Below are 256,113 nucleotides of genomic sequence, written 5' to 3' on the forward strand. Positions count from 1 at the left end.
TGCCCCTTGGCCCCTCACACATTGAAAGGATCAAATCCTCTGCTAGTGCTGAGCACAGGGAATTCAGTTCTGATGCTGAGCTTAATTAAATAGAAATATGAAGTAAGAAAGAAGGGCTAATTAGATAGAAATGCAGAGTTAGAGGATGTGAATGCTGATTAACCTAATAATAGACAATAATGCTGTTAAAGGGAGTTCATTGGATTGCTTAATGGATGGAATGATCTATAGTACGTATTACAAAAAGTACTTAACAGTAAACATTTAATTACCTCTTCAGTTGCATTTTTCTTTACTGTGTGGAGAAAAAGTGCTTCATAAAAGAGTTACTGGATGGGAGTAATTTACAGTCCTGCAAAAACATCTGTATCGAATGGGAAACGGCAACAATTTGCAGAGCCACAACAGAAAGCCTGGGAGACAGAGGGCAACGCTGGGAGCTGCCAAATAGGGCAGAGCAAGGCAAATTAAATACCTGTCCTCCTGGTATGGTGCCTCACTGCCTCTTGTGGGGCAGGAGGCACAGCCTTCCCTGAGGTGCCTCCCCCAGGAAGGAGGGCTTAGCCAGCAGAAGATGGATGTGACACCTCACCTGAGTTTCACTGAGGATTTAGGAAGGTGACCACTTGTCACAGAGGAGCAAAGCCAGCTTCTGCTGTGCCTTATGGGGAAAGTTCTTAGAGGGCTGGAAACATCTCTGGTTAATGTGACCATCAAGCTCAATGCCATGGCCCAGCCACTAAACACTGTGCTCCCAGCACAGGTGAGCTTTTTCAGTTTGAGTTTTTCTCAGATTTCCCCAGGGGAGCCGGCCAGAAGTCTGGCATACAGAAGGTGTTTTTCAGACCTTCAGGATGTTTTGTACTGAGACAGGGAGCTCATGGATGTAACGAGTGCCTCCGTGTGGCCAGCTCACAGCACTTTATGCAAAACCAATAGTCAGGTCTCTCCTGGAGGCCTCTAATAGAGATGTACAGAGGCAACCCTGGACATTAAGAGGGGAAGTCACTCCAGGAGGCTCTCACAGGTCTCTGAGTTGGAGATAGGAGAAATTACAGTCTGTGGCACAGACACATGCTTCACTTCTGCTGTAATAGGCATCATTGTGACTGTCACAGAATGTGCCCTAAAGGGGCACATGATTGTGTCCCTTTGGGACACAGAACAAGGCTTGCACTCCTTACTGGCAGCACAGCAGCAGTCTCAGTCCCAGCACATTCATTTCACACCTTGGGATGTATCCTGTTGCTCAAATGATGAAAATGTGTGCAATTTAATTTCTATGCCTTGCACTCCTGCTAGAGCTTTTCTTTCTCCTATCTTATTGCTAAGCAGCTGGGACAGAGACAATCACTTGCACTTAGTGGAGCTCAGCCCTCTCTCTGGCAGGGTCACTAGTGGAGCAGATTGCTTCCTCATCACTTGGACTTCAAAAAGCAGCCTTGCTTTCATGTCCTTGTTACAGCACGGCTCTGTCATCTCCAGTGCCTGATGCAGCATAGGTGGCACCTGAATTTCTATATATTAATTCATGAGGAAGTGCTGAGACAAGCACAGTACATGTGAAGAAGTCAGCTTCAGTAAGAGGGAGCACAAGCAGGACGTGAGGTAATACCAGTGCTAGGAAAAGGAAAGCTGATATTAGGTTAGGGCTGTGCCAAAGTTGCCTACCTGACTTTGATAACTAACAAGTTCCATTACAGATCTATTTCCCCAGCATCCAAAGAAACAATCTCACCCAAAACCTCTCAGCAGCACATCAGAACAGCCCATCACTCCTGGCAGGGGGCTACACCTCGTCCAGCGGGAATCAGTGCCAGTTCCATTACCTGCACCACAGGGCCAAGGAGAGCAGCCTGGCCATTAACTGCCTGTGATGAGCTAATTAATCATGGGCACTTGCTGAATTCCTGCTCCTACACTGTTATTAATGGCTCTGTGGATTGGGCTGTGCAGCAGAGGCTCCTCCACGTGCTGAAGCAGCAGTTCTGCTCTGCAAAGGGCACCAGCTTCACCCAGCCAGGAAACAGGAGAAATTGCTGAGTGCTGCCCCAAACTCCCATCTTCTCCTCCTCACTGTTGTGGACTGACTCCTAGCTGCCCACTGGGGCTCAATCTTCCTGTCACGGGGTCTTCCCTACCGAAGGACAGCCCTGGTACCAACTTGTCCCTTCATGTGGGCATGTCATGGAGTGACTGACACCAGCCACTGCCAGTCCATTGCAGCACAGAATGCCCTGGTTTCCACCTTACCCACTCCCAGACACTCCAGCCTCACCTGGCACCACATGTGTCTCCTCCATCTTAAAGGCTTCCTTGTCCAGCTGTGTTCCCAGAGGGAAGCCAAATCTTCCCTCAGTGTGATGAGATCCACTGAGGTTGGACCATGGCCCCTTGAGCCTGATCCAGATGTGCTGCCAGGACTTACGTGGCCACAGCCTGCACATGGCCAATGACACCAACTGCTGCTTGTTTGGAGCAACAAAACATCACTGGGAATGAATTATGCAGCTGAGCAGAGACTCTGACAATGAATTCTTCACTGCTCCCACTCGTCCATCTTCTCCCCTCCCATTTCCTTCGCATTTCTGGGTGATGGGAATGAAACTGTGTGAGGCAGGACAAGCAGAAGGGCATGCACAGGATGCCTCTGGGTCTTGCTCCTGCCCTGTGAGCTTCCATCTGCAACAGAGCTGCCCCAGCTCTGCCTCACAGGAGCCACCACAGCAAGGCAGAGCCTGAGTCACCAATTGCAGTGACACTTCCAGGGGCACAGCCTGCCTCTTTCTCTCCCTCTGCCACAAGAAGTGACTCAGGTCCATCCTAATGCCATAGAGGTGAGAGGCTAAAAGGCACTAAACCCTCCAGGTTGTCTGGGAGCAAAGGAATGGTGCAAGCACAGCCTACACAGCTCCCTGAGCTGGCTCCGGGGTTTGTGGAGCTGCATCCTAAAGCAGTGGACTCTGGCAGTCCATCCAAGTGTTAACTGGCACCAATTTACAGATGTGCCAAGCCTGTCTGGAATCAGGCATCCAAGGGAGTGGCCCCAAAATCAGTCAGCTATGAACTGTGAATCCCTCTAAACCTGTCCCTCAATCCCTGTGGCTGACAGGCACAAACACCCCCTTTCTACCTACAAAGGAAATGTCCAATTTAAAGAGCAGAACCCAAAGCCAGCCTAGGAACTGAGCTCACACAGGTGTGGCAGCAGGCCAGAGGGAGCTGAGAAGAGTTTGGCCAGGTGGCACAGAATGCCCTTGCAGTGTCATAATCCCACCCAACAGACCTGCCTTAGAGGATGAAGGTCATATCACTTTGGGGTCAGTAGCTAATAAAAAGGAAAGACCTCAAATCCTTCTTTACCTCAATTTGGCATCACAATCAACTGGAACAGAGATGGCTGCTGCAAGAGCTTATTTAACCTGGTGTAAGCACCAGCATCAACCTCTTCGTCCCATGTACTAGTAAGAACTCCCAACATTAACGGTGCCTGGACACCAAACATCTATAAAGCTACTCACCTCTGTTGAGAGAAAAAGTGTGCTGAATTGTTTCAGCTTAATATAAAGATAGGAAAAATATACAGAGAGAAACTGACACAAGATTTAGGATGACACAAATTATATTTCTGAACATCACCAAGAAACAAGATGGGACAAATTCATCTAGTACTTGTGGAACTGGGTATCACAGCTCTAAATACAATGGGAATTGTTCAGCTTTGATTAAACAAAACAAAAATTAATTAAAAAACCACTCAACCCCCAAACATGTTTCAGGTCATTGTGATTAAACTCAGAGACTGAATTAACAGAAGGAAAAGAGATTGCTAATACACTGCCAAAGTCGTTCCCACTTAATTCAGCTAAAGAGAAGCAATAAGCCCAGGACTGCATCTGGCAAGTTTCAAGTAGGGACCTTCTACATGAAATGCAGACTAGGGTCACAATAGCAGAATAAGCTGCAAAAGGAGGTGAAGGAATTATAGCCATAGGACACATCAAAGTACAATCTTATACAGACCAGTCTTCATAGCTGTAGTTTCTCCATTTAGTTTCATAAGCAAATTTCCAGAAGAGACATCTAATCCTTAGCCCCCACGTGCCAACTAGACTCAATGCTTTGTGAGGGCTGGTGACACAATCCAGCTCTGGGCACCACCCAGGACTCCCATCAGGAGTTATGCAAAAGGTGTGAACTAGAGCATGCAAGCAGAGAGGTGTCTGCACCAGTACCAGCTGTGACAATACCTGTGTGGCAAGGAGTAGCTTCCTTTTGGTGGCCCAGAGAAGAAAAGCTGTTGCTTGCTTTGAACAAGCATCCCAGTTCATTGAACTGGCATCCCAGTTCCAGGTAGGATTTGGAGTCCTCACTCCTGCTCCAAGTCCCCTTTGACTTGGGCTGTCTGCCTTGGCCACAGTCTTAGGATAGTGGGACAGGAAAGGGTTCTGCAACAGTGAACAAAGCTTCAAGGACTGTGGCACAATTCACACAAAGCAGTACCAGCTTCAAGTAGCTGGAAATGAACTTGCATGACCCCATTAACTGCTTCACCTCAACAGCCAAGCAAAATAAAGGTGATAAAAGCAGACAGCTGAGGAATTCCCATGGAAAACAACAGAGTATGTGGGAGTCTCACCTGGAACACCATACTCTTCTCTACCCTGGACTTTTCCTTAACTCTAACAGATATATTACCGACTCTGCTAAGATAGAAAAAGGGCTAAGAAACAATGCCTTATTTCTTTCTCATCAGTTGGGTAAATATTAATTCCCACTTCATATTAGGATTAGGCTCAAACTGGAGTATTATCATAAATCTGTAACCAAACTGAAGCCAACAGTGCAAGAATGTATTTTTAAGTTCAGCTACAAAACCAGTCAATGGCATGGGATGAGAGATGCTTTTATTTGTCACCCAGTAGAACAATCAAGTGGAAGATTATTAAATGGGGAAAACAGCAGCTTTGATGGGCCAGATACCAAGTAATCCCTGAAATGTGTCCAGTGTATATGTCAGTGGAGCAGAGCTGGGCTTCTTTGGGTTCTCTTCAGTGGATAATGTATTTGCAAAAAATACAGTTTAGAGTTAACTGAAACGAGTCATTAGATTAAGAAAAAAGGCAAAGGCAAAAGGACTATTAACATTAAAACATTTTCTTTCAGCATTTTCAAAACAGAAGTTTTCATATTTTTGCTTCAAAGCAATTTGTCACAGCCCAAGACATAACATTTGTTAAAATGCAAGCCTAAAAATTAATTTTTCTTTTTGGTATGAAAGGATTTGTTTGTTTCAATTTTTCCCTTTTTCATTCCACTGAGAAAATGGAAAAAAAAAAATTGTCTCAGGTGACCCTTATGCTTTTTCTCAGATTTTTCAGTTCAGCCTGCAAACTGAAAAACCAGACGGGCACAACCTACCTGGGAGTTTACTGTCCCTCTTTCTATTTGAATCAGCTCTAAACCAAAGAAAAGGGGAAGTTCATTTCACCAGGTAATACCAACCAGAATCAAGATATTTAGGAGATGTAAAAACACTGAAAATGGGAGGAGCCATAGCTGTTTACAAGGGGCTGAATGACCCAGGAGACAGATCCCCTGGCTCTAAAGAACACTGCCACCTACGAGTTTCCTGCTATGCCATCCTACTTTCACATAAGGCAATTTATAAACTGTGGGTCTGATCCTGCATTTTCAGAACCTGACTGAGATGTGCTGGCACCACTCATCTGTGAGCAATGCAAGATCCAGGTAACCCACCCTAACCTGATCTAAGCCATGGGGCTTGGGGGTTTTGGGGTTGGGGGTAGCAAATGGAGATAGACACAACACTCTCCCCACCAGCAACACTGGAGCATCACTCACCTGACCTGAAAACAACATCCCTTTTTTGCAAAGTGCTACCACTTCTGCAGGGACAATACAGTACTGGATAGTTGCTCTGCAAGCTCAATAAAATGAAAAGGCCTTACAAGGATCTTTGTTGGGACAGTCATCTGGTTCAAGCACAGCAGAGGACAACAGCAAAAAAACCCCACAATAAATTAGGTATCAGCACAGCTTTCTAAATGGTCTAGAACAGTTACTATAAGACAAAAATCACAGCTCTGGTAACTTAGAATCTTGTCCTTTTTTAAAAAAAGAAACAAAGCTATTATCCACAGGTTTTGCATAAAAATAAACATTTTAAGCTGACAGCATTATGTTAATTGGATCAACCCACTTTTATATATATATATATTTCTATGTATATTTAAATGTATATTTTTATATGAATAATCTTTAAAGGAGTAATGGGAGTCACAAATGCATAAAAATAGATATTTTGAAAAACAAAAAAGAGTAATAATAAAGACAACCCTGATGAAAAAGGAAAAAAAAGTCAAACCAGTCAGTATTCTAAAGCAACAGCTCACCATACTATAATTTGTGGAGTCCAGTCCTTCTGTATTGTGAGCAGCTACTTCTAAATACTATTGGGGTTTCCAACAGTGATGCAAAATAAATTCCTGCACATTTTTTCTTTTAAAAAAGAGAAGAGATTTGGGTATATAGGACAGATTTAATGCCTGTTACATTGCTGTAAATAACTAGCATGGATCATCTCCCAAGCTGAAAGCAGGAGGAACTCCAACAATGTTTGCATCTATAAGAATATATTTTCCAATCAAAATCAGATCTGTTCCTCCAAACTAAGCTGTTGTGGTTTTGCCCTACAATGTTTTTCTGTTGGTCTACAAATAATCTAAACAGACTGGAAAAGGTGAGATTTTCAGTACTCTGTCAGCATTTTGTGCAGCTTTGACAAAAGCCAACTCCTACCAGTTTGGAAGATTATTTCAGAGTGATCCTGAGCATGGTGTAACCTCACTGTTAAAAATCCCTTTAGGATAAAACCATCATGGGGGAGGAGGGGAAGCTGTAAAAAATTAAAATAGCCTGACTTGCTTGCCAGCTGCATCAGTATTCAAGTAAAGTTTATAAAGTACCTTTGTGGGACTTTAGAGTCTTGGAGAGCCAGACTGGCTTATATTAACAAGTGTAATATGCACTTAGAATATGCCTTGTCATCTGCTTGTCTAAACTAAAAAAAAAAAAAAATAATTCAAAAACAAACAGAAGCAAAGGAAAGGTAAAGGAAAGGACTCAGCATCAGTATTAGACTGCAGAGTGTCTTCTTGACACTGACACGTTGATATTATTGCCTTCCTTTCTAATGCATTACAATAGCATGAAGTCACACAGCCATTTTAAACGAGCATTTCAAGAGTCCAGTTTTCATGGAGGTTAACTTGATCATCAGCACAGCACTGGAGAAAGCTGATCTAACAATATTTCACTTACAGAACTCTTCAAAGGAAAATAAGAAATACAATTCCACAAAAAACAATGCCAGTGAAAAGCACAGAAAGTAATTTGTTTCTTATCAGTGTTTTCTCTTTGATATTCTTACAGAAGAAAATAAAAATTCTTCCCTTATCTCTGTCTTTAAAAGCAAATTTTCTAACCAGTAGATTTTAGAGCTATTTTCCATCTATATGAATCTAAGCTTTTCTGAAACTGTCAATAGGTTTTGGGTTTTCCTGGGGGTGTAGGAGATGGGGATATGTGTACTAGAGGATTCCCTCTCCTAAATTTCAGAGACATCCAAATGGCATCTGTTTGTTTTGTCTTGTTTGACCTCTTGTATTTGTCCATTCCCCTTTGGATTTCAAAGGCCAACCTACTGTGAGAATTTAGGTGTCCACTTTGAAAGAACTTTGGACTGAGCACAACTTCACACATTTCACCTTCTTCATGCCCTTTCAATGTAGTTTCTTCTACCTTTACATGTATAAAATCACAGTTTATGTAACATTTTTTTAAAGTAAGAAAATAAAATACACACACACACATACATTGTAGTGGTGAACACTATACACTAATTTTTTAACAGCATAACAGAAAGTTTGGCCTACTGTAGGTTGAAGATGTAGAGAAGGCTGAATTTTTATGGTTGCCATGCAAGCCACCTTCAAGACAAAACAGATTAGCCCACCCAAGAGCAAATGCAGCTTCTACTTTCAAGCCATTTGACAAATACTGCCTTTCCAGGAATCAGACTGACATCTGACAATTCAGTCAATGCAGTACTTGGAGAACCTCACTGAGTTGCTTCTGCATCAGTCCTTTGAATACAAATGCTGTTTAAACCAAAGGGGAAGAGGGTATCTGAATTGCCTTATTATTATTATTATTATGTATATATTTCAATAACATTTCAAATTTCAATTAACTTCTGAAACCTTGCCCTTTGAGAAGAACACACCCTTAAAGGTGTGTCAGCTTAAAAGTTGACCTTTTTTTCAGGCTTCTATTCCTTCATAATTCTCTCTTCATTGCCTTTTGTTGTTCTTTTTCAGTTATCTACCAGAAAACTTGCTCTCTTCCAGCAGAAACACAGCTGGTGGGCTTGGACTTTCACTGCACCCGTTCTGTGAAATTCTCAGGGAAAACCCCTCGGCACTGGTCAAGTTCCTTATGCTGGATCCAGTCAGACTCCTTCACACCCATCAGCCATCCTTCGTCCTAGAGGAGAAGACAGAGATCAGATGCTAAAGGACAGATGTGAGCAGGGCTTTTTCTTACACAGTGCAGGCCAAGGAGGTGTCAAGACATTACCAAAGCCATGCTTTTATTTGGCTTGGAGACAAATCAGGAAAAGTATGGGGGAGAAGGAAAAAATGCTTTTGTTTCCTTTTATACAGAGAAAAGGCTACATCCCACCAGAGTTCATACCAAAGCTCCCATCTGACCCATACTGTGAAGACACAGTAAAAAATAAGCAAGTGTAACAAAAACATGTCATAATTTACACCCACTGAAAAAGGAGAAATTCTGCCAAAAGAGACTCCCCAGAGCTACAGGATGGGAACCACCTATCTCACCCTTCACAATGCAAACATGATGGGTCTAGCATTCTCCATAGCCATAAAAGTTTGGCACCTCCAGCGTGTAATTCACCCCATTCATCTCGAGCACAAGTCTTTGGAAAGGATGAATCTGCCCCAGGAGGTGCTCATCCCTGCCTCAGTCAGAGCACCCACATGATTGGCATTTTAGAGGTGATACAGGCAAAGTGAGTCTTATTTGCTACACTGAAATCATGATCTGAGGGAACTGAAAGCTGAGGAACCCAACCCATCTTCCCAAAAGTCAGCAGTCTGTTTGGTTTGATGCAAGGTGAGGTTAGCAAAATGCCACATATGATTTAGGTCTCTCAATAAGGTCTTCCCTAGCCTCCAACCTATACATCTATCAACGCAGATGAATTTTCAATCAGCAAAAGGAACCCTGCTTGGTAGAACCTGCTCGTGAGCAGAACCAGACTTCCCTCTGCCTGCAGGCTGTCTGGCATTGAGATTTCTGCTCCATCCTAGGCACATGAGGGAGATATTCAATATATTCAAGGTGGGAGAGCTGCACTGAGCTTGCAGCTCAGGTGTCTAACCATTGTATTTTCTGCGTGCCTTGGAGCTGCCACCATGGAAGCTCCCCTTCCATGCACATACCCCACTCATTTGCAGTGGGGCAGCCTATGGGTTTAGAGTGCAGCATGAGGCAGAAGAGCTGCACAGCTCCCAGAGCCTGCAGGCTCACTTAGCCCTGACTGCTGCCTGAGATTGGAACATTCAGGAGATGTCATGGGAATGACACGAGATGGGAGCCCATCTGCAGCAGCCAGCTGCAGGGACTGTGGAAGGATTGACATGCCATAAATCAGGAAGACAAACAACGAGGCAGAAGACACTGGGCCCAAGTGTCTAGAAGGCAGCTTCCAGCTCACAGCACATCAGGCACAAAAGCTCATCCATTTGCACATAGTGCTGTGCCATAGAGCAGGCATGCATCACTCCCACCACATGAAAAGTCTCCTCAGCTGTAGGGATTAGACACAAGAATCCAGATAGGGCCTTAACACTTTTAAACCACATCACTTGAAGTGCCAGCTTAGAAATGTTGCTGCCTTCAACCCTTTTTTCTATCAAGAGAGATGAATCCTGGCCTGGATGTACCCACAGACTGACACCTAAGCTGCAAGGTAGGGATGGGAATCAATCTAGTATCCTAAGCTCCCTCCACTCACGTGCACAGTTCATGCACATGTTAACAGCCAGCAATTCCTGGCTGAGTATGGTTGAGGTTAGGGAAATGAGCTGTAGCACAGGATACACTGTAGAAGGGTTAGAGGGCTTCAGTGCAGCTACAGAGTCATGTTAGCAACACTCAGAGCTCACCCTCTGCAGCTTGGAGAGTCTCGAGTTCATGGCTGTTGCACCCACATCCAGCTAAAGTGCAAACACAGGGCGTTGAAAAACTGATCCAAAAACGCCATCTGCTCCACAAACGCCATCTCCTACCACAGAAACTGGGGGAGCTGGCACTCATTTCCCATCCAGAAATCTTTCTGAGAAAGAAATGTTTACAAATGCTTGTGCAGGGCAGTCCCACCCAGTCGGGAGTCTTGTTTCCAGAAGGAATCAGTGCCTATTCTCCAAAAACCTTTCCTCCCCTAGGTGTGTGGGAACTGTTGGCATTTTATGGCTCCACTTCACGAGCATCAGCATGATCTGTCTCCATAATTCACAAAGCCAACAGCTGGGCCACAGAGGATGCACATTTTCTCAATTAGTGAACTACATCACCTTCCCTTTACCCCTTGTGGAATCCAGATTTTATCTAAACTTGGTCACACCCAAATTGCTGATGACTGCTCAGTCAATATGGAGAATTCTTTCTTTTCCAAACAGAAACCTAGAGATGTGAGCATTAATTTTATAAACTCACCACCTCTCTCAGTCAAGGTAGTAAAACTGCTGCAGATTGTCAGCTGGGTGCCCTCAAACACAAAGTGAGAAGGACTTACTCAAGGCTTCTAGAAATAGCTCAAATTAAAGAAAAACATGACCAAGTAAATTCAGGTTGAAGATTGGCAGCAAGACTTGTTCTCTAGAGCTGAGACCTGTTCTAGTCTTTGATTCTGCTGCCATCTCCTGACCAAACACAGTCATTTGGAAACAGCCACTGCTGTGCTTAAGTGCAAGACATCATCCACCACCACCTGCTTTCTCAGAGCTCCAACATTTCTCAAAAGAGAAGTATATATAAAGTATATATAGTATGATATATAAAGTATGAGCCACTTCTTTCATAGTCTGTACTGTAGTGGTCATAGGGAATGTGCATCAAGCTTAGAGACAGTGAGAAGAAAAAGTATGGGCTCTGCTGGGATCCCTGATCAAGAGAGCCACTGCATTGGCTCAAATGTTTTGACAGGGACAAGAACCCATGGCTACTCCACATGCTTTATGCAGGATAATGTCTCCACTCTCCAGTAACAAGCAGAGTCCTCTCCTCTGTTGCAAGAAGCCAATCTCAAGCTCAAGGCCAACCAGCTCACTTGCCAGCTCCCAGCCACAAACTAAGGGCTCAGGATTCAGCCAGCCAACTGTTAGTGAAGAAGGAAGCAGCTCAGGAAAGCCACTTGGCTCCACCTGGCCCAGGCTCACACCTTGGCTCCCCCACTCACCTGCTCCTCAGGGTTCTCAAATGGAATCACAAGCACCACGTCCCCAGCCTTCAGCTGCAGCTCGTCGGTGTCAGTGGCCGTGTAATCGTGCATGGCCTGGACCTGCAGGGACAGGAGAGGAGCACTTGGAGCACTACAGCCTATAATGCCACCTGAAACCAGACTAAATGTTATGAGCCTCCTGTCATTCTTCAGGGCTTTTCTATTCTTCTTTCAGCAGAACTCACAGAAAAAAATGGGTATGACTAAAGCAGAGAAGTGTTCCTAGAGTAAGATGATGTAAATTCTCACTTTCAAGAGAAAGTGCCTTCTGGCTACCACACTCCCTTAGGCACATTAAATTTGTGGCTTACCCTCACCAAAATCACTCCTTACTCCATGTCTTTGCTGCAAGTGATATTTAGCATATTCAGAATACCCACCCAACTTCCCTGTCTTCCCTGTCTTTTCTCTGTTAATTCTGGCTTTCTAACTTTCCCAAACACAGAGTCCTCTGTTCCTGCTGGTGTTCCCAAATCTTCTCAGTTTGTTACTTGCACCAAAGTTTAACTTGTCCTGTCAGGAGAGCAACATTTTATCCAGTGTCCAGAGTCTGTGACCAACACCACCACACCACCAAGACAGAAACCACTGCAGCAGAGAGAATGGGGTTTGCTGCACAGTATAGCAAGACCTTTAGATGCAGATGCTCTTACATAATCCTTTGAAACATCTGGAACTGCAGGAAGCTGTGTTGCTGGAGAGGAAGGTTTCTCTCTCCTTCAATTTCTGTTTTGACTTTCAATGTGGCCTAGCCCATGGCCATGCTGAGTGCAAGCAGTTAATGCCTTTGCAATTAACTGGGAGGGGAGAAAAAAATCCTCACCAGGAATTCAATGCCACACAAGCACACACTCACCTTGAACAGAAATCCTGGGGGCATGTCAGCTCTCTCAGATGAAGCACCTCCTTCCACAGTGCCATTGACAGTTGCAGGGAAAGTTTCCACAACAACAGCAGGCAGAGAGCTCTGATAGGCAGTGCCAGCCAAGGAAGGGAAAAAAAGACATTGAGAAAAGAGAATCCAAAACTGAAGCTCCAAGTCCATCCTGGAGGATCCAGACCCCAACCAGCCCTGGCTTCAATGGGTTCTCCCAGCACACCAGTCAGCAACAAGAACACCCCAAGGGACAGCAGAGGAGCATCAAGAAGGCAGGATTGGTGACTGCTGCCTCTCTGCCTAAGGCTGCAGGAAGGCAGGGATGGGTTGTAGGTTTCCTGAGACCATAATGCCTGGCATTTCCCAGTTCCTGTGGTCACAATGCAATCTCACAGAGCCCTCCTGGAACAGACAATTCAAATGTGACAGCCTATAGGAACAAAGCTGCCATGACATGGGACCTATCCCTGTCCCCTAAAAGAGCAGTAGCATCATCAAAAAGAGAGGCAGCCTAGATATTCAGAAGACACAGCCAGAGCCCAGAGGATAGAGTAGGTCAAGTAAATGACAAGCAAGGGGGATTCCAACTGACAACACAGCTTAGGACAGCATGGGCTGTGGGCTGACTTCAAACCATGGGTGAAGGGACAATTCTTTTACTGACTTTTCCAGCAGAACTTCTCCCTAAGCATTACACAAATAAAATGCAACAGCTAAGTCTGGTCCCTGAATAAGAGCACTGTAACTCCAGTGGCAGAGATGGTTTTTTCCAAGCAGCTACACATCTCTTTTCCAGTCCAGCCTTCCACATGTGCTGTGTAACAAAGGGATGAAGAAAAGGGATTGCTGTCCCTTGAGCTGTTTACCGATCCAGAGTCAGCTTCAGTTTTAGATGCTTCAGCTCCAGCTGCTGCTTCTGATCCAGCTGCTTCAGCTCCTGCACAGGCTGCTTCTGCAGGCTGCAATACAAAAATCATCCCAATGGAAGTTACTCTCATTCCAGCTACACAAGTGTGCAGCAAAGTGCAGCCCAGCCTGTCCAAGTGCTCTGTGCCACTGCCTGAGCCATCTGCTGAAAAGGTGAGACACTGTAGGGTCTGGCTGCATTTCTGTCTCCCCCTATCTCTGCAACTCATCACAACAAAGTCAGAAACCCTCAACTCCAGCCATGCAGTAAGCAATAATTCAGAGGAAATTGATGAAATGCCAAAAATTCTGTGTGCCTCTTTCTCTTCACAATCCAAACGGCAGAGCTACTTTACACACACACAGTATCTATTATTACATCTAGATTGCCCACTTGTATGAGAATACAACTTCTCTTGCACTCCAAAGAACAAGGATCTCTGCACAGCCTATTTCCAAGGATCAACAATCACAGAATACATAAGTGCTCACCTACTCCCATAAACAAAAGAGCATGGTAATTATGTGTCCAGATATGGCATTTAGTCCAGACCCAGTATGAACATGGCATTAGGACTGAATCAAACAGTATAATTTTCTATGTGCTAACTTTCACTCCCTTCAATTTTGGACAGGCCCAAAGAGTTGTGAATTTAGATTCTGTTGTGAATATTCTATTATTAAGAATTTTCTATGAATATTCCAGATGGGGTGTGTAATGCATTTATGTTGATGGAAAGTTTCTACTGCACAAAAGCTGCCACCACCAAGGAGATTCAGTATCACCCACAAATCACTGTCTGGCAAAGACTATTCTAAAAAACCTGGGGATAGGGGTTCCTGTGCACAACAAAAGAAGAACCAAACTCCTACGACAGATTTACAGCAGTTCAATTTTTTATTCTCCTTTGTCTGGAGTCAGATAAACTCTTTTTAACACAAAATTAAAGATATTCATTTGCCCCTCCCAGAAATTGCAACAATGCAGGAAGTACATTGGCTCTGGTAGCAGCAAGGCTGCAAATCAGCCCCTTGGGAGACTGGCCAGGCAGCATCTGGGAAGATTCCCAAGATTTGTCATTTTTAATACATGGCGATACCCAGCTTCAGCATGCTCACATGCCTCATACATTTGATAAAAATGTGCTGTCCTGCTTCAGCTGGGATAGTTGATTTTCTTCCCAATAGCTGGTACAGGGCTGTTTTGGATTTAGGATGAGAATCATGTTGCCAACACTGATGATGTAGTTGAGCAGTGCTTACACCAAGTCAAGGACTTTTCAGGTTCTCATGCTGCCCTGCCAGCAAAGAAGCTGGGGGGCACAAGGACAGGACAGCTGTCCCCAACTGACCACAGGGATATCCCAAATGCCATCATGCTCAGTGTATAAACTATGGGAAAAGCTGATCAGATACCACTGCTCAGGAATGAGCTGAGCATGAGTCAGCTGGTGTTGAGCAACTTTTTTTCATTTGCCTCACTTAGGTTTTTTTTGGTTTCATTTAGGTCTGTTATTTTCTTTCCCATTACAATTATTATTATTATTTTGTTTGAATTAAGATGAATCCACAAGTTTTATTACTTTTATCCTTCCAACTTTCTTCTCCATCCCACAAATGGGAGGGAAATGGGTGAGTGGTTGTGTGGTGTTTCACTGCCAGTTGGAGTTAAATCAAGACACATACACCCCTGCATACAATCATATTCGAAATAAGGCATTGTCCAGATTCCTTAATTTTGCAGTTCTTATAGTCCCAAACTTACAAAACCCCAGAGTAATCACCATGGAAAACCTTAAATGTACACCCATCTGACTATTAGCCATACACTAGCACAATCCTCCAAGCAGCATTCTAATAACAGCAGCAATAACAAAGAAATAAATCCTTGATTTAATACAAATCCATTACTTTACCTTCAGCTGCTCCAGTGGTGTCATCTAACACATGCTTTCCTCCCCTATCACATCCTTCCTCATGTCTCCCAGTCACCATGTCCACAGGCCTATACTGCCAGAAGATATTATAAAGAGCAGAGCTGTTCCCATCCTACAGAAGATTTCCTCAGCAGCTTTGGTAGACCCAAAGTAAATATATGCATATGAAATGCTACAAACGATTCTCCTGTTTAATTGGATTCATTCCCAGGTTTTCATCTGGGTTCAGTGAAACTGGAACTGGAACAAATGCCAGGTCAGCTCTATCTGACCAAACATCAGTTTTATATGGACAAGTGAAAAGGAGCTCAGTGTGAGGGTTCAGGGTTTTTTTTAAAGTAGCTAATTTGCAAAAATAATATGGAATAATCAGATAAACTGGATCTAAATTAATCCCTGAATTTCAACAAAGGGCATTTTCATGTAAACTATTAATTTTTCTATTTTATATACCTGTGGGGCATCCTGAGGCCTATAAAATCATTTATAGCAATGGAAAGATAGTACAGGGAAATTAAGGATTGCTCACTGCTGTTACCGGGTTTAAAAGCTTTGCTTATTCCAACAGCAGCATCGTGCACACCAATGCACATCTCCCAGTCTGCAGAACTAAGCCAGCTCTGCTGCACTCAACTTTCTACATAGTTGTACACCTCATGGCCTATAGGACTAAGGAACCCCAAAAAAAGTCTTCTCTCATCAACAGCTAAGAACATTTATAACAAAAAGACTACAGAAGACTTGAAGAGGAAGATTACCCATATTTAGGAAGCTCTGCTCTTTGTATATGGTATGCCAAGGTGAGAATTGGTACAGTGAAAACACTTTGACTAGTAGCATTTCCTGGTTGAGCAGGTTATCTTTTGGGTAAAATCAGTTTCCAGGATGAGAGAAGTGGTCCAAAACACTTTTTTTCAGCCAAGACTGTAAGCACAGCTCAATTAGATAGAGTCATACCTTACCCCTGCCCATTCACCTGAAAGGAATGAGATTTTTCCTAGCTAAACCAGTCTCTTCTTCCCTATGACAGATTGACAATACACTAACGCACATACAGGGGAATAACAGATGTTAAACACTGGTGGCTGATAAAACACACAGGGTTGAAACTTTCTTCCTTGATGTTACCCAAGCTCATGTGAAGGAGCAGTGGCCACAGTGAGTCCTTAGGCCAGGGCTAAGTTGTGTCCTTCCAAGTACACTCATTCTAGGGGGTGATCTGGCCCTCGGGAATGGAAGGTTGGCAGGACTCAATTCCTCTGCCATGAGCTTACTTGGTGAATACAGCCAGTTCCAGCAGCAGGCCTGAGTACCCAGACCAAGCATTTTCTGTCCACACTGCTGGCTGCCAGACCAGAGGGACTCAAAATTAGTTGTGCTTGAAATCTCTCTCAAGGGGCTAATCTGCAGCAACCCGAGACCTGCCCAGGCCACAAATGTAGAGAGGGCATAAATGAGGGTCAGGTTTTTGTTCAGATGCAGGGCATGTGCAGGGTCTCCCTGTCAGCAAGCTCCAAAGCTGAGGCTGAGGTAGATGCCAGGCAAGTCTTGGGCCTGCAGTTAACTTCCAGTGTAGACACAGGGTGAGCAAATTCACACCAGCCTTTCTGACAACGATGGCCGATGAACAGCAACCACAGACAATTCCAGATGTGCACATATCTAATGGCACAGGCAGTAATGATGATATATTTATGATAGCTGAGATATTTATGCACTGCACACGAGACCAACAGGATGTGGAGATTTTAGGAAATGCTGTGTTGTGGAGAGTGAGGATGCTGCCACAGTGGTATTAAGTATGAGGTGAAGGTCACAGCTTTACGCCAAAGGAAGGATGAGTGGGTTAGCAGGGAAAGGCAAGGGGCATATGCACTGTAGAATCATAAGTCATAGAGTGCCAGACTGACTTGCAAACATGTGGGTGGCCCTGGGGCTTCATACAAAGTGCATAAGTGGGTCCAGCAGCACATAGAGCAACTTTGGTCTGGGGTGTGCAGGAAGGAGAAGCAGAGAAGGAAAGGAGACAGGCATGTGAACAGAGCTGGCACTGGCATGTGAACAGTACATGATGAGAGACAAAAGACATATGAATTTCTTACCTCCCATAAATCCCAAGGTAAAGACTAAGCATGTCAAAGAGCAACAAAAATAAAACATGTTTATACGTGATTATTTCACTGAGTACAAACATTACAGACACTGATCAGACTGAAGCAGACATACACATTCAACAGCACTTATCTCTGAATGTTTTGAAAATATCTGTTAGTACATGAATTTATACATCCCTGGTTATAGAAGATCTTTAAAATCCCTTACAACCCCTTAACATTCTCCGATTCTGTGATGCCTTTGGATCAGTAGTAAAATACCTTAACCACTTTGTCATACTGCCCATCCTATAGGAAATAAATCTGACTGTTTTGATAACTAGGTAGAAATTATTGATTTTTGACTATCTTTTAATGACTTCTGAAGCTAATAATAATTAGCATACAACACTAAATATGCTATTGCTGAGCACTTTTGAAAAACCCACTTAGTGTAATATTTGTTGCTTGCTAGAAGGATAACAATTCCATTTTAAGTCAAATTTATACTTGTATCCTATGTCAGTATAACCAACTATCTGAGTTCTAACTGGTGATTCAGAAGAGAAAAGTAAATTTTTGTTTAATAAAAAGCTTATCCTGATATGGAGTTTGTCCTGAATGCAAGTAGACACAATACCCATGTACCCACATAAAGTTCCAATAAAGGATAGCTTTGCCATATTGATCTCTATCAAATTATGATAATAACTAGTATCTTGCAGATTACAGGATTTTAATTTAGAGGAATCAAATGCCAAATGTTTGATCACCCTGACAAAAGAAGTCTTATTCCTACAAAAATCTGTGCCATACAGACCAACTCACCATGGTGATACTGGAGACAACCCAATTATGTTTATTACAAACTTTAGTGGCATCCACAGGCAAAAAATAGCCAGTTCATACATATAAAATGGAAAATCTCAGTGAGGACAACAACCATATTCAGGATGCACTTCAAAGCCTCCAGTTATGTAGACATGACATGAGGTACAGTCCATCTGCCTCTGACAGAGGACAGAACCAGGTACAGGCCAGAACAGAAATTAGGCATCTTCCTTTTTGATACCACATTGTGACAGGCAGGAAGCTGCTTCTCAACTATGAATGTAGGCTGTGTCATACACAGAAAAAGAAAGGCTTCACATCATTTGAATATCCATTTACAGCCTTATTTATCTTAAGTAACTGCAGATTATCAAAGTGTCTTGTTAATTAAAAATCCACTTGAGAGCACGGAGCTCAGGCTGAATTCCCATCCACAGAGCAACAACTTAAATACATACAGCATACAGAGATGCTGCTCCAGGGAGGGACATACATTAAGTGGATCATCAGAGCAAAGCCCAAGCACCCCACAAACACCTCATGCCTGACTGTGGCCAGGCCAGCAGCCACCTGATCCTTCCTGGACTTGCACATCCAGCAGAGAAGACCAAGGTCCCCATCCTGGGCACCCACATCCAAGGCCCAGCCACCCACAGCTCAGGTCCACGTTATCGTTCAGGTGGGCACAAGTCAGTTATGAAGGGAGAAGGAACGGCGATAAGAACCAACCTGGGAGGCGGGTGTGGGGGTCTTCCCCACAGTGGCATCTGGTTTAATGGGATCAAAATCCAGATCCAACAGGCTGGCTCCCTCCTGGAAGGGCCCAGGGGCATCAAACTTGGCAGCAGTGAGGGAGAAAAGTAGTATGAGCATTAGACAGGCGCGTGTGCACTGTGGAGGGAGGGTGTGTGATATCCCAGAGCTGAGGCTGCAAGCGCAGAAGAAATGGTGGCAGCGCAAACACTGGATGTGAGTCCTGACTGCCTGGTACCCACAGTCACAGGCAGCTCACATGAGGGCCCTGCAAACCAAATCTGAGCCTTTTCCACAGCACTCATTCATCTTCCCACCTGGCCAAATGAGCTGACATGGTGTGAGCACCTGATCTGCTGTGGTCAAAGGGATCCTGGCCACTGATGAGTGAGAAGGGCTGCTCCTCTATTCCCCACAGTTGCCTTTACACTGACAGACCAACTTCCTCACCTACACATTAAAGAGCTCCCATCCATACAACCCATCTCAGGAACAAAAATCCAGGCAGAATTGAATTGATGGAAGGGAAGTCTGAGAGACCTCAGAGCTAATTCCCAAAGCTGCTAATTTCCTCCTGCCTTCTGAGTAAGAAACAAAATATGGCAGCTCATTCTAGCTAAGAGGTTTGAATCTCCCACCCCCCCCCGCTCAAAAATTGTTTTCAATAGTTTTCATTTCTAGGCATCCCATAAACTTACACACATAAGTCTTCTAAAAAGCATACATTTGAGAAGCTTTGCTACTTTATTCAAAGTCATCAGAATAACTCCCTTTGAATGAATAATGCTCTACCTAGAGACAATGACCCCACATCTGCTGATTACCATTAATAAGAAGTCACAAAGGACACAAAGCATTAGCATTTAAGACAGGACTATCACTTTGGTGGTTTAAATTAAATCTAACCACAATGTACTGCTTTCTACTCAGCTTCAGAGGAAACTGCTGTCTCCGGGAAGTTAGGAAGATTTGCCCCTGTTTCCTATGACCTCCCAGCCCCTGTTTACTATGACCTTCCCACCTCCCAGCTGAAGCAGGCCCTAGTGCTTCAACTACCTTTTCAACAGCAAAAAATTAGTTATTCATATAACTCCACAGTTATATGAAAATCCCACAATGGAAAAGCTTCCAGAAAGTAACAAGCGACACCATTTAAAGTCAGTCCTCTGAATACCACTGACATCAACATCATTTTCACCTCTTCTAATTTTCTCTTACCCTAATTTTCTTACAGATTTTTCTCTGCCTTATGATCATGTCTTTTTGAGACCCACAAGGATGAGGACAAGGAACCAAGCTCTCTCATCTCACAATTATGAGCCCTGACCAGCATGCAAAAACCAACTAGCATTCTAGTAATTCTAGTATGCTCTTCCAGCACATCTAAACCACCATCAGAGAGGTTACAACACCAATCTTTAGCTTTGTTTAATAGTGAGACTTCAAAGGCTGCAGCCATGGAATAGTTTTACCTATCATTCAAGTCTTGAATGCAAGACTTGCCTTTACCCAAATCTCCCACAGACAGCTCACTGGAACTAAGACATCTGACAGGAACAGCCTTGGGCAACACACTGAGTGCCAGGGGCTGCTGGGCCCTTCAGTGAAGATTGTTCTGGAAACCAGAGTCCTCCCTCAGAACTCCCATCTGGTCAAAAATCACAGCAGATCCCATCCTGGCTCAGAGCACTGATCAGGTGCAGAAGAATATGTCTAAGGGCTGGCATTCACATGGAAATACATGTTAGAAACCATGGGGCAGACAGAGCTGTCCATTACAATGAGGAGAAGGAAGCAGAGATGATGATAAAGAGCTGCTCAGCTGCCTGCAGTCCCCGCCTTCCAACACTGACGTCAAACCATCTCTCCACTCTGCAAGTTGTACCTATTGCCATGCCAAATCTAACATGGACTTCCTTCCCTCCCCACTTCATGTCTGCCCCTCAGCAGCTCGGTGGAAGGTGGCAAACCACAGGCAATGAAGCAGTGTGATGCAAGGAGAAATTAGGGAATGAGTCACAGATGAGCACTGATAGAGATATGATTTGTACTTTAACAAGCATTTAGGGAATATATATATATATATATATATACATACACATATGTATATATATATATTTAAATAAAGTAGATGCAGATATCTCATGATACAGCCAGAAATCTGGTCAGGCTCCTATATACATTAGGACTGCCATTCTCCTAGATCCAACAGAGAACTCCCCACCTGGACAGCTTCTCTGGTAGTGACATAAATCAAATAGAAAGTGAAGAGGAAAATCTATAATTTGAAAACTTGTTTTCCTTTTTCAGGGCTTCAGAAGGTGCCACTTGACAATACTGACAGACTGTGTCAGTAGACTTAACTACAGGCACAGTCCTGCCCATCTAACTGCATCAGCTACTCTTTGCAAAGAGAACTTTGGCAATTCCTTTTTGCCTTTCCTGTGCAGATATGAGCTTTAAACCACAAAGCCTATGGGTGAAGGCACAGAGAGCACAAAACTGTCTTCTCCAAGAACTGGCAAATATGCCAAAGTCAGCAGTTAGGGATGTACATGAGCAGAAAAAAAAAAGTGTCATCCACACTCAGGATCAGTGGGTTTGGAGAAAGCATAGCACATCACAGGATATGAAGAGAGTCATAATCCATGTGACTGCTGCTAAAGAAATGCAGAAATTACTTTCTCATATCTTGACCAGGTGCATTTCTCCTGTTTCTTCTATGAAGGAAAGCTCTCAAAGGGCAACATGTTACTGAATTTTTGGTATTCTCCCCTTTAAGTCTGCACCTAAGTAATCCTTTGGCTTCTGAGGTCCAATGCTGAGCTTGCTTTCCTCCTTCACCTGACCAGGTTTCATGGCTTGACACCCCCAAGAGAAGAATGGTCTGAAGGAAGAGTTCAGAGGCAGAGAAAAATTAGGCAGGGCATAGCAGCTAACCTGTGAAGGGGTTGTCACACTTATCTCGGGGACAAAATTGTCATCAAACAGACTGATGATGTTCTCCTGCTTGATCTCCTTGGAGGGGGTGACTTTTGGAGGCGGAGGCACCGGAGGCCCTTTCCTCAACTGCATGCAAGTGAGCACATGGCCACAGCACAGACGGCGACACCCAAAAAAACCAAAGACAGGAACCAGGTTAGTCACAAAAACTGAAGTTGAGGGAAATCACAACCACTGGCACAGAGCAGGGTCCAATCAACTCCATCTGAAGAGAGAGGGGAAGGGGTGAAGGGTTGAACTGAAACAAAACAAAAATAAATAACCACACGCCTCCAGAGAAGGTTTGGCATCATTAGTTACACTTCAACCATGGGCAAGTTTCCCTCTGCAGAGGAGAAGCGTAACACAATTAATATGCATTGACAGGACATGCATACATAATTAAAGCATGCGCAACCTTCAAAAGGCCCACTGGGAAGGGAGCAGATCAATTACTGAGAACATGATCCAACAGAACAGGCCAGCACTGCCTCCCTCTGCCATACTTACCGTACCTAAAGGAATGAGAGAACAGACTCCACTTGTTCTACAATGGACAGGTGGCCATGAGGACAGACTGATCTGCCCAGTACTGGCTCCCTGGTGCCCTGATTTTCAGTGTGCTGTAACAAAGTTCTGCAGGAGCTCTTGATGGCATCTTGGCTTTAGGCAAGAACAACTCATACTCCTGAGAAGCCATGACTGCTGTGAGCCCAACTCTGCTCTCAGTTTCACCATTGACAGTAATGAAGACATGTTTCCCAAATGGAGATCCCAGTGAATGCATAAAAGTACCTCACTCTGTAACTCTAACCATTCTATTACCCCTCATCATACTAAAGATTCAGTCTGACACAGCATCCACAACCTCATGGTTTCATGTTTTGCTGTGTACAAGGCTTAAGGATAATTTCTAGATCCAATCTGACTTTAAGGAGCTGCTATTGAAATAAGTTAGCCATACGAGTTCCCAGCACCACAGCAATACTCAGCAATGACAATGCTTTCCATTTACAATGAAGTTTTCCAGCTACTTCATGTTCTTGCTGCATGCAAGGCAGGAGGACCCAGAGACTTGGCAATGTGCACCCAGTGTATCAATGTCAAGCCCAGATCTGAAAAACGAAAATCCATTACTCCTAGGCCTGTGTTCACACTCCTCCAGCACATAACTGAGTTCTACACAGCCTTTATTCAGATTTCTAAGGACAATCCCTGTTTTCTACTGGATTAACCTACTTTAGAGAGAATGATTGTGTATGAAAGCACACTTTTTTTCCCCCTGAATAGTTAGCTGAAGGAAAAACAGAATGGAACCAACTTTTCACTGCTTGCAAAAGGTGGTGTGTCCTTATTCCCCGAGAACAATCCCTTCCTGAAAACCTCCTGCCTGCCAGTTGCTGGCAAGATGGGGCCAGAAATTTCAGGGAAATGCTGTTCTCAGAAACAGAACCACCCTCTGCAGAAATGGAAGGCTCCAATTACTATCTCTCAAGTCAAAAATATCACAACTCTTCTACTATTTATTCCTCTAATATGGATAGTCAGTCTCCTTCACTCCAATGCAATAGTGTCTTGGAAATGGCCACTTCCACACTACCCAGTATTACTTCCAACAGCAATCTAAAACCACATTTCAAAGACAAGATGATTGCATATTGATGTTAGTTTATACCCATAAATTCATCATGCACTAACAATTTGGTTGCCTAGAATAGAACAAATCCTCTAAAATTCTTCTGCTGACTTGGATCTCACAGAGCTTTATCTTCCCAAATTCCACACAGTTGCACTGATTTCAAAAGTCTCATTACAGAGTTTCAGTGGTGTAACTGAGAGCAGAAGTCTGACCTTTTAAGTTTCCCAGATCCCCCTGAAGTCTTGTGTCATCACCAAATTATTCTGCGGAGAGCTGAGTGCATTCACTTCTTCCAAAAGACAGAAATAAACTGTTTTTAAAAATTAATGACAGTAAAAGAGTTTGAGGTTATTTTGGGTTGTATAGGGAACAGTTCAAAATTTAGTTGGCATTTATTTGATCACTCCTGGTCTTGTCTTTCTCTCCACAGCCTTGGCTTACATTCTGTACTGGTATTTGAGACACAAAGAGACCAGAGAATTGTTCTTGCTTGTTGCTTTGTGCTCCATCCTCCCAAAGAGGGTGAGGCCTCTCAGCCTCCTTTGGAGGACCACTGAACAAATCACTTACCCATAGGTCAAAAGTAATGCCACCTGTGAAGATTTCAGTGTTAAAGTCAGGCACTGTTGAGAGAGCAGACACTGTTCCCAGCTGCCTGGCAAGCTGACACACACTTGGTTTCTAGATTTTATCCATACAGACACCAGGCTCAGCTCTGAGAGTGAAACTCCTGCCTTTGTCTTCCCTGCCTCTGGAGCCAGCTCCAACTCTTAGCAGCTACTGCAAATACGGAGTGGAGCTCTTCTCTCCACGACGCCCGGGGGATGAATTAAACACAGACTGGGAAGGAGCTGCCGGGCGGTGGCAGCATTCACTGCAAAGCTCATTTCAGTCTTGCCTGTGGCCCATCCATGCCAGGGCTCTGCTGGAGTATCCTGCTTGTTTCCCAAGGGGTGCCTCCGGCCCCATTCCTGTGGGCAGGCAGGCAGCAAGTGAAGGAGAAAGCATTTGCAGGCTGGCAAAAACAAGGGTTATGTGTGCTATTTAAAGGAAAGGGAAGAAACCAAACTCAGCAAGATGAGTCCACAGGCAGGGTGGGTGAAGACTGTTGTGAACAGCTTCATAAATCTCTATATGATTTCTCGCTCCAAATTTTAGTCAAGTTCTGGAAATCTCTGGGGGAAAAAAAGAAAAAAAAAAAAAAAAAGAAGAAAAAGAAACCTGCAACAAAAGGGCAATTCTAGATATCCTATCTTCTCTCCTCCATACACACAGTCTACTTCACAGGTCCTAACCAGGTTGGTGGTGAAGCCACAGTTAGGCTCTGCACTGCCGAGATGTTCAGAGACCCTGGAGAAGTCCTGAAAATACACTGTCAGACATCCACACATCTCACAGGGCTGGAAAAGAAATTTTGCCACACATCTCTTCCTGTCCCTCAATAATCATAAAAATCAAATAGTGGAGAGAACAATATAGTGAGAGGCTGTCTAGAAACAGGAGAAAAACTACCCCACAGACTTGGATTTGGAATCACACTGCTATGCATGGGAACACCAAGGGAGTTCTGGGTTGCACCCATCTCTTTCCAGAGGCAGTGGATTTTCTTACCAGTTTGGCCAGAACCCCTCTTAACTTTAATCCTTCCTGGAAGACTTCTCCTAGTGTCCCACTTACTGGGATAAAAGGATTGAAACACAATGTAAATTTGATCTAGTTACTGCTTTTCTCTGCTAAGCTTTTTTCCCACTCAGCAACACTGGGACAAGAAGATGAAGTAAATGTTTTATCTTCCCAAAGTAAAACACTTAGATGATATGCTGAGTAGCTGTATCTACTATTTTGAACATGCTGCTGGATATTTCCTATGCCAGAAAAGGCCTAGTGAAGGCCACACAGAAGGTTCAGACTCCATGCAATGGACTATCTTCTTCCTGGAACCCACCTAATTTCTTCCTAGCATAAAAATATAATCTTTTTTTTTTTTTTTGCATAATATTGCATCTTGATATTAAAGTGAAACATCATCCAATGTACAGATATTCTTCTTATAATATTAAGTTTTTTATTTTAACCTTTCTCAACTACAGAAGTTCTTGAGAAGAAACTGGACCACCAAACTCCACAGGTTAAGTCAAATGTAAAGAACAAACCTCCTCACCCAGCTACAACTCCATCCTCCCTGCATCTTCTTGGCCATTCTATCAGACAGCAAAAAGTATCACTGGCCTTCCCCCTGTGAAACCATTCAAGGACACTCAGTTCTTATAATAGAAAGATAGCAAATAAGCATCTTGCATTCTTAGGAACTTTCTCAAGAACCAGTGGAAGAGAACAACCATCATGTGATATTCTGTGTGCTCAGAAGCAGGATAAGGTCTAAAAAAACAACTGATGGATGTCTTTAACTCACAGAGCTTGTGCCATCAGCAGAAAAATGGTCAATGTCATGGGGACACTACCTGAGACGGTGACTTTGGGATGCTTGCCCCAGGTGCTTCCAAAGAGGATGGTTCCAGCTCATGGTTGACAGTCTTGGTCTCAGGGCTGCTGATGGGAGTTCCATCTGGTGGAGGCGAGGGGCTTTTATTTGCTTTCGCTGGGGTGCTGTCACTGAAGGAAGTGAAGAGAGAAAGGGGGAGACAGGGGGGGAGAGAGGGGAAGAAAAATAGAGAGAAGTCTGAGCCAGGCCTAGGAGGAGCTGTGCTAAGCAGCACAGATCAGTGGCCTCCATTATCTCTTTTGCTTCACTGCCCAGATAGGCAATGAAGACATTTGGAGCTCCAGAGAAGCATCTTTGCTGAGTCACTTGCAGTCCAACACACTGCAGCAGCATTACTTTGTAGCAGGCTACTCACTAAATGCCTACAGAATTTATATACTTGCCTCAAGCACAGAAAAACAAAAACAAAACAAGCAGGCATCCTTTATTTTGCTAGATTTTCATGAGTGTCTGACATTAAATTAGTCTTTAATACTGGGGAGGCAGATGGGGAAAGGAGTTCAGTGCTGCTCATTTAGTTTTAAACACCACAGATTAGAATTTTTCTGTGTGGTGGTCTAATCACATCTGCATGGGTTATGACTAATAGATTCACAACACCTGAACTAAGGCTGTAATCACAGAATATTTTATTCCTTGCTGTTTTATGAGCTGACTAAGCTAGTAGAGAGGCAAAGTAGCCAGAGGTTTCACAGATCATTCCAGACAGCAAAGGAACAGTGAGGCTCTGCCAACTAATAGAGATTTCTCTATTATGAAAGGTCTCCCTAGTTGGTCTTTATTCTAAGACTGTTTCTGACACACAGTCAAGATGGATTCTTAAGGAAATTAAGATGCAAGAAGTATATGCCAATGGCATTTGTTGTTTCACAGCTTGGACAGATTTGGGCAGATTTTTCAAAGGAATGGCAAGAGGCACATGCCTTTCCCTACAGGCGTGCCCTGGCTGGTTGTCAAGTCTGTGCTTCAAAATACAGAATCATGAGAGATTTAGTAAAAAATTGGTTACCTGAGAATTTCAACAGGGCAAATTCACTGCTGGAGGATACTTTAGCAGAAGTGATTACAGTTTGGCAAAATCATACAGATATGAAAATGTAATATCATAGCATATTGCAAAAGGGCTATACAACCTCATCTACAGGGAGTGATATTTGGCTCCACTTAAAGTCACATTTCCTGTGAAATTCAAGGCCTTGAGAGAAGCTGAAAGAAACAGACCCTTTCCAACAACTTGAGATACTAAATCCTGGCATAGAACCAGCACTAAAGCAAGGCAGATCCGATTCTGCAGGGAGATCAAGTAATTTATTACTTTGCTCTGTCCCAAGAGAGTCCAGAGCCTCAGACATGTACATCCACTCACACTCGGATGCCTGAGTTGTGGTGGTCACTGGCCAACATGCATGATGGTCTCATTCCTAAACATTTGTTTGCAAGTAGGGGATAGCAAGAGGAAGAAAGGATAGCAAGACATTTCAACAAACTCCTCTCACAAGCAAGCATCCTGCTCAGCATTCCAGCTTTCAAGCTCCCCATCCCATTCCCTCTTCATTCACTTTGCCCTCACCCATTCCCCCAACTTTCTCCCCCCATATCCACACCCCACAGACACATTTCCCCACAAAACACTTCTTCTCAGGTCCACATGCAGGTTGAATACTTCTGATGACACTGATGCCAACAGCACACCAACATGATGCAACAAACCCAATGACATTCTCTGCCAGCAGCTCTCAACCAGGGGCACACACACCAAGGGAGAAAGAGGCACATGAAGAAGGAAGAGGGAGGAGGAGAGACTAAAGAACATGTATGCCAACCCCTGCAGCTCTTAAGTCTGATTGAACAGTGTCCTTCCTCAGAAGTTCCAAGAAATCACTTCAATACCTGGAGTCTGTAAAGAAATTTACCAAGTTGTGCTACAGATTAAAAGTAGTAATTGTTGGAGGGTGAAGGTAAAGTCCTGATCTAAACAGGAGTTACCAGGAAACGTCAAAGAACATCCTCTAATGCCAGAGTTGAGGGAAAAACAAGTATATGTTACCTCCCTCGGAGCCGAAATCACTTTGGAGAAAATGGGGGACACAGTGATCTACATCTGGAGTGCCAGGACTTCCCAAATGCCCAGACCACACTGGGAATTCAGGGACTACTGCCTATCAGCTGGCCTACCAAGACAAGGGTTGACTTTTCCTTCTAGGGTCTTGAAAAGGACAATTCTCCCAGTAAGAAAAGAGTTCAGGCTTATTTTCTAAAGGCCATGGAACAGTTTTGCAGTGACTTATTTCCAGTGCCCGGCAGTGCCTTAATTTGGAGATATATTGGTAAAAGACTCCCATGTGAGTCAGCCCCTGTAGGAAGAGGGGAAGCATCAGGCTGTGAGGGCCCAACACTAAAGCCTTCATTAAGTCACTACTATTTACAGCTTGTTTGATGTGTTGGCCAGTCCCCCTAGGAAAATGCCACTGCTAATTTTGGCTGAGCCTTTTTCAGCCCCTGAGCAGCACCTTCATTCCTGCACTTGTTGCTTTGCAGCTTTGCCAAATTTAGCCAGTGCAACCAGCATCAAGTGAGATGGTCACCAGGATCCTCTGTCCTTCACGTGTCCCCAGAGAGCACACACTCCCCACACAGAGCAAAGACTGGTCTCCAGATAAGTGTTTGCTCCAGAAAACACAGGAAAAAGCAAGAGTGCAGGGACTCTACCTACTGACCAAATCTGAGCACCACAGTAAAAGCAAGCCAAAACAACAAGGTCACTGCTCTTTTTCCTTCCCATGAGCAAATGGGAAGTGATGCCAATTCCAGGAATATCAGGCAATAAAAGGAAAGGGGTGTCAACTTTCTTCTGCAAACAGAGCTGGAAAGAGAGCTGGGTCTAATACAGCTGAAGGGAAAGCCAAAATCCCCCAGCCTCTTTTAGTGCTGCTGAGCTCCCAGACAATCCATGGTGCTGCCTCATTTGTTCTGGAAGGGCAGAGTAACATCTGCAGACAAGTTTCCCTTGCATTTGTAACAATCCTACAGAGAATAAAACCTACTTTCCTATATAGTAAAAACAGATCAGTCATGTCCTGCCAAGTTCTCAAGTTAAAAAAGAAAAAATGGTTGGCATCTCACTTAAGGCTCACACTTGGCCTTTTAGCCAAAGGTAATTAATTTTTTACCACCAGAGCACGCTGGAGAATTATTTAGAAATAAAAAATAAATAAATAAAAGGAGCGGGTAGGAGAAAGAAGGAAAAAAGAACCTACATACCCAAACATATGGTGGCACAAATGTACATTCTTGCGGCAGATCAAAGACTGACCAAGTTCCAGATCCTCCTCCTCTGCACTAGGGATTGCACATTTCTCTGTGACCCCAGCAGCTGCTCTGACAGCAGAAGCCCCCAGCAGAGCCCATCTCAGGTACCTTAACTGCTGGAACAGTTGGACTTTACCAAGGCAGAGCAGGAGCCCATTGTGAGTAGAACTCATCGGGGGGAGATTTACTGGTTCCCTCTGTTGTATAATCCATCCACTCTCAGTGACTGGAAATATTAGACTTCCTGCCTGGTACAGATAAAACATCAGTCCAACCAAGATCAGAGACAGACATCCAGAGAAGTACTCCAGTGAATCCTCCTTTTCCTACAGTAGAAAACCTCAGAATAGTAATAACACAATATAGTGCTTTACTACTTGCACTTGAAGATATAAACATCTAAGTCTGCCCATCAGCTTCCTTGTGAAATTACCACTCTTCACTCTCCAAATTCCCATTTTACAAAGTATGCACAGCAGACACAAAGAGAAGGGCTGCATGACTTGCCCTAGTTAGTGGGAAACCAGATCAGGAAATACAAGGATCCAAATCCACCAGCACTTTCTTTTATTGCTGGCAGGACACCATCTTGATGATTATAATTTTTTTTCTCCCTGTAAGGGTCCCATGGAGGAAGCACCAACCAAAAAGTAAGAAAAATGAAAATCAGAGGAATTTTCCATGCCATTATCCAGTAGTTCCCACTTTGCTGCAGAGGATGTTCATGTCAGAGTCCTTGATCTACAGTAACTCCAGGCATTGTAGCAATCCAGCTAATCAATGCCATCACTTTTTTGAAGGCAAGATGCAGACATTAGTCTTTATACAAGCCAAGAGGCTTCCTTTTCCTCCAATCCTGCACAAAATTTGAAATGGACAGAGCAAGATAGTGAGGATCCTCAACAACAGAGCAAATAAGGAGCAAAGCTGGAAGCATCTTTCTTCCACCTCATCATTCTCTGAATTGCAACAGGTAGATAGGACAGGACTTCTGAGTGTGAAAGACCTGCCTACTGGTCCTCCCTGGCTAGGCAGGGGATGAGAATGCAGCATTTCAGACCTGTTCAAAAGGACACACCCACTAGGTAAAACTAGAAGCTGTCAAACACCAGAATTGATTATATTTCCATGGAAAACCCAGCACTGCATTTTCCATCACACAAAACCAACTGGACAGACAATCCCTGAGTTTTCACACTGCCTTCTTAGATAGGAAAAGAAGCAAGGATTCAAACCAGGCACACAAGCAGTTAATGGGATTATCCAGACACAGAGAGATCTCAGCAGGACCCAGCAGGCCACGAACACATCATATCATGCAAAGGACCCCTCTCCCACCACAGGGTTAACACGTGCCAGGCTGTTAGAGTCCAGCAACAGCCTCTCCAGTTTTAGGAACTAAATGAAACATGTATCGAAATGCTGCTCTCCATACCGGTACCTGCTCATCTTTTTCCTCAGCCTGGCGAACAGTTTAGTTTTCTTTCTGTTGAGGATGGCACGCAAATCATTTCAGTTACAGGATGGCACAGTCAAACCAGGGAGGAAAAGTTAAGCTTCCAAGTACCCATTTAGCTGGTGCCACAAAACTCACTGCAATTAAAATGACATGATCTCTTCTCCCTCTCTCTCTCTCTCACACAAACACACACATGAGTACACACATACACACTTCCCTCCTTTACTAGAAAGCTATAGCCTGGTTTGGACAAAGTAGAAGAAGGTTCTTTATGCCTGTCAAAGATATACATATATATCTATATATATATAAGCAAACTAGAAATTTCCCTGCATTTTGGAATATGGGGCCAGGGTGCAAATGGAAAAGAAGAAAAAGGAAACTGTACAGACCACCAGAGTACTGTAAATGTCCTTTCACAGCTCCTCATTCTCCCCTGTGAATATTGCTGCAAAAGAAACAAGCTCCCCATTCTTCTTTTCTTATGTAGTCTGTGCAGTCTTATACATGGAACCAACTCAACAGCTTTTCTACATCATCTTTTTCCAGTTTGCCCAATCATACCAGGATAATCCCACAGATCTTCTTGGTCTTTTATGCATCAGAGCCCTGAACTCAGAGGCTTCTCAGAGTTCAGACTCTTTCAGAAGCAAATCCCAAACATTCGTCTGAGGTTCCCAGAAATACACCAGCTACTGTGCTACACTGCCAGCTCCAGATACATCAGCCACAGTAGTATTTCTGTAGGGCCTCACATGAATGCCATAATGATGTGCACAGATAACGTCCTCTCTTCTCACACCTCTTCAATCATTTCCTGCCATTGTATCAATCTCCAATCCCCTTCCCAGTAGAAAAGGGTCAGGGAAGTATCTGCTCCTACAGCAGACCACAATAAGCTATCAGATGAGTGAGGGCTATTTCCTCCTGCACACTCCTGCCCCAGCCCTGCACCACAACGAGAGGCCAGATGTGCAGCAGACACAGAAGTGCCTCACAGCATTTCCTGGTCACTGCAGAACTACCCTGGCAAGTCTTTGCTGTATCCTCCTACAACACCATGCTCCACTGTGCTCAGGAGGAAGAGATTCACTCTGGGACAGGTCTGGCACCTCAGCTGAGATGAAGGTGAGATGCAGGTGATGAAGCAGCACTCAGACTGCTGCCCACACAGGGACCCCTGTGCATGCACTCAGCTTTGGGTTTTAGGGCCACGTGGTCTCCTAGCCAGACAAAGGGCACAGAACTGCAGCTGAGACAATCATTACAGCCCCAGAGGAAGCTAGCAGGTTGGGGGGGGGGGGGGGAAATTGTAAAAACAGGTGATTTGTTCATTGAGAGCTCTTTAAGGCCAGAAACTTTCTGCCACAACAGCAGGAACATCTCTGGGCCAGGTTGCCACTACTGCCTACAATCAGTTTCCCAAGGAACAGAGAAAAGAGGAAAAAGAAGCTGGGCAAAGCAAAAGCTACAGCCTTCATCTGTCCTGTTACCTCATCCTCCTCCAAGGACCCTGAAGGATGCTGCTAACAGAGACAACACAGCCTATGGCAACAAGAGGATGAGCACCACAACCTCCTCACAAGGCTTCAGTCTGGTTGGGTTGTGATACCAACAGACACCACATGGTAACTTGGGAAGAAGACATTATTTTCACAGGTAGCATTCCAACTAGCATCACTCAAATCGGCTGTCAGCAATCCAGAATTCAGGGGCTAAAATTCATCTCAAACCTCCTCTATCTTTAGATGAGTGGCAAACACCACACTGGAAGAATTGCTGGGAGAAGACATGCAAGTCATCTATGCATGACTGCAACAGGTTAAACTGGGAGGAGACACATGGGAGCACAGAGGTCTCAACAGCTGATCTACTCCTTCTAAACCAATGCACTCAGACCACAACTTGCTCTTACTTCATGCTGATTTCACCACGTCCCTCCATCAACACACCAGTTGAGGACCTGGGCTGTGCTCCTGCTCACCCAGCACATGGGATTAGCAGCAGCTGGAAGCCAGAGCCCAACACTATTTCATCACTCGTGCACTTGGATGGGAGCCAGTCAGCCTAATCCAGAGCCCAACCCCTCCCTCCCTTCTCAGTGCTAGGGAATGTGCAGACTTGCACTTACACATACAGGACAGGACCCAGCTGAGGAAAGAAAACTGAAGGCCCAGAGGACACTCACTCCTTGTACACACATGGGTTGGAAGTGCTCTGAGTTCAGGAGGCCTTGTATTAGTGATGCTTCAGCTACTTCCACAACACACAGGAAGGAAAAAACTCAGTGCAGCTGGGTAAACAGGATGGGCTTTGGCAAAATAGTGATTCCAAATTTGGAGGGCCAAAGAAGGGAAAATGGTCTCTTGGTGCTCAAACTGACAAGCTGCAGGTACATGGTGGGAGCTTTTGAGGGAAAGAACAGGACAGGTGCTGGGCAACTGGACTCAGAAAGAAGGGCAGTTCAGTAGCTGGAATTAGATTTTAAAAACAGAGCTGAGAGTCAGTTGCCCAAATATCAGGACCTAGTGAATGTTTAGGCCTCCAGATGCTATCCTAGAAAGGTAAGAGGTATTGGATTACATCATGTCCAAGTGTAATCTTGGGCATGACTCTAGGAAGTCTCAGGAAGGCACTGGCAGGTGGGCAAATCACTTGCAACTGACAGCTTGGAGGTTTCAACACCCCTGGGTAGGTAGAAATATCTCTGTCCCACCTCCCCTGCTGAGGGAAAGACACTACCCACAGTTACTGACCTGGGTTGTGCTTTAACAGGGAAGGCATTGCCTGAGTACTGCTTGTCTAGACCCAGCAGGACATCATGAAGATTTTGGTTCAACTGCAAAATACAAACACAAAAGACAGAAAAAGAATGAGAAAGAAGCTTGGATGCCAGAAGAGAGCCTGGGCTGGCCTGCACAGACTGACTAAACACAAGCTTGTGGTAGGACATGCACAGTTCCTCATCCCAAGAGAGGACAGCTCTAAACCCGTTTCCACTGCTCTGTGAGCTATGCAGTGCTACAGCACTTGAGCTGTCAAAGAGCTGCTGGCATTTCTGGGAATGCTCTGTCTTCCTTACAGATCACCCTCTTTGCTTCCCTATCACCTGGGCCCACCAGCATGCTGCCAGGTACCACTGCAGAAGCAGGCTGATTGTTTACCTAAGATCTGTGTGCTTCAGCTGGAGCTTAACTCAGGATTTGTAGCCAAAAGCTGTTCCTCAGGCCTGCTCACCAAAGCTTGGGACATGGCCATTTCCACTGTGGAGCCAAAGGTTTCAGGTGAACAACCCTTAACTTCACCAGCTGCCTGGGCCATCTAGGCTTGGGCAGGACTGGATGTCTTTGAGAAATGCAATATTAGGGTTTAAACTCCCCCTGGCACTGAAGGCTGCAACAGACACTCCAGACACTCCTACTCTGAAACTGCAAATCTATGAGCAAGACAAGAGCCGGATTTATCACTGCTAGGAGGAGGGATCCCATGAAATCAAGGTTGGAGGCATCCTGCAGGCAACACCAGCAATTAATTGGATACTGTGGCAGTAATAAGAAACAGATGGTTCCTATGGAACAAAGCAAAAGCCCTGCCCTCATACAAAATTTCTCAAGAAGGAAAATACCCTGACAAGAAAAATCATACAAGAGAATTCCTGTCTAACAAGCATCTTTCCCATGTTTTGTTGAATGTAAATTAGCAGCAACAAACTAGTAATTGTAACAATCCTCCTATTCGTAACACTTAGTTCATCCCTCAGGGGAGAAGAGCAGGCCATTAACTGGAAAAGACCCCATAAAATGTCATCAGGGCTCAAAATTGATGTGTTACACCAAGGCAGAGGGCCCCTGACTGCTGGGAGTTGAAGGACTATAATGTTTCCTGTTGCTTAGTGGCTGTTTTGTTGGCAGGATGACATTAGGGAGCAGAGGGAATATAAGGGTTTTCCAGCTGGGCTCTCAGTCCCGCCCCAAGATTAGTGCAACATTTACATTTTCAAGCAGCATACAGACCTAAGGAATTCAGGATTTCTCTAGCTCTTAACTGAAAGAACAAGATCATATTTGTAAATGACAGTGGCAATGGGGACTTTCCCACAGACTGGTGCTGACGTCTCCTGTGGGGGCTGCCAAACAGCACCAGGATCTGGCTTGCCAACACTGCTTTCTGTTGTGATTCCCAACTCAAGGCACACTGGTAGCCCATACAAGGCCCACACTAAGTACTTAAATGCCTTCTTTTGGGTCACAGGGCAGGAGAGAAACCAGCAAAGAGGTACTGTGGGGGAGAGCCTTTTTGAGAGACTGGAGTGAGGCATGTTTCAGTCTTCAGTCGACTTGCAGGCTCCCTGCTGGTTTTAACCCCACACCTGGGTACAATGAAGGTACACAGCAACTGGCTGCCAGGCAGCAGAGGGGAAGGAAAACATGCTCAGCCTGACCAGGTTATAGGTTACAGATTCACAATGTCGATAAACTAAAAATGGCAGCAAGAGATAGGTCTAAGAGCGGCTTCCCTTTCCTCTGTGGATCTGGAAGTGAGTGCTGTCAAGTGACATGAACTCTCCACTGCTGCCCATAGCCCTGTGGTCTCTCCCCTGTGCTCCATCCCTTTACATTACTATGTCAGACTGCCTTTGTCCCAGGTGGCTCAGAAAAAAGTGAAGGGTTTGTATTATGCTTCAGCATAGAGACATTGTCTACAGCTGTTTTTTTAGCTTGAGATTTGGGGGTTTTTAGTGGTTGGGTTTTTTTTTGTCTGTTTTTTCTTTGGTTTTGTTTTTCTTTTATTAACAGTGAAGAGACAGTAAGAAGGATAAGCTGTTGGTTGCCTTACCTTGCTCATTTCTTTATGGAAGTTCTCTTCTAGGCCAGCTATACTCTGGAATGTGTTGACATAGAAACCAACACGACTGCCAAATGAAAAACAGGACAGAAGAACTTAATGGACACAATGCTCTCTCAAAATCTTCTAATCCTGCCCTTTCTGTTACCTCCCACCCACCATTCCCATGCAAACTCAACTCTGTCAGATATGGTACATGTGAGAAGAGAGGATGGCAAGGAAATGGATCAATGAGCAAAGGCCGACAAGTCCAGGGAAAAGAAAAGACCAAGTAAGACAGGAACTGAATTTATGCTGGGTAAAGGGAGAGAGGGGTATAGGGTGGGGAGGAAAAAAGCAATAAAAAGCACCAGCAGTAGGAAGATGAAAAAAAAGAAGGATAGAGGCTGTGATGCAGAGAGTGCTGGAAGAATTAGCAGGGGGACATATTAATTCATCCAGAAGTCCCTTACCATCAGGGAATCAAAAACAAGCATGAACTGTTTGCTTCATGGGCAGAAAGAGTAAGAAAGCAAAGGATAGCACAGAGAGCAACAGGGAAGCAGAAGGATCAGCTGGAAAGCTGGAGCCTGTGAAAAACCTGTGGCACTTGAAAATGCCAGCAGCTGCCCAGCCTGCCAGCTGCCAACAGAGAGTGCTCTACCAGCAGCCAGCCGAAGAGGCAACAGCAGGAGGGAGAGGCTGTCCAGGGCCAGCAGCACCAGGGCTCTGCACAGGGAACCCCCAGATGGCTCTGTCCCCCCAGCTCCTTCCCAGCCAGGCCTGCAGGCTGCTGGGAGCAAGGAGTCCCGACTCAGGCTGGTGCAAAGGGGAGTGAAGACAGAACTCAACACTTTGCTTTCCCACCCTGCTGCTGCCCAGTTTCTCAATCAACCCCCACAGACCAGCACTGTCAACCTGAACATGACCACCGCATTTAAAAATAAGAAACTGGGACACTGCTAAGAAGACTTTGCCAGTTTTCCACTGTGTTGTCCCCATAAATCAGCTTCTGCTGCCCTACAGTTCATCCTCCAAGCTAAATATTGGTCTTTGTTTCACCTCCCTTTTCATCACCACAATATCTGGGTCTCTCAAGTCTTTCAAGAAAGTTGAGCAGAGTTGGTAGGGCAAAGGGATTAAGCAGACAAAGCATGGTAAAATCTTGTTTCTCAGAAAAACCATTAAGTAATGCACAAGAGTGAACCTGTGGCTGGGGGGAATCTAGGGCAGACATAAATGGTCAAAAAAAAAAAAAAAAAGCAGACACCCAGTCTAGACTAAGATGAATTGTGATCCAATTGTGATCTAGCACTCACCTATTCCATAGTGAAGGCAGTTCCTCCTGCAGATCAACATTCATCTCTTCAAACACCTTCTGAGCCTTTACTAACTCCTCTTCAGCCTTAGCAACAGAGAAGGGAGATTGTCAGCTCCAGCACAGACAAGTACCCTGCAGGGCTGGAACAACTGTGACTCTTTTCATTGCTTTGGGAGACCAGGCAAAATTCTGGCATGGAGTAACCAGCATCCCAAATGAGTCTCCCAGGAACCAGGGTTGCACCACAGGTGATCTTTTAGGTTGAATGTGTTCCTCTCAGGTTCTCTCAATGGATTTCCCCATTTATACATTCAGCAAGTAATTCAAACAACCACTAATGTGTTTCAAGTTCTTTAAATTTCCCTGACTTCAAAAACTGAATGGAGTTGGTCAGGCAGTTCAGCCTCCAACTTGGATACAGATGAAGGTAACAGGGGCCTCGGTCCCTTGACAGATATCAGAAAGAGTTCCAATCCATCCCAGATGGCATTAGAGAAGAATCCTCCCTCTTGGGGACTTTGTGCTGAGGTAAGGTCATGCCAAAGCCCTGTCTCCTATGAGGAAGAAAGGAGTTCTGCATCCTTGGCTGTTACAGCTCTCCCACAAAGCTGACTGGAGAAGCAAGGAAGGGTATGCAAAGCATGAGCTGTGCCAGAGGGAGGCCAGGCTGCAGGGCTTCTGCAGCACATCTTGGTTTCTGTGGTCTCACACAAGCGCAATCCCTGGCTGGCTGCCAGCCTCAACTCCAGAACAGATCTCCTTCTCCCAGATGAGAGTTTAAATTTGATCTGTTCATTGGACCTAGACACTGAGAGATCCCAACACTGATGGACAATTCTGTCAGGTTTCAGTGATGAAAAGGATGCTCTTGGTTTCTGTTGCTGACAGCAGAAACCAGCAACAAGCACATGCCCTTTGCTACACATGCCCTAGGTCACCTCCTCAGTGCCCTGATTTAAAGTTTTGTAATTAAAATGTTTCTATCCTGTAATCTACAGCAGCACAGTATTCTGCCATGCAGTGGGATGTAGAATGGAAAAAAAACCTGCATGAGCAATTTGGAAGGTCAGCACAAGTGTCTGTATTTGTAACAACAGCAGGAATTTCACAATACCACAGGCCTCTGTAAAGAAACCACAAACTATGGATGCTGAATCTCCCTACCAGCCTGTAGTCATATTCCTACACCTTCTATGAAATCAAAATTTATCTTCTTTGTGTCAGCTTAAAGAACTCCAGTTTATTGCTCCCTAGTGACAGTTATATAGTGACAGGAATGATGGGAGAAAAGGCTTAAAATATTTTGCAGTTCTGAATCCTGGAATCACTCTCCATTATATAGGGTAGCATCCTTTCACTCTCCATTTCTCTCCTGACTCAAGAGCAAACCACAGTAGGAGCTCCTACTTTCCAGCTAGCTTCACCTGTCAAAGGGTTGCTCATTGCTGCCAGAGGCAAGGCTAAGGCTCTGTACTCAAGACCAGGGGAAAAAGATTCCTCTGTAAAAAGACACATCTGGGAGATACTCAGAAATTAAGAAGACCTGGTGAGGAACAGGCAAGGGGAGAAGGGGTCATGATGCTTCCACCCAGAAATCCCTGTTTCACTGCTACACTCACTGAAAAACTCAACATTTCAAGAGGGTTTGCACAAAACAGAAAAAAAGTCTTTTAAAACAGAAAAAAAGTCTTTTATTCAGTTTATGCTGAATAAAAGACAATGATCATAGAGACTCATTCTGCCTTAAAACACCTTTATTAATGTTTCTAATGCAACCATTTTAAAGGGAATAAAAGGAAAAAAAAAAAAAAAACAACAATAAGTCCACCCTCTGGCTTTATCTTATTCTAACTTCCAAACTATACTGGAACCAGAAACAACCCAGGAAATGTGAAAGCTGGGAGATGATGCATCATTGAATGCTGTTAGTTTTTCAGATGTGCTGAATATCATTAACATTTTTTCCCTCTCTCATTTACTTGTTTATAAGGTCAAAGAAGCTAGAAAGCAGTGCATGAATATTGTGACATCCGAAGGCAAAGGCAAAGCCAGTAACAGGCAACGTTCACTCTAAAGTAGTTGTAGGAATCAGGGATGCATCCAGCAGAGCCTGTGGCTCAGCTAGTGCTCTCATCCCCAGGTAGAGCATTGAAATATTCTTCAGTCCTTAGTCTGCCCAGGGATCTCCTCACCAGTGGGATTTATGTTGCTTGGAAGGCAACTTCTGGCACTTGATAGCCCTGACTGCTGCCAGCCAGAGCCAAAGCCAGACATCAGCCTGGTCACAAGCCCTTCTAGAGAAAAAGCCAGCTCAGAGAGTGAGGTGGGACAGGCAGAGACAGGTTCCAGGGCAGAGCCCACTGCCACATCTGTGCACTTTCTGTTTCAGCTGTCGTCCTTGCCACTCTGAGGGGAAACCAAGGCAGAAGGACTTAATGCCCACTCCCATGAAATAGGATCTCAGAAAATCTTTCTCTCCTCTCCCTGCCTGAAAGGGGGAAGGTTTGAGCAGGAGATGAACAACAAATACTTTCCTGACCTTCCACCTAGCCAAAGCTGAGAGTGCCAAGCACAACCAGTTCAGTTGTGGCAGGGGACAATTTGTTCACTCTGTTTCTGCTACTACCACACATCCCAGCCCTCCTGAGTGTCTGCTTATGTCCAGCCTGGTGCTTTCAGGCAGTCTGGTGACCATTTCACTTAAAAGACTGTGTTGTGAACTGTGGTAATTAGGCACTGCTCTGTAAATAGTTTAGATATCCAAGAGGCAGGGATAAGGAAGAGAGCAGGAAGACTCTCTCCAGGCCCAAGCCCCACCAGTCCCAATCAGACCTGACTCTCAGAAGGACTCAACTTGCTGACTTTTTCCTACAGAGATCTTGTTCTGTTATCACTGCAACACCAAGGATGTTGCTTTTTAGTCTGCATTAAACATGTCAGCAGAGCTTAGTCAAAAGGCAAGAATTTGCTGTTCTAAGCCATTTTCCTCTTTGTTTCAAAAAGCACAGCCACTGACATTTCTAACTGGGAGTATGCAATAGCAACTCCCACAGTAGACTTCACAAAAAATTCCCACTGTGTTGTATTTGTTTTTATCTGCTAAGGGCCTAAAGAGCCAGAAAGTTTGCACACTGGAGAGAAGGACTTTGCTTTACCATAGAAACACCAGATCTCACTGACCCCTTTTTTGCATGGAGGCTGTAAAAGTATCAGGAAAGAGGAAACAGCAACACAGCTACTGGTAAAAGGAGACTTTTTTTTAATCTTAACATTCCGACACCTCTCAATAAATCCAGCTTCATCAGCTCTTCCAGTTTTATCAAGAGGTTAATGAGATTTAGTGCTGTCATTAACACCTTCAGTCTTGAAATCACACAATTGTAAAAACTGAAACTTTTTTTTTGCCTACCTACTAATCTTTGTGAAGGCAAGCTGGAAAACTGACAGGTTCAGAATACAAGTAATGTTCTTTGTTAGGATTTTTTTTTATAGTCTCCAACCAAAAGTAAAATTAAAATAAAGAAAAAAGCAAAGAAAAAAACCCCAAATAGAACTTACACAAATAGAAACAAAACCAACACAAATAGAAACAAAAAGTTAGGGTTGGCAATAGCATTACTTAGTGGAGGAATAAAAGGGAGTGTTTTGAAAATATCTGTGGTCACCGAATATATTAATGCCATGTACTGGGAGATTAACGCCCCCGCACCACAGTGGGTGGAAAGATTACACAGCCCCTTGCACATGCTGCTGTAGGGCAAAGTGACCCAGTACAGTGAAATTATGGAGTGACTCTTGGTATCCTGCCCAAGATCCACAGGCAGTGAATGAGGGGGCACTCATAGGCACTGCCTCTCTGGGCAGTCTGTGCATACTGCTATTATAGCAGTCACCACGGCCAAGTCTGAGGAGAGGAAAAATGCCCAAGAGCAGATAGATTTATATATTTATTTGGGACTTGAGAAACTTCCCATACCTGTTTTCTAGTCCTCCAGAAAAAACACCAGTCAAACAGACCAGCCAAGAACCACAACTGTGCAGGTAGTTCCCAGCTGGGACAGCAGAGGTACAGGAAAAGCCCCTGGCAACCTGCCATGTGTCCTTCTCCCTTCAATCAAGAATGAATACGTATTTCCTTCCTTTGCTCTGCATCTTAAGCAGGGCTGCTAACAGCTGTTCTTTCCCCAAGCTTTACTGATGTGGTGGTAATGGAGTCTCTTCCCAGATCCAAAGTCATAAAGTGACTGGAAAAAACCCAGGGCCTTCATAAGGTGAGAGGCGTTTCTGAACTGCAGTTCATTCCTTGACAAGGAATGCGAAGACATAGGAGCATTGGAATGAGAACAAATGAGCTCACCAGAAACTTGTGAGCAGGTAACTGGTGCTTTCCCAGTCTGGGTAAGGATTTATTATCCCTTGCTCATTGAAAGCATTTTCTTCTCACTGACTGTCTTCTGAAAACTCCCTCTTATCCCTTAAGGTGTAACAGAAATACTGATCAAGATTTCATCAAAAAGTCACACTTTATGCAAGTAAGATTGAAGTTTTTATTCCCTCAAGTTCCTCTGAGCTGCTCATGTCTCTCAATATGCTATAACCCATGTTCTGTCAGATGACACCACCTTGATCTCAGCCTGTTCAAATATGTCATAGAGGATACAAATTGCCTGATCTGGGCCCATCTCTTCTCCTGTGCAGATTGAAATTGTATCTAAAAATGGCTCTTTTAAACCACAACAGCCAGGACAGTGGTCATTTGGGAATACCACAGGAGAATGTTGCATTCTAACTCAGCCGCCACAGAAATCACAATGGCTTTTTTTTTTTTTTGGCTTTACTCAATGACATGAATCCATAGGCCAATTTTTCAGCATTTCCTTTTTTTCTTTTTTTTGAAACAGCAACAATAAAAACAGACTGCTTCTCTTAGAGCAAAATGGAAGAAGTAATTGGAAGAACTGTGTACTACATCACCCTCTGCCTCCAAATTATTTCACAGCCTTTCTTCATCCCATTTCAGGAGGAGAAAACAACCATCCAGTATTAACACACCTGACTAGAAATCAATTGGGCATGCACAGATTCATTCACTGGCCAGCAACTTCCATGTGCTCACTGTGGCTAAGGAGCATCAAGGACACACTTATCAGAGAGGACTAGAGTGAACGTTGCCTAGAGATTACTTGCATGGTACAATCTAGAGCCCAAAATAGCGCATGCAGGGTTAGAGCCAGGTAGATCAGCAGTCACCTGATTTCGGAGCAGATTAGTTTGTGCAACGAGGTGAGCTTGTAGCTTCCCTTGACACCACTGAGGCGCAGCTTTCTCAAGCAGCGAAACAGGCTGGGGGAGGGAGCATGTTTGAGTGGGAAAAAAAAGAAAAAAAATAAACAGAGAACAAGAGAGACACAAACATATACCTTTTAGGATTAAAAAATTAAAATCACAACAGAGAGTGTATTTAGAGGCTGGGCCAAACCAGTATCACCAAGGCGAGAGAAAAAAACAAACATCCCAGGACTGATCAGTTATGAATCCTTTGAAGCATGCCAAGTTTAGCAGTAATTAATGTTCCCGTGTGGGCTGGATACTGCAGACCAGCCAGGCAGCTGTAAGAGCAACAGATACAGTTGTTAGTGACCTAGCACATAGACAACCTTACTCCAAGGCATGGCTGTGAAGTCGGAGCTCCTTAAAGAGAGGTCAGGATTAATTAACCACCATAATTATTTGCATGCAACAGCTGAAAGTCCTCAGTGATTTATTTTAATAGCAGGGTGTAAGTTTAGCAATAAGTGGCAGGGGTCCTGGGTGGGAAAAGAACATCCATATATTAGAGAAGAACAAAAGAGACCACACAGTGCCAAAAAGTATTTGCACTGTTGTTTCTTCTGTTACTATACCATTAAACCTTTATCGAGTCAGTTCCCACTTGTATCCTGTGTCAGAAACATGATTTCTCTTTCCTAGGGGTCTGTCATCACGTTCCAAAGTAATTTACACTGGAACAACCCTACTTCAAAGGTCACAGGAGCGAAACTCCAGACACAGAAACAGAGAGGTGAACTACCTCCAGCAGCTGAGTGCACACTGAGCCCTGGCTGCTGCCCACAGCCCTGCAGAGCTGCGTGACTGCAAATGCCAGATGCCAGGCTGGGCAGTGAGAACTGCCCACTTGGGAAGGCCATACATACACATCCCTGGGACTTGCTGCTCCCATCTTTGCAGGATCAGGACAGTGCAATGTCACATATGTGACATATGTGTGTAAGCTTATGGCCTAAACTACAGAGGGTGGAAAGGTATGACCCAGTGCACACTTTGGCTAAAAAGAACAGTTTGATCAGGCACTGAGAGACCCTTTCACAGGCTAAATCATGACTAGAGCACCAACTCATAACTTTCAATATTTCACCCTTCAAACTGCATTTTTTCCATACCTGTTGTATCATCTTAGCTGAACATTTGGGGCAACAGTGAGTGCAGCAGTGATAAAGGCAGCCAACCTCTGCTGCAGAGCATCAGGTACCAACCTGAGTAGATAAATTCCTACAAAAACCATTTCCACTGCAGCAAAGATCCCACTGGCATGCACCAATAAAATAACATGCCCCAGGGTAATTCTGCTCCTACCCCAAACACAATGAATTACTGCTTTGAACTGAAGGCACAACCAGCTGGGCCTCATGCCTTGCATACAGAATCAAGACTTGCTTTGCGCCACATAAATGATGCAATGACACTTGGCCCATCAATCTCTCTCCCCTTTTGTCTGCCAAGGTTAATCACAGTGCACACAGTGCACTGTAGATGACTGATGACTTGTAGCTTAACAACAGAAGTATGTGGTCACTAAACACACATCTTTCACTCGGGGTAGAAATGCATCTTCATTTTTTTCTATTCAGGAAAAACACCAGCATCTCTTACATAGCTCATATTCTCCCCTACCAGAAATAACCCTAAGCAAAGATTACAACTCTTATCAGCCTGGTTAAAAGATACATATCCAAGGTCTTTCTTTCCTGTACTTCTTCTATCCTGAAAAGTCACAATTTACCATGAAGAGAATAAAAGATGTCTCCCCAGCCCTGGACTATTCTGTTGTGTCAAGAAGAGTCCTGTGAAGGGAAGCATATGGGTTCAAAAACACTTAGGGTACAAGAGGAATTCATAGCTCATTTTAGGGACAGTATTCATCCATGCACCTACTCTAGGACAAAATTACTATTACCTTTCTTCTGCTACATTAAAAAATGTAAACTTAATTTTTAATTAAAATAAATATCATTAAAAATAAAATCCTTCACTTGAATATTGGGCAAGCTATTCAGAGGCAGGAAAGAAACCTGACATGAAAAAACTCTTATTTTTACACTTTCAGTCATATTTATGATCCAGCAATTGCAACCAACAGATAATAGAATACATTCATCAAGTGTACATAGAGTGCATTTCCATCTGTATACTTGTAATTCACACTCCTAAGGGTCTCTGTCCTAGGATATCAGAGGTCTTCACAAACACAACCAACTTCAAGTTGGTTGAAACAAAACAACATTCTTACCACTGCTCTAGAGTGCGGACAGAGTCCCAAAGAAGCAGACAAACTGAAACATTTTTCTGAAGCACTGCAGGATTTTGCTTCCCCAAGGGGCACACAGGCTTTTCTCCCAGAGGTTACTGGTCCTGTTCATGTAATGAAACCCATGCCCAAGCATGTGGCCACCAAGACATGCAGCCTGATGATGGTGGGTCTGAACCAACCTAACAGACTCATCCTGCCTTCCAGGAAAACTAAACAAATGAGCAGGAAATACCTAGCAAAACCTGACCAGTTTAAAACACCTCAATGATCTTAAAGGTCCTTTCCAATATGAATGAATTCTATGAAAACACAAGAGATACAGATGAACTTAAAGCTGCTCAGCTGGCAAATGCAGACCTCCCAAAAAGAAAGGAATGCTGCATGTCCTCCTGATTGCTTTACCTTTGCGATTTTGGTTTCATCCTTCTTCTTCGCAGTTTGCAGAGCTTCAAAGTGGTGTCTGGCACTGTCGTAATCCACAAGCTTCCTTCCTCGCTTTGCGATACGAGACTAGAGAGACAGAGAAAAGAGTCACACCAATCTTCCCCAGCAGCCAAAACTGCAAAACCTCCCAGGAAAAAAACCCTCCCAACCTCCAGAACACCCCACACTGTTCATACAGCATGCCCAGAGAGGAGGCCCTGGGAGCCACCTGTGGCAAGCACCATTTCGGAGGGAGCACCTCAGAAAGCACCTCATGTGCTTTCAGAACTTTAGCTTCACTGCTTCCTAAGCTCCACAATGTGCCTGCATCCTATAGCCTTCATTATTTTCAGGGCTTCCTGAGGGCTGCAGCCAGTCTCTAACTAACCAGCTCACTAGTTTGTGTGGAAGCCTGAGAGATTTAAGTTCAACAAAAGAAGGCATTTCTGCTGCCAACACAGCAAAATCACTCATCCACATGCTCAGGATATGCCATGGACAGCCTTTTGGACCCCGTGACAGAAGCTGCAGGCAGTAATGACTGCAGCCACAGGCAGTAGTGACTGCAGCCACAGGCAGAGGTCTGCTGTCACCAGCATTAAAGCAAGTGAAGTGCAAGGGAAAACCAGCAGCACTGGGTCACCAACACACAACAACTGAAGCCAAAACAAATACAAGAAGGGAGCTGTGTAGCATATGCAGATTCAGGAATGGAGTCCTGACAAATCCATGGCTGAGAATCCAGGACAGTCATGCCTGTGTTAGCCTTCTTGAACTGAGGAGCCTAACACTCTCCCTTTCAGCAGAATTGCACTTCATTGAGGCTCTGGCCTACTGGGTTTCCCCATTTTAGGAACTATCCATCCCCTCAAACCCCTGCCTCCCACACTGTCTGCAAACACCTCAGACTATCTGGGTTGGAGCACACACCTTCCCAGCCTTACCATAACACTTCCCCCCTAGATCAGAGAACCTGGACCAGCATCAGTAATCAGCAGTCCAGTGACAGGCTAGATAAGAGAGAAAAGGCGTGGCAAAGAGCCAGGAGGATTTCTAATTAACCACAAAACCCAGGGACATTGTGCAGAATGAGGAATCAGTGCTGGGATTTACTCACAAAAGCAGAATCCCCTTCTCTCCTGCCTTGGCAGGGAGCTGTGGTTTCCTCTCGCCAGGCTCCTGCAGATACGCTGCAAAACCACGCTCAGGGCTGATCCCTGCCAGAGCAGCTGGAGCAGCTCACACATCTCCCACAGGCTCCTCTGCTCTTCCAGCAAACGCTGCTGCAGCTCCAGGAGAGGCACAGCAGATCTGCAGGACCTCAGCCATGTGCACACCCAAACTCTCCTCTGAATGCTCAGCTCACTCATAAAGAAGCTGAGCCACCCCACAGTCAAGGGCACTAGAAGACACCTCCCAAACACCACACTGCCTGCCAGGATACAAGGTATTGGAGGGGGCTGCACAGCAATCTGAGATGCAAGTTAATGCATCTTACAAACACACCAGAGGAAACACGGCCCCATCTGGGATTTAAGAGATACCATTTTGCCCCCACGTCAGCCTGGGAGAGACAGCCATTTCAGGTGTTTGTGCTACCCCACCAGGGAGTTTGATTCAATGTCACCCATCTTTCAAACAAAGTCACTCCTCCATGTTTATGCAGCTCCCAAACTTCTATGTTTTCCCAGCCCCATGTTTCCACTGGAGTACACAGAAATGCTGCAAGGTACAGATACACAGGGTGTGAACCCTCCTGGAGTAACCACTGAGCACACGACTGCCAGTGATGGCACTAGTAGGATTTAGTCCAGTCCTGAAAGGCTCAGGGCTCCCTTGTATGACTCCAGAACAGCTGCAAGTACCCAATGTCACCCAAATACAACAGCTGAACTCCAGCAGACTTTACTACTTTGCAACAAATCCATCTTAATTTGAGCCTCCTTAAAACAAACAAACAAACCAACCCAAGCCATCACAAAAAACTTTTGCCCTCCACACTCTTCTTTACATATGTTTGGTGTTACAGCTAGTAGAGCACCAGTTTTAATGCAAAACAGAAAATCCCCAATTCCACAGCTATTCAGAACTTGGGCTGTACTTTATCTTCTCTGGCCTCACTGCAGAGATCTGTACTATTACTGCACATTGTGCAAAACCAACCAAAAACTCACTCATAAATATTATGCAAGAAGAGTCCTACTCCAAGAAGTACAGACACTGACCTATAAAGTTTAAAGTACTTTTTGCATTCCCATTTTTCAAGTTAGAGAAGATGGAGAGGCCTTGTTCAAGGGTGAATATCCAATTATTTTCTTTAACACACAAAAATTCCTTACTAAAGGCATGCTCTGTTTTCACATTCCTGCTGTGGATCCCTTTTCAAGTCCAAAAAATCCAATGGAATTTTTACAGCCTCTCAAGTAAAGACACACTGAGAACATGTTAGACTGTAACAAAAAAATAATGTGTGCATGATCTAACTCATCACGCATTCTAATTACTGGGCCATTAATAAAAACAGGTCTTTTTACAACAGAATTAAAATCCTCTTCTCTCCAGTAATCAATTTATTTTACCAGAGTAAGGCCAGAAGTCCAGGAGAATCTGAAAATTTCGTTTTGTGGGAAACAACAGCCAGAAAACAAATAACTCAACAACAAAAACCAACTCAAATATTCTGTAAGTGACATAAGATTGGAGCTTTTTTGGCCTGCAAATCCCAAGAACTCTATTCCTTATGTGAGGCCTAGCTATACTTCTGTACAGACATGGCAATGTTCAATAACTGGTAAAATGTGAGTTGGACCAAAGCAGTGCCAAAGTCTAAATCTACAGCAAGCCCAAAGTAAGCCATCCTGCTGAAGAAGCAGCACAGGTTGCATTTCTGACTGAGGCACATGGCATCACACCCCAGAGAGATCAGCCCTACAGCCTTCAGTGGGTGGAAAGCCACAGCCCTTCCCCAGTCCAGACTTCCAGGGGCAGAAGAGGCTGGAAAATGAAGCAAAAACAGGGAGTCCCAGGGGACAAGGTCACTGCTGTTCAGGGCTCATTTCACAAGCCTGTGACCTGCCCCCATGTGATACAGCACAATCCTCCTGAAGCAATAAATATTGACAAACATTTTAAGAGACGTTTTGGGGAAAGGGCTGCTTTCACTGGGAAGTGGCCAGGCTAATACTTCCCATATGCTGAGATCATTACCAGTGCTTCCATAAGGTGAAGACATTTCCTGAATAACCTTGAAACAAATAGAGAGGAGATAACTGTGGGGGAAGGGAAGGTCACAGGCCTGCATTCAAATCCAGGCCCCTGGATACAATCTCTTCCAAAAAGACACTAATCCAGTATTCTCCCTTCCCTGAAAAAATTTGATTCCACACATAGCAGGACCTCAAGGATTCACAGAAATCTGCCTTCCATACCAGCTTCTATTCATAAAGTACATTTGCCACTAACTGCTTTGTCAATGTTCTCTACTTACAAGGAAGTTATAAGACAAAAGGACCAAAAAGAGAGATTGAGACCTTCTGAGCTGCTGCTGCACCCCTGCACTCTGATGCAATAGGGAATTTAATTAATCCATCCATTTCACACTTATATTTTCTCTTCAACATCTTTCCCCTGGATTCTTCACTCTTACTTTAGGCCCAAAAATAGAACAAGACATTTTCAATTAACCCAGAGCTGCAGAGATCTTGGCTGCTTTCAAATAAGACCTTGGAGAAGCACAGCACACATTCTCCTAAAGCAGATGGGGATATAAGAAATTGATCTTCAGAGCTTTTATCTGCTGTGACTCTCTAAATCAATCAGTTCAAAGAGAATCTTACTTTAATATCTGGAAATTGGCCAAGGTATGTATCCATGGTCAGAAGTGCTTGATCCACCAGCTTCTGATGGAAATCCGTCCATAGGAGATCATTGTTCTGGAAAAGCAAAGTAATGAGTTAACTATTAAGAACACAGGGCTCCACATTTCTCTTTTTCTCTGTGAGTGTTACAGCAAACAATCTTGGGCATTCAGAGCTCTTAAGAAACAGTAAATTCTTTGGAAAACTAATGATAACAGAGATGTTGGCAGAAATGAGGAAGCCTGATGCTGCTAATTCAGGTGACCTCTCTAAGGACAAAATGCCTTTTAACCCCTATCTCTCCCCTGCAATGTTAAGCTCAAGTCTGTACAATGGAATGTGATTGTCAGGCTGGTTTTGCCTCCTTCTCCCAGCAGCTACAAAAAGGAACACCTGACATCACAAGGCACCATTTTCTGGTTTTTATTACAATACAGCTTTCTGGACAATCACGAACAACAGAAAGCTACACTGGCAGTCTTCAGCCCTCATACCTCCACAGCCCAATGAAGGACAAGGCTTGCGCCCTGAGTTGTGCCCACTTTATCCTTGACCTTATCTCAGGCACCTGTAATTTCCTATCAACACCTTGGATTAGGTGAAAATTACCCCTCTCCTTTTTTTCCACTTAACAAAGGGTTTTAGCTGAAACATTCAGGAAAAATTCCCACTTCATGCTTTCTATTTGGCAGGAATAACTCATCTCTCTCATCTATCTTTTCACAAGCAAAATATAAACAAGGAATTAAAGGGGAAGGTGTAAAGCTGGAAATATTCCTGCAGACCCAAAGGGTGTTACAGTTAACTCTCAGGATTCATGTCCCCTTTGATCTCTCTGGCTCAAATTCTCTGAAGGGTCAATCTCTCAGGAGGCATCACAGTGGCCCAGGAAAAAACAAGGCCAACAGAGACTATGAAGTCAAACCAACTGAAATGCAACTCCATTATTTACTGCAACAGCACTTCCTAATGCAAAGTTTCTATGTTAATGAAAAAAATTGACCTGGAAACTTCAGATTTTGTTTGAATTATCTGCTTTGAAGTCATTCTTTCCTGGGCAAGATACAGATGATATTTCAGGTGAGATTTTCTCCAGGGGAAAGAGGGAGAAGGAAAGAATCTTCCTCCTGTTCTCCTGTCTACTCCTTCACCACTTCTCCTGCAGCCTCATGGCAAATGAATCCACAGAGCTGAACTGGCACAGCTGCTGCTCAGCAGAACAGCTGAGACAGAGAGCAGAGGGTGCTGCCTCCAGCTGGACCCACCCCAGGCACAGGCCAAGGGGATCCAGGCTGCCAAAAGACAGGCTGTGCCCTGAGCTCCACAGAAAACGCCTGGGCACACTGCACAGGCATCACCTCGCCAAGGGATGAGAGCAGCAGCAGTTTGGGTGACACATGGCTCAGCCAAACAAGGGAGCAACTCAAACAAGGCAGCTGGTGGTACTGCCATTACTACACAATTGGCTGCTCTGACTGTTTTAGCCATAGTTTTATCTGCCCTTTTTTCTTGCACAGAGCATAAGCAGTACACCCAAGCTGGCCCTACTGAGTCTCTTTTGGAATCCTCTGTCCCCATTTAGCCACTCTGGGGGGAACAAACAGCTTCTGGGCATAAGTGTATGGTTCTGTGCAATGTACAAGCATCTGGCAACAATTTCCTACAAAAATACAGGCCACATCCTTTCAGCCTTCCTTTCTTCACAGTGTTGAGTTAATCTCCAATTCTTCTGCAAAGTCATATGCCTGAAGAAATGTGGTGCCCAGACATAGCTTCCAAAGCTCATCTCTGCTGACAGAGCAAGTCTGGACATCCCCACATCCAGGACAAAGTCTTACCTCTGCTATTTTATTTGTGTCATCTCTCCCAGGCCAATCTGGTTCATAAACTTCCTGCAAACACTCTGTCAGCTTCTTGGAGGCCTCGTGCATAGCTAGGAAAGAAGAGGGAACTGTTCAGACAAAGAAGAAAATATGTGTTCCTCACAGTTTAACCCTTACCCAGAGGAATGGAAGCACAGGAGCATTACAATAGATGCTGAGCTCTTCCTTACTAAATGTCTGACCCTTGATGACACAGAGATCAAAGGTAAGCAGAGGGAGAAAGGAACCAAGGGTGCAGTTGCATCAAGCCCTTTGTGTTCCTTCTTCCCTTGAAGAACATGTGAAGGTCCATCTGCTAAGATAGCACCACGTGTTTGGCATCAAAGCACAACCCCATTCCCAGCTGGTCCCAAAGGATTCTGAAAGATTTCCCCCTTGACAGAGCTGACCTGTCCTGCAACTCATGCCTGGGGAAACACCAGGGAGGGGAAGGCTGCAGAAACCCCACTGTGGAGATAAGCACTAGAGGGGAACAGACCTCTGCTCATGCAGACCTTACCTTTGACAGAAGCCAAGTAAGTCCGGAGGTCCTTCTGCAGCCTCGTGCCTTCAGACTGTGAACGTAAGGGGATCAGCAGTTATTCTCCCAGCTAAAGAGAAGGTAAGAAGCACTCAAGCATTTCCAATTAAAGAAAATTGGTCTTGCAGACAGGCTACACACCAGTCCTATGATCACATGAAGCTTCAAGCTATCATGTTTTTTGTATTTTTTTGCTGTGCATTTTAGGAACTTGTAGGACTTTTGCAGCAAATGTAATCATAACTCACTTCCTCTTGTACTCTCTTTGGGTCAGCTCCCAATGCTTCCCCAGACTAAGAGACTTTGTTTGTAAAACTGGCCAGCTTTTTCCAATCTCTCATTTCCTTTGCTGATAGCTGTAGGAAAAGAACAAATGTGAACTCATCCAGAACTTTCGAGGCATGGAAAACAATTTGGGCCATGCTGCTGGAAGCAGATGGATTTCTCACAAAGCTGTACCTCAACAGCTGGGCAGATTTAGCCTCTGCTTAGAGAGAACAGCTGCACTGGGAGCACAAAGGATCTCGGCATGAGCTCAGTTGAGACAAGAGGTGCCTGAGTGGTGGGGAGAGCTGATTGGAAACATCTGCTTTTGAAGTCAGTAGCTCTTAGGCAGCTGTTGAAGATGTTCTGTAAGCTCCCTGTCTCTGGAATTGGCTTCAGCTGTCAAAATTTATTATGCTGTGGTGCCCCCTCAATGGGGCACAAACTGGGAAGGAGAAAAAATGACAGCAGGCTGTGAGGTGCACTGGTCTCTTTTCTGCATTCTTGTTTAGCAAAAGATATGCAAAGTCCCGCCAGTGGATACATTATCATCTGCAGCTCTACCATTTTTAAGAATAACTGAATCTGAACTCATAATTTGGAGGCTATCAAAAACTGTCAGCAGGGAAGGTCCTCGGCAGAATATGCCCACTACACACTTGGGCACTGCAATGTCTGGAGCAGTAACATTCAAAACTGTAGCATTAAAATCAGAAGCCACTTCTAATATTGTGTCCATGACTGCCCTAATCCTGCCACATCAGCAAATGACACAATCCAAACTCAGAACTCTTCAATTCTCAATACCCAGTTCCAAAGCCATGGAGAAAAAAGCATCCTCCAAGCAGAAAACTGGTATCACAATTGAATGTCTAACCAATACTTTTTAGATAGATCACCTGAAAAACCTGCAAGTCACGGCTGAAAACTGGAGCGTGCAATTGCAGCAATGCAGAACCAGCCTTCTGTGCTCTCCAGGCATCCCCACCAGTAGTATGTGGTTCTGCCTCCTGCGGCTGAGTGGTCTCAGCCACCTCTTGCTGATGTTTAAGCTCAGCTGATCTCTGTCATTATGGAGTTACCTAAGTCTGTTAAAAATACTGAGCCTGACAGAGAGACTGAACAGACTTTACAGCCTGTAAGATCTGCAAGCAGAAAGTTTTTCAATGAGAGACCTGTGTTCAGTCTTGTCCTGAATCCTGTTGTCCCAGGGGAGCTGGGTACCTGTGGTTCCTGTCCAGTTCCCTCTCTGGCATTTCTGTGGACGTTTTCTTTTCTACCAGTAAAGCAGCTCCCTTGCCACAAAGGCTTTTTAAAAATTATTTTAAGCATTAATGCTTTTAAAACTTTGGGGTAACTTAAAGATCATTGCTTTCTCTCTATGCATGCAGCACCTGCTTTCTTCATGTGGCCTACAGTGAGCCGTCAGGTACTGCCACAATTCTGCACAAATCAGAGAATCATTACAGCTGGAAAAGACTTCCAAGATCTCCAAGGCCAAACTTTAACTAAATATCACCATGCCCACTAAACCAGTGCCACTTCTATGTGTTTTCCCAATACTTCCAGGGATGGCTTCTCTGGGGAGCCTGTTCCATGCTCTCTCCAAAACACCTCTCACAATGCTATACAAATGCTATACTCTCACAAAGTACTATACAAAACAGAAAATTTCAACATTCTTGAGTGCATATTTAAAAGACGCTTCTTAAAACAAATGGTAAAAAAGGTAGGGAAAAGAGTCATACTTGAATTAGAAAGAAGAATCCACTTCCCAGTTATCAAAGAGTTGAAGGGTGTACAGAGGGAAGTTACAGAGGTATGGCTCAATATGAAGAAGTTTAAACACACAAGTGTCATCTTGTTTGAGCAGATACTGCCACACTTGCAACCACAGTGTAATTCAAACCCATGAGCCTATAACACAACACATGAAGGACAGATGGATATTTAAAAATAAAAGTGCTATGCTTGGAAGGCTGGAAGACCTCTCTCTCTTCCCAAAGACTTAATGAACCACCTATTACTTACAGCTCTGTAAAAAAAGAAAAAAAATAGCTTGATTCCTTTCTGTGCTTTCTTATCTTAAAACCAAGCCCTAGCTAAGTATGTGATTTTCTGTAGAGATGCTTCTTGGTAGTAGATAGGTTTCTTAAAACCCTTTTCCCCCATTCTTAAAATAATTATTTCATCCTAATATTAGACTGCAATCCCTTTACATAACCTCTCTGATTTTGCAGATCTAGTGGGAAGGATTTTATTATCATCAGGGATGTTTGACATCTGAGGGGGCAGGAGGTAATGTCCTGTTTCCAGATTAAATAAGTGTAGGGCTGGAAGAGCAGACTGCATAATTACAGGGAGGGGAAACACCGAAACAACAGCTCCAGGTAAGCCCCCACTCAGCAAAACTTTAGAACTGTTAAGAGCGTGAACAACTGGTGGGAAGCTCCACCCTGGGGTACTACAGCGATGCTGTTAAGCTTGTTTTGCCACATAGGGCTGAAATGGGAACTGCTGGGTGTGAAGGGTTCTTGCCAGGAAAGAAACCCTCTCTGAGCTACTAACTGTAATGGGAACCTACTCTGCAAGAGCCAAGGTGCAGTCCCCACTGCCTGCCCTGCAGCAGGGGCTGTGCCCAGCACAGTGTGCTGCAGGCAGAGGTGGATGCATCCTGTGCCAGCAGCAGCTTCCCTCTCACGTGCTTGGTGTGGAAGGCTGTAAACCAGCCCAGAGCTTCCACACAAGTGGCAGCTCATGAAGGGTATCAAAACCCAGCTGCTCTGCCAGGCAGAGGCACACACAGTGCCAGGTGTAAGAGCTGCCGCCAGCCTCACACTGTCCCTCCAGGGAGTACTTCAGCACAGGGCAAGAGTTGCACCTTTACAGGAGGACTCTTGCTCCCAGGTCAGCAAGGACAGTATCTGGGAAAGATCCTTGTGCCAGTGACCGAACACAAGTGACACTGGGAAAGGGAATGGCCAATTGGGAAGGTTAATAGCCAAAAATCTCCATGAGGGACTAATGAGGGGCAGTTCTGCTGCTTGTCAAGCCTTCAGGAGACACAGGCAAGCCCTGCACCTGTACGGCTGTGTCCAGCTCTTTTGCCACAAAGCAAATCTGAGTTAGAAAGTTAATAACACTCAGGGACCGCAGAGTGGTGCTCTTATATGAACCTGATGGACAGAGAGTTAGGAAGTGTAATGCCCTCCCTTATGTACACTCAACCATTATTTGAAAGAATCATAAATACTTTGGTTGAAAATGATTGATTTTTAGACCTGCACTCCATTCCTCAACAGACCACAATGGAATCATGTCAAAGTGGTCCAACACAGTCATTAGAGTTAGAGGAGCCTCTAATCAGCCAGTGAACAAGGTCACTGCCTGCTCACACCCTAGCCAGTTCCACAAGAGAGCAGCGCTGGTTTGTCACCAAGCCTGCAGCAAAAGGTCAGCTTTCCTCCAGACTTCAATTCCCCACTGGAGCAGACTTTGTAATGAAAGGTCATAGAAATCTCAAAGATAACTATACTACACACACCTTATACATACAAAAATATAAAGAAGTGTGTATATATAATCAATTTTTTTATTCCCTTAGCCCTCAGCTCTGGATATCCTAAGAATCCAGCTAACTCACACTCATGGTTTGCCTCATAAAACAAGCATTGTCTACATTTATTTTAGTAATAGGGAAACAGAAGGCCTAAGCAAAATCAGCAGACCACAAGCAGCAAATGCAGAATGGCCTCCAGCTTCTCTGATTAATTATTTGGGGAATTTAGTTCATGGTCTGCTCCACAAAACAGGAAAAAAAAATCAGATGTAAGGGATACAAGACGCAGTGCTTCTTTAACAGGCTCCTCACTGCACCACTGGAACTCATGGCTTTGGAAATAGAAAAAGCCATCCCAGAGAGTCACATCTAGAAATCTGTATTTGAGGGGTTTTGTAGTTATAATTTAAAAAGGTTAGTTCTTAATTGCTTACAAATTATACCAAAAAAAAGTCACATCTGGTAATGTCATGTTGTCAGAAAGCAGTTAAAATATATTCTGTTGTGTGCAAGAGAAGATCATTGCTGGACATGCTACAGACTTGCTGCATGAACTTCTGGAGCAATAGCTACTATTGCTGCCAAGAGAACGAGCATTAGTGTCCAGGAATCTGCAGTCAGCTCTGGTTACACATAAGTCAAAGCCAGACTGAAGGATTTTCATTACATTCAGCTGTGGCAAATCCCTATTCAGCTGGTTTTGTGACACATAACCACATCTGCTGGGTCTCAACAGACATGATGCAGCTGCCAGTAACAGCTCTAGAAAAAGGTCCTAAATATATCAGGCCACAAAAGGATAACAGATTTCTTCAGTACCACCTGAGCTATGCTGTGACACACATTTCCTGCCACAAAACAGAAGCAATGCTTCCCCTAACACAAAGCACCAGCAAAATCCACAAGGTAAGTGGTGTTTTCCCTTCTGGGAGGCTGAAGGCTCTAGATAAAAAGTAAAACAAAACACACCCGGTTGAAGATGGAAACCTACTGCTGTGGAAGTAGGAGGGTGGGGAAAAATTGCTACACTGTTAAAATATTTCTGTGCGCTAAAATATTGGGGATGAGGCAGACACGCAGAAGAATAATGACTCAGGCCTGACACAGTGATTGTGCAAGTATGGGGAGGGAGTCAGATTTAGGTCTTAGCCATGGAAGGATGTTCCCTTTTCACCATTTGCTTCCTTTGTCTCTTCTGCCCTACACTATGCTTAGGAAACTGAAACTTCCTTGTTCCATTTTATTTTCCTATTTCTAATCTGTTTCCCAACCTATCCCCTCATTCAGGGACACAACGTTGCTCTTATATCTCCACTTCCAGCAGAGCAGAAAAAATTGCATTACAAAGCAGCTGCTAACTGAATAAAGTGCTCTGCTTGAGCTATTTCTTTTTCTAAAATCGGGTCTAGAACAAGAATTATTTTTACTGATCTCTTCACTCTCATGACCAGTGACAGGACTGAGGAATAAAGCTGAGGCAGGGGACATTTAGGTTGGGTATCAAAAAAAGGTTTTTCACCCTAAGAGAATCTGGGCACTGGGACAGGCTCCCCAGGGAAGTGTTCACAGCACCAAGCCTGACAGAGTTCAGGAAGCATTTGGACAATGTTCTGGGGCACATGGTGTGATTCCTGGGGTGTCCTGCACAGGGTCAGGACTTAGGATCCTGATGGGCCCCTTCCAATTCAGCATGCTCTATGATTGTCTCATTGACTCCATGAAAGGGACCCTGGAAGTCACAATGTCATTTCTTGTAAGTGAGAAGTTATGAGTTATGGGTCACTTCAATAGTCTTATGCCATTGTTTAAATTAATGAATTAATGGCCTTTAATTACATTGCAGCAGATGACTGGAAGCTAATACTGAAACCCAGGGTGAAATTACATGTTGACAATTATCTTACCAGCTGTTTGTTGAAGTTTTGCACACACTGTTCAAACTGCTCATCTTTTGTTTCATCTGCTTTACCAAGCTTCTGAAGGACCTGCAGAGAGAGAGAAAAAAGGAGACTTCAAACACAGATACAGCAAAGCAGAGGAAAAAAAACAGTTGCACGTTTTTGGTCCTGAAGCCTAAGTTAAAAAGTCACCCTTATTCTTGTGCTCAAGATTTTCAGAATATTTTTACACACAGTCATAGCTTGAAAACAGATTTACAGATGAGTCAGGAAGAACTCGGACCTCTTATGTTCTGCTGTACTGAAGAGCATGACTGAGGCTTCTCTTTCACTGATCTAATGTTTTTTGCAGACAAGGCAATAGCAATCCAGTTATCTCCTGAACCAGCAAGACACAAACCACATCCCTAATATGCCTTGTGTTGTGCAGTTACACTTTTCCTGATTTAATGCTGATGTCTAGTCCAGACAGGGCGGGGTTCTGCAGCCAGAACAGCTGGATGGTCCTCAGACACAGAGAGCTGTGCAGAGATTTCAAGGAGCAGGGGGTGGCTGGAGCAGTAAAAGTCCCACCTTCTTTCAGTCTTTTGTCACTATGCACACGCTTGGCAAGAGCTGGCTGCTGAGAGCCACTGGGGACCTTACACCATTAATCTGTGTGACATTCAATCCAAGTGTCTCTGAGAGTGTCAGCAGCCACCTCCATGCACAGCACAGCTCCCCACAGCCTGTAAAAAATTCCTTATCAAACCACTTCTTTTATCACCCTTCTCTCTTAGTTCACTCTCCGTGCAGCTAAGTGGATTGCTCCCAGGCTCAGAAGAAAACAGCATTTCATGTTCTGGGCTGGCAGGTACATTCATCACAAGAAGTCTGGGCAAACCTGTGGAGGAGGGCAGCAGCTATTTGCCATACCCCAAGCAACTCCAGCTGCAGGGAGAATGAGATATACTCTGTAATTGGTTAAGGCTGATTATATCATCTCTCTGAACGCAAACTAAAATCTAACAATGCCAAAAAAAAAAAAAAAAAAAAAAAAAAAAACCACGCAAAAACAAGCCTTGTCTCACAGGGACAGTGAAACCAGAGAAAAGCTCATCCAGCCCTCAGCCACAAGAGGTTTTGGTGAGCCAGAGGTGAGTTAGAAAGGGTGCTGAGGAAGCACCTCAACAAGTGAGGCAGCCCTCTCTGGAAAGGGCACTCCAATTTGAAGTGACCTACAACAATAATTTAGTCCTGCTGGCCCACTCTCATGTGGTTTTTTACTGTTTTTTATCTTTTACACTGTTGAGGTGGAGAACACTTGTTATGCCTATTTGGCTAATCTCAGTTTCTCTCTCCCCCATACATGAATGGATAATCCAAGCTCACCCCTGACCACAGTAACTGATTGTAGTGGAAGATGTGATAAATCAGTGCAGTCATTCAGCATCCAGCTCCTAAACCTCCTTATTTCAGCTGGGATTAAATGTCTAGGAGGGAATCACTGTTTTTCATTCTCCCTCTGTTCAACAGCTTGTCTTCACCTCCAGAAATTGCTGATGTATTCTAGTGTCAGCAAAAGGAGGGAAAAGGACACACAGACAAAGAGTATCCTCTTTGTCACCAAGAGCTGAATCAAGAACCACCAGAATTTTAAGTACAGCTTTCTACAGCTCAAATACCAGCAACAAACACTGCAGCCACAAATGCCTAATGTTCTTGGTAAATCTGTCTACACAGCAGGACACAGACAGCATGAATATTCCCTTCTTCTTCACAAACCCTTGGCACATAAGAGCTTGTTGGAGAGAGAAGAGGCAATGTTGTTTGTACTGGCAGAGTCCTGTACACCAGACACTGGTGTTTCCTGTGCCCATCCACTCTAGCAAAGGGGAGCACATCTCATTGCAACACTGCTGCTGAGGTCACACATTCCTCTGCCATGCCAGCAGGAGACAAGCATTCAGTATGGCCTCATCTTTCTCATCAAGAGGTATCTCCTCCAGATATTGTTCAGCTGCACTCCCCTAGGCTGTCAGATCTATGGAGCAGGGTTTTCTCACATGCTGGGTGACTTTCTAGGTGTCCAAAGAGCAGGCACACCAATAGCATCCATCACTGATAACAATAAAGTATGCAAGCTGTAAATTCCAAAGAAGAATTACATTCTCACTCAATGCGCAGATCAGTAGAATTACTGGAGATACAAAGGAGATTTTTACAGGGCTATGCATCTGTCTGGCTATTCAAAAGATGTAATGCTTTCAGGCCTGGAGGGGAGGGAAGGAGAGCATTTAACTGGGAGGAATCTGGAGTATGTCACCAGGGTCAAATATTTAGAAGAGCCTCAGTGCTTCCTGGTGTAAAACACTGAGCAGCACTCACAGACTATTCATTATGGAGCCACATGCCTGCTTTCATCATATCCAAGGAGTTAATTTCCAGTTCTACTGCCCCTTGGGAGACATGCACACTTAGTCTGAGATCATCTGGCCAGCTGGGAAAATCTTGTTCCACTGTGCTAAGGTTCTCTGCACAATTCCTGTAAAACACTGGGCACTGCAAAGGGCTCTAACTCCCAGCCTTTCTCTAAGGAAAAAGCTCCTGCTGTAACAGGAAAACTCAGGTGAGGAACAGCTCTGAAAGAGGAGGGAGGAAGTAAGAAGAAACCCTGTGTGATTCAGCTGTGGTGACAAGGGATGAGTGAAACAGATGACTTGGGGATGCCTGCAGAAATTAAGCAAGGAAAACAAGGTACAAGAGAGAGCCTGGCTACACAAAAAAAAAAAAAAAACCGAAACCAACCCTGCTCTTGCTTCCTACACTACTCCCCATGTGGTAGATGAAGGCTTGTGCCCAGTGTCTGCTGGCACTATGGGCAAGCCCCAACTCTCAAATGATCCCTTTTTTTACCTGCTATGATGCAGCAGAGAAACAACAGCCCTGGGCTGCAGCAGGACAGTGCTTATCTCCTCATAATGCTCTCCCTCATTGCAGATCTGCTCCACATGAACAGCCTAGAGGTCAAAGCCCAAGTCATCTGAGCAGCACAGAGGATGGCGCCTCAATGCTGGCCCTCAAGCCTTCTCCCAGCTCCCCCATCAAAGAGCTGTGCTGGCAAGTCGCACTAACAAATCCCTCTGGACTCCCTGAACCAGGGAGGATGGAGCAGCTGGCCCCGGGTGTGCTGCTGACTGCAGCCATGTCTGTGCTCACTGCCAATAACCCGTGAGCTCACAGGACAGCTCCCCTCCCCAGGCTGGCAGTGCCGTCATAGGTCAGGCTATTCCGGGCGAGCCCGGCTGCTCCCTCCCTCCCCTGCGGCCGGTTTTAATCCTCCAGCTCACTGCAAAGCCAGATAAAGTTCGGATGGAAACTTCAGGCTCTTTGATAGCTATTAATGGAGCAGATTTCCCAGGGCAGGAGACAGGACTCCACCGCAGCTCCCAGATCTCGGGGTGGATCAGAGCTGGTGTGATGTGTCAGCTGCCGTCTGGCGGCAAACCACACCAGAAGCGGGCATGGATCTGGCATTTAAAAGATTAAGCAGCAGCCATGGCTAGGCTCCTTGGTCTGCCCCTGACCTCAGCAGTCCTGGCCCCGCAGAAGGATAGGGACCATTTCAAGATGGTGTAAGATAGGGTGAAGGAGGGAATGCTTTGTATGAATCCCACAGAACACCTTGTGAAAGATTTCAAAGGAGGCTCTAGTGTTGCTGTGGGTTTCACTCTTGATTTACCATGGCAGTAGTAAATTGGTTTACTATGATTTATTGACTTGCAGTCTTGATTTACTATGATGGGGTGGGGCTGTCATCGCAGCCAGTGTTTTTGGCCTCAGGCACCAGCTATCTTTCCCACTGTTTCTCAGAAACCAGGTCTCTTCTAATAATTATAGCTAGACCAGCAAATGCCCTGCATACGTTAAGACCAACAGTCACACACCAGCTACTGTAGCATCTCCAAAGAGAGCCAAATTCCACCCATGGTGCTTTAGTATTTCCTGCATTTGAATAAAAGCAACAAACAAACAAAACAAGGAGACACGGAGTTCAACTGAAGTCTCAAAAGCATTTTAAGAACCTAAAAGGCAAGATGCTATTAACAAATCAGTAAATAATCTCATTCCTTTCATATCACAGATGTGTTTGTAATCTGTTGTTGTGGGCAGAACCATCTGCATTAAACTTGGAATTGCTACACTTCAAGAAGGAACACAGAAGAAGTAAAAGGGAAATATGAAAACCCTCATACCAGAGATGTGACATTTGCTAGCAATGGTCAGAGAAGTCAAGGCATAAAACAAGCCTTTAAAAACAGCAGCTATTCCTAGCAAATTTGAAAATTTGCTTTGAGCTATCCAAGTTGCAGGTTCTCCCCAAAGACCATTAGATTCACACAATGTCTGATCATTACCTAAATATCACAACTTTGTAAAACTTCAGAGAAATCATCTTGTCTTGCTGCAGTTTACCCTTTTTTTCCCAGGTTTGTATAGGTGGAAACACTGCTGAAGGGCAAGCCCCTAACAGTGATTAGCACAGGGTCTCCAGTGCTCTGCTTCAAGCACTGGGCAGGAAGGGAATGGAGATCTGGGCATCAGCCCTGTGACCACCAAATTCTGATACAGAGCAGCAATCCCCAATAAGGACAGACACGTGCAGGCAGTGCAGCAGCTGTCAGCATCAAGCAGCAGTATCAGACCAACTGAAATGCAGTTTTGCCTTGTTCACAAAAGCAACTGTAACCACATTTATGCTTTCTAATAAAGAAATATATTCCAGCTGCTTAATGCAGCCACAGTTCTCAGTCAGCACCTTCCCTTGCTCGCTTTTGAAATATCAATGCCACAACACAACAAAAGCCTTGAAACCCCAAATATTCTCCACAAACCCCATGTAGACTCATTATGTGAGCCAATAACCAAGTAAAAGTCTACTTTCCATGGCATATGGGTCACCCAGGCCAAATACTAGTTTAGGGAATGCAAGTGATGAGCAGGAAGGCAATAAAATAAATGCATTTATCTTGTGGCTCTCAAACAAAGCTAAATCTGGCTCTGAAACATCTGAATTTAGAGTGGTCCAGCCCTGATGAAGGGGAAGTCATTAAGCCCACAGACAAGGAACTTCAGCCCTACAAGTCCACATCTCACTCCCCCCCACAGCATCAGAGAGGGGCTGCACTTAGATCTTACTGACATGGGCCCACTGCCCCTAAATCACTCCATCCCCTGACCTCTCCACCCCTTACCAACAACACCTCTGACTGCTCCTGTGTCTGCCAACTCCAGTGCATAACCTCCAAGTACCAAATGGGCACTGAGCCAGTAACTACTGTGACTAATTTTGAATTGCAATAAATTGGCATGTATCAATGGGTCAACTAGCAACAGAACAAACAGACCTTTGATCTCAGGCTGTTGCCTGTTATTCCATGGAAGACATTCTACTCAGAAGAGGAAGGGAAGAAAATAGTGTCCAAGTCAGATGGAAAGCACAAAGCCACGTAACTGAATTAGGTACAAACAAAGGAAGTTTCATAAGCTTTTTTTAAGCCTCATTTCTTCTGTGCCCAGATGCAATGTGACTTGTTCACTTAAGTAGATTTGTGCTTATGGAATACTTTGGTTATTGCATTCAGATTTGGGGAGAAAAGCATGAGCAGCATTGGGAATCTACTCCCGCTCCAGCCCTCTCCAGGAGAAGGGCATGTCCTCCTGCCCTCCATGCCTGGTTTAGGCTGGTTTTGGGGACAGCCTGGCTTTCCTCAAGCAAGCCTGACACAATTAAGTCTTTCTTTCAAATAACTGGACAAAGGAAGATGGGGGTGGAGAGGAAGAAACTCCAAACATATTAATGCTTAATTTTAAATTGAGGAAATTATTCCCATAGCTGAGCAATCACCAAGGCCCTTGGATCACCGGAAGATAGGAAAGGGCAATGTCAAACTTGGCACAGACAGAGCAGTTCTTGTTTGCTTCTTACTTGCTAACAAGGTCCAATAGATCCCGCAAAGACAGGACATTGCCTCTGGTACAGAGCTAAGTGTTGGGAAATGAGGGTCTAATACTGCATTTTGTTAGCAATTTCCTGAATGACCTGGAAAGCCATGTCTAATGTCACATCCATCCAGCTCTAAGGAGGATAGTTTTGTCAGCATGTCAGACTCACCAAATTTATCTCTAGCATTTCCAGCTGGCAAATGGGAAAAAGAACAGAGAGATGAGATGACCAGTTTTCAGTGTCCAGTGCAAGTTTGATTTTCACAGGTGTCCCTATAGTTTAACTATGTGAGAATTTGCATGCTTAGAGCCATATTCTAAAACACAAATTACTAAAAAGACAATTTTCTGTACACATCCCCTAAAAATATGTTACCAGTGAGGAATTTTAATCATTAGGATAGATTGCATTAATGTCCTTTGCTAATGAAAGACTTTAAGACAAGCATCTCAATTGTGATTTAAGCCGGATTCATCTCATTATAAAAAGGGATCAGACCTTGTAAGGCCCTTCCAAAGCAACTCTTTCCCAAAAACAGAAGATGACAACTTCGATGAAGGTAAATCACTTCATCTCCAAACAAATATCCTAGTCAAAAAGATCTCATTCCTTCTTTCATACAACATGAAGTGTAACATAAACCCAAGTGTGACTAGATACGAACAACATAACATGTGACTAGATACTAACAGCATGAACGTATGTGTCAAAGAGCCATCATCTCCCCTAAACAGCACTATATTATTAAAAAATTTCTGTAGGAGCCAGTCATGCTGCATTGCCTTGAAGGCTTATCTCAAGCATTTGCCTCTAACAGCTGTTAAACAGCAGCCGCACCATGACCTGCACTTTCAGGACACACCTCTCAAGTTTAACATGACTCAGTGTGGTCATATTGCAGTGTCTTTCATGCTTTATCCTCCTCTCTCACACTGTAGTCAATATAGGAAAAAATCAAGTTCCAGTTTTCTCACTCAGAATTGTTTCCTGGAAAACCTGCTTCCTCATAACAGGCTCAAGAGAAAGTTCATGGCAACAAGTTTCACCAGGCTGAAGTCAGAATCTTAAAATACACAGGACATCAAGTGTGCTAAGACCATAGATGACCACAATGAGAAGAACCAGGCCTTACCCCAGTTTTTGGACATTCCTCCCACAACTACCTCCATGGGTTTAGTGGATCTCAGGCTGTTCCTGCACCTGCAGCTCAAGACACCACCCTCCATGCTCTTGCTGGAGAACTTCTGACCAGCCTGGCTGGTCAAAATTGCTATACCCATAGGTAGAACCCTGTGCCCAAGATAAAAAGCCCTCTTGAGGCCAGAAGCCCAGTTACTCTTCTACCCTAGGAAAAAGTCCAGGATGATTTTCATTTCCCTGGTTACCTCTTCTCCTCTTTCTACTGCTCTCAGAACCAGTTTCTCCCCAGGCCATTCCCACTCTACTGACAATACTCAGTTTTTCCCAAAGCAGGTTCCAAACAGTTTCAACCTCCATGCTGCGATCAAATCACTTACCTAAAATGGGCTTTGACATTTCCCTGCCTTAATGCCGCCCCCACACTGGGAAGCCTTCACTATCTGCTAACACTATCTCTAACTGTGCAACACTTTAGAAAAATGTTCGTGGTCCTTTACATTATTGCAAGGCTCACTGCTACTTCCCACAGAACTGGCTACAGTATCTAAGTGGGATGGGCTGATCCTTGGCTTCCCAGAACACAGCAGTGGGACTTGTGCAGGTCAAACCTCTAAACCAAAAGGCACAGTAAGTTCTGTACAGCTTATCTGTGCTGATTCTAGTCTCATACAGACTCATTAAGGAAAAATATAAAGATGACATTCAAGTGTACACAAAGCTCAGGGGCTCAGTCAATTTTTTGCAGCATCAGCTTTGGCAAAAAGCCTATAAATAACCAGCTCTTTGTTCAAGAGCCTTGTTTCTTTGAAGAAATGGGCAAGCTCTATATGCACTCCCTTGCTTTTACTTCAGACAAGCACTTTCAGTGGGGAAAAAAAATGTTCATATTTCTTTTGAATGGCTCCAGTTCAGTTCTAAAGGAAAAAAAAAAAACTTAAAACCAAATGCTCAAACTCAAGAGCTCCCCAATATCACCGAGATATATTTAAAAGCTCCACCCCAAGCTCGTTATTCCATCTAAAGTGTTAATCAAAGTAATTTTTTTAAAAAGAAAATTAAAAAGCCACAAACGTAATTGCTCCCTTAATAGTAGTATGTCCTGCATTTGTTATTTGGCTGTCCTAGGAAAAGCTTAAAATTTGCTTGCAAGGATTTTTAGAACTGAGAGTGTGGGAGACTTCTTTTATTCAAGACCCTAAAGTAACACTGTCTCAGTGGTCAATAATGAAAAGACATTTCTGAACAAATTAGCAAGTTTTTTAAGTCATATGACTAGTCCCCAGATGTTCTTCCATCTAAGAAAAGGTTGCCAAGCACAAGCTCTCTCCTTCCAGCAACAGCTCCTGTGAACACATCTGCAACAAGCAGATTAGCTCTGTTAGATACCAACAAGATGGACACTGAAATTGGAGCTCTTTAGAAGGAAGATACCCTGAAGAGACTAAGTCAAGACCACCTGGTTGGCCTGGCAGCAAATGCTTTCATCTTGGCAAAGAGCAGACCCAGAATGCTTCACTGTTTTCTCCCAAACACACAAATCAAGGTGAAGGACATTCACCACACCTGTATCAAGTACAATACAAATGACATTTCTTGCTTGCACCGTTTGGGGAGAAGAGGGCCCTTCCACATTTCACTGCCTACATCAGGTATGGATTTCCCAGCAGCGTGAAAGGAGATACTGTCACCATGCTACCAGTCACATATGTTCCCACAGCAGGAATGACATGAGTTCAGCTGGCCCCTCTTCCTAAAGGATCACAACTATGTCCTCAACACAGAGCTGTGCAGACTTCTCAAGTGTCTTTCTTTCATGGAAGAAGATACCACGAGCTGATGAGAGATCCCAGCTCAGCTGACATTAACACAGGGCAGGCAAGGGTGCTGTGCTGAGGTTCCGTCACACCTGCACCAGACAGTGGGGACTGCCGAGTGTCTGCATCTTGTGAGTTTGGCAAATGAAGCCAGAATGGGAGAGGCACCTCAGGGTGCTTTTGCTTTTTTTGTTTTGCTGTTTTTTAAAGAGTGGGCTCCTTCATATGCTAAAGCAGCAGCAATTGTTTGCTAAATCCTTAAACGTGGCTTGGTACATGGCAAAGCACACTGTGCCCCAAGTTATCAACTCAGTCACTTCTGTCCTTCACAGTTTCCAGTTCTCAGATATCCAGATATGGTTCAAGCTCAGCAGCTTTTATTTTTGACAGCAGTTTCAGAGCTCAGTTACCAGCCTTGGACAAGATGGCTCTGCTCAGCTTCATGCTGGAAGGGTGTCGACAGATGCTGAATATATTATGAACAAGTGGACGTGAGCTGTCACTCCCTAAGAAGAAAAAGGCACACTGAGGAAATTTGGTCACTATAAATCAGTTGGAGGGGGGTTGGTTAAAAGATCCTCAGATTGTTTGTATTCCTGTTGTGCACCATACATTCATCAACATTAAAACAGGTTCATGAAACAACATGGGAACAACAAGTTAAAGCTGCTGCAAAGTACTTCAAGGAGAGCATTGCACAGCTAGAAATGGCTCAAAACACCTCTTTATTTGATGAAATGTGGTGGAAAGAAAAGGTAATTCCTCTTTTTTTTTTTTGTCCAAGAAAGGCAATATCCATCATAAATATCTTTATAGATAGATAGATAGATATTGTAGATATCTGTATCTATAGATGTAGATATCTTTTCACTCGTATCTTTATTGATGTCACATAGAATGCCTAGGAATTTTGGTACTATCCCATACACAGCTACTGAAATAAAATTCATTAACCAGCAGAACTCAGTATCTTTCAGTCACAGGAGTGTTGATGAACCAACTCTTCTCTCTCACCCTGGTACTCCATGCCCCCAAAAATCCCAAATCCAGGCAAACAGGATTGCTGATTACAGCATCAGCACAGCTGCAAAAGCTTGGTCTGCTTAGTATCATCATTCATCGTACACAACCTCAAGGCAGAAGTCCTTTCTTGTTCCAGATTTGTTTATAGCGGGATCCTGACCCTGGAGCTTTACTCTTCAGGAGTGCTGCAGTACTAAGGCACTAGCACACTAACAAGAATGAAACTGGACCATGTGTCCAGCTTAGCAAAGGGCAGAAGGGCTGCAAAGTATACATAACTAAAAATCCTCAAGTCTCCTACAGACAAAAGATGCAGTTCACTCCACAAATATCAAGTGACAATGGATAACACTGCTAGCACTGCTTACATGTTGTTTTGCAAACTTGAAGAACAAAGACTGAAAGAAGTGGAAACAGAGGGGGAAAGGAACTATAACAAATCCTTTCCAGCAAGTTTTTCGCACATGTCATAAGCATCCAATTGTTTCTGACCATGAACACAGAAGTGAGGTAAGGTAGATACAAAAACATATGGACTGCTAACATGACAGGGCAGTTCTGAGGCAGTTGATGCAACCCAGTCCCTCTACCCTGATTGTACATTTGCACCTTCATTTTAGACAAAAAGGAGCCAAACCCAGGAGCTTTCCTGTCTTATAAAGAATGGACAAAATTACTTCTCTAAATGCTGGTGTTCTCAGTTTGTGTGGTTTATGCATATGGCTTGTCTGGACACCACTCAAAACCACACCCTTCTGCCCAAGTAACTGCCAGCACTATCTGAAGTGACAGGTCAACTCTCCAGAAACACAAGGCCAGTAAGTTTTTCATGATGTTCACAAAGGGTTAAGGAGTTCCACCAGCTTTTATAATACATTTTTCACCATAATGTCAGGGGAACATTGGTGCAAATCCTTCATGCCTCTAGTGGAGGTTATGGAGTATCAGGGCCTAGTTGAAGAGACAGATATTTTTTATTTGGGTTAAACATCTGCTGCCAGACCAGGCCTTGGAGAAGACAGCATCAGAACAAAGTCATGTTCCTGAAAGAATGAAAGCTTACCAAAGGTAAGGAAGGAAGACAAAACCTTTCCTCTTTGGGTTATTCACCTGAAACAGCCTTCTAAGCAATAGTGACCAAAAGCTGCTCTCACCCAAGCATCATTTAATGATGTCAAGCTATGCATTAGCTCAGGACAATTCTGGCTCAGCCATCACTGGACAAGGATCTGCTCCTCTCTCCCTGTGCTACACTTGAAGATTCAAGCAGACCAGGCTTCCCCTAAATAGTCCTCATCCTTCAAGGCCACCTCTGTTCTGTGGGAGGCAGGAGAATTTTTGTCTGGCAGTAAGGTTCCTTAACAGGAGACTCTTCTGAAAGAGTAACAGGGATGCAGCAAGGCAAGAAATGAAATCTCAGCAGTCAGCTAAGACCACATGCTATTTCCAGATGGCTTATGAACATACACCCACAAAACACATCATTAGTTGTGCACAGGTGGGGCCACGGCTACCAGCCAACTCTAAGTTCAGCTTACCCAGAAAACCCAAAACCACACAGTCATACAGACAGCGTCAGAGTTATGAATATGGACTACACACTTCAGGAGAGCAAACTCCAAGTGCCAAAATAGGTAATAATCTTTCAACACTTCAATATCTTAAATGAGAATCTACAACAACTAGTCTATGAAAATCCATGAAGGTTTAACACCTCCCTCTTTCACATTCACCCATGGTTTGAAATTCCTGTTACATTTGCATTTGCAGAAGGCCTCGCCTGTTTTTGTATCTTATTAAGCACACACACACAGACAAACACAAAATCACCACCTAAACTTAGACCAGAAAAGTTAACTCTGCTGTAAATGTCACTGGGTTTAAGCCATGGCTGGGAGGAGAACAAGTTTGTGTTACTGTCAATCAAAAGCCAGGCAGAGACATATTGCTGTATCAAACACCATTGTCAGCTGTCTCCCCCAACGCAAACACAGGGTCTATTCTCAGACTCTGAGAGCCCTTGCTGTGGCCATTAATAACCAGGGAACTGTCAACAACCCACAGCTCTCCCAAAGCCCAGCCTCACATGCCTCACTTGATGTTACAACCTCACTTGGAAAGGCCTGAAATTTCAAGTGGATTCACAGAAAACAAGAACATTTCATATATGAACCAGTGCAGCTGCTCCTGGTTTACAGAGCAGCACACCTGAGTGGACTGAGCCAAGCACAGGCTCAGTTGACCTGCATCATCACTCAGGGGTGTCACAAAGAACCAGCATTTGCTTTGCACCACCCCAGTCACGTCCTATTACAGAGAGACACCAAGGCAGCCCAGCACTCCAGTCTCTCACCTCTCCAAAAGGGCTCACTGAGAATCCAAGATTTTCTAGGAAACTGGTGGATCCTCAGAAACCTGGGAGCAAACCACCTTGCTTTTATTTGATTCTAGCTTTATGACAGTGCTTGTGGACAAAACGAGGCCCACTCATTTTGTTTTGCATCTAGGATGAGCGCAAAGAAGGGGATGTCTTGTTATACACTATAGATTTTAAATTTCCAATACAGACCTTTTAAAGCAGAGCAGACACAGTACCTATAGAAAAAGTAGAGTAACCAGAAGGAAGATATGATTTGTGGCATTTTGCATGGAGCAAAGCTGGGCAATATATAAAGGAGGGGAGTAACATCTCTCACCTTGGACCCAGGGCATGTATACAGCCTGGGAACTGCAGCCACCAGTGCCTGAGCACCCCCTGCCCACCACATTACTTATCTTCCTGTTTATCCACTAAAAAGAACCTCCATGTCTACAAACATGATCACCATTCCTTCAATCCTCTGTCATAATTAAAGTGATAAATATCAGTCAGAATCATAATGGTTCCAAGACACCCACATGCCCAGTGATGCCCCACTGCTACGCGGCCCTGGCCTCCCTCTTGCTTGTGTTCTTCTGTTCAGCATCTTCACATGCTTTTTGTATACATCTGGCACCACAGCTCTAAGTGGTACTAACTCCTGCAAGAGGAGTCAAGCACACAGTCCTCAGCCCTCCTGCACAGCTGACTTTGCCCTCAGCACACTTTCAAAAGGTGTTTAAGGGGCATCTTGAAAATTCAGGGGTCAGTCTGGGGTTCTTTGTTTACTCCCACAAAAAAGGTGCAAATGAAAGCCCTCTGCAAACCTCTTGGGCTGTTACAATGAAAAGCCATGAAGTTACTGTGCCCAGATAATAAGCAAAAGGGGAAAGATGTAAAGTCACAAGGAGGGCAAGTTACTTTGCCAGAAATTATTAACTCCAATTGCATTTTCATTATCAACCCAGGATCTCAGCTCTTAAAATACAACTCACACCACAGTATCTGACAAGCAAAAGGCACCCAGTATTTACAGAGGTGTTTCTCATTTTAAAAAGATGGGATTAGCTTCATTTCAACATAAGGAAAACTCCAGAACAGTTTCAACATGACATATAAACTGATATTTTCAGGGTGGTTCTGATTTATTCCTTTGACTTTGTCAATTCTGTTGTTGATGGGAAGCTTGAAATGGAGACAAAATAAAGATATTCTAGTCTGGATCCAAGCTCACTCCTGCATGGAACAAACTGCTGTGCCCTGTGATCTTGCAGCATAAAGGTCAGCCACAATCACAGGAACAGCTAATACAAAAGGGAATATCTTGGTTGTTAAAGCATAAACTTTAGTTAGCATAGACTTCATTTATTATGAAGATTCACCTAATTTTTAATTCTACGAACATTACATCATGCTAGAGCAATCACTAGGAGCTTGCAATCTATGGGTACACAAGTGAAAGCATCCCAGCAATCAGAAAGGAACCTGCACTCCAGAAGGAAATCTCATCACTTGTAGCTTCAGCTGTGATATCCACTGCCCTCTCAGTCAGCAAGTTCAGCACCACCCCTGGATTCACCACAGAGATTCCTCTTCCATCAAAAATTTTAAGAACTTCATGGGCCCCCTGTGGGAATTTTCATCTTTCAAAAAAAAAAAAAAAAAAAAAACCATACCCACAACAAAACAAAGACAATCACACAAATAGAAATAAAAAAAAATAAACCAAAAAAACACTTGTCACTGAAGACCTGATTTTGTCAAAGTTTTCAGCCACAACATTTGTCATGGCAATGAAAATGTCTTTATACCAACCTAGATACAGAAGATTAAAGACCACCTGGCTTTTTCTGTGAGTCATTTGGTGCTAATCTTGTTATACTGGCTAACAATAAAATCATAATGTCTGTCTGGAGCCCGAAGGCCTTGCTGACCTTCTGTGGTTAAAGCACACTTATTCCATTGCTAGCAGCACTCACAAAAGGAAAGCTGGAAGTGCATCTAGTTGCTTTTATCTCCTCTTGCCCAAGTGTTTACCCCCTGGTAAAGGATTACCAGGAGCCAGAAAGCCCAGATACAACTCAAGTTGTCTCTGGATCACAGCAAGCCTATTTACCCACACCACTCCTGTTCAGATCTCATGCACATTTATAGCTGCTCACCTTTGGTTATGCCACCAACTGCACAGCTTTGTAAAGTCCCCTCTAACAGTCAACATGGCCTGCAAGAACACCATCAGACTTTAGACATCTTTATGTCTAAAGTCACTAAATCTTCTATGCCTTTCTGTATTTTCTTTCTTTATTTCTTTTCTTTCTGTATTTCACAAACTTTTTCTGGATTGCCTTTGAAGCACCAAGAGTCAGTCCCTTGAAACCCCACCTTACACACTTTAAGCCACACATACTGAACAAAGAAGCCCCTGCCAGTATCTAAGAGCATTCACACTCTCTTACATTACATTTCATATTCAACTTGTTGAACTGATGTGCAGTAGACACCCTTGCACTATGCTGGATGACCAGGAAGGATCTGAGTGCACAATCTACTTAGAAGTTGGACCAAAGAACCTCCTAACACATCTCCAGTCCTGAACTCTGCAGCAGTACAGACACTGAGCATGTCCCAGCCTTGCAGCAACTCTGCCCTCAGAGCAAAGTGACCAGACTCCTTTTCTGTTCAGTGCTGGCTGTGCAACACTGCTGCAAGACTCGATGGCACTGTAAAAAAGGCAAAAAGCTGGCTGCACACACTGGAACAAGAGCAAACTCGTTATAGTATACTTTATAGCTCATACATTGATTCATTACAGCCTGGCCAGTAACCAGTCAGGCTGTGACCTGAGTTACTGTCAGTACAGGTCACCACCACAGTGACAAAAGCACCAAGCTGTGACCTTCAGGTAGATTCATCACTGTAGGAACACTTGGGTGACAGCATTCCATTCCACTCATTCTGCTGCACAAAAATTACCATGAAAGCCAAATAAAAGGAAGGGACCAAACAAGATTTTGTGCTTCTCTCCCACGGGATACATTTAAATGCTTTGTTACAACAATCAGGACAAGTTATCTGTTCTAAACCTGCCTCATTTAAACATTAACCGTCTCCAGACAGTCATGTACAACTTTGTATAATGATCAGTCTCTCAAACGAAAAGCTTGTCTCTGGAACACAGCCAAGTTTAAATCTTTACTATAAAGTCAACATCTAAAACATTTTTATTCCAGATAATTACATGCAAGTGATTTTGCCCTTCTTAATCCCACACACAAAATACAACAGAAGCCTTTTCTATTTGCCTAGTCCCTTGCAGTAGATTTTTTCCATAGGTAACATAAGATAAACTTTTGTTTTGACACAGACCCCCTTTATCCAGGTGGTTCCCAAGCCTGTTTCTGTTCTTGCTGCTGCTGAAGTCAGGGAAGAGCAAGAACCAGCAAAAGGGAACTCAAGATTTCAGTGACTAAAGTGATTCAAGGTTTTGTTCACCTACCCAGAAAATGAAATTCTCAGAGAACAAACCCTGCAGAGGAGAGTCTAGACCTTGCTCAAGTGGAATAGGAAGGGCAAGAGCTCAATACATGAAGTAAGGCAGAAACCACAACAGATGACCTGGCACTGTAGGAAGCATCAGAAAGCAGCCACACAGGAGTTGCTGCAGAAGTTACTCCTTCTCCGATTATCCATGAAAGCAACTGTCAGTCAGGACATGAGATGAAAAGCCAGGCAAACACAGGCATCAGCCAAACAACCTCTACCATCTATTACCAAAAATCATCTTTCTCAGAAGAGACAAGGGGATAAACGAAGGAGGCACTCAGTGAAAAGCCATCTCACCACTCTGGGAGTCAGATCTCAGCAGGCAGTTTTGCTTTGCTCATGTTTGGATGGGAGTGTCCACATATATCACCAACATACTGTGCTTCCAGTGGTTCAACACAGCATGGGTAAGGGTTGTCAGGGTTTATTTAAGAAGCTCCCCAAGAATACAAAGGACACATGAAAGGTCCACTGTCATTCATCCAGCTTCTCCAGAACAGCGAGAAAACCCCACTGAGATTTCAGACCATTGCCACAAACAAATCTGTTACATCAGCACAGGATTCCAGATACAGGAGACCATGTTAGGAATAAAATATCTGAGCTCACTCTGCAGCAGTCATGCTAGATTGTGGGATGGTGGTTCTTTTTTTTTTTCCCAAGTGTAAACAGCACAGGGAGTTAGACAGCAAGGCCAGAAGATACTGGATTGAAATTACAGATCTGGCAATAAACACAAAAGAATGTCGCGTGCTTTTCAGCATGTGGTCTGCAGACTTCAAGGCCAATGAAGAACAACTATGGAAAGCAAGCTGTATATTTGGCATTTGCAGAGAAGGCCAAATCCCTGGAAAAGAAAATTAAGGCCCCATGACTCAAGAAAAGGCTTGAGGCCCTGCTCTATTTCATCTAGAACATGGATGAGACTTTCTTCATGAGGTATATTCCTGTTCATGGTATTAAGGGAACCTCCTTCAATATCACTGACACATTCACATACAACTCAGCAATGGGAATGGAAAAAACCTCCTCCACCTTAGAGACAATTCACAGTCTTCCAGGTCTAACCCCTCCAACAGGAGCCAGTACCTGCTGTGTCTGAGAAAAGAACAAACGCCTCATTAAGACTAACACAACACAATCTGCTCCAATTACCAATAAAGACTTAAACCTGAGTGAGTGCAGTATGAAACAAAATAACCATAGTGATAAGATTTCTTGCTAAAAACCTTATAAAGGCTTCTCAGTTTTCTGTAATTCCCAAGCAGAAGAATAAGGGGAACTAAGTAATGTCTCTGTTGGTCTTTAAAAACAGAGCCATACCAGGTCTGCCAGTACAGCTGTCCTAAGACAGGAATCCAGTAAGGCTCCTGCCTCAGCCACATCCAGCCACACCAGTGTCACAGCTGTGGTCACGGCACCTCAGCCCTGGGTGCTGCAGGCACCAGCACGAGCTGGCTCACATGGGTGTCCTTCCAGCACAGTCACACCAGCCTCCTGGGCAGCTCCTACACACTAATTTTGGCTCAGCGTGGTTTTAATAAAAATGAGTCATGACAGCAATCAGCAAGCATTCCATGGCTGCAGCTATCCACACTGGTAGCTCAGGAAAACAAAAATGGGATGTGCACACATCTCTGTGCCTTCCTTCCCACAAGGCAAGTGCCATCACCTAAATACTTCTGCTGCCACCTGCAAGAATGAGGGTAGGCATTGAGGCTGCTGGAGCAGCTGCTCCATTCCCCACCACACTGGACGATGCTCCAGATATCTGATGGGCACGGGACATTGTTACAAAACCTCCCTGCTGGATCCTATCCTGCCACAGGTTTCACTTCCCGCTCCTTAAACAGCTCTGTGTGACAACAGCCAAGCACGGACAGGAACTGGATGGCTTCCATGAGGGGAAGAGAAACCTGAGAAGGGAGGAGAATTTCTCTTAACAGGTGGGTGTTCCCCAGCTCGTTCTAAGTCCCAGCCTGATCCTCCAACACCTCTCCCCACCAACCACCGCACTTTGGTTTCAATGATGTGCAGCCTGCAGCGTGTCAATGGTGTTAAATGCTACTACTGAACAAAGACAGAGTTTAGGAGAAAAAAAATCCCAAAACAAACACACAACTGAGATTAGCAGCATAAAGTATATTTAAGAGTGAAGGTAGAAGAGAACAGGGAATGTCTGTTTGTCACTGTCCCTTCACTGTTTGTTACCTGCCCATGGCCACAAAGGGTCACATTCACCCAATATTTAGCTTCCTCCTGTGTAAACCTCAACCTCACTCATGCTTTTCTCCTCTCCCAGAATATGATAATAGGAAACATCTCTGGTCAGTGTGGTGACTCCAAGCCAAGACACACGTGCATCCCAGGAGGCTCCAAGATCCCACTGGAATCACTGCAGGATGCCCCTGTGAGAGGCAAGTGCTGAGAAGCACGTCCATGCCCCGGGCTGCAGCTCCCAACAAAAGGAGCCTTTGTCCCCTGGTGGCTTTGACTGTGCCAGAATCAACAGGGATCGATTCCAGCAGCGCTGGGAAACAGGATAGAGCAGGAAAAAATAGTCTGGGCTGTTCCTACCTTCTGCTCACCTCTGACTTGCACTGGTGGGGGGAGCTGCATATCAAAAGGTACTTGGCTTTTAAGAAGAGTACCATCCTAAAAGCCTTCAGGCACTTGATATGAGACAGAGGCTCCATCTTCTGTAGACAGCTTAAATACACAAATCGTTCAAAAGTACTGCTCCTACTTCCAAGCAAGACACCTGATGGTAAGTTTCCACAGTCAAAGTCCTGCTTTAATTCATCTCCTGCAAGAAACAAGAGGACCTTCTTTTGAAGCACATTCTCCAGCACAGGTGGATACAGCATCCCGTCCACCCTCATTTCCAGAATGGAACTATCCTGTTCAGGGGATAGAGAGAAAATTTGCTTTGGACCGGGGAAATTCCCAAAACACAGAGGAGTATTTGTAGAGGCCATAGTTTCATGAATACTTAAAAGCTTTCCTGAGAAGGCCACTGAAAAAGCCTCATTTCCCACTCTCTCTCCTGCCTCTGTATCACCACCCCTCCTTGTGCTTCCCCAAGAATGCAAGGGCTAAATGCTGAAACAGGATAGACAAACAAATCTCAACTCAAAAGAGCAGTATAGGTTGGGTTGAAAGTAACCAGTGGCTTCTGATGCCTCAGCCTGGCTCACAAGGGCTGGACTTGATTTTCCACATAGCACTGCAGCACTTATGCCCTCTTGTAAATTTTTGGGCCATTGTTTTGTTTAAGTCACACCAGTGAGGGTGGATTTTGGGCTAAAGGACTATAAAGGCTCATTCAGTAGAATGTCCCCTGTTTCTATAATTCTGGAAAACACCAAGCTTTAGACTTGCTAAACTTGTATTTCAACACTAAAAATTTCCCACCCATTCCTAAAGAGGGAGAATCACTGCCAAGCCTTTTTCTTTTTCAAGATAAGATGTTCAATTCCGGTCTCAGCACTTCAAATTTTTTTAAACTCTTAATTATACAAGGGAGATGCAGATAAGTCAGCCACAATTTGAGACAAACCCATTCAAATTCAGTGGTTTAGGAACTAGTTTATTGACTGAAAACTTGGGCTTTGCTCACCCAGAGTAATTTCCAAACCTCAATATTTACATACCTTCTATAACACTTGAAGTTCTCACTGAGATTCAAGTGTTTAAAAGAAAAAAATAGTGTGAATCTACTGTTCTAAGCAATACAGATATGACCCAATAGGAGATAAAACCAGAATGATAAAGCTCCAAACCAACTTTACCACATATCTTCACAGTTCATGTAACTTCTGGGGTAGGTTTTGCTGTCCAGTTAGGACAAATCTCCCAAGAAACTGAGTGCTGGGTTTCTGAGACTTCATTACTATTAGATCTTTAAAGAGATACCATGTAAACTACTACAAAATTATTTTTATAACTAAACTGATTTTAAAATTATGTAGCTTTATGAGACATTTTTCTCTGGCTGATGAGGTCGCTCTGTAATTGTGGTAGCTACTCTCAGGATGAACTTTGGAAAGCAGTTAAGAGGTTAAAATGACTGTATATTACCCAAATCACTAATTAAACTTCTGAATGAAAGAAGAGCCAATGCACCCTGTAATGTTATTTCTTCAGTAAGAACCAGAGCCCTGTTATTAAATGCAGGTTAGGATCAAAGAGGCAGCCCCATCTAGATTCTGGTCAGATTGCACAGCTGCCACAGGCAAAGGTTAAAGATGATGGGAAGAGAGAAAAAAATAGAACAAGGAGGATCCAGATCAACAAGTAAATAGATGTTACTGTGGAACACCACAGCTCCCGAGACAGAAGGGTTAATTTGGAAGAAGAAGGGACACCTGTGTTTTGGCTGGGCTATGATTAGAGGACAGAAAGCTCCGAGGAGTTGTTTGCTATGAGAGCCTCAGGTCTGCCAAGAGCAGGAAACACAGTCAAAGCAGAAGCACTCCTTCTGACACCAAAAAGGAGCTGGGAGCACAGACAGGCTCCCAGGGCTTCCCTTGGAGCTCTCTGGGGAAAGCCCTTCTCAGGAGCTGAGGAGGGTATCCCAGCCCTAAGCACTTGGCTGTCTGCCACCTATGGAGATGGCTGGGGATTACCTTGTGGGATTGAAAGGAGGGTGGGATTGGAAGTAGGAACTTTAACCATGCACAGCTGATGCTGCTATCTAGGCTTTAGGTGCTTTGCTAAGCAGATGAAAAGAAGAAATAAATGCAGAATCAGAGCTGATCACCAGTTTCTTGTGAAGGGAAGATCCAGCTGCAGCTATTTTTTCCACATGCACCTGCAGGCAAGTGTAAAATGCTTGGACATCTTCCTCTGAAGCAAACACAGAATCATCTTCTGTATCAAAAGAAGAAAGCACATCCCACAACAGCACTGGTACTGCCCCAGAGCAAGCACAAAATACCTTCTTTCTCATCTCTGACTTCAGAGCAGGGACAAAAATAAACCAAAGATGCTCGCTGAAAGCAGGCAGTCTGTCTCTGCCAATCTTCACCAGCACAGACAACACAAACCCAGAACAATTCTGCTGCAGAGAGCAGAGCAGTCTCACCCCCACCACAGCAGCACTGCCAGGAGGAGAGCAGGCTACGTGCAGAGGCTTAGTACACACGTGTGCTCAGAGACGTTTTTTTCACCCCAACACAGAACCACTTCCTCCCCATTATTTGAAGATGTCAGAATGAGACCCCTAGAGAACAAGTAACTTGGCCATAGCTGTACAAGGAATACACAACAGTGCTACTAAATAAACCTGAATTACATGTAGATCAATAACAGTAACATTTACTACAGAAGGAATGGAGAAACTGTCACGGTTCCCTTCAAACCCAAGAAAATCTGCACTGAAAAACTACCTCTGTCACAGATGCATTGTTTAGTTTTGTACAAACCATGATGCCCTTCCACATAATTACTTTTTCTTTCTGTCACAGGCAGGCCAGTATTCTCACACAGCCTCTGAGAAAGCATGACATACAAAAAGCCAAACAAAACAGGTGCTTAATTTAAGAATTCCAAGCATTTTCCCTTACCACTGGTAGAGCCATTGTGTATGGTAGCACTAAGCTCATGCAAGATAAGATTTCTATCAGGTAGACAAGTCCAGCTGGCTTCTTCAGCTATTGCCGAAGAAGATAAAGATATTGATTGTTCCTGGCTCTCTTTCAGCCTTCCGGGTTTTAAACACTGGGTAATGGTGAGAGCAGAACAAAAAGATGTTTACTTCTGCAACCCTGAGTCAGCTTTGCATAGGCTACACCTCAGCCACACAGGGGTTTTTCCTTCTCAAAAGCAAGGATATCCAGTAAAAAAAAAAAAAAAAAAAAGTGAAAACTGGTCTAAAGGATTCAAAAGAACATTCCCAAGTGGTCATTCTCAAAGTGAGATTTCCTGCTTGGGCAAGACAGGATTGAAGCATCCAGGATGTATAGATATTAGTCCCAAGATATACTAACACAGGTAAATAAACACAGCTATACCAACCCTTCTCTTTTTTACCTGCACCCACATGTTACTAGCAAGAACTAGTTCTGGAGCCCAAAGAAATGAGTTGCACTGGTGCAACATGCCCCAGGGACAAAGCACAGGGACAGGGGAACTGAGTGACCTCACATCATCTCCTCCTCACCCCTGCAAGACCCTCCCAGAGAAGTCACAGTTGATTGAACAAAGGGTATCCTGACTTGTACCTTTCTTTTCTTTACAAAAGTGGCAAAATCAATCCAAGCATGACTGATGACTAGAAGGAACACTAGAGAGAATGACAGCAATGAACAGAAAGCAGATCAATGGGTTTTAGAAAGGAAGCTGTAGAGCCAGGCAGCAAAGGCTGCAGAAAGCACTACACATGAATTTTCATCTCTCAGCCTGTCACCACGAAGCAGATTCTGTTTTCATACATTTTCCTCATGTTTCCAACCACTTGTTAACATCCCTGTTTATCCTGGCCACAGTTTCAGGATAACACACAAAAAAATCTGTCTGGGTTGGTACAGGCACATGGGGTTAGAGTAGCGGGGCTATCATCACTACTGGAGACAAGATCCTGTGAATAAAAATATCATCAGAAGGTTACTATAGTCAGAAAACTAAGGAAGGCAGCAGCAGAAGGAGCAAATTAAAGAAGAGTTTGTTGTCTCAACACACAGCCTCTTTTCCACATTTTAATCTCCCATCATCCAGAGACTCCTTACAGGTGAGTGCTTCAAGCATTGCACAGGAGTCCGCACATCTTTCAGACCCCAGGTTTCTTCTTTTTGCATCTTCCCCAATAGCTTCATCACAGAAAAAATATTAGGGATGGGAGGAAGGAACAGGGTGAGGGGGGACAGGTGAGGGAGGGAACAGGAAGGACTTAAGACTTATGAACAACCCAATACCAACAACAAACCCTACAGTAACAGACCAGAGCAAATGAACAATGCCCTTTGCTTGAACAGCCTTCCCTCCAACTCCAACCCTACTGTTTTTAAAAAAGAAAGGGACATTATTCAAGTCTTGTGATTTTCCATGTGGGAGAGAGCTGATTTTTACATTACAAAGTCATGTCTTAGTGCCACAGATCCACCAACAGCTCAAGGAAAAGCAGAAGAGGAAGCTCTGAAGGCAGCAGGTTCCAAACATGACAACTTCACCTCCAAAAACAAGTACCTGTTGCACCTGATGAAAAAGGCTTTTTTTTTCCTGTTCTCCATTCCATGAAACAAGGAATTAGTCATCCCTTAAAAGAAGCACCTGGTTCCTCAGCACCATGAGAAAAAAAACACAGGAATAACTCTTATTTTTTCTGGACCCTTCAACCCTTTCCACTACTCATTCTGGCTAAAAATATCCATCAAGGCTTTCGATACCCTTCCATACCTAGAGCATGACTGGCTTCGGGCCCACGCCATCCCCGGCTCAAGAATGTGCTGCAGGGCTCCTCCCTCAGCACAGCTCAGCTGTCCCTTTCCTTCCCATCACTGAGCCTGGCAGGCAGACACTGCAGGCTCTCAAGGAGGGCTTTATTTCCAAAGTCTGCCACTCCACTGTCCCATCCTGGTTTTTATTAACAGCTCCATTCATGATGGTGAAACCTTAACTCACCCAGGACACCAAGCTGTGCTGCTGCTCCTTGCTGCCTGGGGCCCAGGATCGGTGGCTGCAGGGCTCTGAGGGCAGGCACGGGGCACAGGCAGCCTCTGCTAAGGGCAGCAGTGGGGTCAAGAACCTGTTCAAGAGCAGGACTCAGCCCCCACCAGCACCGGCTGCAGAAAAGCAAGGCAGATCATCACACTCAAGGAGATTTCTTTGGCAATCCTTTTCTTGCCTGTCCTTCTGAAAGTAGCGCTTTTTTAGAAAAAAGCTGGCACTAGTGCCATTTCCCCTAAAGCAAAAAGCCTCATTCCCTCCCCTGGAAGCCCCATTCCAGCCCTCACTCTCTCCTGGTCTTCCTTACCCCTGGTGTAGCTGGACCACTGTTTTTTATTCAGCTCCCTAAAACACATTTGTTCCTTTTACACAATCAGATCTCCTGTGACAAGGGGAACATTTCCATTCCCTACCCCAGCAGCCTGTGCAACTTCCAAGCCAGTGTGCTGCTCTCAGACACTGAGCACAAAAGGTTTCTGATGGCCAGGCCACTCCTTCACCCCCTCCTGCCCACCACAGACACGGCAGCTCCTCACCCAGCCTGCCCACCCCTGGATGGCAGAGCAACCAGCTCCTCCCATTGGAGATCCTGGTGTCCCACCAGGTGGGACTCTGCTCCTGACACCATGGGAAAGGGCTGGAGCTAGGAAACAGAGGTGTTAGAGCAATTCCAGTATAGTTTCCAAGATTTGGCAGGGCAGAAGGAGCTTTTCTTTTTCTCCTGTTTTATTCCAGAAGACTTCACTGGGTGCCTCAAACACAACCACAACTCACTGGTGACAGTTTTCATGACACAACTTCCCACACATGCACCTTCCTATCTGTCTGCTCAAGTTCTTCAGGGCAGAGCAGTTCCCCAGAGCTGCTTCTTTGGTTGACTTTTTCCTAAGCAGAACTGCACTGTTTTGCTAACAAGTCTGCCAGCTCAAATTCACCTCCTGAGCCCTTCTTTCCTTCCTCAAGTATCCATTAACTCCCATTAATCCACCCTCCTGGATAATCAGAGTAATGCTCTTTAAACACGTAACACAGGGCAAAGCCACTCTCTGTCTGCAAGTTGTGTTAGAGGGCATGGTGACCCTGCAGGTAATGTGATTGGGAATATGCTCCAGAGCCTCCCAAAAATCCATTTATGGAGAGGGGCCCCCAGAACAGGACATGACTACTGCAGAAAAAGCACTTTTGCTGAGTCTCCTGGCATGCTCAATACACCTGGCTAAACAGCAACTTACTGCAGTCTTAAAACAAAGTGTTCCCTCCCCTCCTCTAACCACCCTGGACAACATCTCGCCTAATTTAAGAGTGACATTGGATGAATCATTTCTGTCTGTGTGAAAGAAAATCATTTTGAGAAGAGCTGGCAGCACGATTTCCCGCCCTTCCCTGGTAAATTGTCCAGGCCATTAGCAGCCACACTATACAGCAGTTGTCAAAAAGTCAGTGCATTGGAACACCAAAGGAGAAGACACTGGGATTCTTCACCATCACAACAATCTGCTTTTCTGACTCTCTGACCTTGCAGCAGGAGCTGAAAGGAGGCGGCTTTGGCGCCCATTGCAGGAGAAGCCAAACTGGTGCACCATGAACCAGCAGAAATGGACAGCTGCTGTTAGCACCTATCAAATACCTTGGAACTGTAACTTCATTTAATTCGCTCTTTTGTTCCAGGAAGAGAGCCAGTCAGATTTCCTCAGTCAGGGCAGTTGTATCCTCAGCCCTCATTCCCCACTCTGTGCAATAAGTCACAGTCAGCTCACCACACTCAGGAACCTTGAAGAGGGGCTGGTTTCTCACCCATTCCTGCCAGCCTGAGAAGCTCAGACTCAGTGAATTCAACAATCAAGGATAAAGACAAAGCTCTTCATCCAACAGTAAAAATTGATTTTTTGCTGTCACTTAACATCAAAAACAAACCAAAACAAATTAGGTTATGACATTAACATTAAGGATGTGGCTTCTTATATAAAAAACCCTCAAGTGACTTTCAGAAATGACTGAGCACTAACCTCTGAAACTGCTCCACCAGCAACAAAAAGGCCAGTGCAAGTGGGAGACTGGCCCAACAGCACTGCAACAAAAAGCCAGCCTTGGAAATAGGTGAACAGTAGTTATTTGACCTAAACTGAAATCTGAGTAGAAGCAAAGATCTATCTTAAAAGCCTGTCATAATAGAAAATTAATGCATCTTCTATATGTCTAATATCAGCCTTTATAAGGATACTTTTTTCTAGAAAACAGCCATACTGACAGTTTAGGAAAACACAAGAACAGATCTCCAGGATGCAAGAGTTATTTTCCTCAAAGCAATCTACATCATGTTTACAGAAAGATACAAATAAACCCCGGTTCTCCGGATGTTTTGCAAGCACTCTTTGCACATGGCCAAACAGTTAAGATGAAAGGTTCTTTTACCTCCATAACCACAGGCTCAAACCAAGCATCTCCTCTCCCACAGACGACACAGAAACAAGACAAGCAAGAGATGGTGAACTAGCTGGTGTGCATCTAGTACTGACAAATCCTGACATTCCAGGACTTTTCTTACATTAAGTTTTTTGTCCTTTCACTATGTTCAACATTTTAGGTTGTTTCTCTCTCCCTCTTCATCCACAGTTTTTGCATTTTAGCTCCTACCATCGGTCAAGTCTAAATTAAGTGATGCTACAGCAGGAGTGGGGCTGTGACAGATAGCATGGAAAAGCAATTCTCTGTCTCCCTGGAAGGATGCTGGGGCTCTGCAGTCACTGTGCCACACTCACACACTTGCAATGCAGTTCAGTGTCTGCCTACCCCGAGGCCTCTCAAGCACCTTCAAAAGCAGGTTCCTTTTCAAGGCTCCTCCTACATTAGTTGATTTATCTTGTTACTCCTCTCTCTCATTTCTTTAGGTCATTTTGCATTATGCCTGCCCTGCAGCTACAGCCCAAGGACTGTGTTTGTACTCTAACATGAATTCAAGGGCTGGTTCTCAGTCATAACCAACATTATATAACAAAATGAAACTATTATTTATTCTTTTTTTTCTTTCTTAAATATAGCTATGTTCCCAGCCCCACATCCATCCCCAAATATTCAACTGATAGGTCATGTTCCCTCCAGGTCTAAATGACTGTGTTATTTAGTGGACTTTTTTCTCCCTTCTATAAATACATGAGCTTGCCTTGCTAAATAAAAGCTTATTATGAAAACCTCTTCTATCCTTTAGTCTTCACACTCCCCTGCCCCCCATTTATCCTTAAGGACATGAAAATAGCCTGCTTTTTCACCACCCAGGCTTTTGAGAATAAAAACTAAATCCTGGTAAATGAGATTTAAACTTCACTTCCAATTTTTTCTTCATCTATTTTATAGCCTTCAGTCAGGTGTTTCAGAGAGTCAAAAATAAGCTAAAGAAAACATAAAATTAAGAAGTTGGGTGCTAGCTACAGGCCTGGTTGAGCTGAACTGGGACAGCTTGGGCACTATCCCACTGCCCTGTGGACTTTCAGTCTTTTCCCTGTCCCAACACTTTTTGCTCTAGTCCCCATCCAGAACTTGCAATCAAATTTACCCCATGAGAAGAGAGATTTAAAAGAAAAACAGGTAAAGCAGCACAGCCAGAGGGTTGACAATGGAGCAGCAGAATGCAGAGTAGAGGAGGAAAAGGTGCAGCTAGAGAGGACACATCTCAGTGGCAGAGGTGGTTTGAGTGATGTGAAACAGCTGCCCCAGCAGGAGTAGCTGACTCGGTTTAAGCTTCACTCTGTAAAGGCAAGACTTTATTTAAGGCAGACAGATGGAGACACAAAGAAAGTGCTCCAGCAACAGAAGACAGGGCAGCAATATAACTTTCAGAAGTGTTCACTTCTCCCACTAGAACACACCCACTGCCAGAAGCAAGGACCTGCCTCAAGAAGTGTGGGAGATTAAGAATCTTAAGAGCTTACACCAGAGTTTTCAGGCTTTGAATGTTTTAATCCTGACACCTTAAGCAGATGGCCCAGTTCCTGAGGTGCTGAAAACACAGCTCCACCAGGAGCCACAGACTCTGTGAGGGTCAGCCTCAGTCTGTCAAGTCTGTGTGCACAAACTGCCCACAGGTACCACTCTACCATCACTGCTACATCACTGCCCCAGAGACAGACCCCTGACCCCTCAGCTCTCAGGTGTGCTGGTGACACCTGGCCAGCTGAACCATATGCAGTTGTATGCCTAATTCATAACTTTGGGGGCATTTTTTTCTACTTGGTTTGCCCTTATTCAAAGCAAAACCACTGCATTCCTGAGTTCATGCTATTCAACAAAGCAAAAACTGGACAGAATATCTATCAACACCCTGAAAATAAATAAGGAAATTTCAGTCTCAACAAAGCAAGTAAATTTCCACCCTCCCTTCAGTCTGCCCCAGCCTTAAGCAGACACCAAACAGACCAAAAAAAGTGTCACAACTGTGGAGCTAAAGAGTCACTACATCATAGCTCTGTAGTTAATAAAGTCAAATGGCATCATTTAATTCAGCTGGCATCAGTGTGACATTCCAGGCAACAGAACTTCAACAACATCAATGTCTATTATTTGGGTAGGCATTTAACATAGCTTAATTAAACCCTATCTATAGCCAACAGTAACATTAGCAAGAGGAGTAGATAGTATAAATAGTGTTGTTTGCACAAATTCCCCTTCTCAATTCCTCTGCCTCCTCCTCTGCAGCACTCACTTTAAATGCTGATACTTTTGCAAGAAGTATTTTTATTTTTACACAGGCCCTGATGCAAAATGAAGCAACCAAATCAGGAAAAAACATAAAAGGCATTTGAGGCCATGACTGAGCTGGAGAAAGAGATAAAGCAGCAGGTGCAGGCTAGGAGGGAGGGGGCCAAAGAGCTCTCACAAGGCAAAACAAGGTTAGAGGGGGACTCCAGAAGAGTCAGGCTGGCTGCAGAGCCCTTAAGAGGCCAGTAAAGTTCCTTCACATGTTCACAACCACCTTGCTGAACAACAACGAGTTTCTCAAGTGAGGACAGATTTGGAACATGTGGCATGCACAGTGGGGCACAGGAAAGACACAGGCATCTGGATCAGCTTTTGCAATTCTCTGAGCTGGAAGGTGATAGCTGCAAGGGATCAGCCATGGGGGATTCAGGAACAGTGCCCTCCAGGGCCAGGCTGAGTGACAGAATGTGGTTTGTCCCATCAAAGCGTGATCAGCTCTTGGCTCTTTCCTAGCAGCTTTTGCACAGCTCTTCTCCTTTTCACTCAACAGGATTGTTTTTCCTTCAGCAGAGCTGAATGGCAAGGAACAGCAAATGAGAGAACCACACTTGATAGGGCAGGTCCTCTGGCTGTGAATGAGTGTTAAGTCCATCAGCTCCTTTGCCAGAGCACTTGTTGAGAATCTGGACCACCACACTGGTTTTGGAGAGGAAAATCACCACAAAGTACTCACCAAAGAGCCTCCTCAAAAATGAAGGCCTCAGCTGGAGACCTGGGACTGTCAGCTCAGGAGACATTCCAGCTGAAACACCCCAGCTCCAAGCCACCTTCATCCAGCATGACAAAGCAGCTCTTTTAACCTACTACATCCACAGCCTCACGGTAAGGGCATCCAGCCCTGATAACGCACACTTCCTCCCTGAATTATTTATGGCCACCAAAGGTCATGGAATAAGGAGAGCAAAAGCCTCCAGCTTGGCAAAAAGTTCTGGTCTGGCAAGTGACTCTGATATCCATTCACAGAGAAGTCCCAGACCATGAGCAATTGGGTGCAGCACACCATTCCAGAGCTCAGTGACTGATGGATCACGTCACCCCTCTGACTTTCTGACTCCCACCACAGTCAGGTGTCAAAACCCTGCTGTCCCAGCCCTGCTCATCAACTGCTCTTCCTCTCCAAAGAAAGACAAGCTCTTTCTCCACTTTCTTCCGCTATTTTCACAAGAATTTTACTGCTCAAAAGCAGTCTGAACCTTTGCCTACAAGACAATTCATATCAAACTTCTGCAAAAATATTTGAAAACCCTTTTAAGTCTTTTGGAATACACTTTTACTGAAACAAACCAGAATCATCTTTATTAACTGTGACTGTCCAATATTTATATTGGAATTGTTTCATAATAGGGAATGGCCTTTTTTGGCCAAACATAATGCAGTCACACTGCAGATACTAACAAATAATCATGCTGACTGCATGCATGATGTAGGAAACACTATCAGAGTGAGTACATCCTTTTAATAGCTCAAGTTTATTAACACACAATTAAGCTTGGCCTTTTACAATGGTTGTCCAGTCTAAACAGACTTTCTTTTTTTTTAAAGAAAATCACTAGTATTCTTCTACTGCAGAGGTCAGTTCAATACCCTGAAGAATGGCTATTTCACTGCTCTGCTGAGGAAACTGCACCTTAAGGAGTGTTTCAGTCAGAATCCAAGTGCATTTCCTGTCTGAATGATTTTACACTCTCCTTGAGCACTTTTCCTCTTATGGAAGCTGCCATCTTTCTCAACAGAAGTTTTCCAAAAACATATTTTCAAGCAACTTTTGAAATATGCTGTCCCTCAGTCCAATACTCAAACCCCTTTTGTGCCTCATGACACAGACTCAACACTTGGACCAAGGGGTCATGTTGCACCCACAGTGGGGACAGACAGCAGCTCTCCAAGACAACACTTTACTGCCTGAGAATTGAAAATTAATAAGCTGAATGTTCAAATTCCAAGACAGGAATTTCCTGCGTTTTTTAAAGCATACTCTTTTTTTTTTCCCCCTCAAGGTTTTCCCCATTTTTTCCCCACAATGACTGTAGAAGCAGGAATAAGGAAATAAGGTTGGTCCTTCCACACTCAAGACTCACAGAGCTGGCAGTATCAAGACTTAAGTAGTTGTAACAACTTACAGGAATTGTTTACTTCACTTACAAGGGTACTGGAGAGCTATAAGACCAGCATATCTGTTAAATAAAGAGATGCAGAGATCTACATTTTCTTCAAATGTCTGTCTTTATACCTCCTTAGTATAAGTTTGCATCTGTTGTTGGCACCATTCCAAGTAAATCCAATGGGAAGAATTGCTATTTCACTCTGCAAATACCATCCAGCTCAGTTCTGAGTTGGTTAAGTCACACATTATTGTTCCTGGCCTGATAAAATGTGCAATCAAGCCAAGTAGTACAAAGAAGGGAAAAAAAAAAGTGTAAACACTTTTAGCTGTGTTTTCAAATACAGTAGTTTCTGTACCAGTGAAGTTCCTTTTCCACCCCTGCTGGCAAACAAGCATTCAGCTCTGTCTAATACAGTTCCAAAGCAGAGTATTAGCAATTGCCCAGTGAAAAATGTTTGCACTTCAGCTGTATCAACTCCTAATCTCCCTCCTGAAGAGCTAACTTTGAAAAGGACTGAGAAACTAATGTGGCTCTTAAACCAAGTTTAACAAAAACTTCTAAACTTATTGAAATTAAACAAACCAAATACGATCATTGCAGAATTACCAAAAAATAAAGAATTTCAGAACAGGTTAGCAGCTTTCTGAATATGCCCATCAAATCCTTACAGAGAGGGCAGCACTTCCACATATCAAGAGATTAAATACAGCCCATGGTTTTCACAGAGGGATTAGTTGCTGTTAAGCACTGCTTTCTCTTTATTGATGAAGTTTACACTCTCCATCCTGCCTGGCAGCCTATATTAAGAACACAGAGCCACCCAGACTTCTTCTTTCTTGTAAAGAGTGGGACAGAAAGAAAGGCAACACTGTCTGGCTTTCAAGACTCTCCAACAGCACTTCTGTGGAAATGCTGACTTTCAGAAACTTCAACCTCCCAGACACAGGTCTGAGTAAAGCTCACTCCAACCCAGCCTAAACAGTAGAAAATTCTATGCTGCACATATGTGCTAGCAGAGATCTGAGCAAACACAGTACCTATTTCTCATTTCATAAAGCTGCTTCACAGTGATTCTGTGAGACCTCTGTCCAGGTCTGTGAATGCCCCAAGTTCTGGGTTCCAAGTTTGACACAAAATTCAACTCCCTGCTCTGGCAAACCCTTCCTGAATGCAAGCTCCCAACATAATAAAGGGGAAACCCAGGGAAAGGAAAAAAAAAAAAAAAAAAAAAAAAAGAGAGAGAGAGAGAAAATAAATTAAACAACTGGTACAAGTTCAGCAGGTTGAAGAATTTCTATTCCCTTCTGCTTCTTCAGATCACAAATCTAAAGAGAACTACAAATCTACAGAGAGGTACTTTCTGAGTAGCAGCTAAGAAACAAAATTATGTAAGCAAGTTGGCATGATGAAAATATAATAAAAAAAAATAAAACAAAACAACAAAACAAAAAAAAACCACCTCATCAATCTTATTTCTGCTAATAAATACACTACAAGTTTTTCTCCAGGAATGCAGGGCAGATCCTACCCTGCAGTACTTGCCAGCTTTGTGAAGATTAAACAGCTTCAGAGGCTAGAAAAGTGCCCAGGAGAACCTGAAAAGTCTGAGGTCCACCAGCACCTGCTGAAAAGGCACCTGACAAGATTTATTCATCCCTTGTACCACTGCCAATAGCTCAGGCAAATTTGCAGAGGTTCCTCTCTCCTGTTCTGACAGTATTAAGTACCCAACTATTACCATATTTAAAATTGATTTAGACTAGCGAGAAAATGGAAATTACTTTCTTCTCTCCCCCAACCCCTTCCTGTGAGAGATGTCCCCTTTTAGCTCAGCAGTAGGGACGCCAGCATGGTACAGGTTTGCTGGCACTCATGCATTCAATATTGCAGTTGCTGGAGAAACCCAAATATAGCCCTCAAGAGAAGGCTAAAACACAGCCTGAAGTCAGAATGGACCTTTTTGCACAATTCCACCTGCCAGCAGTGCTCCAAGGAAGCTTTATTCACATTTATATGTTCGTTCCCATCTATTGCTCTGGGGTAGAGAATGCACAGTCTCCTGGTCAACATTAATACAGTCTTACCCCCATAAGAAGCTGCTGGTTGGCACACCCTGAATGTGTCACTTAGGGGGCTGAGGTGTGGCCAGTTCAGGGTGACAGACCTGCCTGCTCTGCTTGGCAAATTGAGTCTGGCTTTGTGATCATGTCAGGTTGCCAGCACAGAACTTCTGGGAAGACAGGCTGACCCCTCTGTGTGCAGGTAGGCAGCCAGGACTGCAAGATGATCCTTGCAAAGTTGCAGAACTTGCACCACAGGCAGCTCAGGTGTCTGGTCACCATCGTAACAGCAGAAAAAAACAGCCACTCTAATACCTGTTAACCTAAGGGACCCTCTTGTCATTCCATTCTGGTTTCTAGAAGCAGAGCTTTATTATACATTTGATCCCAAGCAATAGGGTCTTGTGTCTCTGTCTCAAGAGTCACGAACCAAGGAAAACTTGTGTTATTCCCAAAGGCTCCAGTCCAGTTAGATGCTGAACATCTCAGGCTGCGCCCAGCCTTCCCCAATGGCTTGGCTACATTTGCTAACCACATGTGAAGAGCAATCATGATGCTGGAAAAAAACCAAACATCTGTGCCTAGAAATACAAACCTTGCCTAAGAGCACACAGGATGGAGGGAGAGGCCAGATAAGCTTTGATGTCACCCCCTGAGAGATGAGGTCGTAATACCCTGCATGGCCTAGAGCTTCTTTAAAAGTCCACAGAGAAAAGAGATCTTCCAGATCCTGCTTTATAGACCTGATCTCACAAGAACTGCACTCAAGAGGACTGCTTGCAAGACAAGAACTTCCAGGGAATATAAAGTGACAAGGAATAGGGTTGGGCCTTTTCCAATCAGAAAATTCATCCATCCAGCCATGAGATTCTGCTTCATATAAGAAATCTGTTGCCAATAGCCAGACAGAAGGGCACCTTCAGCACAGCACTGTAAGTGCCCTGCCAATCAAACCATTCCATGGGCACAGAGACATGTGGAGCCTGGTTTCCTATTTCACCTCCTCCCTGTACCATGCAGATTATCTGATACCAGTAATACACTCTGAGCTCATACTGGAATCATCTGAACATCAGGGGCATTAATTCAGCTCTTCCTGCTGTATCCAGTGCCTGTTTTCCAGTAACCTTTAGTCATGAAGAACCTTTGAGACTCTACCCATTCCCTAAACCCTGCATTCTTAAACCAAGCTAGCAGACAAAGTAAAATGCCCTGTCTTTGTCATCTGAGGAGTACTCCAGGGAAAAAAAAAAAAAAAAGTCAATTTTCCTGCCAGATCAGTAGGCAAACAATACTCGTAGCTCTTCAGGCTGTTTATTCTTCACTGGTACAACAAGGCAGAATGCCACCACACCATCCTACCCTATGCAAAGGCATGAAAAACCATGGAAGCTTTGCAGAGACAGAAGGATCCTGAAGGAAAACCAATAAGGAACTTCTCTCAAGTAGGTAGATGTGTTACTTCTCAATAAGAGAGTTTTCTGCATCTACCATTTTTATAAAAGGACTCCCTCCCTACTGGCAGTTTCTACAGAACTGGGAGCCTCTGCCAGGTGAATCCTGATAACAGCTGTATTTAAATTTGCTTTAAGGTCTTTGGGTACTGCTCATTAATATGGACTCTCACCTGCTTCAACAAGGCTGAAATTTTATTCTTGGTCTTTTCTCCTGCAATGCTCCACCTATTGGAGCTTGACTTAGAAGGAGGAAAATTGTCTTATCAGGGCAAACTCAAAATGCAAACCATGCCTCCTGCAAACCCAGTTCCACCCAAACCCCCATCTGTGAGACCAAGACTACAGCCCAGCCTCCTTGGACTGTGCAGCCAGAGGAGAGCAGAACTTTGCTCTGACAGATGGTTTAACCAGGAAAACTGCAAATAGATGTGGGTAAACATCGGTGGAATTAACAAAGCCACAAACAGAAAACAGAAGTGACATTTCATGGCAACAAGGCAAGCCAGAGTCTATGACTACAGACAGCAGTCTATGCCCTAAATGTGACCCCCTAACACAAGGGAGCTTGGATTCCCAAACTAAACTTTGCCAGGTCCCACGTGGAAAACAAAGCCTTCCCCTTTGGTTAGGGGGTGCCTTGGTTTGTTGGTACATCAGAAGAAAGCCATGACAAAATACAACAGTGTTCACATCACAGAACACAGACTCCTCATTCTGCCCAACTTTGTAACAAAAAGAGAGTGAGAGACCACCACTACTATAGGATAAGAACTTCCTACACTCAAAGTAAAAATAAGTTCATTTTTACACCTCTCAACACAAAAATGTTCCCAAGGGGAAAAAAAAAAACTTTCTTTCTGATGTCAACTTTACAGTTCATCTCCTCAGACAAAGTTATCAATCTGTATGCAACTTAAATCAACAGTTGGTGCCCATGCAGCCAATAACATCTTTACATGCTGAACCTCTGCCCAACAGGCAGAAAGAAAGTAAAGAGCCCGATCCTGTGACAAGGACCCTCACTGCCAGCCAAGCTGCTAAACCTCAAGTCATTTGCTCCCCAAGCTCAGCTCCCTGCTGGAACCTCACAGAGGAGTCACCCTCACCCCAGGACAGCACCAAGTCACCAAGATGCTGTTGGAATTTGTTCAAAGCAGAAACATGCAGGTAGACACATGCAGAAACAGGACACTATTAGAAGAAAACAGAAGATTTTTAAAATTTTAAATGGTGTTAAGATAAAACACAAACTTTAACCAAAATAATGGATTACAGACAAAGAAAAAAATTTCATAGCCTCACTGGAAAAGTTTAAAAGAGCTGCAAACACTAGGTTCCCTCTAAGACACCATGACATAGGGGGAATTATATTTTTACTCATATTTAAGAGGTTTAGAATTATGAAAAGTCCAGACCTCAACATTTCAGTCTGAAAATCCTTCAGCTAAATTTAGGAGGAATAGATCAGGATTTCCAATCAAAACATCCTTATTAGTTGAAAAAGGTGATATGGGTTAGAAACAGTTGCACGAGTTCCTTCTGCAAGGCGTGTGTTCCTCTGGATAGCAGCATCAACTTATTTGATACATTACTGTACAACTGGCAAGTTATTGACAAGTATTGTAATTAAGGCTACCTCTGAGTAGAGATGGAGGTTAAACGGGTGTAAAAAGCATCCCACTTGTAAAAAGCACAGACAACATCGTTTATTTCCTGTGGAATTGCTCAAGTGTCTTCCAAAAATAGCCAACAGTTTTGCTGAAAGGCTCAAACCAAATAGTACTTCTGAAGGAATATCTTACATAGTTTACATAATAGGCATCTCAGAAAGCGGGGAAAAAAGGATGTGTACAGTATTTCAGTGTGAATTCTGCACTGAACAAAAAGACATCGTTCTTTGCTTAGCACAAGGCTGAAATTCACCACGAAGAAAACTGCTGAGGTCAAAGCCTCAGGGCTCGAGCCGAGAGGGAGATATTCTCAAGGGAAGAACTTTTTTATCCTTGATCCGGATCAAAATACGACATGGAAAAGGAACATTCAGCTTGTTTAAGCCTCAAAAAGGAGAAGCTCAACCCTAGCCAAAATATATTCACGAAAATCTAACCCATTTTTAAGTTGTTATCAGATCTACCTCTGCACACTTTTGCTTACCTTTTATTATTTAACACCTCATCCTTATCTCCTGACCCTTCCTGCTAAACAGTGTCTCAGTTTATAACTAAATTCCACAAGTGTAGAGTGCCATAACCACTGGTGCTTCATATTCAGCTGTATCTCCTCACAACCTGAAAGTTAACACTAACTTATATTCCTCAGTGAAAGTCTCTCCTTTATGGGTAAAATACTGAATGCTTCACAAAAGAAGAATTGTTGCAAACAATCGTGTAGCAGTATGAAGAGGTATGTCAGATGACAAAGTAAGCAATGCCTTTTTTTTTTCTTTTTCTGAGAGCCCAGAGATTTTTTGCATCAGGGTAACAACAGCTGAAGGGTCTAAAATTTGCATTAGCAAGTGCTTTGGGGTTGTTTTCCTTTCCTCCTTAGAGGAACCAAGCTGTGCTTTTCTCTTCCCAAAGAGACAACCGTTTTCAGATCATGCAAATTTCTTTTTCCCAAAAAAATCTTTTTTTCCCAAAAAAACAACTGTTTTCAGACCGTGCAAAACTCCTGCCATACACAGCTAACTCTCGATTATTATTGTCATTCCCATGTCCCTGAGCACCACCAGGGCGTGAGCAAGGAAGTGAACTAGATCAACAGTTGACAGAAATTTGTGGAAAATCCTTCCTAGGAAAAGAACTTGTGTATATTCGATAAGAGATAGGGCAGGGCTTGGCAGGACACACTTGGTTCCAAGCTGCTAAATACAATAACTCCATCAGCAGCCCCAGGAGCTCAGGCTCTACTACCTGCCCCAATATTAACTACAAATATGGTTGCCATCTGGTGGCTAACACAGAATGAAGTTTAGCATCTGTGATGAGTTCAAGTGGACCAGACTCCCTGGCCTGTCCCCTCTGGAAGAACAGTGGGATAAAGAAAACCACAGATGTGGCCATGCTCACTCTTGTGTACAGAGTGAAGCCAGGACCTTGCTGCTGAGCTCCATACTGGATCTGGTATGATCCATACTGGATCACTGGGGTTTTTTACAAGCAGTCGGACGTGTTCAAGGGATGCTCCTAGTCTCAGCAAATGAGCTAAAAGTAGTGGATGCAGCATAGGCAACATCAAATCCAAGTGGTTTGTGCTGCCATTCTGACCCAGCAGCGTTTTTGAGCAGTGTCAGAGATCGGTACAAGGCTCAGGCTAGCACCGCATTTAATCCCAACTCTCCTAGATTAAATCTAGCTGCTAAAGATAACTCGCAGGGAACACGAGCAGCAGTGGGCAGATCTGCTCGTCCGCCCTCCCTCAAAGATGCACCAGTCCTTATTCAGTCAATGTCATCTCACAGCAAACCGCTGAAAACCAAGACGAGCGTGCCTGCATTAAAAGCAGCTGATCAATGTCCCTGCGTAAAACGCCCGATAATCCCTACACAGAGCTGGCATCTGGCATCAGATGCAGCATGCCAGAGAGATGAACAGGAAAAGTATCCATTGCATGTTCCTGGCACCTTCTGCTGGCACACGGGTGGGCGGAGAGCAGCGAAAGGGCTCCCGGGATTCAAAAATCCCCCCGTCTCAGCGGATCGGCACAATCTTTAAAGGCCGTATGGCTTCGGCGGAGCCACCATTCCAAAATGAGGAGTTCAAGGTCAGTACAGCAAGTAGCGACTATCGCGCGATGCTGCTGGAAGATAAGGGGCAAGGATCCATCTCCTTTCCCTCACCATCTTTGAGGTTACGCATTTAGCGCTATGGCAAAAATACAGAACCGCTCTCGAAAACGCTGCATAAAGCACAACCTAAAAGCCACAAGGAAAGGTCTCCTCCTGTTGAAACAATAAGCATCCGCGGATCCAACAGGAGCGTGCGGCGCTCCGCGCTCCCCGGCGCTCCCGGCCAGCCGATGCCATGTTTCCGCAGGCGGACGGGGAACCCGCGCCGCTCCGACAGGGATCCTCGGCATGCTCAGGATGCAGAGGGGCCCCAGTTCCGCAGGCAGGGAAGGCGGCTGCCACCCCCCACAAGCGCCCACTGCCAGACGCATCCCTGCTCCGGGCAGGGCTGTCATCCCCGGTACCCGCGTCCCCCGCTCCCAGCCCCGCATCCCGGGGATGCCCCCCTTCTCCCCTACCTTCTCCTGCGCCCGGGTCAGCTTCTTTTGGACGTTGCTGGCGATTTTCCCGGCTGTGACCCCCTTGCTGCCCAGCTCGGCCATCTTGCCTCCTCTTTTTAACGGGCTGCGAGCGACGGAGCGGCAGGAAGGGGGGGAAAACCCGGCGGGCAGGCGATGGCCCCGGCCGTCACCGCCGCCGCCGCCCGCCGCCTTTTAAAGGGATAGCGCTGCCTTAAAGGGACAGGGATGGGGGCCGGTTCTGGACGGATCTCCCCCACCCTGCCTCCTGCAGGTCCCGGCCGCCGCCTGTCCCAGAGGAGGCCAACAGGGTGGGAAAGTCTGGGAAGCATCGCAAGGGATTAAGTTAAGGTGTTGGAATGAGTTTGCTGCCGCCTTTCATCCCGCAGCAAAGAGACGCTCTTGTTTTAAGAGATATGTACCACTAGTTGTTATCGCTGATTGTTCAAATCCATAGGACAAAGGTACCTCTCAAATTACTCCTGGATCTTCACAAGCGCAACATTACTCCTAGATCTTCACAAGTTTAATTCCTTAAGGAAGGGCATCTAGAAGTGAATAAACCTCTGATTGAAAAAGGTGAAATGAAAATTCAGAGTCCAAACTTTAATCATGGAATTATTAAGGTTGGAAAAGCCCTCTCATATAATTAAGTCCAACCATTACCTCAGCATCATTGTGTTCACCACTAAACCATAGCCCCAAATGTCACATTCCCCCACTGAACACTTCTAGAGATGGTGATTTCACCATATCCCTGGGAAGCATATTCTAATGCCTGACCACCCTTTCAGTGAAGAAATTTTCCCCAATATCCAATCTAAACCTCCTACAGCACATCCTGAAGCCATTTTTGCTAGTTCCGTCAATTGTTACCTGGGAAAAGAGAACAACCTCCACCTTGCTACAATCTTTTTTCAGGTGAATACAGAGAATGACAACCTTGCAGTTGAGACAACCACAATACACAGAGTATCACCATACGATTTCAGAAGGCTTGAACCCATACAGAGTAATACCTTACCTCATCAAAAGACTTCAAGTATCTTCCCTTCTTGTTCTTTAGCCCAACATTTTATATTCTTCATCTTACATGCAGTGCCCCTGTATGCCCTCTGCTCCCTTTGGTGGTTGCTCAGTGCTCCTGGGCACTCCATGGCTCATTGCTGTCAGTGCTGCTCACCTGCTGCTCACAGCTGAGCCCACTGGGGATGAGGCTGGGCCACAGCCCCACCCCGATTACCACAAACCGTGTGCCTACATTATGAGGTCTCCCCTGACACTCCTTTCCTCCAGGCTGAATCCTTCCGGCTCTCTCAGCTGTTCCTCATGGAACTTGTACTCCAGACCTTTCACTAGCTTTATTCCTCTTCTGTGGACCCACTTCAGCACTTCAATGTCTTTCCTGAATTGTGTGCCCACAAAACTGAACACAGGATTTGGGGTGTGGCCTCCCCAGTGCCAGGTACAGGGAGATGATCACTGCCTGGGTGCTGGTGGCCACACTGATTCCATTTGTGATGCCATTGGCCTTCTGGGCCACCTGGCTTTGGTTTTGCTTTGCTAAATCTACTGGGCAAATACCTTTTGTGAAACTTTATTCCTTTACACGTCAGGACAGAGTTCTGTTTCCTGGAATACAGGAAGCCACCTCAGTGCTGTTATTCACATCCTAATACTCAGCGCCCAGCCCTCCCTCAGTACCACACACCAGCGCCTGGGAGAGTGGTGGGGAAGCTTCCTTCCTTCCTTCCTTCCTATCCTGCTTCTGCACACTCATCCCAGTTCTTTGTGGGAGCTTGGGACTCTGTGCCCTCAATACCCAGTGCAGTACCAACCAATCCAGTGCTCTGCAGGATATTCAGACATATAACAGTGACCAATACATTTACCTGTATTTAAGATGGAAACATCTATTTTAATTCAATGATGGGACTGAAACCTCCATGTGCCCCCAGACCATTTCACACAGTCATTATTTTTCCAGATGAAGATCGTTATCTTCAGTTTCACACACACAGGAACAGTGTAGCACACACTACTGCAATGCAAAGCAACAGATAAATGTTGAAGGTGATAACTTAAGAGAGCTAGGCCAGGTCTTCCAACATATATGTCATTTATTGTTTCCCATTTCTGCTTCAGTACTATTTCTGTTCATTCAGAACAGAAAATAAAAATAAAAACAATTGTCTTGCCAGACCCCTTAGAAACTGTGAACAGAGAAGCTAACACCTCTTTGTAAGGCTTCATGAAACAGTGCCTCTGTGTTTCTTGCCTGTTTTGACAATGGCTTTTTTTAATGACAAAACCTTCATTCAGAATCTAGTTTAAATCCCTAGTATACTTCAATTATGTTAGTAGACATCCTATTCCCATTTAATAAAATACTAGGGCACATGTTCCAGTTGTGTGTAAGAAAACTGCAGTGATACTAGATGTACTCAGTGTTTGACTGCCCATGATGCTAATCTGTACTGCAAACTGCAAATTTATTCAATTCCTTCCTGGTTTTACATTTAGTATTCATCTATCGGTATGATTAGAATTTACTATTAATTTAGTATTCAATTACTGTAGTATTTATCCTAAATGCATCTGTTTTTTTTCCATAATTTCAGCCTTACTAGTTCTTTTCATATTAATTTTCTTCTTGGGTATCATCTGTAATTTTTCTCTCACCCCCACCTCCTCCGCCTTAGCTGAGCTTTTAAGGTTGAAGGATGCACATGTGGTTAAGCATTTGTAAGATCACGTTTAAAAGAGCAGATGTTTCAGGGTCAGAACACATTCCTCTCCACCCTACCTCATATATTTTCTTCTCCTTCTTAGGTCTTTTCTTCAGTGGAACTGGTTTTGAGGGGATTTTTGTCTGATTACGTCCTCTCAAGTGAAAAGCAAATTAGCTGAGAAGAGATTCCACAGCAAACATCAGACAACTGTGAAACAAAAGCAGCCAGGCATGAATGTTCACCACAATGAAAAATGATGACAAACTGTGTACACTTTAAAAGCTGGGATTAACAGCAAGTATCCACCTCTCAGCATGAGTCATTTCCCAGTTATTTCTGTACTTGATTGGATCAGCACCAAAGCTGCAAAGCATTTGCTGGGCTCCAGGTGTGTTGCAAAAGGTACTCCCCCACATATTATGAGTGGCCATGCAACTGAATGACCAGGTAAGCCATTTCAGCCAGGTAATACATGCAGGAGGTTGTTGCTTTGTGAACAAGAAAGGCTTCAGTCTCATATCTATCCACCATTGTTCTGCTCTCAAGCTTACTGTGCTTTACAAGCTTATAAATGTAAGCAATTTCAGTTGGATTACAGTGCAATTATGTAGTAAGAAACATACAGGCTAGTAACTTTATGTTTTTATATTTGTTTATGTTTTGTGTCATCACATGACAGAGATGTCAAGGCTTTTGGAAGCTATTAGTGACAGATTCTGCACAACTGGAGTTAAAAGAAATCAAACAATGCTTACAAGTATTGCCTGCAATGACATTAAGTCCAATATGTTCATAGCTGTCTAATCTATTCTAACAATGGACCCCAGAGCACTTCATTTTGCCAGACTGTAACCAGCTAAACATATTTAATTTCAGCTGAGTCACCTTGGCTGCTTTTATAGCCAAAAGATAGAAATCCATATCTCCAAAGGTGAGGAAAGGTAAACCAGAAAGAAAAAACCTTCTCCCTAAGCTCCAGAGGGAGATTAGCTGGATAGCTTAAATAGCTGAAGTTAAGAAAACCAGATGGGCTATGAAACCCACCTGTAGTCCATCTCCCTGGTGACAGGATGATTCATTGCCACAGTTCAGAGGGAAGAAGCAAAAATCTGTCAAGCACTCCAGCACAAACAGGCATATTTAACAGGCACATACCCACCAATGCTTTTTTATGGCTCTCTTAATTGATTAATGCTCTAGTCAATAATAACTATGTTAGGCCTCAGCCCCATAAGTGCATTTCACTTCTCAATTGTCTCATTAAAGGGAGATGAACTGTTCACCTGCTTACAATTAAACATATGTTTAAATGCCCACTGGCTTGGAGTCTCTTGTTTTGTAGCTTAGGTACAATTTATTCCCTTCATTGCACAAATTGTTGTTCCAGCTCTTTCTTTCATTATTATTAGTATTCCTGTTTTGCCAGTTTTGTCCATCTGGGAGCAGGATGTTTTCTTCATGATTAGAGGAGTGATTGCAAAGAGTGATTTCAGCAAGGTATCCATTCACTTTTTTTTTTTTTTTTTTCTGTCTTTAACCTTTTAATTTTAGTTTGTGTGTTTAAAACTACAAGCAGTGATAATCAAAATCTTCCCTGCTACTGATGGCAAAATCATTCATAATACAATTAGTTTAAATAAAACTATTGTAAAATTACTGCAGTAGTGGTTTCTACTATTCATGGAACTAGAAGTATGTATTCTCTGTACCAGTTACAAAGAAGATTAAAAGCAGTTAAATTGATTTTTGTTTCTTTTCCACAAGGACTTCTGATTTTAAGTGTATAATTACAGTTTTTAGAAAATATTTAGTAGAGTTCAGTTAATTAAATGTTTATGGAAAATAGAAAAATATCATTATTGAATTCTTCAAATTATTATATTTATACTAAATAATATTTGCAGTAAACTATTTTAAGAACTCTAAAGCCCTTTACCCCAATACTCATATGATGCAAAATGGGTCTATTTCAATCACCGTTTCTTGTAGCTTTCCAAGCTGAAGTTCAGATATTGAACAGCCTGGTTGTTTGGATCTGTAGTTTTGTTCTAACTCTGGCTGTAGCACTGCAGGTCAGTTGGCCTCACTCCCTGCCAGCTCCACTCTCTGCCTTTAGTGATGTCAGTGGAAGGACTGACTTGAGGCAGTAAATCCAACATCTTGAAAACAACAAAATGCACTAAATATATTATGTAACAAAATCTAATCAAGTTCTAACTCTAACCTTGCCCACCTTTTTCTTTCCATTGCAGATCATGCATTCTTCTGGGACAGCATTCCAGAAGAGCTTGCAAAGGTGACTCCTGTCTTTTCTTTTAACCTGATAACATTGTCAGGGATAATTTGGTTATCAATTTCACCATTATCTAGTTTGCCTTAGGATTCATTTCTGACTGACTATATTCTCTTGCAAACTCTCCTTTTGTTCTCCAACAGAAAGGTGCAGGAAGTTTCTGCCATAAAAATAATAGATAAGAACTTGCTGATTACATGTTCTATCCTTTAAAACAAGAGCAACATGAAAGCTCTTTGATTTTAAAATAGTGTCAGAAGGTGTTCTCTCCCACACCTCTCAGACATTCAATTCCTGTTGAATCTTTTTATGAGAAACAGAAGATGATGCCAAACTTACTCTTCTCATGCTCTAAAGCACACAAAAAAAACCCACCAAAAAAAACTAATACTATAGCACTGAGAAGGTGCCAAAACTGAGAGCTTTGCCTGTCTAGTCCAGACTCACCTGTTCAGAAATAGATGGAGGCAGGAAATAAAATGGCATTAAAACTTTGTCTCATGTCTCACTGAAGACTGTCCTGTGATTGCAAGCTTGCTTGAATTCTAGGGAATTATGTGGTGCTTATGATGTGCCTTAATGGGACCTCCAAACTTTGGCAGATTTTTCACAATTTCAAAATTCAGTGTATTTCTTTTCCATCCACATACCTGTTTGGTTACTTCATACACATGCATGAAGCCATTTTTTTTCTCTGCCTGAGTGGATTTAGCTATTACAAAGTGATCTTTGGCCCTCAATTTGTGACAGATTAGCTACCCTTCACTATTAAATGAAGTGAGTAAAGAATGGCAATGGTCTGTAAGCTTTGTACAAATATATTTCCAAGAAGCTTATCAAAATTTCCTATAGTGCAGGAAAAGAAGAGATTTAGCAAATATGAAATAATTTTAATTTTACTTTTTCATTATCATCAGTCAGCAAGGAACAGGCAAATGTATCATGTGCTTCCTATGGAAAATATTCTGCAAATTCTGGAAGCCTTCAACTATTTATTAAATTATCTAAAAATCAGAAATAATTACATACTCAAATGGACAGGCCAGTTTATACCCATCTGTAGCTACAGTAGGACACATGGGCCAGCTGGTGGAATCACACAAAGGATATTATATCACCAGGATACCACATCAACAGTACAAACTGTCATGAAATGCAGGAGGTATTTGATATTTTCTATCAAACACACATCCACAAGGTTCCACACTTGTGATAACCATGCCAGGTGGATTATGTAATGGTAACAGTTGTCCCAGTTGCAATGTGTTCCTCCTCGCTTCCCTTTATCAAGAGCCTCATTTTATTTCCTTGGCAACGAAATAGAATGACTTATTCACTGCACATTACTTACAAGAGCCATCTCTCCTTCAATTACTGCAAGCTTGCTATCAATTCAAATCTTTGCAGTTTTTAGAATTATTCAACTCTTTACTTTTGAGGTTTGGGATTTGATTTTTCAGAAAATAAGGATGGTAACTTTCCAGCCTGGGAAAATCCTGTTTTCTGCACATATCTAATAAAACAGTGGATACTATTTATTAATGCAATCTATTCTATTTAATAATTACTGACATTTATAATAATGTTTTTCTAGACCTCAATTAGAAGAAAATACAACACAAAAAAAAGTAAAAAAAAAATTATTCTTACCTGTAACAACTCAGCCATTTCCAGAGCTCTATCAACTCTATAAAATGGCTTTCATAAAGATTCAGCAAAAAAACAGTGAAGGCCTCAGATAGTTAGAATTAGTTAAAATTGGTTTATTTCTCTTCCCAAATTATGTGATATTTTAATGTATTATTCAATGCTCTGACATCTTCAAGTTTACCTGCCAAATTTAACAGAGAACATTCACAGTCTTCTCTACAGTTTAATGAGTCAAAGCCATGTGTATACAGATACCAGGGTCATCAGCATATAGAAGAATAAACATAAATTTCAAGCTAAATTTCTGCTTTGTTTCCAAACTATATTTTGAAATAAGGCAACACTGCCAGATAAATGAACCAAATGTAGTAAATCGTGAAGAATTTTCTTAACATGTCACTCACTGCACAAGTGATGGAAATACATGTTATTTCTACTACTGTACTCTGAAAGCCAAAGCACAAGTCTGGAAATGTTGCAGCCTTTGAGCATCTTTACTAGGAATTTTTCAATACAGGATATTCCCTCAAAACCCCAACTTTTAGAGTCACATGAATAAGTGTCCAGACAGGAAAAAAAAGTCAAGATCTGAATCATAAAACCTGAAAACCAAAGAAGGGCGGCGGGGATAAAGCTATCACTTCTACATTTTCAATTATTTTAAGGAATTCACAGCCTTGAGTCACAAGCAAAGGAAAGATAAAATGTGACACACGGACATGGAGGTAAAGATAAATTTATTATATATATATATTAGAAATGTGCTGCTTGTAAAACAAGCTTCCAGAAACTGGTAGCAAAAAAAAACTCAAAAGACAACTATTAACAGAGAGCAGCATTTTTGGTCTTTGTAACAGCAGTGAGTTACATCACAGCAAAACAAAGCAAACTGCCTGGATAGGAATAATCTTGCACAGCATTATCCTCTGGCTGTATGTGTGCTGTCAGATCTTCTGAGATCCTAGATTTAAAACAACCAAACAAACAAACAAAAATATCCCTTCCTAGCATGCCAACATCATCCAGATTTACCAAGACTTGTACAGTAAGCATTCAGAAAGGCAAGCAACCCTACATTCCCTAGACAGAGCAACAAATAGGTACATCCCACTTGCAGATCCTACCAACACTACACCAACTCACAGCCTCATAAGGGTGTGGTAATCCTAGAAACCACACAGTTCTTTCCTGCTGAAATTACACATTTCCATTATTTTCAGAAAGCTTTTCTCTATGGGGAAGAACAAGAAGATTGCCATTAACGAAATGATTCCTTGATAATTTAATTAATTATCCTATCCTATCCATTATCACAGCAAATAAGTCTTCATCTTCTTACATAAATATCAGAATATATAAATGAAAATACATACAATTTGTACTTTATACTGTATAGGATGGGAACGTGCCACATACAGGTTTAGATAAAGCTAATCAGATCAGTTATGATCTTTTTATAAAAAATATTTTACAGATTACTCTTTGTTTATATGTAATATTAGAGGCAGTTCTTCAATACTAGTCCTACATTATCTTGCAATTAGAGGTTGCTGTTCATCCCACAGGAACGTCCAGCTGATCGCAAAGACTTTATTGACTCACTGCTGTCTTTGATGTATTTCTCTTGGCCCCTTGCTTACAATCAGTAGCATTAAAAACACCAATCACAATCACAAAAAACAACCAAAGAATGTATCTGCTAGCTAGCAGTTCTTAACCTTTTATGAGTTGCCATCCCTTTAAAAAATACTTCAAAAAAACATTAAAGCATGACAAGCCTTCTTTGTTTTAGTGCTTCTTTACAGATCCTGGAGAAATAATGGATTCTCATTGCTCCCTGGTGCTAACACTAAACATCCCTCTTACCAGTCAAATTGTTCAACATTAAACTTCCAAACTTTAGATGTCAAGTGCATGATGATAACCAATAAACAGAATGTTTCCATTTGTTGCCTAAAGTCATCTAAAAATAATGAGCTCTTCTCTCATTTTTCTTATCACTGTGCAGATACATAATAGTCATAGAAGTAAAGCAAAGGCCTAGGAAGATTTTTCTCCTCTGAGAAGTAGCCAATTCAGTGGAAAAGCCTGAGGACTTTGATCTAACCCAGCATCTGGGAAATGTAAGGTTATTCCCCATCCACTATATGTTTTTCTGTAATTCAATTAATTTTACTTTACATGAATTGCACAATTGATATTTCATCACTTCTCATGGCAGAAACTCATTAGTAGCCCACTCTTTTCTGTTCCAGTAGTAAAAGGACAATGTGCTATTTGTAATTATTTCCTAACCAAATAATAACATAAATTTTGTTTGGTCTTGCCTATAGTATTGTGTGGTGAAATGCCAACATCAAAAATAATAATGAAAGCATTTAATACAAATTATGCATCAACACAATTGCTGTAATTACAAGCAGTACTCCTGCATTCCAATGTGACCCAGAATCATGACAGATTAAAACATTAAACAGACCTACATTTGCCAAAGAAGCTTTGTCACTCAAGATGACCCAGTCCCAGAAGATGCAGAAAGAGGAATTCAACACAATGAAACTGTTTAGTGTGGGCCTAAAATTTACAGCCTTGAAAATATACAAATATTATAGAAATCTGTTCTGATGGAGCAGCATGGCTGTATTAGATCTTTCCTGCCCTCGATTTAACCTGACATAACCAGTGGATGGATAACCCTGCAGAGGTGATGATTGATCTCTGAATCACGGGGTGAGTTAGAAAGCTTTGCCAGCTGAGATTTGTCTCGGAAATCTGCAAAGTTGGGATGTTTTGCAACCATTTAAAAAATACAATGTAGGATAGAAGTGAGACAAATGGCTGCCCGCACTTTCTGGAGCTGATATCTGTTTATATTGCAAAACTATGCAGACTAGCAACCAGTGAATGATTGTTCCTTGGATGAATTTGGTGCCTTCATTCCTTGTGAAAAGAAATGCATGTTATTTCATACAACTTCATCTGAAAATAACAGGTGTTTGATAAAGTTATCACTATTACTATGTATTTATTATTTATGAATTTGTGACCATAAAAGAAGCATCTATAAATGTGATAGGGAAATACTGATTGCCTTTTCAGTGGTATCTTCTTAGATGAAGATTTTTTTGCCAAGTCTCTCCAGATATGTGTCACTGATTCCCTGCATACCTTTCTGATTCTCTAATCCACTACTTAATGCTTCTTTTTTGCATCTGGGATGAGACTGTCCCTGCATTATTTAATCTTCAAGCAAATTCAAGTGTTCACCCCTGTCTGCATAAAGGAGACAAAGAGCTTCATGAGTTGAGCTGCTGAAACTAAGAAAGGCTTGTCTAAATGTTTCTTATCCCATACTTAACTGTAGTGGCAAACATCCTCTTGCAGTCATTTATCCCTTAGACATTTCTTTCCAAATCCCTGACTTCGGCCTTCCTTTTGTCTGAGTAAAGTGGGCTGCTTCAGTGAGTTTACAATTCAATGGAGTTGTTTCCCAACTAGATAAACATTTGACAGCAAACACTGTTTCAAACATTGCCAAGATGGGTACAACACTCTCTAAATGGTGTCAGATGATCTCCTGTTTATGCAATGTTTACTGCAATAGTGTCTGAAACACACAAATATCCCACTCAATTATTTTCTGTCTCCTTTACTCTTATCTCACCTAGACTGTGATCTCTTCAGAGTAAGAACTGGCTTTATTTTGAATTTTGCATGATAACAGGTAGGCTGCCAAAGCTCAATGATTAACAAACTGTTAAAGACAAATCTCAGCAGGAGCCATACAGGACTGCAAAGGCTGGATTTTCTCTAACAAAACTTTTCCCATACATATGAAACTTTGGACATACTCTACTTTTTTCCACATGCAAATTCCCATTTTGAGCAAGGATATGCAAAAGATGAACAGAAATTGAGAATGTTTTCATGTACAGGGGCTAAGAGACTTTGTCAAACAAGTGAAACTAAACTTCTCTATCTTTAAGAAGCCATAATAAGTGCATTGCTCTTAGCTATATATTTTTTTCCCATAGGTACATAATCCCAGACTTTCACTAAGGAATACTATAAAGGCAGCACCACCTAGTGGTACCAAAACCATAGTGTAGTATTTTCAGTGGTTTCCTGAAAATCCTTTTGGAAGCACAGGGGAAACTCAGCTGAAATTATTTTTTAAATACCCGCATGACATTTACATGTTTTGGTCTTTTTTTTTTTTTTTCCAGCAAGAACATGAATAAATATTTGCAAGCTCTTAGCATATATATATATATACATATATATATATATATATGTATGTATGTATATATGTATGTATATATGTATGTATATATGTATGTATATATATATGTATGTATGTATGAATGTATATGTATATACTTGTTTTGTGGTTTAAGTACCTTTGAAAAGGAAAAAGGGAAGTGAACACGTGCATTAATCACAGCGGACAAAATATTTTTCTTTTTATTTTACATATAGATATGTATGTATATATATATACGCATACATATATATATATACATACATATATACATATATACATATGTATATATATGTGTATATATATATATATATATAATGATTTTAAAAGATCAGGTACCAAAATAATTACTACTCACAGCTTTCCATCCAATTTTATTGTGTAAGGTTTAGATGAAAACCTTACACAGGAATAAGAAATACCTGGCAACTTTGGACCGCTTCCCAAATATTTTCCAGCACACATTTCAGGGAACTGTAGTTTATCTTGCTTCAATAAACAGAGTCCATGACAGAGGTGCTCACTTCTAAAAATCAGAAGGGTCCAATGTGTAAGACCAGTTGTCCTCCCCAAAGATGGTATTGGCACAAGTATTTCCATCTGTGCTCAGTAGCTGTACAGTGCTGGGACTACCACTTGGTAGCACTTTAGATCATCCTACCATCAGCTTTTCACTTGCCCCTGTAAATCCTCTATTGACACTTCTATGACACTTCAGGAGGTGAGAAACCTTCAGATGCATCTGCATCCATGCGAGCCTGCCAGCATAAACAACCATTGTCCTGAACACTGAGAATCCGTGGTTTGTTGCAGCCCTTCCGAGTCTTTCTCTGGGCATGCACTGGCAAAGTTTGGCATTACCAAAGATATAAATCTCTAGTAATTCTGTGAAATTATATGGTACCATGTTTTAAAGTTACAAACATTCTGTGACAACACAGCAGAGGAAGGAAAAACCTCAGTGATCAAAACCAGTAGTGGCCTTTTTGTTTTATACAGTACAAACAGTACACATCAGGCACCCAAATGACTCCTGCCTCATCCCTTTTCTCTCAGCCTGCCCCATCCTCCCTGCAGTCCACACCCCTCCACTCCCTGAAGAGGCACCCAGGGTGGTATTTGGTACAGCCACAAAGCCTCCACTCAGTGTGGCTTCCCCACTCCTCCCTTCCCAGTCCCGAGTACCAGCACAGCTCTTCCGTTCCTAGCTCCAAACACACCCCAGTGCTTCTCTCCTCTTCACAGCTGCCAGGCATCCTACTCTCCCTCTTCACAGCCACCTCGCAGCTGGGGTATTTAAACTCCTAAATTTCATTCACCACTGGCATACAATGTTGCTGGTGTTGTGACTATTTCACCACTGACCTCATAGATTCCTTCCTTGCCTACAAGAGAGCATGGAAAAACAGAAAACAAACTGACTGAATAGAGTAATTCTAGTTAAACACTTCTAAAAATTATTTTTATCATGGTTGGGGATATTTTTTCCAGTCTTCCCCATGTCTCACAATGACTTTATGCTAAACTCTTATTATCCCTGATAGTTTGAAACCTTCCACACCAGTTTATTTATTCATTGTTACTGGTGATACTTGTTTTGAACAGGCATTGTCCTTAACTGTGAGGAGTAAAGAGGTTAACCTGAAAGTACGTGAAGAGAAGAGTTATGTCCTCTTAAAATATTCACTTTTCTAGACTAATTACTTGAACTTTTTGAGGATAAGTTTAGTCTCTTGCAGACACCCATGTTTCCACTACCTGTTATCTAATCCATGTGGAAAGAGCAAAATCAATTCAGCATTTTTGTGTCCAACAAAACAAGTTCTCCTAAGCCCATGGTTACACAGCTTCCAGATGTGCCAGTGCTTGATCTGCCAGCAAACCACAGGGAGGCAGAGCAAAAACCTACTACTAACCTCATATTCTTAGTGTATCCTCATCTGTCCAAATCAAACTCCACCTCTCTTGAACACTTAAGCACACTTGTCATACTTGACAAGATGTCTGATAGAAGTTGGGGAAGAATAGGTCAGATTGCACCTCATATATTGTAGGCTGTATTTCTCATTATTCCCACATACTTGCACTTTGTAGTCACCTGTGATTATCTAGGCCTTCCTCCACATATTACATTTTCAAGTGGTGAGCGCCTCAAATAAATTATTTTTATTTCCTACATACATATATTTTATTATTAAATTCCAGCCCATTTCTATTACATTCTGGATTGTTTTTGTTGTTGGTTTGGTTTGATTTTCACACTTTATGTCTTTTTTCTTTGTATCTTTAATACTCTTCTGTGTATTAAGCAATTAATCAAAACATTAACATTAGAGTCAATCCTTGGGTATTTCTTGGATAACTTTGCCAGTACCTTTCCTCTACAATGACAGTACTCTTAACATAATGTTATCTCCCCTTTTGCCAAATCATTATACACCTTAAATTCTTGTATGAATCCCCCTCTTTTCTAGTTGAACGATTAATTTTCCACAGAGTAGTGAATCTTTCAGATCAATGCAACAAGTTAAAGACTTTAGGCTGCTAAAGAAAAATGCAAATATAAATAATAATTAAAATAAGAACAAAGACTTGTAAATTCTATATAAATATTTTATTATGTATAAAAGACAACTTACATGGATAGGTGCTCTATTAGAACAAATACTGGCTGTTTTCATTAAAAGATTCAAATGCTATAAAAAGCATTTTAGAATGTCTCTTCCATCTTCTGCACTGACATTTTACTTAAGGACCCATACCAAGCAGCAAATGTACTGCAACATAGCAGTGACTGGTGTTTCTAATGATGCTATGACAGAGCAAAAGGAAGGCATCATATGGCATCCAAATTTGGATTCAAGGCAGGAGCTCCTTGTCTCCAAGTCAACAAAACCAGGCAGAGATATGGAGTAAAATAGTCAATAGACTTTTAAACAGATTTTGCAAAACATCTCCTTTGGGATGTCAGCTGGTTCTGGAAAATACAAATTTCTTCATTGAAAATAACAATGGGAAAGAAAAAAAAACAACAAAAACAAGAAAGATGGAATAATTGAAAGCCCTGGAAAAATCAGAAGGCAGGCTTGTTCAAGGAAAATACTCCCAATAGAATACCTGGTTTTCTTACAGTACACATATATGGTCAACACAAGAATAACATTTTAAAGTCCTTATGTAAGCATTTAATCCTCCCGTAGGTCAGATTCATTTTGTTTAGTGTTATTATTTTGTATAGGAGATCCATGCAAAGGAGATTTTGGTTCTCTTTGGTCTAAACCTTGAAAAGGCACCACAAAAAGGAATCAAAATACTATAACAGTTTGACTGTAGTAGCTAGGTAGCAATGTGAAATTTCATGTACACCATTAAAACTACAATGTTATTTAATTTCTAACCTGTCTTTGTCTTCCAAAGGCTAGACAATCAAAGAAAAATTTTGTCATTTTAAAAAACAAATTGCAAAAGTTTCACTAAGTTTATTTAGCTGAAACATTTATGATTGTCAGTATGTAAACTACCTCCCAAAAAACAGTCAGAGCCTGACATGTAAACAGTTAACTATATATAATATGTATCATATTAGGATAGCAGGTTTGAACATTGTTCAAGGCATAACGTGGACACACGTTTCTCTCAAAAATGGGAATGTAAGGTTAGTGCAGTAATACTAAAATTATCCAAAGTATCGTGCAAGGGAGAGTTTTCTGTTGGCTGTCATAGGAAAAGTAATAATAATTAAAAAAAACAACCAAACAAAACAACCCCCAAAAGACCAAACCCAAACTCCAGGGTGTCCACTTTTTCTGTTAGGCACTAGACAGCAAAATAACTTCTCTGAATACTTCAGTAGTCACATTTCCATCCTACAGAACTCTGTATTTGCCTATGGGTTCAGCAAGTTAAAATGGGAAGTTTCCAGTTCTTACTGCTGAAGAACAATAAAACTTACTGTTTCCAGTTCTTACTGTTGAAGAACAGAGTAAAGATAAAAGCAGTATTTTAATTAAATGATAAAAATGTAACAACAACTTTCTTTTAATATTTACATTTGGGTTTGGCATATTAGCTAGAAAAATGAAAGTGGCTTGTGCTTTGGTGATGAGAACAATGCCTGGCTTCAAGCTTTCCAATGTGACATTTAAACTTTCATTTTTAAGACTTTCCATTTTTTAAACTATATAGAAATATTTTATGGGGATTATGTTTAGCTAAATTTGTATATGTTCTGTATTTCAAGTTTAAACAACGTGATTTAAGTTGTATTTTTTCTATCCTTACTTTTCATATTACTGGATTTTTTCTTTTTAATACATGCAGAGTAAATGTTTTCACATATTAAGAAAATTATCTCACAATTTCATTGTTACATGGAAACTTTTAAAAAACACTGGAGGACAAGAAACAGGAAAATACAAACTTACACATGCAGCCAATTTTGACATATTACATAATAATCCCCTTGCTCTTAAATACACTCACTTAGTAGCAGCGTAACAAAACAATTGAATGATACTGACATGTCTGAATTGACTTTTGGTTGGCTTTTTTCAATGCATGTGTTGTTGCTACAAGGAATTCTCCCAGATAAAAGGAGATTCCCAGTGCAAGAAGGAATCTTTTTGGTACATATTTTCATATGTGTAATTAACTGTTATGGGAGAGGTAATTGCTCTTATGTACTGCTAGAACTAAGGCAGCACATAATACTTTGTGATATTGTTAAATACCTGCAAACCAGAGAACAAGCATATTTTAAACTTCCACAAAATCCAAACCTGTTTCCATGAAAATTGTATAAGGACTTCCAAAACATTTGAGTTTCACTTCCTGTCAGAAAATCTGACATTGATGGAATTTCCAGGAGTCAAAAGTCCATGAGTTTTGGCATGAACTGGTTCAGTTTTGGGAGAAATTTTGATTTCAAAATTCTGAAGTAGCTGTGAACATAAACAGGACAAGTATTAGAAAAACTTCAAAATTATCAATTAAGAGTAGCCTTTAAACCAGAGAACATAACAGAGTGTCACAAGCAAAATTTCTGTTGCCAGCTTGGCAGAGTTTAAGTGCTATGATTCCCATCCAGGAAAAAAAAAAAAAAAAGGTGTTAGAAGATAAAGATCATAGTTCAAAATCTTCCTCCTCTGATGGAGGGAGGATTGAGCAAGTCCTTTCTGAAGAAATTCCACAGAACTAGATTAAACAGTCTGAACTATCAAAGAAACTAAGGTCTCTTCCAAACTCTGTGAGGTTCCCCTTTATGTGTTTTGTATTTCACTTCAATATCAATCAATATGTGAAATTATTGAGAAAGCTATAGGAATCCAAATCCCATCAGACTCATATTTCTGAATGAAGAATAACTCAGCGATCTACTTTTACACTTTCAAGAGGCAAATACTGCAACATCCTAAACTTTTCCTAATAATAAATCTCAAACAGTTTTTTTCTATAAATTAAGTAATTTTCTCTTATTCTTTCTCTAGTATGACTGATAACCAATGCATTATTTTCTATACATAACTACATTTTTCAGTGTCAGATGTCTGACTAAGCTTTTATGTAATTTTTCTCTTTGTAAAATCCCTCTTGTTATTATCTTTGTCTTCCAAATTTCCTTGAATTTGGCTATGTTGTTCTTAAAATGCAATGCATGGGCACGGCTGTTTACTGTTGCTTAGTGAGGATTCATCAGTGTTTAGCAAGACTGAGTAATTTAGCTCCTCTTTCTGACATACAAAATGCTTGCTAATGCTGCTAATATTATCTAGAATTACATTGCCTTTTCAGAATTGACTGATTTTTTACTATATCATTCCAGTCTGTTCCTATGGTACTAATACTACCCAGACAGTTGTTCATAAATTTGTATTTATGCATTTATTTCTTCTCAAGAGCACTAACTTGCAACTGTCATCAGTGAATAATTTTGTGTTGCCTTTGGAACATTTCTCCTTTTTTTTCAAAATTTTGTATTCAGATCCCCTGATTTTAAATTAACTCATATCAGCTTGGTATCCCATGCAAACTGTAAAAGTATTCTCTAATCCATCCCTTACACTGTTAATGAAAATAACAGCCTAAATCAAATGCAGGACAGACTTCTACAGAATTTTAATTTAATGCTTTCCCAGTTCAACAACAATTATTCAATAGCTACTGCCTCCAGCTATTTCCTTTTTCCAACCAGCTGTGAATGCATTTTATGGGCACTTCCATATGGAACAAATTTTATTCATTTAATTGAGAGAAAAACATACAGAACATGTGAAACTACTTCCTGAAATCAGACTACATGACTTACTTTATACCCCTACATGAAGTAAGTGATCAAGTCAAAGAAAGAAATCAGACTGGTCTGAAACAATTTCTCTTTGATGAGCTCCATGTGTTTCTAATTTTAACTCACTCTGTGTTTGTAAATAGGTTGTGTGCTGTTTTGCTCTAGTTTCTTTCCAGAAAACAAAGCAGGTTCTCCATTGCTTCCTTGAGCCTCCTTTCAAAAAAGATTGTGTTTGTATTACCAAGCTCCCTGGGAGCTCTCTCACTCCAAAAGACAGGCACTAATTGTTCAGAGATTGCTCTCAAAGTTCACTCAAGGAAATTCAAAGACAAATTCAATCAAGTTTTCCTTTGAATACATAAAATGGATCTAAATATTTTTATAGTTAAGTAACTATAAATAGTTACCAAATCTTCACTATTTGATTGCACGATCTGTACTCACTGAGCTATAGGCTGTCTTGTAAATTACAAAAAATGTAGCAGCTGTTGGGAACATTTCATTTATTATATGAACCAATCAAAAACAATATATCTCAATATATACTATTCATATAACTATAAATTATGTATATCTAAACTGATAATGAGTAAGAAGAAAGAACAAGAAGAGACAGAAAAGCCCAGAACATAGAAAAATTCTACTGTTTGTCATCACACTGTGATTAGTATAAGGATATAAAATCAATTTTCCATCTTTGTAAGTTCTGAATTCTTCTAACTAAAACACAGAAATTGAGCACATAACCATTCTAATATACATTAACAAAGATTTCTGATTTGCTTACAAAAGCCTCCTGTACCAAATCTATGTATTTCCTTACCAAACTTACCTTTAGTTTTACATCATGTGTACCATACCATCTGCAATGTAGTTTAGGTACTATGCTACATTTCAAGCATGATTATTTTCAATTTTTTAAGTCTTTGCATCTTGAGTACATTAGAAAACACTCCAAAACAAAGGTTTTGAGCACTGTAGGATACCCAGAAATGGCATACATTAAAAAAAAAAAAAAATTCACTTTCTTCTTGTAATTCTGTCACATAGTTCTAACCTGAATCAGTGCAAGATGGATTTCCAGCTCTGCAATTCTTTTTCCTATACAACTTCTAATGCCATAACCAAAGGGGATGGAGCCAAAGTTGTCTACTCTGTCCAAATTATCTTTCCTCAGCCAGCGCTCTGGTCGGAACTCATTTGCTGCTGAGAAATTTTCTTCACTGTATGAAGTAGCATAATGACAAAGTGCCAGCTGGGTCTGAGGAGATAAATGGTATTTATATTTAGCTAGCTCCAACACACATAACAAAATTTAAAAGCATTTGCAATTACTGTAATTTCTGCAATAAGAGGTGATAAAAATTAAGCAACTGCAATTCTGAGTAATTCTAAAGACAAAAGGATACTCAAAAATCAAATCCCTTTCTCAATTGATCAAAGGAAATATTCTTCAAATTGTTTTCAATTTTGCTGCATATATTAGAGAAGATGCAATGGGGAAGGAGGTGGGAACAAGTCACAAGTATTGGGAATTTTTTCATGAAGTTGCTATGACAAAAAGGGAGAAACTTTCCACAAAGGGAATTAACAGACATAGAATTAGAAAACTGGGAGAATAATGAAATTCATACTTTTTAAATTTAATTGTACCATTACACAGATATGTTATTAATAGACTCCACCATCAAGAATATTAAGAAGAAGTCATGATGATAAATTTCATTTGCACGTGTGGACCCAAATAAAAAAATATCAAAACAACAGCAACGAGTCAATCATAAAATCTATGTGTGGCATATAAATGGGTATTACTAAAATACTTTCCTCTTAATGTTCTAGCTTGGTGAAATCTTTTAAAATCAATGAAGTGCATATGTGTTGGAGCAGATCATATTTCATTTGCAAAAATTCAACTGTTCTCTGCAGAGGACTGCAACAGAACCTACCCCTTTAGGTATCAAGTATCCTCCAATGATCAAGTCTTTTTGGGTCACTCTTCCATTTCCTGGCAATACTGGATATAACCTAGTGAGAAATATTTATCTGAAGTTCAACAGTAGTAACTAAAACCATTAAAAAAAGGTTTAGATTCCAATTTGCATTCACAAATATGCAGGATGAATGCCATATTCATTCACACTAAAAATGTTTTTCAGGAGTACAGAACACCGTGGAGCTTCAAAGACCTGGAATCATCTGTGAGAGAATCATCATCTGAGAAAAGTTATTTATTTGTAAAGAAGGTTGAGCTATTTGGTCTATGCATTTATTTGCTTTATACATGTACAAGCATGAAGGTAGGTGGTCAAGCTGGAGACATTTCAGCACTACTGCTAAAGCTGAAAAAGCCTTATTGATGCCTTCTCTAAAATCCTCTTACTCCCTTCACCTCATGGTTATCATTTAGTATAAACACATTTTAAAAAAGTATGTCACATGCCTTTAATTTAAATCAAAGAGCTTAAAATTATTGAAGTGGGACTGCAAAGTACCAGTGTGGGGGAGGAGGTTGTTACATTTTGTCATACAGACTAAAGGGAAAAATCAAGCTTTCAATTCCTTACCTTAACAGACAAGTCCTACATATGTAATACCACTTCTACCAAACTAAGAAACACTAAACATTATATAATCTATCTTATTCATTGCTTGAGCATCCTTGGACACAATACTACTGAAATAAATAAAAGTAGAAGTAGCAAACTGCAGTAGCAACAAATGCTAAAATTGACTCAAAAAATTCATTAGAATAACATGGAATTAAATCTTTTAGTTGTCTGCTACTTACCTCAAGGTTTCTTTCAGAACAGCTCTAATCAAAGGCAATTTTGGGACATCATGAGCCACTGGAACTTGATCTTTTCTCAGCTTATTGACTATTTCCTCATAAACACGTTGCTGCACCTCTGGGTGCTTTGCCAACAAGTATATGGCCCAGGACAAAGTGAAAGAAGTCTAAAGAAAAACCACAATCATCAAGCCCAACAGGATTACATGAATAATAATTTCAAACCAAGGAAAAACAATCAGCTTTCAACTGTGTTTTATATGTTTAAAGTTATGAAACAGGCTGGCAGTGATTCACATCTGGATTCAATGGGAGGTTGCCAGATGTTGCCATCCCCTCCTTCATCCCTTTTCCATCTAGAAGTCCACCACATATCAAAACAATCCCTGCTGATATTTTCCCAGTGAAATATAAAAAGCAACAGACAAACCAAATGCAAACCCAACTATGTAAACCATATTGAAACATAAATACTCTAAAGAGCAATGAATTAAATTAGCCCTTAGTTTTCAATATGCATTTTACCTTTCCTTCCAACAAAAATACTTCACAGGAAACAAGGTAAGAAAATTCTTCTCAGAACACATCCAACCCCTTTTAGGCATATGGTGGTCCCATCATGGCATCCACACGACAGAATTGATATCATCACTGCTAAGATTATATTTTATCCTTTTGGTAAGCAATGCTACACCACTATAATTTAAAAATGTTTTGTGTGAAGAAACAGAACATGAGGCAGGACACAGTTCAACTTGGAGCACAAGGGGATTTAAAGAAACCCATCATCTAATCTTTTTTCACCACAGCTGGAAAAAAAATAAGCTTTTGGAAATGTCTTATTTTGGCCTTAAGTTTAAGATCAATTTAGAATGCAAATGTATCATGATGGTGACCTTTTATGTCTTGTCTTCAAACTGGGGTAGGATGCTTGAAGTACCTTTCTCATAAGCTTTTCTTGATTTTCTTGCAATATTGAATGGCTGTGCCTTCTACAATGCAATCCAGTTCTATTCCACTCAGAGGAGCTGGCAATTGTGCCAGCTGTGTACAAATCTTCTCTGATATAAACAATGTTCCTCCCTAGGTTCCCAGTTTCTTCATAACTTCTTAAAAATTAGGACTGTTCCAGCAACAGACAAAATGCTTGTAGCCAACAACTGCCTCACAATTCTGTTGAAAGCTTTTATAATCCTCTAAATCCCTTTCAGTTTCTATGATAAAATGAGATCTGAATTGACAGCAGTAGGAAAAAAAAGATTCCTTCAATTTTTCTTTTGTACTTGAAAATGAGGAAGTCAGAAGTATAGTGCTCTCAGAAAAAGACTGTTGCTAGCTGAGAAAGCTGAGTCAAATGGAAAGGGAAATTCTTGTTGGCATGAACATTGTCCTTTTATTTTAATGAAAAATGTCACACACTAAAAATGGAAAATTAATGGTCTGAAAGATTAGAAAATGAAGGGGATTAATAACTGTGTTTTACTTAAGAACCAACATCAAAAAGCTCTGCAACCTCATAAGCCCTTGGGACATTTAACCAATGGAGTAATATTCAGCACATAAAGAAGTTTTACATATGCTCCTTATTTTGGAATACAAAAGTGATTGCTGTTGGGGTTTCTTTTGTTTTCTTTAGAAACCTTACAAACTTTCTTAAGCCAAAAAAAATCTGAATTCAATTATCCAGAGAATTTTCCTTTTCTTTAAGACCATTTTACTTTTTTACTTATTTTAAACTTTTCTACTAGGTAAGACTATTTAAGTCCTACCTAGCACTTCTTTATCAAATTAGTATCATTTATTTTAAAAATTTGTTCAGTAACAATCATTTATAGTAGCAGTGTTTATTGATATTCTAAACAACTCTGTATACATTGTACATACAATAACTCATCTTTTTTTTTCCTTATTCTTCCAATGATCATGCTGCAATCAGTACTGAGCTACACTGATTCCATATGCTGGGAATGAGAGGGGAAGATATACACACAACAATAATGTTTCTTCAAAGGCATGGCAAATCAGAAGAATAAAGAATGAGAGACACTTGAAAGACTTGAATATGTTCCTAGGTGTAAACATATTGGATACAGCAGCCCCATTAATCCTGAGTCTTTAGCACAGCTCTCTGCCTCAGCCTGACCCTAGGTTGCCAGCACAAGCATGGGTAGAATGAACTTATACCTTATCCCCATCATTGCTGGCCTAACATCCCCCCTCAATGGATTCCAGCAGAAAGCAGGTATCTGATCCATAATGTATGTCCCACTTGATTTAATTAGCCATACATGAAAATCCTTTATCAAACTCTACACATAAGTTTAATGGTCAATTTTTTTCACACTAACTTTCAGCTAACCTTTCTATTGTGGTCTAACTAAAGCAGCACAAACACCAACCTGAAAAGCCAACTAGTAAAAGAAAATGTATGCAATACAAGCTGAATGTAAAGACAATTGCTATTTTATCTGTTTAATAAACTGTGGAACAGACTCCCAAGTGATGGATTCCTGTAAACCACAGCTAGATCAGAACACTAATTTCATTCCAGTACAGGAAGTATTTTGTATCACTTTAAAGGTCTCATGGCTTAAATGTGTTAAAATTACATCCTTATGAGCAACATAACCCCCCTGAAGAGAGCTGCCAGTGACACTGGTGTCCAAAAACAAATAAGCACAAGAAAAATGGTAACAAGCTTACTGTGTCCACTCCTGCCAGAAGCATTTCAGTCATGTTGGCATAGATCTCTTCCAAAGTAAGTTCCTTACTCACTAGGAGGTGTGTAAGTAGCCCACCATTCACTACTTCTCCTTGGTCCAGCTGAGACTGAATAGCCTTCAATTTGTTGTCAACATGGATTTGACCTTTGGGATTCAAAAAAATTGTTAAGCCTCCATTTTTATTTTTCTGCTGGTTCCATTCAGTAACCAAATTTCTTATTTACACTACACTGCACATCCAGGAGAAAAAAAAATCTGTTTTCTTAAGGAAAAGTCCTCCTAGAGTGATGGTGGAGGTCCCTGGGTACTCATGGCACAGAAAGATTGAGCTGGCAGGAACCGTGGTAGCTCAAACATGAGAATGCTGAGCACAAAGAGACTTCAGTTCCCTTCCCTGAGGGAAACCCGAGCTAAAGTTTTTATGTCCACCTGGCTCGTCACCTGGTGACTCTGCAAGAAGTGCAGCTGCAACTCAGCACAGAGAGGCTGCTACAAGATGCTAGCAGCAACCAGAAGGTCAAAGCCACAGAACTCAACTGCTTTGAAGAGAAAGATGAGGACCATCAAGTAATAACAAAAATACAAATGACATGCTGAGCAATTTCACCTACAGCTTCATGTATGCTCTAGTGACTGTAAACAGCATCTCTGGTCAAGCAAGGGATTCAAGAAGAGAAAAAACTCCTCCAAAAGTTAATGGCTCACAGAATGAGCTTATAAAAAATGAAAATACATGCAGCTTTCTAATATTTGAGAAAGAAAAAGGGTTTAAGTTTTTTTAACACTCAAGAACATTAAAAAAATAAAACTGCAAAGACAACTCCATCTTCCTACTTACATGAAAATTGGTTCATAAAGTAGTCTGGAATGTTTCATTTACCAAAAAAAATCCATATTGTAGTACATCACTGTACTCCAATGTCAACTTATACACTTCTGTATATATATATAAAAATAAATTTTACAAAGTTTTTAATTAATTGCCAGAGTCTAGTTTATTAACTTTCTAGTCAGTTTTAGTGGTGAATATGTCAGGATGCTTAATTAAAATTTTGCTGAAGTCAACAAAACTACCCTCATTAAAATTGAAGTGGCTTAAGATAAACCTTGGCAAAATCACTTGGACCTGGAATGACAAGTGGGTGCTGAAACAGATGAAGGTAAAGAAAGAGCATTATAAAATAGGGGAGTTTTGAAATGTTCTGGTAAAGTTTGTTTTAAGTAGACTATTTTTTAAAACAGTTCCCCTGGCCAGTCTGCATTTAACATGAAACTTACTTCTGCCACAATGTCTTCTTATAATTTTAGAAGAGAAATGCAGCTTGTCCCGTTCAAACACACACAGAACCTGCAGAAATAGAGCTGAACTTTTCTATTACTAAATCTTACTAAATTTGAAGAGTCCATCCCAGGATCTGCAGAACTCTCTCCAGGGTTTTGGAATAAGTGGACGAAGCCATTTGGGAATAGCACCTGCATACATAGTAGTCTTAAACATGCTAAACATCAATTCCAGAGCCTCAATATATTCAACAGTCTGCTGTGGGATGTTGTCTTCCAGGCAGCCCAGCCGGCATTCGTACAGAACAGTCGCCACCCCTACACATAAAAAAATGAAATAATTGTCTATACACATGCATGAACACATATAAATAATTTAAGGAATTAAATAACATAAAATGGAACTACTTTACAAGAAATTTATTATTATTACTATTACTACTTCAGTTGAGGAACAGATAAAACAGAAATTCAAAACACAGTAAAATAGCCCAGCTAAACATTGCAGCAAGAGAGTAGTTGCTATGTCAGTAATGCTCAGATGAGAAGACAGCCAGGAATTCCACCAGAAGTAGAGCAGCCTCCAGCCTGTTTACTGTGTTTTGCACTGCACTGTTAACCCTGAGCCTGCCCTGTTGGCCTCTGAGCACCTAGGGGAGTCCAAAGACATTTCTGATAACTGGTGACAATGGAGGAGTTTCTACCACTGGCTGTGTCTGTCATCAGCTGGTAACAAATTAATTCTGAGTCTGTATAAATGGATAAAAAGCTTGCACTCCAGTCAGTGCTTTTACTGCACACACCATTCTCCACCCGGCCCTAAAAACCAGCAAGTGTGACACTGTTGCAAGTGACAATGTTGACTGTCTCTTGTTCTGACTTGCTGTAATTTTCATAGATCTTTTTCTGCAGTTCTGCAGGCATCCCCACTAGACATTATCTTTACTGACAAAAATAATTTTAAAAGTTGGTTATTTTTAACTCACTCTTCCTTTCCTAATTTTCCTCCCTGGGAATATATTTTTCTTGTCTTTCTTTTGTGCCTCTTTCAGAAACTGCTAGTTCTTATGTATCCTCTTGCTGCTTACATGGTCCCTTCAAAGAAATCTTATGTATTGGTTCTCTAAACAGTTACAGTGCAAGTTAAATAAACAGCAAGTAATATAGAAAATAATTGTGTGCCAAGCACAAGTTATAAATTAAAAACAAAAATAATGTGAAGAATTTAAACTAACCATCAGTTACAGTGAATCTGTAAGCTCACAGTTTGAAATTCTGTAAACTGGTAGTAAAATGCCATTTTTAGACACTATAAATGTGAAACAGACCAAGCAGGCAGCCAGCAATTTGACACAAAGTGAGCAATCTGGATATTCTTCAAATCCCAAACTACTCAGCTGCCTGTCAGCAAAGAGTACCAATGTTTTTAAAAGGCATTACATATAACAAGATGGGGTTGTTTGCAGTTAGTTAAAGAAATACATGAAAAATGTAGCACCATGAGATTTCTGTAAGAACATAGGAAATGCCATACAGGCTTAGGCCAGGGTTTCATTCAGCATTCCCTCACTAATGGTAGCCAGTGGCAGATGATCTTAAGGCAATCATAGCAATCCCATACTTGGTATGTGTAGGCAGGGAAAAGCAGTATTTTTTCCCACATTAAGCTATCAACTGAATTAAGATACATCACATGGGGATTCAATTGGAATTTGGCTGGTATATTATGAAATTAGAAGTCCCTTATTAGAAGGTCAGCACCCTTATTCTTGAGAAAATAATACAGAAATACAGAGCACTGAGACTATTCAACACCTTGATTGAACATTTTACCTGTACACCAGCATTTCCATGGGAATTGCTCCTTAATACAAGGACTCTACAAAGGAATTCTACTGATATTCACTGCACTAACTAGGAAGACACATAAATGCAGAATATCAAACTTCTTTTTTCAGATTAATCACATCAGGGTACAGTCATTTCACAACCACACTGCTTTGCATCCATTTTATTTACAGATACAGCCTGGGCTTACCTTCCATTGAATACTTGAAGAAAAGGTTGTTAACATTGGTCACTGTTTCCCCATCCTCCTCTTGACTTCTGAGGGTATGGATTCTTTTAATCAAGTCTGTGATAACTTCATTGACTCCTTCAGAGTAAACAGCCACATCTTTGGGTTTCAGAATTTTTTGCCTCAGAACACTTCTCATTTTTAGCCACTGCTCCCCCTCCCTAGAAGAAATTATGAATAATGTCAATGTATGGTTTTCCTTAACAATCATCAGCTGGGTAAGAGCTCTGCATCCAAACTGCAATTTTTCATGTCAAATGGTAAAATGAAAATTATGATAATGTATATTTTGTATTATGCTCCTACAATTTTATTCTGTATTTATTGCATGTCCTCATTAAATTTCAGTCCTGCAACACGTATCCTAAGGTGTAAGTCAACCTCTAGGTTGAGTGACAAAACTTGCACATTCAGTGATCTGAATTTGATGAGTGTCCCTATGTGAGTTTGTTAGTAGTAGATAATGCAAGAAATTAGTAAAATATTCTATTAAAATTACTTTAAATAAACATTCAAATGGGTAGTCTGCAAAACTGCTTTTCCAGAGAACCAGTACTTAATTACCAAATAAAGGCCTCACATTCACATCTGACAAACTAACAATTTGAGCTGGTACCATACATAACTTTCAGCTATCCCAGTTCTAAACTTACAAAGCAATAAAAGAGCAGAGCTATCTGTAAAGAAATAACTTACAGCTACACATTCTGCTTTAGCTGAGCTATGCATGGAAACCTCAATGCTGAAGACTAAAAATCTGAATTGTCTCATCTACATGCTCTGTATGAGCAGAGAATATGGGAACAGTGCTTCCAGGGATGCCTTTCAATTCCTTATGAACATGAGCAATTATAAATACGTGTTTATTTTATAAATAGATAAATGAAACAAACATTAATGAATTAAACAAGATGTGTTTATTTAAATAAATTAAATAAAAACATTTTATATTTTATGTGTTACTTTTTTTACCTGGAGCAATGCCATTGCAAGGCACAGAAATTTATCATCCAGCAGAAGAATTTGATCTCTTTAACAGGTATTTCCTGAGTCTCCTGAGTTAAGATCTCTTCTCACTAAATATCAAGGAATTGTTAGTTTGAATCTCAACTGCAGCTTAAGATTTAAGTCTGAAGTGCAGTACATGGAGCCTTTTGCTACCATGAAAAAACAGACTGTCCATGACTCAGGAAATTAATTTCCCTCTAAATAAACATCCTATGTCAGTGGGGACCGTGAGTAGTTCCCAGTGGCAATTAACCACACCCACATGCGCTGCCAGGTTATGCAAGCTGTACAGACAGACAGCTCCTCTGGAATCAGCCAGATTCAAAAATATCTGTGTGAGGATGCACTGCAGTGTGAACTGACCATTCCTTACATTAGTCTACTGAGGGGGCACTTCAGTGAACAATAACACTAAAACCAATCTGAGCCAACAATTCCACACAGCACACTGCCTGCTAGAGAGAACAGTCTAGAACGGATGCAATAAACCCTCATTCATGCAGTGCAGTGCCAAAGCTAGTGAGCTCTGTTCTGTAAAACTGCTTGCAGGTAAGTGAGCCAGCTCAGACAGCTCCTGTTGATCCACACTCCCAAAAAATGTCTTCATGCAAAGTAGCTCACTGCACATTCAACTCCACATCATTACCATCCCTTTGAAACTTCACAGCAGAACAAATTCACAGCATTCACCACAAATACCTACTCCCTTTTCCCACTAGACACACAAATTTCCGCACACAGAAAAGCCTGATTTCCCAGATGACCTGTACAGTCCTTCAGAAAATCACTAAATTTACATGAGAAAAGCAGGAAAGTGAAGGACTGACAACACTTACGCAGAAATGAGCCCCGTGGCTCTGCCCCGTAAATCTCTGTACTCCTGCCAGGAGTCCATGTTGGCTCTTTGTGGTGCTCTGCCTTCTGCTCGGAGCACTTGAGCAACCATGTCTCGATCTGCAATGGATACAACAAACTGGGGACCAAAGTGAGACTTGAAGATCTTTCCGTATTCCTGAGTGTGTTTTTGCTACAGCATCACCAACAAAGAGAAACAGAAGTCAAGTATTACTAAGGAAAACGATCACAAAAGGAAACTGACAATTTGTCATACACAAACTCTCACATCAAGAATTTGATTCCCAGCCTTCCAGTCAAGGAACAGTTTGAAATGTCGGGAGAAGCATCTAAGCATTACTGTGAAATATTCACAAGGAAAACAGAGAGGTCACACAGTTCAGGACCCTGACTGAAAAGACCCAAAGCTCTAAGGCACAGAGTGTGAGTGAAACCAAACACTGAGAAGATGAAAGGACTTCAAAACATGTCCCTTCAGATCAAACAGGTTAGAATGTCTGCAAAAATGAAAAACATGGAAGCATATAGGGTTAAATTACCAGCATAATACAAAGACATAATTTAATATCATTGTGAATAACTGCTTACTTTACCATTTAATTGCTTATAAAGAAGCTGTGTATAAGTTTCTCACACCTAACCAAGAATAATGACAGCACAACAGCCTAGTGAAAAACTGCATTTTGGAACAGATTTGTCAGCAGTGAACTTGAGAGAGACATAAGCTAATTCTGCAAAAGAAAGGAAAAGGTGGGATCTTATCCTTGCAGTGGGGTTTATTGAGTAGTTGATCCACAAATCATGTGATTCAGGCTGGAGGCAAATGAGAGGATTGGAAAAAATTAAGCTGTGTATATATATAAAAACAAACAAAAGCAACCCAAAACGTTTTCCAGTAAGGTTGCACTATCACTGTCCCATGAAATCTTACTGATTATTTCAAATAAATTTCACTCTGACATGGTCATGAAGTGAAACTCTCAACTCTTACAAATTCACTTGGAGTTGAGGTACGTCCTCATTTCAGAGGGGGAAAATCCCACCAGAACTGCAAAGCAGTTATTAAAAAGATATTATTAAGACTTTGAAAATCAATTTTAAAGCCTTTATTTCTGGTTCAAGTGTTAAGACAAGTTAAACTGACCAAAGTTTAACTTTGACACATTACCTACATTCTAATCCAAAGACATCTGCACACAGAGTTATGCTGATTATAAACCAAAGATGCTTGACACCAATTGCACTTGTGAAAGTCTAGTATTGACCCAAAATTAACTTAGGTGAAATACATTTTATTCAATCTTAGTTACAGAAATGAATTGTTTAATTGCCAACAATAAGTTTAAGACACATGAATCACTCTTCAGAATATGATACCAAGTACACTTAAAAAAATGTAATTCTTTCTGTCTAGTGTCCAAATAAAACATGACTTGTGCAATTGTGGTCTCTGCCAGTCACCTCTTAACTACTTTTGGAACACAATGGCCAACTTCAGTCAAAGTTCTATAGGTCTCCCACAGCAATATTCTTACCACTTTCAAAAATCAGCATCTGGATTCATATGAGACACATGTATTAGTCATCCTGATGAGGGAAATGCTACAGCAGGAACTCAGTTGTCATTTCTGCATGGTCTGCTCCTAACCAACACCACAGACAGAGCAGTGTATGAACAAGCACTCCCCAAACCCAAAGGATCTCTTGCCTTTGAAATACTTTAGGGATACTGAATTTGGAGATAATGACTTTGAGAGTGTCTTGAAAGGAAAGCATGAACTGGGAAAGAAGTATGGCAAGAAAAATCAGTGGAGTGAGGGGAATACAGGACACCAGTCACAGAAAAACAGGTTCAACAGATTTTGGTATTTATGGGGCAGTTTATTTTATCAATGATGGCGAGACTTACATGGGACAACAAACTTCAACAGAAAGTAAATCAAGTGACAAGCTATCCAATCAAATAAATTGAATACTAGTTTTAAACCAGAAATGGACAGGGACAAAGTATTTGGACATCCCTTTCTTTCAATAGACTGAACACCATTCTATCAACTTCATGCATTAAAAAAATGCCCAGGATTTCTATTTCCATATTTTCTATCACAACATGGTTTTTTTCTTTCCCTTATTCCAAACCTTGAAAATGTTCCACTCTAATGCCTCACGTACCACCCTCACACCATTCTTTCACACATCATAAATTCAAACTGCCAGCATCCAAATCCCTCCTTCTTCACCTTTATTTTCTTTATCCTTGCATAGCACTGATGAGACAAAAGAGATCCAACCCCATCAAATTAAAAATACTTTCCCTTTGTCATGATTGCTGTAGGCATTACTACTTTGGCCAGGACTAACTGGAATCGTGTTACTGAGAACAGAACCTCCTTTGTGAAAAAGCGCTCAGCTTCCCCACCCCTTCTGCATATAGCACACAAATATTTGTGTGCACCAAAGGACATCGTTTAAGTAGCTGTGCTGGTTACCAAAGGGTTTGGGATTAATTCATTCCTGGTGTTCACTGTATTGTTAAATTTATCAGACTGTTAAATTTAATGCCTACTTGCATTTGACGTGTAGGCAAACAGGGCATCCTGTGATTCTTGAGACTCTAAGCAGAATAAAAACTAGTATTATATTGCAACTTCTCCTTATCCTTCCTCACACTTTTCTTTCTAGGAATAGTATTCACTAAAGAAGAAAATACCCATATCAGCTAGTGGTAGCAAGAAGAGTATACTATTTAGGATGTAATATATTCTTTTTAATATTTTGTTTAATAATTTCTTTTGACAGCAAAATAACTTGAAACCAATGGTAGCATCTTTTTTAGTGTTATGAAACTAAGAGGAAAAAAAGAAACAGAATGAAACAAAGAGCTTCAGTTGTCTTCAACTTTCATGTGCATGTCTTAGTTAGCAAGCAATCAAGCTGAGCAATTCATCATTAGCGATCTAGTTTGGCTGACATGGAATACAGCATACATCCTAACATTTCTTCTTAAAAATCTAAACGGCAAATATAAGAAAGCTGGACAAAAATAAGAAACTTATGTGATTCTTTTTTTTTTTTTTTTTATGTCTTCTGCCTCTTTCTGCTGTTTTTAGGCCCTTTGTAAACCTTAGCTTTCAAGTTTTTATTCTAATACTATTTAAAGTTCGATTTTCTTTAGCTTCCCTTTTCTATTTTTATTTCCCTTTCTCTGTCTTATTTTTTCCTGAAATTTCGGTAATTTTCAGGCAGAAAACCTCTTGGGGCTGACTGTGAATTTCTTCTTAGAGATTTGGGAGAGGTCACTAAGAAAAGCAAAATAATAAATGCCCCATTTGAGGTATTCCCAATGAGATACGTACTGTGGAAATCTTATGGATGCACAGCTGCAAAAGAGTGAAAGACGCAGCTTTACTCCCTTATGTACAAAGCGCTTCCTTCAGAATCGCTTGTACTACACGGGGAAAGGGCCTCAGGAGATGCGCTGTGACTTTTTAGGAATGAAACCCACATGTTTGGCCAAGCAACCAAAACAATTCATCTCTGGATAGCGACAGCCTTACGGTAAGAGTGCTGCCCGTGCCAGCATCCCCGAGGCGCTGCAGAGCTCCCCGCTGCCCCGCTCCCGCAGGGATAACGCGCCTCACACCCTCACCAGGTGCGCCCGACGGAGCGGCCCCGCCGCTGGGGAGAGGGGCCCAGGCCCCACCCGGGCTCTGGTTCGCCTGACCGCCAGGTGACAGGAGCCGCTCTCGGCCCGTCCTCGCTCCTTTCCTTCGCTCCCCTCACGCCGCCATCCGGCCCCGCTTCCCGCCACCCGCTCCCCTCCCCCGCGCCCATGTGGCGGCGGGGCCGGCAGCGCCATGGCCGCAGGCGGGGCCGGGCCGAGCCCCCGGCGCGTTCGCACCGCCCGCCTCCCGCCGAGGGGACGGGGGCGGGCATCGCCGCTCCCGCAGGGCACCGGGATAGGCAGGCTGCATTTATGTAAGGGGAGGCCGGCGTAGCAGACAAAATGGTCTCTGAGCGCGGGGAGCAGCGCCGGGCCGGGCTGAGGGAAGGGCAGCGGCGGAGGTGCCTCGGCCGCCGGCACAGCCTCACCGCACGGGTGGGCGCTGCGGGCTAAGAGTCGAAGCCCACGTTTGCCCGCCCTGCCCGCCAAAAATGAGGCTTGTGAAACAGCTCAGTTTGAAAAGAAAAAATTAAAAGAAAAGGTGTTCTTTTCTTTTCCTTCTTTCAGCTTGAGGCACCTCCCCAGCGGCTCAAAACGCGCACAAAGATGCGCGGGGAGCGCTCGCGGGCGCCGGGGCACGGGGAGCCGGGATCGTGGGATCCCCCGCGAAACAAAACTGCCGGAGCCTCCGGTGCTGCGGGAGCTGGAGCGGGGATCCCCTGAAACCCGGCTCTCCCCAGCGGGAAGGCGGCGCGGCGATGCCCAGCTGCGGTGCTGCTAGCCCGGCGATTCACCAGCGCTTTAGCAGGGGAGGAAAGGAAAGGTTTAAGTAATGCTGGCGTGATTAAAGCATTAAGTACCCGAGGGAACTGTACCTGGATTTCATGAATGCGGCCGAAGCCGTCCTTCCAAAAGAACTCGTAGAGGTTGTAGAGGGTGTTGGGGCCGGGCATTTCGTGCAGGCTCTTCACCCTGCCCAGGCGGCGCGGGGGGGGCCGCAGCAGCTCCGCTCCGCGCCCCTCGCCTTTGTTCCCCGCCGCTGCCCGCGGGCTGCTCCGCACCTCCAGCGGCTGGCTGCTGCACGGCCGCGGCTGCCCGGGAAACCTGCTGCTGGCCAGAAGCGCCTGGTAAAAGTAAGTCCTCTCACATTCAAGTGTCTGCTTGCATTTCATCGTCAAAACTCTGGTGAAGAAAGACATGTCTTTTAATTTCAGAAGGGTCCACTTTGCTCCTGCAGCTGCTTTTTATTTGGTTGCGCTTTCTTCAGTGCCTGCTTTAACTTGTACAAGCAGCACTTCTCCAAACTCTTACTGCATGAGCATCAGTTTACACAGACCATTATTTAACGCTCCCTCCCCTAGGGCTGGAAAAGGGGGGTGGGTCTGGGATGAGACTTGAATAGAACGAACCTATTATTTTGTATAATTCAAATCAGATATTTACCCATTATACGTGCAAAGTCCAGTTTTTGCCTCTTTCACCCATTAGTTTAGTGAAAAGCTCACCCCATCTTTCTCCTGTTTAAAAAAAAAACAACAAAAACAGGATTGAGCCTATTTTTTGGTGTGTGGCATTAAATCATTCCCCTGTGTTAGAAAATAGTGTATTTTCTGCAAGAAGTTATTTCAGAATCGTTGATTATCCTGTAAGGTATATGAAAAACATTTGTGCATCCATATATAAGTAGCACTGGTCTTACATAGTAACCTTACCTTACACAAAAAGTAATGTAAATTACAATATTCAGAGATGTTATTTGTATTGCAGAATGATTTATCTTTTGGACAGGATATACTGCATAAGCAGTTTGTGTCAACTTTTGTAGAAATCTGCACAGTTTAAAAAGTATTTGTGTTATTTTCATATGTATTTCTATGTAATTCCAAAAGTGTTAGTGATTATCTGTAAAAAGTTGATTCATTTCTGAAATGACGTGGAAGATACTATCTTTTAAGTGAGTCAGACACTCAGATAAAAGTTGAGGACAGAGGAAAGTGTCAAGGAAGATCCACATTTCTAGAACAGAATTATGAATAAACTGCTGGAAAAGCAAATCTAGTAAGTGTGAAAATTATTAGCTTTTGTTTTCCTTATTTATCTTCACTAAGATTTTTTGAGGCTCTATTCTGATTAAGCTCAGTGTGCATGCTTACTTTGGGCACTGATAACTCCACTGAAACAAATAACTCTGAAGTTAGGCACATCAGTCTTTATAGATACAGCAGTAAATATTATAGGAATAAAATTTGTTAGAGTACATGCTGGTTTAAGCTAAAATCATGTCTTTGAAATGGACTTTGTCATACTTGAATGGGTCCAGAGAAGACCAACAAGAAAAAGAAATGAGAAGATTTTTAAAAACTATGTTAGAAGGCTGAGACTTATTTCATCTGGGAAAGATGACTATTACAACCATGACAGCAGCCTACAGATGTGTACATCTTTTGTTTAAAAAAAGGTGCATGTCAGAGAAGAAAGAAAATGATAGGCTTAGTTTGCAGCTACAGATTTCTTGATTACTTTTTCAGGTAGCCTCGGTACCTCACAAGGCAGGACATTACATCCTTGCTACCACTGAGCTTTGCAAGAACAGGTTTGAGAACCTCATCAGGGAACATCTGAAGTTCTCTTTCCTACACTTCTGTGTAGTGTAGCTACATTATTTCTTTCATATATATCTAAGGGTGCTTGGAGAGAGACAGTTACACAGATTTTTAAATTATATTAACATTGTAATTTCTAGATTGCTGGAGGAGAATTTGTGCACCCTTCCTAGAAACTTCTGCTCACAGCTATCAGTATGGTTGATTTTTTTTTTTTTTAAGTTTGAAATCATACATGATTAAGGTAAAGCATCTACTGTTATTAATATGCTAGTGAGATAAACTTAGATATATTATGCTGTAAAGATTACAGTTTTGCAACTGGTAGTAGCTTTCTCTGAGTGTACCTTTTTCCAGTTTCCATATATGGAATTCTCCATTATTTTCCCCTGTTACCCTTTTTCCATGAAAATCATTGTAGGACATATTTTTTCTAGCCACTTGAAAAAGCTTCAGAAGCTTTATCCTTTAAATACTTCACCAGAAGAGTACCTGCTTTCCTTCTCAGGAGTTTTTGGAGGTGGCAGTAGTCCCAACATAGCAACTAAGTGCTGTATAACCCCACCTACACTCAGTTTCTTCTCACAAAATTTCTTCTTGAAGAAGAAACTTTCTTCTTCAAACAGAGTTCTGCTTGTTTGCAATAAAATGGTCTAAAACACAGACACTATTTTAAAAACATGTAAACACTCAGAGAAATTTCAGTGAAACAGGGAGCTCACCTGGTGCAGCCCATAAAATAGCTGCAGACCTTCAGATCTCATTACTGGCAAACCTCAGCAAAATTTTTAATACCAGTCAAACATTCTGTGATTACTGGCTATCAAGTTTATATGTGCAGCTTATACAATTAAATAAGAGCCAAATTCATTAAAAGATGCTAGCAATCCATCGTGTTACAGCTCCTGATGAACTGGATGGATTCTCTGCTGTCTGTACAGACTGTTGTTGAGTTTTAATATGACACTCAGCAGTGTGAGGTCTGAACACTTTATTTCATAAGTTATGTACAGATGTTTATTTTTAAAAAATCACCAAATATTACAGAAAACCTAAAATAAAAATCCCAAATTCCCACCAAAAAACAACCCCAACATATAAAATTAATTTTGAATAGGATTTTATATTTGCTCTAGTTTTAAAGAAAGAGTGGAACATTTGAGAAGAGTCCTGACCCAGGAGTATCTGAGACACCTCCATTACTGCTTTCCATCTTGTAATTTTACTACAAGGAGACATCAGTGTTCAATAAGCAAAGCCAAAACCACACCATCCTGAACAATTTCCAGAGTAGATTATAGGCAATGGCAGAGTGTAACAAAGAAATAAATTAAGAAAACATGAAGTGGCAATGCATTAATGATGAAAATTGCAGAATTTCTTTGATATAACAGAAGGATTTAAAGGGGTATAAAGATGCCATTATGCAAACCTGAATAGAGCACCTTCTTTGCACAAAAGGAGATTAATAGATTCACATCCACAGAAATTGATTTTTTGTAGTGCAGGTGGTGCTCAGAGGTAAGTCTGATGACCAGTGGGCCAAAAATATTTACAAGTAATAGATATTTCTAGGCAGTTTGCCAGAGGAAGTAAAAATTCAGAGCCACTGACAGAGGCAGTTCTGGTGCACTATTAAAACCTTGCTCTACAATAATCATCAGTAATACCATAGCAACCCATCAGTGCAGCTACTAGCGTCTTTTTCTATGTAAACTGTAAAAAATGAATACTCCAGACAACAAAAGCCAAATTGTAAGGTGGTTCAATAGCTGAATACAGGAAGGGAATGTTTATGAATGTGAGAGAATACATGTGGGCTACCACAACATGGAATGTGTAATTAAACCATTCACTTCTCTTTGCTGTGCCAGATCATAATTTTGTGGTTCTGTTTGACTTTCAAATTAAGAGTTTTAATGTACATATGTGCCACTAATGTTCCTGCTTTACTGACACACCTCACATCCTTACTACTGCAGAATCCGAGCTGGAGGTCAAACTTGCAAACTGCAGGATGTTCAGTAGCCAACATTATGAGTAAACACCAAAATTCATGTGACGAGACAAATGAAACTGAAATAAATTTCCTGGAATATACTTGAAAAAGAGAAAGGAAGAGTAAAGGAAAGGAACCAACAAACACTTCAAAAAGCAGCAGAGGATTAAAGGTTTAGAGGGCAACTTAAAGTGATGGAGGGGTTGGCATTGTGTGGTCCCATTTTCCTCCCAAATATGAACACAGACTTGTTTCAGGTAACAGAAAGAGTAGTGCCACAATTCCCAGGAATAATGGTGAGTATAGTAGCCATTATACAAAACCTCCTTCCAATTCCACATAAGCCACCAAACCATAAAGGGAGGAGTTATACCATCAACACAAACCAACCAAAACACATTTATGTGACTTAAAAGATAAGTATTTTCTCCTACTTGTACAACCTACCATTATATATATTTATCAGACATCTTAACACTGACTCAGAAACACACTCAGAGTTCTTTAAATTTAAACAATGACGTTTGTCCTAGCCTGTTGGTCCTCGGAGCCTGAAAATGTGTTTTATGTAACAAGTCAGTTGGGACTTTTGTTATTTCAAACAAGTTGGAGCACATGCCCCCTCACAGCAGACATGTTTCAGTTTTAGTTAACTTTTGCTATGTAACAGGATCACAGTATAAACTAAACTTGGCTTATTGATAATTTAGATTATGTATTATTTTTGGATAATTTGTCTTCAAACCCACAGTCCTGCTGTTCTCTCTGTCTAGACCCCCCAATGGTCTAATTAATTGTACTTTGTTACCTTCATTTAGTTATTCCTAAATCCAATTTAAACTTGCCCTCTCTTTGCACAAACTCTGACCAAGTTCAGTCAAAGCTCTTTGTGTCAATAGCACTGGTATTCAGAGTCAGTGGTTACATTATCATCTTACCAGGAATTCTGTTTTCTTAGAATTATTCTCACCTTTTAACAGTCTTGGCTATATCTGGTTTGTAATTATTTGAACATAATTTTATGATAGCCAGTATAATAAATACTGTGTATTTTACATAATTGTTGAAATAGCTACAAATATAAATAATTTATAAGTATAATTTATGGACATAAAAGGAAGCATTTAACTTTGCTCAAATAACACTTTCAGCTAAGACTGCACAGATAGGCTCTTCTGTACATTTGCAAAGAAAAGCTGAAAAAGGGCTGCAATGTCAGAAATGTAAGCAAAAAATTTCAGTGTCGTTTAAAACCTTTTAACTGAAAAAAACATACAGTTAACCATAATTTTTTGCCTTTTCTGACTGTCCTCAAACCCATCATCTGAAAGATTCTTTCAAGTTGTGAAGTATAAATGCTTTCTCAAGCATGTTTGAATTTTAAATGCTTTCTAAATTCCTGTTTTTTCCTGAAAATGGGATAAATTTGAACTTCAGCAGGCTAAATAATAATAGAAGATTGTTCAAAAAGAAGGTATTTAAATCAGAACAAGAAGCCAATGCTGCTGTGAGTTACTATTCAGCCCTTGATAAAAAAACCCCGGAATCAACTGTAAAGAATCCAGTTCTACAGACTTCTTACAGATTTAGATCCTTGCCCTGTGTCTCCTAGGGCATATGGTGCTAAGTTATACTGAGAACCACTTGCCTTGAAGTCCAGTGCTTTCAAACACATAAAGGAAAGTATGGTATTACAAAAAATGACCATCAGGAGGGCATAAGGAGACATAGAAACTGGCTGCAGCTTGGTGCTCTGGTGAGCTGTAAAGCTGTGAAATTGCCACCCCATCAGCACTGCACTTTTAGTCTAGAATGCCATTTTAATGAGTAACAGCAGCACCCTTTGAGCATTAACAGCTTCATATGGACATTTGCTGGTTTGCCACAAGAAGGAAGGGCACATAAACACAAGCTTCAGTATTGAAGCCTATCAGAAACACAAATATTAAAAAAAGACAATTTGGAATTCAAACCAAGGTGGGGGCCAGGGAGCAGGGGCCAGCAAAGAAACCTGAATGACAGCCAAGAAAATCACACCTCCTCTATCCAGAGACTTCCAAGAAATAATTTACTTACCCCTGAGTTCACCTGCTTCTGGCATCAGTCATAATCTGAATCACACTTCTGCCACACTGTCTGTTCTTTAGTGGACAATTTAGTTTCCTAGAGGGCTGGGATTACAGATCTGGAGCTGTCTACTGTGAACCTCGGGTGCATTGCCAAAGTGCAGGGGTAGTGAGGGGCCAGCAGGACAGACGCCCCAGGAGCCAGCAGCTCCTCAGTGACTGACCTGCCCAGCCCCATTCTGGTCCAGGTGCTGCCACGTGCAGCAGCAGCTCAGCTGAAGTGAGTAAATGCACCAGTCTGCCACTTGCTGCCACAGCCTGGAGTAACAGCAGGCAGTAATTACTGCACTTAATCTTATCAACATAATGAATTCTAAAGTTTGAATACCAAGATGTTATCACTGATGCATGGAGTCATTCATGCCTTGTAAACTCATTCTGCTTTACTTGATGCTGAATGTATTGCATCCCACACAGACATTACTTAAAGGAGTGAGATCATTAGTCATGATTTACTACACATGAACTACAGCAATTCTAAACCCAGCTACTACTAGTGATTCCACAATTACAGGAACCAGCATTGAGCCATTTGCATTTAGTAGGTTGTTGTGAGTTTTTTCAAGTTTATGAAGGGTGGAGAGTAGTTTTAAAGCAATTCATAAGCTTTTAAAAAGAGAATTATGCAGAGGAACACTGCCTGACTTGATCAACTAAACCTCTATCACAGGCCCCTCCCATTATACTAAATTACCATTTTGCTACTAACTGTAGCCATTAGAGCTGTTCCAAACTACTATCAGAAGTAAACAGTGCTTTAAACTGGGGAAGGAAATCACCACCAGAATCCCTTGCACAACTATCTCTTCTGTATATGCCACTCCAGCACTGCCACGGCTGGTTCCAGGTTGTACAGCAGAAGACTCAGCACAAGAGAAAGAATCAAGTGTTACAGGGTAGGGCTCAGAGCCTAAACAAAGTTTAAACTGAGGCAGATCAGTTCCCTTTTTAAAAATTACCTGATTCTGATACAGAGACAAAAACCAAGCACCATCTGTTCTCAATTATTAGATTTTTAAATGCTTCCAATATTTCTACATTCTCAATTTGTGAATTCATGCTAACAAGAAACAGAATTCAATATTCTTCTGAAGCGTATTTGTCATACAACCAGAATAGCTGTACCATGTATGCTCCTTCCAGTATGGTAAACCTTTATATCAACCTATTTTCAACCAACAGAGGCTGTTCCTAAAGCTCTACAAACAACCAGCAAAATAACACCTCTAAATAGAACACCAAGTAGTGTTATCAAGTAGGTGCTACTTAAAAAACATTCTTCTGCCACAAACCACCGGCATTTCCCTATTGTTTTCTAGAATTATAACAGTCTTAATTAAAAAAAGGAAACTCGATAATCTTTCTTTCACACATTCTTCCAACTCACCTTGTGAGAAGTCGAAATGCTTTTTGATTCAATAATAACCTCTGTGGTGACAGTGCACTGTTTAGCAGTTACGAAGGTTTTATTGCATGGTTAATAAATAGAATATAAATAAAAGAGAAACAGCTTTTATTTGAGCAACTTCTCAACAGTAGCAAGAAAAATTAGGAAAACAAGCACAGAATTCATTTGTATTAACTTCTAATGCTTTCCTTGAATTTACTTTGGAGACAGAGTCCCTTTTTCTTCTTGTCTTCAAACTCTGAAGTATTTCTGACCTATCTGCTAGAATTTTAATACAGGTAAAGTCACAAGTATAAATTAGCTCTTAGTTTAAAAATATAATGTAAAGTGCTCCTCTCAGGATTTGTTCAGCTCACTAAATGATTTTATTTAAGCATTTTGAAAAACAGTATATTGTTGAGCAGACACAAGAATCAGATAAATAATATCTCGAACATCAGTACAAACTTCATTTACAAAACCTTTTCAGGACTCTTCCGAAAAAGGATCTTCTGCTGATAAAAATAAAATCTATTAATTACCCTGAAAACCAGACAAGTACTTCCCTTGAATGAAGTGGCCCACATGCTTCTGCCCTCTGGCCATGAGGAAATGAGGGCATAAGACAAGGAGCACAGTGCCACACAAAAAAAAAATATATGCCATGACATATTTGTATCTTAAAGTTTCTAAAAATATATTCATGGTAAGATTTAGTTCCTTCTTTGCTTTCCCATTCACCTATGAGAGCACATACATTGGTAAGTAAACACGTGGCTGTACAGATGCATATAAAAGAGTCTTTTAAAGGACCTGTCATAAATTTCAACTCCACCTTTCCAGTAACAGGAACAAGTAGAGGGGTGACGTTTCAAGGAGGCGCCGGTGTGAAGGACGTCACTTGCGGAAGCGTTTGAACAGGGGGTGGATGTGCTTGTTTGCGGACGCCTTGCTCCGTGAGGAGTGGTACTCCATGTAAACGGTGTCATCTGCTCCCGACATGGAGCTCATGGTGCCTGCGCGGCGCGACACCTGCAAGGACAAGGAGCACAGGCACCTGCTCAGTGTGGGATCAGAGGCTTCAAATATTTTCACTGCATGTGACCTAAAAGATTTACTTCAAAATCTGTAACAATAGATCTGTTACCTTCTCCTTCAAATATGATGGAGAAGGACATGAATTCCATGCTGAATTTTTTCTCAGTGCCCAATTACTGCAATAACTTAAGGCTAATACAGATTAAAAAGCCAAATCTGTTCTCTAATGTTTCACAAAGATACCAGGCCATCAATGACAACATCACATTTAGAATTGGATGGAAATAAATTGGACCAGTTCTGTCCCACCTGTGTTCATTCTTTTCAAAGAATTCTTCGTTACCTGAGCTGACTTTGAACCATATTCCCCAGCAACTACTTCCTCCTCAGCATCCAGGTCAGATGCTTGCAGGACTTTCTGGAGAAGCTGCTGCTGCTCTTCTTTGGTTGAAAATGAAAGCTCTTCTTCTTCCATGCCTGCCAATTTTGTGATTACCTAAGAAACAAAGCACACTACAAAGTGAGGGCTCTTCCTCCTCACTGATAGCTATTCAAAACCAGGACAAGAATTTCTGATTCCATATCCTGTTGGAACTGCCTTCAACTTTTATTAATGGTTGGAACAACCTCACACTACAGATAGCACAAATACATATAAAATCTTGCTAAGTGATTCACAGCTCTTATTATATTCTGGCTGGAAATGCAAAAGACGAATCTTTGGAGGGAAAAAAAAGGAAAAGAAGAAAGAAAAGCTCTGGGCAGAGCATGTCAGCTAAACATCGTTTATACCAGCTTGATCAAGAGCCTGACCAAAGCACATATAACTCATACATGTATTCAACTTACTACAGGGTTGGTGTCATGATGTAGGCTCTAGATTTATCTAGTTTAAGAACCAGTATTTTATATTTAATAAAAATAATCCACAAGCTCCGCAGACACTTAGAATTTTAGCAAGAAGCATTCAGGACAATGGGAAAAAACCCCTAACAAATTGAGATATACAGCTGTTGTGAGACAGTGCAGCAACCTGCAACAGAGCATTAGTCACAGAGCAAACTCTTCCAGCCTTTGAGTACTTAAAACACTGGGTAACTTCAGTTAAGTTTGTTCTCCTTGGAATTCTCAGTAACTCAACTAGTAACTGAGGGTGCAGGGCACTTGTGACCTACTGGCAATGCAGTGCCATGGGCTCCATCAGCTGACAAACCTCCTCTTCTGAATAACTGACAGATCTCAAGGTTCTGTTATATTCTGTTATAAAGATTTGCAACAGGCAGCTTACTTTCTTAACCAGAAGTATTTTGAAAATTTCACAAGAATTCTCCCTGTAGTTAAATGCTTTTTGTAAGTATATGTTTATACATAACAATCAGTTTTCCCACTGCTCCCAATTTGACACGGTTTTGAGAAAGACATTCTAATTCAACCACTGATTATGTAGAGTTTTCTGTTGTCTTTTCTGCTTACCTTTTGAGTCAATACAATTAGAACTAATTACCTCAGCAGCCTGAGTTGGAGCAGATCACAAAAACACTGTAAATAAAGTTTAAGGTAGAAGATATCCATATTAGCTGCCAAGTACTGCTGTTTAAAAATTGAGTAGGGAAACACTGGAATGAATAATAAGTGCTGTGGGCTGTTATTTGTGGGAATGTCTAGTCTGAAAAAGGATGTTTTCATGAGAAAACGTCCGAGCCTGAAGAATCCATTCATGGAAGGAATCAGTCCTACACGGCTAAAGGAACGCTACCGTACTCCTTGTTTATTTAGGAGGATATGTGCTATGGTCATCTCAAAAGTAAAGAGAAAGGAGTCACAAAAATCCATTTTAAATAGTTTTTGCCCATTTCCAGCTCTGGTTGCAAGACAGTGGTAGCATGATTCATAGAATGGAAAGAATTCCCACTGCATCATATTTTAAGCTGTCCAACTGATGCTCTGTTTAAAAGTTATCTCAAATTATTTAATATACAGAGTTCTTCTGCTACTAGTTTAAAATTTAGTATATCCTACATTTGATCTCTAAATAAAAATAAAATACAGTAGCAAAGGCAACTGGTTAGCTGACAAGAAAAAAAACAGCTAGCAGTACACCCCAAGCAGTAAACTGTAATAAGGTTGATATTTAAGAAGCAAAGACAAGATATGTGGATTTAGCAAAAACATCTTACTCCAGTTCTCTTTTTGATGAAAGGCAGAGAATGAAGCAATTGAGAGATGGCAAGAAAAAACTAAATCCTCAACAAAAAGTGAAAACTGTTACCCTTTTAAACTAGTAATGAATTTTTAGTTATTTAGGAACACAAATTCTGAAGGACAGGACATTAGCAGTGAAACAATTATCTAAAGAAGAGGCAGAGTCTCCATATTTGGAATACTAAGAAGGCAGACATCTATTGGGAATGGCACACTCATCCTTGCTTGGAATTAAGAAACACAAGAGATGTTTTTTGGATGTTTCTTTCAGCCCTATTATTCTTTGGTGCCAGCATGGCAAAGTTTGGCAAACAGAAGAAAATAGATATTCTAATGTTTTGTTTCTAATCTGCAAATATAGAACATTCCAGTACTGGTCAGCAAAAATGTTGCTCCAGATACTCAGCTAGCCACTTGTGCTGCTTTTTTTACACTACACCAAAGCTCCTAGGACTAAGAGCTCCTTCCTTGCAAAATTAAATCCCTCTATTTTAACCTCCTCAGTTCTAGAATCCAGGGCATTCAAATATAAGTAAAGGGATTGCTCTAATCTTCATGGGTATAGCCACACAGATGCATATGCTGTAATTAGTTGCAGCTTAGTACTGATCTGCAACTTTGTTGAAATGTATTCACTACAAATGGAAACAAAGTTTTCACTTATAAAGACCATGACAGGTCTGTCTCTAAAGAGCTCTTTAATGGACTGCTCCTTCCAGAGCAGTGATTTGCTCCAGCCCAGCAGTTCAGGGGGATGTCCCGTACTGGCGCCTCACCCAGACAAGCTCTTGAGCAGCCAGATGTGGGAGTCTTATTTCTCATTCTCCTCAGCACTGCTTCTCATTGCCAGAGCTTCTAATCAGAGCAGTAAGCTTCAGTTTTTCAAAGGAATAACCTACCTAAACCCAAGCGCTATCATGACACTCTGCTGCCTTCACAGCCTAACAGATGAGCATACAGGGCAATCCATGCAATAAAAGAAAAATAAGTGAGATACACCATGAAATCTGTATTATAGAGGAGTTTTAGCTATGTTTGGAAGATGACATAGTGAAATACTGGTCTGAGACTTGAACTCTTTGGAAATTGTCACTTCCTAAGTTTTGCAAGTTGTCTAAATTGGTGCTGCCCTCTCTGACAACACCCAATACTGGGTATACAGCATCAGTGTGATAGTGGATAATGGGAGACCTGCACAGATAAACAAGTGAACAGCACAAACAAACCAACCACCAAGGAACATGCACTGCACTCTGCAGGGTGCCTGCTTTCCAGCTACGACATTCACCTTTCTAGAAGCTGTACAAAGCTACTTCTGCCTGCCCTCACAATAATATAGATAATTAAACAATACCAGAGCAGTTCTCACTTGCAAGAAAAACATTCATTAATGCATTCCACAACCAGAATTCTCAAGTACTGGACCTAATACTAACACTAAACAATATGAAAATTACATTCTTAGGCCTCAAGCATAATAAATAGAAGGAACGAGTTACCTTGAAGCTATAACCTTGATCTACGAGAAACCGTTGTCGTTTTGTTGAGTATGCCATTTCCTGAGTGTCTTGGGATACAAGAGAATAAAAAAAGGCATTGTATTCCTCTGCAACCATGCCTAGAAGACAAAAACAACTCAGTTATTAGTTTCATTTGGAACACTGCAATAAAGAACAACCAAGGAATAAATACTGAAAACAGGTACTTAAGTAATTTGTCCCGAAAAAAACTATTTGCCTTGTCTAGCTGCACCCAGACCTTGCATAAACGGATTGACACAGCATGGAAACTACTACTTTTGGTCTTAATAACTTGAGGATAGGTGAATAGACAAAAACAGAAAAGGAAATGTAGTCTAACACAATCACACAAGTGCTCTAAGAACAATCTGCTGCTTTATTCTGCTAGGCAAGGTGAAAGATAAAATTGTTTTTAAGCCTATCATGTCAAGAAGTGAAAAGTCAAGAGCAAGGACTGCAGCACATGTCAAAAAAAGTCCAACAGAAAAAGACGAAGGAAAGGTTTTATCCATGGGAACTAGAGTTTGCAGTGTTTTTGAATTTAAAAAGTGAAGCAAAGATATTGAGCTAAGAATTCATAGCACTATCCGAAGACCAGCATATACCAGGCTGTGTATAAACTTTTTTTTACATTTACAGTACTTAAGGTCTGTTATCTTGGTGATAGGATTCTCTTTTAAAACCCAGGGTTTCACTAAGACTTTGTCAATTCACTAACATGGGTTTTATTAACATTTTCAAACAAAGCCTTACCTGTAACAAGCAGAAACTGCACATAAAATCAGTGTGTGCAGAGCTTAAGTCTGAGTACAAATTATTTTAAGTATTTAATTGTTTTAATAAAAAAAAAATTCCTTTGGCCATATTTTACAAAAACACACTAGTCACAAACCAAATCCAATTTTTAAAAGTAATCTACAGTGTCAAGAATGTGATTTTTAAAGGCTTGCTTCTCAGACTAATACTATGATCCTACACAAACAATTTCATGTTGAAGAAAATATCAAGGAGAGAGAATTACCATAGAAAGTCAGTCTTCTTTCAGCTTTTTTTAAGAAGTTTTCTCATCACTAAGTTTACTGACTGAGAAGTTGCTTCATTTTCATTCACTGGTATATAAGTATACTCTCTTTGACTAAAACATAAGGACAGTATAAAGAAACCTCATGAACATTCAGTTTCTCCTGCTCTAGGTTGCTATGATCCAAGGCCCAGAGCCCAAGCACCACCTCCTTTACCTTTTTTGGCTCTCAGCACTCGTCCCAGCCTTTGAGCCTCCTGCCTTCGTGACCCACCATGGGATGAAATCTGAATGAGAACATTGGCTTCTGGCAGATCGAAGGATGTGTCCCCTACCTGCAACAGAGCAGCACCCTCTGAGCAGTCTCTTATTTCCACATCTCCCCAGCCAACACTAAATAAAAAGCACAGCTTTCTTTGTGAGCTGTGATATAAAGATGTCAAATGCACACCATGAATGTGCAGCTGTCTCTTAAAGCTGACTCCAAAGACAGGTACAAGGACAGTGAATGTACTCCCTCACCTTGGAAATGAAAATAGTGTTGATTTTTGGATTGTGCTTGAAGTTTTGTAGAATTTGCATTCTTTCCCCTTGTGCAGTAGGACCATAGATATAAGGTCTGAAAAGAACACAACATATACAAATGAAATAAATACAAGATTTCTCAGTAATTTCTTATGAGGCACCACGGCAAGGAGTGCAGGACACCTTTGAGCAGATATGAAAACAAACCAGATTATGGTACAGATATCAGTTTACTTTTAGCTTGTTTTACTCTTCATGGCAGCTGCCCAGGGGTTTGTGGAACCCTCTGCAGCAACACAGTCAGCCAGAAAGAAATTCTGACAGTTACAAATGTTTTGCAATTACATGCACCAATGAAGCTGTATATCAACAGACTGAATACATTTGTTAAGCCTACATGAAAGACTGAAGGCAGCTGTTAAAGACATTTTTTTCCTCAAATGTACTGAGTTAGCACATTTACAGCTGCAAGCTTTGCTTCCTATTTAAACACTTGAAAATACAGGCTTCTCTATCAAGGATATGCTGGGTGTCACAAACGGGCTGCTGGGTGTTGTTCTGGGAAAATTATTTTTGCTTTTCAAGCTAACCTCTTGCCCCTGCTAATACCTTCTGGGCTTACTGAAATCATGCAAAGGCCTCAAACATTTCATGAGCAGGTCACAGTGGCATTTCACCCATGGTTTCTAATGTCTGACAATGAATTACATGGAACATTTAATGTCTCAATCCCAAAGGCTCACACAAACTCTCAGTCACTCACAGACTTCATGAGTAACTTGGATTGCTATGAATTTTCCAGTGCCTGGCTGTTTTATTTCTGCCTAAGCAAAGTTAAAAAACCAAAAAACTAAAAAAAGCAAAGCTCATGCAAAAACAGTGAGCTGCATGCAGGATAGCACTGCACTGCTTGTCATCTGTTGCACTACTTTTCCAAATGAAGGCTACCAAGCATCTCCAAACAATAGGAGTCAAATTTTCCAACTACCATTTTGCTCAGAGTTCCATAAATTATTTCTAACACAAGGAACCAAGCTCAAATTTTCCATTTAGTATTGCACATACATGATGGCTGAACATAAACATGGCAGTGCATAGGACTAAGGTTTTCTATTCTTATCAACTAATCCCTGTGCCCTGGCTCCTCTTGCTTTCTTTACTAAAAACTTTATTCTAGGGTTTTTTACCAAATAAGCCTAGTAATCTTTAATCTAATTCTTCTATTTAGTGAATTTAAGCAGACTTCTAGAAAAAAACAGCTAAAAAAATGAGCCAACACTGAAAAAATACCTTCATTATTAATTTTGTAGCATTCAGTAATATATTAAGCCTTATTTTAAATTTCACATAGTGTTTAAATTGTGAAGTTAAATGGCAGATTTAAGCTGAAACTAAAGCATTTTTGAGCCTTCCTTTTCTTTAGGCAACCAAGAAGGCACTCAAACACATTTTGTATTAAGAACAGAATAATCCTGAACTGCTGGCTATCAATCTTTCATTTTAACTTGCCCAGATCCTACTTGACAGTGATTCACTGGCATTCCTGAGTACTTTTCTGAATCTAGAACAGTAAGTGCTAAATGGATTATTTTTTAAATTACTCATTTTCCTCACTGTGAAAAGACATTTGAGGGATTTGCAAAGATCGACCCCTCTCCCATTAACTGACATAACTGACAAAACCACAGAGGCACAGTCCTTCAGAAACAGTGATTTAAACATATTCCTAACACCAGTGAAACCAGTCAGTACATGAGCTATGCTATACTGGATGACAGAATCATGACAGAGGGAAAGCTGGCCAAGCAAATTTGCATTCTCAGGCCCCAAAATTTGCAGTAATTCCTGTCATGTGCATGGTCTTTCCCTGATGGTTCCCCACTACCAAGAGCAAGCGGGTTAAGGGAGGAGTCAGCAGAGGCAGTCAGACTTTGGCCACCTCTCCCCCCATGGGGGAGCCCACCCAGCCCCATCAGGCCATGAGAAGGGCAGTGGGAGCTGTGCTCCTGCTGGGCACACAGCCACAGCACTCCCGCTGTACCCACTGGGCTGCTCTCTCCTGCTGGGCACACAGCCACAGCACTCCTGCTGTACCCACTGGGCTGCTGCTCTCTCCTGCTGGGCACACAGCCACAGCACTCCTGCTGTACCCACTGGGCTGCTCTCTCCTCCACACACGGAATTCCTGCCCTGCATAAACTAACAGTTCCCTTTGGTTTAGCTCGCTCACAGCAAAAAACCTCTGGTTAAAACAAAGCTCACCGTTGTCCAGCACAGCAAGCCTCCTTTCTTTCTGAGATAACCTGGAGCTCCATAAATGATGTGAGAAACATTAAATTAACTCCAGAATATAAAAAGGGGCCACCTTTTTCTTCAGCTGGTTTTCCTGCCACACTTCCACAGCATCTACCCCACTTACAACTGCTGTGCTCTGTAGCATCCCCCACCTCCCAGCATTGGCTGTGCTAAAGGCTTTGTCTGTGGTACACTGAACACTGCTAGAGACATTCCAGAGGCATCATTACAGCTAATCTCTGTCCAGACAGATTAAAAAAATGATGAAAGAGACCACGGGTGTTGGAATTCATCCAGCACCATTAGCTCTGCTTGCTATTTGATGTCACAGCATGTCAACACCACACGGCCCCTTAAACTGCAATCAGAAATGATCACGAATTTCGGAAAGCATAAGGCTTGTCTGTGGTTTTGCTAAGGAGCACTGCTGAAATTCCTATACATGAAATCATGCACCATCAAAATGTCCCACAGCTTCCAACAAGCAAGGCATTATTTGGGCTTGTCAAAGAAAGGACGAGGACATCTTATAACGTTATGTTTCCCAATAATCGCTCTATGCTCAATCCTGACAAACCCTCCCTGACTATCCCTCCTCAAACCCTACCAACAGACTGATGCTGACCCCTCATTAAACCCTGTCGGCACCATCTCCAGTAACTGCACTCATGTTATAGTCATTGAAGGTAATCAAGGAGCTCTAGGGAGAAATGTCCTTTAGTTTATTAAACAATTACTGCACTTCTAGGCAGTGCACTAGCACAGCACAGATAGCAAAAACCTTGTCTTACAAGGGTAAGACCTTTTGAGAACCTGAAGAAAGCCCTGGGTCTCAAAACATCCTGAAAGATCCAGAGTATATATTTGAAAACCTTTGTCTCAAAGAGACAGGGAAAGCTACCATCCATTAAAGAAACAGTCCTAGTGATATTTCCAAAAGCCCCTCATTTTTCTATTGGCTTTAACTAATTAAAATAAACTTTTCTGAAACAAATGCTAAACAGAGACTCTTCAAACACTGAAGTCATGTTGCAGTGCCAGTGAGGTCCATCCAAAAATACCCTCCTGCGCTTTTTATGCAGGAGGACTGGAGCTACAGCATTACAAAAAATATTAAAGAATACTGAAAGCTGTGAGATTGCAATGAAATTGTCATGGAAGGAAGAAAACAACAGTGCCATCACTGGTTGTGAACACTTACTTCCCAAGTCTGACTGCATATTCCTTCAGTGCAAACACATTATCAGCAAAGACGATGATTTTATCATTCCGTCGCTCATGAAACTTAATCAGGAACTGACAGGCTCTGAATTTATTTGGGTTCATGGTGTAGAGCAGTATCCTTTTTTTTGTTTTAATAGCTACATATTCTCTGTAAAATTCAGGTGACATCGGGCACCAGACCTACAATTAGAAAACACACACACACAAAGTAGCATTTCATTATTTACTTATTTAATCCCTGTGGGAATTGAAAAAGTATTGGGGGATGGTAATGCATTAGGACTTTCTGCATAGGGCAGGTCACTTTTTTAACACAGTCATTTCTGTACCAAAATGAAAGTTACCAGTCAGTGAAGTCTCCTGCACTGCTAAAATATGTTTTTCCAAAATGCTTTGGCATTGAGATCCATGACAGAGATAGGCAGTGAGACTGGAATAAATTACTTCATGTTCACACTTAAATAATTTACTCAATGCCACTACTTCTTATAAAACAGTAGTTAAGGGAATGAACTGTGTAGTCTCCCTCTCACAGCAGTCAAAGCTTTTTCCCATAAAGATTAATTTTCATCCATATGATGAAAGCTGAGACACATTTTGTCTTCATTACAGAACAAATTCACCCATCTTTCTTCAAATAAAGGAGTGACCTTTATTTTAACAGCTATTGAGTCTAAAACTTCCAAAATACTAGGACTGATTAGAAGTTTTCAACAGACAATAACATCATCCCAGGATATCTAAGCAAATCTTCTATTATGTAAATAACAACCATAGTACTTCAGTAAGTCTAGGATTATTTTTTTCTACTGCAGCATGAGAAAAGAAGAAATTATCAAGTTTAAGCCAATGAATTGACACTATTGATAACATTTGACACTATCAATAGGGCATATAATTTAGGAAACATTCACTCTGCTGTATGAGTTATTCCCTCATACCCACTGGACAATAGAAATTAACAAACTACCACAGAGAAAAGCCTCTTTCATCACCACCATTCAGCTAAGGAAGTTAACGAAAATTTACAGTTTATTTAAACAACGTGATTTGTTCTGTACTGATAAGAACTAATTTTTTGTTTCAAAATATTTTTCCAGTGACTTAAATGCCAGATGATGCTTTTACTATCCTTTGACTACACTAAAAATAAATTAATGCACTGAACAGGCTCTGTTGTTATTGTGTGCTGTCTACATGAAAGGCTTAAAACTCTTGAACCAGAAGAGAATTACATCAAAGTGACAATATGATGCAAATACTGAATAGTTGACTGTGGTAAAAGCATTTCATCTATTGATCAATGCCTCTGACTACATGGCAAACATATGTATTTTGTATTTGCATTCTCTTCTGGATTAGGAAATGGGTAAGATCTACTTCTTTCCTGAATCATATTTTCATTTTACATTTTGCAAGACAGTCAAAGACTTAGTATAGCTGCCCAGAAACAGATTATTTGTAAATCACAAAACTCTGAAAAAACAGGTAAAGAACAGGTTTATTGTCTTTTTTTAAATTTTGTGTAACTTTTAAAACTGTGCTGCTCATTCTCTTTTAGAGCAGTGAAAGAGCAACACCTGCAACAACCACGACTGCCCATCAGCACTGCCCTCTCCGGCCACCTGGGAAGAACTGCACTTAAAAGAGTGAGCCAAACGCCTTTCCTGGCTGAGGGGAATAAACCAAGTTGATTAACGTGGTTTACTCCTCAAGGAAATCCAAACAAATATGCAAAGCAGCTGTGCACATATTGGAGGCAACACTGTGCTTTTTTATTCTTTGCTTTTGGCAGAGTCATCAAATGTTAGTTTGAAACACTGGCCTAAGGAATATAAACTTGCAGAATTTTCTCATCATTCAGAACAAAAGGTAGCCCATGCTTCATTTTTCAATGACTAAAGGGCAGTTCAGGTACTCAGAATTTTGCTTGCACAGCAGAACTAACCAAAATGCCTAAATGCAAATCTGAATTTGCGGACTGGTTACTCTCCCTTCAACAGTTATTTTCTAGGTGCTTATCACTTGCATTCTATGAGTTCAAAACAGTGGGTTTTTTTCCTTCTACAACTTCCAGTTTGTATAGTATTCAAAAGGAGAACAGCTGACCTGCATTTTTATCTTTTATTCCAGTACCAGAGCTAGGGAGAGTTACATGAAATTAGCAAGACAGGCTTAAAATAAATCACCACAACACTTAACAACAACAAAAAGACACAAAAACCCACCTAAACTCTACCATAACACATTGCAGCTCCTAAAGCTTTACTTCCATTCAACAGGAGACCCAGAAAAGTTAATGAAAAAGCAATCCCCTAATGCTTACATGGAAACCCTGTAAATAACAGAGAGCTTTGAGAAAGTAATACTCTTCCCTAAGTATCTTCCATGGCAATTATCAGAGATAATACATTGAATTAGGCTTACCAGAAAGATTAACATTCTAATGTGCCTGTGTGAAAGATTGTCACTTCTTCTGATACCAGATTTATGCTGGAAAGAACAGAGGTCACACCTTTATACTGGAAAGAATGGTGAGATCCAGGGCTACGTTTTCAAGTTTCACTCTCATATGTTTAGACTTGAAACAAGCAGGTATTTTCTTATGTTTTAAAATTTCTACTATTGTTCTTTTTTGTAAAGAGCTGCAAATTTTTTTCTCAACTTTGTAGGCATACTAAATAAACACTAATTATTAGTACTGAAAAGCAGAACATCACCTCAGCACACTGGACTTTAGCAATGTAGCCACTGTTCTGCAGCTCCATCCAGTTGGCTTCATAGAGCTTTGGTCCAATCAGGAAGTTCAGGTCAACAATTTTATCATCTTCTCTGACCAGGGTAGCAGTCAGCCCCAGCTTACAGTGAGCTTGGACGATAGTGAGCACACGTCTGAACATTTTTGCTAAGAAATCCAAGACAAATCTTTTGTTAACTTTCCTGAATGGTTTTAGAAGCTAAATACTACAACTTTTAAAAGACATTTTCATCAGCTCCTGAGCATAAGGCAAGCACAGCATTGGGAAATTGTACCCCACTGCACACATGCTCCTAACAAATCTGTGTTACAGCAAAACTTCACAGTGATTGCAGCTTTACTTTGCATTGTCAAGTGTACTCAGAAAATGCCAGTAAACCTTCTGGCATCTTTATTATTTCCCATTCCCCAAGAGAAAGTGAATATATTCAAAGGTTACATGGCTTGGCTTGGGTCTCTACTATTTCCTAGCAAGAACTATGACACAAGGACTCCTGGCTGACTGCCACATTCAGAACTTACAGGATAGGGCAGAATTACTCATGTTTAGTATTGCTAGAAATCACAGAGCAGTTGCTATACCTTCATTTCTATGAAACCAAGCAAGAACAAAAGTGACAGAACAGTGCCAGCACTGTGCTATTTTGATAAAATGGCAATTAATTACCAAGGTCTGCTTCTGAAATCCTCTCTGTAGACACCAAAATATATTCAAGTAAGAATAAGGAAGAACAGCTAACAAAATCTTGGGTGGTTTTTTAGCCAGGATTATTTCACAGACACTTTAATAGTACATTATTGCTTTCCAGTAGTACAGATCTCAATTACACGGCAATTTCAAAGACAAGTTATTTCTGGATGCTAATCACTATGATTACTCATAGATATTAAAAGCTGGCCTGCAGTGCCACTGCATCTAAGAGAAGAAGGCAGATGAATTTCTCTCATGCTCAAATATGTTTACAGCAAAATCATGCAAAGGTAACTTGGGCATTTTAAGAGCACTTCATCAACGTACATGGAAGAACTTGTACTTTACACTGCTACTATAGAAAACACTGTGTCTAATTTGAAGGGTCCAGAAAACTAGTGGTCAGTTAAACTATGTAGTATCAGGGGAAAAAAAGAAAAAAAAAAGTACAACAAGGCAGTTTACTTATTCCAAAACCCTAAGCCATGGGTTTACTCACTACATTAATCATGAGAAGAACAGCAAAAAAACACCACTTCTACAAGAACGAAAGGACATTAACAATGTGTGCAACATGGAAGGTTTGCACACCTTTTCCTTACCAGGAATGGTATGGACTTCATCCAGTATCATAAGGCCCCATTCTTGACTTTTAAGCCACTCCATTACTCTTTCTGCTTCCCAAGACCTTTTTGTCGTGTGCCCCAACATGGAGTATGTGCTGATGGCAACAGAACAGCCAATGGGCTTGTCTTTGGCATCAGACGTGAAGCGACAGATCTGGCTGTCGTCGATGGTGGACCACATCTTGAACTGGGCCTTCCACTGCTCCACAGACACGGCAGAGTTGCCGAGCACCAGGCACCGCTTGCGCACAGTGCACGCGGCTGTCACTCCCACCAGGGACTTGCCAGCACCTGCAGGGCAGGAGGAGTGACACTCATTAGCCATCTCTCAGACACCACTGGAGCAGGAGGAAAACAAAAGAGCCAAGGAAAACCATGAGAGGATATGAAATCATGCAAAGGGAAATTTATTTGTTGTTTCTTTGCTACAATAGTCGTAAAGAGATCAAGTATTCACTTCTTAAAAATACAGCTGTATTTCCTCAAGAAAAAAAATGTAAACAATGGCTTTGATAATTAGAAGCAATCATTTTAATGCTTTTTAAAATTTCAAAAGAATGCTAAATTATGGTGGCTACAGAAAGCTTCCCTAAGAGTGCTCTATTCCTCTGTCTCTGCCAGTTATACACCCCCCCACAAAGCAAGTCCTTAAATCTTCCCATCCTTCACACTTCTTCCAGCATCCCTTACACACTCTCAGGCCATCATCACAGTTCCCATGTGCCTCCTTTTCCCCCAATACTGAGAGCACTGGCACACAGCTTCCTGCTTCCTCCATTTACCCCTGTTTTCTGTAGTCTGTTTCAGTCAGTATGTCTCTCATTTCTTATTCAAACTCCCCTGGCCCAGCAGGTGTGCACACAAGAGCTTTCCTTCCTTGGACCCCCCCTTTATACCGCCTTTGTATTCCCAGCTCCCTTCAGTTTCCCTATTCCCAACCAAGGAATTAATTCCAGTGCCAACAGCTTTACATTCCATGGAGATGAGCAGAAGTGGCAGAGGGCACAGGGGAAGCAGTACTGGCACTGTGAAGGTACCAGAGCTGCTCCCCAGCCCCTGCCAGGACACCAACAATTCTGTGACCCAGCTCTCCCTCAGCACAGCTTCACCACCAGCTCAGTAAAAACCAGGATTCTGCACACTGAAACCAGAACAGTCCCTGATGCTGTCTGAAATTCAGGCAGTTGTCATCTTTGGAATTTTCTTTACTACAGGCAAATAAAGAACAAATTGTCTAAGTACCAACACAGAAACTTACCACATGGCAAGACAATAACACCAGACCTGGCTCGTCCATTCCCAAACATCTTCCTCAGGCTTTTCTCTTGATATGGCCTGAGGACTGCAGTAGGTTTCAGATCTATATTGATATCAGGATTCACAGAATCATTTCTGAAGTCATATTCTGCCAGCAAGGGGTACTCCAAATGGATACAACGCTTCTGAAGTTCTTCAATCATCTCCTAAAGAGGAAACAAAGCTTTAGTTGATAAATTCTCCACATTTGAATTAATTTCTTTTTCCCTAAAAACAACTAGGTTACATAGTACCAAGTGAAGTTACATTTATTTTTTATGCTTATGAAGTCTGCAAGAGCCAAGGCTTATTCTGAAAACTTTACTTGTGATTACCCTACCCCCCTGCAAATTTTGAACAAGTTAATGTTAGAGAGGTGGGCTCTTTAGGCAGATGGAAGAACATGACACATTCAGCTCAGATTGCTGCTTACCTGGCAATGACTAAACTACACCCTGAGGTCCTGCAACGAAGAGTTTAGCAACAGACATGAAAGGTTCTCTATGTTACAGAAATCTGTTATGCTGAAAGCCTCCATACCTGTATGGAACTTATTCCAAGACAATGACAGGTTGAATCAGCCACCAAGAGCTGGTTGGTTTGGGTTGGCTTTTTTCAAATAAATAAAACAGCTACTAAGTTTTACTTTTAAAAATTCCTTTTCCCCCCACTAAGGCATCATTAGAATCACCACATCCAAAAATAACTTGAGAAGTTCTATAGAAGCTCAAGCAAAGACTGTGCTCCAACCTTCAGCTCCCCTTCTCAAGTGATGAAATTGGAACCATCAAGAAAGAGTTCCTTCTGCAACCATGAAAAGGGAAAAAAAAATCTCACTGAAAACATCCCTCAACTGAATTCTCATCTTGAACTAAGTAATCTGAACGAATGTGACAGGAACCTCCCTGAGTCCCTGGAGCCTCTCTGGCCTGTAAGCACTGCACTCTGCAGGCAGGGGAGGAACAACACCCACACTGCCACCCTCTAAGAGTCTAAGCTTTGGAAGGTAAAAGGAAAGAAATGTTAATGATTTCCAGTGATCTCCTCTACCAAACAAAGAGCCACAGTACTTGCTAGTAAATTCTCATGCTTATGTGCTTCTGTGCAATATTCATACCTGCTTGACTTCAAAAGACACTGTCTGCGTTTCCTCCTCCTCCTCCTCATCTTTGTCCATCTGTTCATAAAACTCAAATAAGTCAGCAGGGACATCTGGCTTATTCTGAGCATCTGTTCCCTGTGAAGTTGATGGACCACCTTCACTAGATTTGGAAATCTGAAATAGAGGAACATGAATTTCACCAAAAGTTTCACCAAAGACACACACTGGCTCCCCTCTTCCCCTCAACTTTGGGCTCATTAAAGAGGCAGTCTCTTACTGGCAGAATGAAGCTGATAAAACACAAAACAAGAGCAACTCCAAAGTACTCAAGAGTTTACCTGCAGTCACTGCAGTAATTTTAGAATATGGCTGGACATACCGCTGATTTACTTGTGAATGTCTCTGTAATCAGCTCTGTCTCTTCACCTTCAGCATTTCTCAGGCGACATTCTTTAATTACATGGTCTTGCAGAAGCTGCTGAATGACATCAGGGTGCGTACTTTCCACAAAATACCTAAAATGAAAGAATAAAAGAAAGTATTTTTTTATGAACTCATCAACTGAATAACTCACAGGAAATGTGGCATAGATGCATAGCTAGATGCACTCTCAAGCATAAAACCTTGGGGTGCTAATTTAAAAATAAAGACATTATGGCAACCAAAACTTTTAAAAGATGCCTCACACCAAAAGCATAATGTACTGTGCAGTCATCCCTCCATCTTACTCACATGCTCTCTAAACTAAGTGGCAAACTCCAGCAGAAATGCCAACACAGATCTCTCACATGCATGTCTTATTTGTGACACACATATGAAGTAAATTGTTTAGACTGAACTGAGGTGAGTTCGTGAAAATGCCAGATGTGGTGTTTTCAAGTCCTGTCCATAGCACCAGAAAAGCCCCAGACTTCCAAAACACAGACAACCTAAAAATTTAAAACTAATGCATCTTGGAGATGCCTTAATGACGATGCTGGTTGGAGATCACAGTTAAAATATGCGCTTACTTCTCCAGGCCGCTTCTAGCATTATCCTCTAGCTTTAAAACAAACCAGATTCAACACACACACAAGCACCCACCTCTTCCCACTGGATCTGCATATCTTTCCCCAAGTCCAAGCAATAAAGAAACAAGCTACAATATCAAATTTGCAACCTACTTTTAAAAACGTGATGACAACCAGTGCTAGCTCAGGACAGCCAAACAGAATACATCAGCTAACGTACTGAATACTTCCAAAAGCTGTAAAAATAATACCTGAGAGCTGTTACACTCAGCTGGCAGCTGTGAGACTCCAGAGCTCCTCAGAGCACTCACACACAGCTGGGCATGGGAGGGTTTCCTGCCACAAGAGCTGAAGAAGAAGCCATTTACCTGTTATGTTTCAGAACCAGCTTCACCTTCCCATAGCTGACGGTGCACAGCTACAAAGAGAGCAATCATTAGGAACATACAAAAGACAGATTCCACGTTTAGGACCAAACACTGCAAAGGTTTTAAGTCTTTGTGGGGAAGCACCTTACCACAAAACATTTACTTGTTATGCTCATAGAGCAAACCTGAAAAGGTATTTTCAGAAGATGCTCACATCATCTGATGAGGGACAACAGGCACAGATACTCAATTTTTTATATCTAACGTCAAAGTGTTTCCAAGACTGTGAGGACACACTTGCAGGATAAGGCAGGCTGTCTCACAGTGCCCCACTGTTACAGGCTGCTTCCCACATTCTGTTTTCCTTCAAAGCAAATCTGAGGAAACTTTCCCCATGTATGATTGTACTGGCTGAAATTATCTACACAGACACTTACATGTACTTTTTATAAATCCCACAAAGGCTATATTATGAAAATAGTATGTGTGCAGCAATATTATATGCAAAAAGACAGAAAAAGAATAATGCTCTCTTGAAACAATGACAGAAAAATAAAACATTTAAAATGATTATTAAAAAATAATAAATCAATTAGGCAGAGGCAGCAGGAAAGGAATTCCTTAGTAGAAAGAGATATATTTCCAATGCAATGCCAGTAAAATAGCCTTACCTTGATAAACTGAATGATTCCATCTGGGACACCAGTCTTGCTCAGTTTCTGCAAATACTCAGTGATATCACTTGTCTGCAAGCCCACACTCACAGCAGCATACAGGGAGTAAGCAGTCAGCTTGTACTCATGAATGTGGGTGGGTCTGCACACAGGCTCAGCAATAGCAACCAGAAAGTCCTGTGCATATTTGTAAACTGGAGAAAAGGCTTCCAAAAATATATGGCCATCAGGAGCCTACAGAAATAAACAAATGCTGAAGGCACAACAGTGTTAGCTGAACTGAATCTCATAATGAATTTACAAGAAAATGAATAAACATGTAACTTTTGTCTTCTGAAAATGGTCCAGGAATTGATTTGTCCATGTTCCTTCCATGGCACTATGAATAAACCACACCCAGATCAATAAAGTTTTTCCAGACTGACATGCTGGAGTATTCCTTCTTTTTTAATGCTGAAGAAATTGCTTGAGTAGAGGCAAGCTTCCAGCCCCATTTCCCTGGAACAACAAAACTCCTAGTTCATTCTATGTGGAATGAATGAATGAATGAATGAATGAATGAATGAATGAATGAATGAATGAATGAAAGGCAGCACTTGGGTGATCCAGCCCTAGGTGCTGTACAGCACTTGGTGACAGGCACCGTTCAGACACTGGCTGGGAAACCACCTCTTCACACCATGCTGCACCACTTGCCAGACCTCGGGCAAGTTTACTGACGTCCCTTTCAAAGGGCAGAGAAAACAAATGGCACCAGTTACAGAAACTGAGGCCAGCCTGTCTTAAAGCCGTTTCACCCAACATACAAACACCGTGTCACTGCAGTGATAGATCCCTCTCGTGTCATCAGCCAGCGCGCTGTTTTACAGCCCACCCCGACAATCCGGCCGAGCTGCTGCCTGCCCTGCCCGGTCCGCAGCACGCCCGGGACAGCGGGGACCCGCCCGGAGGCTGCTGAGGCTGGAGCAACTCCCTGGGCAGCGCCGTGGCTCCCGTCCGGCTGTCCCCGCACGGCCCCGAACCGCATCAAACGCCGCTCCCAGGCGCGCCCGAGGCTCTCCACCCGCCCTGCGCCCCCCCCGCAGCAGGCCCGGCCTCCCCCCGGGAGAACGGCCCCGGCTTCCCCCGGGAGAACGGCCCCGGCCCCTCCCCGGGAGAACGGCCCCGGCCTCCCCCGGGAGAACGGCCCCGGCTTCCCCCCGGGAGAACGGCCCCGGCTTCCCCCCGGGAGAACGGCCCCGGCTTCCCACCCGGGAGAACGGCCCCGGCCCCTCCCCGGGAGAACGGCCCCGGCTTCCCCCCGGGAGAACGGCCCCGGCTTCCCCCCGGGAGAACGGCCCCGGCCCCTCCCCGGGAGAACGGCCCCGGCTTCCCACCCGGGAGAACGGCCCCGGCCTCCCCCCGGGAGAACGGCCCCGGCTTCCCCCCGGGAGAACGGCCCCGGCTTCCCACCCGGGAGAACGGCCCCGGCTTCCCCCCGGGAGAACGGCCCCGGCTTCCCACCCAGGGAGAACGGCCGCCCGGGCCGGCCGTGCCCCGCACGCACCACCCAGAGCGGCCGCGAGCTGTGGTCGGCCTTCAGGGGCATCTGCAGCCGGTAGTCCTTGGCGCCGTACTCGTCCACCTTGGTGCCGCTCTCCTCCACCTGCTTCCCCGCCGCCGACGGCACCGCCTCCTGCGGCTCCTTCCCGGCACCTTCGTCCTCATCGTCTTCGTCGTCATCGTAATGGCGCTTCTTGGACTTCTTCTTATCTGGGAGCAGAGCGGGAGCTGTGACGAGCGCCCCAGGTGCCCCCGCCCGGCCCGGCCCGCGCCGCTCCCCGGCCCCGCGCACCGCGCTCCTTCCTGCCCATGGCCGCCGCGCCGCGCCGCGCCCGCCCGCGCGTCACTTCCGCGGGGCGGCGCCGCCAGGGGAGGAGACACCACCGTCCCTCCGTTCCCGGGGCCGCCCCCGCCGCGGGGAGGCGTGCGGGCGGGCGCGGGGCGGGGCCTCGGACACGGGGGGCAGCCACACCCCGGGGCAGAGGGAAATGAGGAAAAAGAATTTAAAATTAACAAAATAAATTGAACTTCCGGAAAGCGCACCGTAAATAACAATAAAAAAGCCAACTCGGAATTGAGATACGAGAGTGACATTGCGCAGCGTTCTGAAGTACAGAATTCTTAAAAGAGAAATCACACTGTTGTCCCTACAGAGTGTTTTAATATATTTCTAAGTACAATTCGTGTCTGATTTTGGAAATACAAATACATTTCGAATGGTTAAAAACAAAAATTAAAAAAATATTTTGAACATCAGCCAGCTGAAAATATATTTATCTAGTAAATCATCTCTCAAAGCTTTTATATATTTAATTATTCTAACTAAACATAGTACCCTTAAAAAACAAGTTCATAAAAATGTAGAAATGAAATTGTGGAATAAGATTACTGGGATATATACACACACATTCAATGCATACACAGAATTACAAGGTGGGGTTGGTTGGTTGTTTTTAAGTTTGGAAGGCTGTTAGACAGTGGAACCAGCAAGCAATGCCCAACTCCTGAGTTCCTCAACCATCAGCTAATTTTTAAATTGTTTTTATCTTTTTTTATACATAAGATATTCCATGTAAAGCAGCAACAGCAGTGCAGTTACTGGCAGCAACATCTCAAAAGTAATAAAAAACCCCATACATCCAGACAGTAGTACATTGCACACACACGTGATTCTCATACATCCATCGACAATTGGTCAGAGTATTAAATCAGTGTACAAATTAAATATTTCCAAAAATGTGCAAAAAAGTCAATGTTGATAGAAAAAAACACCTTTGTGTACATACATTACAAACAGTGCCCAGCATTCAACTGAGAGTAAAAACATTTACAGTGAGAAACTGATAGATTAAATAGAGAATTTAATGGCTACATAAAAATGTACATTAGATAAAGAGTAAATTTACAAATTTTTATTCATAGCCTCATGAAAACTAAAATCCTACGTTCCAATTAATCTAAGTCTCCTCCACATATTTACATTATACAACTCCTGTGAGGTCTGAGATGACAGACACTATGCTTTAACAAACCATTCCAATTTTAGGGTGACACCACCTTTTTTTACTGGTATTAACAAGAAACAAGCACTAGGGAACTGACAATCTAATGGCTGTTCAGAAAAGAAAATGCAATCCTTGTTTTTATATCCACATTATATAAACCTTTGGGGAAAAAAGATAATCTATTTTTGAGTAAAAAGCACAAAAAAACTCTGATGTATTTCCTATGACTATCCACTCACAAGCTGGAATATCCTTTTTCTTATTTCTCAGCAGAAGACCCTGACCTCCTGACCTGTGGACTGAGCATGAGGGCTGAACTATGAGATACAATTTTTATGCCATTTAATCCAGGTCCTCTCCCTTTAAAATAAGTTTCTGACATCTAAGTCCTAGCCAAGGTGTGACTGCTCTGAAACATGAGAAATATAATTTCCTCCATCCTATTTACCTCTCAACTCCGTACACATATATATTGCTAGAGGAAACCCAAATATTGAACCAGCAAAATGGGAGCTGCAGCATCCTGGGTTCAAGTGATGGGCTCCCTGGTCTAAAGCTGGACACACACCTTACTCAGGAGCTATCATGGGCCACCACCTATGCAGGACTTAAGCTTTGCCAACTAGAAGGAAAAATAAATGGTGCGGGCCACGTGGGGGGATATAAAATGAGAAAAGAGCTCCTTTGTTCATTATCACAGATTTTGATTCAAAAACCTTGGCTTGATAGCAAACCTGTCTGACCCCTCAGTGCACATTAGTGGCTCCTCCTGAAGGCAGCACTCACACCCAAGTAACTGTGGGTGACATCTGGCTGTCACATGAAGAGGACTGGCCGCTTCCCACACCTTTGGAACATTGTCACTATGGTGGCACAAAACAGATCAGGTCACAATTTTATCTTCATGGTGCTCCTGAAATGTCCCAAGGCTCAAACCCAGCTACAAAAGCTACCAGGTTTTAGTCATCAAGCTTATGCAGTAATTTTAGAATGACAACAGTAAGATTAAATTAGAAAGAGCTTTTAAAAAGAAGACTCTTCATTTTAATACAAGCATGAGTTTTGCATTTCAAACAGCAACTATAAACACCCACATGTCTGAAATATGGGCAGTGTCTATCACTTTTTACTAGTACCTGCTTTACTCAGTCAGCAACAGCTTACTGGTAGATACACACTATAAGAGACATGAAACATCACTTTTGGCTATATGTATATGGGATAGAAAAGCTTTGGTAATTGTATGTGATTCTACACTGCAGACTTGTCATTGCCACAAGACAGCAAATTACCAGCAAGAAGAAATTACACTGGCGGCAATACTTTTGCTTTTCCAGAAACACCATAGGGATTTACATTCAAGCACATACATTATACTTTTCTATATGTGTGACACAGTCTTTCAAGATTAAAAAAGTAAGAAATTGGTTATAAATAACTGTAGATCTGACCAATTTGCTCAAGTCTCTGAAGCTGCAGTTAGACATTGTTCTATGCTGTCCAAAAGAATGGCTTGCTGTACTGCACTGTACCTATAGGTGCTCCAAGGCTTTCAGTCAAGACAACAGCAGGATTAGGATTATCCAAAAGGCACAGGAAAGAAATCTGTTGGTTTGCTTGACAGATCATATTCCTGTGCACTGAAAGTAAACAGCTTTTAATACAGTACCACACTTACAAAAGTACCAACTTTGCTTTCAAGCCCAGTAAGAAACTCTGCTGCAGAGTCTGATACCCAGAGCCAGGAAGCCAAATTCTGACAATCCAGTTACTTAGGTGCATGCAGACAAATCATCTTTCTGGCATGTACGTTGGTGTACAATATCCAGAATGCAAATACAAAACGTGGATTAGCACAGGAAGCCAAAACTCACTTTTAAATTCTGAATTTGAATGACTGCTACAGATTATAACTCCTGCACACTTTTCAATGCAGTTAGGCAAGCTCTGCTTTGAGCACTTTGAAAAAACCCATTCTCTAAGGCAGCTTTGCTGACATGAAATTGTATGACATATTTCAATATGGTGTTCCAACATGAACAAAATTAAGGCATACAGAGAAAAAGGCACTAGCTAAAAAAACCCCAAACTTTTCATTTTATTTTACTGAAACGACTATTTAGCTACAAATTGAATTGGGAATCAAGTTAGAAGGTTTAATACTGTATTTAAACTGTCAAGAAAAGAAGTCTGTAGATTTAACCATGCAATTATTACATCCATACCCTTTTGGGTTCTTCAATGGATATTTCTATCACCAAAGTAAAAAATAAGCAACTTTCTCCAACACAACACAAGTCAAACCTTGAGTCATGCTCTAACAGGGTGGTTAGTTACACCATTAAAACCGTACCACAGAAGTAGCTTTTGTCACTTATTATGTGCAACAGACAGAATACTAAAAATCATTAGATAAGTAAGACTTTTGAAAATATACATACTCACCGTGAATTTGAACCCTTATTTCTTGAGAGTACAGCTTCATTGTGGCATTTACAGAAAAGCAAACCAGCCCTGCAGCAGTAGTGCTTTCACTGGCATTTTTTAATAACTGGATTCAACAATTAAGACCAATTTTTGGTCTAAAATGCTGGTGGCTTTTTAAGTGAGATACAATAAGTTGTGAGTAGGGATCTTGGCTCTGCAATCCTCCTCCAATGGAGTTTAAAGCATGAAGTTCCATGCAACCTCACAAATTCTAGAATGAGGGGTCATTCACCATCACTCCAGGAATCCCTGTAAGTGTTTAACAAACCCTGTATACAGCTTGTTTTACTACATTACCCCACTGGGGGTAATAGCCAACCTCTTCGTAAAAGTCTGATTTAGCTACATAATTATTTCTAGCTCAAATTATTTCTAGCTCAAAAAATTTATTCTAAGTTATTTAAGTCAGTAGAGAAATTCTCCTTAGGATGAAAAACTAGCTCAAGCCTAGCCTTGGTTATATTTGTAAAATTTTACTAGAATCACTCAAACTGGAAAATGTCAACTTCATTTAAGAAGTACAGTCTTTACATTGGCAGCTTTCTGACATGTCAAAGACATGATGAAAAATGTATTCTGAAAGTCACTTTCTTCCTGGCTCCAAAATGCTGACCGTTGTCATGACTGAATGCCATTGTTTTTTAGAAAAGGCACAAAAGCAGCAAACTTGATTGTTCAGTAATTAAAAATCACAACTAGGAAGTGATATTGCAATATACATGATCCAGCACTGTCTCACAGAAAGATCACATTATAAGAAAACTAGATTCTAAAAATTTTCAAGCTTCAGAGAGTGCAGTTTCTCTTTAGAATAGTATATTTAAATGTTATGAATGCTACAGATAAACCTGGTTACATTTTCCCTTTAATGTCCTTTTTTGGTAATGTTAAATTTCCTTACCTTTTCAGTAATCACTGACCACTACAGGGTTTTATATACATTTTCACCTTGGTTTTGGTACCTTCTTAGTCTGAAATCATAATTTCATTACATGATCTTGAAAATTGCCTACATAAACTATTAGGTTCTACATGAAACTTCCCATTCCTACTGTCACTATATTTTTCTTATAAAGCAAACGTCTCTTACAGCAGAGTAGATACCAATTCTTCTTAAAGGCCGCTTCATAGCTTTTATCTAGTGACAGAGAAACAAAAAAAAGTCAGCACAAGCTGCCTTTCCTTTCAGCCTTTTACACTTTTCCTGGTCTGACTAGTTCTTCCTGTGCTAAGAAAACCTTGCACAGTTGTGGACCCTGACTGAGAAAATTATAAGATGGGTAAAATGCTCACAGAAGCTGAAGAAGTCACAACTCTCAGTCTCTGGAGAGATGGCCAAAAAAAAGTCATTCTTACTCCATTACAGGTAAAGTGATTAGGATAGATCCATACTCCTGCTTATGCTCTGGTAAAACAAATGGAATTCAGCAGAATAAATTCAGAAATCTCATATGTGAGTGACTGTGGGAATGGGAAAGCTTATTGTTCTGTCTCCATGATTTTCATAGTCCTGATAGTCCTCTAAAGATGCAGAACAGGTAGAGCCTTGTCAGACTAGACAGGGGTCACAGTACCAGCCTGCTCTGTCTTTAACAAACAATAAAAGCAAGCAATGAATTACCCAAAACAGTAAACATAATTTCAATTCTGTCATCCAATAGTTTATTTCCAAATGCCCCTTTAAATTATCTAAGTTCTGTTCTTCTACAAAAATATGAGAGTCTGATTTTTCTGTTGTGAAAGGACAGTTATTCACTACACCTGATCAGTACCTGGGCTTCTCAACTGAGAAGCAATATTTCAGATTTTTACTTCTTTTATTATGCTCTTTCAGAAATATAAAAAGTAATTAATGTACACTTTATGACAGTTGGAAATCTGACAAACACCACTCTGGATTATCAGGCTGGAATAATCACACTCCTGTTATTTAATTGCTGGCTCTCTCTGCACTTTTGGCCTGTTCTTTGTACAGTTTTCTGTGCTGTGCCTCCTTCTTCATAGGATACATCAGTGCAACTTTATTAAAAATATAACTGGAATCTTAGCTTTCTCAGTTACTCATTCCTGATTTTACGAGATGTCTGACTTTATTTCAGGAATTGGCAACGCATCCTAGATGACTGACCTGCATTACTAAACTAAGTTTTTTTAGTGCAGAATGGGAAGAATTCTATTATTCAGGCACTTGATGTTGACATACATTCCATCCTAGCGCCTCTCAACAGCTTTGCAAATATTTCTTATAGCTCATTCTGAATCCAGTAACTCATATACTGCACAAGGATTAGTCATTCCCTTTCCCCTGCAGCCATTCATGAGACTGTGGAGGAGAACTGACCCTCAACATCAGTATTTTTTTATCAGCTAAGATAACTGTCTCCCTCGAAGCTTATGCAACAGAGGTTCTCTTTGGCAGGTAGAGCAGGAGTCATTCTCCTAACTATTTACATCCAATAGCTGACTTTTGTCTAGCATGGGAAATTTCTCCTTTGCAGTATAGTAGTTTCTAGGAGTCTGGGCCCATAATCTGTTTACCTGTAATTATTTTCATATTAAGATAATACAGTAATTCTACACCAAAACCTCTAACTAGTACATCAGTTCTGAGTCATTTTTGTTATTTTCTTTTGGTCACATAGAAGTACCAGCTAGACATGCTGCTATACAAAGAGTTCCAAGTTCTTCCAGCTTCATCAATTAACTCTCAGAACCACATGTTCCTGCTTAAACTGTACATTCCAGAAACTGATTAAATGCTAAAATATAGTAAGAACTTAGAACTCTCTGCTGCAAGTACCTACAATATATATAAGAATCACATAGAAGTAACCTTCATGTCCTTTAGCTGCATGTCTATTTTTCCCTGCACCCTGAGTCAGTCAGCGGTGGCAGAAAAAGTCACACAGTTCCTGACTGTCCAAGCATTTGTAATTTTTTTCCTCTTTAAATAAGGAACAAATATGTACTAAAGTGCTTTATCTACATCAACCACATCAGTACATTATAGAAACAAAAAGTTCTAGTCCTGGTGGGAGCAGGGGAGAGAAGATTCTCATTTTAGATACAAATTTTAGATTGTTTACATAAGTGAAACAAAGATTCAAGAGAATATTCTCTCTCTTGTCTTTTTTCTCCTTTTTCTTTGTAAAAAATAAAAAATAAAAGTGCAGTCAAATAGAAAATAAATGCAGTAGATGCAAGCTGAGTTGAGGCAGGTGTTAGTGATAGTGTGCAAATGTGTGTCTTAGCAGTTCATCTGCAAACGGTCGCAGCTTGGCCTCGATAAAAATCCGTTTCAAGAAATCCCGAGCGTGGTCGGAGATGTGAGGAGGGAGCTGGGGGTTGGTTGGCTGAGTGGCAATTTTAAAGATGGCAGCCATGGCTTCAAACTCTGCCCATGGGGGCTTCTCAGTGAGCATTTCTACCACTGTGCAACCTACACTCCTGAAACAGAGGCAGAAGTGAAACAGCAGGTTACAACAGAGTCATGCCCTTCCAGGAAAACAAGAAATAGCAGAGAGAGACCAAAATATCACAAACAAGCAGGATCCACGTAACACTAGAGAGTAACTTCAGCATGAAACAAGCATTGGAAAAAAACAGCACGTACTGCTGTACCTTTATCTCAGAGTTACACAAATCACTACCTATGTCTCTACTTCACTACTTCCCTGGGCTGAAAGCCACTACCTCAGTGAGGGGATAATTACTTATTTATCCAGGCAATACCAACTCTGGTAGAGCACTGCCAGCATTAGTGGTCAGCAGGCCACGCACTCAGCACTGCACTTGGAAGCTTTCCTGTTCCTTGAGGCTGAACAGAAATGCAAAGCATCAGGAAAGCTCTGTGCATGCCATGTGTGTTGCCAGCTCATTAGAAATGCACAAGTGAATGCACAATTCACCAGTGAATCGTGTGCAAACATAATATGGTAGCTGAACAAAAGAACAAAAGCCCTACTTCAAGGTATCTTCTCTCTTAGTAAAGGATACTAAAAATATACTTAGATTGACAAACAAAATTTTAAGATCCTAAACAAAGATTGTTTAAAGAATTTAGGAAGGCAGCAGGGCATACATATGGCCAGAAAAACTTTGTTCTGGAAGTCCTTAAAGATCAGCATTTTCCAATAACAAGTGAACAATACTGCAAAATGGATAGGGCTAGATTAATTTCCCAATTCTTAGAAAGTTTCAGTGTTTTTCAAGATACTTGCAAGAAGTTTTGTGCTTAAACAGATATACATTGCTTTACACAATAAGGATTTACTGACTGACAGCTGTCTAACTTCAGTATTTTTTCTTAAGTTTCCACCAAAAAACACACCTTTTTTTCTTCAAATTTGAACAAGTCAGCTTCTTGATATAAGGTTGACCTATTTTTCATGTATTACTAAATAATCTGAAGTAGCCAAATTAATTTCCCAGAGGGTAAAAGTATTGCCACTGCTTGGATACAACGTAGTTCCTTTTTAAACACACGGTATTACTACTCCAGCCCATCTGCTGCTGCCTGCCCATTACTGCAGATTCACAGGTCAGCTGCAGTGCAAAGAATCTCATTGCCAAAGTCATCTGTCCACTGGGCTGGAGCCATGTCAGACTGTTGCATATATGATTCACTAAACTTCATGTTTGCAAATTACCTTTCCCTCCTAGTTCTATGTATTTAATAACAACTTAAATCAAATTGTTTTTTGATACTCCCTTTTAAATGTAGCAAATTCACTCTTAAGTGTTCAACTTTTAGAGGAGCAGCATTTTATTTTCTGCCTTGCATCAACGGTATTTTGGTGTTGAAGTTTCATTACAACACACTGACTGAACTGAGGTTTCAAAGCTTCACATATTGCTTTCAGTCAGTACCTCTTCAGAACTAACAAAGAGTTTGATAATCTTAACTTCATGCAAGGTCAGTTGAAAGGATTCTCTCATGATCTCTAAAATGATGGGCTGAGAAATTGCTATGTGAAAAATTAAATTTCAGTGTAAAGGCTCTCCAAATATGACTGTCAGTGTTAACATTTGTCACCTTTTCCAGCTTAAATCCCAGGATGAAACACAGCAGCTTCAGATAACAAACACCTACTCTCTGTTGAAAATGAAATGACACTTTTCAGTAGAGAAGGGGTTTTTAACATACCAGATGTCTGCTTTTCTGCCGTACCCTTCTCCACTAATAACTTCGGGACTCATCCAGTAGGGAGTTCCTGTGACAGACTTCATTCCCGTACCAGACAGACAGATAGTCTGCAGTCTTTTGCTGGCACCAAAGTCACCAAGCTTCACATTGCCTGCTGAATCCCTCAGGATATTTGCTCCTGGAAGGAAGGGAATACAGCATTACCTTCATGAAAGACTCAAGGCTTTGGCATGGGAAACAGTAACAGAAGTTTGGATTCAGTGACATAATTCAACATCAACCTAGGATTTCAAGCCAGAGAATTTACTTTCTCTGCTCATTCCTACTAGTCTATTCTGGAGTTCAGAAAATAATGAATTGCACACATTGGTTTGCATCCTAGGCCTCTTCCATGAAGGGGCAGTCCCTTTGTAAAGCCCTCCTGACAAAACCAGGAATGTGCCATACCTGGGAAATTAAAATAAATGGGAAAGGAATTTCCACACAACTGAAAATGTCTCCATGCTATTTTAAAGCAACACCTCAAACTGTGTTACAGACTTATTCAAAACTTATCTGCACAACATATACAAATTGACTGTGGTATCTCAACCTGCTTTGGAACAAAACACTTTTGATACAAAGTAACAGAAAAATATTAGGGACTACAACAGCATTGTGTTCAACGCACCTATTCTGCACATCGCCATCTTCCTACATATTCACACCTTGCTTATGCAACACTTGCAAATCACCTGCACCTATCTACAGAAAGGAAATGTTGCACCAGGCTTCCAAGCAGTAAAATGGAAGAAGTCTGATCAGGCAAGTCACTTCTGCCAGTCACTTCTTGTACCAGTGAAGTGCTGGGTAATTTCTACATAAACAGTGAAACAAAAGTCGGTGAATCTAAACTTTAGTCACAGTGCTTTGTTCTGCACATTCTATTTCTAAAGCTATTAATAGTGAAGTAAAATCAAAGGAATTTATCCTGCTTGTTTTACAGATGAAGACTAAACAAATATTGCCAGAACTCTGCTAGAACATCACAAAGTTGCTTATTTTTCCCTCCCCCACTTACAACAGTGACAAGACTAAAAAATGGAAAGCAATCACACTGATTTTAAGTCAGTATTTTGGTATTTCAAACTTAATTGCATTTCAGTGCTTCACATAAGATTAGAAAAGGATCAGTAACAAAGAGCACTATGCACAGAACTCTCATTACCTTTAATATCTCGATGGACAATCATATTACTGTGCAAATAGTGAACTCCTTCCAAAATCTGCCGTGTGTATTTACGAGTCACATTCTCTGTGAGTGCTCCATATGATTTCAATTGATCTTTGATGGAACCCTATGGCAAAGAAGCATAAAACACTAACACTTCTAGAATTCAACTGAAATTCAATTAAATTTGTGCCTGAAACATAGACATTTAAAATTACAATTCTTTTTGATTTAACCTTAAAACTTGCAAGCAGCTGAATAGTTCCAGTCCAGTGTAAAGAAACACAGCACCCCCAAACATTTTAATGGGTAAGTGGTGACATTCAGGATGGACATAACACATGCTCTTTGTGTTAGCTTGTACTCAGAAAAAAACATTGTCAAGTAAAAAACCACCATGTACTACAGAATGGTGCTTTAGGTAAAAATTAGAGGTAAGAAAATTTTAGCTTAAAATAAGATTAAATCAAAACTTCTTCAAAAATAGTTTTGCAACTATTTTTGTATGACTTGTCTTTGTCACATGGAGTTACAAACTGCTAAGATTACTTCTGTCACTTCTCCAAATCTCAGAAGAATTCAAGATGTCCCACAAAACAAGACCCAGAACTCAAAAAAAAAGGAAGCAAACAAAAAACACACCACCACCAAGAAAACAATGCCCAGACACTGCTTTTCCCCTCTGGAGTCCCATAGTAAGTAGACTGCTGTAACTATTCAGAAATACAGAGCCTCTGTTTTTACAGGAGCACATTTTGTTTAGCTCTGCTGACCCCACTAGGTGAGAAAATGAAAACCTACAGTTTTCTGACCTTATAATATTTCCTAGCAAAGACGAAGAACAGCAGTTCAGCATGTCCTAGGCGCCACACAAGAAGTAAACACCAAGATTATTTTCTGTATGCTCTTACTCCCATCCCTATATTTCAGCTACTTTTTGTTTTCCAGAAATACTTGAAGCATGGCAAAACAAAACAGTAAGAGTCAGGGAGATTTAAGAGTTTACTAATATACTAATATTATCTTTTCAAAGACATTGCCAAGCACCACTTAAGCCAAAACCAAACACAAAGAGCTTTCATATGAACCACTGTAATTCTGAAAACTCAAGCAACCAATGGAAAAGACAGGAGGTTGCAAGCAGTTGTCAGTACCCATCTTTGATTGTTTTAATTTGGACAGTTTAAAATATCTTTTATGCAAAGCTGAATGCTTGGGTGCTCATAACCCTGCACACAATCAATGGCTAAAGTGGATGAGCTCTCTTGCTTACCCCAGGCATGTACTCCATGAATATTGAGAGTGTCCTTTCAGGTGGGTCTCTCAAGAAGCCATAATACTGAACAATTCGTTCATGCAGCAGATTTTTCAGCAACTGAATCTCACACTCAAGTGCATTTACTTCCTGAAAGGACAAAACAGGACAGATTTACATGCTTGATGTAGTAAAACTAAGATTTTGGATTTGAATGTTTTCAAGCAGAGCAGTGCATACATATTAAAGTATTATGCAAACTAAGTAACAAAATACTCCTACAGTTAAATGTAAAGTTTTTGCATTTTATAGCAAAAAAATATCAATGTTAAATTGAGGTAATTAAAACCAACCAAAACTATGTCTTTTCTATACATTATCTTTAGGATGATTTTGCTGCTTTTCCATTGTTTCTCTTTTCTTGAAGTTACGTTTATTTCAGAGCACAGCAGATATCAATATGTTCATGAGGTCAGTGATCCTTATGCAACATGTCATAAGCCTCCAGTTGGGTAAAAAAACAACTAACAAAACACAGAAAACCACCCCACACTTTAATCTTTGTGGTGGAATAATTAGCAAAGGTTAATTCTTAACTTTTCCAGGATGATAGACTATACTTTAAAAATGCCTTTGTGTACCACTTAATATTGTAATAATGAAATGCAACAAAGGACAACAGTAACAGCTGGTGTTTTCTCTAGAGCCATCTAAAATACTACAAATTTTGCAAACGTGAAGTAAGATATTTTGAAATGAACTGTACAATTAGATGTTGGAAAAATACTAATCCACAAATTGAAACTTGACTAGATTCCAAATTTCACCTACAAGTTTTTTATCAAGACCTGAATTTTTATCTGTCGTAGCCTTGTTATGGATACCCTCCTACTTCCAAGATTAGAAAGAAAAATAGATTTTTTTTTTACACACAGAGGCACATAGTACTACAAAATGCTATGATAAATGAGTTCACAAAACTGTTGCTTCTGGAGAGATACCACCATATTTTAACATTTCCAAAACATAGTGAGTTGTTCTGTTACACATTTTAAAGAAGTAGCAACAACTATACTAGGAATCTACAGCACAAATGATTATTGACTTTTTCTTTGATCCTATACCACTAATAGCAGCAACTATAACTGGCAGCCACTCAATTCTGCAATCACGCTTACACCCATTGTTTCCCTGACCTTGCTCCCCACAGTGCAGAATGCAGTCATAATGTAAGGAAAGTAACAATTCTCTTCCTGTCCCGTAAAAAGTAGCAAGTAGGGTTTGGGAAAAAAGAAATAACATATTGGTGCTACATTTAAATTGTTTATCTCCTTCAGCATTTAAAGACAGACAAGTTTAATTTTACAGAGAGAATAAACTAACAAGGAAACTTGTGCTCTTTAGGGAGAAACACAGTGTATAACAGCAGCTAGTCTTGATGCACAACGTCTAAAAGAAACAAACCCCCTGCCCCCCACACACACATAGAAATACCTCCAAAAAAAGATGAAAAAATACTTAAGAATCTCAAACTGTCTTAATAGCCAAAACAAATTTCTTTAAGACAATTTATTTTCAGTAACACTTATATTAATACAGCTATTTCTGCCTAAAAATGTAATTTCTTCCAATTTCTGTTAGCATAACTAATTATCTATTTCAGAGCACACACTTTGTAATAGATTGTTTGATTTTAGAGACTGAGACAGCACCAAATCAAATTATGCATCTTCACAGCATAAGGATCTGTCTGAAAATTAAAAAATGTGATGTAATATTAAAATCAGGTAAGCAGACTAATTATCTATGGTACAAACAAAATGGAATTCCTAACAAGGACATGGTTTCCTAACACCACATGGTTTAAAACATGTTCATCCTGTTCAAGGAAAGGAACGTGAATCTGGTCTAGAACACACCAGCAGAAGCCTTTTCCAAGGTCTCTCTTTGGTATCTCTTACCTTGCTGGTTTCTGGACTATCGGGATCAAACTGAACTTGTTTAACAGCCAGCTCTCTTCCAGTGTCAGCATCGTAACACAGATATACTCTGCCAAATGCACCTTGACCCAGTAGTTTACCAAGTCTCCAGTTAGTTGGAGCTCGTGGTGCTGAAAATATAAGTATGTTTTGGTTTTCAAATGAGCTTGTTATTCAGCTGATCGAGAAAAACTGGAATACACAGAAAATAATTTTTTAAAATTCTACTTTTTCAACAATAGAGACTGTGCGTCCTAAATCTCACCATATAAATTACAGAGATCAATAAAACTCCCTGTAAGATGGAAAACATTAGCTACTTAAATTTATTAATGAAACTTGTGGTAGAACTAGATATACTTAAAACAACTAGCAATAGTTAATCTGAAAAATAGAAAAATAATGTTAAGCAAACAACTTTCTTTTTAAAAAAAATAGAGGCATAATTACAAGGTATGATCTACTGAAGTCAACACAAAGTATATTTGCTCCTGAAACTGTAACACAAGTATGAAGCAGTACCACTAAAAATGTACAGTTTAACTGAAAACATGACCAACATCTGCAAAAATAAATAGTAATGCAACCTACAAAATCCGTCTCAGGTCCTAAAGAGTCTAAGAAATCACTTTTACAGCGTTTTGTTACCACAGATGTAAATTCCAATTGAAAGTCTACGTGAAGCTTGGCAATGTAAGCAATGAAAATACTGATGAGCATAGTCCTGACCTTTGCCTATTAGAGATAAAAACATGTTATTTAATGCCACATGTTTGGATGACATGCTAGGTTTTGACATGATATACTTGAAAAGTAAGAGTTTCACAGTGGGGTTCACAAAATGCCAGAACTTACAGCGGCTGGGTGGGCTGATGTCCATGACTGACAAGGTAGGATTGTCTATGTCACTGCCCCTCCTCCTCATTCGGTTATCTTCGTATTCCGGCGTAAAGACGCTGCTCCCACTGCTGGTGCTCAGCGAGTGATCAGTGGGACTGAAGCTAACCGGAGATCGGAAGTTGTTGCCCTGAGTCCTTCTGGCTCTTGGAAAAGTTTTACGACCTTCAATGATATACACAGAACACAAAAGTTACAGTACAAAAAGATGCTGCAATACAACATGTGCATGCAAATACTCTATGAGTTCTGTATCCTCTCATTCAGATCTGCCACAGCAGAGGATAGGATACAATCATCATGAAGTTTACTGGTTTAACTTTCCACCTAGAAGTAAACAAACATTCATCAAAGATGTATATAAGGACTAGAGAGAATCAAAATCTTTTGTTTAAAAAATGAAAACTGGGACCAGATTCTGGATTTTTTTCTGAAATGTAGGCTTGAAAAATGGAGACCTGTAAGAGGAGAAAAGATAATGCCGTGCCTCTGCTTTTATTGCTCTATTAAATGTGCAAATACCGTATTTCTGATATTTAGGAGAACAAAACACATGTTTACAATCTTGTAGTGCCCAAGCCAGCCTCTTCCTTCTGTAAACTAGAAAGAATTTAATTCAGAGAAAGACTGACACATGGAATCAACAGGAAGGCCACAAAAGTACTTTAAAAATCAAAACATAAGTAATACAAAATTTGGAGAATCAGAATAGAAAAAACAGAGCACTGATCTTCCACACGTTAATTACAACCAGATAGGACTAATACTCTTTATGTTAATCTATCTAGATAACACAACTATTTTTAGGATAGCATCTCTTGATTAATTTTCATCCTACAGAACTCAACAATAACTGAAGGAGTCTCTGATTCATTAGGTACTATACTGGAGGAGAAGTTCCCAGACAACTAAAGAAAGCAGATAAAATACTTTTGAAATAGTAGACTCAGACTTATATACTAGCCTGGACAATTTAAATTCCAAGAAAGAGATGCAAACAAGCTAGTAAGCAGTTTTATTGACATTGAAAAAATAAAAATGTAATAAACCACTCATAATTGGTTTGTCTCATGTAGCTAATCCAATTTTCCCTTTTCAATGGGACATTCTCACAAGCCAACTCATAAAGTGTTGCAGACCATCTTACTATGTAGATTATACTCAAGAAAGATTCAGAGCAGTTACCAGTAATTTCTCATCAAAGGGGAAGTGGACATCCCCAGCAATTTATGTTCAGTCAACTTCCATGCACTATTTTAATTTATAATGTACATATGATGGAATATGATGGAACTTAACACACTGAAATATTGCAGATGACATCATCTTAAGTGTAGCTGAAAGTCCATTTAAAGATAAAAATAAAAAATGAAAAAAATGATATAGGAAAATGTAACCAAAGACTGAAGAGAAAGTCAGAATGGTGACCAGAAGGTAGGGTCATTTTGCAATATATTAATGTATTGCTACATACCAAGTTCTGCTTATATCCTGTGTTATACATAAAGCGGCCATGAGAAAAGCCTCAGCTGGGGCAGAAGAAGAAAACTAAGGCAAGAAACCAGGTATGTGTGTGATGCTATATAAGGGCAATGACCAATTCTTCACTGTGTTAAAACAGAGTAACTTGTTAATATTTTCATTTGGAGGAAAAATGTCTTGGGAGAGAGAAAGGTAAGTTATAAGATAAGCTATCCTGGAAGCTGGTAGCATAAAGGAATTGAGTATGTCTTCTGTTGAAGTCAATTTAGAGTTTACTTGAAATTCAGTGCAACAAATCACTGCCTCTTTAAATCTTGCCTTAGAGCAAGGGACTAGACTTTGCAGCGCCTCAGGTTGATATTTCTGTGAGTCCTGTAACATAATTCCATTTATTGCTCTTTACATTCCACACTGCAAGTAAAGCCATCTTGTCTTGGGACACATTTCTTTGTAACTCTTCTTAACTAGTGTTTGACACACCCTGAAGTATGAAAATTATTCAGCTGCTCCTCTCTACTTCCTTTAGAAATTTAACACATTTTAAATTTATATCAATTACTGTCCAAACCAGTTTTGTGGACACATTAGCAGGTGCTGCCTTGCATTCCAAAAATTTATTTCACCAACTAATTCTCAGTTTACATCACTTCTCTTAAATTTTATTTACTCTTTTAATCCAAGAAACTGTCTTAAAGTAAAGCAAGACATTACAAACAGACATACCTACTTCAGGTAGAAAAGGGTTACAAAGGTCAGAAACTTATACTGTATGGCTTGTGTGTGGCCAAAGATAGCAAATATTTCCACAGTTGTACATATGAGTCAGGAATTCAGTAATCTGTAACTTTACCAGAGATAAAACTGCTTAGAGGTTTTATCAATCATTAGAAGCTTAGCAAGTGAGTTTGGGGAAAGAATTTAAGCTTTCAATTTTGTCAATGTTTTCACTTAATTTCATTAAGGTCTTACAACTTTATTCATGTTTCCTGATGAGAAAAATAGATTAATAAAACTGTTGCAGTTCTTACCATCATTGTAGTCTTGTTGATGAAATGAAATATGATATCTTCTGGGATAAGTCCCCCCCTTTCCAAATTTCTCAAATATTGGGATATCATACTCTACTAGAAAATAAAATGATTCATTTCAAAATTTAAAATGTGACAAAAGCATGCTGAACTAAACACTTTGGTAATATAAACTTACAATGGACAAACGTATATGAAGGGTTGAAGCAACAGAGGAAAAAGATTTATAGAACAAAATCACACAACTCACAAGAACTAAAAGGACTTCAGTCAAAAGTCCCAAAGAATCAAGAATTCAACAGCTTGAGTGGTTTGTAACCTCTTGCTTAAAAGAATGTTGGAGAATGGCCGAATGCCTGATTAATCCAGTTTTAAAAATACTTTATAGAGGAGAAACTATTCCAAAGAATATAATTTAAAGTTGTATAAATATGAAAAACCGGTGAATGAGTCAACACAGCTTGAATTACTAAAACACATTCAAAAGATCCTCTTTTAAAAGTTATGAGAGAAAAGTGTAAGATAAGGGATCAAATCCCTCATGCATATGTAATTGGTTAGAAGATAAGTACATAAGGGAGGAAACAGTCAACAGTCCACAGGAATCTGGGCTAAAACTCATGCAGTTTAATTATCCATGAATTCTCTGTACAGAACAGGGAACAGGGAGGTGACAAAAATCACTTTTGAGAAATAAAACCAAGAGAATCTTTAGAGAAAGCCCTTAAGAGGCAACGTGACTGGACAATAAAGTTGTAGGTTAAATTCAGTGTAGGCTTCTGTAAAGGTTTGTGATAGAGACTTCTAAAAAAGCAGCAGCTGAACTCTGCATTAGCTGAGAAGAAAATTAAATGCTGTAAGATACACTGAACAAAGTTTTGGTGTACTCAATTTCAAAGAATTCAGAAAAACTGGAAATTATTCAGAAGCACAGAGATGATCAAAGATCCCAATTGCTCCTCCTTAAGGAATGTAGGCCTCTATATACAAAAAAAGCAACAGCTCAAAGGGAGCAAAGAGGTCCATAAAAAAACCAAACCAAACAAAAAAATCCACTGGAAAAACAGGAACAGAAAAAAAAAAAGCCTTAAAAAAGTTACAAAGCACATACTTCTTCATAAAACACAGTAAATTGCACAACCTTCTGTTGCAACCTACAGCTCATGCTGAGAGTTTATACAAGTTGAAATAGGGACAAGAAAAATTTGTGGAAGGAAAAAATTCTATCAAATCACAAAGAACATCTTGCATTTACAGAACCCTTGAGCAATACAGGACTAGGAATATATTTTGAGACAGGAACATTGCACACCCCTCTGTATAAGCCCAGTACTGGTGGTGGCAGAAGGAAAGACTAGGTCAGATGGACATTTTTTTATGCTTCTGTTACTTTTCAAATCATGAAAATAAATATTGAATATGGAATTAATGATTGCTGCCAATCCCACTGTTAACATACCAGAACACGGAATGGGAAAAAAACCCAACAAATCCCAATAAAAAATACTGCAAGATGATCTTACTAGAAAAGTAACTTTTATGAACACACATAAACTAGATTAGGATTATACAAAAGGCAAAGTAATTTCTGACATTTCCAACTCTTTTGGTACTTGTCTCTGCCACCTAAATGCTACTTACATACAGTTTTAGTTTAATTTTATTTAAAAGTGGTGCAATCTATTGAGCACTCTAGAATTCTAAAAAGAAAAAACTCACCATCACAGACTTACCTGGATAAAGCTTCAAAATCAAAATAAAAAGAAGCTTCAAAATATGTAACAGACTGAAGAAACACAAGGCCCTTTTGATTTATTGGAAACTAATTATCATTCAACAGCAAAGTTTTGTAGTGAGCCATGACTGTGAGAAGACACTTCAGAACACTTTCAAGGTTACCCACTGCACTTTGCATCCTGAGCCCTGCACAACAACTTAGATTCGAGCCAGAGTATTGTATGAAGAAACATTAGTGGTGATGATTAACTTAGAGGCACAGCTCTCCATCCTTTTGCTCTGCAGTGCTTTCAAATACAGAAGTCATGAGCACTTCAAAGTGATACTTATTTCACTTATTTCTCCAATGTGAACATGCCTTCTAAGCCCTATTATTTGCAAGAGGAGCAGTTCTGGAAAGCTAGTGTGTCTTCAGAGATTTTTGCCTACCTGAGAATTCTTGATGATTATCTGGATAGCTCTGTGCTCTTGGCATCCGAGACTTGGGATAGTTGTCCCTGGAAGAGTAAAAATACACAGAATCTAAAAACTGCTGTTAATCCAGACTTAAGCTTACTGTCATCTTATTGATGAAAAGCCACTGCTATACAGATTGCTGCACCAGTTTACAAACATGGAACTCAATTCTGAAACTCAGTTCTAGTAGGTAACTGTAACAATTAAGGATCAGCAACAATGGAAAAGCTTGCTTATTGAGCTGAATGTAGGTAAGAAAGCAACAGACTCTGTTAATGAGCAATGATATTAGTAAAAACACAAATTATCACAAGTACAGCCACAAAGGAACATTGTTATGCTTAACACCTTTATGGCTGAACACAAAGGTTTATAGACTGGCAAAATCAGTTATACAGACTACAAAAACTCTTGAGGAAATTTAACCAAAGAAATGGAGAACCTTTTAATGAGGAAAAACATTTCCTCTTCTCTCCATGAAAGTCATAGGATTAAGAGAGTGATTTTATTGAGTTACAGAATGATGAAGAATTTTTTGGTTCTTACATGATCACATTGTTTCTTACCTACAGTTGGTATGTAACTCCCAGCCACCAAAAGGAATGGATGGGATTGCCAGTCAGAGCAATCGATAACAGTTTATTTCCATAAACATACCAAAACAGTGTCCTCCTTTTTCTGGTAAGAATTTCTCTAATGGGTAACAGAAGCTAAATGGAGACAGAAAACCTACATCTTTGTAGGAAATATTTAAATGGAAAAAAAAAAAAAAAAAGGAAAACAAACTAAGTAGAAGTGACAAATTAAGTAAATAAAAACAACCAAAAAAAAGTTTTGAAGAAGAAATATGAATTGCATTAAGTTTGCTTTGTTTCCCCTTCTTCCACTCACTCCTACCCCACAAAAACCCTAAATTTGGCAAATAGATAAAATTTATTTTCAATGGAGCTACATTAAATACTGTGTACGTATAACCTACTACACTAAAACCACAAAGTACTTTTCATGTTTATTGTCTTCTTGCTTGTGAAATGCAGACTTATTAAACTCAAAACTGTATTTGTTAGACCAAATCTATTTGTATCCTCAAACCACATCTTCTCAAATGAAATAGTACTACCGAATAGTACAGCTCTGATTAATTGCCACAGGCAGTGACCTCCAACTCTTCACCTTTCTACCAGTTAAATATTTTATTAGCAGTTTTATTAGTTTCACAGTTTGAAATAAACAAAGAGGAATCTGCACATTAAACCCAAGGTTATTTGCCTGACCATCATAAACCAAACAGGAGTATGTTCTACTTGACTTGGCTGGCGGACAGTGACCCCCTCAAAACACAGGGGCCTCCTCAGAGGTCAAACCAAAAGACCCCCCACAGCACATACTGTCTCTCCTGCTGACTGGCGGGCTTGAACAAAAAAAAATCAGTTGAAAGTTTGCAACAGGAACAAGGGGAGGTAATTGCAAAATAAAGAAAGGGATTGCCTGTTGAAGCCACTAAATTATTCTACCCTCCTTCTTGAATTGGGTACCCCATACTCTGGCAAAGGAAAGCCTACTTCATATGGCAGTGCCTAAGAACTCTAAATTTAATGGAGTGGCTCACTGCCAGGGTATATACAACACCCATGTGAAAGACCTAGCAACATATAGTAAAAACCTTCAGTACATTTTTCTAGGACCTTAAATCTAAATTCTTGTGGTTTAAATACAAATTACTGGAAAAAAAAATGCGCTAGAGTATTTTCCATGTATTAGTAAGCAATTAAGTTTCAATAAGCTTTTATAAACATTCTATAACTTACAAAGGAATTTCTGGAAGAAGTACTGCCACTTGAGAGGAGTTGCATTTTACAACTGAGACATTATGCAATCTAATAAAGATAAATAATTAAATAATGAATGTAAATAATTTTTACCCATCTAATGGGCTGTCAAGCGAGGGACAGCTTCCCGAGCCAGAGTTTTCAGGACTGCTCAAAGACAATGGATCCAGCATCTAATAAATAATAAACAGAGGAACATCAACAACTTCAAGGTTTTTTTTTTAAAATTTTTTTTTTCTAAATAGTTAAGGGATTTGCTATGAAACAGCTAATAATAAACAAATCCAAATCAGATATAAACTGGTAAAAAATAGAGTGGAAAGCTCATATGTTACCTTAAAATGAGCTCCTTGAGGAGGAGAGGAGAACTTACCCCTCCAATTTTTATGGTCTATGTTGTATCTTAAAGGTCCTGAGCCCCTACTTGGCCATACATCCATCAAAGACTTACTAAAGAAACAGTGTCCTGAAAGTGAGTTTGCACTCCACAAACTCAAACACTTAAATGAACTCTGTATTGGGGAGGACAACATCTACCACAGGTTCAGCATTTTTATTCCCCTTGTCTCGTGCTGAACAATATTGATTACCTTTCTAAGCCAGTGCTCTATGGACCAGCTGGCACCCCATGGGTTTTATCCAACCCCTCATCTCTTACAGAAAGTGTGGGGTCTGCAGTCAGAGTGCCAATAGCTGTGCTCAGGCAGATCAACAGCAGAGCAGAGCAAAACCCTGCACTCCCAAATTCCCTTCTTGTCTTTGTTGTGCAGGCTGTGACAGATAAAGGCAGCATGGCCAACATTTGCCAAGGTGATGTGGCAAGGTGGGGGGAGCAAACAGAATTTATGAGCCCACCACCCCAAACTGGCCCTTGAGGTTGCTTAGACTGAACAAACATGGCTTCTTAAGAAAGTAAAATTCATTAATTTAAACCTGCTGACAGCTCACACAGCAATGCATACATGACAGGTTATATATTTCTGGAATACTTAAGAGTGAATGGAGATCCCATGCTTCAGGGATCATCTGTCTGTCTGACCAGTCAGAGACCAGAAATTACTTTGCCCAAAAGTAACTATTTCACTGGAATGAATCCAGACCTGGCCTGGATCTGACCACATGGCTATGATAATGAATAGCCCTGCTCTGCAAAGTAGGATATTCAGTCCCTATTCTCAGCTCAGTCATTAAAATTGTGCAACAAATTGCACTATCCCCTTGCCTTTATTTTATCATCTGTCTCTCATTTAGTCAGCTCATAAAAACTGTTGCCTCTTGCCATTTGTACATACACTGCCAATGTCAACAACATTGAACTGATTTGTGTATGCAGCATTATTTTTCTTTCCTCCTTGAAACATCTCTTTCTCCATTGCCAATTCTGCAAGTAGTTACATTTCTGCTCCTTTTCCTGCTGTTTTGAAGGGCAATTTTTATATTCAGAGAGCAGGATTTTTATTTTGCTAAGTGTGCTGACATCCTACATTAATGCAGGTGAGTAAGAAGAAATAACATACATACATTTCACATCACAAAATAACATCACATTTATGACCTTTACCCACCAAAAAAGTGAATTTGAGAAGTCCTTCAGAGCTTATTTATACCAAGCCTACTGTCATCCCCTTGCCTCTACTTCAACACAGTACCTACCACCCAGAATCACAGAATATTCTGAGTTGGAAAGAACCCACAAGGATCATTGAATCCAACTCTCAAGTATCAACTGAGTCCAAATAATTCTGACAGATCCAAACTCTTTCTTAAAATCTCCTTTTAATTACCTGGAAAAGTTGTAAAGCTTGTCCTGCTTATATAACACTCTCAGTAAAATAAAGGGGCTTGTGTTTTCTAATGCTTTCCCATGGCATCTCTGCTGTTATTTGTATCTATCACTATCTCACTCAACTATCATGGCAATTAAGAATATTATCTTTCTCCTTGTAATAGCATATTTTAAAAATTGAAGAGACAGAGTAAAAAAAAAATAACCAGATTCTGCAAGATTGAGCAGCACAATTATTTCAACCTTTATCAAGGTTGAAACCAATCAAGTTTTATAGAGTTATCATAATTTTTTTTTGTTGTTCTTTCTAATAATTCCATATCCTTCTTGAACAGCAGTATTTAATAAATAAACTTAACAAAAACTTTAATTTCAATAATCACAGACGTACCTGATCCATACTTTCTGGAATGAATTCACCCTCACTGTTGATACTGGTGAAGGATCCATTTCGAGCCACCTGATGCAGCTCATCTGGAATGTACCCAGGGGGAGGTGAACTCCTATCACGAGTATTAGAACCTTAGGAAAAAAAAGGGCAGGTCAGAGTTTCTCCACTAACCCAGAATTCAAGGCTTTCTTCAAGTGCTTCACAGGCACTGAGCCTGCCTGGATCACTTCTTGCTTTGGGAATCCCCTAAATGCCTGTGCAATACAAGACTTAAGTATAGCATTTAAAATCTGCAATCCAGAAATTAGGAAAAATTTGGGGCAGAGTTGCCTCAATGACATTAAAGAGAATTTTCATTATACAGGAATAGAAATATTATTTGTTCACACATCTAGCTGAGTAAATTCCTTCTATTGAACAAGATCAAAATTCGATCTACCTATGTCAACTAATCCTTTTCATCCCTTGAGAATTTCAGTTTTTCTTTGTTGAATATTAAGTCTGTAAGAACACAAATACATATATTCATAATAAATGCATAATAATTTATTAAATTGTCTGGAAAATTATTCATTAAGCTCTCTAGCTTCATAACTAAATTTGGAAGTTAACATCACCCAACTTTAAAACATGATTAAGGTTACAAAAATCCCAAAATCAGTATGTTAAGCAAATGCTCACACAGCAAAAAAATATGGGGGTCCTAAACTGAGCAAGGAAACACATTGTCATATAAGCAGATTTTTCAGTAGCTCATTCCTGTATTGGAAAATAAAGGGGAGTACTAACATCAATTTTTTAGGTTACCTCAAAATAACTCTACATACAACTATTTATTTGTGGGGGGGTTTTGATAATTTTCTGTATTATATATATTTAAAACATTAAAACTTTTGTCTTAACATTCAAAATCCACTCCCCCAAATGCAAATTCTATAGCAGTCATTGATGAGTAGAAGAGACAGTCTGTGCTGACAGCAAAATTGTTATGAAGAGAAAATGACAAAAGACACTTCTACAATTAAAGCTATTGAAATGTGTGGCTTACCTATTACAGACAGTCGCCTTTTTCTCTCTGTCACAGCAAACACTGTATTATCTAAATCTTCCAGTGAGGGCACGGGTTCCACGTTATTTACACTTGGTGACTGAAAATTCGTAAGTATTACAACATGCAGTTACTACTTTACATTCCTGACAATGAAAATACTTTGTCAGCTTTATAGGCTTTGTGCAGTACATTCTGTTTTTTAAGCAGTCAAAAAGTAGCTTGGCAATTTACATCACAATTCATCTATTTTAGTAGCTCATTTGTAGTCTTTAAAATTAATTTTCAATATGCACGAGTACAAATTCTATGAATATCAATGGCATGATTTGTTAGATAGTACCAAAATATCTCAGCATTTCTGTAGACCACTAGTCTTTGCTACAACAAATATTGACCTTCCTACATATGACTTAAAGATCAGTTTCAAATAACTACCATTACATAAATTCTGCATTCTTTTTTTGTATCATTCTACTAAGGTTCACTTTTCTACCACTGTAGGGTAGGCAAACAAAAAGACAGGAACAGGATCTAGGAAAGACTTAAAAATGAATCACTACAAAATGCTAATGGATGCTTAAAGTGAAATGTAGAAGCAATCAGTATTATATTCAAAAGGGAAAATGCTATCTTTAAGAAAAGATACAAATTATATTTCATTTTGAAAACTGAGGAAAAAGGCATTCAGCATGTCTGCTCATACCTGTGTATTTCCATGTATTACAAGCAGTATCTTGAGACTCTTCATATGTACACTGCGATCAAGTAGTTCAACAGCTTTGTCCAGGTCATCCTGTGTGGTTAATGGAATTACAAGCTACAAAAAAAGGGGCAGAGTCTTAAAAGTCTTAAACAGGACAGAAGAAAGAAATGAGGAATTCAAGTGCAGAGAAACAAGAACAATCTTTCCTTTCATAGCAAACAGCTTGAAAATAAACCTTATTAAATGATGCCTTAGGTATCAAAAAGTCTGAAGTTCAACCTTAACTCTTCCTTTAGATTCCTCTACTAAGCAGAACAAGTCTTCACAAGAAGCAACCATTGTGTATATATAGAACTTAAATATCCAAAAGTTTCGTCAAAATGGGTACAATTGGGTCAATGCCTAAATTAACACAAATCTGTAAGACAAACAAAAGTCCAATTTTATAGAGTATAAAGCAGATTTTTGTATATCAAATGTTACAAATACACTTGTTTCAAGTTAATCACAAAAGTTAACAGAATTTCTCCACTGAAAACCAGTATTTGTTAAGGAAGATGTGATCCACGTGTAACAACTCAAGTCCTCACTAGAATCTTACTTGGATCTAATTAACTAGAATTAACTTGGCATACGTGTGTATCTTTAGAACTGAAAATTATGCCACTAACGGGCAGTTGAAATCTGAATTCCATAACAATGAAAATGGGGCACCTGTTTCAGGAGTGTAAATTACAGCTTCTGCTTGTAATAAAGGAAGAACAGAAATACATATTTTAAAATTTATTCTACTTGTAAACAGCCTCAGTCAATGATGCTTAAATACAGTGTTTTTATAAAAAAAGAGGTAGCATTGAGGAGGAAGATCTTGATAAAATGAAGAGTATGCTTATTTGTTACACTGAACTTTTAATACTAGTGACACATTATTACCATTGCATTTCTGAAGGGTGATGGATGATTTGCCAACTAGTGCAGAAGGTAAGAAGCAGAAAACCTTTCAAATGCCTAAAAATCTACCAGTGGAAAGAGCTGAGGCTAATGCATTATGAAGGGCCATTTCACCTGACCTTCCTAACATCTAAAAGCTTTCTGTTGAAATTCTTAATTTTGAGGATCAGTTTCACAGAAGTGTCTGACAATGTAATGAGTAACCAACAAACAGCCATCACTGGCATATTCTTCTGCAAAAATCCAGGGTAGATGCAGCAGTTACATTGTGCTTAACCAAGCACATGAATAAACCTTCATGCACTTTGCTGACTCAAGGTAAAAGCCAGATGTAATCTCTAAGAATGAATCCTGCATCTGTAAATACATTTGCTATTAATAATTCTATCCCTACTTCTAAAGGAAGTCAGAAGTAATATTGATCAGGCATAAGTGGCTTGACAGTGCTGGCCCTCTTACCAAGAAATCTTTGGCAACCAAACACTTTAGAGGAGCAACAGTTAAGCCTGGTTCTAGAATCTACACATTTTCTAAATACAGCATTGTAGCAATTACCTAACAAGATTAATCCTTAAAAGAAAATTACCTACAAGAAAGGATAAAAACTATTTCAAATTTAAAAAAAATGACAAATCTCAAAGAGGTAAAGAATTTCCCAAGGTCATTATGGAAGCATCATTATGACATAACACTACTCATTAAACATTTCATGCACTTCCTGCCTATCCTAATTCAGACAAGATATACATGTTTGAGAAAACACACATACAGACATTAGAAATCTAGGGTTTTTGTCACAGGAGCAAATTGGGTCACAGAAGTGGCTCCCACTTCTTACAAGAGCAAATTTTAGCCTTAAAATGATCAATGGCCAAGGCAAGAATTTTGAGGACACAGAATATTACCTCATTATTGCTGTAATGTAAATCCATAGTCTGTCCAAAAGCAACTTTAGCTTTAGCTGCAAGATCTTCAAGTTTAACAGGCCTCGGTAATTGCAGGATCCTGAAACACAATTTAAGTTATAAAGAATTTATGTCCATTACTTACAAAAATCTGGCAACTCATTACTTAAGAACTATCTCAGAAGTAAATTTACTACTAAACAGACTAAGTGGCTATACTATATTCCCTGTCCTCCTTATTTTGAGACTTCCAAAAAAGAAAGGCAGTAAAAAATCTAAAAGGGATAATCATACAGAATTACATGCCATTGTAGCTATTTTACTTGCTTAATGCTTTGCAAACCTCCATTTCTGATGGAAATTCTTAGAAACATCTACATTTTTCCACTTTAGAAAACTAACACAATGGAGTACCATAGGCTGACAAGCATAAGATTCAGAAGGGAATTACTCCTGCAGTCCCCATATTTTGGAAATCTGAAAGACTATCTTACCTGAGGAAGTTAACTAAATGTCACCATCTTTACCATAATAAACTACACATTCAAACTGCCCAGCCCATCACTAATTGTACTTCAAGTGTGCTCCTGTAAGAATGGTGCAGTTGTAGGCCAACAACTTAGATTTTCTTTTAACTCAATGTCCCATCAAACCAATTAGCTCAAACTGTGTATAACTAACCTTTTACTATAGAAAACCATTTCATTTTTGAGATACAACACCATTAAACAAAAAAGAGGTTTTAATAGGGACTAAGCTATCAAGGTACATTCAATTCACATTCAAAAAGAAAGAGCACTCAAATTCTGTGAAGTAGAAGAGTTAGCAAAGGGTACCTGCTCCTGTCATCAGTAGCTCAGTTAGTAGTATAGCAGTTTGGGGGACATTTTTTCTCACTGAAATGAGGCTAAAAACCAGGCCACTTCCACTTAAAAATTATTTTTTTAAAATAAAATCTTTTAAAAAATACCCTAAAAAACCAAACAAACCAACCCCCTCCGAATCCAACAAACACCAATTCTCACTTGTAGTTAAAAATTGGGGCAGCAAGCCTGCAACTCTACCTATCACACTACATGCTCCTTGGAACAAATTGCCATATTCACCACTGAAAGCAAGTCTGAAATCACTTCTCTTTTTCACTTCCCTTCTTAAAAATTAGCAAGAAAGCCATTGCATAATTTTTTTTCCTGCATGATTTCTTCCCTTAATCACTAGAGCTACACACTCAGGCAAACCAAAATACTGTAACTCATGCTGAGCAATGAGCCTAGGCTGCTCAGTACCCTTGGGCAAGCAGGCTGAAGTCACTTGGGACAGTTCATCACAGGCCTAAGCTCATGAGTATGAAAACTTGGCAAAGGTATCTTTCCATGCACTTACTTTATGCTTGTATTAATATTGAACTGGCTAACTTAGTCCACTGTGAAAGTAAAATATGATGAACTGCAAAATGCACCATCTGTGCAGACTGGCAGCACGTAAACATTCCTCCATTTTTAAATTCATGCTTCCTCTTACTTCACTAGAAATTGTTAGGTAGATGAGACCATAATTCTCAAAACCATCAAAAAAAACATATTCCCTCTAAATTATATAGAGAACTCAACCATTACTGATGCACTTTTTAATGTGGTGTTCAGAGAGCAATACTAAGGGCTGCCCAGAACTAGTATAGATTTTATTGAAGATAATTTTTAAAAAAGAATTTAATATTTCTCTTGAGAAATAGCATGCCCAGGATATTACTTTGGGTTTTTTTTTAAAGTATTTTCAAAGATCATATTCTATCATAATTTCTCTGTAAGTAGAATGAAATTTGATACTTCCAGAAAGAGGCAGGCAAAATGAATATAAACAAACCAGTTCTGCATGGAATTATACATCCAATTCTGTAAAAGCTTTTGAGCAGCCACCAGAGAAGAGATTATACAGAGACAGATGTTTGTATACTTTAAACAGGTGCATCATTCACCTCTCATAAACAAAATTTAAATAAATTTTAACTGATTAAATGAAAACAACCTGAGTCTAATAAATTTTCCAGTTACAGTTGTCAGACTGTAAGTACAATCCAAACTCCTCCTCTAGGTATTACAGTAACAATAAATTATCACACATTTATTACACACACAATGAAGGACAAAAATGTATTTTCTGGTCTATTCAAACTTGAGATCTATTTTAATGACTTAAGTAATTATTCAAAGCTACAAACATCTATCTGAAGAATAACCAAATGAAGGATACTACATTGGACAGTATGATATTTAGGTGTTTATGCATCCTTAGACCCACATTTTAAACAGTTAATTCTCTTAAAATTGTGTTCATAAAAAATTAAATTTAAGCTCAAACAAAAAAAACTTAGAGATCTGAAACACTTCAAACTGTATGACAGGAGCGTAACAAAACTATAAACAAGAAGACAATACTGTTTCTTTACCTTTTTTCACCTCGATGTTCAAATTTGACTCTAACATCATTCTGTAAGAAGACAGATAAAGGAAACACTATTAGTAGGTTATTACCTCTTTTGATGAAGTCCATGGACTCCTATTCAATACTCCTGCACTAGAACTAAATTCCATATTAATCTTCTGCCCTTTCCGATAGATCAAGTATTTTAATAAGCTGCTTCTGCTGAGGTATGTGATAGAGGCTTAAAGAGTTCAAGACCAAAAAGTGTTAAAAATAACTTGAAGTGTTAGAATACAAAAATATATTCTGAAGTGCAATGAATGCTTCTGTAAATAAACACATTGTTTTCCATCAATACATGTTAATATTATCACAGATTTATGACTTCAAATTTAATGTGGGGCTGGTTACCACATAATTCTCTATCCTGAACAGGCAGATGGATTTCGTTACCAATAACTTGTTTGTAAGTACACTCTGCAGCTGAGCATTCCAGGCCTAAGAAACATCTCCTGTTTCATAAGCATTACCATAGAAACCCACGCATACAATTAAGCCAGCAGTCATGCAATACACCTCCAATAACCATCTCTGTATATACTTGTAGTTACTTGGAAATAATATTGCTTTGCAAAATCATCATTTTAAGAATCAAATTGCATTAACAACTATTGCAGGAAAAACAACAATACATTCATCTTCCAAAAGAACTGATTTTCAAATGATTACTTTCAAAATCCACAAACTGAAACAGTGATAAACATGTATTCTAACTTTCTAAACATGGATTATACTCAAATCATTTTGGATCATATGTGCATGTCACCACAATATCTAAAGTCACAACTCAGACATGAGTTTCATGACAGTAGCAAAGCACCACTGTGTTGCACACTGAATTCTTACAACTTTTGAAGCAGATTGAAAATTATGTAGACATTTGGTTTTGACAGCTTAAGAGCCAAATATATCTGAATATTTTGATTTTTAAAAGGTTAAAATAAGCACAAAGTGAAGTTTATTGAACTGTAAATTAAGAATCATATCAAATAAACATACAGTTAATTTAGGTAGAAGTTTACATCCTCTCCTAATCTCTCCATATAGTAGTTCAAACCGATCAACTAAGCATTTACTAATTTTCTATTTGTGTTCAGTATCTACTGAACTAAAAAGTTACTAAATATCCAATATGAAAGATGCAGCTGGAAAGAACTCTTATTTCTGGCTGCATGAACAAGAAATTGAGGCGAAAGATGCAGTGAAAGAGTTTAAGCATATTTCAGCTGCTGTAAGACATTCTTTCTTGGTATGATATAGGTGACAATTGAGTAATCTACTAAATCTATAAAATTATTCCTTAGTATTTTAAAATAGTATAGTTCCAATATAATAATAACAACAAATATAAAATCATTTTACATATGGTGTAAATACCACTATAATCTTCAATTTATTTATTTAAGCACACACTATGATCACTCTGAAATGCCACCATTTCATTTTGCTGTTAATATAAGAATATGAACAAAGAAAATGTCAGTACACGTGGGAGACTAATAGCTCATTCTGGTATTCGCACTGGTCTGGCAAGAAAAATAATTACAGAAGTCAGAGCAGGACGTTCCATGTTCAATACATTAGTGAGGATATTGAAGATTACCTGTTTTTTAGGGGAAGATGACTTTGGTTTTCCTGTTTCTTGCTGGGGCAATACAGGACGACTGGCCTTATGAAGCACAGCCAAATCCTGCATTATTGAATTCAAAGCTTGCTGCTCATCTGCTCAGAGAAAAAGACCAGAGAGGAGTAAAAAAACTGGTACTTTTCAAGGGCATTACTGTCTCATTTCACAGTTAGGCAGGCATTAGTCTAAAATCCAAGAGTCTGTATTACATTTCAGTACATAACTGCCAAATTTTAAAAAATTGTTTCCACATTGTAAATATTTTTATTTTATTTATCATTAACAGTGCTTAAGGAAATAAGACAGCTTAATCAGTAATCCCAATTCAATAACAGGTTTAAAAAAGCTGAAGTCATAGCAAAGATTAAACTTTACACAACTGCAGGCTGTATTAATAAGAGAAAGAGGATGCAGGGGAAAGCCTTGTCTACTCCGATTCAAACACTATCGATAGATGAGACGTTTACTTCCTGCTCCCTTCCCTAAAATAATAAAAAGCAAGTTATTTTGAACTATTTCTCCTTTGTCCTGAACAGGTATGATCATGCCCATGAGAGGCATACAGAAACTCCCACATGAACACCTCAACTGCCTGAGCATCTCCTGATAGCCCATGGAGCATTATAAAAACCCAAAACAAAAAACCAATAAACAAATCAAAAATAAAACACCACAGAACTTTTCCAGGACTGAAAATACAGAGGACTTTAGGGCTTAAAGGAAGAATTCACATGGAGAATCAGAAGCTTTGAACCCAGGGGACAATTTAGGGGCACGAATGCTACATAAATTAGGTTTCAAGTTGACAAAAATTCCCAAATCTTGGCAATCTACTGCAGCTTATGTCATGATAGACAAAATCTGCCTAGAACTGGGATGCTCCTTTAGACAGGAAAGCATTTAGGGGGTCAAAAGCCTGTACATCCATCACTAAGAGTAATTTATTTCTAACATTTTATATCAATTCCTTGCTACATCAATAGTACTGCACACAGCAGTATCTAGAACACTGGATAACAAAATTTATCTCCAAAGGTGTTGACTGCGTGCCTTCATGCTCCTTCACACTGGATATGCTTTTGAAGAATTCATTGCTAAGTGCAGTGATTTAGAAAGAACCATATTTCTCAAATATGGACCTAAGAAAAGCTCAGCATTAAAAGCAGCAAACATCCCATGTATTCTACAACAATGAGAATTCCTCATTCTACTAAAATGTAACAAAACATATTTAACATATAAGGAAATTTAGGTGTTCTAATTTAATAGATTGCTTATAGAACAGAAAGCTGGTCTGAAAATGAGTAACTTCAATCATCACTCATGCTGTCATTATTCATAACTCTACTAAGATATGCAAATCTAGAAAAGAAAGTTTTATCAGCAATATTTAATAGCAGAACTAAAGGTGTTCTTGCAGCTCAGTTATTAATTTGTCACACTAAAACACACTTCTAAATTTGTCATAATTAAAACAGTTGAACTATTTTATTGTGTTATGGCCTATTCTAGTGCATTGCTCTAGCAATGCAATAAATAAAATAATGCTTTAGTAGTTGCTTGGCGTTTCCAGTGGTTACTAGCTTGAATAGTTTATACAAAAGAAACCAAAATACTGTGGCATAGCATCTAAAGCTACTAAATATCCAATATGACTCAACAATAATTTCTCTTGCACACAATGTCGAAGAATATCAGAAATCTGAAGAGTGCTGTATTACTAGATTGAGCAACTTGAATATTAAGCATAAGGTTAGAAAAATTAGCAAAACAAAAGATAAACAAAATCAATACAAAAATTTGTGTGGTGTGGTTGGTCAGTTGGGATTTTTTGGAGAGGGAACACTGAGAAACCATTACAATAACAACACAGCGAACTCACTAAAAACATACAACTTGAAAAATTGGCATACAATTTAAAGTAATACAAATGTGCCACATAAGTAAAACAAGTCTAACCATCTGCACAGAAGAGGCTTTGCACTGTAATGACACAAGGCAGTAAGATAAAACTCTTATATGTAGATTTTGTGTTTTGAGTTTGATTCTAACACTCATCACCACTCAGAGCACAGTATTGCTCAGTACCCTAATACCATGAATCTCAATTTCACAAATTTAATCTGTAAGTATAGCTGAAGACAAACACCTTGTTTCACATACAAGAACTGTGAACATGGAGCTGCATCTGATGTCATGTTTATGTCTTTTTGTTTTGTTTGCCCTCAGCAATGCAGTTTTATAATAAAAAAATAATGAGGGAAAAGTACTACATTATAAGGAAGGGGAAAAAACAACCAACCAACCAAAAAAAAAAAACAAACCCAAAAGGAATATTCTCAATACTAATGAAGCTGCTGAACGCTACCTTTCATATATAGATGTTACATTGTATTAAACAACCAAAGCACGTTTCCCAGGAATTGTAGTAAAATTTAAGTTACACAGAAGACTTACCCATTATGGCAGCGAGTCTGAAAACTCAAGCTTCAGGGAAATGGTTGCTTCATTAGTATTATTTTACTTCCTAAAACACAAAACCAAAAACCTCATAATTACTAAAGTTGTCAAAGCCATGTAAAACAGTCAACTTTTCATTGTTTATGGGCAGTTTTTCAAAGATTCTACATAGCAAACACACATATAAACTACAAATAAGCTTGCAGAAGACACACATATGATATGTGGAGAAAACAGGTATTGCCCCCAAAGCCTCTGAGTAACATATAATCTCTGAAGACACCAAGCGTGAACTAAATATTCTTCTAGACCAAAGCTGATTTTTATCTTTACCTATACCCCCAAATGATGATTAGTAGCTTAACAGTAACACTGTACTACATGGGCTGCCCACAACTCCAGATTATTAAGAACCAATTCTTTTTCTACAGGTCCCTGTATCTGGTGTTCAAAGTTCTGTGTTCAGAACTACATACATATAGTTCATATCTATAAATATGTATGAAACAGCACAAATCAAGAGTCATCAATACCTACTGATTGCATAAATTAGAAAACTTCTACCTTTTACCTATATATCAGTCACCTACTACCATCTATTACAAGCTCCAGAATAACCAAGAAGAGCTTAACAAGACCAAGAGTTCCCACTACATAATCAGAAACCAGTTCAGCTAAAGAACACACAAAAAGCACATGAGAACTAAAAGAAAGATATAAACATAACCGACGGTGTATTCTGAGTTACATACTCCCAAGTCCATGGACAGCCTCCCAGCAGTACCCAAAACAGCTTCCAAGTGTTGGGGGAAAGAAACTCCAACTTAATGCTTTGTAAAGTATCAAAACTTGTAAAAGTACAAAAAGTAAACCTGGCCTGCCTGGGCTGCTGACAGCCTCAAGGCACAACCCCAACTTTTACTACTAATGGAGTCTTCAGCCTCCTGATATCAACCACAGCAGGAAACAGGAAAATCTTTTTCCAAAAATCCCACCCAAAATAAAACCAACCAACCAAATGAAATGGTTCTGCTGCTCTGTAACAGGAAAGGAAACCCATGAGGACAAACAAGCAGGGGATTTACATTGATCCTCAGAGAGGAAAATGGGCTGAATTTTCACTTATTTGCTGAATGATAGTGGCCAATTGCACTCAAAATAAGGACTGTATCTTTGAACCTTGCTCTCATACAAGATGCCAGGAAATCTGATTTACTTATTGAACAGGGATTACCTTTATGGCCTAAAATATGGGAACTAACATTGCTTCCCCATGAGCAATTTTTGCAGCTTTTGCATCCCTGAGAGTCCAAAAAACCAGAACATATATTAAATGATTTCCTATGCTATGTTTTTTGTATCAGCAGTTGCCTTGGAGAATCTTCCAAAAAATTATTCACTAAAGTGCTTATTAAACATTTTTAACTCTGTATTTGAGCCAACTGTCTTAAAATGAGAGCTAATATAATTTTCAGAAAAATGTCTGTTTTAATTAGCTGTCTTAATACATTAAACATAATGTATTTCATTATTTTAGATTAAGTACTTCTGTAATATTTCTTGTAAGCATTTCAAAGAAATGAAGTAGCTCTGTGAGGCATTTTAAATCTTCTACCACACCTGAAGAAAACAAAACCAATTTATATCTCCAAACAAAAACACTCCAGATGTTCTTCCTCAACCTAGCTGGAAAAAACCAAACTTGGAAGCTGAAGATATTTGTGCTTAAGGGCTCACATAGGGCTGCAGAAAAAAACATCTCCTCCAAGTTCCTCCAGCTACAACAACTAATTCTTTAGTATTAATCTGTGATATGTCTTACTAGAACATAAGCTAATAAGTGAGCTTATTTCCCCTCTACTTCCTTCTTATCATTAAAAGAAAAAAAAACCCAACTTAAGAAAATTAAATTTCTCTGAATAACTTATGTTTCTTATTTTATTGCCCCTTTTAACCAAAATTCTCTGTTCAAATATGAAGTATAATTAATCACCTTAACAACCTTTGTGTTACTTTAAAAATAAGCTAACATTAAAATTTCAATTAAAAATAAGACTCAGACCCAATTTTATTAAGACCTTTATGAATTCACCTTGTGAAATGAAAAAAAGACTTCTGTGTTTAACTGATCATTTTAACAATGGGTTATAACAACAGGGTGGTTGTGGAGAGTGAGTAAAAATAAGATAACAAAAATCAACATGTTTCAAACAATTATATATAAATTCAGTAAAAAGATAAAAAAGCATACCCTAATCCCTGGCCACAAAGTAGCATTAGTATGACACACACACAAGAGTAGATTACAATCCAAGATAAAAAAAAATGGAAGCAAAACAAAAAACTGAAACTCAGAGAGAGAAGCAAAGGCTGAAAACACAAAGAACAGAAGCAAAGGTAGAATAAAATTATGTCAAGGTCTTGCAGAGAGACACAAGCAGCCTGAATTTGAATGTAATTAAAGAAGGGATGACAGAGTGAATTTCAAAAAGGTGTTTGCTACACTCTTATCACATCATCAAAGAAGAATATCCTAGCAACAGCATTTTGTATATAAGGGTGGAGAGATGCCGATTCACATTCATGATTCACTTCCCACCAGCCACCTTCCAGAGTCTGGAAGTCTTTCAGAATCTGAGAAAGCTAAAAACAGTTTCCAATAATCATCTGGATATTTTCTTTCTCCAGTGGCTTTGTCAATGCAAATGTAACAAAGCCTGAGGACAAGTAAGCTATGCAGATGATGCAGCTGTTTCAGACACCCTGAGCTAATTGCCCACTCTCACACATTTCTATAATAGCCAGGGTGCCTCTCAGTTACTAAATCAAGAACAAAAAACACCCCAGTGAAGCAAGCAATCTAGCTTAGCCTGATTTAGTGAGGAATTCAGACTTGCATAGGAAGACTTTACCTACATAGAAAGGTGACAAATCCATAGAAAAGTCCAAACCTGTTGCAATAGTGGGGGCAAGAATCTCAAGGATACCAATTACCCCCACTAAATTTTCACTAAAATACATGAGTACAAAGATAAATGGTTTCCAACTCTTACAGCAAAGCAAAACAACATAATGTGAACTCAAGGCAGATGCAGTGTAATTATTTCAATCATGGGTAAAGATTAAATCTGACTTACAGTGTATTAGACATGAGCAAGTTAAACCAAGACAATACAAAACTACTATCTGCTTGCATTGCTATTCAGAGACACTCTTGTCTATAATACGTGAAGCAAAAAGAGCCAAGTAAAAATTAAGAGTGAGCATTCACAGGCGATTTTTCAGACTGTAGAATGGACAATCAGAATATCAAGTAAGACTACAAAATTTTATTTCATAGCAAGAAGAATGAGCGAGATAAAACCGTTTTACTCTAAAAATGTTATTCTTAAACAATCAAATGCTTGCTCTCACACAACCAACATCATATAAATCACAGCAAGCAAGGCTGACAAAATCTCAAGCGATCCCCTAGTCAACTATACCTACTTAACCTTTCACCAAAATAATGTGCAGCACTGCCCATTAAGGTTTTTATTAAAAAAAAAATAAGCACAGTATCTGTGAACAAGACAAAGAGTAATACCTAAATCTGAACTTCTGTAGCATTTTTCATAACTCAAAGTGACTGTTGGCAAAAATAACGATGACACTACATAGTGTGATGAGCATAGAAGCCAGTATTGTTAGAAGACATTAGAAGATACCTAAAAGAAGGTAACTCCATAGAAATGAACATAAAGAAGAGGATTGTATATGGACATACACACAAATGAACACTGGACAAAAAGCCAGCCTTTTCAAAGAATATGAAAGCAGCAGCAGTAGGACAAAATCATGAATTACAGAAAAAAAGGGCACTGAAGAACAGTAATGAGAAAAAGCTGAACAGTAACACATCAGATGTGAGACCAGCTTTAGAAAAACTTGGATCTTTAACATATTGTAATAATACATTAAAAAGGTATTCACAGGGAAAGCAGATAATGGAGAAAAAGATTCAACTAATCCAAACCAAAAGCCAATGATACATTGCTAAATTAAGGTAACATTTGGAAAACAAAACCATAGCAATAAATGCAAAACATAGTAAATGCCTCGATTTCAAGGTTTATTGCCAAGCAGAATATATCTTCTTGAAACAATTACAGATTAGTTAACAGAACTAACTGCAGCAATCACCCTATTTAGTTTTTTTCAATATATTTGACTAAATATCACATTATATTCAAGTTATTTCCTTTAAAACCTCAATTACTTAACATGAAACCCAGCTGATGGACTAAAATAAAAGAAATCTATAACTCTACTTAGCAGAAAACACCAATGAACATGATTCTTACTGAAGGCCCCTGGAGACCAACAGTGATGAGGCAGGCACAATAAGATAGAAAAGTTATGGCCTAAGGAAACTACCTGAATCATGTCTGAAAATAGTTGCAGTCCAGCAAAATGTATTTTAATACCATTAAGTGCTTTAAATACATATAATAATTTACTGTGGTCACTCTCTATTTATTATTAATTAAAAATAATACTAAACACTTTAAAACTGAGATGAACTGCATTTATGGTACTAAATAGGACTGCTTTCAGAACTCCTATACTCCCTGCAACCAGGAGGGCATCACCCACAATTAGAAGCTGTATTTCATGCAAGTCTAAATACTGTGGTTTATTACATTTGCTCAGTAATGTTTCTGCATTGAATGCATTTTGACATACAATCATTCAGACAATTGGAAAAAAAGTTGCAGCCACAAGACTGGACAGTATTAAGAAATAATTGAGAATTGTTAAATCACAGTGTAATTATCTAACATAGGTGCAATACACATTAAAGAGGCAGAGTGAAATCCTTGTGTGTATAAAAATGCAGCGAATGCAGAAGCCATCTTGCTTCTGTACACAACCTGCAGGCACAGTGCTCTATGCAGACTGCACGTGTGGGATGGCTGAAGCATCAGAATCTTTGTGGCTGGTACAGAGTTATCAGGTATCTCTACAATAGGCAGACTTGTGATTTCTTACACTGAAGACGTTTAAAATCTTCCTGGCAAGCAAAAAAAAAAAGAAAAAAAAAGTGAATTTATGTCTCACTGAGCCCACAGGAACATGCAGACTTACCTCGTCTATACAGCTACAAACATGATTTGGTATTTGTTTATTTTATGAAAAGAATGGTTACTAGCTGTACTTCTTTTCAAGTTCTCTTTAATACACAGACAAGCAAAAAAAGTAACAAAAATCTCCAAACCAATAAAACAGACCAGACTTGCATAAAAATCAGTATCTATGGATGGTGCCCTCCCAGTTCCAGGAAGAATAAAACCTCAAAAATCAGTGCTGTCAGTTCTAGCACCTAACATGCTGCTCTCACTCTAATTACCTCAGGAACCAGATTGCAGAATTAACTGAAGCATCCAACATGCCCAGTGACAATAGCAAAATTTCATTCAGATTAAATCTTTAATTTCTGCTGTTTAATAAACTGTAATTTGACAGAGTCATGTAACATCAGCTTGATGAACTATGATCTATCTTGAAAAACTTACAATGTGCTGGAAGGTATGAGAATATAAGGACAGTTTTTAAAGACTTCCCATAAAAATGGAAAGCAGCAGTTCAAGATCAGTTTATACCAAAATTAGGCTTTTCAGACAAATATCTTAACACTTACAGCAATATTCACAAAGAATAACCATAGTCTACAAAAGCCAATCTCTCTACACTTCCTTTACAGCTGACAGGGAGAGATAAGCATATTTAGAGTTTCAAGACACTTAAATGCAAGTTTCCTGCTTTGAATGAACCTCTTCTTTCCAAGTAGTATCAAGAGTCTCTATTAGCTAACCCTTGGTAGGCCTACTCCATTTCAAGTACACCAAAAAGATAAGACTGTAATTGGCCTCAAATAGAAAAACATCTACTTTCCTCAACAAAATCTCTTTCCTCACCTAATTTGAGTTTTACAGAAGTTCTATATTTCCTGTATCTGTCATTGCCTCGGCAGCAGCCAAAGCACTTGACAGCTTACTTCTCAACCTAACTGAGAAATTACTTTGCTGATACATCAAGCAAATCTTTCTTTCAAGTCATGATGCTTTCTTAAGATCTGTTCATGATTTTTAAACTTAAAAATGTTAAATTGAGGAAGGGTCACAGCAGCTGAAACTTGCAGACAGGCACCACAGTGACACCTTGCAAAATATGTTAGTGCTGCCAATTTTGCAACAGAACATAATGGCTGCAAATTGGCTGCTCATCCTCCTCTCTTATCCAGGACCAGATTTTCTCACAAACATATGTCAAAAAGCAACAGACACGATTCACTGGGCTACACATAACTGCATCACTGCCTCTAGAACATTCTGGCATCTTGGAAAGTTATCACTACCATCATGGCAGAAAGTCCCAGCACCACAGCACAAACCTTCCTTACCATTAGCTGGGCTAGATGCTAAACAAACTGCTTAGTGCTACTCACATCATCAAAATGTTTAAGGCTAACTCAATATATGAAGATAACATTGGAGTGTTAACAAACACACACACAATAAAACACTTCTGTGATGTTTGTAACTTTACCTAGTTTACTATCTTACATTAACTGAGTAGCTGCCTGCATAGAAGGTGTCTCCAGCAAAATAGATGTATGAAATTTTCAGACTCTAGAATCCCATGAAACATGCACTACAGTGAGTATCATAATGAGATTTAGGCGCTTCTGTGTCTCCTTCCAAAAATCTCAAGTGATGCTCTTGGCTCAGAACTTGTTGCTGCCATTTGGAGCCCTTATGCTGAAGCTGTTATGAGGGGCACCAATTTTTCTCCAAACTTAAGACTAACAAGTCAAAATACTTGTGAAGAAGGTCTAAAGGTGTTACAAGAAAACCATTCCTCACTCCAAATGTAACTGCTTGTGCTCTATCCAAGGTCCTACAGGATGATAACTTGTTTGGAGGGGGTTTTGTTCAACAGATAGTTCACAGCACACACCCTAAAAGAATGAAGTTTAGCTCTCATCCGTGTGACAGGATTCAAGATCACCAGTTCAGCCAAAGAACTAACTGTACACAGTACAAACTTAATCCTACCAGTACTGATTCCTGCAACCATTACTACTCTAAGAATGGAAGACCATGTTACAACCAGCAACAAATATATGGATTTTAAGACTAACCACTCACTAGAAGAGTAAACCTAGCACAAACCACTTGCATCAGCAGTATTCTATGAGCATAAAGAAAGTTATGTTAGAAAAAAATGCAGTCTTCCAGCAGTTACTGAATAGTGCAAACAACTGCAGCATTTCAATTAATGTACCAGAGTGACTATACAAATCATCAGTCCAGTACAGCTTTTGAGGACATAAAGAAGAAAGCACCTCCTTAAACTTCAGTAACTAGTTCTATACTTTTCATTTAACCTTCCAGTTTTGTGACTGTGATGGGTTGAAATACAAGCATTTTGGGAAATAAGCCAGACAAATAAACCCACTCTCAATTTCTATACCTAGTCTTAATATCTACCTTCAGGTACTGAAACTGCAAAGCTTTTTCTTCAGTCTAACAGTCATATTTGACAGAATCTTCCACTCAGAGCAAAAACTATTTCAAATTTGCAGCAGTGAAGAGTTTAAATTATGGCTGCAAATCACATCACCATTTCAAATCAAGTACCAAAAAAGATTAACACAAGGATACATATCAGCCTTTTTGATTAATATGATCAACCTGGCACTTTGCTGTGACGCCAGTAAGAGCAGAGTCTAAGTCTCCAAGGACATTTCTGTATCTCCATAATGAAGACAGCCGAGTCTCAATTATTCTCCATCTTCCAAATTTTTCAAGACACAAAGGAGACATTGTCCTCGGTGAAGTCTCTGTTATATACTATCTTACTCATTCTTCAAAGCACAGTTGTTCCTCAAAGCACAGTTCTTCCTGCATAATACTCAAGACAGCGATACACTGAAGAAATCCAGAGTATAGTAATACAACTATGATTTTTCTCATCTTCTGCTGCCTTGCTGTAATGTTTTCCCACTCCGATGACACACCAGCACCTGGAGCTTCTGCCTAAAATGCATTTCCTGGCTCATACTCAATTCTTCCTCATTAAGTAACCCACGTGCTCTTCTCATCATAATTCAAATTAGCTTAGTACATTCAGACAGTTCCTTCATTTTTTCTATCCTCAAAACAAATACAAAATGCAAAAAAAAACCCCTCCTAATGCGCTAACATGGAATATTTAAGCAGATAAGACATTGATGAGCCATACAGATTTCTAACACAGAATAGAAAAAACACCCCTGAATCCATCTCAAATTCAAGAATAAAACATGCAACAACAAATAGCAATGAACTGAACCCGGGTGCCCCAAGTATGGACAGACTCAGACCTCTCACACTTGGAACTGTACAGTGAGCTCAATACCAACAAGAAGACAGGTAAATGTGTAATTAATATACACTGATGGAAACTGAGAAAACCATGTGTACATGCAGAGGTAACACACAGTATGTAAAATCCAAATATTTACATATTTACACGATTGTGCAGCATTTTTGTACCAAGCAGGTCTCACTGCACAGGTCTAAATGGAGAAATTTGTAAGTTTTTACCCATATGCAGAAAGCACTGTGTTTTAAACTGGATGAATCACAGAGGCTAAAACACTAAGACATTGCTAAGCTATCAAGTGCACAAACTCTTCATCACTCTATACTTTGGTAATAATCTTTAGCTCCCTGTGAATCAAAAAAAAAAAAAAAATCATAATTCAACCCAAACCCTCATAATAACATTTCAACCAAAATGTAAAAATAGAAACCTAGGTTTGTCAGAACAGTCCAGAATTAAATGCAAAGACACAAAGACAACATATTGTCATAATATTTCCTTCTCACACCTGCACTAGCACAGCCCTTAGCAGTAGGTACCAAATTATGAGGACATCTATGATGCTTCATTATTGTACTTTTCCCTCAAGTGTTGAAAATGTAAGAACCCTCATAAATACAGCTAATAAGGAAAACTAACTACAGTTCCAGAGAAAGGACTGCTGTCTGTGTCCACTTCTATCAACTTTAAGAAAACTGTTCCACTGCTAAGATTGCATTTGTGTCTGCTTGTCTTCACTAACTGCTGCTGTCCAGCTGAACCTTAATGACAGGCAGGAGATCTGGAGCCAACAGATGATACAGCTGAAAAGATTTTACATTCTAATTAATAATCAGCCTATCAGCTTCACATTCTACGGTATCAATGCCAATACAAGAAAAGAGCAAGAACTCGTGCTGGAATCAACCCTCTTGGCCACCACACAGACCTGGATCTTTTGAAAAAGACAACATGGATAATGCAGGGATTTCAGGAAATTACACAATATAAAGTGTGACATATAACAAACTGTAAATAATGGATATGTGCATAATTGTGATAGACAGGGAAGAGAAGATCCAAAAAGAGAACCTCACTTGCAAATCTTGGTGCACTCTGTGTATGTGTATAAAGAACTGACCTCCCTCAGTATCACGGTCTACTTGGATTTATGGTGCTGGAGAAGTCTTGTCAAAGGCCTTCCTGCAGTCACAGCATAAGAAAGAAGATCTACCCTTGCATGAATAAATTAGTTAAAATATAGAGGACATAGGACAGACATAGTTGTTTTCAAAAGGAAGGATAACAGTGGGCCTCCACAACAGTGCGTGTTGTTCAATATATTCTAGATTACCCAAGAACCAGGAGCTTTCTGAAACTCCTATTATTTGGGAGAGCAAGGAGAGGACTGACGACAGTAGAGGTGGTCATCATTATCAGAGAGAGGATTGAGCAATAAAGCAGGTAATTAATGAATAAAAGGGCAAGTTGAGGAAGGGAGGAAGGAGAGCAATAGTTCCAACTTTGCACATAGGAACCAATGGGCTTTGCACTGAATACTGACAGAACTCAGAAATAAAGCCAATGTTATGAACAAGAAGTGTGAAACAGACCACTGCCTTCACATCTTGAACTCCATTAGCATTCCTGGGACCTTCAGATCCAGAAGAGGATGCAGCAAAAAGGTACAGAATGTAGGAAAAGGTACAATCAAAGGCATAGAAGGGGTTCTACAGGGGAAAAAAAAAAGGCAAACTAGGATTCTCGTTTCAGTAACATTTGGGTGTGGAGAGAAAATTATAAAGGGCTACCAAATTGTACAAGGAACAGAGAGATGTATTGTTATAACACACAGAGAATGTCCACTCTCCTCCAAAAAAAAGATGGCACCAAAGGAATTCAGTAAAAATTTTTAAGAAGTTAAAAAAAGAGTAGCTTTTACTAGAACCATTCACATACCTATAGAATTTCTTGCAAAAGGATATTTGGATGCCAGACATTTATTTAGCTGCATGCAAAAAAAGTCTGAGAAAAAAATCCAAACATTACTACCTACCCAAAAGCTATTCCAGATTTAGAATCAACCTTTACTAAAAATAATTTGGGATTGAAAGAATATTCAAGCTAAGAATGATTACACTGTTCCCACTCTTCCATAAGCATTCATTCATGCTCATCACTGAGGGATGGATACTGGATTTTCTTTTGTTTGATTCTATCACGGGTTAAGATTTTACCTAAAACTTGCCAGACAGTTCACCAATAACACATAAATTTGCTTTTGAAAGTCTCATTCAGTATTCATAATAGTGCCAGTATCACAAACACAGAAGCATAACAGATATTCCATGAAGGAACTTGCTAGAGCAAGGCATTCATTAAGTCATTAAGAAGTCATTATATTATCCACCTCATCCCTGCCTGAAGTTACTGTGCTCACTGCTACCAGCAGCGCAAAAAATGCTTTTCTCAACCCAACTTTACACCAAGACAATTATCATCGAGCCATTATGGGAGAAAACCCCACAATTCCCATGGAGATTTGCCATTCAATTTGATTTTTATTTTTAAAACAAAGTCTTACACTGGAGTTACAAAACTTGTGGCATTGCTAAAATCACACATAGTGTGACAAAACAACAATTATATACAAGTTGAACTTTACCAGTTTTCAGTTGCTGCATTAATAAAATATTTAGGGTGACAAATCTCATGCTCTTCAATAGAATGTTGTAATTTTTTTTAGATTTTATTTTGAGGTTTAATATCTGCTTGTGTCAGTATTTTAGCTCTCTGTTCTCTTTCTATTATTATGAATTCAAACAGCTTGATCCAGATTTTTCCAGTTTTCAAATGTTTGTTCGAAGATGAGACTATAGTTACTTTTAGTAATATGGCATTTAAACTAGCATTTACAGACCTCTTATCTACATTATTTTAAAATAATTTTAGGGACAGCTGTGATGTAATCTACACTGACTGCTTGAATACTTCTTCCTGCAAGAAACTAAAAAGGGACTTCACAAGTAATCATTACTGGTCTCCCAAATTAATTTTTTATGAAGAACATACTGTTGAAAGAATTGCAAAATTTGATCCATCTGTGATCTAGCCTCAAAAATTATGGATAAAATCATTTACATAAGTCTGATAAAATGGAGTAAAACCAGGGAACATGCTAAACACATCTGTTCCATAGCTGACTCTGCAATTCTTCCAATCAAGCACGCCTACAGGATTAAAATTTCTTCTGCTACGTCAGTGGACCATGTGACATCTCAAAACGGCAAAAGGCTCCTTCAGGTACAGTTACACTAACAGATGTTACCTCAGCAATATAATTTACTTCAAAAGACAGCACATGTATAAAATAGACCAGTAAGGACACACTTGTGCCAACAGAAACTGCATCTAACCCTAGGAGAACTTGTCCTCAATCAAATTTCCTGTTGTAGATCAGGCTTATGTTCAAAAGCCACAGGGACTGCATGTGCTGGCAAAGAGATGTGGAAGAGCAGCAAGTGCATACTCTAGTAATCTAAAAAAGCTTAATAGAAGAAAACGAACCCAAAATAAAGATTGAATTCAATACAGTATAAGGTTATATTCCTTGGAAAGGTGACTCCAATTCATATGTATGAAGGGATACAACAAACACGAGTATGAGCTCCTGTGCTAGCAAATGCAGGAGACAGGAACCTGATGCTGCTGGCAAGAAAAGAAAAAAACCCCAACAACAAAACAAAAACAAAACCCAGCCATACCTGCATGCACACACCCTAGAATGGTATTTTAATAAGGCCATCATGTTACTTCTGCTACTTGCAGAGTAACTTAATTACTCTGTTGCTCAAAAACTGTCTGTAGAACTTTGAAAAAGATAAAGACAAATCAGTGCCCAGTGAGACTGAACAACAAAAATCCTGTTCGGACAGTTTAGTAAAGCAAAGTCTAAAATAAAAGGAGACAGTGGAAGAGTCTTCATGTATGAGGACTTGGTGAAAAGAGCACGGCAACTATTATCCTGCATGAGCAGTAAGAGTTGGATGAGACTTAAATGGCTTAACTAGCACCAAGACAGAGTTAAATGTTAAGAAAAGCCTCCTAATAACAGTAATAGTCATATGTACCAGCTATAAATAGATCAGTGAAGAGGTGTGGTATTCCCCTCTTCTGAGCTTTTTAAGAGAAGACCAGACAAATGTCTGTCACACATGATTTCAGCGTATTTCCTTCTGCCTCTGGTGGGGATGACCTCATGAAATCCCTTCCCTTCTTACACAGCCATAATTTCTTTCTCCATCCAAATGAAAAATATTAATCAGTGTTATCATATCTCAGCTTCAAAAGTACAGTCTTCCCAATACAAACATCAGAAGGATATGAATTTTATTGCATTGCTGTTTTCAGATTGTTCCTGTGCTTGGCACAAATCATCCCAGGAAAACAAAAAGCAGCATGCTTTACTGCTGATGATAACCCAAAGAAATGGACAAATGATGATTTGAAATACAGGAAGAGAAGCAAATGAAAAAAATATTGTGAAGGATTAAAAGAAAAAAATGGCTGAAAACAAAGTCACAGCAAAGAAAAAATACTTCAGCCTAAAGAAAACTATCTTCCTCTCACATGAAAAACTGAGCTACAGTTTGCTGGTATATCTTTAAAAATATGCAATAATTTGAGATACAGGAGTACACATAAAACTTCACAAACAGATGAGAAAAAGCTAATTCCCAACTGCCAGTTTTTAAAGGAAAATGGGGATACCTCTGCTTTGGTCCTGCTCAAGTAAGTCCAACTTCAAATAATCTCATCAATATGGGCTCTAAACTATGCCACATGTGTATTTGTGGGTCAAGTATCTCTAGAGCAGTGGTTCCCATTTCCCAGGGGAATCCCTGCAACATCACAATACAGAATTTCATCTTTCCTGTTCTCATCATCACCAATCTTCCTCCTGCTTCTAAAAAATTACATTTAAGTTGAATATACTAAACATTCCAGAAAACTCTGCAAATAAGCATGCTTAATCTAAGAAACTGGGTTTACACAGAGCCATAAACTTCATTTGTCATATTATTAAATCAAGATGTCATGTCAAGATCCAGAATTGAGAAGTGAATCACAAATAACATGCTGAATTCTGAACACATTCCCATGTTTCCAATGTTATTCTACAAGCTATGTGCAATTATAGCATGCATGATCTATTTTGACCTTAGCACTACAAAATACAAAACATTAAAATAGCAAAAGAAGCTTTTCTTCTTAAAAAGATTTTTCTTTCTTTTCACAAAAAAATCTTTAACTGATTTTTTTCTTTTTTTTTAGTTTAATACTGTGTCAGTTTTACTTGAGAATTTTAAAAGCTTGCATTTAGAAATTAATCTTTCAGGACAGCAAATCTAATAGTTTGCCTAATTAGACAAACCTAGAGTCACTAGGCAATACACATATTTACATTAGCTTGTCACGCATATGAAAACACATGACATTTTCTGCAAATGTATTTAAGATGTACTTAACTACATCAGTCACATTTTCATCATTCATTTATTTTTCTCCAAGTCTAAACAAAAGATACTGTTAGTAGTACAGAATATCTAAGAAGATATTATAAAATATGTTCATTACTCCAAACTAAATGGGGATCTATGGATACTTCTCCACAGATCAGAACACCATTGGCTGTGTGTTGTGGAAGAGGGGGAACAAATGAAGGAAATCAATCTAAGTTCAGAGGATGACCAGTTAGACAGCCACCAAACAACTTGTCACGAAAACAGATTACTCATGACTTTTGACTTAGTTTGCTGAGGCAAAAAGTTAGCCTACAGTTATAATATGAAAGAAAAAAATATAAAACTGCAGATTGCCAAGATTTCAAAGCCTTTTTCTTCATAGTCCTTCACAAATACTTCTCATTAATGACAAGGTTTTAAAAACCAGTAATTCTGATTTGTATCTAAATATTAATAACTTATAGGAAATGATCAGGAAAAAATGTGATGTAAAAATTGTAACTGTGGACTAAAACTTCTGCTTCACCAACTTGCTTGCTTCCTCCAGAGAAAACTATAATAAAACAATCTCTCCTGCATTTAGAGTCACTAGGCTTTAAATTCCACAAGCATGTGGACTGACTGGCTTTCCCAATATTCATAGCAAATAACCCCTGATACATCTATGACCAAAACTGAAAGGTTATTCATTTTTAGCATAAATTAGTATTATCAACATAAAAACAAAACAAAAAAGCTTGCTTACTGGTATTAAACAATAACATAATGCTCATTTCACTACATGAATAAATTCTGTCACAGCTCTCTATTTAATAACATTTACTATAAAACTCCTAAGATTACCAAGCTATTTTGGAAAAAAAGATTCCTCTGACAGTTTAGAAATCTCAGCAAGCCAAGGCAAGCAATGCAAAAATTTCTATTTTCTTCATCTTGCTCTTCTATTAGTGCCAGGTAAACCACCTGTTCAAATACCAACACAGAGTTTATCAAGGCAAACTCTACACAGATTTTTCTTCTCAAGCAATGAGTCAATCTGACAAGTGTTATCTTCCTGTTCTGCTTTATCAACACACACTAAAACCTCGGGGTGGGGGGGGGGGGGGATCAAATTAATTATACACAGCTTTGCTACCTGAATCAAATCTGGGGTCAATACGTATTGGTGGCAGTCATTATAGAAAACAGTGTAAAGGAAACAGGAATTATAGCAAGTTCTGATTTTTAAATAGATTTCTGAGGAAATCAGTTATTTACAAAGTCACGGTAAGGAAAGGTATGGGTGAAAGCAGGAAAAGATAGTGACGAAAAAGAATTATTCTAAGGTTTTTCAGTGTGGTACAAATACTAGCTCATCAATGTCCTTTCCCTTAGAATTATCCCTAGGGAATTCCAGAGGAAAGAATACTTTCTCGGGTATCTCCTTAGTAAGTGCTTCGCCACAAGAGAACCCAAGGTATTGTGCAAGACAAGCCTGTAGCCATTCACTCTGGTAATACGTCTCTGCCATACACACAGCAATACAATTCTGAAGGCCTCCAACGCTCTGCAACGTGCTGCATTGTTTAAAGAAAAGAAACGCTGTAGTTGAGAGACATTTTCTGCGCGGACTAGAAATCCCCCTTGTTTTAAGGCAGGCTTCTATTATCTTTTACCACCCTCTTAAAGGACAGTGCATGATACAATACAGCTTAGAAGCTCCCAGCTAATTTAGCGCTTTGATCTTCAGTAATGCCACAGCCAAAAACTAAGAAGAGATTTACGAAGCAAGAGAAACCAAGGGGGGGGAAAAAAGGCAGAAAAACCTCCCAACCTCGTGGGTGCTGCAATGCACTTCAAAAGCAACACGGGAATAAATAATCCAACATTCACTTTTTCCCCTGACAAAAACATCTCGCAGAATCTGACCTACATACCCAATTCACAGCACTACCACTGCAGAGCAATTCCAAGACGAGAAACCACAGCATCAGCGAGCAAACACAGGAAGGTTCAGGGTGACACAGAAATACTCGGCAGGCACATAAAAACACTTCAGATAATGCAGCGGTAATGTAAGGGAGCAACATTAGCGCGTGTCTCCCGGCACCGCAAACAACTACGGTGCCGCGCAGCTCCACCCGCACCGGGCCGGGTTCGTGCTGCCCCCGGCCCCGGCACCTCCGGGACCGGCCCGGGGCCCCGCAAGGCGCCGGGGCAAAGCCGCCCCGCGGTTCGCACGCGCTCGGGCCGCCGCGCCCGCCCCTCCCCGCACACCCACCTATGTCACGGCGGAGGCCGGGCGGCCGCCGGGGACCCCCCGCGCTTCCCGGCGGCGGCGGGAGCAGCCCCGGCTGGGCGGGCGGCGCGGAGGGAGCGGCCAGGATTCCGGAGCGGAGCCCACCCCCCCGGGGGAGGGGGGGAAAGGGCCCGGGGCCTGCCCGCGCCGGAGCACGGCGGGGACGGTGACAGGCGGCGCCGCGGCCGGCGCGGAAGGAGCGGTGCGGCTCGGCGGGCGGAGAGGAGCGGGCAGGTGCCCGGGGGCGCTGCGGCCGCGGCGGGGCCGGGCCGGGCCGGGCCGGGGGTCCCGTCGGGCGTGAAGCGCCGCGGCCGCCGCTGCTGCCGCCCGCGAGCTCCGCCCCGCGCGCGCCGGGCCCCGTGACGGGAGGAGCGCGAGGCGTCACCGCGCGGCGGCGTCACGGACGGGGGGCGGCGCGCGCCCGGCGGCTGCGGGGGCGCGTGCGCGCCGGGACGCGCCCGGGGTTCGAGTCCCGCCGGGGACGCCCCGCGGCACCCCCGGGCCGAGGGCACCGGGGCCGGGTGGCTCCGCCGCAGCGCCGCCGGACAGGCCGGTGGGTCAGCTCACCGCTCCCGGACAGCCGAGTGTAAGAGAAGCCCGGGCTGGTGCCGTTCCGCGGGATCGGCGCCGTGCGAGGGCAGGATGGGAAGGGGCAGCGCGGTACCACCACTGCCATCGCTCACTGTATAAATCCCGGCCCCGCCGCAGCCCGGCGCAGGACGCGCCGCCCTGACCTGCCTCTTACGGGGGCTGTGCGCGCTTTTAGGACGATTTGTTTAGAACGGCGCTCTGCCGCCTTCGGGACGCCCATTTCTGCCGGCACAGACTGACCGCTCCGCAGGAGGCACCTGCTTCCCGCAGGAAGTCAATGCATGCAAGGAAGAAGGATGCTACCCTCAGTTAATCAGCGAGGAAGCAGTCCCTGGTACGTAGCAGGCCAGCTATTACAGCTACCCTTGCGGTCTTAAGTAGCCGATGACGGTAAATAATAGCATGGCACTGTAATTAGTTTTGTACAGATTTACCAGTAACCTTACAGGCATGACTACTGTGTGCGAGATGCACAAATGACCTGTGCATGTTTAGTGGATGCCCTTTGAGACACTGCCAGGCCCGGTGTGTTCACACAGAGCTGTACAGAGACAGCAGCGACCTTTGCTGGGGCACCTGACTCCACTGCTGCTCACATGCTGCTTTCTGGGCATGTGCTAAGAGGTATTTAACATGTAAGACAGCAAGAGGTTTGCAAATCCTGAACAAGCACTCAAAATCTACCCAAAACAAGGGTTGGGGGCTACATTGGTCACCCTTAACAAACATGTGAAATAATACTTGAACAGAAGTTTAAGATTTACATATCAATTTGCAGTGGGAACCACATATAAAACTAAGTAATTGCCCGCAAAGTCCATAACCTGATTGAGATCTTCTACCAAAATAGACTTCAAAGAATTATAAAAGAAAATACCATCATAGTCTTTAAAAGGCACTGAAGAAGCCAGTGCTAAAGAGCATCTGATGCAGCACATCCAAGGCACAAGGCACCAACTCACTGATCCCAGAGCCATCATGCAGGGGACATTGTCATCTCAAAGCTAAGACACTTTGCTTCAGACTTGCGAAAATTGTGTCAGTGGTGTTCACAAGACATTTGTCATGATTAAGGGTCTTTAATTGGGAAGTTAAAAAGGTGACCTTTACTGCCAAACAATAGGGAAACAGCCAAGAAAATGCTGATGTGTGATGCTCCTGCACCATCAAGCAAAATCAATGAGCCACAGCTGCTTACACAGCTTTGAATACACATCCAGTGTTTCCCTTGCCTTAATGTTCCATTTCATTGCCATTTGTCAGCTTTAGTGTTTTGTATCTGGATTTAACTGATGCAGGAGGGCTTAGCAAATGGAAGGTTTTGAAGTCAAAGTTCTTTCACTACAGAAGAAGCCAGGAAGGATTGTGGAAGATCATCCCACAGTTCTCTGCCCATGTGAGCTCTGTATTGCTGCACAAAGCCTGCCCAGCACAGAGCAGCATCCCGAGACTGCCATGCAGAGGTGATGTACATCCTGACAGGCATCAGTGTGATCATGACATAATCCTGAAAGCAGAGCATCTTCAGTATCAGGAACAGGATAAACAACTAAATATTGACTTTGAGATAGAAAATACCTATCAACATCAAGGATCAGCACCTATGATACTGTCTCACACTGAGCTCAGCCCAAACCCAGGGGCATGGCTCTGGGATCATCTATCATCCTACCAGAGTAAAATAAATCTTACAGGCACAGTGTAATTGCTGATTTGGAAAATAACAGTAAAAAATAGCTGACAGGAGTTGAAATAAAGTATATCAGTTATTTATCCATTCAGTTCAAACCCTGTACAGGTGACAGAAGCTGGGAGGTGTGGGGGTGGAAATTACAGAGTAAGCACATCTCAGGATAGTGTACTCAAGCAATTGACTGAAATCTGGCAGAATGGCTCTCCCTGAATTCCAGAATCAATACCTCATTGCAATGAGAGGTTCTTACCTCCTACATGTATTGCTTGAGGCTATACATGTGCCTGTGTTAGTTGACACTAGATCCACAGCTTCTAAACTCTAAAAAGGAACAAACCAGCCCCTCTTCAGAGCCATGCCATCATTCTCCTTTTTCTCCCAAGTTTCTTTGCCTCCCCACCACTCCTTCCTATAGATGGCACCGTATTACCACGTTTTGAATGATATCCAGAAAAGGGTAAGTTAGTGATTAATTTAATAAATATTTAATCAAAGGAGGGGTTAACTGACAGAGGAACAAGCTGCTGGAGACAGAGCAGATAACAGAAGTCAAAATGCCTTCTTCTGGGAACTGCAGTAGGGTAAAGCTTGAGATGCCAGCATGTTATAACATAATCCAGTCTTTCTTCACCAGAAGGAGGGCCAACAGTCTGTTTATAAACTTAAATCCAGCTCCCATGCATTGAGGAAACAGTAGTATTAGTTCAAACCTTCACTAGTCACGTGTGCTATGCTCCTCTGCCTTCCCATGAGAGAAGGAAACAAGTGCCTTCATCTCAGTACTTTCACCCAATCCAAATGCACCATCACTGTAAGGCTAATGGGAAAAAAAAAAAAAAAAAAAAAAAAAAAAAAAAAAAAAGAGCAAACATCTTGGGGAGGACAGTCCTAAACCACTGCTGGAAGATTTATAAAAATGTAATATCACTAAGTGATCTTGAGCAACAGTATTTATGAAGCAACTCATTTACCTTTAGGACTCAGCCATTTTCAGTAACCCAGAATAGAGACACTGTTGACTTTACTAATAAGGCAATTCCCCTAACATCTGCAGCACTCAGCCATTTAACACAAGGCTGCTATTTGAGATGGCAAGGGGAAACTGGGAGATACTGATTAGAAGTATATTAAATTACACTATCTTGCAAAGAGCACACTTTCTTAAAGATTATAGGGGATATTCTGTGTGCCTGTTCAGAAGACTAAACACAGCCATAAAAAGCTTGTAACAAGCAATGGTTGCCTCATATTTGTTCATTTACATCTTAAAGCAGACAAGGGACCTTACTGCAGAATGACACTGCACAGGCTATTCTCCCTTCAGCAAACACAATTGTTAGTCTTTAAAGAATGAAGATTTTTTACAACCTAAACTTCATTTTACACTAAGCAAGCCCAGAGAATAATCAGACTTCACTTTATCCTAAATAAATACCCTGAATGAGCAATATTCTGCTTAAGAGTACAGATACAAAGAGTTTCTGTATCTTATGTAAAACATAAGGCAAGTGCAGTTGACAGAAATTGACAGAAGTTCCCCTTCAGTGAATTACATTGCTGTCACAAATGTAAAGTTCTATGACACATATTCAGATATAACACCAGATAGTGGTGTATTGTAGCAGTTGGTAAGCACCTATTCATCCATCAAATGAATATCTGATAAGAGATAGGCAGAATACGCAGAGGTTTGGCCAGAGGTAAATACTAAAGCCACCAAAAAGAGATTTCTAACAGAATGGTAAATGTAACTGTCATTCTAACATTCTTCTCTTTGCTTATTAGAATTATACAGTGCAGTAAATGTTTACATTTCAGTGCTTGGTCAGTTAATCTTGATTCTTCCTGAGGTTCCTTAGCCCTTTTCTCAGTTGCTTTCACCTCCCTTGTACAATAAATTAAATAAAGTCCTGTTCTCTGAACTCCAGATACCCCAATCTTAAGGTCAAGGATGTTTTTGCTACCACACCCATTTCTTTTAACCTCTCAATGCCCTTTGATCAAGGGCTGTTGGCATAGGAAGAGCGTTGCTACAGTTGATATTATCTGCAGCACTACAGCAGAAACATGAAACATTCTTGCTGCCAGCTGACACAATTGTGGGTTTATGCAAGGTGCTGTAAAACTTTTAAAATAATTTTAATCTACATAAAAATGGACCAAAGAGGCAAAACCAAAATAAAACCTCTGTTCTGAGAATTAAACACTTCATGTAATCCATGATGCAAGACAAAAACCACAAAAACAAAGTAAAATCCCCCAAAAATACAAATAAAAACAAAAACAAAAAAAAAAACCCAAAGGAAATAAAGGAAAGGCTGTGATTACTGCAAAACTATTACAGCAAGGGAGTTACTATCCTAATATCTAAACAATTGTGATAAAAATGTTAGTATTATGCACAGTAAGCCTCAGCTTATGAGGGAACCTTGATATTATTACTGGGGAAAAAAAGAAAAAGCAGAGAAAAGCAGACAACACTGATGTGTCCCCTTCTCCTTCTGAGGATGTATTTTCTGTATTTTTAAAACAGATTTATCTGTAGAGTATTCTGAGTATATTATCCTATTACACTAAGCTGAGCATATTACGGCTCCACAAATGCTGCCTATTTCAACTTCCTGCCAGTTAAAAAGAAAAAGCACACACAGCCTCTTCTAAAGAATTAACTGACATCTTCTTTATACAGCTATTGCTTTGCTGGAAGTTGAAGAAGGCAAGGTCAAATTGTATTCAGCACAAGCAAGGTTTGTTATAGTTTTACTTGTGAAGGAATTTATTAACTGCAGACTGAAACTATCTCCCACACAGAAGAATGCTCACCTTTCTGATGGTCTCATGATTTCCTGGGGTGAATGATTAATTTCACCATCATTACATATAAACTTCCCCTCTTTATAAATATACACACTATAGCATAGTTAAAGAGGAAATTTGCAAGATTAAAAATTGATGATTTCCAAGTTTGTACTCAAATATTTCAGTGAACATTTCTGGGATATAATAAAAGTAATCAATTCACTTCATTTCACTTTAAAGCCAAAGTACCTGGCTCAGAAATGTACCATAGAAACTCACAGTCAAACATAAAGAGAAAGTAAGTTCCACAAGTCTCAAGCTCATTCATGTTTAACCTTCTTTCCCAGAAAGATGTCAAGGATGTCAAAACAATGTGTTAATAAACTAAATAATTTCATTTGAATGCAATGGGCTAGACTTCTAGAGTTATTTATCTAACAAATGCATTTGCTTCCAGGAATCCTCTTGCTGAGTACCCTGAACTAATATTTGCAATAAACAAAATATACCTTGCACAAGAGGTTTGAAAAAAGTTGGCTTTATCTCTGTACCAATTTCTCACAGTCACATAAATGACTGTTCAGTTACTACAGAAAGAGGATAAAGCAGAAAGAACACACATGATGGCTCAAACTACCCTCCCCCCAAAAAACTGTCATTCATTTCATTTTCATGATATAGCAATCTACATGTACCTATATAAGAACACATTTTACTGAAAGACACAAAAGTCAAACATCTTTGCAGAGAAAAAACAACCATCAAACTTTTACATTCAGTCCAAAATGAAGTACTAAAAGTTCCCTTCTATAGCAGCAACTTGAATCCAGGAATTTCAGTTTTTACAGCAAACAAACACAGTCATTAAGTATTTTTTATATTTTCACTAACGTGAGCAGACATGGGAACATTTGCCTTAAAGTGAACAAAAAATTTACAAATATAGCCTCTTCAAGTGATGTATTACAACACTTATATTTTTAAATGGCATCTCTGCATTGTTCACAAAAACCACACCTAAAGAAAGTGATGAAAAAAATTCTGCTAACATTGTAAGACAACAAGTATGGATAAAAGGTGTTTCAGCTGGCAAATGAAGAATTCCAAATTTCTCTTTTACAGTGTAGCATTCTGCAGAGAGCACTGCAATATACACCATGGATATGGCATGTTAAATTGTTGAATATATATTGTTTTCCATCACTGTATTTATTATCAGTTTATTCTGTTATCAAAATTAAGTTGCAGCCACCTTAAATCCATTATGTCATTATATCTGCAAACAATTAAAAACATTCAAAATATGATATGCCATATTAGTTTGAAACATTAATAACAGTATTCCATCTTATTTTTATTTATTTTCAGAGATACACATACCCTACTTGGTCTTTAAAACCATTGTTGAACAATCAGTATGTGGCTGAACAGAAATAGTGTAGAGCTAATACTGACCCAAGGGTTACTAAAGCAACTAATAGTAAAAGATTTAAATTACCTTCTGCATAAATTCATCGAGGACAGTAGGATTCCTAAACATTCCCTCTTGGTTACCTTCACTGCAAAACAAGTATTCTTTGTGTTCCCTTCTTGCTGGGATTCTTCATTACTTAATGTCTGTGCAAATGGATAGTCTTTTATATCTTTTCCCTCCCCAAAAGACTGAAAGTTTTCAGAGTGAGATTTTCAAAGAAGACACATACAATGTAAAGCATTTCAAAAGTTTTAAATATAAATCAACAAAAATCAAGGCACTTAATGTAGTTACATATGAGCAAAAAAACATTATTACTAAGAATAATATGGTCAAATCACAAAGTGAGATTATCAGCAAGGGTAAAATCTCTTTCTTTTACAGTTTTGGTTTGAACTTGCCAGAAACAAGCTTTTTCAGCATTTCAGAATTTTTTCCTTCTGGTGGTGAGGGCCATTTGTCATGATCTGAGGAAAACAAATAAAAGAATTTACTTAGCTGATTGAGAAATTAGACATTTTACTTTGGTCTCCTCCCACTGTACAACTTCATGCCTTGAAAGGCATTGTTTTGGAGCCCATTTCTTACCGGGTATTTCTAGGCTATGGCCATACAAACTCTGGCCACCATCCACGACCATGGTTATCCCAGTTATGAATGATGCAGCTGGAGACAGCAGGAAACATACAGCAGGAGAGATCTAGCAAAAGAATGACATTTTAAAATCTTAAATTTAAAATCTCAAATTTTAATATTTCTTAAACAGCTGGGAATTGTTCATGTCAAAGAAGCTTGTGAAAACTTTGACAGGCAAGGTCTAGTAAGATTTTCTACTTAGTAATTAAAACTGTAACAGCCTTAAAGCCATCCTTCCAGCCACAAGCATTTAACAGAGGAAAAACAGAAAACTGTCACAGAGCAGCATCAGATACCAAAAAAAACCAAAAAAAGGTTGATCAGTTTATCAAAGATGCACATTCTTGGTGGAAGAGAGCTAAGTGCATTTAAGATACACTTTTTTTCCTTAATATTCATTCTTTCAGTCCTTTCTGCTGAAATCAACTTCTTCAAGAAATAATGTCTACTAATCAAACACTTCAGCTGTAAGAAGCAGCTGAATGAAATTTTCTGTGTAACAATGACTACTGGTTAAGTCTCGCACTTGGCACAACCACACATTGCTACAAGCTTTCTTCTTCTTAAATATTCCATCACAATGCAAAAGTAAATCTTTTTTGTTCTCCATATAATGAAGTGGCTTCAAAATAGAGAGACAGAAGTAGGCATATCAGAAGCATTCTGAAATACATTACCTCCTCAGGGACAGCTGACCTCTTGGCAGGAACCTTTGGTATGCTCTTTAACCACATCATTACACCTTGTTCTCCATAGTTTGCAACAGCAGTTTCCGAAAATACCAGTCCCTATTTAAAAACAGCACAGTGAGACTTAGTTCTCTTGCATACATTTAAACTAATCATTCTAAAATTGTGAAGTTGTCAGTACTGATTTTCTGTGGGACTGAACTATCTAAAGAGCACTTGAATACCAGTTTCTGAATGTAATGGCATAGTATAATTTATACAAGAAGGTAATTTGGCTGCTAGCCACATCTCTGTTCAAGCACAATAATTCTGATTATTCCAATTCTCTGCTGTCACTTCAATAACACAAAAGTGGAGTATAAAAAAGCTCAGATGCTGCTTTGAAATTTCAAGCATTTAATGTTAAATTACAGTAGGAAACTACAAAGCCTCAAGAATAAATTCTCAAAAGTTTCTTGTCATCTGTAGAAGCACTAGACCGATTTATTGTGAATTACAGAAGTGGACAGATTTCAGTCAGAATTCTGACTCTCCCTACTTAGCTGATCCAGAAGCAGAAAAAGATGACTGTGTTTGCTCTGGTGACCACACAGTCACCAGAGTGACTAGTGAGAAGGAAGTTTTGAGAAGGAAGATGGCAAAGTGAACACAGAATTACATCCACCAGTTAGGACAGAACTTTTGGGACTCAAGTATAAGTAAAATAGCAAAATTTGAATTCACCCATGGCACATATACTAAGATTTTTAAGATACCTCTATAATGTATGTGAAACTCCTTCTTTCAGAATGCTCACTTCCCTCTCTATGTATCCATTTCCTACAGGTTCCTCTCCTCCCATAAAGCAGTAACAATTTTGTATTGTTTGTATTGTTACCTGATAAGTCCACAAAGGTGACAGAAGTCTTATTGTAACTACAACATGGACTTTTGTTACCAGCATAGTAACAAAGCTAGCAAATACTTCTGAAAGAGCCAAAGCCCTGAAGTGTTTGCATGTCAAAAACGTCTTCTGACATGTGCTATAATATCTAATCAGCATGAGTCATTAGGTAATTAGCATGCCTGAAAAGTATATTCACATAATAATGCTGTCTTAATTACTTACTTCCCCAAGACTTGATAAATCAGAAAAAACAGATAAACAGGAAATACAAGTCAGTACATCTTAATATTTAACATGTCTCCAGATGAACTGGGTCTCACAAAGGTTACATAAAAGCCTTTACCTGAATGATTAACACACATCTGCCATTAAGCATTCTATGCTATGCCAAACAAAGCAAGCCAGATGTTTTAGGACAAGAGGCATAACAGAATACACAGACATTCTACAAAAATAGTAGCAAGATCTTCCTAGGGATCACTTAAACAAACATGACACTTATGACACTCACTGTGAGATAAGCTAAATTCTGACTGTAGAAGTAGCTGGACAAAATTTATGTTTCCTCTTTAATTTCAAGGGAGTAAATGTGCAAAATAAATTGTGGATAAGAGAAAATTACAACAGATCACACATTCTCAAATGTCAAGGCTAGAGCTTCTATACAACTTTTGTATCTGCAGCACTACAAAATCTGCTTTCTATACAGTTATTTAAAACAACTCTACCTGCTGTCTACTTCCTCAGAAATGTGGCAGGCATATTTTAGCTGACTTGTATAGTGGCTTCCTGTCTGCATGAATTTTTTATGAAAAAAAAATCAAACCACACATTTTTATACATGATTTCTCTGAGAGAAAGCTACACTCCAACTACAATCTCTTTATATGCCTAAAGCTAAACTAACTTAACATGTAGGAGACAAAGTAAAAGGCATTATACGAAACATTCAGAGATTTTCAAAATAAGTTTGTACACATAGGTAGAAACCATCAGCATACCTGAACCTCAAACAGAAAAGGTTTCCTGAATTCAGAAGTAAAGTATCCATTACTGAAACACAGAGCAATCAGTAATTTTATATCAAGGCTTTGTAAGACAGGTCACCAACTCCTACCAGTATTATTTCATTTAGCTATAAATAAACTAAAAACCAAGCGTGCCAAGTTAAGGCAGAAAGCAGAAGCAATTTTATCCCACATCCTCTGACTCATCATCCAAAAGTACGAAACACTGTCAAATGGTCCAAAGAACACAGTAAGGGAATTATAAATAAACAAATATATAAATAATCCACAAACAGTTACTGGTAATAAATTTAAAAACCTGTTTTGGTCCAAAAGCTCTAACTATGTGTAATAGCTGATTTTAATCAGATCATTTGCCATTACTTACGGGAGCAACGCTGTTGATTCTCACTCCATTGTGAGCCCATTCTAAAGCTAAAGTCTTGGTTAGGTTATCCACTGCAGCTCTTGCAGCTCCTGTGTGCCTATGGAGAAAAGAAAGCCAAGGAAGCATCTGTTCCCTTAGCTAGGTGTGTCCAGTGTTAATTCTACTGCAGCCTCATTAGGGTATTCAGAGTGGTTTTCTGTGGCTGGACCAAGCATCTGCAAGAGAGAGACTCTCTAGTTTCCAAGTTTGACCATAGCTTCACTGTTTAAACAAGCCATGCTGTGATTTCCTGTCATTGCTAGAAATACTTAAAATCTCTTTTCCAATGCAACATGGGGTCAGCTACACTCTACTGCAGGAGGGGGCTTATAAAAAGAGAAACAACTGAAGTTCACTGTGTAAAACTACCTGTAGCTTGCACAGGTAAAGCAAAACTTGGAAGAACAGTGGTCTGGAAGATAGTTTAAATCATCTGACAAACATGATTAAAGTAAATCTCTATTCAGAAAATATTGTAGGTAGATGGAGATAGAGACATGAGACTCAGAGTGAACTCCTACGCCTTGCTGCTGTAGTAACCAGTCTGAAATTATTACAAGCTTGAACAAATGCAAACAAAATTACTGCAGTAATGAATTGTAGACAGTTGCAGTCAGAGAAAATGAATAAATTTAGCTGCTTTAGCCTAGCAAAATAGACTAAGAGGAGACAGATACAATAGCTTTTCAAATACAGGGAAAGAATACGAAAAACTTAAGAAAAACCTAAGATAAGTTATTAATATGTTTAGGCCAGAAATAGATAACTTCCAGACACACTCTGAGGAGACATGACAACTTCTATGTTCAAAATTAATACTTATAAAAACTCCTATCAGGTGACTTTTGGCATGAGTGGTAGCTGGACTTGTAAAGGCATATCTTTTTCAACAGTACATTTCTGCAAGAATTTCCAACTCAATTTAATTTGGAAGTAGTTTTGACTAGCCGTCTACATACAGTGGTTACTTAGGAGAATTTTTCCACCATTATTCAGAATGAGCTTGTTTTTCCTCTTAATTCACTCAAATTGAAACATCTTCAGCCTATTTGCCATGACAGTTGAAACAGATACCACAATGGAGATACTCAAATAACTGTAGCTTCAGCACCACCATGTGGATCTCTGTATTTATTCTCTACTGTGAAGAACAAGCTAGTGAGAAAAAAGTGTTTCCTTAAAAGTGTTGGTTTTGAAGCCATTCAACCCTGAATGAGGATGAAGAGAGATAATGCAACACTTGTTAAAAATATATTTTTATATTTCTTCAACAGAAACTCAATTTCCAAGTTAAAAACAAACAAACAAACAAGAAAAACAGAAAAAGGAGCCAATTCCAATTAAAGCTTCACTGGCAAGTCTTGCTTCATAGTTTCTTACAAACAAATGGAGAGAGACCAGAGATGCCATCTACTGGAGGCATTAAGAGATCCCCACATACAGCCAAGTGATACTCCTGCTCTCTCTTGACCTAACCTCTGTATTTCTACACTCTGCTGCTGCCCAGTACACACCTTTCTGAGGTGTTTAGGAACAATTAGTACTTCTGGGGTGAAAATATAGGAAAGTATAAAAAAAAAATATATATTACGACATTCCAGGAAAGCCATTTCTCACGGCAGCAGTAATGTTGACAATGGCTCCTCCATGTTCTTGCATCCAGGCATTGTACACTGTATGAAGGAGGAAGATAACCTATAAATATCAGAAGAAATGCATACAAATGAACTCACCAACTGAAAACCAAATTTGGAGTCTTAACTGCAATCACACTACACATTTGTCATACTGGTTTGGAGAAACAATTGCTGTTTGTACCACAGCCCTGCCAATCCAGAGGTGAGGCCATGAGGAAACAGGCACGGTCCAGGTAAGGCTTAAGGATTGTAAAAAAGCACTTGGTGGAAATCAAGATTTCATGTTTCCATGTAACTTACTTTAATTTCCACATTCCAAATGCTATCTGAGAATGACATACCATACTTAAATTTAAGACTAAATTTATATCCCTGAAGAAACTATTTTCCTATGTTACACAGAGAATACAGGCCATGAAAGTTAAGTGGTTTTCTTATAGTCTTTTAAATGAGTATCCAAGTCAACTGACTTCCCAAACCTGGCCTTAACCAGAAGATCATGCTTGCCTAAATACATTTCTGTATTTATGAACAAATGTAATATACCATTTAATGCAAAGCTTTGGATGAGATTCAGGAAAACAAATATCCAGTCAGATAAGTGCATGAAAAGAATTCAACTCACAGAATCACTAGGTTGGAAGAGACCATCAAGATCATCAAGTCAAACCCATGCCTTAACACATCAACTAAACCACGGCAATGAGTGCCATACCCAGTCTTTTTTTAAACACATCCAGGGATGGTGACTCCACCATGCCATTCCAGAACTTTATCACTCTTTCTGTGAAAAACTTTTTCCTAATAACCAACCTGTATTTCCCTTGACACTGCTTGAGACTAGGGAGACTTGACATTTCTTATCTTCTGGTATTTCTGTAAAACACAAAACCAAATAAACACAAAAAGCTCAATGCTCAGACCTTACCTGCTTTGCAGCAATAGAAGGTCCCTGTCAGATTTGTGTCTATCACAGCATTCCAGCCTTTTGCACGGATGGCTTCAGAAGGACTTGCAAACTGGCCCCCTCCATTATTCACCAGGAAGTCAATCTTCCCATGCAGACTCAGTGTAGACTTCACCAAAGCTTCTACCTGAAACAGTATTTGTTAGTGTGGTATGCTGATCAAGGGCTACACCCAATTTTGTTCTCAGACAGTATTTTCTCCCTCATGCCCTTTTCACGCCGTGAAAAAGAGGAGGTCTAGCCTTCAGAGAGGCTGTAAATTGGTATGACAGGTTTAGGCAGTCAAGAAGGACTGGGCTGTATCCATGTTTACTCAGGAAATTTTGCTGGTATAATGCAGGTACTGCATAGAATACCAGCACCCAGAGAAGAGGGGATTTAAGCTGCCAAAGATTTGTAAAATCAGACACAAAAGCCCACTACATATGACCTACTAAGAATCTCCTGATGCTTCTCAGAAGAGTGGGGGTGTTCACATGAGATCTGCAAAAAGTTCCATATAATAGCTACTGTTATTTTTATCTGACCATATACTTGACCATTTTAAATAGAAATCCTAACTCATCTTGTCGAGTTTTATCATCCTTACCTAGAAGTTTAGTATATTCACTACAGCTCTGACATATGAGTTAGCAATAGCTGGTCTTCTTACACAGAGTAAGAAGGTTAATTGCCCTAAAAAACATGAAGTCTAAAAAATGCGGGAAATATAAGTTGTTTTGTTCAGCAAAAATATTATTGCAAGATAGTAGTAAGAACTCCATAGCAACAACTTAATAATTTAATATTTATCTCAAGAAACAGGAAATGGGACAACATGACTGTTTCCTGCTTACATCATCAATCATAACTAGATACCATGCATCAGTTATTCCTACTCAAGCATATATAAAAAGATAACCTAGCATCTGTGGTCAAAGAAAAACACAATAAAAAGCCAACAGGTGGAACAATGCTGCCACTCAAACAGATTGGGCTAGGGGAAGATATCAATCAGCCTTTCTCTGTATTGAGTTAGCAATAGAACACCAGAAATAAAAAAACGTGCAAGCAATGCATTATCTGTATATCACAATGAGTGTCACCAACCCAGTCTCACAAAGGCTGCCTTACTATTTACTTACTAATCTTTTATTTCTAACAGCACAGAATGCTTTAACAGGACAATATGTATCCTGTAAGGATGCACCTCTTGAAAGAAAAAAAACCCTAAACAAACATATAATGACATAAAAACTAGTGCCTGCTGAGAAAAAAAATAATAAACTCCCATCTTCAAATTCTGAATGTCATCTTATTCCTCACTTATTAGTCACTGCAGGTAGTGGGATGTGAGGAAAAAACACAGAAAACTAAAACATCTGTGGCAGCAGTCCCAAACTCACAGCTTGTGAGAACAGCCACACCACAAGGACATTCCAGCATTTACTTTTCTCTTTTTGTGAGCAAAGGAAAGTTATGTCTGGCTAGGCAGCAAAAGTTATGCTTTGCTCAGCAATATCAAACTCTTCTCCCTGTCAGTCTGAGAATGTTGCTTTGAATATTATTCTCTGTAAGTCACTGAAATATGGGCTCATTTATAGAACAGAAATAGTTTCAGTACAAAGAAGATTTGAACAAATAAAGGCTATTCAGACTGTGGAAAGATGAGAGAGAAGGAAAAACACTAAGAATGATAAAGAAGAAAAGACTGAAAACAAATTAACAGGAACAATCCACTGAGAAGAGACATTAAAGCAACTTTTCAACAGCTGGACAAAATGTATGTTTTTTATGCTATAGCATATCAATTCAAAATGGTTCATATGTTGCACTTAAGGAACTGTTGTTGTTCCTACGTGTGGCACCATATTCTCATGAAAAACAAATTAAAAACCCAACAACAACAAATGCATATCAGTTCTGCTTTCTGAAAGTCAGGAAAGGCCAAAAGGCTCTCCAGTGACACCTCAGAAGGCTCCAACTGTAGCAATCTTCACAAAGTCTTCTGTGCTGTAGAAAAGCATCACTGCAGTGCTTCTCTCAGTTAAAGTAAGCATGGTGACAGCAGCCAGCAGCACAGGGAGAAGGAGGGTCTGGTAGAACATATTTAAATCACAGTCACTACTAAAGAAGATTCTTTTCTATTGCCATAATTAAAATATCCACTTGGAAAGAACTTCTAAGAAAAACTATTAAAGACTCTCTTTGGAAGCAAATGAAAGCTGCATGAAGTAGAGCTACTAGTTTAGGACGTTTTCTTCTGAAAAAGAAAAAAGAACAAAATCAGGCACTTCAGACATAAGCAGAAGACTGGAACTCTGCAATAAGGAACTTCTGTGTGTTACTGCAACTTAGATGTATTATGCAGCAGCACTTTCAGACAACTGAGATGACAGCAGTCACTGACTCAGGGAAAAGGGACAAATGTCCACATGCATTCACAGGTCACCTTGTGTGAGCAAAACACACAGGCAAACACTGCAGAGTGTTAGAGATTTGTGATTTGGTGGCTAGAGCTAATAGGCATTCTGGCACAGTGGTAACAGGTATTTTTACTGTGTTACTGCTGTGTTATTTAAAAGTACAACAACAGGAATCTCTTATCCACAGCTCCCCACCAAGCCAGTCTTTCACTACACGCTTCACACAGATAGACATTAAGTATTTATAAACCAACTGAGCCTATGCTAAGCTATAAAGTTTATTGGAAAAGCTACTAGTGAGCTCAGACACAAGGTATGTGCTAAGCAGCACCGTATTGAGTCTGTCTGAAGTTGTCTTGATGCCCAGCTGACAGATTTTACCCTCGGGGTCTGATCCAGCAGCAGGTTCTGTTGCTGGAGTTCAAGTATGAAAAGGAGACACCATGAATAGAATTCTGAATTTCTGACTTCAAGAACACCTGTGGCCTACCAGAAGTACAAGGATTTATCTTCCACTTACCTAGATATGTAAGCTTCTACTTATCTAGGTGCCAGTTAAAGAAATGTTTGTCTACAGAGTATTGCAAAAAGGCTTTAAAAGTGTAAGGATTTAAAGAGTACTGCTGCCTGTCTCAAAACACTGTCAAGGCCACAGAAGGAACTTAACCCTATGATAAGCCACCAAAGCAGGAACTTGAGAAAAGCATAGAATGGAGGAATTTGCAACAGGAAAGCATTAATTCCAGGCCTAGCAGAGGTAAGATCAGGTTAGAACATCTTGGTTAATGCATCCAGACAAAAATGCCCACTGTGGCAAACTGTGGGAAAGGAAGCAACTGCTCATACACATCACCCCAAGTTAGGGGAATGGCACCTGTGACCACCCCATGGGTAATTGAAACTTGGCCAGTGTGAAGGTGGTGCCTCCAGAAGACTGACATTACACTGCTGCATCCACAGCTTGTGACTATCATCTGGTTGGTTTCTGTCTCTCTCAGTCTCTCTCCCTCCCTTCCTCCCCTTAATTCAGGCATTAATTCTTCATGTCTTGTCCCTGTCAACAGATTTTGCTGTAGCTCAAAATTTAAGACACAAAAAGAGACAAATAAAGATACACATGCACACAGAACTGGCCAGTTTGCATCTCAGCAAAAGAGAAAAAAAAAAAAAAAACAAGACTGATCTGCTCTCAACACATTATGAGGCCAGGAAATATGCAAACAATGAAAATCACTTCAGCTTTCTAATCACTAAGAAGCAACATCTATCACTATATACATGCCAAACCACAGGAAAAGGGAACAGGTGAACAGTTGCTGCTCCAGGATAAGGGCCTATGACAGAATATAGAAATACATTCTGATGACAACATAGAGAAATCTTAGGTTCTCTTATCCTCTACTCTGCCATTTTTAAAAGTAAACCAGACTTTTTATCCTTTACAGAACACTCAATGCAAAACTAGTCAAAAGCAGCAGCAAACTCATGACAAAAATAAGCCTGACAGCTTATGCAGTGGTTGAAAATCCTCCATCAAGCAGGATTATTTCTTGCACATTAAACAAAAAGTAAGCTTTGCTAGAAAGCAGAAGGACTTCTGAGAATGAAGATTTAGAGACTTAAAAATATGAATTCATTAAGCTATTCCCATGCTATTTGCCATCAAGTTTCTGCAGTAATTAATTCACTGCACCTTCTTTGCCTCTTCCTAGGCTAGAAAGAGCTCCAACAAACATCCTGGACTACATGATGAGGGATGAACCTTCTAATGTTTGAATTTCACAGATCCAAACTAGAGGCATGAACCGTGTCATCTTCAAAGCAGGTCAGTTACTTTAAGATTTGCAATAGGAGGCAAAAAATAATCTTCTGGCAATTTGAAAGCACCTTCATCTTTCTTAAATTTTCCCTATTCGATGTCCCTCCCTCCAGTTTATAAAATTCAAACCAGGACAAAATTTATAGAGGCCTTTAGAGAAATGCAGAACAACTAATGGAGAAAGAGGGCTTAAAAAAATGGCATTCTGTAATATGAAGAAATGGCTTGTTCCTACAGGTGATCAGGGTGGATTCCTTTGAAACAAAGATTTACTCTTAGAAAGACTTCTGAGGTGTCAGAATAAATTATATATTAAATTAATTATGTAGTTCTTCAGGAAACTTCCTGGGCTTTGAAGCTTGTGATAAATCACTTCTGACATCTAAGGGAGTTTGAACTCCTATTTTTTTTTTCCTGTTGAAACATTTATAATGTTTTTCTCCTGCACATGTTCTTTGGTACCTAGTATAAGAACTAATAAGGATATAGTGACTCACATAGAATTCTTGCAGAGGCTGTTCCTCTCTACCCAACAATGTGCTCCTGTGATTTCTGAGGTAAATACTCTTCACTCATACTAAGCTGAAAGCAAACAATGAGTTGTAATGTTACTAAAGAGTACCACAGAGCTAACACAGTTGTAACTAGTCTCACTTCTTTCATGATGGAAACCAGAAGGTGACATGCCCTCCCGTCCCCTCTTCCACTGTAAGAAGTTGTTCCTGTATTTATGAAAAAGTGAAGTGAGTTATATTACTGTGTTACTTCTACTCACTATTTGCCTCCTAGGCTAGAAAAATCCTTACCATCTTTTGCTGATTCCTGTTCCTATAACTCCAAGTCCCAGGCACTAAATTTTAAGTTAAGAATGGAGTAGGTTTTGAAAGTGGATGTATAATACTCTTTGAATCAAAGTAAAAGCCCAAAGGTACTTTTCCTCCAGTTTCCACAAGGCAAGCAAGTGCAAATTAGGAAAAAAGTAGTTTTCACCATTGTTGCTCTAGGAAACATAATAAATAAGCAATAGTAAACAGTGGGATGTGGAAAACCTGCCATATACTTCAGTTTTGACAGTTCTTAGCAGTGTAAGTTAACAATTGTTAATTTGAGTTTATCTAGTTTACACTTACAAACCAAAGTACCTTAGTGTAAGAAAGCACTATCCTCACTTCAAATTTGAGAGCTGAAAACACAAATTTCTGGTCAAACAGTAAATGTAGAAATTAAGTAACACATGGTCAGGATTTAGCAATCTTTGAGAATCTCAGCATTAAGAAGAGAACAGAGCTAGAGAGGCACAAGCTAAAGAACAAAAATTACAGGATGTCTCTAACGAACAAAATACATGGTCTTGGAGATGGGCATCTGGAATGGAGAAATATCTACCAGGTACACAAGTTCTTATGTTAATATGCAACAGAAATTGCATTTGCTATTCAGATTGTCAGCAAAAGGCCTATGAAATTTTCATACTAATTTTTTTTATAAGTAGGACTTTAACAGAAATAAATAACAGCAGTTGCAGAATTGACGTGAGTCAAACTATAAGACTAAATCAATAACGGAAAAGTTCAAGACTAGAGTTTCATTTGCCTTTTCCCTCTGAAGTCTCTCTACTGATAGGAGACATCCAATAGAAGCTTCACTAATATCATATGAAAAGTTCTAGGAAAGTTCTGGTGTGCCTGTAAATGGGTAGAGTTTAAATTTGAAACATGACAATTCTAGCAAAGACAGAAGTTTCTTCAAGTATCAGTATGGCTACCCATTACACAGAATAATGCCTAAACTCTTTACACAGCATTATAAAGAAGGCTGGAAAATCACCTTCAAAAATTTCCAAAGCCACTTAAGCCTGTTTTGTCAAATAGGTGTTTAGCCACAATTAAGAAGGAAACAAAGAAGGAACAGCAGTTTAGTGGAGATTATCCCATTTCACCACTCAAGCAAATCCCAAACCTCCCAGAAGGCTGTAGTTCCTACTAATCAATTACCCACTGATACAGAAATAAGATTCACCTGCAGAAGGTTATTAAGCATGCCAGAGTACTTTCTACAAGAAACAGACCTGAAAAAAGGCCTAAACCTTTTTCCTCTTTATTGCTCCTCTTTCCTGTAGCTTTAATCATGCAAGTTGCCCTCTGACATCTGCCATAACCTATTATGTTGCACTGCTGATGCCAGTAAATACACACCTAAAATTCAATGCTAGGTGAAGTGACATACTGCAGAGCCCCAGGGTTCATCTCCTTCAGGAGAGAAAGTCTGAGTAGATCATTATAAATATTTTATAGTACAAACTGCTCCACAAGGGAAGAATTTTAATTTTTATTTGTTTTATGTCTATATCTTAGGATATTTCCAGAATCCTTATAACTACTGAAGGTCATTAATGTCTAGGTTAAGGGAGACCTTGAATGGTTTAGAAAAATGAAGCAGTGATTATTGGAAAATTTTCTAGCTGTCTTCAAAAAATCAAAAATCCAACCTGAAGTTGGACTTTTAAATATTTAACTACAGAGATAAAAAGAATTAGGAGGTGCATGCAGACTTCTGAAGAACCTGGATTACGTACTTTTGCTCTTGATCTTCCATTTTCTGTAATATGAAGAAAAAATTTAAAAATCAACTTGAACAGTAACAGAGCTTGCAATGAGGCACACCTCAAACTGTAACCAAAATTTCTGACACGGCCAAAATATTATATACCTGTGGGGTTTTTTGGCTTTACTGCAAGCCAAACTGATAATGCAGGGCATTTGTGTCAAGTCACAAGCATTCGGATTCCATGCTATGCCTTCTTGTTTGAAGGAACTATTCTGAGGTCTCCATCTTCACAAGTTTACACCCCCTCACTTCTGTCACAGCAATGTGACAAAGAATCATACTAAGTGGGCTCTGTCTTGCTGTAGAACATGCCAGTTCCAAGGCCTGCATCTCCCAGAAATACCTGAAATATGTAAGCATGGTCAGAAAAATATTTGCAAGTATTTACAAATACTTTTTTGCTTAGGTGGCTAACAAATGTCTTCCCTTGGGAAGTACACCTAACCAGATCAATTTAACTGATCTTTGTTCCACCTTTCTCCTGATCTAAGCTACTTTTGAGAAGGCCAGAAATCTTTAGAGATCTGACAATTTATATACAATATGCTTTCAATATGTTAAGCCCCAGAACAAGGTCACTCATCTTTACCTCTTCTTCTTTGCGGATATTGCACTCTATGGGGGTCACTCGGGCAGGACTCATGGAAGCAAATCTGGCATTCAGCTCTTCTGCAGCAGCTTTTAATCGGTCAAATTTACGAGAGGCAATAACAACACTGCAACCTGTAAAGATAAAATGAAACATCATTCAGCTATCAAAATTATGCCATTTTTTAGTAACATCATGGCGATATCTTGTAGGATGTGCATTTATTAGTCACTGACTAGAAAATACAGTCTTGAAGTTCTTGCAAAAGAGAGAAATGACTGATGTCAGATGCTTCTTAGCAACAAGATCCCTCTGTGGCAGGAAAAGAGCAATTAAAAAAAAAATGTCCACAAGATTTCCTCTCCTTCCTGCAGAAGAGAAGATAGCCTGTGAGTTGCAGAGTCAGCAAAGCAGATTTCAGACATCACTTCTGCTGCTTCTGCTCACAGCTGCCTCATTTATCAATTAAGTGATTTAAAGATGCTTCAGCAGATCTTGATTATAAAAAATGCTTGCTCTTAGAACCACAAAAATAATCTTCTTGTACAACTGGCAGTAATTTTGACTAGCAGTGAGTAAACGCAATGGTCTGGTTTTTAACTCTACAATGACTGAAGGAAAGGATAATAGCCTCACAAGATTAATCCCTATCTGCAGTCTACAGACAGTGAGAACAGAGCCCTCACTGTGGCACTGCAGAATCCTAGCTGAAGAAAGGATAGAAAAAAAAATAAGGCAGGAGCTCAAGTACTTTTTTTCCCAGCATTTGGAGGCAGAAGAATTCATTCTACAGAGAAAAAACAAAGTAGGTGCCAACTTTAAGTCAAGCACTCACACTAAAACCAGTCTAATTTCTTCTGTCACACCAGTGGATTCAGGACAGCTTTAAGGCTTCAGTAATTGTTACTACACAGACTAAACCAAAGGACACCAAATTAATTCCTAGTGCAAATACAGCAGGCATGCAATATCATGCAATGGATTAGCAAATTATTAGCCAAGCAGACAAGGAGGTCTTGCTCCTTCCATCATTTTCGCAATTCAGCAGAAGTAATCTCTCCTTCATATCATGTCTGCTTCTCATCTGCTTTAATATAAATCATTCTCAACCAGCCAAAAAAACCAAAGGGAAAAGTTAGTATCTTGCCAGGTGTGGGGGTTCCCCCCCACTCTGTTGCAGAGTGGAATTTGGCCTCTCATATGATCAAGCAAACACCAGAATCAACTCAAAATAACTAGGGGGAGGAAAGAGCAGCAAGCTGTTCATTTGACTCAGGCTGTTTTGTGAAACTATATGTTAAAAAAATATTAAAATTAGAGGAGTTTAATTCTTCCAGGGGAAGCTTTACAACTACATATCCTTAGGAATAGAAGCTTCACCTTTAATTAGTGGCCATCTTAAAACAACACATATAAAGACAGTAGTCTCTGAGGTCTGATTTTTTTTTTAATTAAGAATTCCAGTCACTTGTACAACCACCTAACTAAAGCAAAGTTCATAACATGCCACACACAATTACCAATTAACACAAAATACTGAATCACAGTAGCCCAGTTGTATTTACCAACTTAAGTGCTTATAAATACACACATTGATATAGAATAAGGTCCAGTAAGAAACTATATTTTTGCTAAGTGCACTGACTGGGAGAGGGAGAGATTCTAATCACTGAAAAACATTTGGTACATACTGTGCAAGCTGATAATGTCACTTAATTTTCTTCACAAAGAATGAGCAGACCATTTACTGATAGTGTCAGGGATAAGGGCACAAGTTTCCAGATAAGAGGTTTAAATTTGCCCAGAAGGCCTCAAAGGAGACTGATTATATAAACAATGAATATCATGACCAACATTATGAAAGGAGACAAGTTATATAAACAGTGTATATAATGACTAGCCTTATGTGTCTGCTCCTATGCCTGTAAGTGCCAGTCTCCTTAGCTGAAGTGCAGGACATGTATGGAAATAATTGCTAATCATCATCTTGTCAGTAGTAACCAGCAAGCCTACAGATAAGGAAGGTTACTCAGTCAGTTTTAGGCCCTGTATAGCCCTTTCTTAATTTTTCATTTTCTTTCTTAATTTCTTCATGTGCTTTGTATAGATTTGTTTTCTATTCTGTTCTATTTAAGCTGTTACGGACACACTTTTGTTATTGTATTTTGCTTGAGGAAAACAGCAAAGATCAAATTAAGCACAGTTTTAAGATAACTGGGTAACATCAGCAACCAACAGTGTGATGATGCTTAAAAAGTACCTCTTTAAAGCAGCATGTAAGGACATCTGAAAAAAAAAATACTCAGTTCCCCAGTAATACAAAGGTAGCAGATCTAATCCTCCATTCAGCTCTACAAAGCAAGCGTAAAGCTGCGGCACAAAGGCCAGGAGAGACAGAGATGTCTCCCAGCACAGCCTTAACAAAGAAAGCCCTTTACAATGCAGTGCAGTGGTGCACATTCCAGCAATGCAAACCACGGGAGTGTGACAACTAGAGCTGTAACACTAGCGGTGGTATTCTGAAGACGCTGAATCTAATCATGACAATAAACTATCCAAACCCAGTCTGATGCTGATGATCCCTAGCACTGATGTTGAAATCTCCAGGAAAGGTGTTGCAAAGTGGATGTAGGAGTCATTTCTACCTCTCCTGGTCTCATACCAGAAAGTCAGGAGACTGCCTTTCAGTCTAGGTTTTACTACTTCTCTATATTCAGCGTGGAAAGAAAAGCTACGCCGTGCCTCATGAAGATGTTCTTCAATTTCAGGACGTTCCTGAAATCGCAGACACTGTGAGAAGCACCACGTCTCTAAGATGTAACTGTGCGGGAGCAGTTTAAGGAAACTGCTCTCTAAGAGTCAAGGTTCAAGAACCTCGTAAATCCTCCAGTTGAAACAAGACGAGACCTCACTGAAGGGAGAGTCTGAGAGAAAGGGTCCTGGTTTAACATAACCTCACTGACCTCTGTGTTTAGAACAGCGAGCGTTTTGCGGGCCAAAAGGCACAGTCGCACATCAGCCTCACCTGCACCCCTTGCTGCCCCTGTCACAATGTCCCACCCACGGGCTCCTTGCACCGACAGCCCCCAGCAGGCAGCACAGCCCGCGGGCACTTCCAGCCGGCCCCTCAAACTCCACCCGCCCGCCCCGCGGCCCCACCGCGGCTTCCTGCGGAGCCCGCCCCGCTCCCACCTAGCGCCAGCAGGTCGGCGGCGATGGCCTTGCCGATGCCGGTGCCGCCGCCGGTGACAATGGCGACCCGCCCGCGGAACAGCCCCGCCGCCAGCAGCCCGCGCCCCGCCGCCGCCATCTTCTCTCCCTCCCTCGCTCGCTCCCGCCGCCCGGGCCGCGCCCGCCCCGCCTGTGACGCGCGGCCCCGCCCGCCCGGGGCTCGGCGCCGGGCACGGCGGAGCGGCGCGGCCGTGGCGGCGGTGCCGGGCTCCTGTGGCGCGGCAGGGCGCGGCACCGCGGGCGGCAGGTAAGGCAAGGGGGGCGGCTGTCCGCTGTCGGTGTCGCCCGGGTCACGCCTCGCGGGGCAGACGCCGCTCGGCGCCCGGGAGGGGTCGGTGCCGCCGGCGGTGCCGCGGAGTCGGTGCTGCAGCCCCGCAGTGAGCGCCCACCTGCCCGCAGCCGCGGGCTCTGCTGGCGAGGGACGGGTCGCCTTGGTTTTCTGTTCCAATTCGGGTCGCTGTCCCCGTGGGCGCGGGCAGGCAGGCGGAGGAGCAGCGGGAGCGGAGCCCCGGTGGGAAGCCCGGGGGCTGCCACGGACAGAAGGTGCTGGTGTGCGCCTGCCACGGACCCGCGGGCGGGCGGTCCTCTCTCCGGGCATGGACTTTGTAGGAAAGAGGCCGTGAAGGCTGAGGTGACAGCGTTTACCGTGTCCCCAGTAGAGTCATTTTGGGCTCAAATGCCTCTGCCGGTGCTGGTGGTGTCCGTTTCCCCTCTCCCGGCCCCCTTAAAATGGCCCTAACTAAACTCAGTATTAACTGCTCAGCTGACTCAGAGGACCGGCAGCTTTATTTTCTTTTCTATCCCACAGTGAAGTGACAGAGCATCTTTGTCCGTTTCAGGTGATTTTAACCGGCGCCGATGTGCCTAGCAGCCTGTGTATGCATGTTCAGTGTCTGTCCAGGCATCTCCTCCGTCCTTTTCAATGGAAGAGATGTTTGAAAGTATGTCTCAATTTTGTCTTGTTACTTTTACCTTAGGAGACTTGGCTAATGTGAGAAGAGAGTGTTTTGGTTTTTTGGGTTTTTTTTAAGACGTATAAGTAAAGTGGGAGAATCATAGAGTCTGTTTTGGGATACTTATTTGTGAAACAAATTTATTTACTTTTCCAAAAGTATGTTTTAAGGTTTAATAGTTTAAATCGGGGACAATTTTAAGGTAATGTCTTTATCCTGTAGTTCAGTGTGTTTCAATGGAAGCTGTATACCCTCCTTTTAAGTGTATGGGAGGGGAGGCATGGAGAAGCTAAGAGTGTGCCCAGATTCATTCACCAAAGGGTGACAAGATAGGTGCATTTCTGCATGATGACTTAGGCCAGTAAGGCAACTGTTAGACAAAATTCCCCTTTTGGGGTGGGTCAATGTTTGCAGAATACATCGCTTTTGCAATGTTGAAAGCATTCTATTTTCTGGGGGCAAAATGTGAAGCACTGTGAAGTGACACTGCAAAAATTTTTTTCTTCCTCCCTTTAATTATCTTTCACAATCTGAGACTTCATAGATTCCCATTAACTGTCTCTGGCTGCCCCACATATCTGAGGCAGGCTTATCAGAGCAATCATTAATTAATCCCAGGGAGAAGTACTCATCTGTGCTGGTGAATTAGATCTACATATTCCAGCCTGCCTGCTATCCCAACTGAGCTGCATGGCTCCAAGGAAAATCCAGTGGGCCTTTCTACTCATGTGACCTCCTTGACTTTAGTGTTTTTCCTGGAGAGCACTATCAAAGATTTTTTTCTTCCCTATCAGGATATATTGCTTGGTTTCTGGAATTTCCCAGTAGCCACAGAAATGCCATTAATAAGGGGCTGAACACATGAGTTAGGGTTCTGTGAATGGTGGGTGGGAAGAGAAAGGGGAAAGACATCAAGACTGTAGAGGAAGGAGGAGGGGAAAGAAGACATCCATTCTTTGGTGTTCAGTGGAGGGTAGCCCCTTCTGGTACAAAATGTGTTCACAAAAAATACAGCTGGGATAACTGATGCTCACAGACATTTTCAGCAAAGCAGTGGCTTCTATTCACTATTGTGTGCCTTTGAACCAAGGATTCAAACTATACCCATGTGTGAATTGATTTTACCCCAGTCGTTGAAATTCAAAATTATTTAAGCTGAAATGAAGAAAATCTTATTAACTAAAATAAATTTTAATCTCCTCATATGTTTTACTTTCTAAATCACAAAGGAATGTTACTTTTCTTTTATTGATAACATTAAAACACATTGATCTGTCACTCAACGCAAACAGTGGTAAATTCAGTAAGCCTAAGGCTTTTACATATTGATGTTACTCTATAAAGTTAATGCTAAGATTCTGACTTTTTACGTGTTAGAAAATAGTGTCTGATTAGACAACTTATTTTTTATTTATTTTTTCAGTATATGTCAGATTGAATTTGGAAGAAAATAAATCTGCATTTAAAACCTTGGAGTGTTGATTTTTGTTTTTTGAAGTTAACCATCTGACTTTTTTTACCTTGGTATAACTATCGCTTAAAACATCAAGCATTCAAAAGTCAAAATGACAAAAAAATAATTCAGTAGGTTTTTTTTTCAGTTGTCAGCTTATTTGGAGTTGTAGGATTAGCATATGTCATTCTTGAACATCTACTTTTTTATTTACATATTGAAGAAAAAAAAATAGATTTCCTGTTTTTATGGCTCCCAGATTGTGTCTTGGCTTTGAATGAAGCAGTTCAATTTATTGAGATAAATGGGAAACTGCGTTTTCAGAAAAGGCTACTTTTGTCCAAAGCTGTGCTATGCCAGCCTATGGCTCAGTTATTCAGCTGGTGACACCTGCCACTCCATTATGCTGCTATGCTTTAAAAATCCTGGCACTGACATGGACTGCCTTGAGAATTCCTTATGGCATGCTATTCTTCAGGGTGTCTGTGCCCACCTATAGCTCAGAATCCATATTGGCAAGGGGAAAGGTCTCAAGAGTAGTTAAGTACCACCGTGATGTGAGAGAAGAGGTGGCTCCAGACAGGAGAGAAACCTCTGCAGGATCCATACCCTGTGAGATGTATGCCTGGGGTCAGCAGTCTCACAAGGAGGTGAGGGCAGAGGAGGTTTAATGAAAAGCATCTTAATGCCAGAAATAAAATTTTAAGGCCAGAGACAGCTTCTCATAGAGCATTTCTGCTAGTTAGCCTTCAGAAAAGTGCAGGCTTGCACTCCAGTAGCCTTTGCTTTCCCAGACCCCTTATGGGTATTCCAGGCTCATATTTTTCTTCTCCTGGGACAACAAAAACCACACAAAGTGTAACAATAATTTCTTCTCTCCCATTACAACAAACGCTTGGATTGAGCCTAAACCAAATGAAAGCTGGTGTGAGTTTGTGCCCTTACTTCTCTAGACCTTTCCATGGGATTATGGAATAGGCTTCTTTGAAATCCCTGCTACTTTCTCCTCCTGTCTGTCCATTCTTTCCTGAGACTGCTTTTCCTTTCATCATCTCTTAACAGCAGGTGAGAGCCTTTCTGTTTTGTGGCTTCTGGTTTCCATGTCAGAAGAGCCTCCTGATCAGCCCCAGCTGATGTTCAGGCTTTCTGGTCGATTCGTCTTTTTAGGGACTTCCTCTCTGGAAAGAGACTTTACTCTCAGCTATGTCTTGGGGGATTTCAGTCTAATTAGAAGATAATCAGAATTTTACAATCTTTTATCATTATTCCTAGCAATTTCATTCCAGTGATTAAAAAAAAAAAAAAAAAAAGGAAATACCAAGACAGACATCCCACTCAAAGCAGAATTTGCAGTGGTGCAAGATATTGAATATCAGCATCAAACAATTTGAAACAGGTTGGTAGAAATATTTTCTAAACAATTACACACCCTACTAATACCATACTAATGATACTGAACCATTTGCTTGTCTGCAATTCAAAGTGCTGCATTTTTAATATCCTGGCATCACAGGTCTCTATCTGCACTTATATCCAATCACAACTCCCCTGAGCCAAGTAATTCCTGCTGCTGGAGATACTGTCTAAATATCCTAGATTGTATTTACTGTGCAATGCATTAAACAATCCTGAATCACTCCCAGGGGAATATTCTAGTTCACTCCCTGTGCAGTTGTGCTCTCCAGCAACTCTTGGGCTGCAGCCAGGTGTTACTCAGAAAAAGTTCTGATGTGAAGCCCCCAAATATCTTGCCTAAAGAAGAACCACAGGATGTATGTAGCTTGTTGGTATTTTTCAGATAATGCTTTCCAGGCTGGATTTACAGCTGACTGTATTTTCCATTAGGCTGTATGGCTGCAACTGCTTCCTCTCTTATTGCAGGTATTTCGGTGTGTGGTTTCTCCTCATTTTGTCAGAGTGGGGTGCACTAACTGGAGTGCTTGATCTTGCACAGAGCAGGGCAGGAAAGGGGGCTGAGAATGAGATGATCAGGGATCTTCTGAGTAGGAAGGAGGGAAAAAGAACCTGAGTTGTTAACCAGGGTCCTTGCATCTAGTTATTGTAAAGGTCAGAAAAGAGTCCAGCATGCATTAAAACATTTTCTTGAGAGCACTGTGTGATGGAGGTCTCGTAGCTCTTCATTGGCATCCCCTGCAGTCAGGTCTGTAGCAGAATTCCTGAGTTAGCACAGGTGCTTCACACCCACCACCCACCGGTGTTTCATGGCTTTGGAGCAACTCCCAGTGCTTCTTACTTCCACATGTGTGTGTATATGCTGTGTAGGTGTTTTCTCTGCCCTCTGGTGTGGGAGGTGAGGAGCTCAAAGCTCTGTTTTCATGTACTACTTACTTGCTTTTTACTGTTTTCTAGGCATCTACTTGGATGCCTGGAGGGGAAGAGACACAACTCTGGTTTGTGTATGCAGCATGTTTCCCCTGCATCTTCCAATCCCAACCAAGGACAAGTTGGGTCCTATACCAATAAAAATAGATGCTACACTTGATCTCAGCCTAAAGGCACTGCTCTGGAGGCAGGATGTTTGACTAAAGTTGGTGGGATTGACTTTGTTCAGATGTTCCTATGGTACAGTGCAATCCAGCAGTGACCTGGGGGATGGCGTAGGGATTGCAATGAGCACCTGCTGTTTTGAGGTGCCTGTTTTGGCAAATCCAGAAGTGAGGGGTAGAGCAGGGGAACAGAGAAAGCATGCCTCTACAGTTGAAATCTAATTTTTCTTACAAAATTTAGAGACTTTGGTTGAGTTTATTCAAGACTCCTATCTAAATGCTTGGTTTGCTTGGAATATTTCAAACCTTCCATTTCCAAATCAGACTCCTTTTAAAACCTTGGTTCTCTTGAAAGGCTAATGTGCCCATGCCATTCCTTGACATTTTTAGCGTAGTATAATAAACATAAAGAAATAGATATCATCCATGTGGAGGCAGTGGAAAACTTTGTGTCTTTTATCTCAATTTCTCTTTCTTCTAGCAGTCTGTTCAAATAAGTGGGAAGAAAGGGCAAGATAGCATTTCAGGGTTTTGCTCCAAAAAAGGTAGACTAGTACAGTTGGGGGATTTTTTTAAAGTTGGTATGCAAGAAAATTGATTGGGCATTCGTTAAATATAAAATAAAAAAGCTCAGCTATTCCTGTATGCTGTCTTCCAGTCTTCAGTAATAAATGATCTGCACAGCAGTTATTGTTCTGTGACATTTGGAAAAGTTATGGAACAGCAAAGGAAAATAAAAATAACTGATTCATAAAGCAGATACTCTGCAAAATATCCTTGACTTTTAAAAATACCCTTGGAAAATGTCATTCAGAAACAATATAATTCAGAAACAATAGTGAAACTATGGAATGTATCTCTCCACTACTTTTTTTGGGTGCTTTGTCTGTATCTTTAGAATGCCATCAGCGAGCATTTGGTGTCTCGTGGAAGAATGGAAGGGAGAGCAAAGGTCCTGAGGCATCCAGCATGGCCCTGGGAGCCAGGATGCCCTTAATCCACACCCAAGCAAGTCCAGTCTTGCTGCAGCTCCTGTGATGGTCAACAGCTGAGCCGACCACTGCAGCACTGCAGCTTTGGCTCATGGTGTGGTACAGGACTGGCACTGATGGCACCTGCCAACAGGCAGGAGCTGTGTGCCTGTGATAAACTGGAGGGACTGGGCAAACTTGGATCTGTCAATGCTTGCCCATGCCTCCCTTTGCTTTTAGCTTGAGCTTTTAGCACCCTCTGCTCCTGAGGGGAAGGCATGGAACGTGGGGGGCTCCACTAGCAAACACCTGTAAAGTTTCTGGTGACTTGGGTCATCTTACTGTGTTACCCTCTGCTCAGGTGCTCAGTGCCATCCTCTGCTTGTGGCAGTCCAGCTTAAAGTCTGCTCCTGCTTGGAAGCATGCCCACAGTATGGTCATTTTTCTTGTTTCTCTTTCCAAGAAATGAAAGTGTTTGGAAGTCTGTGGATTAAGCAGGGAGAGAGAGATGGGTGTGATCTTTGAACTTTGGTGTTCGCTTTCTTTTACCTTGCTGGGGTGGCAGAGGTAGATGTCTTCATTTGTATTTCTTGCTGTTGTTATACAGACACTTAATACAGTCTGAAATCAGCCACTGCCAGGATGGGTAGTTTTTTCCTCCTTCCTTAGAATTTCCTTCCTGTAGAAGGAGCTGTTTGGTGAAGAATATGGCTAAAAATAACACTTTATTATTTTCAGTGAGATAAATCCCCCTGTCAAGCTCACCACAAGGTGCACAGACCCTGGTACTGATATGGAGGAACTGTTCTTGCCTCACTGTCTAATATGTCATTCATCAAAGCCTTGAGTATTTGCTAGTTTCAAGTAACTGTGCTATCTAGTTTGATCTATTTCACTATAAAAATAAAAAGGAAACACACATGCTGTGTTTTAGCAGGTGAGGATGCATATGTAAAAGATACTGTGGAGTAATTTAGGTATTTAAAACATGTGGAGGGAGCCCTACGATTTGGCCCTTTTCCTACATAATGTATTAATTAAATGTGCTTTCTTATATAGGTCTTGTCACATGTTTTTCTAGGGCCTGGGGGCTGCATGTTCTGCATTAGACCAATGCATTTCATCATAACACAATTTGTTGGTGGCAGACAGATCTGTCCTGAACAGCAGGATACATCTAATATCACCTAATTTCATGTATACAGTTTGCCCCTGCAGTTACAGCAGATAACACCTTTAAAAATAGTAGGAATTGGAAAAGATCCCTTGGGTAACGTGTGCTCAAGTGGAGATGGGATTGGGGATGCAGAAGTTAGGGAGGAAAAGCAGTAAGCAAAGGAAGATCTGTGGCTGGGAAGCTCTCTCAGGGTGTGTATCTGGGGTAAATTTCCCTTCATCTCTTCCCCATCCTGCATAAATCACAGTCTTCTAAAGCACAGGTTGTTTTTTTGTTTCTGCAGACAACCTCTGCATGATGTGAGTGAAGATGCTGTGCCAGTTCTTCTTATGTGTTGTACATTTTATGTGACTATAAATATAAAAATTTATGCTCCTTGCTGCTTACCATCTACATTTTTTCCTCTCATGTCTGCTCTGAGCAGTCATAAAAAGGTTACTTGTGCTGTAGCTGGGATTTAAGATCAAGGATTTTATTAGCTTGCAGGAAGGCTCTTCCTCCTCTTCTGCATTCAAACCAGATAATTTCTCTTCTGTTAGAAGCAGGATCAAACCCTGAAAACCAATGGAAGAAGCTTCCTTTGACCTAAATGGTGCAAGGCCAAGCTTTTAGGCTCCTGTTTTGTGTGTCAAAGACTATTACTGTCACAGGAAGCATAAGCAGCCGTAGCTTTCCTGCATAGTAACAGAAGACTGTGCTTCTAAAAATTACTCTACAAAGTCCTTTTGCAGAGCAGCCTCCCCAGGGTTCTCCATCTGTTTTCATATGGAGATTAATAACAAATTGTTTGGCTAATAAACTGCTCCTTGCTATCTCTGAAATATGACCATTTCTTTTCCTTCCCTCCCATGGACATTATTAGATTCCCGTCTGCCCCTGTGCACCCATGTGGGAAGCATCACTAGTATGAGATACACAGCAGTTGTTAATGTTTCAGCTCCATAGCAAGGCTTTTAAAGGGTGAAGATTTTGGTGTGTGGCTGAAGGAAATGGTGCTGTGGACAGCTGTGTAGTGCTGAGGGCTGGCCTTATTCTTAGAAATAGTAAAGAAAAGGAAGAGAGGAAAATTAAGCTCTTTGTACACTACTGTCATTTCTGCAAGAGCTCATTTCTTGTTTGCAATTACAGAGAAAATATTTCCAGGAAAAATGTGGCTGAGGCTTGAACCTGTTCAACTCAGCAGCACTGCTGTGGGATGTAGGGCTGACGGTGGTAATTTGAAGTGCTGTGTTCAAAAGTTCTGGACCAGCTGGCAGGGGATATTCTAGCTGCTTCATCGGGAAACTGATGAGAGAAAAATAAACATGTACTGTGAGAATACACATAAGATCAGGAGGGATCTTTGTGATCTTCAGTCTGGCTGCTCCCTAATGCAAACCAGAGGACTTTCCCTCTTCTGGTCAAGTACATGTGACCAAAATTCTGCCAAGACAGCCAGTCCAGATTTGGAAGTTTCCTGACAGTTAATCACCCAGTGATATATACCAAGGGACACCTACCCACTTTGTTAAAACACCTACTTAACGTCTGCCCTGTATTTGCATCTTTCGGCTTTTTATCGTGCTGCATCCTCCTCTGCTGTGTCATAAGGATCTCCTACATGCTTTTGGTTTTGATGCAGGCAGACTGACATCAGATTTTACCTTCTTGTGCCTTAAACAGAATAATCTGAGCTCCTTTGCTTCCTTATCCAAGGGCTTTGACTCAGCCACAGCAGCAGTGCTTCTCCCCATTGCCCATTCTCTCTCCTTTTAAATCAGCAGGAGGAGAAACGGAGCTGCCACTCTGAGATTACCCTGCTGTGGAGGTGTTTCTAGTCCTGGTGGTAACTCACAGAGGCAGTGGCTGCTATAGTGGGGTAGGAACATCAGACATAGCAAAATAACTTGGGGATGACAGACATCTTCTGGTCATTAATCAGCATTCTGCCTGCGTGGTGAGCACAAGAGCAGGACACAGATTGCCAGTGCCTGTCTATGAGAGATTCAGAAGGGACAAGGGATCAAGGCTGACATAGTTCTTTGGGCTTTGGCATCACACTGAGAACTGACATTAGCTTATCATCCAGTCTGAGTTTAAGCAAGGCCACAGCTGGATCAACTTTAAGAAAAAGGCCCAACTTCAAATATTTGCCTGTAGCTTTGTGTTATTTTCATATGTTACTTGTAAGTCATCCCCTTCTCAAGTCAGTAGGGCCTGAACATGGAACTACAGCCAGGAACTTTGGGAATCTAATCAACTTCTGTGTCTCCAGACTTCTAGTAGATTATTCCAAAAGTGATGCTTTTGGTTTTCTGTTTCCAGGCCTGTTTTTCTGAATATGGAAGCAGAATCTCACTGTTGTCTCAGGGGCTCATTAGGCTCAATCATGTAATTTCAAGGTTTTATAGATGCAATACATTAAGTTTTACAGCTGATTTTCAGAGAAAAATGTTGGAGTCTATTGTACTTCTTGAATGAATTTACTACAAAGAGTGAGTTTATTCCATTGCATAAATTAATTCCATTTACCCTTGAAGGCATTAAAACAAACAAACAAACAAACAAAAATCCAACAAACGAAAGCTTACGTGAATTTCTGTTTTCCAGTGTGTCTGCTAATTTAGACATATATATTTTATGGCAGGTGTGATGGCAGTCTAAACAGACTCTTTCCAGCCATGCTGCAGAGCTAAAAATATTGCCTGCCCAGTAATTTAGAAGTGGGCTGGCTTCTGAGGTATACTGAATTTTGAGGGGGTTTTAAGTCCATTTTATGTGTCTTCTGATCACCAGAAAAGATTTATTTTCTATAATGCACAAAAATAATCTGAAATGTTGAATTCTTCAAGGATCCATAGAGCCAAATGGGCCCAGTCTTAGGTGTTAAAGTGATACAATTACAAGTTTTATGTGGGTGTGCTGTGTTTAAGTGTGAGCATACCAGGCATAAATAGTTGATCTAAAGTTCTGCACAAAATTTCAAAACAGGCCAGCGAAATCTTAGATCTGTGGGAAGACCAGGACTGTATTGCCAAATTTAAAAATGCTTAACTTTTTTCTGTCATCCATTCAAGTAAAACTATTTCCCCAGCATACATAATGCTAAAAACTATGATACTTGTGTTTCTTAGGTTCCTGTTACAGGAAAGACTCAGTTAATAGGTAGAAGCTTGATTATTGGTCAGTTGCATTCTTTTAAATACAAATGTTCATGTAAATGTTCAACAGAGCTCTTCAGGGTTGTTAAAATGTTATTCATTGTATTCAGATTTGTACCTAAATGCTTCATGAATACTTGGCAGAGGCAGTTTCCTTAAATGTTATGAAATCTGAGAACCATTAATCCTTTTGCCATATTCATGGAGCAGGATTTGTCTGCCTGTTTAATTATGGGGTTTTGACTTAGGCAGCTTCCCGTGGATTATAGTTTCACTTGATATTGCTGTTAACTTTGCTTGAATGAGGAGCAAAAATTGATTTTTGCTAAAAAGATTTGTGAACACTTGTGTTGTTTTCTCTGCACAATCAGGAGAATTTGCTGTGGTTCTCAATTCCCTCTCCAGCAAAGTCATCTTAATAATAATTTTTCTTTAAATCCACTGTATATTCTGTATTTTTAAAGTATGGCAACACTACATATAGCTAAATTGTTAAAGTTTGAAATATCAATCATTTTGACAAAATTTTAATTAATTTTGGTAATGCCCTTGCAGAGTGGATTAAATCATTAGATGCTCAAAATGAGAAAGGCTGGTACCAGAATAGCTGTTGTAATGCTGGACAAGCACAGTGTTCCTGATGCAGTTGTCTCTAGGCCAGTCCCTTAAATCAGTCAACTTCTTTTTCATCTGTGGTTTCAATCCTTTATTCTGATGCCCTTGGGCCAAAATTATTGTCTTCTGTTTGTTTCCAGCATTGCAGAGGAATGTTAAATTCATCCATGGCTATGTTTAATCCCTCCTTATGAATGTTAATACTCTTTCCCGGAGCTTTAGTTTGTTATAGTGAAAACTGGACCCTAAGAACCAAGATAGATCAGATACCACAAAACATGTAGCCATGTAAGAGAACTGATTTTCAGGACAGCAACAGAGATCTTCAGATGACATTTAAACCAATTTGAAGTAACTCTTCTGAGGAAAATTCTGCAAATCTTTTCTATTTGGTAAGACAAAGACACTTTTTCAGCCTTCTCTCTCATTTTAGGCTGGAATGGAGTTCATAGTTTGGATACCAGCAGTGGGACATCTTACCAGAACAAAGCATCCATGGAACCATTGTTAATCAATGACTTCTAAGTGCAGGCTTGGTACTGTTGGATTGCAAACAGGTGCTACAAGATGCCAGGTGAGATGACTGAAAGCAGCAGTGGGATGGAGGAGACTGTGCAAAAAGACAGCAAATCTGGAGGCCAGAGCCCTCGCTGTGGCACAATGAGAAGGGCTGTGGCAACCACTGTCACCTTTGATGGGGAAGCCACTATGGACCGCAGGAAAAGGAAGAAGAAAGAGTCCCGCCCTGAGTCAATAATAGTGTATCGGTCCGAGAGCGACAATAAGGTGGAAGAAGAACAGGCAGATGAAGAAGGAGGAGAGAGGAGCTCTGAGGAAGGCTCCAAGTTCCTGGGTCAGTCTATGACAGATGGTATGTAGTTCTGAGAACTCTCATTTCACATAAGCTTTTTTGATGCCATCATGCTCTAAGGTCAAATGGAAATGGAGGTGGGACCAACCCTCTCCAAGACTGCAGGCAAGGAGAGCTTGAGTTCATACACAAAAATGCTCTGAAAAGGAAAGCATTACAAGCTGATTTGGGTTGTCTCCTGCAGTTCTTTGCAAAGTTTGGTTATTGCTACAGTCTTAGTTTTAAATGTATGCTAGTTGTGGTTGATGTGCTGGTTGCAATGCTATGCCTGCATTAAGCCAATTATGTCATTCTAAGCTGTGATCAAGCCACTGTCCATGCCCAAACAAATGCCTGCTAAGTGAAAGGATGGAAGCAGATGGAGTTAGTGCTCTACCTTTGACAGGGAATTTAAATCATTATCTAGGATTTGCTGTGGCCTTCTGTTTGCATACACTCAGCATGGCTCCCTCATGAAGGGTGATTATTTGGCAATGTCATCATGGGGCATCTTCAAGTCACTTTCACTCTGCTATCAGTCCTTGGTACCCTTGCAGGGAAGAAGTGTGGAAGGCAGGTCCTGTGGCTAAATACTCCTGTGAGTCAACAGTGCAGGCTGAGAGGGGCTTAAATGCTCCTGGTCTACCAGATGCCCCCATGACCTCAGACCCTATCATTCCTTGCCTGCTGCCTTCTTACTTTTGTGGAGCGCTTCAAGATGCTCAGCCTCTTTTGAAGATTTTCTGAAGACCTTCTTCCAAGCTAGTCAGAATTAAGACCAGGAGGAAATATACTGCAGGTCCAAAGAAGAGTTTATGGCCAGTACCACTGCATGGCCCATCTTATAACAATGTCACTTGAAAGCTAAAGCAGTCCCTTTGTAACTTTAACACATATACCAGCACTGTCCAGTTTGGTGCCTCTACTGATCTCTTAAAATGCAAATATAATTTTATGAGTTTGTTAAGTTTTTCTAAACTTCAAAAATTAATTTGGATTGAGATGCAATGCAAATATAAAGTAAAATATTAGCTATTCAGATACAATTCCATGTGTGGATGTGCTTATTCTAAAACAAGAGTCTCAGTGATATTTATCTAATTAATCCCATGTGTCCATGCTGTTCAGGAATAAATTCATGAAGTAAACAGAGAAAACAGGTATACCATTTCCAATTGAGTTACTATGCCTCATTCTCCTATACTCTTGCAGAACTTTCCCTTCATGTATGGTCCCTAGTGGAGATACTGGAGTTTTCTCCCTTGTGATTTCTATCCTCTGGAATTCCTTTCTTTTTCCTCATTAGCTCTTCTTCCATTTTCTTCTGTGGTAATTTTCTTCATACTGCATTGATTCTTATCTTCCATCTTTTAAAATTTGATTTTAAATGTAACTCCATATTCACTATCTAATTGTCTTTGGGGTCTTTGAAGATTTACACAAAATACTTTGTACAGAAAATAAATCTGATGTAGATGAGTTTATATGTGTTGTAGGTGTCTGGAACATGCCTTTAGACAGCCGATACGTCACCTTGACTGGAACAATCACCAGGGGAAAGAAGAAGGGTCAGATGGTGGACATCCATGTCACCCTAACGGATAAAGAGCTGCAGGAACTGGCTAAGTCAAAGGAACCTCCTAAAGAAGATGTTACTGAGCAGAAGAAGAAATGTGATGTTGGGTTAGACAGAGGACCTCACATCGTCCTCTGGACCATCATCTGCCTCCCCATAATTTTTGTAGTGTCCTTCGTGGTTTCATTCTACTATGGAACCATTACATGGTACAACATCTTCTTGGTGTACAATGAAGAGAGGACCTTCTGGCACAAAATCACCTTTTGTCCCTTTTTGATTATCTCCTACCCAATTATAATTATGGTTGTTTCTTTCTCCCTAGGCCTGTATTCAGCTGTAGCCCAGGTAGCATGGTCCTTTGGGTACTGGTGGCACGCTGTCAGGGATATGGAGAAAGGATTCTGTGGCTGGCTCTGCAGCAAGCTGGGCTTGGAAGATTGTTCTCCGTACAGCATTGTCGAGCTGCTTGATTCTGACAATATCTCAGGTAGTCTCTCTGGCAAGAGCTCTGCACAGGGGGTTGAGACCTCAGCAGTCTGAGCCTTTGTCCTAGATGACTATTTTGGTCATACGTCAGTGTTCTCACCAAGAAAATAACACACTGATTTTTTTAAAAAATATACATATATATTTAAACACAAACATAATGAATAAAATATTGGGCTGAGGGTCCTCTTTAAATGTCACAGAATGCAAGAATGCTAGCTTCACATGCTCTGGGTGGGGAGGTGCATGGCTTTCCAAGGATTTGTCATGTGTTGTAGCTTCTGGGAGTTGTATGAAAATCCAGACCTGCAGGGCTCTGTCTGTTTGTGGAGTAGCAGAGACACATTATGAAAAGTCCACTTCTGTCAAGGTAGACTTTACTTTTCAGCAATAGGACATAGTAGACCTATGACAGAGTGAAAAGAAGTCTCTGGTTGGGAGATGAACTTCAAGAGATAGGAACCTATTTAGAGGTGAAGGCTGAATTGCAAAATATGGGATATTCCTGCAGTTTTCTTAGAAAGGGTCCTTTCCCAGTCCTTCCAACAAGAGCAGCTAATTTGGCCAGGCTGACTGCTTAGACACTGTCAGAGTCCAGTGTCACAGACCACTGGAATAGTGGGAGAGGACAGCATAGCTGCCAACAAAGGTGAGTGAGTTCTACACTGACCTGAAACAGCCCCAATGCATGATGGAAGAGCAGGGCTTGCCTTGTAATGTGGTGTGTGGAGACCTGATGGGTCTGTCACCTAGAATCCTCAAGTGGCTGCAGGTGCTCAGGTAGGTGCTTGGAACACATCTGCAGTGGATCTCTTGATATGTGCACTGCCAGGAAGGAATAATCTACAGGAGTCATACACAGTGTGCCGTGCAAACAGTTGTATTATAGGGAGGAAACTTCTGCTCTAATGAGGTGCCTGCCCCTAAAGAAGGGGTAATCCATTTACATCTCACTGCAATGCAGGTGTGGACTTGCAGCACCTGGATTTAGGGAGGTGGAGTTGAAGGTGCTTGGGATGTGAAGGGCTCTGAAACAAGTTATTCTGGTTTTCAAGTTGCTCTTATAGAAGAGCTGTTGGACCCCCCCCCCTTTCAGAATGGGGGAGTCCAGAAATTCATGTCTGTGTGTACCTCAGCTCTGGAAATCTGTGTTGCCTTCCCCACCTCATCCCGCTTCCTATTTAATTATATGGTAGAGCAATGGATCATACATCCTCCTCCCCACATGTCTCATTTTCATAATGGGTTTCCCTCCTTTTTGGATTTTTCATGGCATCATAGTGGGCTCTCTGAGCAGGCTGAGGTGACCAACATAGGCTGGAGAAATTTTAATTGTCTCTTAAAAAAAACAACTAGCGGAAAAAGTCTTTATTCTTGATCATCTATTGGGGTTTTGGCCTAAGAAGGAGAGGAGCAAAATAAAAGAGAGGTGCAGCAGATTCTAATGGGGGCTGAGTAACACATCTGAGACAGTTAATTTTCTCAGTGCTCCAGCTGGTGCTGCTGGAAAGTCTGTGAGCCCCAAGCCAGAGGAGCGTGTCGGTAGGTAAGTGTGGCGTGCAATCTGTCAGCTGCACAGTCACTCCTGTCTCTGTAGTTTTCTCCCTATCAGAGGGCACTGCTCTAGTTTTAGGATGGTAAAAAGAAGCATTCAGAAGCTGGATTTCACAGAAACTAATGCTTTGTGTTGCATTTTAAGGTTGAGTTCAAGACTACACTGACTGTCCTGGTTAGAACATCTGGGAACTGGTGATGTATAAACAAGTCCATCTGATCCTCTAGTCCTGACACTGAGAAATAAGTAGTTCCTGCTTCATCCTGGGTCCCTGGGAGGTCAAAGGAGCCTCTTAACATTGGCTGAAGGCTCAACAGTAACTAATGCACAAGCCAAATATCAAGAGCAGTCTTGGCCTCACACTTAACTGGGAAAGCAGTGGTGCTCCCTGGGCACAGGTAGAGCCAGGCTGTGTTTGTTGCTTCCTACTGTCATTTTTTACTGGTGAAGTATTTCAAAGCAATTACCAACTTCCAGAAAAAAAAATAAAATAAAATAGACCCCAATCTGTGAGAAAACATCAGGTAGTTTAGTGGGATTCAAAGAGGCTGACATACAGCTGGGACTGGTTCAAGCAGTGGAATGCCTTTCACAGGCCTGTTCCAATCAGGCAGGCCGATACGCCTCTGAATTAATGGAGATGCTGAGGATAAGACATGCCAGTACTGGCAGTCTGTAGCAACCCAGTGCAGCCACTCTGTTTAATACTGCTCCACATGGAAATTGCAGGCTCCCACATGGCTGGAGAGGGGGAATAAGTGATGCTAACAAGCATTAAGGAAAAAGAAGGTCCACTGGCAAGTGTTCTCACGCTTTGCCTAAAGGGACACTGGCTGGCATGAAAGGGGTGGATTGTGTATCTTGGCCCCAACATGCAGCAGACAAGTTTGGGGAAAGGATGGCTGGCAAGTGTGCATTGCTGCAGAGGGAGAAAACCCAATTCAGCTGTCACTGCCAAACAGCAGCTGTTAAAGGCTAGACGAAAGGCTGGGGTCAGTAGCACAAAGAGCCTTCGGCTTACAGAGGGCTTGGATGATAAATACCAGCTCATTACAGAATACATCCATGTGAAATGTCTGCTGAGCTTCAGAAATTGCTTTTAGCATTGCTAACAGCCCTCTGGAGTGGAGACAAAACCAAATCTGTGCCTCTTACTGCTACATAGACACAAAGGAGCATCAGAGGAGTCATAGTACCCTCCCACTGCAGTGGCAGCTGTACTTCTGGGTTTGAAGGTCACATTTTGGGGGATATGCTGGGACAATCCATCATGTGTTTTCTACTTCTTTACACTTAACTAAGCTTTCTTTGGCTCCTGCTAAATTCAAGGCATTCTGTCATTGATTTTGGTGGGGGGCTATTTTAAGCTTGGGGTTAGTTCTGGTGCTTGGGGCTAGTTTTGGTGCTATTTGTAAAAGTTTAATTCAGACTTTTCTCTAAGTAACTGAATAGCTTTCTCTCTTTCCACTATTCTCTGTAGCAGTTTGCCTGTTGCAAAATATATAATAATTATCAATTGTTGTTATAGAAAAAAGCACAAGTTTTTGTCTTGTTCTACCCTGCTTTCAGAAACTCACAAATAATTTCTGCTTTTGTGCCACTGTCAGACTGCAGGGTTATTCTGATTGTTGAGTGTGTTTCTGGCTGCTCTAGTCTGGATGTTTTTTAAGTAAAGATACTGTTTGCTGATTGTTATTTTTAATTGCATTCCCTTTTTCCATCCTTGCTGGCCTGGGTGGAGAATAAAGATGTGTGTGGCTTTACAGGAGTGTTGCTCTCATGATTCTGTTTTACTTTGTGTTAAAATCAGTGCTGTGGGATGGACACAGTCATTCTATGCTGATAATAGATTAGAATTCCTTGTTTTTGAAGATCCACTTTAATGGGTTGAAATGGGTTGAAGTTCTACCCCTTGTTAAACAGTGCCTATCTAAATTGTCATATATCTCTGGAGCCTGGGTTCTTTGTTTTTATTTCCTAGCTCACAAATGAAAGCTTTTGATTTAATTTTACTCATTGGGTGTCTGTTTAGCTTTAGGCACAAGGATCTATAGTGGGGGACACACTTCCATACCAAAACAGGAAGTACTTTTAACTCTTCAAACATGGTTTGTGTGTCTGTGACTTGGAGCTGCTATTTACAGCTGTGCTGTAAAGATTTCTTACAACCCTTAGGTACTTAAGGCATGACTGTGATAAGTCAAAGGAGAAGCCAACAGTACAGTTCTTCAAGGTGTATAAATATTAAATGACACCTTTGGATCTTTCCCACATGGTCTTATTACAGCCTTACCCTCCTGCTGGCACAGGGAAAAAACTTATTTAAAATCTCCTTCTAAGAAGGAGAGATGGATCTTCAGAAAACCCAAACAAAATTCTTAGATGAGGGCTAGCACAGCTTCAGTAAAACAGCTCATTGAGTCAAAAAGCTACCTGTAGGTAATTCCCTCAAACTGGAAGTGCAACAGCTGGAAATAGTAAGAAGGGGCTTTTGTTTTGATGCCTGCTGCAAACACGGCCAAGAGAACAGAATTCCTTATGTGGCAGATGTTGGGGACTCCCCACCTCTTCACCCAATGAAGAACACAACAAAGGACACTCAGCTTCCTGTGAGATGGAGGTAGTGGGCCCAGAGAATTAGCTCATTAGCCTTTGCAGTTCTCACTTCTGAGGTGCAGTGTAATCATTTTATGAGCTAATGGTTATCAGTGAGAGACTCCTATTGAAGATCTTTGCATCAGGCAAAGCACACCTGTGTGACTGCACCATGTACCTCACCAGGGAAAGAGGAGGTGCTAATTCTGCCTGCTGACTTACCCCGTTCAGTTTCTTTGAGGACTGAAACAATAACAGCATGGATGTGCTTTTATCTACAGCTAGTCCCTCAAATTCACCCTTCTAGTTCCTCCAGCCTGTGCTTTAAATCCTAAAGCCAGGATCCTGCAATTCCTTGCTGAGATTATCAGCAGAGACTGCACAATGGATCCTCATAACCACCCCCCACAGGTACCTTTTAGAAGCTGCAATCACTAGCTAAGAAAAGCCACTCCAATGTGCTCTTGAACACTGAAGCATGCAATTACACAGCATTACAGAGAGAAAATAAGGATGCACACACCACAGTTCTGCACTGTGATAGACACAATTTGGCTCAGCATTTATGCAACCCCTTTTTGTCCCAGGCAGTGAATTATCTATGGGATCAGTGCCCTCCCTGCTTCTTTCCAAGCATTTGGCAATGTAGAGGCAGTTGTATTAATGTGTTTTCATCCCTAGATTAGTCCATGGACATTTATTCCCTGAATGGAAAAGGAAACTCAAAAAAAAAAAAAAAAGGCAAAAAAAGCGGTCAAATCAAATTTAGGAGGGGCTAATCCACTTGGAAACACAACTTTTCAATTATTTTGGTGAATTAGAATAGACATTGTGTTTGCTTGTCTAACTACTAAAGCATGATTTCTCTTCCAACAGGCAGACACTTAATGATGAGAGAGGGTTTGTCGTTGTGTGTTAGGTCCAGGTAAATTACCAGGGGGTTCAAAAAGCCCCTAAGCATCCTTCCACATAACAGGTGAAGTGTGATTGCATGCAAACAAGCAGTCCAGAGAAACGAGCCTGGAGGGCCTGTCATGTATCCCCCCTGGTTACCCAGTTCCATTAACTTCCAGTTCTCCTAATTTCATGTCATTACACGGTAGCTGAAGTCTGTCAGAATGCATTAAAATACAGAGAATGCCTGAGTCAGGCCAACAATGCATTTTTCCCTGTGTCAAAAAACTGCCCTTGCTTTTAGTGTGCTAAAACAGAAAACCTTACTCCTATAGTACAGCAGCTAAAATCCATTGTAGTTTGTATGCATTGAAATTAGATATGCCGTGGATGAATTTGACCTGGAGCCCCTTAAGATACAATCTTTGATATGATCTCCTTGTTTTAGGGCTCCTCTTCCCAGCCATTTCTTCCAGGTGCAAACTTAGCTTTACAAGATAAAGAAGGATAACTACTGATTTCGATAGTATGTTCTGCCTGCAAATAGGATAAACCCCCCACCTCCCAGGCAACATGTTCCCCCAGAGCATGGTTTATTACAAGCTCCTCCAGCAGTAATGTATATTAAGATAAATATATTTGAAGGTACCTTAGACTATCTTTATATATATGCCAAATTCTTTCTGCTCCTACAGCGATAAGGTAAGAGAATAAGAGAATCAATTATTTCTACTACAAAATACCAGCAAACTGGCTCATTAGGATATAACACAAATATAGCTTAATTTAGTCTAGCCTGATTATCTGAATAACCTGTAGTTGTGATCTGAACACCCCAAATAATAAATCACAAATACAAAAACCCAAATCATAAATACACCGAATGGCTGTTATAGTGTCAGTGCTGGGCATGAATCCAACAGCTCCTGGGTTAGTCAGCCTAAGGAGAGCATTCATTTTATTCAGTCTTTCTTTCTAAAATACATTCTTGTCCTGAAGTATGGAAATATCAGTTTCTAATGATGTAATTAAATGTATCTGTAGTGAGATGCACTTATAATTACAGGCAATTACTAGAATATCCTTCCATGATAACGGAGATTTTCCTTAACACTTTATCCATGGAAAAATTGCATGCAGAATTAACAAACAGAAGCAATTTTAACCTTCAATAATTTATTCAAATGAGCTCCTCTGTGACCTAAGAAAGGAGCAGAAATAATTCGTTGTACCTGCATGTAGTAAAGAAAAAAGGGAAATATTTAATATAATGAGCAGTATCATCCCAGGCACACATAGTGTCATTGCTAAATGGTACCTCAGTTCTCCCCAAATATGTGTTGCTGGAGCTGCCTTCAGTGACTCACAGTGATTATAGCACTGGCCTGTCTCTAATGTGATTAAACACCGCTGGAGCAATGGACTCTAATATCAAAACAGCTTCCAAGGCAAAAGTTTTATGTCATGGTGGTGACTTCAGCCAGCCCCACAATTACAGCAGGATTGCTCTGAAGCTCCAGTTCCACTCTAAAACCAAGTCTGTTTTGATGGCTAAATTTGCCATTTATTTAAATAGAAAGTTATAAAAAATAAAATGTCTGTCTTGAATGTCTAGTACAAAAGAACCGGCAGAAATAATTGTTATCTTAATGACTTCCTTCCAAGGAATTTCTGCGAAACAATAAAATAACTGACAGGGAAAACTTGAAATTATTCTTCCCCTGGCTCTACATCTGACACTGTCACATATCTGCTAGTGTAATGAGTTAGCATCAATTCACACAAATAGAAACCAAACCTAATCCTTTCTTTCTTCTCAAATATAAACTCTCTCCATCACGTTGCGGCTTTGTCCCCCTAAGCTGTACAGACTGGAAACTCACAAGAATAAAAACATGACGTCCCCTTCTAAATGCTGCAATGCTCCATTTCGTAAGTGCAATTAAAGCAAATATTTTTCAAAAGATCTGAAATTTCATCCTTTCACTCTGATTTATTCTGCTTCCAGGTGCAGGCAAACAGATAGAAATTTAAAATGGGATCCTCTCAGCTCAGAAAGAGCCTAGTTTGGCAGCTGAAGACTCCTCATCCCTTCCCACAGTTGAATGGATAAGGAACAAAATCCTGTGCTGTGAGGATTAAATTAAATTATTAGCCAGCCCGTGTGTGTGTGCACGCAAACATGCACGATGCTGGTGAGGGCAGGATGAAACTAAAGGGGAGGATACTAAAGGCTTATCCTTGTGCATCTGCTAAGCAAATCCTTCATGCGGTGCGTTATCCCAGCTAGCTTGTCCTGAACAATCCGCTGCACGAAAGCGCTTTCAGAGCCCCTGCAAACACAGCTGCATTGCTAAATGGCTGCCGGCAAAGGCACTGCACAGGCAGCGGTGTGGTACAGACTGCGAAACAAAGGGCACGTGGAGAGCAAGACGGATGAGATTCTGCTTCTGCAGCAACCCCCTCTGAAACAGCAGCAACCACTTGCTACTTAATACCTCTTAATAAAACACTGGCTTTCACTTCTTCCAAACGCTATTTGCTACTCTTTTGCTAGGCTGCTGCTTTCCCCAAAGCAAATATACCTGACATGATCTCTCTCGTCTTCTCCAGGAACCCAGGTGCTCTAGAGCTCTGTTGAGCCCAACTATTTATATTTGGTTGAAAGAAAATCAGACCCTAAATGGTAGATAGTCCTATAAAACGTAATAAACAAATAATTTGTTGTAATAGATTTAATAACTAATCCAGAAAAATATGCCAGAGTTGTTTCCACTGCAGACATATGTCTGGGGCTTTTCAGTTACTTAACAGTGGGAAATATTTTGCCTCTCGTGATATCAGGCTGAATGGCCCTTGCATCACTCCCTGCAGAAATCCTTTGGCTAATCCACAGATTTAGAACTTGTGAAGCAATCCTTAACAGAAGCACTGATTTTAGATGTAGGAAGAAATTTTTAAATCTACTTCCCCAAAAGGTAAAATGTAAGAGCATATGGGTTTTTTGCTGCTGTTATTGCCTAATTTCTGCCAGACTCATGTGCAGAAATTCCTCTGCAGTTCGGCAGAGCTTGCTGGGCGACGCTCCCTACTCCTGCGGGCTGCAGAGCTGCCTCTCCTGGTGTCTGGGATCACGTTGCCCTCCAGTGGCTGAACGGAAAAACGGGAATAAAAGGCCACTGCAGCACTTCTCTCTGCTTTAGGAATGCTTCCAGAGTGATCTACACGCCATGAAACTGCAATGGAAATACTAAGAATTTATGTAATGCTATTTTTAAAATATGAATATAAAACTAATCCTTCCCTCCCTTCCTGTTCATTTTAGGTATGCAATCTGGAACAATCTTCATCCTCAGGACTTTATGCTGATCTTTCTCTGGTTTGCCAGGCTTATACAGTGGGCCATGGGAGAATGTTTAATGAGAAACAAATAGAGCATTTTGATTTGTCCTTATATTTGAGAGTGTGGTCAAACTCCATTTTTACAGATTGTGCAAAGAAATCTCTCAATAATACATGCTACTGTAATATATGCATTCTTCTCAAAAATACTTTTGGGTTTTTTTTCCCAATAATATGTGACACAAATGCTGATAAACTAATATGTGGAAACAAAGGCACAATATTTTAAAAGATACAGAAGTCTAAAAAGGCTCAGTGCCCCTCTGAGCTAGCCCTTGCAGATGATTTTTTTAAACATTTAACATAATGAGGCATTTTCTCTTTTGAAAGTGAAGCTCCATTCACAAATGCCCGTGAGCATTCAACATTTATGCAGATCTGACATATGTCAAACTGAGCACAAAGAAAATGTGATTCACACAACCAGTGCTTACCAGTAAGAGACTTGGTTCAAGTGTTACATAAATCAGATTACAGGCAATCTGCTGAACAAAACCAGAGTTTAATTCTTAAAGTGCCATTTAGTTACCATAATCATAAGAATTTCCTCTTTCACTCTCTGTCTCCCAATTTTTGTAACAAATGAAGCAAGAGACTCACGACTCCTTGAGTGCACAGCCCTAACTTTATCCCAATATGTATTGAAATAGGCTATGACATTGTCAGACAAAAAGTACCTGGTCCTGTAGTCGAATCTGTATCACAGTGTAGAGAAATACTTGGTTAAGATTGGAAAAGAAACTTTAATGTCAGAAATTCCTGTTATTTTGGAGCTGGGCTCTTTCAACTTTAATGTTCTCTTTACTTCTTACAGAAAAACAAATAAATAAAGAAAATGAAATTACATTAAATAGTCTCCTCCTAACAGTTACATGAGATTCAGCTGGGATGAAACCTTTGGATCCACAGCATATGCTTCTGCCTTTTGAGCTAATTAAATAATTGACAGCTGTGGAAGACTGTCCATTTACAAAGGTCGTCTGCAATCAGGCAGCAACACAATTAATATCAGCAGCAAAAAGTGATTAGAGATAAAACAGGAAATATCAGAGCTTTGTAGTGGAGATGTTTTCAAATCAGCTGAGCCATGTGAATTCCATCCAAGGCAAATATAAAACTGGCCAAAGCAAGCTTTAATGATTTACCTTGAAAATCATGTGTGAGATTACAAATATAGTGTCTCCTTTGAAAAGGGATGAGAGAGGGCAAGGATGTTAGGGAGTCAGAGAATCTCTGTGTTCTAGAGAGTGGAATGTAGTGTAGCAAATAATTAAGCTTTTAGTAGATACTCAGAACACAATAAGTAAAAGGAAAACTGGGGGGTGGTGTTTAAGGATAAATGTTGTTAAATCATCTACCCACCTTCTTTATTTTTGCTTTTTTCCTTTATTAAATTGCATTCTCCAGAGCAGGCTGGGAAGTGTTGTGCATTTTAGCGTGTGACAAAATAGGTGTAAAAGTGGGTAGGGTGATATATCTTAAGATGTGTCTAGTGGTCATTCCTAGCACTGGCTACCTTGTGCTGTGCAGTGTCCTTTCATGACCTAATAACAAAGCTGAAGACAAAATAGTTCTTATGAAATCTGGAAATGTCATCAGAACAAGGGGGATTGCAAGGACCATGGCTGAGAAGATTAAAGCTAAAAAAAATTTATTGCTGCAATTTCAGAAAAGGATTGAAAGAGGAAAGAAACCAGGATTCAACAGATATACATGCTATTCAGTTCATTGGAAATAAAAACCAGCAGGTGGAAGAACTACAGGATGGGCAGCAATTCTGCAGGACAGTACATGCAGGCTTCAGAAGAGTGTGATTTTCAAGTGTGATTCCATGGCAGTGTGGAAAAGGTAAGAAACCACATGGGGGAAAATGGGCTGTAACCACTGTTGGCCTGTGATTTCATGCTTTCCCTCTCAGTGGCACTTGATAAGGCCTCTGCTGGTGTACAACAGCCAGTGGAAGGGGGGTTTTATCTGCCTGAGAAACATGTAATCACTGCATAATCTGGGGATGGGAAAGAGGAAGCTGTAAATTCAGCAGCTGGGGTGGGGAGCAGTGACAAGGAAAAGCAACAGTGACACCCCTGTGGGAGAGGAACTGCAAACATGGAACCTCTGTTTTTCAGCTTCACGCTGAAGGATTTGAAGAGCTATTTATCTTCTGCAGTGCTATGGGTTTAGGAGTTCTGAGTGTGTTTATCAGCTGTGATCCACCCATTTGCCACTATTCAGGAGCCCCTGAACTGGAATGTGCCTGGCAAGACACAACCCCAGTCAATATATTCTCCTTACCTCTCCTTCCTATGTGTTTATTTTGTGTTTTCAGGCAAGGTTGGATGGTGTGGTGTAATCTTTCCTATTTTGCTAATTTTCCTACTGCAATAATGTGTTTCCTAAGAGGCTCATTTCTTTGCATTGCATGAACTAAACTGAAAATGGACAAAACAGGTAGACCAACAGATGAAAACTGCTAAATCCCTCAAAGGATTTTTTAGAAGTTATTTTCCAGTTTATTAAAGGCACAGTTTTTTAATGTGCCAAAGGTTGTTGAGTCACAAGCTCTGTGGACTTAGAGCTGAACCTCAAAGCCAAAGACCAGTTTTGCTTTAGAGAGTGAATCTCTGCAATCTTTTCCCTGAGGGTGTATTCTGTATAAGCAACTAAGCAAACACTGTAAGTTAGGCTTATATCCCTTGGGAAGGGCCATCAGAAATCACTAAACAGCCATAATAAATACTAGTGTTATTCTGCACCACAGTTTTGGCATGTTCTTTCAAGCAGGTGTTTGGAAAGTCCTCTTGAGAGAAGATAACTACACACCTCACAAAGCCCAATGTAGGAGGATGCTAACACATGTGCTTCCAAGCTCTGCTTTGTTTTGGGTGCCAATTTCCCATCTACTTTGTCTTCCAGCCTGTTGCCACGCTTGTACTGATGGAAATACAAAGCTGATTGGTGTCACAGCGTGTTTGCCCTGCTTTTGTTTGTATGTAGAAAATTCAGTTCATAATTCCTCAGTTTACAGTTAGTGCTCACTTTTATGTATCATCCCAGGCAAAGAATAGGAAATGATTGCAAAGTTAATTCTATTTTTCTGTAGAAAACTCTGCTTCATGTATCCATTTCAATAAAGCTGTTGGGCTAGATCCCAGATGGCAATGGTATTCATCTTTCCACCAGGCATTTATCCAAAGTTTTACCCTGTGGGTAAAGAGGGAGAAAGGCCAAGTAATCTTGCTACTTTTACATGTAAACCATTTACATTTGCTCAGAGATGCCATAAGCAGCTGCATCTCAGCTATAACTCTCTGGGTAATACATTCCTTCTCGTAAAAAACCAGGGAAGACATTTTCCTTGCTGCCTTGTAAAGGCATTGAGTGGAGTTAAGCACAAAGCAGACCATTCATTGCTGCTTCCCAAGAGTGTGCTTACTTAATCCAGGCTTAGTTTGGGGGGAGAATTAACCAAAGAAGGAATGAGCAGAGCAATGAGCGAGACCATCACTGACACTGAGGTGGCACACATTTTGGTGTGAATGAGATTACAGCTGATCACCCCACATCCTGAGTCCTCTGAGATGTCATATATTTATTATTTATACCCAGAGACAGGCATTCTATACAAAAGTCACAGACTTTTTTTACAAGCAAAGATCCTCAAATCTTTATCCAGGCTAGCAAAGCCCCAGTGCCCCAGATGGAGTTGATTAGTCAGGTTTGATTATTACCAATAAGGGAGCTCTGTTCAGACTTGAAAAGGAGAAAGGAAATGTGGATTAAGGTTTGTTTCAGGAATGATTAGCCAGTTTTCCTATGAATGGTGGAAACAGCTCTGAAGAAATCTGGCATCCTGAAGGTGTGAAGTGGAAATGTTTGGGTTTATTGTTTATTTTGCCAGAGAACTAAAAGCCCCTATTTATGTCAGACTGAGAGCTAAAGGACAGGAATATCACAGATGGAGTTTCATGGTTATAGGTGTCTTTAGTTTTACTTAGACTTTGTAAGGAAATAGGATACTGGTACCTGGGCTAGGCATACAAACTTCCTGCAATCAGAGGTTCCCAGTTCTGGCCCAAATTGGGTTTCCCTGAGTAATGTTTGCCATTACAGCTCTAGCAGCAAGAGCTTGGACCAAAGTCTGGGATTGAGCTTTCATGTCAAATCTAGGATTCTGAGAGAAGGGGTTTATGTCAATATTCTGTTCCAGCAGTCAGGGCTGGGGTTTTACTTTCCAACCCCAGCAAAAAAATAAAATGTTCATTGATCATGATGTCTTGCAAAATGCTTTTCTGCTGGTGTGTGAAAAGCTATTACTGATGAAATTGATGAGTTCTTGTTTCTCTGTTCTTCCCATATGTGTGTACACATCTCCTGTCTTGTGCCTAGAATTCAAGCTATGCTAGAAATCAGCTGGAGTGGGATTTGCCTGGTCATGAGCCCAAGGGAGGGCTTTTGGACTAAGATAACATCAGGAATAATAATAATGATAGTAAGTAGCCTGATTTCTTTGGCTGATTAATCTGAAATCTCCTTAGAGACATTCAGGAAGACAATGCAAGATTTTCTCTGGCAGTAGCTGGCTGGGTTTTTTTGTCTACCGGTTTCCCCTAAAATGTTTGTCACATTGCCAAGCTGCTCTGTTCCTTTGATATGCAAAGTGCTTTGAAGAGAGAATCCCTCAATTCCCAAAGCATGGTAATGTAGTAAGGAGGGAAAGGGGATTTTTTTTTTTCTTCAGACATCACTCAGAATAAAAAGGAAACACTTGTGTTTGTAGGGTCATCTTCTGGTACAAGATTTTTGAAGTGTTCAAATGAAATTTACACTTTTGTAGCTATACTAGTACCCCCACTTTGAGCTCTGTTTTAAGAATAATTATAGATAATATGTAGGTTTTGAGATATACCTAGAAGTGAAAGACACTAGTAATGATACCCTCAAAGGATACAGGGAAGGTAATGAAGAACAACAGGTACAAAATACATGTGATTAAATACTTGCCATTGTCATATATCTCTAATGATTTAATAGCCAATGGGCACCAAGATATACCTGATATAGCATCTATTTTACTAGGATTTAAAATCAGTGGGTTTGATCAAACAGCCTGGATGTAGTGTGGTTCTGAAATTCTTTCTTTTGTTAATGGTGGGAGAAAGCTAGTGTTGTGCCAGTGTTTAATGAAACAATCCTGACCCACTGGTGATTCACGGGCAGAATGCAACTTCTGGGATGCTTCAGACAGCTGAAATCATGTCCTAGTGGTGAAGGGGAATGGCTGCTCCCCATCAGGCTGTGTCCTGTGGGACTCTGGGGTGCCACGAAGAGGAGGCTGGAGAGCCCTGGGGACAGCTCCTCTGAGTTTGGCTGGGATAGAGTTCATTTTCTTCACAGCAGCTGGTATGGGGATGTGTTTTGGGTTTGTGCTGAGCAGGGGGTTGATGATAATTGTTAATGTTATTGATATATTAATATTATAATATATATAATATAAACTATACATTATATAATATTATATATCCTATATTTATAATATATATTATAATATTAATATTATTTGTAACTATTATTGATAATAGTTTTTGTTATTGCTGAGCAGAGCTTACAGAGCCAAGGCCACGTTGGCAAGAGAGTTGGGGGTGACACAGTTGGGACAGGTGACCCCAGCTGACCAAAGGGGTATTCCAGACCATATAACATCATAGTATATAAAGGGGAGAGGAGGAGGAGGAAGAGGGGCTATTTGGAGTGATGGAATGTGCATATTGGAGTCTTCCCATCACCATTACATGTGATGGAGCCCGGCTCTCCTGGAGATGGCGGAACACCTGCCTGCCCTGGGGAAGCACTGAATTAATGCCTTGCTTTGCTTGCGTGCAGGACTCTTGCTTTCCTTACTATGCTGTCGTTAGCTCAACCCACGAGTTTTCCAGCTTTAACCCTCCCGATTTCTCGCCATGCTGCTGGTGAGGGGTGAGTGAGCGCCTTTGGGGCTGGGTTGGCAGAGGGGTCACATCACCGTGGGTGAGGGACGGGGGAACGGGAGGTGCTCCAGGACAGAAGAACTTCTGCCACCGCCTCTCCTCAGGGACCCCAGCCCGCCCACCGCGG

General features: G+C 40.8%; 6 protein-coding genes and 1 long non-coding RNA gene across 33 annotated transcripts; 2 read left to right on the forward strand and 5 right to left on the reverse strand.

Moving 5' to 3' along the window:
- Positions 1-7,158: 7,158 nt before the first annotated feature.
- On the reverse strand, positions 7,159-95,300 carry BIN1 (bridging integrator 1). 19 transcript variants are annotated; one of them, XM_085584217.1, is made up of 20 exons: positions 95,187-95,300; positions 57,044-57,124; positions 51,296-51,350; positions 50,752-50,846; positions 48,893-48,988; positions 45,036-45,143; positions 42,296-42,388; positions 37,044-37,129; positions 35,737-35,812; positions 33,657-33,739; positions 30,883-30,927; positions 26,092-26,242; positions 21,949-22,077; positions 18,985-19,092; positions 17,434-17,457; positions 13,355-13,447; positions 12,468-12,578; positions 11,570-11,671; positions 10,278-10,328; positions 7,159-8,568 (listed from the first exon to the last, which is right to left on the reverse strand). In XM_085584217.1, the coding sequence occupies exons 1-20, from the start codon at positions 95,268-95,270 to the stop codon at positions 8,461-8,463; spliced, it is 1,779 nt and encodes a 592-aa protein (XP_085440343.1). In that variant the 5' UTR covers positions 95,271-95,300; the 3' UTR covers positions 7,159-8,460. The 19 variants fall into 19 exon arrangements, with proteins under 19 accessions (XP_085440343.1, XP_085440342.1, XP_085440347.1 ...); XM_085584216.1 differs by having other exon boundaries at positions 30,877-30,927; XM_085584221.1 differs by lacking the exon at positions 42,296-42,388 and having other exon boundaries at positions 30,877-30,927.
- On the forward strand, positions 94,566-114,828 carry LOC110468323 (uncharacterized). The gene is made up of 6 exons (XR_014956506.1): positions 94,566-94,703; positions 98,019-98,365; positions 99,345-99,415; positions 100,171-100,214; positions 103,870-103,984; positions 114,565-114,828. It is a non-coding gene; the product is annotated as an uncharacterized LOC110468323 (long non-coding RNA).
- Positions 108,727-128,120, reverse strand: CYP27C1 (cytochrome P450 family 27 subfamily C member 1). Its single transcript, XM_021526167.4, has 9 exons — positions 127,680-128,120; positions 123,122-123,312; positions 121,239-121,438; positions 119,309-119,518; positions 117,900-118,063; positions 115,197-115,363; positions 114,355-114,433; positions 113,463-113,666; positions 108,727-111,062 (listed from the first exon to the last, which is right to left on the reverse strand). The coding sequence occupies exons 1-9, from the start codon at positions 128,001-128,003 to the stop codon at positions 110,946-110,948; spliced, it is 1,656 nt and encodes a 551-aa protein (XP_021381842.4). The 5' UTR covers positions 128,004-128,120; the 3' UTR covers positions 108,727-110,945.
- A 6,857-nt stretch (positions 128,121-134,977) lies between these two features.
- Positions 134,978-155,141, reverse strand: ERCC3 (ERCC excision repair 3, TFIIH core complex helicase subunit). Its single transcript, XM_021526168.4, has 15 exons — positions 155,104-155,141; positions 154,816-155,021; positions 153,267-153,503; positions 152,596-152,645; positions 151,597-151,732; positions 151,233-151,391; positions 150,078-150,282; positions 148,796-149,110; positions 147,465-147,649; positions 144,722-144,924; positions 141,223-141,319; positions 140,918-141,035; positions 139,659-139,777; positions 136,301-136,453; positions 134,978-135,951 (listed from the first exon to the last, which is right to left on the reverse strand). The coding sequence occupies exons 1-15, from the start codon at positions 155,120-155,122 to the stop codon at positions 135,817-135,819; spliced, it is 2,337 nt and encodes a 778-aa protein (XP_021381843.1). The 5' UTR covers positions 155,123-155,141; the 3' UTR covers positions 134,978-135,816.
- A 5,301-nt stretch (positions 155,142-160,442) lies between these two features.
- On the reverse strand, positions 160,443-211,000 carry MAP3K2 (mitogen-activated protein kinase kinase kinase 2). 3 transcript variants are annotated; one of them, XM_085584215.1, is made up of 17 exons: positions 210,950-211,000; positions 188,175-188,244; positions 185,694-185,812; positions 184,056-184,096; positions 181,610-181,709; positions 179,754-179,867; positions 179,048-179,147; positions 178,000-178,130; positions 175,916-175,995; positions 173,967-174,034; positions 171,801-171,896; positions 169,249-169,455; positions 168,376-168,524; positions 166,433-166,564; positions 165,157-165,286; positions 163,950-164,127; positions 160,443-162,250 (listed from the first exon to the last, which is right to left on the reverse strand). In XM_085584215.1, exons 2-17 carry the CDS (start codon positions 188,176-188,178, stop codon positions 162,025-162,027), a joined length of 1,875 nt encoding a protein of 624 aa, XP_085440341.1. In that variant the 5' UTR covers positions 188,179-188,244; positions 210,950-211,000; the 3' UTR covers positions 160,443-162,024. The 3 variants fall into 3 exon arrangements, with proteins under 3 accessions (XP_085440341.1, XP_021381847.1, XP_021381846.1); XM_021526172.3 differs by lacking the exon at positions 210,950-211,000 and adding an exon at positions 204,351-204,471 and having other exon boundaries at positions 171,801-171,893; XM_021526171.3 differs by lacking the exon at positions 210,950-211,000 and adding an exon at positions 204,351-204,470.
- A 161-nt stretch (positions 211,001-211,161) lies between these two features.
- On the reverse strand, positions 211,162-227,930 carry PECR (peroxisomal trans-2-enoyl-CoA reductase). Its single transcript, XM_021526181.3, has 8 exons — positions 227,787-227,930; positions 224,595-224,728; positions 217,136-217,301; positions 216,162-216,243; positions 214,532-214,628; positions 212,239-212,349; positions 211,514-211,625; positions 211,162-211,392 (listed from the first exon to the last, which is right to left on the reverse strand). The coding sequence occupies exons 1-8, from the start codon at positions 227,902-227,904 to the stop codon at positions 211,304-211,306; spliced, it is 909 nt and encodes a 302-aa protein (XP_021381856.3). The 5' UTR covers positions 227,905-227,930; the 3' UTR covers positions 211,162-211,303.
- Positions 227,931-227,997: 67 nt separating this feature from the next.
- TMEM169 (transmembrane protein 169) lies at positions 227,998-251,788 on the forward strand. Of its 7 annotated transcripts, XM_085584230.1 has the most exons (6): positions 227,998-228,072; positions 228,665-228,766; positions 239,075-239,512; positions 240,988-241,276; positions 241,393-241,557; positions 243,256-244,879. In XM_085584230.1, the coding sequence occupies exons 3-5, from the start codon at positions 239,209-239,211 to the stop codon at positions 241,538-241,540; spliced, it is 741 nt and encodes a 246-aa protein (XP_085440356.1). In that variant the 5' UTR covers positions 227,998-228,072; positions 228,665-228,766; positions 239,075-239,208; the 3' UTR covers positions 241,541-241,557; positions 243,256-244,879. The 7 variants fall into 7 exon arrangements, with proteins under 7 accessions (XP_085440356.1, XP_085440355.1, XP_021381854.3 ...); XM_085584229.1 differs by having other exon boundaries at positions 241,393-244,879; XM_021526179.4 differs by lacking the exon at positions 228,665-228,766.
- The last annotated feature ends 4,325 nt before the right edge of the window (positions 251,789-256,113 follow it).

The sequence above is a fragment of the Lonchura striata genome, chromosome 7 (genome assembly GCF_050655825.1).
Source record: "Lonchura striata isolate lonStrDom1 chromosome 7, ASM5065582v1, whole genome shotgun sequence".
Lineage (NCBI taxonomy): Eukaryota > Metazoa > Chordata > Aves > Passeriformes > Estrildidae > Lonchura > Lonchura striata.

Excerpts from the sequence above, each read along its gene's own strand:
- PECR (XM_021526181.3), bottom strand. The coding sequence starts at position 227,904 with ATGGCGGCGGCGGGGCGCGGGCTGCTGGCGGCGGGGCTGTTCCGCGGG. Across the intron at positions 224,729-227,786 it reads CGCCGACCTGCTGGCGCTAG|GTTGCAGTGTTGTTATTGCC; the intron begins GTGGGAGCGGGG and ends TTATCTTTACAG. Across the intron at positions 214,629-216,161 it reads AATGGCTTTCCTGGAATGTC|GCACACAGGAGCTGCAAGAG; the intron begins GTAATATATATT and ends TTTTCTCCATAG.
- ERCC3 (XM_021526168.4), bottom strand. Across the intron at positions 144,925-147,464 it reads CTAAAGTCCAGTGTGCTGAG|GTCTGGTGCCCGATGTCACC; the intron begins GTGATGTTCTGC and ends TTCTAATTGTAG. Across the intron at positions 136,454-139,658 it reads ATCAAGGTTATAGCTTCAAG|GTAATCACAAAATTGGCAGG; the intron begins GTAACTCGTTCC and ends TTTGTTTCTTAG.
- CYP27C1 (XM_021526167.4), bottom strand. The coding sequence starts at position 128,003 with ATGTCTTTCTTCACCAGAGTTTTGACGATGAAATGCAAGCAGACACTT. Across the intron at positions 118,064-119,308 it reads GGATGGACTCTTCAAATTTA|GTCAAATCCATGTTGACAAC; the intron begins GTAAGATTTAGT and ends TGAATCCCAAAG. Across the intron at positions 114,434-115,196 it reads GTTCTGAAAGAAACCTTGAG|GTTATATCCAGTATTGCCAG; the intron begins GTAAGTAGCAGA and ends ATTTCTCACTAG.
- MAP3K2 (XM_085584215.1), bottom strand. Across the intron at positions 166,565-168,375 it reads ATAGTCCAGAAACCAGCAAG|GAAGTAAATGCACTTGAGTG; the intron begins GTAAGAGATACC and ends TTGTCCTTTCAG. Across the intron at positions 165,287-166,432 it reads TCATGGAGTACATGCCTGGG|GGTTCCATCAAAGATCAATT; the intron begins GTAAGCAAGAGA and ends TCTTTGCCATAG.
- TMEM169 (XM_021526175.4), top strand. The coding sequence starts at position 239,209 with ATGCCAGGTGAGATGACTGAAAGCAGCAGTGGGATGGAGGAGACTGTG. Across the intron at positions 239,513-240,987 it reads GGGTCAGTCTATGACAGATG|GTGTCTGGAACATGCCTTTA; the intron begins GTATGTAGTTCT and ends TATGTGTTGTAG.
- BIN1 (XM_085584216.1), bottom strand. The coding sequence starts at position 95,270 with ATGGCCGAGCTGGGCAGCAAGGGGGTCACAGCCGGGAAAATCGCCAGC. Across the intron at positions 48,989-50,751 it reads ACACAAATAAAATAGCAGAG|AACAATGATCTCCTATGGAC; the intron begins GTAAGACTTTGT and ends TTGCTTTTCCAG. Across the intron at positions 42,389-45,035 it reads ATGAAACCAAAATCGCAAAG|CCTGTTTCGCTGCTTGAGAA; the intron begins GTAAAGCAATCA and ends TCCCTCCCCCAG.